The sequence below is a fragment of the Amia ocellicauda genome, chromosome 19 (assembly GCF_036373705.1).
Source record: "Amia ocellicauda isolate fAmiCal2 chromosome 19, fAmiCal2.hap1, whole genome shotgun sequence".
Taxonomy (NCBI): domain Eukaryota; kingdom Metazoa; phylum Chordata; class Actinopteri; order Amiiformes; family Amiidae; genus Amia; species Amia ocellicauda.
This window is the reverse complement of record NC_089868.1, coordinates 16631904-16848124: the sequence shown is the minus strand read 5'-3', so window position 1 is coordinate 16848124 and position 216221 is coordinate 16631904. Positions and strand designations below refer to the sequence as shown.

The window sequence follows — 216221 nt, the reverse complement described above, 5'->3', positions numbered from 1 at the left end:
GAATGTATGTTACAAGTTGTTTAGTGAAACCCCTGTGATCTGTGCACTTAGCAAAGGAAAGTCCATTATCTTTTGCTCTCACTTTTAGTATAATTACAGTCATTGCCAGTGGAAAACAATATCTTGGAGAATAAAATAAAACTCACAAAGCCGCTGCTCAGATTTTTGTTTACCGAGACAGATAGGTGTCACACGAGCCGAGCTTCAACCTCCTGGGCTGAACTGGTTCTGAGCTGTACCTGTAGTAATGACGATCTGACAAGACAAGGAGATTGGAAGGCATTCATTAATCAAAACCGTCTCACCTACTTTTGAAACAAACATACATTTCCTTCAAATTTTGAATGTGAAAATTAAAAAAATCTCTAAATGTATTCATGTTATTTGAATATTTACTATCTTCAACTAGGGGCATCTAAGATAATGGAGAGAGAATGTAATAATTACAATAACTAATATAATTCAAGTAAATCAATATGTATTCTTCCAAACTTTGTATGTAGCTTAAGTAAATACTCTGGTAAAATGTCTTGACATTAGATTAGGAGAATTTATGTTAATTTGGTAAAATAATAGAAGGCAACGATGGGTGATTCTATAAAGGAAATCCATATGATCATTGCACCAATATACAGTAAATGTGATGAACTGTTGTAATTATTTTAATTTTTTGCAGAGGAACTGAGCTGCATGCATTCCAGGTCACTGCCATCTGTGTCTACAACCACTAATGTGGCACATCAAGAGTGATCAGCGGCTATATTGACAACCACCTTATTGCTAATGAATTGAGTTTGTGTGTCAGTGGGGTGGACAGGAGGCTGGGTCAATTACCATTAAATTCAAGGTCTCCATACATATATTTTAAATCAAGTTTAATTTTCACAACATTTAAGGTAGGGATTACAAACACTTTTAAAGACATTAGATAAATGGAAGGAATAGAGTAACCATTTTAAGTTACATTTTTATTATTATCGTTATCATTTGACAAATATGTGGCAGAACATCTGAATTAGTAAAAGTATTTGATGATAACTTCTACTACAATAATAGAATATCACCTGTAATGTTTTTTCCATTGCAGTTCTTTAAAATATCAAATGTATTTAATACTTTCATGATTGATATGCTCTGTATGGATTTTCAAAAGGGTTTCAGGGCATGTAGGAAACCTGCTTTTGTCATTACGTGGGATTTTGGATGCCAGAAGAACCATAACATTTGGCTGGGAGATGTGCAGTACTAATTGTATGAGGTGTAAAATTCTACAAAAGCTAATTATTTTTTTAGAAGAATCAAACATATTGGTTTTGCTAAGCAATTTTTCAGTGTCATGTAGTGTACACAGAATGATGCAGATATATGGAACAAATAATTAATTTTTATTAAAGTTCTATGTAAAAGTTCCAATGTTTCATTAAGACAATTTCTCATTCCCCTTAGCAAGTCCAGAAGCTTCTCCGTCGTAATCTAATGTGACATGCAATTTCCATTCTTTAGATGATGATTGCTACTACTGGCTTCAATTTCTAATGCAGGTCTGTTAAACAACAAAGAAACATATGTTGTTAGCCAATTAATACCAGTTAGACATTGTTTAAATGGTGTCCCGTCTATAAACAAATCAAGTAAACACAATTTGCTGTTAAATGGGAAATGGACTTTATATACTTTGGCAATGTAATGGGATATCTGAATCAAAATTCAATGGATTTTGGTACACTCCCAAATGTTTCACAGCATTTTAATATCATTTATTTACTCCAGTCTGCAGTGGTCAGCAACTTTGTCAAAACACAGTGAAACAGAATTGTCCTGAAATATCTCTCATTCTGACTCACTCTCCACATGGTGTCACAATATGTATTTCCAAAAGTAATAAAGAATCCTCGTGTCTGTTGGTAACATATTGTACCAGAAGGCCTATGTGAATCACAGGAGCTTATTTTTGTGAATGGCACCAAGACTACCAGTATATATGGTGATATATTGCATAACAGTATCTTGCCATGTTTGATGGAATTTTGTACATATACAATATATACACAGTAATACACCTTGTCACGAAGCTAAGAGGGCAGAGAAGTCATTCAGGGAGAATAGCTCTTAAAACAGAGTCCTGTCCTCAGGAATTGGGAAGATACTGCAGACGCCCACTCCATTCTCTGAACTAGAATCGGCATCAGTTTGAACATGTTACACTTTTCTTCCAGTCACGTATGCAAGGACTGAATCAGTCATTAAGGCCAACTGGGAGGCTGCTCACTGTTATCATTATAGCATTTTTTCTTTGTTGTTTCAAATCTTCTGGTAATATAACGTATAGCTGCCCCATGGAAACCTATGCAGAAAAATCAAGTTCAGTGGGAATGAGTCTACAGTAAGATATACCCTTCACTTCTCCGTAAACTTGACTGACTTTACGGCTGTTGTAAACCCATCTTTTGTGTTTGATAAAATCAATTTGGTATCTTAACAACAAGGAAAACTCAAAACAAATGTGCAGATAAACAAACATGGGTCATTTCTTATCAGTCTGTCTCTTATTGCCACTTAATACTGATAAGAAGCGCTGCCGTTTTCTCAAATGATAATCAGTTTGTGTTTACTTCATGTTTAGTGGTAACAGTCGTTGCTGTTGCTTTGCTACTTCAAAAGTACTTACTGTCTTTCAGATTTTATGATGTACAGAGTCAAAACGAACTGTGCACTTTAATTAGGCATGATAACTAACGAATTACCAATAAGAATTTTTTGGACACCAATAATTTATCTTAAATAAAGAATAAATACCACATTTACTACAGAGGTATTTCAACTCATGCAGGCAAAAACGTGGTACAAGAGAAATTCCAAGCCTCTATTCTTTGTAGCCATAATTTAAAAGATTGCTGTTCTCAGACAAATAGCCACAGTATAAAAGAGGGCAAGAATTGTCATACTTTTCCTAGCCCCTCATTGTGTAGGAAATATCCCCCGATTCATGGTTTCCATTTATCTCTCTTAGCAAGGAGAGGTTTGTTGTGGGCCATACATAACCAGTGGCACATAAAATATTTTATTGGCCAAAGTATAAGGATAACTGAAGATGAATAAAATGAATTTATGAGACTCGTGTGTAAATACTGTATGCCTCCACATGCTGTATCAGAAGTAGAAGACTGTGTATCATTCATATTCAACGTCTTAGTCTCAAAGCATCAGAAAGAGATGAACTCATTTCAAAAGACACATCCTATGATATAATACTAAGTTGGCACCAGTATCCATAGTCATATTCAATTTTATGAAATTATTTGAATGTGGTAACCTTTGCTTTTTCCTCAAAACAAGTGTGTGTTGCAGTGTTTAATAGTGTTTTGCAAAGGCACATATTGCCAGCTATCACTGAGACATTTGTAATTAAGTCAATTTTCAGCTGATTTAACACCTAAAGATCAAATAATAAAAGCAGTCCCAGAAGATTATCTATTACAATATAATTTATTCAAAAGAAAGAAAGCATTAACATGTCTTATCTAAAAAATATGTAATTATTGCTTGAAATATGTTAGCATTCCAATCAAGTTATTTTTTATTTTTTTAAATATTTGAATAATATTACAGTTATAGGTTGAGCAAATCTATACTGAACCTCTCCTACTGATAAAGTCAATAATGGATCAATAATGAATATTTTGTTAACCTAAAGATGAGCCATCTGATGTCATATGGATGTGTAAATTGAGGACAAAGGACGCCCCAGACAAAAATAATCTAGTCATCTAAATTTCTCTTCTGAAACAAATAATAATCAGGTAGATTTGTGAAATACAAATACTGGACATTGATCATACATAATTTAAAACGCAACGTCAAAAATAGGAAAGAAAGAATGAGAGAAAGAAAGTGGGGATCAAAGAAAGACACAGAAACTGATCAGGGAACAAGCGGGAACAGCGGTGCGATCCGTGTTCTGAAGCACAGCAGCACAGTCTGCGAGGAAGAGGAAAAGCAAACTAATGAGTGTCTCGGTGCGGGGCTGTGTGGATATTCACTCATTACTCTCACCCTTTCTGCCACCTGCCTTTAGTAATAGTCCACTTTAGAGGCCACACTACATTAAAGGAGCTTGAACCCAGCATGGTATCGGGATAAGCCAGCACTGCTTTCACAGAGAAATTAAATTTACAGTAGTTCTCATCTTAAACTCAATACAAACACCCTATCGGCACAGTCCTACTGGAGCTGGAATTTCCCTCTGTCTGGAAGCGCAGTGAACGCAGTGCAGACAAACACAGCGAGACGTGCCGTATGATCAAAGGAAAGGGAAAGAGAGAGGAATCGTGCCTCTAAAGAGCAGCTCACAAGCTGATTCCCGATAAGCTCAATCACAGCGTAGGCTACTTGATACAGATGCTTTCAAATTAAACTAACGGCAGGTCCCACATGTATTACATTCCAACAGGGGGCACATGGGAAAGCTAATTTGTAGGCCGAGCTTTGTCTCCTGAGCGCGGATAGGGGGTCTCTGCTTCCCTCCTCTTTTTAAACAATCACTTGTGTGCAGCTGTTCTTTTCATTTCAAAACTGCTGTTTAGAAAACGTAAATGTTGTCACACGTTGGTAACTGTCGGATAAACAGAGGAAGGCTGTATTGAAAACATTTTTACTGACTATGTGGATGAATGGCTATAGGGGCCACATCTCTCCTCTACTATACTATTAAACAAAGTAAAGTCATGACACTACAGCAACAGGCAAATGTCTACTCATTATTTTTATTAACACATCAAGTCAGAATTGCTGTATTAAAAATCCATAGCTGGTCTTTATTCCTTTAAATCGCTGTTTTTGTATAATCTGGTAAGGGAACATGGTGTCTTTAAACAACTATGCATGTAACATTAAATCTGCAATAGTTGGCTTCAGTTTTCCTTTTGTTTCTGTGTACTTTCACTCGATTAACTATGTGCACAACACAGCACATCATTGTGTAACAGTGGGGGTTATAATGCACCTCAGCTGCCAACCGAGCTTTCAAGTTTTATCTACCGCTGAAGTGGCTTTTCCCTTTTGCATTTTGTCTTTTCAGCAGACACGATCTTGTACTTCTGAGACTCCAGGAGAATACTGTGCCTTCAGATCACCCCATCCTATGAAAAAACATTTAAAAAGCCGAGCCATTGCTTCACTGCCTCAGTGGGAGCCAATTATTTTGTTCAACTTGTCCGTGGTTTAATAATTAAGTAATTAAAAAAGAAAAGGAAATACTTTAACTGACATAGGACCCAAATGGGATCTGCAAGCTGGTACTAATACCACTAACCTGCAGATATAGTGCTGCAATTCGGCAGTTTTTTTGTTAATGTTAGCAAGATACCTATTAATTATCTGTGTGTATATCATGCATGAAGGCTCTAACCTTTTAAACTTGCTATAATTAATATTTACACTTCAAAAGCTGACAAATGCATGCCTTATAAAAACTAGTTCAATGCATGCCTGTAATGTAGCACCGACGTGTGTCAATCACGTTTAAAACTACATCCTCCACAAGCATACAGATAAGTGAATTACAACCAAACTTGATTATTACAGAAACGCAGTAGTCAGGCACGCTGTATTCTGATTGGATATAATTAGAAGAAACTCGCTTCTGTTTGGCTGTGCTAATTGTCAATCAAAACCAGTAACAGACATCAGGTTAGTGTTGAAAGGTGAGTATCACGCTGGGATGTTTTTACTTCAGGTATACACGTTACAAATACTGTTAGACAACATTAATAATATACTTTATTTATACTGTTAAATGATATAAATTATTTTAAAACGGCGTGGGAAGCAGAAACACCAATGCGTGCTTATTTTTGTTAAATGAACTGCAATGCATTTAATCAAGTTACCAGTTTGTGTAGGACGAACTGCATTGAAGTAAAACAACGGAAAGCCCATTATTTTCACTCTTTTCTGTCTATATTTCTGTATTATTGTTCTGTACATCAATGCCTGCATTCTCGTTTATGTATTTAATCATACCCCCTCCACCTGGAATGAAGCATTGCTATGCATGCAATGGCAAGTGTTTGTAAAACCGTTTGATGTCTGAAGAATAAGGCTGAAAACGGAGTGATATATGTAGAATCGACTTTATAATTCCAATGATTATGAAACTTAAATTTGATATGCATTTGGAGACACAGAGAAAATAATGTAACTTTAAAAAATGTATAAGATCGCATGTGACACCTTCACAAGAGTTCTGCAAGTTTCTGACCTGCTAATGTGTGTAGTACTCTGGAGTCAGCCCCAGCTTAATGCATTGTTTCTCCCTCACTTTGCAGGAGGCCAATGCATTGTCTTTACACTGCTATTGTGAGAGGAAGACCTCTGTGTCAAGCAGGACTCGGACCCTTACTGCTCACACAGCCCGTGTCAGTGTCAGCAGCAGGCATGGCCTCCTTCCCCCCTCAGAGATACAACTTTTTCTTAGTCCTGGATTTTGAGGCTACGTGTGATACCAAACCCATTTACCCTCAAGTAAGTTTTTAGTTTTTAACGACGTATTTCTTAGCAAAATAAGTACATAGGTAACTGCATATTTCCTATTTCCCCCCCAGAAGCAGCTTGGTGGCATGGTAACAAGTTCAATCTGGTCAAGTTTCAAATGAGTGAGAATACAACTGAGCAAACAGATTGAACTGTTTGAATAATGGACATTCAATCATTCAGTCTATTCCCTGAAGTCCGGGCTTCCTCTAGGGCAGAGAGATAAGACACCTTGCTGGTTTGTTGTGTGTGTGTGTGTGTGTGTGTGTGTGTGTTTGTCTGTGGGGGTGGGATCACAGTGAATGTGGCTGTGATTTACTCACTGTGAGTTTAGAACAATTCCAGCACATTTAACCATTTTCAACAAATTGCAGACAAGAAAGAAAAAGCAGGCCAGTTTCAGTGCAATCACTTCTCATGTGGCAAATGCAGGATGCTGTTTACAAAATCCAGACATCTTTACCTGCAACTAGCAGACATGCCTCAATACAACCATATCTGTCTGAGGCTCTCTGTTTTCTCCACAGCCAGCTTTGGAATTTGCAGCACGGCTAATGAATCTGTTTCTGATCCATGAGCATGACCTTTCTAATCTGGCAGCCAGGGTTGTCTTTGAGAGCCCTTTGCTGCCAATTTAGCTGTTTCAGTCCTCTCTTTAGACCACTTTCCTAACACATCAGAAAGCAGCAGCTGTTCACCAGCTGAGATTCCCCTGTTTATTTATTTTTTTGCTTTTGTTCCCGTCCTCCCCGAATGCAACTCTACAGTTTGCTACTGTGTCCAAACATACAGTTCTGCTACCAGTCAAAACATGTATTCATGCTGGATTATTTTCATATCCACTACTTTCTGGTAGACATATTTCTGGCTAAAATAGTGTGCCTTCAGTTTGAGATGTAAGGAATATCTGTGCAGGCAAGACTGTGATTGAAGACGTCAGAGGAGCATGCCACCTGCAGATGAGAGAACCTTCTTTTCCAGTTCAAACAAGAAAGATAGGCAAGGCTGCTTTAACTAAATCTTCTGGCTCTGCTGACCTTTCCTTGTGGTCGATCTCCTGGATTGTGCATGATCACAGTCACATCTTCCGGCTGAGGCAGTGAAAGGGTTACCGGCAGCCATGGTGTCCTTGATACATGGGTCTGAACTGCAACAATCTGCAGACTTAAACCTGTCATTTTCACTATGTCCTTCTTATAATTATGTTCAAAGCGCCATGGCTGCAGGCAGCTCAAATCATTGTGTATTTAAACTGACAAAACAGCCCTGTATGAAGGGAATGTGATAGGGCTGTACAAAGCAATGGTTTTAAAGATTATGACTGGATAATGGGAAAGGTAAATATCACCATTGTGGTGTGATGGCCATGGATTCAAGAGACCTCAGTCATTTTTTTCCGGTTCACGTAGATCAGGTCCTAGAAAATCGTATTGATATCCATAAGAAATAATGGGAATAGGCCTAGATACGTTCCAACACCCCAAAATAAAATACAAATGTACCCATCCGAATGTCTTTCAAACACCATAAACCACTCTTATTCAATACAATGATCATGTAAAATAAAGACATAAAACATAAAGTAATTTGTACTGTTAGTAAAATTAGAGAGGAATTATTCTTCATAAAATTGAGCGTGAATTTGAGAGAGAAGGAGAGCCAGAGAGGGGGGGGGGAAAGTTCACTAACCACACAATACCACGGTTCACAGGCTGAAAGCGGCGTTGTGGGACGATGGGAGTGTGAGTCTAGCAATAGTTACCATATTAAAGGGGAACTCCACCAAAAAGCCACATTTTGTCAGGAGTCATATTGTGTGGAGTGCGGTTATCACGTCCAGCTCATTCTGCTTACCAGAAATCAGATGGGAAAATAGGCCATGACGTCATGGGGGTGCTAACTCTGGAGCTGCTTTGCTGGAAGTCAGTGGAGGAAGTCAGAAAAGTCACGAAAAAAAAAAAAGTATGCATGCACGATTGCCCCATTACGTTATTTTTCTGAAAGATCGTCTGTCGTTTTTTATTTTTTTATTCCAGTCACAGCTGTGTAGACTACAGCAGACTGCAAACTGCGCATGCGTGGGGATTTCCATTTGGAGAACGCGCGTGCGCAATTCACACTTCGCTCTTCTTGAATAAAATCATGTAAATTATTATTATTTTTATTTATTTATTTATTTATTTATTTCTCGGCAGACGGCCTTATTCAGGGAGACTTACAGAGCATAAGGGCAATACAAAGTGCAAAAATACAGTTCAGTACAAGGCAATAATAGTGATAGTGGATAGTGAAATAAACTTTATTATTATATATTTTTTTACTACAAACTGATGGATCTCTCGGAAAAATAAGATGATGGGGCAATCGAAAGTGCATGAAATTTATTTTGCTAATGATTTTCGTGACTTTTCTGATTTTCTGCATTGACTTCCAGCAAAGCAGCTCCAGAGTTAGCACCGCTGTAACGTCATGGCCTATAAGAATGAGCTGGACATGAAAATCTCACTGCACAAAATATGTTCCCCTTTAAGAGTTTGTGTGAAATACTTAATTTGTACCTGCACAGCCTCCGTAATTGGAGAACATACTAAGAGTTCAAAGATGGAGGAGTAATGAGTAGCCTCTTGCTCTTGACTGCTTTGTTTTTTCTTGTATTATTTTCATATTGTAATCAAATCAGTTTATAATATCTCTGCTGGACACCATCCTGGGCCGATACGAAGACCACTGAGGGACGTTTGCAAGGACAGGTGACGAAAAACAACGTTTCACGAAAAAAACTTGCAATATTCATTAGCAACGACTCTGTGAAACCACGAACAACGAGTTGTCGAATTTTTCGGACCCCTGTATTTGCTTCCAGGCTGCAGAAGTCGACTGTCTTAAAAAAATAATAATAATGGCTTTGGTAGTGTTTCATACAAGGGTGTTTAAGAAAGCTAATTTGTGAATAGTCCCAACAGCCACCAGTTCTACCTCAAGTTGCATCCTTTTTGAGTGCGTTATTTCTCACAATTACACTTATTCAGAAGGCAGAAAAAACACTGATTTGAAGGAATGTCAACGGTGTCCTCAGTGGTTTTGTTTCGTGCTTCCACCTCTATCAGCTTGGGTTTTATAGTGCATACTTTAAGGGCTTCACAAAAATGAAAAATCTAGTAAGCCTTCATTTAATGCTTATTGGTAAATATAGTTTCTGGTTTGTAACAGAGTTATAATGATTTTATTGTTACATTCGTCCGCATTAATCATTTTAAGTGCTTGTGATCTGCAAGAATAGAATCCAGGTGTGTCAAATTTTTGTTTTACTTGTGCTACATTTAAATGTATTAAATGTATCTCTCTGCTTCTGTAAGTGCAATCAATTTTCATGATTTAGGAGGATGGGAGATTGTTTAGTCACATTTAAGGCTGCCTTTGTTTAGAATTGCAAGATGCTCAAGAGGTTTTCATTTGTAATAATACATTGTACTCTAAAGCCGTAATTACCTTGAAATAAAAGAGTACAAACAAATCAAAGTAGTGGTATTTGCAGTTTGGTGTTGAATTAAGTTTTTTAATATCCTGTATGCCATTAAGTGTCTTGAGTAATTTCCAAAATGTTGCCTCTTTTTCAGTTTCAGCTTTTCCTGCAAAAATATATTCAAGAACTAGAAATTCTACAGCCATACAGGGCTAGGAAAATATTAATAAATCCAGTTTTGTGAGGACTGTGGCCATCTTGCCAGATCCTGCTGAACTTTAGAAGTAGACATTGTCAGGGCTTGGACTTCATCTGCCTCCCATTCCCTTATTCTTCTCACTGGACTACTCAGTGTTGATGAACTGGGACCTTTACTGACCAGGCCATCACCCGTTCTTCATAAGGAGATGGATTGTGGCATTCATTGAATCTGGGACACACCAGAAATACCAGAGTGGTGTTGGAACTACACTAACTAAAGCTAGAAGTATTTATGAATACATGTTTCTCTTTTTTTCATTTCATTTTCACTGAATATCCTGATTTTGTAAAACAAAGATGACCCCCCTACACCCCCCTTTGCCACCCCTTCCAAAACGTCAGGCATCAAGACTCATCTGTCTAAGTGTAACTCAGCAATTAAAAGACAAACAGGCAAATGCCACAGATGACCTGAAGCACAAGGCAACTGACAAACAGGTCCAGACAAATCAGAGGATAATTTATAAGCGCTGCACTAAAATCTAATTATTTGGCAATTCGAATTTTGCAGCTAGCCCAGGCAGGGCAATAAATTCATCTAGCCATAAATTATTAAAGGAACAGCCCCTGGTGTAAATCAAAATCAGCGCTGTTTGTTTAAAGAATGAACTTCCTCCTTTCACCATCTTTTCACCCTTTTTTTTGTGTCTTGTGTGTGTGCGTGTAAACTGTCAAGCTGTAGCATCGTAATTTAAGCCACTTCATATTTCATTCACCGAGAAGCTCAAACGAGGACTTGGGATCATTTTCCCCCCTAAGTTTATAAAAGGAAATGGGTAACTAGCTTTATCTGATCAGACATCCCGCTCTTCTCCCATCACTTTAAATTTGGATTATCAGCTGCCATCTTGAAGTAGAACTTTTGGGCTTATAAACAGAGACATTAAACTGCCTTTAACCACTGTACCTCCAGACACTTTTGACACATTTGTCTGTAAAACATCAACAGTAGAAGGTCATTACACTGAAAATAACTCCCCCAGCTAGCATCTCAACAGTGTTTAGTTCAGGTTTAACAGATTCGAAAAGGTGTAAGGCACTTCTAAACATCATTATGAGGCTGTGAGTGAATTGCCAGCTGCATGGAAGATACTATCAGATATGAACAAATGTAGAGGTGAACATGCATGCATTCTCTCAATCTACACTATTTTCACACTCCTACCTTCAACGTGACCTTAATACAGGGCTTCTGCTTTAAAAAGAAATACCACTATACCACTCGAGATATCCTTTGCCATCTCTGGCGAGTGAAGTGTTAACAATGTCTGAGTTATTGCCAGGTTATGGCGTGAGGGCTTTTTCTGCTGTGGCTGCTGGTTCCTGGAATAAATTACCACCCCAAGCTAGAAAGATTGGTCAACATGACAATTACAAGGCTGCGTGTAACCGTGAAGATGATGTGATGCGATGCCCACTGTATGTTTTTTTTAGTTCTCGCTGAAAATGACACATTGCCTATGTGGGTTGCTGGCTTGTATAACACTTACGCTCACCATCTCTAATTTAAAGAAAATTGGGACGGATTTTTCTTGTTTTGTTCCATTTCCACATCTATTTTTTAACTTTTCATTCCAATTAATATTTGCTCAAGATCTGTTGGAACCATCGGTCACTGCCCTGCACTATGAGTTGTTGCTCAAGAAATAAAGACAGAAGTAAAACGGGAAACAGTTTGTGTTGTTGTGGATAATAGTATGGCCCTACTCTTGCCATTATCTGCACACGGCTGATCCAGTGATTCTGTTGCATTATCAGATCTCAGTCATAAAATCTAGTAAAGATAAAAAAAAATTGCAGTCCCGAGACACATTGGAAAACAGATGGTAAAACATTCATCACTAAACTGAGTTTTTTTCCTGTGCTGTTTATGATATAATATATCTAATGTGAGCTGTCCTTGTAAAATAATATTTATAATGAGGTTAATAGCAATAATTATCAATTTCTAAGTGACACACAAGGCATGGATATGATTCAATTATTTTTTCTACAATATGGATAAATGATGTTGTATGCCTTAAAATAATTTCTCACAAGAAATTAAACATTTATAAAAATTGCTCGTTAAGATTTCAACTGTACAAAAAAAAAGAAATGGAAATTACTGCTATTGCCTGGTTTTACTTACATTTCACAAAATGAATTGAAACAGTAAAATGGCAATGAAAACTACGACAGATGATTTTCTTTTCTCTGTCTCGGAATGCCCTAACGGTATCATTTGCATAACTGCTGTGATCTACATAATTTAGGGTTTATATTAAAATATAAATGCATTAGGAAATATTAGTCTTTTAAGTACTGATGAGATTGGAACCACCCTATGTTCAAATTATCCACAGGCACCTTAGACCCTGGGTTCAAAGTGTTTGTTTTTTCCAAGTTGTAATTTGTGATAATATATCCAAATATAGTTTTACTTGATAACCTCCTAGGTTCATTGGATATTGTTTTTAGAAAATCTTAAGAAATTGAACAAAAAAAAGTATGTTCGGTTTTTATGTTTTTTTGCATTTAAAATAAGTTACATTTCTTCTGTTGAGTATTGTAATCCTTATTATTAGATTAAATGAAGTAAACGTCCCCTTTAAATAAAATCTAAAACAATTTAGAAGTTAAATTCACATTTTATTTTAATAAATAATTGAATTCATTTGTGAAAGAATATAAGAAGCGGGGGGAGATTTCATTTTCTTTTCCGAGCAGACCAGATGTTTCGAAGAATATTTATCTGATGATTAATGTTATTATGATGTTCTCTGATTAATTAACACCAAGCTCCCTGATTAATGAATACTGGTATGATTTTTCTCCTTGTTAGGAGATCATTGAATTCCCAATCTTGAAGCTCAATGGCAGGACTATGGAGATTGAATCCACTTTTCATTCCTATGTGCAGCCTGTGTATCATCCCCAGCTCACACCCTTCTGCACACAGGTAGGAGATCACTATTAAAATATCTGTCACTTTATGTACTTTAATCCTGTTATCTTTAGTTGTGTAGTAACAGAGGACACTTGGGTCCACTACCATGTGTACTTGTTTTCTTTGTTGACAACACCTAGAAACAGCACACAGTATTTCTTGTTTTATGTATTAGATAGCCTTCTCTTTACAGTGGAAGGATTGATCTCTTCCACAGAGTCTTTAGTGGCACTTGTGTCCTGTTCAAGACTGGCCCAAGTAATATACAAGAAGCACAGGCTGCAGATTGTCCTCCTGCTTTCATTGCATAGCAGTTAATTAGTAGTCATTAGCCCTTGGCTATTGTGCTGATTATCTAAATCTGAAGTCAGCATGTCAATCAGAGGGCTTTCTTGCCTTGGATGTGGACCCTTGAAAATCCCAAGAATGGTGGCAGTTCACCAAGACTCCCCTCATACCTCTTTATGTGTAGGTCTGGGACAACAGTTAAACCGCAATAAGAGCCAGGACCAATTCATTAAAATACGTATCTTTTAAAAACAATTTATTATAAAACCATTTAATTTTGCTATTTACAGATTTGAACATGAAAAGCTATATGTTCTGTTAAGAGACAGTAACAAAAAACAATATCAAATGGCAATAAAATAAATAATTTATAAACCATAGCAATGTCATTGGGTGCTACAGCCTTCAGGTGGACGATATCACCAGCAAACCCATACATAAGGTTCTGGCCCGGGAGTCGGCTGTGGGGTTCAGGGTTCGTGAGGTTCTGTCCAGTGACAGTTTTATGAAATGTCCAGACAGACACACACATGTAAATCAGGGCGATCCTCAGCCCATTCCTCTGCCCTGGGCTTTTAAACGGTCAGGTTTATTAGTCCCCATTGTTGAGCACAGAAAGCAGGCCCTGATTATCTGCCTGTCCAGTGTCACAGCACAGCCCTTATCAGCCCACCGCCATTGTGCTGCCAGCGATCGTGTCCAGATAACGCCTGCTGAGGAAGAGAAAAGCCTTGATGTTGACACAGAAGTTATTAGTCTCCATTCAGGCCAGCCAAATTTGATCGTCTGAGGAGGCTGTGAATTTGCTTTTCATTTTGCTTTTTTTTAAAGCAGTTATCTTAAACTGACAAAGGCCTGAGGTGGACAGTGCACAGCAACCTCTTGGCCTCTGGAACTGTTTTTGCTATGCAATTTAACAGCAGTTAATGTTGGTTAAACCTTGGTAAACTTTGGACATAACAGATAGTTTGTAATTAGGTATTTAATTAAGATCTAATTTTTTTTTACGTATAGAGTAAAAAGTTGTGTATGTAAAATTGACATCATTATAAAGCAAGAAATAATCCAAGTTTTTGTTGTCATATGCAGTTTCATATGGCCTAATTGGTGACCATTACCTTTATTATAATACCTCTTGAAGACCAATAGAAATGAATGTTTCATTTTGAGAAGCAGAGGTATTGATTAGAATATACAAATACAAAAAATAAATGTGGTAGATGCTGAGGAAAATGCTAGTCTGAATATAATGCACAGATTTAATTTGCTTAATATTCACATAATGCATTTTATCGCTACTTAAATGTAATAGAATATCAATTGTATCAATTTATTCTTTGATTATTTATTTTAGAAGAAAGGCCTATCCATTGAAATATACAACATTAAAAAGAAAGTGCCTGACACAACCATTTTTTTTGCCCTAGCCGACGATAGCCTATATGTTTATGTTCCTGATATCTGACCATGTGTAGATTTTTGCTTCAGAATGTGGAGGTACATGGTAAACGAGAAACACAAAAATATCAGTAATTCAAATGGAAGGTAGAGCTTCTCCTGAAAAAACAAAACCTTCAATTCTTCCATGGTGCCAGCTGCAATTTACTACACAATGCAATCGTGAATTCCTCTTGTGACACAATGATGCATCAGATGAGATGGCATGTGATAGAAGTAATTTTTACCTGTAGCAGAGGAATACACTCCCCTAAATTTAGTAATTCCCAGGTTACTTACTTGTGAAGTTGATCTAGTACAAATACTTAAAAATCTAATATTGTATATGAGATGTTCTATTAATAAATCAGGGTAACTTATTGCAAATCCTTGAAACAGTCATACCAGTCATACCCCAGACTGAGGTGACATTCTCTTATGTATTTCACACAGTGTGAGTTAACATTGGCATAAACAACTGCAATAAATAAATAATAAAAACGTAGGAAGTGCAATTAAAATTGGATTGTGTGCGCTTTCAGTAATTGTTAATTTTGAGTCTTCCGTACATAGTGTATAAAAAAGCAATACAAAGTCTGTAAGTGTGTTGGCCTTAGTAAATTAAATCGTAGTTTAATATTAGCTTTCCGCATGTGTAAAACTGTGCCAGAGATTATTAACACAGTCCTTTAACATTCTCCCTCACTTGCTAATTAGACTCGCTAAAATTAAAAAAAGTAAATAACACAAGCACCTTAAGGTAGATTAACTCCCCGAAATGCGAATTTCTTCCTAACAGGTATATCATCTTATTAAAGGGGAGGAGAACTCATTTCCAGTGCAAACTGAAAACTAAATTAGTACATGAAGTTCCAGAGAGTCATTAAACATAATTAGAGTTTAATTGCTGGTTTTAATCTCTTTGAGAGCAAGGGTACATTGTAATATGCATATAGTGCACAGTCGTTAGCGACCCCTTTTGGGCTGATATGGTAGATGCAGCGGATATAATTAGAACAAGAAAAGCCGCCACTGTAGTGCCAGTGTTTAGCTTTGCAAACACAACTACAGGTGGATATTTGTGTATGTAATACATTTTTCTCACTCATTTCAGTTTGACAGTTTGGCAATGTTTAGATGCATGTTCAGCTGAGGTCTGTACTGTACCCAAAGAGTTCAGAATAAGTTATGGTGCCTGTAAATAAGCCAGTGTTTTTGTCCATGGGCACAACTCTCACAAGTAGAGTATGCGATGCCAGCTGGATTCACAACAGTATCCTGAAACTAAATTGCTGCATAATCACTTTGCTTCTAATTTAATAAGGTATAATGAGCTCACTCTGTGCTGTTTGTGTTTCATTGGTACAGCTGACAGGGATCATCCAGGATATGGTGGAAGGGAAGCCCACACTTCAACACACCCTGCAGGTATGCTGTGACCTCTGACCCCTGCCCTCTGACCTTAGTCCCCTCAGCTCCACTGCCCTGAGTGCTGTGTTATGAGTGATGGTGCTGTGATTACTGCTTCATTGGAATAACATTTCCTGGCTTTGCCTTGACACATGGCAGAGTGTATTGAACCATTGATTTTTTTTGTTGGTTGTTTCTGGGGGGCCGTGACAAGGAAGCTAACATGACATTTGAACTGTTCTGTAGCTTGGGAGAGATCCCGGCTTGTCACCAGCAATACAGATCTGGTTGACATTTTATTGTAAGTGTCATCATTTAAATATAATTAGAGTTTGCATGAATTAATGCTGTATATTCTATTGGGTTGCCCCTGAATTTTAGCCAACCAGATGTGACACATTTAATTAACTATCAAACTTGTACAAACTGAAGGAAAATGTGTTAAAGTGTGGGCCAAAGTGTTAAAAAAGGGTATGTACAGTACTTAAATCAATAATAGAGAGCTCCCCAGTCCCATTGTAATATACTTTTCACTTTGCTCTTCCCAAGGGAACCAGCTAAATGATCTCAACCCAACAAAACAAAGTCCTGGTGATTTAACACCTAAAGAATTTGTAAAGTTCTCTTACAGCACAAACCACATTATAAACTCTTACTCCTCCTCCTCCTACTACTACTAATACTACTAATAAATAAAAGCTGAATGTTGCATTTTGTGTCTTATTTTTGCAATCCAATCAGATGGTGGATGAATGGATGTCAAAAGAAGGGTTATTGAATCCAGATGTCCACTCCATTTTTGTGACCTGTGGAGACTGGGATCTCAAAACAATGTAAGTGTGGCTCCTTGGATTGTACTGCTGCGCTTCTCTCAGACTGCTACAGCAATATTTGCTTTTGTGTCTTTTTCTAGGCATGCTGGGAAACAAAATCTCCATGTTAAAGCTCTCGGAAAATGTTTTCTCATTGCTTCAGTGCAACAGGAGCTCAAATGTTGATGGTAGTAGTGCTGTGTTGCTGTTTAGTAGGTGTTCATTTCTCAATTCGTTTTAATTGTACACACACACCCCTCCATCTCCATCTTGAGTCTGGGAGTTCACCGGGCACCGAGTGAAAGACAAGTCGGCGTGGAGAGGAGAGTGCGAGTACAGTGGAGTGGAAGGAGGGAGGGAGGGAGGGGAGTGAAGAGTAGACGAGGAGTGAAGTCTGATCCGGCAGTTAGAGGGAGGGAGAGCAGGCACAAGACAGTGTATTAACATGGAGTGAGGGAGCGTGTAAGTGTAGTAAGAGAGCGTGAGCAGCGAGAGGGAGAGAGGGAGGGCCAGACAGCTACAAGATGGAGTAGCAGTGCGCGGGAGATGAGCTGTCTGGCGGTGACAGTGTGTGACAGTCTCTAAAGCAGCCAGAAACCAGGAGTGTGACAAGGAATACAGAGAGCCGCATTATTGTTTAAATCATTGATTGCTTCCTCTCCTCAGCCCTGACGCCTTTCCCCCTAAAAGGAAAATCCACTTTCCATCCCTTTGTTGTCGTGTTTTCCATATCTCTGCGCCTGATGCACAATTTCTTTGTGCCCGTCGTCACCGGGACTCCGATTCATTATTTGACCGCCCCGTTTTGCAATGGAAATGACTAAACTTTTGACACACGATACATCCGCTCAATGAGAATTCAAGAAGGGTTGCACTTTTTAAAACTGGGGTAATTGATACAACACATGGATCTGTGCAGAAAACAAATGCTAGCACCCTTATTTAGTACAGAACTGGGAGTGTTGATTGATTATTAATGGTTACTTATTCGCAAGGTTAAAAACAATGGAAACAGAAAAGAGGGAAGTAGGAATGTGTGAAAACTGTTAACATATTTGAAGATTTGATGTTCTTTACCTCATAGACTATTATTTCAGAACCGGATATGATATTCACTTGTCAAAATGACAAATTGAATATTGAATGTCTTAATAATCAACAAAAATAAATTGGCTTTACCTCGCTTTACATTTTAGCTGCTTGTTCATGACTGTGTACCTCATCAACTTAAAACAGGTTTCATTAGTTTAAAAAAGTTATTGTTTTGAAAGCATTGTCAATTAGGGTCTAAACTCTGTGTTCCTCTTAGTCTTTTGCATTCTCAGTGGACTTTTACAAAGAGCAGATTGGCACCTGTTGCCAGACATTACTTATTCTTGTGGTTTTATAATTTTTTACACACTTGCTACTATGTTTGATTATGTTTCTTTCAAATTGAGAGACACCCCTTACCGATTTCTCCTTATAGAGCAGTGTTTTAAAAACTGAAGATCTGTGACTGTTGTCTGAGCCCACTCTCTTACAAAGCCCTGTAGATCTAAGGAAGAACATCGGCCAATGTCGCCAAGCTATTGAGCTGAAGAGGAGGGAACTCAACCCAGTCTTATGTGTTCACAGGGGGCTCGGGGGGTGTTCTTGTCCTTACTCATGTGTTGCTCATAGCCTACTCTAGCCAATAGCAATTAGTTACTTAGTGAGACTTGGCCAAAGACAGATTTTTTGTTTTAAAGTTTCATAAAATAATCTGAATACAATCCTAAACCTTACATTATGTCTAAGACCGTAGATATGGGCTGTGTGTGCTGCAGGCTGCTGTGGGAAGCAGACAGATTGTGGCTTTCTCACTAACGACCTCACATTCTTTTTTTTTATTTTGGAGGAAATAATAGCATTGCTGACTGACTTATGAGTATTATTCCTCATAAATGATGAAAAAATTGAAAAAAAGTAGCATGTAATCGCTCAGAACTGGAATATTTTTGGTCCCAGTGAAGGTCCCCGCTAAATATAAAGTACATGTGATTGTGGGGTACGACATACCTGTTTGCTAGCACTAGTCGGTGAGTCCAGCACAGGACGAAAAAGTCCCTCTCATTGTAAAAGAGGAAAGAAATCCAATGGCAGAATGCCCAGTGCTCTTAACCCCCCCCCCATCTCCCTGCTGATGCTGAAATGCTTAGCAGCAAAGTGGCTAACAGTGAGGTTTAGTGACAGGCAGAGAGCTTCCTTCACTGGAAACGTCTCCCCTCCCCTGCAGGCAGCCTGTCTCTTTGTTAGCGGAGAGGATGACAGTGACGTGACACTCTTAAAATAATTATTAACAAAACGCACTGCTGACTGCAAACAGCCTGCTCTGCTCAATGATGTGTCACCAGTGATTAGCATGGGTCTTGCCATCTCCCCAGCACTTGCAATAGAGAGAGAGAGAGAGGGAGAGAGAGTGAGGGAGGGATGGAGGGAGAAGGAGAAGGAGAGAGAGACACGCTTCATGCCCCCCCAACATAGGGAGAAATAAGCACAGGAAAATGACACCTGGCTTCATGGCCTACTGTTAAAAGACATGCCCTGCTCTAACCACATCTAACCTGGGCTCTCCCTCGGCCATGAGAAAACAGAGCTGGCGGTCCCGAGTTTAAAGGTGATTGGGGGGGACCACCTAACCTTTCTTCAGAAGACATCCAAAGGCTAAATTTACAGTGACATGTCAGAGCACTCAAGCCTAGGTTTTCCTCTGGTGTTTGTGTATGTGTTGTTAATGTAAAGCCATTCAAGTGTAGCCAAATCAAAATGGAAATGGGATTAGTGCTGTAATTTATATATAGAGGTTCATCATGCCCCGAGTCAATCTAAAGAACAAAGCAAGCCTGCCAGAGATGTCAAAACAGACTTGTAACTTCAACACTGACGTGTAGATTTCAGATTAGGGTTTAACTTCTGCACTGTTTATCAGGAAAATATTCCTTTCCTTAGAGTTTGCAGGAGCAAAGTTTGAAACCGCCAGCTGTGTGAATCTCTTCTAGTGTGAATATCTTGTGAAGAGGAAGAAAAATTATCAGGCAGTGTATAGACCTAATTTATTCAGATGTAAATGGCACATCCACTCAAATTTCAGATTCAGGAAGCAGGTAGAACAGTTGCGAACATGATAAAAATAATGGAATGCTGAAATGTTATTACAAAAATAATAAGGTTTACATCTATAGATACACTAATAATAATGGTGCTGTGATTTGGGGTGTAGTAATGATGTGTTGGAGGATGGGAGGTGTGTGTATGTGTGTGTAGGAGCATTGTACCCTGTACACTACAGCGGCGGTGCTGATGGGCTCCTGAGCTAAGCGGGGTGGGTGGCTAGCTGGCTGCTGGGTGGGCGGGTGGGATTGGATGACAGGGTGACAGTACAGCTTTGATGGGCTCATACAATATTTATAGATGAGCGGGAGAGTCACTTGCTTGACCTCAGGGGTCAGCCAATTAACTGGAACACACTTACATTTTCATAGGAATTGGCCCAGGCCCTGGAGAGCTCTGACTGCAGAAGGACGCCGCTTTGTGTCGGCTAGTGCTTCTCCGCCGTCCACATGACTGCCTTTTTCTTGTTTTTTTTTTCATCTTTATTTAGTCCCCCCCCCCCCCCTTCCCACCTCTGAATCCAGAAAGATGGCAATAGGGGCTCAGCTGCTGTCTCCAAGAACACTAATACGCTAATGTTGTGATATAATCGGTGTCATGATGTGCGTTTTGAATGTAACACTGAATATGCCGGGGCTGATTAACTGGTTTTGGAGACTGCTATGACAAATAATAATAAGAAGAATATATATATTTTTTCTTACTGGAAGATCTAATAATTTTGGAATGTTGGGGTTAAAAAATAGATTTTAAATAACTAAAAACTAAAAAAAAAAAAAGTAATTTCCAGGGGAATAAAAGACTGAAACCACAGCTCTAGCTTAATATTACCAGGACAAAATATCTGATTTTTTACTGAAGTACATTTGTTCATATTAAAAAAAAAATATATATATATATATATATATATATATACACTCACCTAAAGGATTATTAGGAACACCCTACTAATACTGTGTTTGACCCCCTTTCGCCTTCAGAACTGCCTTAATTCTACGTGGCATTGATTCAACAAGGTGCTGAAAGCATTCTTTAGAAATGTTGGCCCATATTGATAGGATAGCATCTTGCAATTGATGGAGATTTGTGGGATGCACATCCAGGGCACGAAGCTCCCGTTCCACCACATCCCAAAGATGCTCTATTGGGTTGAGATCTGGTGACTGTGGGGGCCAGTTTAGTACAGTGAACTCATTGTCATGTTCAAGAAACCAATTTGAAATGATTCGACCTTTGTGACATGGTGCATTATCCTGCTGGAAGTAGCCATCAGAGGATGGGTACATGGTGGTCATAAAGGGATGGACATGGTCAGAAACAATGCTCAGGTAGGCCGTGGCATTTAAACGATGCCCAATTGGCACTAAGGGGCCTAAAGTGTGCCAAGAAAACATCCCCCACACCATTACACCACCACCACCAGCCTGCACAGTGGTAACAAGGCATGATGGATCCATGTTCTCATTCTGTTTATGCCAAATTCTGATTCTACCATCTGAATGTCTCAACAGAAATCGAGACTCATCAGACCAGGCAACATTTTTCCAGTCTTCAACTGTCCAATTTTGGTGAGCTTGTGCAAATTGTAGCCTCTTTTTCCTATTTGTAGTGGAGATGAGTGGTACCCGGTGGGGTCTTCTGCTGTTGTAGCCCATCCGCCTCAAGGTTGTACGTGTTGTGGCTTCACAAATGCTTTGCTGCATACCTCGGTTGTAACGAGTGGTTATTTCAGTCAAAGTTGCTCTTCTATCAGCTTGAATGAGTCGGCCCATTCTCCTCTGACCTCTAGCATCAACAAGGCATTTTCGCCCACAGGACTGCCGCATACTGGATGTTGTTCCCTTTTCACACCATTCTTTGTAAACCCTAGAAATGGTTGTGCGTGAAAATCCCAGTAACTGAGCAGATTGTGAAATACTCAGACCGGCCCGTCTGGCACCAACAACCATGCCACGCTCAAAATTGCTTAAATCACCTTTCTTTCCCATTCAGACATTCAGTTTGGAGTTCAGGAGATTGTCTTGACCAGGACCACACCCCTAAATGCATTGAAGCAACTGCCATGTGATTGGTTGGTTAGATAATTGCATTAATGAGAAATTGAACAGGTGTTCCTAATAATCCTTTAGGTGAGTGTATATATATATATAACATAAACCGCATTTAATTTGAAACCGAGTTTGTGCCTAAAATATGAGCAGTCTCCTCTTAGTTCTTCTTAGCTTTTCCCTCTTGTTTTTTGTTGCTGCAACACCCTGACACAACTATTCCGTTTTTACCTTGTTCTCCAGGACACTGTATTTTATGGACTATTTTGACATTGTGGAAGTTTTCCCCCTCCCCCCTGCTCTTTTCATTTCTGTTCCATTTTCCTGCCCTCATAATATTGATAAATGATGATAAATCTTTTCTTTAAATGGTTGGAAATGTGATGAATGCCCACAAAAGCCGAACACATTTAAGCAAGTCAATTATAATAAGGTAAAGCCAAAGGAGTCAGACAATACGTGCTGTTGGAATAAGATATTATGAATATTAAAGTAACGATAATGAAGACTTTTGACATTTTTTAGTATTATATCCTTATTATAAAGGACGTTTGTTTAAAATGTATAATGTGGGAAAAATCTGCTTTTCTTTAAACACAGGTAACCTTTTCAATTTAGCATTTCCCATTAATGATGTCAGTGGCACTACTTTAAATTATCTGTCCTTTAATATAATTTTTCTGTCAGGCAGAAATCTCAATAATGAATTATGTTTTGTATTAAGCCATCCTTTACTGCCTCTGAATGGACATTAGTTCACAGCACAAGAGCAAACAATGAAGTGCAAGAAGTTAACAATGTTTTAAGTCACATTTCGAACTATTCAAAATTAAGTAGTAATTTATGTCTCAATCTACTCAAGGTTATGTATAGAAGTTGGCATCAGGAAGTGTAACACTTACATTGGAATTAGATTTGAATGTGTGTCTAAGAAACTTCACTGTGAGTGTTAATCGATGAGCATTAAAAATTACTCAACAGATTGCGCCAAGTGGGCTTTTTAAGTTCCTGATTCTGGCCTGACACACAGTGAAATACATGCAAGTCAGTAGCTGAGTGACTTTTTTTTTTTTTTTATCCCTCTCAGCCTCTAACTGACATGTCCTTCAATGCCAATTCAGACTGATAACAGAAGTCACTGAGGGGTGCTGGGCTATCAGTTTAGCTTAAATTATCAACAGGTAAATGACAAAAGAAGGTCTGTTAACACATCTTCTAATTGTATTGCTGCACTCATTGACAGACTGATTGCAAACCATGGAAAACCATCAGACTACTCATGTTTTATCTGACTAACGCCTGCATGCATTGATTACACAACTCTTATGGATAGAGGTGTGTTTGGATACTGGACTTGTAGCAGAGGATAGGGACAGTCTGTTAATCCAGGCAAAGGCTGTTTTTAAATGCCAAAAAAGTTTAATGGTTGATCCAAGAAGCTCCGTTAAATATAAAGTTTGTAAGTTTGGTACATAGAATGATGATTTGTTCATATTTTTTAATGGGGTTAAATAAAGTGCCATGTATGAACTTACGAGGACAACCCTTACCTCCCCGTATATGTGTTACTACAGAACTACAAGAATCGCATGTTAGTAAGATGTATACAAAACACTGCTGTAGACCTGTAGAGGCCTGGGACTTCCACACAACGCACACCTTGACAAGAGCGTTTTTTTTTTTTAATGAAATCGGTGAGTCACAAATTGTAGCCTTTTATCAGGCTCTTTAAATAGTGATCAGCACGCTAATCTGGAGGTTGACGGTTAGGAGTGGTTATCACTGATTGGAGTAATGAATTGACCAGGCCTATCTGCAGCCGCAGCCCCCCGTACATCACCGCTCGGTTCCCAAGGCAACTCAGAAAGCCTCCTTTTCAAAAAGAATGCTTTTGTTTCCATCTCCCACTCTTAAGTGCTCCCTAAACCCACTGTGATGAAAGCTGTTGTAATATTGTACTTTTTCTTCTTTCAATTATATAGCTTCTCTTTGACAACATAATTGAATACGTGTTTGTTTTGTTTTTAGTGAGGTATGACTTTCATGTTTTTTTTATCGTTATTATGATTAGATAACCCATTAAATTTAATTCGAAAGTATTAAGTATAAAAATAACTAAATGAGGCCCAGTGTTCAAACCTTTAATTATAAACACTGTCAACAGATTGTCTGCAGTTAACTCTAAACCGAAGCCTCTTCCTGGCGTATTGCATCAAAGTATGCAGTGTCTTAATATTAGTAGCTCCCGTTACATTAAAAGGGTATTGGCTTAAAGTAATTTGGGGGGGGTAAACAAAAAAAGGTTTCCATGCATCACAATTTGCCAGTTTTGAGGCGCAGGTAGAGCCAGCCAAGCCCCTGCACCCCCACTCGAAACTGATTCAGCTGAGTATTATAGATACAATTCCCACAACATTGGGAAGAATATTACTGAACATGTTTATTCAATCTCTGAATGTTTAATTCCTTCAGATGATCCCAAAGTAATTACGGTAGGACTTGCTTATAATTTAAATTGCAGATCATTGCAGGAAAGAATATACAGCTCGTTTTAAGTGACCAATCCTCAAGTGTGGAAGTAAAGGAGAATGTATTACTAGATTTAATTAATTTAGATTTTTTTTTTTTTTTTTGGCTAAGCTAAAATGCTGCTATGTAAACCAAGCATGTAAGAAGGGGTCAAACAGTTTTTTAATAATGATCCTTAATATGAAGTTCTTATTAAATTAGAGATTCCATTAGAGTATCAACTAAAACTACTGTTGGAGTTACTTTTTTGGAATATATACACTGCATACCATCTGAATACATTAGATTTCATTAAGACATTCTGTGTATATTGTGGTAGAATGATGGAACTTTTCCAACATTGTCATTAGAGTATTTTATTTTAACATCTTCGTAATATTTTCAGAGAAAGCAGTGAGACACTGGAAAGGTGCCACCATTTTACTAAAAGTCACAGCAGTGATCATTAATTTGAAAATAGCCGTTTTTCGCAGTTTTACTATCTGGTCATATCAAAGATTTGAGTTAATAAGTTTCCAACTTTATCAGAAATGAGATATTTTAGCCCAGTAGAGTGCCAGCTCTATTTAAAAAGCAAATGATTAGAAATACAGATGATCCATGTGTAAACATTTAGAGCCGTTGTACCCATTTGATATCTGATTTTTTTTAGTTTCCTGTCTTTATCGAACGTCTGTTAATTCATGGAATGTTCCTTTTTTACTTCACACACATTTAGACCTTCAATCTTTCACTAGTTTTTCACCAGACAAAATATGTCAAAACATGCATTTATTTTGTTATACATACAATTGAACTACTGTGCCTATTGGAGTAGCGGTTCAATAAAGCGAAAAAGCAAAAAAAGCGGTTCACTGGAAAAATGCCTTTCATTGGCAGCCCTGCTTTGTTTGAGAATTTCTAGTTCCTGCTAGTGTTCAACGCCTGGTCCGGGTTTAAAGGTACAGGGATGTTGACAAACTCAAGTATCAACAAGGTGCCCCCCTAGAAACGCAGCATTATGCCAAACACTGCAGTGCGAGGGGAACCCAGTAAACTCATGCAGTGAAATTTGATTTGTGTGGAAAATTGAGCGTGATGGTTGGACAATGAGCTTTTAAATAGGCTTGGGGGTTCAGTGGTTAAAGCAGTGTGTGTGGCTCCTCACAGGGTTAAGGTGAGGTGGCTGTGCTGCACAGAGTGAAGTGGAATTGAGTGGAAGGGCCCTAATCTCTTCACCACACAGTCCTTCCCGTTGACACTGGCTCTGAAAGCAGCTTAATAAAACAGAGGGTTTTGTATTGTGGAGAGCGCCGGTAATAGAATCAACCTGCATTATTTCTTTCCTCTTAGGCTGCCAGGACAATGCCAGCACTTAGGACTGCGGGCTCCTGATTACTTCAAGCAGTGGATTAATCTCAAAAAGGTACTTTTGTGAGCGACAACAAAAAGGAGAGCACTGTTTTCTGCGGAGCATTAATAGCCCGATCCTATTTGCATTGAAATTAGTTATTTTTTATGTCTTGCTCTTCCTTTCTTCCTTTTTCTTTTCTTCCCCCCTTCCCCAATCAGTTCCGGGCATAAATCTCTCCTTTTATTTTTCCTTTTTTTTGTAAAGGATCTTCCTATTGTGCCCTTGCTAGATAGCATACTCTACCTCCACTGATAAGAGGCATGTCACTTGCTTATCTGGAAAGAAAGCACGTTGAGAATGAGGTGTAAAGGGCCACTGCGAGGGCTGCTCACAGATTTCTGAGGTCATTCGGAGACATTAGGAAGCTATTCTTGCAAACACTGACAACCTACCTGTCCAATTTGTCACTGCACAAATATTGACGCCTAGGTGCATTCCCATTACCTGCAATCCTGTGAAAGTGGTCTCGTTATGTACCCTGTTACAGTAATTGTCTATTCCTCCTTGTCCAAGAGGTGTAGTGAAAACAAATGCTAATATTTTATTAGTCCTTTACAAAAGAGAAGCATTTTTTCCTACTGTATTTGCTAACAAGAATCGATTTATCCTGCTTCGAGCCAGCAATGGGATTGTGACTTAAATGAGCAGGAAACTAGGCCAGCTCTTCGGTATCCTTAATATCAGATGTAATGTGTAATTTGGTTACCTTGTTCATATGTGCTAGTATTAATGTTCTGACATTGTTTTTTTTTATTGAGACTGCAGGAACCTGTTATAAGAAAGTAACTAAGTATGTGATAGTTTGTACTTCCTGAATACCATGGAGACAGATTTATAGAGGACTCCAGAGCATAAAGATGACAAGGAATACAAAACAACAATTTAACCATATGTACTTTATAATTCAAGGCCCCACAGTGCTCTGTTGTCTCTATCAGTCGTTGTAGGTGGTATGCTATGTAACGTAACATTATCTCTGTCCCCAGTGGGGTAGTAAGTCCCATGATGCTTTTGAAACTTAACATAAGCCAGTTTACTTCTCACCTGGACCTAACCCTAAGCCAATTTAGTTTCTGTAGCACCGATAAATTAATATTCTGCTGATCCACACCTCTGTGTAAGACAATCCACTTAACAAGTAAACGACTGTGTACACCACTTCCACAATGGCTGCTAACATTAAGCAGGTATCGACAGGTCACGGTACATACACATCATGCAGATAAGCAATGCTACACGCAACATAAGTACAAGTGTTTTTGTTGTTGTTGTTGTTGTCGTTGAGGTTTAGTTTTAATCTACTTTGTATTCATTGTCCCTTTTGCAAATGCCTGTCATTGTTTTAAATATTATCTTGTGCCTCTCTGAACCCGGAGATAGTGGGCCACTAGCTCTTATGGAATAGTAGGAATAGTAATCAATTATTTTGATTGAGACTTGATGTTAGGAGCCGGGGGTCAGCCGGTCTGTTGTGCGTTTCTGACATATGAATCTTTCTTATTGTATGGTGTGCATGATAAGGTCTACGAAAAGGGAGTATACCATCTAAACCTAGCCCTTGTCCTTCAAATCTTCCACTACAGTGGAATGAGATTAATCCGTACTATGTGGTAAAGTATAGAAGTGGTGTGCTGTATGATGCGTGGTCAGTAATGACTGTGCGTTCCTGTGTTGGGGGGTGCTGTTCCCACACATTTAGGGTGGGCTTTGCCCCCCAGGCTGCAGTGCGGCTTCGTCTCCTCTCACCGCCGTTGGGGAGAGGGAGTAACAAGTGGCTGCGCTGCAGCTGCGCTTGTGGTTATTGGAGTAATTAAATATCTTGTGGATGGACTTTAACTTTGACTTTAAACCTAATAGTCAACAAATATATAAAAGCAATAAACTAATGGTGTGAGTAATTAACCAAAGCTGTAATTAAATGGATGGCAGAGCATAGGGCAGAGACTGTTAAATGCTCTAGCGTTGTCGAAACCCTTTTTTTTTCCCCTCTCTCTCGCTCTCTTTCTCTCAAGCAGCAGTATATTCTCACTTCTCTGTCCTTCCACCTCAGAGGAATATATTTTCTGGAAACACATGCTGCTTATAATGAGCATTTGCTTCCCTAATGAGTATTAAAATAAAATTCTGCAGTTTCCTGTTACTGTTACTGTCTTGTCTTCTGATAGAGCTATAGGAACTCATCCTGCTGGCAAGAGTTTGATTTGTGCCAATTTGCGTCAGGAAGTGTGCAAAGAAGTCAAATGAAAAATCCTGCCAGCACACCTGTCATTGATGGGAAATCACAAATGTTTTCATTATTTTTAAAATTTCTTCCAAGGAAAATAAAATAAAATAAATGTAAGGTCATGTTAATTTTCACTTGATTTAAAATAGCAGAATAGCGTATCCAATGGTAATTGTTAGAATTTTTCATGTCTTATTTTAATTAAATATTTGGAAAATGTCCATGAACTTCTCAGGGCAGTCTGTATAAATTCTATAAACTCTTCTTTAATTAAACCTATGAGTTGGGTCATCTGTGATCCCTTCCCTGAATATCGTAATAATTGATATGTGCCACTATAATGTATCTGGGCACTCTTCCCCTTAAACAATTTAATTGCTAAATGGCATAGTACAAATGATAAACCTATTAACTCCTTGACATTTTATGAAGTTAATCAGCATTTACCGTGGTAACATTGTGTGTTTTTTGGAGCTGATTGATATTCTAAAATAGCCAAACTACAGGAAAAGCGTTGGCATTGTTGCTTTCCCAAATACAGTGGGTCCCGACAGGATCCTTCATTGTCATTGTGAAAATCAGAATACAGATGAGAGTGTCTGATGAATTGAGGCAGAACAACTAAGGGCATGCATGCACTCTGGCATTTTTTTTTCTTTTTTTTTTTTTTTTTTTACTCATCCTTCCTTGTACTGAAATATGATTAGATCTTTAGTCTTTAGTGTTGGTTGTGTGAGGGGCAGGGGGTGGAGAGTTGGTAATTGAATTGTCAGAGTCTGTCTGCCCCCCATAGTTTGCCCTACCCACCCCTCGTTATGATCCCCAACATCAGAACCCCTCCGCTCGCTTCCTTTCTTCCCCTGCCATGTTAACATGTGTTGCCTTTGGGGTAATCAGGGAAAAAAAATATTACGTCCTTTTACAATTACCAGCTTTCGGAATATTAAAATGTCTGGCTGCATCGCCGGGGTTATTTTGATTGGTATTTTAACCTTTGACTACCCTATAAAGCAGCCGGCTCTCGGAGCCAATATTAGAGGGCTGAAATTTAATTCCGAAATGATTCCAGATAATAAGGGAGATGGATAATGTATGCATGAAGGATATTATGTTTGGGCTAAATGCAGTTGGGGCCAGGGCTTTGGAGTTGAATAATCACAGCGAGTGAGTTATAATCTGTAGGATAGAAATACCTTACTGTCAAAGCCGGGAGAGGAACTCTTAAATCAAGCGGGAAGAAAAGGGGGAAGGAGGGAATTGAGAGCACGGCGGGCCAAAGGCGCTGAGCGATGTTCTTTAACGAACTTTCATTAGTTACTGATGTCCTTTTTTTCCTCCATAGCCTGTTCCCATTCTTCCTGTTTTTTTTATTTCTTTGTTTTACTACTTTACCACCACTGGCAGTTGGGTCCTGAGTTGGCCGATGAGCTTCTTTCAAAGGTCTTGACAGCCCACTGCGTCTCCTCACAGGGAATCGGGCGCAGGCAGGGTTTGTCTTCAGCACGGTCCAATTCTAAGGTTGTCTCCAGAATATGTCATCATTATATAAAGTTGTGGCATTTGGTTTTTATTTTTCTGGGGGTGTTTCAAACAATTTTAGTTGACAATCACATTTAATAAACCAGCCAGAGTCCACAAGAAAGCTTATAAGTTCTGATGTCTTCAAGGCTATCATGGCTAGCCAGAAAGGTTAATGGCGATGTCCAGTTCCTGAGAAATATCCAGGGTTGGTGCTGAAAGGAAAAGGAGGAACTCCGGATCACGATATTCCAACCCTACAGATTGTAATTGTAATTAATACCTTCTTACAAATGTGAGTTTATAGACATTAAGTATTATTAATATAAGAGTTTAAGATAAGAATTGAAAAGTTCAAAGTTTCTTTTTTTGTAATTTGCATTTACTTTCTTCCTCAAATATTTCAGATGAAGAGAAAAACAAATCCTGTCATTTGTGGACCGCTTTCAAGAGAGGCCTTGATTTTTCTTCCCGAAGTTCTGCGGTCTTATCTTTCTCCAACTCACTTTCTCCCCCCACTCTCTCTCTCCTTTTGTTCTCCTCTTGCCTATTTATCACAGTGTGAAGGTTGAAAGAGATATTATTAATCCTGGCGAATGAAGGCAGGGTTAGTGGTATGGATCGCATTGTGAGAGGTGTAATGATAGGAGGCCTCGCTTGGCCGGTGGCCTGTGCCGCCTTGATGAATGGGGAGCAGGGCGAAGTGACTGGTGCTGGCTGGCAGACCGCTGGGGCGTGAGATCCCCTACCCACCAGCACCCTCGCATCCCCTCACCCCGTCACCCCGGCACAGATACGAGGGGAGAGAGGAGACGGACGCACCTCATCACTGCGGAGCGCGCTCTCTATAGTTCCCTCTCATCTGCCTTTTTTATAGTCTACCTTTCTCTTCACTTTCTCCCTTATCGTTTCCTCCTCTCTATTTTTCATCCCTCTCCTCCTTCGTTTCTCCTGTGCTTTTCTCTCGTTTCCCTAATAGCACCAAGCAGCTTGTGGGTCTCGGGGGGTCTTCAGTCAAAGTTAATGGGAGGACTATCAGACAACAAGTAACTGCAGCAAAGCAGGTTTATTTTATTTTTTGAACCATGGTGGTCTTAAACTTTGTTGTTAAAAATTGTAACCAGTATTCTTCAGGTGGCTTGCTGCTGTGTGTGCTTTCACACACCACTTTTGGTCAGCTACACATAACACCTGTAAGTAAACTCATTTTAGTACAGTTGTGTTGATGGAGAGAGACAGGGATGGGGAAAACTGCATTTGAAGACATTTGTATAGGCTTTTTAACTGATCCTTGTTTTCCATAACTTCCCTTTAAGTCTTTCTTATTCCATTTTTTTCACTTTCTAAATAGAAGCCTTTCTCTAACCCTGTTCCTTCTCTTATTTTGTGCTTTCCATTTTTATTTGCGATTTTTTAAATTAAATGTTATGCTTCTCTGTCTGTTCTTTGTAACGTGAATACCAGTGAATACCTTTCCTGCATTGCTCCTCGGATCATTTAGAAGGATTCAGTTTAGGACACGATATTTTTCATAGTTTGTACAGACAAATGAGACTCTGTTACATCTACAGCATGGGCAATATTTGAATTAATGATAAAGTTCCTTATGATGCTTGTGTTTTCTCACCAGGTGTCTTCTATTTGTGATATTTCACATTTATTTAATCTCAGCTAGGTCTCCTTACCCTTATGGAATATGTTGAGACAATAAAAAATACGGAAATGTATTATTGTGTAATATTATAACCATGCTTCTTATTGCTGTGGTTGGTCATACAGTACAGGAGAATCAGTTTAGCTTTGTAGATGTAAAAAATATTCAATGACAACACGCAACTAACAAAAAATCCAGTTCCAGGAATCCACTGTGACATTTGACATTTCCTGCTCCTAAGAGGAGTGTGATAGTAAAATAGTTGTGTACTTTGTATTTCTTCCTGATATTTTTAACCCACAGCCACCATGACTATGAGCTGATGTGATTTTTTTTAATTGAGGATTTGGAGAGGATAGGTACTTCTGCTGTTGCTTAATCTGTGTGTTGTCATATCTGCAGTCTATGGGGCTGAGCCTGTCAGAGGTGTAAAGATATGTGACAAATTATATTTACCGATGGAAAAAATACGTATTTTACACTTTTAAACACAGCGCATTTCCCCCAACTGTCACTGAACGCATGCAGTGTGACAGTCCTGACATTGTAACACAAGGCCTTGATATGAGAACAATGAAATCAAGCCAATCTATTACAGGAAGTGTCATCTTCTGAAGGAGTGCCTGCATTGGCTGTAGTTGCACAGTACCAGCGTGTCATCAGGCAGGTAGTGGTGTTCATGAGGAGACGCGATCCCTGCAGAGCTCTCTCTCACCTTGGGTGTCAGTGTCAGGTGTCATTACATCTGATCTGCAGTATTGGCAGTTGAATACAGTGCATTCTGTAGTTCCTCTATTCTCTGATCTTATTTGACATCCTAAAACAATCAAACTTTTGGTATTGTTCGCATTTTTTAATTTTAATTATTTACATGTACATATTTTCTCTGGTACTAAAATGTACTGTACATCTGATACCCTGGTTGTGAAACAGTGAATATCTTCCCCAACCTGTAAAGAAAAACAAATACAAGGGGAGAAAATGGTTTGATGCTTCTGTAGAGTACAGATACAAATGTAATTAAATCATATTACATATGACTGTTGGGCTAATGCATTTGCAAAATACTTTAATAGATGCAAAAATGCATTATCTTTCACAGTAATATGCAGTAAATATTCCCCTTCGTTAGGATAGTACACAGTCTGCTATGAATACTCATTCCTGCCACTAAATACTGCTACTGTATTTGGTTAACATAGGAGTTTAATTACCACCACTTTCATGTTGCAATTAACAATCTCACTTTAAAATAAGATCTGCAGCCAAAACTGCCCCCCCCACCCTTACTTTTTCTCCCCCTGAAACATAAAACAATAATAATGCAACATGATTAGCATAGATTTAATATCATGCGATATATCATTATATTATTACCTCATGACAGATGTAATTGAAATACACTTATTAGAGCTGAGGGTCGTGTTTCATTCAATCAGAGACCCCTCTGGGGGGGAGGCATGGGCCTAAAAATAATCAGCATCAGAGGAAATTGCAGGGAACACAAAGGAAAGCAGAGGCGCCTGCCAATATTCTCAATAACCGACAGTAGGGCTCTTTGTGGCTCAGGCATTCTGCGACTGCAAGGAAGACATGCGTTCTGTCATGGCGTACTTTGTCTTGTCCCATTTCTGTTCCCCCAGAGTTACTGCTGGGGCCATTCCAAGATCACTCAAATTGGTGCTTAGATTAATTTATCCCTCGTCGACCAGTGCTATGGAGGGGGCATCACCAATCGGCCGTGGTTGCTTCGCAGACCAATATGAAGGTTTTCTTGTTGGTGTGATTTAATTTTTCAAAGATTTTGTGGTGGTTGTCATCTTTTTTTTTTTTTTTCTGATGTTAGGAAGGACACAACAGTGATAGTACCACACCAGACACTTTAATATTTGTACTAACAGCCAATTGTGTTACGTTTTTAAGTAACTGAGGCATAGTCATTCTTTTTAGATTCTTGGCAGCAGAAGACTGTATGTCAGGGTACTTTATTCATGTCTCTAGCCTTCTGTCAGGATAAAAGCATTATCTCCAGAAGTGGATGTCCTATTCCATTAAAGTGGCTATACTTTAGCTGCAAAAAGTTATTCAATATACTGAATATTTGTCCTCATGTCCATGAACACATTTGTCAAGATGGCTATTCATATCTTCACTACTTCATATTTATATTTCCTTCCTTGTGTAGATTCTTATAATATGATCTACCTTAACAACAAGCATTTATCCAGAGATGTAAAGTGAAATTGAAGCCTTTTTAAGATTTCAGCACTTGGTTAGGATGTATATGTCTTAGAACCCAATGTGTCGGCTGGGTTTGATCACAGTAGACAGGACCTAGTTAAATGCATGTAAAAAAAAAAGTTACTGAAGCAGTCATTTAAATCTTTAATAAAATTGAGAGACCCAAGACATACTGTAGTTGCACAATATCGCTGTAATGTAGATAAAGATGTGATGATATGTACTGGTTAGTTCTCAAGGGCTACAATGTGTCAACTGTGATGACTTTACTGTTTTCAGATACTTCCAAATCTTACTCAGAAAAACATCACCCTGTCCTGTATGTACTGTGTGATGTCTATCACAAGAAATGTCATTTGCAATCAATGTTATAAATATATATCTAAACATTACACTTTGCCCTAACAGAAGACATTAATTACTTTGGAGATGGTTCTTTTCTTATTACGGATCTTCTTGGAAAGCGCTCTACAGAACGCCCCGTCCGCCTACACGCTGTAGTCTAACATGCACACTTCTGCACGTTCGTGTGTAAGCAGTCATATTTGTCTGTATGCATTTGCCATATATAGAGGGATATGAGTGCACAAACACAGGCAGCCAGCCCCATGTGCACGCCTCCTCCGGCATGTGTTTGTGACAGGAGTGACAGTGCATGGCGCGGTCTGATTATGCTGCCACGGTTTCCTCCATTCTGCTGGTCGCGGCGATGTAATTTCCAGCCGGTGATCAGTGTATGAATGTAATAGCAGGCTGTGTTAGGTGTCAGAATATTAGAAACGCTAATGGAAAAGCTCCCCGATTCATATGGGAACACCATTACTGGAGACTGTCACAGCCCACTGGTCACTAAACTAATGGGGCAAAGTCTGAACAGAGCAAGAGGGGAGAGAGAGAGAGCGACAGAGATAGGCAGCAGGAAAAGAGCTGGAGAGGGGGATAAGCAGAAGAGAGGGGGAAAAGAGCAGAGGGAGAGGAAAAGAAATTACATGAAGGAAAAGGAGAAGGGAATTAGAGGGAGAAATGGGTAACAGGAGATGTTTCGGAGGTGGATTGTAAGGAAGGAGCTTCAGATGAGAGGAAGAGAAGCACAGGAGGGAAATAGTGAGGGGTAGCAAAGAGCAGTAACAGCGGTGAGAAAAGGGATGGTGAAAAAATAAAAATAAATAAGGAGTGAGGGAGCAGCCGAAGGAGAGAGAACCTCATTATGAGGGCAGAGTGATAGGACGGTGCAGACAGGGCTCCAGTGATGAGCAGCAGATGCTTTCTAAGCAGGTGTAAACAAACAGCCTTCACAGGGGCTGTGGTGAGGCCTACGCCTGGCATCATATTTAGGAATTTAGAATTGAAAACAAGCTGTCCCTCCAGGCTACAGGCTAGACTTGTGTTACAGCTTTTCCTGACACGTTCACATTTCTGCCAGTTTATTTACAGCACAAAATCCGCAGCACAATAGAGTAATCTTGGCAGTTTGTGTAATAAAGCGGAGGTTTGTTCTGTGTTGCTATAGGAGGTCTCATAAGCACTGCCAATTATGAGCTAACACTCGACAGAATGTCTTGAGCCATCTGTGTCAATGGGCGGCTGAATGATCACATACCTGCATTGAACAACTACAGGGTAACTAAACTCCCACCGTGTGCAAAATGCTGACTCCTTTCAGAAGTTAATTAAGGTAGTTACAAAAAACTTTATCTTTCTGTAAACTCAACAAATGTTAATTTGATTCAAAATTATGCATGACTAGGACTCTGGATCTTTTTAATTGGGTGCTTGAACTGGTTATATATAGTGGTTGGGCAAGCAAGAATATCAGATAGAAATAGGGACAGAAGTGAAAAAAGTGTAAAAAAAAAAAAAAAAGAAAAACCTTCAAACAAATGGTGTTATATAGTTTTTCTTTGCAAGGAGACCAAGCACTCTGTGTGGTGGCCAATCGGTTTACCCCCTTTGCTCTTGTGAAGGATTGTTTCCAAGGCTGACCACTTGCACGACCTTAAAATTACAATACCTAGCTGAGACCCGGTATGGCTTTGACCCCACCTCACAATACTTCACATTCCTGACTACACCCTGCGCTATGTCACAATATGTATATGACCATCACCAAAGGCCTATCTCGATCCAGTGATGGATGAAGGCCACTTCAAAATGTTTCCACTTGGTTGTCTTCTAGGTCTTTTTCCATCTCTTGCTATCCATTCAACAGCTTCCTTTGTCCATCTTTGATCTGTTATTCTTGCTGCATGTCCGGCCCAGTGCAATTTTCACTCTTTCAATGAGGTCACATGTTTTGGTTTGTTCTCAGATCCATTCATTTATTTTTCCATCTCTTCTAGTTATTCCAAGCAGACATCTTTCCATGCTCCTTTGTGTTGTCCGCAGTTTCTATATCATTTTTCCATTAGGTGACCAGGTCTCACAAAATATATACATATATAATGTATGTGTATTTCTGCCCTCAAAATGTCCCCCCCCACTCCTCATCCTGAAGTCATCCGTCCCGCTCCCTTTTCCTGGCAGACAGCTCAAGCCCTTCATCCTGAGAGGATCTCCACTTGGCTTGATCCACGGCGAGCGGACAGAATATTACCAGTGAAAGCCACACTCGGTGTCACTTTGGCAATTGCTTTATCGTGCCTTATCTAGGAATATGAAACTGTGTTGCATGACATCTCACAGCAGGCTGAATAGATATGCCAATTCATTTTGCAGCCGGCGATTTGACAAGCTAGACTGCCCCTGTTGAAAGGCATCAGTCAAACGCTGTGCTGTTGCCGTGGCTTTTCTCTATCTCTCTCTCTCTCTTTCTTTCTCTCTCTCTCTCTGTCTTCTCTACCCAGCTCTACCAATTCCTTTCCTGCGCAATCTCTAAGCCTTGCCTCTTAAAATTGAAAAGCCCAGCGAGTGACAAAAAGAATGAAAGAAAGAAAAGAGGTTAAAAAAGAAAGAAAAAACTAATACCGTTTTAAGTATTGAAAATAAAATGATAAGACGGTATGGAGGTTCCGAGAGATAACATTGTGGATATTATAACAGGAATGGGAAAGAGAACAGGGAAGCGAAGAAAAAAAAAAAAAACAACTCTGAAGAGATTGGCGCTATAAGCTCCTGGTGAGGAGATGACACTGCGGCTAATACGAGTGTTTAAATATTTGATGCACTGGGATAAAGGAGGATCTCCTTTGAATCGAATTGAGTGTCTGGAGGAGAATCTATTAACGAAAATCTTGTGTGATTTGACAGCAAAAGCAGCCCGATGTTATTCTTCAGTAGTTCCTGCAATCTCCTTCCCCACTTCACTTAAATGTTTTTTTGCTTTGCTTGAGTAAACGCTGATTATCCATTTTTTAGCAAAGAAGGTAGGGGAAGAGGAGAGAACAGGGAAGGGAACGTTAAACTGTGGCTTTCCCTCGCCTGGCTTGTGTGGATTGATGCCATCGAAATAAGATAAAGGCGTGTTGTAATATAAAGAATATTTTATGTTATTCGCCGCTCTTACCACCGTTGCAATGTTCTGCCGTGGCATTTTCCCGGCAGCCCTCTATTCTACTTGACAACAAAAAGAAAATAATTTCACTTCTGACCTAAGCTTGAATGGAAACCAGACCTCCACAGGTGAAAGATTAATGCGGTAGCAGAGTACACCACCACCTTTAGGAAATTAGCACCCTACACTCAAATTCCCGGTATTTTGTTTTTCCCAGAGTAGCTACACAAGGTAGCGGCTGATTGTTGCATTGGATTTGTGAATTTGACAGCAAATGGGCGTCAAGTGATTTTATTCCTAAGTGTCAGGCGCACGTCAGGCTCGCAGTTGTGTATGAGGAGAGCTGGCACAGACTGGCAGATTCAGCTCACGACCTGGCTCCTTGTGCAGACGGGAAACGTGGCTGCTGCCCTTTCTGACACAGAGACTGCCACCTTCCTGGGCCTCAAAGTTCACATGACATGAAAATTATTTTGATGTTACAATCTCTTGCATTGTCCCAGATGTTGTTTGGTTCAATATGCAGTTTTCCCTCGCTCTAAACAAGTTTCCTGTTAGTGTGATTCTTTCTGCATCCTATGTTTGTTTCAGTTTTTATGTTATTCTCCTGTATTGAGTGCTTGAGTTATTATATAATACTCACTACAACTTGCAGTCTTAATAGTAGATTAAGGTTGACTTGTTTACGGTTTCTGATCAATACTTATTTGGCTTAGCGGACTTAAAATATTCATAGCCTGTAAACATGAACGTGACGCAACTGTGCGAGAGTTTAATACTGATGGCTTGTACATCTCCCAACATCAAAATAAACCATTTTACAAAGCTGAGAATTGGACTCATTATAAAACATGTCATGGCATGCTTATAGACCTGATCTCAGTTTCTAGAAAACACCTATGGGATAAATTAGAATGAGAAAACTGGGAAAGACTATAGAGACCAATATCTCTTGTTGCCCTAAGTGTGCAGTGGAATGAATGACACAGAATTACTCTGGCTACATACTAAAAGGTGGTAGAGTCTCGTCAGGAAATGATGCGGTCTTAAAAGGATGGGCCAACACCACTGTCTTTTTTTTACTTGTGTCCCAATACTTTTGGATGTGTGTGTGTATGTACACAAACCTGTGGTGATGAACTGTAGCCTACTTCATCATTTAGCCTCTCTTCCTACTTTAATGTGAGATTAACAAGTGAGCCACAGTGGAAGGGTGCTGAGCTGCAGTACCTCAGTGAAGTGTATAAACAGGCCTGGCATGCGAGCAGCAGGCCCCTGATTGACACTGATGTTGTGTTTTGTGTCGGCACCTTGTCTTGTCACATTTCCCCTGTCTGCACCGCGCCGAGCGATGGCCTCTCAGGCTGATGTGTAAGTGGCCTCATCTCCAGCAGATCAATAGCTCCTGGCACTTCCTTCCAGAACCCAGGAAAAACAATTAAAACCCATCGATCCCGGACAAGTCTCCATGAATATGCATGAGGCTCTCCTTGACCTTCAAAACTAGGAGGGCCAGGTGACTCCAGTCTTAGTGTAGCCATCTTCCTCCCTCCCTCCCTCCCTCCCTCCCTCCCTCGCTCTTTTTGTTTTTTAGTATGTGCACACTATCGGTTTATTTAAAGCATAGTACTGAATTCTTGTCTATCTTTTTTAAATTTATTTTTTAGTTTAACTCATTCCCTGGCTGGTAACAATCTTAACTCTGTTGTTTTAGTACTGATATTGTAATGCAAGTCTACACAATTATGCAGAGAAGTAGTGTATATGTATGGGTTGGCGAGGACGTTGTGAGTGCTGGTGGGCAGACTTTACCATATATTTTCTGTAATGTCATTGGTAAAGGAAATTGACATGTTATGGCAGAGGTTGACAGATTATAGCCAACACATGAATATTTGAAATGGGCTCAGTTTGCTTGGCACAGCAATGCTTGTGTTTCTGTGTTTATGAATGTTGCCCATGAGGATAAGGCTATAGGAATGGGTGGAAAATAAAACCTGTTTCTGGAAAGCTTTTTGTTAATGAATAAAGGCGTTTTCTTTTTTATATATATATTAACATGTCACCATCTCACCTTTTTGGCAATTTAACTCCATAATTTAGAGCATAATTTAGCTTGTGAAGAATTGTGTAATCTAAAGCATGTAGTTAAAAACTAATGTTTTGTTATCATGGACATGGCAGGGGCACAGCAGTAGGGAACTACATGTGGTAACCCCCCCTAGTGTGGAGGTTAATAATGAGTTAAACAGCTCTACAGCCTATGAATGTCACAGGACGGTGGGGAGAAATGGAGTAGAAGGGGAAAGTGGAGTTTGGGCTCTAATAGCGCGAGTCCTCGGAGCGAGTCATTGGGCATGTCACCTCCTGCCTGCCCAGAGACCAGACACAAGAGCCAGCAACAGGGCCTGCCCTTGGGAGAGAGCTTTAGACCTGCTCCAAAGGTCATCTGACATGTTTCACTGGAGATGTGGTCTTTCCTTTAATCCGACTCCTTTTAAGCGTGCCATTTCGTGTACTTAGGAGGATGTTTCTCTTTTTTCATTTCTTTATTTTTTATTCTTTTTGTACAAACAAGGAAGCAGGTGTCCTTGTGTCAACACTGCTTACACTTTTACACTTTTACACTTTTGGATGTGTTATTGCTATCATGAAGTATGATTATATCCTGTTTCCAAAGAAGGTCATTTGCCGGAACACAATTTTTTTTAAACTTAACTGTTACTCTGGTTTTGGAGATTGTCTTACATACACTACTATTTTTTAATTTATTTAGTTTAAGTCACTCACTGTATGCTGATCCCAGCAGCCTCCTCTCACCCATTTCCTAAAAGCAATATGACTGTGTCTAAACTGTGAAATAAACCATCTAATTTGGCGTATGGGGCCACTATCTACTGTGTGTCCTTAAGAAGTACCAGTTGCACTTTACAAAATATGTCTGGCAGTACAGATTCCCTGTTACCTGTATATGAACAATGCTTTGTATGTAAGTAAGCCCAGAACAGTGCAATATCAGTCAGAAAGCTTATCTGTAGAATGAAACAATGCCTGTTTAATTCAAAACCAGTGCCTTTTTAGTGTTTGACAAAGATGAAATGAAGATTCCCAGATTCCCATGTCAGATTGTGTGTTGCTCTCTCCGCCAGGGCTTCCAGCTGTGTGACAGCGGCCCGCATCTGGGAAGTGAGCGGGCTGCGCTGCCTGGACGGGAGAGCAGGGAACTGTCCTAAGTCAAAGTGACAGGGCTTCTGTCAGCCGAGTGGCTGCTGAGAGCCGACACACTACAGCTGTGTGCTGTGAGAGGCGCGAGCTGCCATTTATCACGTTTTCTTAACATCTCTTCAGCTTCATTGCTCCCTTTCTCTGAGCTGATCCATTGTATCGGAGCTGCCGGTGCCGCTTTGCACTTCTGGGATGATGAGACAGTAATAGAGACAGACCGCAGTCACGGTGTGGGTGATGCTTTATGTCTGGAGTGTTTGTATGTGAACTCTAATCTGTGTTTACGTGGGCTTGACTAGGGCTCAGAAAAATGACTGGGAAAATAATACATGCGAAAGCATTAATGAAAAAATAAATTGCAATTTACTAAAATATAAAAACAGGCACGATATTGAAGAAGGAAAGTCTTGCAAATTTTATTGTGTGTTTTACTGCATTTCACTACACTACTCAGGAGTTTAGATTTCATCTGGATGTAGCCTACTAATCATAAATGTATGATCTGATGAGTGGGCAATGATTTGGATATTTGTTTGCTATATGCTTGGAGAAATACAAACCCATGAGCCTAGAAACCTTTTAAACTTGTTACAGGTCAAGTGTTTAAGGCCGTCTCCTGCTACACCATTATGCTATGAAGCGCAACAACCGCTGAAGGGAATTTCAGAAACCCCTGTGCATGATGTTTATTTGTGAATTAGATATCAAATGCATATTCTGATGTGTATTTGATGTCAAAATATTTGTGTGTCTAAAAAATAAATATGTATTTATTAATTAAATCCTAGCAGGTATCAAACTTGTACATTACTTTACATTTGGATCTTGAAATTCAATGTAACGTGTGAATAGTATTCCATATTGGCCTGGATATCACATGGGTGCCCTGGTCCGTTATGCGTGTGGGGGCAAACCTGATCACGGCTCTGTGATACGGGAGAATGAGAAACAAGGTTTTCCTCAATAGTGGTTCAAGGGTTAAAGCCATTATAAATCCTGTAGTGCCGTCCATTGGACAAGGGCGGTCAGTCAACTTTCAGATGCGTCTAATTCATGTCAAACAGTGGTGGGCCTAATGAGGGCACATCACACCAAACCTGCACAGACAGTCATACAGAGCGATCAACTTGTTTAAACAAGACTTTGGAGTGGCACAGTAAACACTATTGGCATAATCAATGCAAGGCAACAGTCATTGTGAAGCAATCCTTTCTCTGGAGGCATAGGTCAGGCAATTCTTATTCCATTGGAGTACCCTAAGCCCGAAGTGCTGCACCTTCAATATTCGTGTAACTCTCTGAATATTGAGCAGGAAGTGCAGACTGAGCCGTGCAAGAGGGCTTTGATTCGAATGCGTCCCCCTGGATTGACTGGTATAGGATGGAAAAAATGATCAAATTCCTTATTTCCATTTTTTTTTTTTTTTTCTCGTCCTCAAAATCCACACTAATTCCGACACAAATTTAGAGACCTTACCGATTCTCAGCCGTACTGAACTGAAGTCTTTATTCACCTACACTCAAATTTGAGATAAAGATTGGTTAAATCAGAATGGAAAGATAGAAATGCAGATCTGAAGTTTTCCTAATTCTTTAAACATTTTAAGCATGAATATGAATGACAGAATCAAGTTTGAGTGCATCATATGTATTAAAACAGTGTCCTGGTTACAAGAAAAGATCGCTATTAAAAATAGTTTAAGGAAAGTTCTGTCAAATCTAAGAAGAGTGTATTAAAAAGACTTGCTTAATGTAACATTGCTTTATAATAATAAATATAAGGTATCTGTTCTTTCTTTGATTCGACTTGTTTAATTTAATTTACGATATATATGTTTTTTTAGACCAAACAATAATAATCCTCAACTGATATGAAAAGGCAAACCTGAAGTAAGCAAGTTCCTGTGTGTTGCCTGTGGTTACCATGAAGAGGTTAAGATCTGCTGTTTAATAGAGCAGTTGCAGATGAGCCGCGATGAGATGTTGGCGATGGAGGAGCCCTGAAGCCACGAGGCTGATGGATGTTCTCAGCAGATAGAGTTAATCAGGAAATCCACGTCCCCAGCTGCGGAGGCCACCTCCATCAGATTACCCTCCCAGAGTTCAAAGTTGTTCAAGTACAACAGATAAGTGTGTCATCACATTGCCGCTGTATCTGTAGTACAATGAGGGAAATTCAGGTCTCTCAAACTTACAGAAACGCCTCGTTCTGTGGTTTTCCTGTTGATTTTGAAGCTCCATATCAGGCCTTCCTTCAGGATCTGAAAGTAAGTCTTGAAGATCGTAAATTTAATGCTGAGGTTTTCACTGTATAGCTCTCCTCTAATCTTTCACATTGTCAGAACTTCTTTCATTGTTTTTTTTTGTTATACAGATGTTTCACTGCCGTTTATACAGATATTTTTCCTCTGTGCTTCATTGCAACATGCCCCCCCCCCCGAGAAAACACAACTGTTGTAACATAATTTGTGGTGTTAAAGTAGTAAACAAGCTGGTGAAAAGCAATACTTTGACTTTTTGTGCGTATTATCAAGGGTTCTTTGATTTTTCACGTTTTCCTCTGTTGTGTGAAACATTTCAGCAATGCTCAAATGAACTGAACTTGTTTCGACGTCTATCCATAGCAGTGTGACACACTGACAAAGACGCATGTCAGAATGTTTCTCTGAGAAGTGGGAATATTCAATGAAAAACAACTCATTTTGGAAAACTTTTATTAGCTGTGACAAGTTGAAATTGCCCTGGTTTATCTTTGAAATGTGTGTTTGTTTTGTAATTATTATTTCTCCCTGCAAGAGTTGGTATTTTTTCTTGATCATGACTGAAATGCAACTTTGTCCAGATGTATTTTTGAATTTAAGATTTTTCAATTATAAAACACACTGCTAAATTAGTTCTTATATACATGTAAATTGTTCACTGGCAATTCTTCCTGTAGCTTTTAATTCCAATTTCTCTGAAAGCCTCCATTGAAGAGAGACAGATCTTTTATTTGCAGTTCTGCAAACTGAAAAGTGACAGTGCTGTCTATCTTAATGCAGTGGCATTTTCTCCTTGTCATTACTGGAACATCAGCCATGCCTGTACTGCTTCTCAATTAAAGTAGAAACCATGCTGCTGAAGTGGAGTGGATTTTATTAGCTTGTACACACTGTACTATCACAAATTAAACATTGTGTTCAAAGGCTATATATACATTACACAAATTATTTAAATTTGTATTGCAGCCCATACCTTCCTATATAGTTGCTGTTCAGTCATTGATGTAACGTCCCTAAAGCTAATTTCATTATTGTTTAGAAAAGAAGGGACCTAGGCAGAAGTTTAAAGCGGAACAGAGTTGGTTTGTGTGGGATTAGCTAGCACAGAGTATAGCAGGAGTGTGTAGCTCCTTGCTTCCTGGAATAAAGGCCTGTTTTTGGCATTGCAGGCCTACAGTGCTGTCATGAGGAGCTGGCCGAAGAGGAATCTGACGGACATGTTGGAGGGTCTGAACCTGAGCCAGGAGGGGAGACTTCACAGCGGCATTGGTGAGTGCACCCCCACCACCTCTGCAGATGTACAAACTGCGATCTAGTCCCTGCAGTCAGTTCACACTGGAGTCCCAGGACATCTCGTTGTGTGTGTTGAATTCATTAGAATGACAGATCCACCAGATTTTATGTTCTATGTGATTTGTTATCTAGAGGCCTCTTGTGCAAAACCACTACACACTTGCAGTTTGTCTGTCAACATACGTGGATCTGTTAAAAGTGGGCTATTGAAATTCGACTGAGGACGTTCCCTCTTTTGTAATCGGACAACGAAGAAGCGTCGAAATGAAGAACCCGACGCACCACAGTTCGGATTATTAAAGTGCCTGTTATTCATGATATATTGCGAGTGCGGGATCTGCGCTTGCGAGAATGGAGCTGTGCATGATTGAGCATTGTTTCGCCCGTTTGTGATGAAGAAATCTGAATTGACTTGGGGGTCAGCAGTGGCAGGGTGATACAAAGGCAGTGGGGACTTTCACTGCGAGTGATCATTTACTGCTTCTATTTTGGAATCAGCTTGATGACTTAAGAGACAGGTTTATTATTTCTTCTCTGGTTGTATTTGAGGAGCAACTATGTCCAGTGACTGAAAATCCATAGGACATCTTAACTGCTCATTTATCCATCACATTCCAGAATCAGAGGTAGGGAATCATTCGTGGGCTTGTTTATATGTATTTGTATTCATTACAGTCCGCATTGCAGTGCTGAAACTGTGTGCGGGGATTAATTAAAATAATTCAGTTGTTCTCTTTTTTCTCAGATCTTACCTATCAGTATAGTGACCCACCTCTTCACACCTGCCTTTAACAAAATGTTTTTGTTTTTTGTACCTCCAGGACAGTTCACCACAGTTTAGATTATTACAATACACTGAAAGGTGATTTGGTATCTTGCTGATTTGCTTTGGAAGACCTATGCCAATACATTCAATACAAAGAACTCACTAGAGTAATCATCGAGACAGTTCAATAAAGTATAGAGAACTCAAGGTAGGAATCATAGAGCCACTAAATCAAGTTCAGAGGACTGGGGATGACAGATTCAGTGGACACTAGAGACCTTCAATCTGAGTACCCAGTAAATTCAAAACCTGTAACCAATGGCTTTGTAGGGAACTTTTTAAACTGGGCAAGATTTGTATGTGCAAACACAGGTCCTGTAAGTAGTGAGAACAGTTCAAGATCATTAATAGTTTAATTTACATTGGTGTGTTAATATTGGCTCTAGTAAAGAGTGATGTATAATTGGTGTCTATTTGTTAGCACTGAGTGTCCATTCAGTCTTGTCTATAGCAGAACCATAGCCATGTGGGTTTTGATGACAAATGTTGGGTTTAGAGGGAAAATCTAGGAAATCCATTGTATCCTAGTAATCGTGTGTGAAAATGTGTGTATGTGTTCGTATATAGAGCTGGGCAGTGTCTGTTTGAAGAGGTTTAATTTTACAGCACTACTCTGTTAGTGTGAAACTGTCTAATCAATACAAGTTAGGGAGATAAATTATTTAAAACCACCTTTAATTAGTTAGCTATTCCTGAACTATGGATTCCTTTACAATATTGATGGAGTCGTGTTTTATCTGCGGGATGGGTGCACTTTCATTTATTTATATTTTTTAACTGCAGGACTTTAGCTTTTTTCAGAGTACAACGCAACCAACCTCAGAGACTGCAGACCCGCAAATTAACAATTAACTGCAGGATACATGTTTGATTCTGTTGACGAGTAAACGATATCTACATGTCAAATAAGCTGTAATGGAACTTTATCCATCCATGTTAGTTGACAGCAAAGAGGTGAGATGTGAGTCCCAAATTGGAAATAATTAGCACCCTAGGAAGTTCATGTCTTCAGTTAGATAGCAGTACAATGGGTTAGTTACACAAAAATAATGAATAACTAGTTGTAGTCAACCTGATCTCCACAAGATAGAAATGCCCTTTCCCCGTCGGTGTGATATCTGACCAAATAGCAGTGCAGTGTAGAAGGGGCTCTGGCGTTTGTCGTGTAGACAGTGCTAGTGTGCCATCACACTGCCCCCGGGCCGCTTCTCTCGCTTTATTTCTTCCATTCTTTATTTTTTTGTCTGGAAGGGAGTGTTTATCAGGCCAAGGTGGACTATTGATCATCTGTTTTAATTACTCTAAGCACACAGAAGGGGGTAAATTAGCTACTCCTCTCTTGTGCTACATTAATGAATATTTTAAAAAGAGGCGCCTACTGGTGTATTGTGCATCTCCCCCACCAGCACACATATCTGAGTTATTTATCTTTACCTACAGCAACAAACGTCACTGGAGGCAAGGGGAGGATGTCCTGGGAAAGAACGCTTGCTAACTATTACTGGGATATATTGGATATATATATTGGATATATATCATATTCTCCTATAAAGTCTAAAATCAATTCTGTGTTGTGCTACAAAACACATTATATTGGTGAAATCCTGAAATATAATTCACATTATTAATTTATGATTGGAAAACTGTAATTTTACCAGTTTGCAAGTTATATGATACAGGGGAAAAATCACCAGTGCATTAAAAAGGTGCAATCGGTAGCTCCTCGGTGGTCTGTATATCTATCTTTTTTATTTTTATTTTCTTTCTTTTTGTTTCATTAGAAGACACCCTAACCCAGCATGACTTTGTGAGAAACATTTTCACACCAAACTCCCTGTGTCTAGTATTGCTGTGGCTGCTGAGACTGCCGTTACCTTCCAGATGCTGTGAGAAAGCTGCTCTTCAAAACAGGAGTTAATTTCTGTAGTTGTCTCTCCAAGAGTGCAGTTTTGTGTTCAGGCAACAGCCAGTCACGCTCTGTGTAAACTTCTGTCAGCTACTCAAACTACATCAAACTACGAACCACAACGTGCTGTGTATGAAACCTACAGCGAAGACATCTCTGCTGTATGAGATCTTGGGTCTTCATGTCTAAAGTGCATGCCGTATCTCTGGGCCAAGACCCTGCAGTCTTCAGACTTGGCCTGGTGAGCTGTGGCACCGATGCTCTTTTTCCAGTTCTAAAGCCCAGCGTTTAGTTAAAGAAAAAGAGCAGATCCCCTGTGAGCAAGACTCTCTCCCCAATTATGGCATTAACGGGGACATCTGCATGTCAGTGCACGCAGGCTGCACACATTAATTCACAGCCATGTCAGATCAGGGGACAGGCTGATTGTTTCCCTTTGGCCACTAGCGAGCTGAGGCAAGGACAGCTTGATCTGATGTCATCCTGCATTAGGAGGCGCTGCGCACACAGGCTGCCATGGGGATCGGGGGTGCATAGACCCCACACAGGCCTGCCTCCGAATCAAGTGACTCCCCAGAATAATTGTCCTCATTGCCAGAGCCATGTATTCAGATTCTGAGTCTTGGTGTTGGTCTAAACCGCAAGGAGTCGTGGCTAACGCAAAAATAAAGATGTTATTTTGCAAGACATCCCATGAGAGACAGCATTGTATTTGCCATTAAAAAAGGGTTCTCACACTCTCTCTACAGAGGTTGTGGGTGAACTGGTGTAAGTGTTTATAGTGATCAATTTAAGTTGTCTGTCTTCACCCCCCCTACTCCCTTGATATGTGGTTTCTTTTGTCTGCACACATGAATTCCCACCATCTTAATTTTGCTCCTATTGATTTTCAGCATCTGAATCTGTTGTCCTGTGTAACTAAGGGCTGACATTTGCTCAGAAATGGTTTCGAGTCTGGTAGCCCTTCATGCAAGTCATTCACTAAGGCATCATCGTCGTGTGTGGATTCTCTTCCGGAAGACGACACAACCACTGAGCTAAAATAAGAATGAACTTCACAGAGACAAAGCAAATTGGAGCAATGGGTGTAAAACGCTAGATTCCATCATGCCAACTACTCGCATGTTGTTTCTCAGGAGAGCAGTTTTCCTCAGCTTCTCTCCTCTCAGCCCACAGCATCCTTTGGATTCAGCCTGAGCTCTTTAGTATGTAATTGAACCGATTATTCTCTTAACTGAACCGATTTAACCTTTTCCCCACATGGAAACAGGTCATGATTTTACAGAGATGTGTGAAAACCTGCTGGAATGAAGCTCTTGGGGACCAGGGTTTAGGACTCCGGGCCTGGTCAGATACACTGAGGTGAAATATTGCTCTGACTCCCTGGACCTCTAACAAGTGTACAACAAGAGAAAGATACAAAGATGGACAACAAAATGAAACGTGGGGTGAAAGATGGGCGTGCATCACTGTCCTCTAGTGGATTGGAAGCAGGATGAGAATGAAGAAAACAGGCCCAGACTTTTTTTTTTTTATTGAAACAGGAAATTAAGAGTATAGAGGAGTTAAAGAAGGCGTGAGTCAGTCCGTCAGTCAGTCAGTCAGTCAGTGCATTATTCTGCAGCGCTGGCTGGCCTCCCGCTCTGTATAATTTAAATGAGTGTCAGGTCAGTGCAAAGTGAAGCCCGCTCCTGTTAAAAGGGTGGCTGCCGAGTTGAGTGGTTGATGTTGATTGTCTGCCGGACCCATGGCAGGACGGCACGCCTGTCACCCGCCGGTCACAATGCATTTACTTAGTGACAGAATTCTAATTAGTTTGCTGGAGTGGTGTCACGGGAGAGAGGGAGAAAGGGAGGGAGAGAGAGAGGGAAAGGGGCAGAGGGACACAGCTTTCAGGCATCTTTCTTTCAGTGTAAAAATAGAAAAAGCTCATAAACGCATTCCCCACGTAGATCGTGTTTGCGGGTGCTTGTTAAATACCACTCCGATTGCCTTCAGCCACTCATTGTCCGAACAGCGGACCCATTTACCACACGCCATCAAACAGGAATTATCTGCACAGGGGTATTTATTGATATGAATCAAAAACAGATGAGGTTTCCTTTTCAAATCCCCCTACATCTGTTTAACAGATACTCATCTTATATACGAGAGTGCAAATACCATCGTGTGTAATAGAAAAATGTGAAACTACAATTTTTCACGCTGCATGCAGTAGTTTTTACTGCTGAAGGGTTAACAATGTGTAAGTGCTTACAGCAATTCCATGAAATAAAGCACAGATAGAAAGATATTGCATATTTTAGGCTCATCAGACACCTGTGTCATACTACAGGGGGTGTGCTTTCTTTGGGGGATTTTTTTCCAAACCTCCAGTACCACAACCATGATTGATTGTTGCTCACTTTAATAAAGACTGGGACAGCTCCACTCTCTCTATCTGTCTCCCAATTTCTCTCTCTCTCTCTCTCTCTCTCTCTCTTTCTCTCACTCACTCTCTCCCATGTAAAATTCTGGAGAAAGTGGCTTTTAAGCCTCTTCAAGAGTTCATCCAGGCCCCATTACCGAGTCACCGGAGTGGGACGTCACCACCTTGAAGTGGCTTACACCCCCCCACAGAGTAGGGCTGGAGGGCCCTCGAGGTGGTAGAACGGGCTCTCCGCTGGCTCCCGGGCCGTAGCTCCCAGCGAGCGCCTGTCAAGGGTCTGCTGCTCCCGCGCCTGCCGCCGCACTTAAAAGGGTCAGGCACTGCGAGCGAGATTGCCTGCCCGCGCGGTGTCAGGAGAGCACGTCCGTCACAGTCCCGGTCACAACACATTTACTTAGTGACACAATTCTAATTAACCGTCGGGGTGGTGTCAGTGCTGCGGAAAGACAGGGGCAGGCCAGGGACAGTCTTTAGAAATTAAAAATATCGCCAATCTGTTTCTCTCTCTTCCTCTCTCTCTCCTCGGACGTACCTGGACAAGTGGGTCTTGCTTTGTCTCATGAGGACCCCGATAATTGGAAAGACTGATTCAGTGACTTTTACCAAGAGGAGCTGCCCCCCTCCACTATCATATCCCTGGCCTAGATTTACTGAGGATGCCTAGAAACATGCCAACTTTCAACATGTCTTTCTTTTTATACAAACTGTAAAACAGAATAGAAAACAATAGAAAAAAAGACTGCATTTTACATTGATTTGAAGCTACAAAGCAGTCTGATCTTTTGCAGTATGATAACACAACTCAGAAGAGTGGTCGACAGGCATAGCTCTGCTTTTGGTCCATGGGCACATTGGCGCCAGGCTTACTCCCCTGATTTGGAGTCGTGGAGCATCGTGAGTCTCCAGGCCCAGCAATAGCTCTCACACAGCCTGCCAATGTCTCGAGCCCCCGCTTCGCTGTGTGGGACTTCATAAGAATAAGATAATTAGGATATCTTAGTGGCGTGACCCATTGGCAGTGTCCTCGGATTAGTTTTTTAGTTAAAGACATCTGCATGTACAGACTTGACTCAACCCCCCTGATGCACTGTACACTCTCCTGTCTCCCATCAAAAGCGCGGCCGACATAATGACAAGGAAATCGGAGGAGAGATCAACACGGGTCGAATTAACACTCACAGGAATGGCTGTTCCCAGGCTGACCCTGCTTGATCCGTAGCGAGCGCCTGTGCTAGCGACATTATGCAAATGACTTTCTGCCCAAAGACATGACCGGATGGGATAATGGTGTGTGTATGTGTGTCTCTCTGTGTGCAAGGGAAAGGCGGGGGTGGGGGGGGGGGGGGAGGCTGATAGACAACCAAGATAAGGTGATGTACCAGGATTCATTTGTGCTTCTGCATAAGGATTAGGAGGAGAAAGGCTAGAGATGGGAGATAATTGAACCCCATTTAAAGGTTTTCTCTTGGACTCTCTCTCTCTCCCTCTCTCTCTTTTTTAATTTGTACGTGTGTCCTGCATCCCCCCCCCTCCCCCCCCCCCCACACACACACACACACACACACACACACCCCCCTTCTTGTTCGTCAATACACGCAAGTCATTAGCAGACCGACAGCCGGTTCAAGGTTAGAAACAAAGTCGCTGGAGAAAAGATAAAGGCTTGGGTAATAACACAATAATGGAAAGCTCAAATTAAAATAACAGTTGAGTCAGAAAAAAAAATGGTCGAGATGGTACTTTTAATGAGAAGAATATGGGCGATAGTTAGTAAAGGGGAGTTTTTTTTTTTTTTTTGTCCGTTTTGTCTTTTTTTAACTTTTTTTATTTTTTTTGCTCTGTCCTTTTGAAGAGCATGCATCGCTCAGGTCTACAACCCTGGGATGAAAGTAGAGGTGAAAGTTTAAATATAGTTAGAGAAAAGAAGGGGTTGCTTTTTGAATATGAATTAGCCCAATTCGTCTGGCTTTGCACTTTTTCGATAGCAGTTATGGATTGATGCTGCAATTGCCCTACGCCCAGTTTATGTTTGACAGTGCAAGTTAAAGCATTTACTTAAAGTAATTTTCAGCTGTTTATGGTGATGACTGGTGTTAGTGGGACTGACCTTGCCTGGTGGTGTGGATTAAATACCCCTCCTGATATAGACACGTGCCTTCTGACTGGTCCGTATTATCATCCCTTTGAAGTAGAGCCTTTGTTTAAAATTTCTGGCACAATTTGGGTACATTGGGGCCAGCTTGAACTTGTAATTCCTCCATATGAATAAAACAACATTGTTCTCAGTTCCAGTTAAATTGCTCAATCTTAATCTACCGTATCACATATATTTATATGAAAAAGTAATTTATTTATGTTGTTATTGTGGTTCCCGATGTTCTTGAAAAATACCTGATTTAACAAATACATCCTACAAATTGCTTATATATGCAACAAACACTTCTTTATGGAGTCAAATGGTGCCAAACCAGTCACTCATCTTTACACACACATTTAGAATCTGAAACACCGCCAACACTGTCAGATGGGCACATCTCCTACCGAGTCTAGTGGGTTCCCAGACAACAACTGTAAAACTTCTCATTCAACGGCAACACAGAGCAATCCCAGCCAATGTTGGCTGGTGGCACAGCCCTTGTTCATACCTGTGATATCTAGCCTCTTGGGGTTATCACACACTTGCCTATTACAGGTTCCAAGAAGAATCTGCCTAGAATTTGTCTGTTAAGAAAGTAGACAAAAAGTTGGAGATGCCCTGATTTTCCTGTGATCTAAGCAGCCAGTGCCCTGTAGGTAGTCCTTCTCATGGTGACACCTCCCCTGGAGTGGAACTGAAGACACAGTGCCTGTGGGAGCAAAAGTTGAGCCCCCTAAGAGGTTAACATGAGTCTCTTCTCAAATCTAAGTGGCTGATCCCATTTAGGCTAATTTCCTAGAGTGTAGACAGGGAGTTGAGCTGTAGAGTAGAGCTACTTTAGCAAGAAGTGCTTGGTAAAGTAGGTCTAGCTCATTAACATGCCTTCTGCAGTGAAGGGGCTGCCATTTGAGTTGATGAAGCACTGCTACATTGCTTCTTCTACATTTCCTGCAGCGATATCTCTATTATGCTTTGGATAACTTCAGTGGCCCTCAAATAATTTATTTCTGCTAATTCTGCTCCGTCCTGTCAGCAGTGAGGAAATCCTGCTCCCTGTTATTCCGGTGCATCTGTGGTATAACTACACCAAACATCTTTATTCATCCAGATAGAACTGTAGTCATAAATAGTCATGAATAACCCAGTGATAATCCCATCATTATTTGATGCTGCTAGCACATTTCATAGCTATTGTTAATGCCTTTGGTATTTTAACCATGAATTGTCCATGATGTTCAGATGTTTTTTAGTTTTTTTCTGGGAGTACATCCCGCCTAGGGGCATTGCCCTAGGGGATGCCCTACTGTGTGTGGATGATGTTCTGGGGGCAGGCTCTAGGGTAAATCTCACCCCAGCTCACCTCTGCTCTTTGTGTAGGGTGGCCCTCGTTCTACAAGGACAACTGTTATCTCGCAGGACCAGCACTAGGACAAGCCTCTGAGGCAAAATGTTTTCACACAAAAATAAGCATGTTGCTCTGCCACCTGTGTGACACACGTATTTATTATCAGTGTCCTTCCTTGTTTTTTTATCTTTTCAGTTTCATGCTGTATTCAGCAGGTGATTGTCTTGAACTGTGGTCATGATGAAACACAACTTGCATAGCACTCATTATGGGAATTTAAATTAAAAGAGGCATGAAAAATAAGCATAACTGGAAAAAAAATACTTGCTATGATGCATTCTGGAGAGATTGAATGGGAGCTGGACATATTTGGTCAATGGAAACATCACTGTGCCTCATACCTTAGTGGGCACTGCATGTCTACTACAAATATCCCGAGGAAATAAGACCTCTGTGACTTTCTCTGTGTGATTATAAGGAGCCTGTTTTTCAGTTTTGTCTGTATCCTTGGATTATCTAGACTTAATATGTAAACCTGCAGATATATTTGGCTTATGACAGACAGTTGTTATGATGTTTGCTTTTCTTTTTTTATTTACCAGATAAAAAAAAAAAAAAAAAAAAGCACGTCTTGGTAGCTTTGGACCAAACTTGTTTCAAGTGACATAGCTGGCCAAGCTTTTTTTTTTCCCTTAATGAGAAGTTGACGGCTGGAGCTAGTTAGCACAGGGGAGTTTTCCCTGCATTTCGAAGCGACAGAGAAACGAGGTTGATTTAAGGTGTGGGTGAGAGGTCAGCCCAATTATGTCCAGGGAGAGTGTGCCTCCTCACTCTTTGATATCCCAGTTGTAAGCTTTGAGCTGGGTGTTAGGGCTGAGGGAGACTGCGCTCACTAAGGGGGTGTTAATTGGAGCATGTTGTTTTGGTTGGGAGATGATCTGTCCAGGGCAATTTCCTTAATTGTTGTGAATACATTACCTGTCTAATTGCTGAAGTTCAGATTTTCATTTTTTTTACTGCTGGATTCTGTGTCTTTGCCTGAAGTTAACTTGTGCAGTGCAGCAGATTGAGTATGTGCCTTTATCACATGAAAACAGAGAAGACATTGCATTACTTATGCATTACTTATCCTGATTCCATAAAATATGTAATTTAATAAAATTGTGAATTAATGCATTTGTATAGCAAATTGGTTATTATTCGTATTTTTTTTGTTTTGTTTGTTTTTTACAATGAAAATGCTTTATCGGTTTCCTAACACAATAGTTCTTTATAATTTTGTTTTAACTGAGCAGCCGGCAGATGAATATGGATCTAAGTGAACATTGTTAGGCAAGGGAGTGAAAATGATAGCTTTGAAAACAGCCATGTCCTGTCTGTGTGGCAGCCTGAGATGTCTCCTACTTGCACCCATGCATGACAGAACAGGAGACAAGCGGGGAGACAAATGTTATCTCATTTCTTAAGTAATTAGTTACCTCCCCATGCGGCCGGCGTGATTGTGAATGAGCTGTAATGTTTAATTACTGGCTAAACAGGGGCTGGGATTTTCTAATGGTTGGAGTGACAGCACTGAGCACAGTGTCTCTGGGATGAGATGAAGCTGTCAGCTGCACAGGTTTCCTGTCTCCTAGCAGGGGGCTTAAACAGGAAACACCCCCCCAGGGTCATCAGAGGGTTGAGCACACACTGCCAGGGACAATTCTATTCAATATATGAAGACCTCTCTGAATTGAAAACAATGCAGTGAATATGAGTTTTCACTAATACATTGAAATTCAGCAGTATTCCAGAGGTTTCGGAAACACAGAGAAGAATACACACGTATCCATATTCCAGATTTGCAGTAGTATGCTTTACCACTGTGTTTTTTTCCCACTCTGATAAAAATAAGTTATTTTTCAGTGTGCCTGTATAGCGTACCACATACGTCAATTCCTATGGAGTAAAGAATAATTCCTCGTCAGATATACAAAATAATCCCAAAGCTGAAGTATTGAATAGCTGTTTGAATTAGACAGACATATAACAGTTTTCTGTATGTCATAAAATGTCTTCTTTATTGGCTTACTGTGACTCTGAGTATAGTCCTGTTTAATACAGTACTAAGACTAAGTCTCAAGGGTTTTGACATACTCCTCCTGTGAAGACTGGGCAGGATCAATTCTTGTCAGAAATGTGCGTATTTAAACTCTGCAGCATGCAAGTTGTTCAGGGAAATCTGAATTTAGCAATTTCATGTAGTGGTTGTCGAGTGACTGCGCTACTGTTTTATTGTGTTTTCCTTGTCATTAGATTTCACTCAATTCCTAAAATACCAGTAATCTTATTTTTCCTTTGCTTTCAATGAAAGAACACTGTGTGAATTTTAAATTGGTCTTTTGTGGCTATTCAGTAAGTAACCTTCATTATGTTTTGAATATCATAGGAGTCTTGGGACGAGTAATTCCTTCCCCTGAAAAGAGCCAGGGAGCGGAGAGAGGGGCTTCATTGCTGTTTCGTATTCACCTTTGTGTCTTTCTTTTCTGTTGAGAATAGTTCTTCATTGCCAACTTATGTTTTTATTCATTGCAGTAATTTATTTTTATTTTTATATATTTATTTTTATAAAGTGAATTTGCTGCAGGAGAGGAGCGCTGCTGGAGAGATCTATTGTGTTCCCTGTTGGGGAGCTGTAAATAGCAGCCACTGAAAATGTAAATCTCCATTTCCTTGTGTGACTCTTTAAAATGCCTCCCATTTATAGAAATGATTACCTCTCCTGCATATTATTCATCTCAGTGCAGAACAAGGCTTTTTTCTGCAGGTTTATTTATTTATTTATTTGTTATTTTTTATGCTATGTAAAAGTTATTGTGTGTTTTACAGCAAGTGCAAACCGCAAGTTAAAAACCCAGGCAATTAGTCAGTGTGTGTGCAGCCAAACCAAGTGCAAGTTACAGTGGACTGGTTTTCTCCTGTGCCTGTACAATATTGATGGCCTTCAGACTGCTGCAGAATACAGGACCCCCCCAATGGTCCAGTGAGTGCCCCCCCCCCAGTCCACATCATCTTATGTGGCTAAGATATCAAAACCTCACCTGGTAGATTCCATCTAGGTTTGGTGGATTAAAGGGTGCATTTCAAAGCTCTGTGGATTTCTCAAGGGAAAAAAAAGAAAAACTGTTTTCGTTTTCCTTGGCATAAGATATTTCACTTTCTTTGTTTATTCTCCCTTTAAGAAGCTATAACAGAATAAGAAACTAAACAGGAGACCTGGATTGTCAGAGAAAACAAACAAACAAACAAAAAACATCTTCATCCTAACAATGCTATATTCCCATCCAGTTATTCATTAACTTGCTTACAAGCACGGTAGTGCAGCGTGGTACTGTACCAAGTGCTCCGCCGCCCCAGCCAGGGCTGCTCGAAAGTGGATGAACTCGACCATGTCAGATACACAGTTACTAAAAAGAAAAGGAAAATTGCGAGATGTCCAGAAATCGATAGTGAATTAGCCAGTGCAGTGGCTCTGGAGTCGGGTTCACTGGTGCGTTGATCCTCAGAGGGCGAGGGCGCTGGGGTTACATCACGGCTCAGTCAGACCGCCCGGGCAGATACAAGCGCAGATCTGTGAGTGCAGGTGCACCGTTTCATACTGAACAGTTCTTAAGTGTATTTTTTGTTTGTTGTGAAGAGCAAACGCTGTACCCCACACTCACTCCTGTGATGAGCCGTGGTCTATGCGAATTTCACAGTCCAAAGACTGATTGTGCTGCACGTTTCAACCATACTTTATCCTTCACCTTACCCACCATGAAATAAATACATTAAAAATGCATACATACATAAAATATATAAATCTGTGTGATACAATTTATATACTAAGTGAAACAGTCTCTTTGTTACAGTTGATACATTGTATAGGGAGGGACAGGGGTTTTGGTATGCTCATAGCTCATAGCTAATTTTTAGTGGTCAGCTTGTAAACAGAGCTTGGAGGAGTAAATGCTCAGAGATCTTGGATTAACGGACTCCTTCCTGTCTCTTACGCCAAAGCAATCTGGAGAAACGAGAACCTGAGACCCAAAGAAGCCTCTCTCCCCCCACCCACCCCCCCCCCCCCCACCGTGAATGAGCAAACCAAGGCGCTCCACTGGGCGATTCCCATTGTTCATCACTGCTCCACGATCTGCACGCTGAGCAGCCTGATGGATATATCAATTCACCAGGCCGACACGATGATGAACACAACGCCTAAAGACACTGAGGGAACGGCCACCGTGGCAGCTCTCTCTGCGGTGTATCCCCTTTCACACTGTCCCAGCCCCTCCCATCCGTCACACCGCCCCCCCACTCCACACCTCCTTACTTATTCATCACATTTACTTATTTATTCACTCCCTGTTTGTTTATTTGTGTATTCGACAAGAAAAATAGAAGGATATAAAAACACTTACACAAGAAGGATCTGATTTGTTTTAAAGCAGTGTCCTCGGGGAACACATCACACACGACAACACGGTTTGAATCATGCGACACAATTATGCGTTATTACCTTACACAGGAAGAATAATTAAAGCATGAATTCAGATGACAGTTTTGTAAATAAAAGGCTCTGACAACTGCAAGTTGTATTCAAATGACATAGTTACAATGCTGAAGTACACTATTAACTGAAGAAATCTATAGCGACCCACTCAGCAGTGGTGTTCAGTGGTACAAGAGTATTTGTAAGGAAATGGCACACTGGGAGACCAAAGAACAATTATTTAATTTATTTTCCTATAAAAAATAAGGTTAGTTTTATCTGACGTAGAGATGGATTTTCAAAACAGTTGTGTTGTGTGATGTGTGTATTATTTTATTTATTCAAGTGGCCATCCTATGACTCTGGTCCTTAAATTACATTCAACACTTAAAGAAGACTGTGTGTCTCTTTCCATGGGGTTAATTAATCCTTTGTTATGTCTGTGCTGCTAATTTAGACTCCATAGAAAATAATAAACTCAGTAAATACACTCTAGAAACCATTTTTATTAGAGAGATTTAATTGGAAAAATGTTGATTTTAAAATGTTTCTGTTAAATATCCTCTTTTTACATTGGTTTATTACTATTTCTCTCAATATAATGTACAATAAATTAATAGACTAATACATGTTGGCACAGCGTGTGAGATTTATCGTTAGAATTGTGTCTATTTCAGTAAACAAAAGCTTTGGATCTGAAGTCCAACACATACCGCCGACTACATCCAGAGAACCGCAAACATGTCCGGGTGTTTTCAGAGGAGAAGCTATCGGTTCAGTCAGCACCTTGGACAGCAGCATGTTCTTCCCACGGGCTGCATCCACCGCCATTGCGACTTTAAAACACAAACTGCTGCCAAGTATTTGCAGAGCAGCATTTTAATATAAAACAGAATTCTCTCAACACATAAATAGCACACAGTCTGATGACACGGCGGAGCGAAAACTTTCAGAGCAGGTACCTTTCAAAGTTTGAATTGAGATGCCACTCTCAGTAAACACAACTAATACAAGTTTGGGATTTTGTGTTCTCCTTCTTTTTGTTTGTTTTTGTAACTTCCGACGGTGCAGATGCTAAGTTTATGCCTTCCCTTCATGTGTTCCTCAAGTTGGTTAGTCTTTCTCAGGCACACAACACAGAGGGAGATGACAGCTCCTCTCAAGCCAGTGTTTCCTGTAGTTATAGAGGAGACTGCAGTGCAGTTAAAAAAATAAATAAAATGCAAGTGTAACTCAATAAAGGGGATGTGTCGCCGTGACAGATGTATACTCCAAGAGATTATTTATAACAGACTATGTTAAACAGCAAGGGTTTGTTCTGTATACTTTTTCCTTTAAAAAATGACTCCAGTAAATCTTCTCTGCGGGAAGTGATAAATAAGGGACCTGGAGCTGCTTTTTTTGTGTGTTTCGTTTTTTCATTATTGTTGTTCTTCTTTACCCCCCCCCCCTTTCTGTCTTCAGCTCAAACGGTAGAAGTTAGTAAGTGTCTTGGAACGGCTGACTGAGAGTACTAGTTTTAATTTTACCTTGAGGGGGTTCAAGCATTCTCTCTGGTTTCCGGAACAACAAATATTTGTCCTCATTATTAATTAAAGGCAGGAGAAAGAAAGGGAGGTTAATCGACAACATCTTCCAAACACGACCCCGTGTGATTTACGGCCCTGGTTGCAGGCGGGCCCCAGCAAAGCGCGTCAAACCTCTACCTGTTAGCTATTCATAAACAAAAGCTGCTAAATAATGAATAGGCCCAGCTCTACTGCTGCCCAGGCGCTGTTTAAATTAATAGGGATTAGGAAAGTAACCCTGTAGAGTGCATGTGGGGATTTTTATTTATGTGTTGATTTATTTATTTATTTATTATTGGATTGTCTTTGATGAAATATTTACACGGGCAGGGAAAGGGATGCTGGTTGGGGGCGCCGGTGCCACGCAGGAGCCGGGACTACGGCTATCCATCACGCCGGGGCAACGCTGATTAAACGGCCACTCTCAAAGGCCTGGAATTTAAAGAGACACTGGCTGTATTTTAACTGTGTCCACGTGAAGGAAACTCAATAGAGTTGTGCAGGCAGCCCTCTGGAGGTTTTATTGAGTGAGGGGGTTTGTGCTTCAAAGAATGGGGTGAAGAATGCCCCTGTTATTTAATATCTAGTTCCCCTTAGGTATATACTCCTTTTTACTTGTTTGTTTCTCCAAGGAAACTTCTATTAAGGATCTGTTTCCTTGCAGATTATTACATTTTTAATCAAGTTTGAAGAAAGTGCTGTTGAAGTATCGTTCTCACCGCCATGTAGTGCACACAGAACTGAAGAAACACAATGATCCTGTTCGAACTGTGAAAAAAGCTAAAAAAAAAAACTGTATACACGTATTGTATGTACTATGCACAAAAGTTTAAAAGTGACCATTGTCTTTTATTCTCATTGTCTGAGTTGTCACAACACTGAATTTCCATTTTTGTCTTGGGGAAAATTTCCGACTGTTGCTATAACCGGTTTAAGAAAAACATTCAATATATACACTAATTTAAATCTAATATTCTTTTATATGTGTATGGCTTGAAATGGACAACGTGAAATACATTTTGGTATACGTTTAATAACATCAAAAGCTGTTAATATTCCTAATAATAACAATTCACCTCTTTTTAGGTTTCAGGCATTTAGTTTGAACGATTTGGCTTCTTTACACACCAGTTAGCTTCAGCAGGAACCTGGCCCTCAGACAGTCCAGCAGGAACACCTTAAGTCACCTTCATGATGAACATTTAATGACACCTGGCAATGAACTGATTTTTCTTGACCAAATCCTGTTTTGAGGGAATATCTGTCAAATGTGTTAAAATCATCCGCGGTGTGATCTAATGGTTGCATCGCAAGGTCTGCAGCCTGCAGTGGTTGCTTTGTATACCAGCTTGACCAGTGTCACCTCAGGGAGACAGCTGTGCATCTGGGGAAAACACGAGACCCCATCACTCTTAATCTCCCTCTCGTGAGCACACAGGCACAAAGACCAACATACGTGGCTGTGAAGAGCTCACACGTGCACCTAATTTTCTCCTAAATGAGAGGCTTTTCCACATTTCTATTTTGAAGAGTTATTCTTATTTAATATTATTCAATATTTTTTAAATGGACAAATGGATCAGATGATAGTCTTAGAAAAAAAGCCAGTCTTAAAAGTACACTTGTTCAGCACACGTTTAAACGTATATAATAGGTTAGGTCTTACCTTATCAAAGTGGACAAAGGAAGTACATTTTATCACTTCAGAATCGACTATTGACCATTTTGTGGTGATTTGGGGTGATGTCCTTCTCATAGTTGTTTGAGATAGAGGACTGTAGGCCTCAGTAGGGAATATCCCCCGCAGTCCCCAATTAAGGACCATCAAACTGACCAAACCTTTAATATCGACACAACGTTCGCTGTCACATGGAATAGTGACAGCTCGAACGAATATTGTGCTCTAGGCTTTCCTTTCACCTCTGCTGACATTTAACTAAGAACCTAGTGTATTTTAGCTGTCTGTTTGAGACACTCACCATTGGTTGTGTGTGTGTGTGTGTGTTTATGCGTGTGTGTGTGAGTATCAGGGGGTGGGGAGGGATTAGAAACAGGGGACTTTGTAACAAGGGAGGGGTCAAGGACCTGCTTACCAGTACATCATCATCTCCATCTTATCAGTGCTGTAATAATTTGACGATAAAATAAAATAAATAATAAAAAAAAAAATCATAATCCCAGGTCTTGAAATTGGAAACATGTGTATGAGGGTTAGAGATTGGATGGAGGTGGATGATGCCCTAGGGCCTCTGTTGTGTGCAGGAGAGAGAGGGAGGGCGAGAGAAAGAGTGAAAATGTCCTTCTGTTTGACATATTGCACAGTATGTCGCTCCTCTTTTACGGTTCTGCAATCTTTAGCATTTCACAGAAGGGTCTCCGAGTGCAGGTTAACTAGTAGCCAGGGGCTAAAAGAATTCAGTGTGACAAATGGGAGACTCAATTGGAAAGGGGAAGGGGGGTGAGAGAGGAGAGGCGAATAGAGAGGGCTGATCAGTGATCTGTCCTGTAGCCCTGGATAGAGCAAAATAAATCTCTCCAGTGGCAGCAGTTTGCAGGACAGTAACACGGTCATAGTCTCAGAGCAAAGTTCCACAGCTTTAGATAACAGGCCGGCCAGTGGATTGGGCTTCACCCGAACAGCTGGTCCGTGTGGCGCTGCTCCTGCCACCTAGAATACCTTTGAAGCCTCTTTTTATCATGGTGGCTGTTAATGTGGTTTGTATTCCATATTAAGTTTGCCATCCCAGTAAATTCTGTTAATGTGTGGCTCTTTTAATGACATAGATGTGAGAGTTTGAAGCCTGATCTGCCCGGAGCCAAGCCCTCATTATAGATCAATCTTCTGCCTGTAAATCTTTGTTGTGTTTATTAAAGATATTAATAATGTTAGTTACATTGTATTATTGGGATATTTGTTAACTGCTTGGAAGTTTGTGTTCCAGAAGTTGACTGGCAATATTACGGCTTCAGAGTTTTTTTTTTGCTGTGAGTTTTCTGAAATCTGTTAAGGGTATTAAACTGGCAGTAAGTAATTTAAACTTTTTTTCAAATCTTTTTTCTTTAAGATCTCTACCCCCTATACACCATACTGCTTGTCCCATCTCAACAGCTCTAATCATACTCATACAAGTCTTCAGATAATTTGTATTTATTATTCTTTATACGTTTAATAGTTTGACCTTAATCCAAGTTTCATGCTGAATATTACACAATGTTACAAAATATTAAGTGGTTTCGTAAAACATAGGATATAGCAAATTTATTAATTAAACATTGTTAATGAGAGATATATAACAAATGAGTTGAAGGATTATAACACACTGAAATAAAGTGAGTTGAGAAAAAGGCTCTGATTGTATCTTCCGTAATGAGTATTGTCAGTGCTTGAGAGTCAAAGCAGAAGAATAGTTGATGGGCTCTACAAGTAAGTGTTAAGGATGTGCCAAAAGTTTGACAGAGATGGTGCTGGTATCTGGTCCCTGTAGGAAGATGCTATTTTGTCTCTCCATTGTGGCAGGGTTTGCCAAGAATTTTCACAAAGTGGGCAAATAGTTCTTCTCATATTTGTAAATGTGTAAAACCCTATGTATATCATATCCATAATTCAGATTGCCTCCACACTGATACCAGCCACATCTGAACCCTGTTCCCATTGGGTGCCTGTGTCGCTCATGTGAAGTTTTCTAAGATTCCTTCAATCTCATTTTTCAGCATCGCCCCCCCACCCGTCTGCTCCCTCCTACCTCTTGTTTCACAAATGCATTTGTTCAATACCTCCAGCAAACAGATTAGGGGGGCCTTATCAGAGACAGGGAGTACGTGATAATGGTTTTCACCAAATCCCCTTGCTGTCACAGATTAAAACGCCGCGGCTGGAGAGTATTAGCAATCTTTTTTTTCTTTTTTTTTCCTTCTTTTCTCTTTTTTGTCTCATCATGCCATCGGATTTCTCAGCCAATCTATTGTAGCAGGCCCGCTAAAGATACAAGGAGAAGTCAGTTCCAATCTGATAGGCGATTGGTTTTTTTCTCCCCATCGCTGATCCCTGTTCCCGCCATCGATCGCAGTTTCGCCTCGCTGCTCGTCACCTTGCTCTGCCGTTGTGCTCTTCGGTGTATGTGTGTGACTGCGTGTGTGTGTGAGAGTGCTGGGGGGGGGCTAGCAGAGTTCCTTTAAACTTGATACAAAGTGATTGATCTCTGGGTCTCAGAGAACAAAGGCAGACAAGCAGACCTGAAGAGAGGCACAATCCACTTGTAAGGAGCTACAAAGGTTCAATTACAGAGGTTACCTTTTTTGTTATTTGATCTCCTTTCATGCTTCTTATGAATGCCACAACCCGAAGCCAACAATTTAACGGGTCTCTGCACACAATGCTGTTGCAGCCGGTAAACTGTTTTTCACTTAGAGCTGGAAGTCCTGGCTGACTACCAATGCTGTTTCTTTTGCGGTTACAGTGCACGATAAATTTGTTTACTTTATAAAATCTGATTTTGGACAGGTGTGGGTAGTTTAAGTCGCATACAGGTTTACCACAGTCTTCTGCTGCACTGCTGCGCTTCTGTGGCTTGTAGTATCTCCAGGAGCAGTTTCCCCATGAACTCTGTTTCCTTTACGTCTAGTCCTACCTGTCTTACCCATGGGTCACTACTGCACTTTCCTCCCATACACTCCATATTTGAATCGGTGTCAGTCATGCAGGTGGAGGAGGATAGAATACATTGTAATATCAACCAGTGCTTTGGAGCCAGAAATAAGCTTTCTGACTTCATCAGGTGAATGAATGCTTTACAAATAATCTAACCACCTTGAGTGAGAGACGCAGAGAGGACAGACAAACATGGTAATGGATACAATCTTGGGGATTTAGCCCCAGAGTTGTGGTGAGTAGTAAACGGGGGTTGAAAGCGGCTGAGGTGAGCAGATGGTAGCGGCAGCCCTTTGATGGCTTGATTGGAGTTTGACATTAGGTGACATTGCGTCGCCTCCCAGACGCACATTTACCTCCAGATTGGTTTGCAGGTTGGCAGATCACAGCTCACCGAAGGTCTGAGCTCCTCGTCTGTGTGTTTTTTTTTTTTTTTTTTTTCTGTGAGGCTGGCTAGTTAATGAGTCCTTCTCATCTCTGGATGAATATATTGGCCCTGTCGCTGGAAGGAATTTATTGTCAGTAAATAGGACTCAATATTCAAAGAAGGTGTGCAATGAGATATACATATTTAATGAGCTGAAATGAAACACATGAGGAAGGAAAGATTTGAGACCCCACATTTGTTCCCTTTTTTGGCGTGGTGTGTGTGTGTGCATGTGCGTGTGTATTTCCCCCCTCTCATGTCATTTGCTGTTTTTATAGACTATTTCTCACAAAGCGCCAAATGTCAGAGCTGTTGTTAATCCTTGTACAGCAGAACTAATGAAGCCTCACTCGGTGGCGGCACTCAAAGGCCTTGTGACAGGGCACCAGGAACTCTTTAAGGAGAGAACTGCTGTCTTAAGAAGTCTGCGGGTCCCCAAAGAGTCGTTAGCCAGCTTGTTTTTATCTGTTGTGAAGATTATTATATTGGTTAGCCGTTTAGCAATGCATGCTCCTTCCTAATGAAGCTCGTTCCTCTGGCTGGTGCGGTCTAGTGAAGATATTTATAATTCTGCAGGGTAGTGCTTTAATCATGCGCTGTCGTTTACAAACAGGCTCGGTTTCCATGCTGAGTCCGTGCAAGTAAATATATTTTTACTGTAAGTGATAGACTTTCATCCCTCTTACAAGTTTCTGTGAAGACCCCTGTCCCCAAGCCGTCAAGGGGAAAGAGGATTATTTAAAATCTGGTGTGGAAAAGCAAGCAAATCTTGTTGGACAGACCCTCAGCTTTTTTCCGCAGTTCTTCATTTTAGCAATCTTATATACAAATATGTAGAATACCAAAAGGCACCATCTTCAGTGCAGTTACATGTAAAACATTGTCTACGTAGGAAAGATTCTCTCAAAATAAATATTAAAAAGAAAAGAAAAGTTTTTTTATTTCAGGAATGGAACATTTAACTTTACAATTACTAGCAACCAGAATAATGTATATATGTGTGTGTGTGTGTGTGTATATATATATATATATATATATATATATATATATATATATATATATATATATATCTGTGTGTGAAGTTTTGTGTTTTTCATGTGTAAGAACTGAACAGGCGTGGGCTTAGCTAAAAGTAGGACAATGTGTTTGTTTTGACACAGATAGCTTGTTACAAATCTAAAGACTTCTCTCCAGATTCACAAGAGCAGAGTCTGTGCTGGTCCTTTGAAGGCCAGGGAGACAATGTTCTAGGAGAATGTCGGCACAGCCAGAGCAGTTTCGTTGTTAGATGCGCTGGACTGTGGAGAGGTTGCTGTGCGGACCTGAAAGCTTCTGTACCTCATCTGTTGTGCAGTACACGTAATAAAAGGTATCATTCCCCCCATTTTTCTTGTGGATTCATACAGTAGGAAATGGTCAAATGCCTCAGTGTTGATGTACATTTCTCAATTGTCAGTGCAGCAGTTACACTATAAGATTGATAGATAAGGGTCTGTTTGCTGTTCCCAAAATAAAATAATGAAAAAAACTGGCCTTTTCATTTATTGCCTATCACAGACATCCTACCTGCGGAATAACTCCAGCGCTGAGCAGGCAAGTGACCACAGACTGCAGGCTTCTATACAAAGTACCACTGCGATCATTATTTTAACTATTACGGTATTTGAATGGCTAATTATGTGATCAGTTTATAATATTTTTTGCATCAAGGTCACACAATTTTATATATTGAAACATCTCTTATTTTGGTGATGACAGGACATGAAAAACAGTCAATTTTGACACTATACTATCCGCATCAAAATCTGCTTAAAAAAATTAAATGCAAACACTGAAGATGATTAAATGAGATGAATACAAGTGAAAAAGAGATCTTGTATTTAAGGTTCTTTTTGCATATTTTGTGCTCTTCTTTTTTGTTTTGTGTTTTTTTTCTGTCAGATATCTCCTATTATTAGGCTTATAGTCTGTCCTGCAGGGCACAGTTCGATACATTATAAAGCGAGGCTGATGGTGCATTAAAGGTAACATTTTACATGTTTCTGAAGAGAAAAAGATGGACAAGAACATTTCTATTTTTTAAATTATTGATTTATAACTTTTTTTTCTAAATGCCATTACCATAATTTAATTTAATGTTTGCACCGACCAAGAAGGAACCGCCCAAAATACGAGTGTCTGTGAAGACAGAGAAATGGCAGTAGCCCCATTTTGCCATTCCTGCCGAGCACCAGCCTCTCTCTGTCATTTCGCCATTATTATGAATAGTGAGCATAATGCATCGCCGTATGAATAGGATTGTCCGCCTGATTGTGATGTATAGTTTTTCATTACCGCTCCCCTGCCCCTGCCATTCGGCATGTGGAAAATTCTATTTATCCCCTAATTTGTAAAAATTCCCTCCCTATCTGATACCAATCAGGGGGCTGTAATTGTCTGTGCAGACCTGACGGCCGCACGCTGATGAAGAGCTATGTGTGAGTGTGGCTGATGAGACTGGCCAGGCCAACTGCCCCGCTACCCGGCCAGCCTGCGCACGCTCCCTGCTCTGGGCTGCAATTAATAACCATTTGCAAATGGCAGACGAATAATAATCCCGGCCTGCACCATGTGAGCCCCTGACCACCTATGTACCTACTGTAATTTGCATCGGGGAGGGGAAGGGGACGGAGGGAGGAGGGCCCGCATGATCTAGTCTAGTAAGGCAAGATAAATAGATGAATAAAACAAATGAGTTCACATCGCCCGTGTCCCAGATTGCTTAATTAGTTGAATTACCATAGTTATTCACGCTTTACTGAATCATCTTAAGGTTTTTAAGAATTTAAAACGTATATATTTTTTCCGCCTCATTTATGGTTTGTGTTTATTAATTTATTTAATTTCCGTGTTAGCATCCGTTAAGATAACAGTCCGTGCACAAAGAGGAGAGACTAAAGGACAAGCACTGTGGCAAATTGCTAAATTAGTCCGTTATTCATGCTCTAATGAATCATTTTGAGGTTTTTAAGGTAAAAGCAATAAAAATGTTTGGGAACCTCGATTGTTTTGTATTGCCCTCCTTTCTTCCTTAGGTTCTCCCCAACTCATTTGAGTTTTAATATGCACATGCCTAATTTCAGGGAATATTGAGAGATCTGTTTTACATGTTAACTCAATTATTTTGATTTATGATGCAACCTTATGCAGATATTGCTAAATTATTTCTTGATTTGAAGACCACCACCCCCATCCTAAAACATATTGCACTTTTTTGTGGTCTTTGTTGTTAACTAGTTTAGTATTATATTAGCTCCTTTTAACTGGACGGCTTTCTTGACAAACACTTTATGCAGATCAGCCCCCACTTGTATGCTAGCGGTGGGGATAATGGATGTCTAATTGACTCATTTCGATGCTTTTTGCCTACAGGAGGGCCTTGCATTAAATGTTTGATTGCCTTAATTTCCAAACACATCATTAGGTCCATCTCGGCCCCTCTTAATAAGGACTTTATGAGGCTTTTTTAAAAGTCTCTGGCTCTTATCTCCCCAATTCCTAACCATAATTAAGTCAAATATTTAAAAATATGGTAATGCAGACTTGTTTGAATAAGTGTTCTCTATTTCCATAATTTCATTATTACGTAAAACACACTAATTATTTGAAAGTATTCACATTGCTAGGGAGCGATGTTCAGCTAATAAAGATGAAAGTGGCCTTTAGAGCACGGCTGGGTGTGATGGCCCCTCCAGTAGTTACTGAGAAAGTTTCTCATACAGAATGAGGGCAGAAGTGGCTCCTGTAAATTCACTCTCGGTCTTCTCATCTGGTTTGACATGAAATAGTGGACGAGGTCAGAAGGACATTATCACCCATTGCTGGCCTGCTTGGACTCTGAATCTTGTTTAGATTTTTTTATTAAATTCCAGTGCCAAAGGATGTATTTTATTGTTTTGCAACTGTGGTATTGTTTGTTCACATGGGCAGTTTAACAGGGATTCTTCCAAAGGTCCTAGAGGTCACGATAACTGGGAAAGACTGATGAGTCGAAGCAGGTTTCATCCAGTAGGTCTTGCAGAGGGCACTGATATCACTGAGTCTTGCCTTCATCATCAATTAGATATTCCATAACGTTCTTCACAAGCTACTAAAATTTGCTGGGAGAAAAACAGCAAAGATTGATCAGCATTTCTGCATCGAGATGTGCTCTACAATTGTCCAAAACCACAATGGCTTTGGTATCTTCAGGTTAGCCTCGATTAGCATGGAAGCATATTTTTTATTTAGCAAGTCGCATCATGAGCAAACCAGTCTTGCCAAATTTCTTGAGTTAGCCATGCGTTTTTGCTGTATTTATGCATCACTGGTAAATGCTTAAAAGTTACAGTTCATAGTAGGAAATCAGTCAATTGAAATAAATTAATGAAGCATTTCACATGACTGGGAATACATATATGCAACTGATGGTCACAGATACCTTAAAAGTCAGTATCTGGTTCTGCCTCATGCAGAACAACACATCTCCATCAGGCCTGCGGAATGTTGCCCACTCCTTTTTTAATGGCTGTCCGAAGGTGATATTCATGGGAACTGGAAGACTCTGTCGTACACGTCGATCCAGAGCATCCCAAACATGCTCAATGGCTGATGTATCTGGTGAGTATGCACGCCATGGAAGAACTGGGACATTTTCAGCTTCCAGGAATTGTCTACAGATTCCCTGGCAACAGCTCTGGTGGACATTCCTGCAGTCAGCACACCAATTGCATACTCCCTCAAAACTGAGACATCTGTGCCATTGGATTGTGTGACAAAACTGAACATTGTAGTGTGGCCTTTTATTGTCCCCAACACAAGGTGCACCTGTGTAATGATCACGCTGTTTAATCAGCTTCTTGATCCACACCTGGCAGGTGGATGGATTATCTTGGCAAAGGAGAAATGCTCATTAACAGGGATGTAAACAAATTTGTGATCAAAATTTGAGAGAAATAAGCTTTTTGTGTGTCTGGAAAATGTCTGGGATCTTTCATTTCAGCTCATGAAACATGAGACCAACACTTAACATGTTGCATTTATATTTATGTTCAGTTTATTTTAATGTGCAAGGATGAACAGACTTTCCGATGACTAGAGGTTTGAGCTTGAATCCTGTGGCATTTCCACACAGCATCACAGAGACGTGATCTTTGGTTACCTTAAATCCTGTCTCCTGCTTTTCATCTTCTGTGGCTCACGTAGTTTGAGGCAGGTAATGCTAGAAGAGGCTAGTCTCTTCTGCATTAAATATTTCTTTCGCAGTCAAGTTGCGTTCCTGAACATGTTTTTGAAAAGTTGAAGCATACTGTTTAGAGCTTTCTTCAACAGCCGAACACTTTTATTTAGTTACTGCAAGCTTCCGAATCATGTGTATATCCTTGAATCTACTGAGCCAACCAACAGAGAATTCACAAGGCTTCTTAATTTCCATCTGCTCAGAAAACTGTTTTACCTTCTTTATTATTGGAGGTTCAGAGAGCGGCCATGCCTTCATTGAGGTGTTGTTTGAACCACTCCAACACTACATTGTCGAACGATTAATTGTTTACCTTATGTATTTTCTTTTCAAACCTGCTTTAATGGACTGGGTTTCACTGTAGAACTTCATTATTTGCTCCTTCCTAGCCTTTAAGTCTTATGAAGTGGTGGATTTGATGCTGTATTCTCTGATGGGTTTGCTTGCTGCTTCATATTCTTCCAAATGACGTAGTATTTACATTTTCTTGCAATCTGAAAAGTGAAACTCGTTTCTTTCTTAGTAGGCAATGATGAGGAGGTAAAATTCAGAGTATTTTTTGCAGGCCATGGGAAATAAATATTTTGATTTATTGAACAGGGAAATGTATGGTTGGTGGGGACGCACCACAGCATGCGTAACACTCAGTTTACAACCCAGTCACTTTAATTACGTATAATGGCATTTCCGGTAAAATGGTAATACGTAAATTCTGGATGTTAGTGTGTGTGTGGTATGTTTGTGTGTATATGTACACTCACCTAAAGGATTATTAGGAACACCATACTAATACTGTGTTTGACCCCCTTTCGCCTTCAGAACTGCCTTAATTCTACGTGGCATTGATTCAACAAGGTGCTGAAAGCATTCTTTAGAAATGTTGGCCCATATTGATAGGATAGCATCTTGCAGTTGATGGAGATTTGTGGGATGCACATCCAGGGCACGAAGCTCCCGTTCCACCACATCCCAAAGATGCTCTATTGGGTTGAGATCTGGTGACTGTGGGGGCCAGTTTAGTACAGTGAACTCATTGTCATGTTCAAGAAACCAATTTGAAATGATTCGACCTTTGTGACATGGTGCATTATCCTGCTGGAAGTAGCCATCAGAGGATGGGTACATGGTGGTCATAAAGGGATGGACATGGTCAGAAACAATGCTCAGGTAGGCCGTGGCATTTAAACGATGCCCAATTGGCACTAAGGGGCCTAAAGTGTGCCAAGAAAACATCCCCCACACCATTACACCACCACCACCAGCCTGCACAGTGGTAACAAGGCATGATGGATCCATGTTCTCATTCTGTTTACGCCAAATTCTGACTCTACCATCTGAATGTCTCAACAGAAATCGAGACTCATCAGACCAGGCAACATTTTTCCAGTCTTCAACTGTCCAATTTTGGTGAGCTTGTGCAAACTGTAGCCTCTTTTTCCTATTTGTAGTGGAGATGAGTGGTACCCGGTGGGGTCTTCTGCTGTTGTAGCCCATCCGCCTCAAGGTTGTACGTGTTGTGGCTTCACAAATGCTTTGCTGCATACCTCGGTTGTAACGAGTGGTTATTTCAGTCAAAGTTGCTCTTCTATCAGCTTGAATCAGTCGGCCCATTCTCCTCTGACCTCTAGCATCAACAAGGCATTTTCGCCCACAGGACTGCCGCATACTGGATGTTTTTCCCTTTTCACACCATTCTTTGTAAACCCTAGAAATGGTTGTGCGTGAAAATCCCAGTAACTGAGCAGATTGTGAAATACTCAGACCGGCCCGTCTGGCACCAACAACCATGCCACGCTCAAAATTGCATAAATCACCTTTCTTTCCCATTCAGACATTCAGTTTGGAGTTCAGGAGATTGTCTTGACCAGGACCACACCCCTAAATGCATTGAAGCAACTGCCATGTGATTGGTTGGTTAGATAATTGCATTAATGAGAAATTGAACAGGTGTTCCTAATAATCCTTTAGGTGAGTGTATAACTATGTGTGTGTATGTGTATGAATTTGTATACTTATATTTACCTTTGTAACCAGTTATAGTACAACTTCGGGTCAGAACAGTTTTTAAAGTTTTTGAAAAAAATATGTGATTCTTGAGTTATTTTGACAGCAATACAACAGAAATCACTCCTAAAAATATTTTTTCTCTATTTTAAATCAAGATCTTTATGGACCGTGGGACATAAGATAACGAGACATACAATAAAAACATTTTACTTTTGCATTCATGGGTATTTATTTTTTGATTGTTAAATGAGGACTGTGGACGGTGAGTAGGCGGCAGCCCTGTGAATTCTTGAACAATTAAAACCTTTACATATTACTGTAAATGTGCGGAACTTACTGGCATTTTCAGTAACTATCAAGCCCAACCTTGCTGCCTGAGAAACGCACTGATTCACAAAGATTAGGAAGTTCCTGTATGTTTTTATTTTACAAGGAAAGCTTTATAAAAGCATGAGTAATCTTATTGCTGTCTTGGACTGTGAAAATCACTTTCAGCCAATGGTGAATTAAATATTTTTGTGGTTGTTTTTTAAACAGCATTCTAATTAATCTGCAGCTCATATAGGTGGTGTCAAAAACAGAAGTGAATTTCAATTCCTGGAACTCCTTATAGCCACACATTTCTATACAGATTAATATGTGTTTTATTAAATCCTCTGTATGTAATACAACAAGACAGCCTAAGCTCATAAGACAAGCTCATGACAATCATCTTAAAGATTTTTTTGAAATGCAGCACCTTTTATTTATTTGTTTCACAAAAGGAAGTGAAAGTTGTACTTTTTTGTTATCCAAAGTACATAATTCATTACTGGACCAGTAAGATTGCTTTTTCCCCTTTGCCTCCTTGTAGAATGATTGTATTATGATTTGACTTCATTGTACAGAGTTTAGGAGTCTTCTGTATTCAGTTATAAAGAAATATGCATATGGTGCCAATAGATGAGGCAAGGTGGAGGACTACCAACAAATCCAACACTACAAAGAAAGTCTGTGTGTTGTGCAGACATACTCAAGTAGGACTACCTTCTTGCACATACCTCACAATGGACAAGTTGGTCTCTTAAGTGCTGGACCTCAGCAGACAGGACAGTTATATATTACTGGATGAGACTGGTGCTCAGTATATTGAAACGTGTTGGCGCACACTGATCAAGTAGACCAAGCCAGTTGGCGCTCAAGATGAAAGGAAATCACCTTTCCTCTACCCTGAATTAAGGATTAAAACACAAAAGCTCATTCCAAAGGAAGCAGGTGCTCTCTGCTTTCTGTCATCAGCACAGGACAGTCCTCTATTACTAATCAGCTGCTAATCAGGCAGATGTATCCTGCCTGCGGCTCCAGGTCAGAGTTTCAGTCTGTCAGATTCGTACACACAGGTGGCAGCCTGGACTCCCTGCTCCCTGACAGAGGGGGCGGCGGGAATATCGTCAGAGGAAGTAGAAGGAAATGCAGAAGTTCCCTCATCTGTTTTCTTCATAACTCTTTTACTGCATGAAATGCCTTACTTTTCTGTTGATAAGGTGTATCTGCAACACTTATTGAGATGTGTTTTTTAAGATGAGAAGTTTGGGAAAATGTGCACATGGATGTCCACTGGGCTCAAGCATTGTGTAGTTACTCCAGCTCAGTCTTCAGTATAATCATCTGTGAGATACTTGGTGAAAGCCATGATGATTCTCTGGCACTGCTAGTGTTGTGAATGTGAGACCACCATGGGGCCTGCTGGGTCACTGTCACCCTGGACCACTGCTTTCTTATCATGCCCCCCAGTATCTCACCCCCAGGAAAATCATGATTCTTCCTCCTATAATCTTTCTCGTTCTCTCTCTCTCTCTCTCTCTCTCTCTCTCTCGTTCTCTCTAAAGGTTTGTAATGCCACGTAGCAAATGTGACAAGATAGTATCTGATTTTCTGCTGCAATTTTCAGTAACATAAGAGGATGTTTGTGGCGAACTACGTCCGGTCTTACGCTTTTGCTTTTTATTAAAGCATTGTACCAGGAAATTCCATGGAGGTGAAGTAGTCCAGTTTCCTGGAATGTCACGGGAGAATGAAGTGGCGGTAGAAAACCACACTAACATCAGGAAAAATTAAATCCTGCATGCTATGACATTGCACTATGTTCTATAAACGGCAAAAGATCTAAACATACTGTAGAACTGTAGGAACACCTATAAGAATTGACCACAGTGGTTTTATCAGGGTTGGATTTAAGTTTAGAAATTTTACATTGTGTAGCTCAGTCAAGCTTTTCCGTATCCTGTATCAAGACAGAATCCACTGAACCCCCCAGATCAGAGAGGGTTCTTTGTTCTTTTTATATGTTGTGGTAAAATGTCTATGAGGAGCTAAGAGACAAATTCATACTTCAGAATGAAATAATTTAAACCAAATGCTGCCTGCCTTTATTTGCTGTAGCAAAACATGTGAAAATACAGGGATGTCGATCAAATCAATTCCCCTGTTCAGATTTCTTTGATTCTTCACGGGAGATTTGCTTACTGGTTGGTGACATCTGGTGGTCAACAATTTGAAGGTACCTCCAGGAGTCGGTCCTACCCATGTTCACAATTGTCAGGCCATCAGAACTGCTGACTGCCCAATAGCCCGAGTCCCCAGCCTGACCCCAAACCGGCGCTCCTGGCCTGGCCTCACCGGGGAAGAAGCTTCTCAATGTTGCTGCTCCAGGAGTCAGTTTATATAGGACTAATGAGGCAGAAAGTTTGACCTGGCCTTAATCCTCATGTCCAAGACAGCTTAATTCCAAGCACAGGGAGGCTGACGCGCTAACACAAAGTAGTCAATAATAAACTAATTTTCCTTTTCATGAGGAAATTAGCTATAAGTAGCATTAACGCAATTTGAGATAATGATGTGACTTACTCTTCATATCGCCTCTCTGCTTTGTCACTTCGTATAGATCGGTGTGTCTCTGCTCTCAGGCTGTGGGACACATTAAATAAAAAGTAACCCCCGAGGGGTCATGGTGCGATGGTGGATTGATGGGATGCCAAGTGCGGGCCCTGGGCCTTCCGAGTCATCATCTCCAAGGAACGGTGCAGACTGGCACCCTCTGTTGGACACTAGGCCTCTGCGGATGTTGGGGTTAGAAGTCGGCCGATGCTTTGTATTGCTGAGTGTTTTCAAGTTGCCACCTGATCTGAGTGCGGACGCAGTCGTGTGCAGCTGCAGATGCTTCGATCAAATCCAAGGGAAAGCCTGCGTCTCAACAGTGTTAAATGTGGGATCATGAATGGTATAAAATGAAAGAGCAGATTTACAAATTAAGTTTATCCTATGAAGCAACTTGAAATTGTCATATTATGCATCACAGTGTGCTATTTATATATATATAGATTAATATAACAATTCCTAGACATTAATTTAAAAAACACATTTTATAAGGATGTACTTTAAGGGGAGACGGTGTCTTCAATGCTGAAACCTCTTATTTCTGTTTAGCATTCATTGTGCGGAGATCTCACTGCACAGATGTGTGTCTGTGTGAGTTTTTCCTTGAGAAGATCTCGCTGGGAGTGGGTTGCAGAGTTACAGATATAACTGGCCCTCAAAGGCACAGCAATCACTAGGGTATTAAGTACAGTTAAATGCCCTGAACGAAATTAAATTTCCTTTTCAAATAAAAGAAATTTAAAAAGTGGTGGAGGAGAAAATAGAAGAGGGATGGTGATGATGGTGGTGGTGTGTGTGAGTGGGGGGAGAGGGAGAGAGATGGAGTGTGTAGGGAAGGGAAGGGAGGTGTTTTGGTGGTTATTCCTCCTGTCCGACATACACGGTGAACACAAATATTATTCATTAACAGTAATCTGCCATTTTAACACTGATATATGGCCCCCAGGCGCCCAGCCGCTGGTTCATGTCCTCGGCTATAAAACACAGGGACAGTTTAAATATGGACCTGCTGGGCCGGGGCTCCACAGCGATCCGTCTTCCCCCCCCCCTTCCCAGAGCGCAGGTGCCGCGCCTCGCTCCGCAAATGAACACATTTACAGCGGCCCCACTGCTTTGATGGCTCTATGATTCCTGACGGGTCGATAGGAAGCAGCCAGAGCTGCCCAGAGTGTGTCAGCCGGGAGATAATGGACCATCTCCCTGCACGGAGGGGACTCTGATCGGTGCCTGGCCGCTTGTTTACCGAGCGCGTGTGTACGCAAGCTAAAGTGCGACCGCAGGCCTGCCTCTGAATGTCACTGGCAGTCTCTGCTCTCCAGGCCGGCCCCGCACCCTTCAGACACGACGTCTCAAAGGCGAGAGCTCGTTCCATCCGAGGTCTCTAATTAGAGGTATCACACGAGTAGATGTGTCGAATGATTTTATAAATTGTGAACGGAGTGCTGTCTCCCCCAACCTCGCTGAGAACTGACACAGCTGCGCCTCTCATTCCTCCCAAGGATGTGTGAAGAAGATAGTAGAAATTAATACTGACCACCAAGGACAGTTAAGTCTTTTTAATTAAATATAGTCATCATCATTTGTTGTGTGTGCTGTCCTTTAACTTTCGGTTTAATTATTTTTTTTGTTTAAAGAGTAGTACGAGTAATTATTTTTTGTGGAAAGAGTAATATGATTTTTTTTATAGTTCCATGAAAGTAAAAGTTGAAAGCAGTCAACACTTTCCTTTGCTGTGGTCAGTGCCGGTCACACATTAGAAAACTGTTTCAACTCCATTATAATTCACTTTGTTGTATTGCTGTTGCTCAGGTGGCTTGTATCATCAGTGCTTTTGAACACTAGAATTACTTTATAGAAATATGTGCTGGAAACTATAATGTGCTGTGATGTGGAAGCAACAATAAGGTGGGACTGTGTTGCTTTAATGTACTCTATCCATTTCCCAAATAGGCATCCAGGGCTAGCTGTAGCGAGTGTTGACTGTTTCCAGCCAGGGGGGTTGAGTGGCTGCTGAGCAGGGTTACGGCCTGTGTCAGTCAAGGTCATCTGTTATAAGGGCTGTTAGCTGACTTTAATGCCCCTTCGGTCTTTTTCTAGTACTTACTGTACACGCCAGTGTTTCATGCCTGCCTGGCGCACTCTGCACTTCTTGTCACAGTCAGTGACCTTTTTTTTTCTTTTTTTTCTGTTGTGTAACATTTTGTAGTTGCCTCTCTAATGTATGCTATGCTTTTGCTGTATATTCCAGGTCTGTGTCTGAGCCCATGGCATCTGTAATGTGCTGAAATGTATTGGAAGTGCGAGTCTGAATAGTGCTACACCCTCAATTGGCGCAAAGCAAGATAGCTGAGGAGATAATGCTGTGAAGGTGGACACACATTCCTGCTTCTTCACACTTTAAAATGAATTCACATTGATAACGTATCTGTTTTTCATCGCAGCCACAATTACCATTGTCAGTGGATTTCCTTATTTGTGTTAATCTCGAAGATCTGACAAGCAAGGTGTAATCTTACATATCAGTTAATGGCTAAATGACTGGCTTGCATATGTGTGCTCCCCTCATAGTGTGTTTCTGCCACAGTGAATTTGCTTGACTAGATATGCTGCAGCACTGCTCAAACCAGCTGCAGCTGTACAAAGCAAAGGAGAGTACAGTGAGTTTGATTTGGTCATGTGCTGTTATGTGGACTTTTTGAAGCACGTCATTAAAACATTTTTTGGGTGTATTAATCAGTTTAGTTTTGCAGTGTTTGACGGAATTGATAGATATTTTCATAAGGATGCATTTGCTTTTTCCCAGTGGGGTGCAGACACTATATCCCAAATATTACTGATAGCTTGTGGAACGACAAAAACTATGTTAATGTGCCAATAGGTATTGGTTTAAACTGTAAAGGTCTCTCTTTGGCAGGTGATTTGCCTATAACCTCAGAGTAACCCTTGTACCCACAGCCAGCAATTACAACCAGGGTCATAAACAGTTCTGTCGGAGTATGAGGATTGATGGTGTGGCCTGCCCACTTTGTCTCCTCATTTTAATATGAGGCTTCTGTTTCATACAGTGAAAATCCATAGTTCTTCATAAGGTAGTTTGTTCTCATTAGAGCTCTATTGAATATAAAGTAACATGTTTGTGTTGGACACCAGTGTAATCTGATAACCCAGCCATGTAGAGGAAAATCAATCTACTTAGTATGTCAGCTTGACAAGAAAAATGTGCCTAGAAATGGCGTCAGTGTTTGGGGATGCGCCACCCTGTTCTCTAATGAAGGCAAGGCAGGCAGCGTGATATGCCAAGGGGAGGGGCTTACTTGATAAGTTTATACACCTTTTAAAAAAAAATTGAAACAAACGTCCAATGGTATGAAATGAAAAGGATGTTGGAGACGAAGACTGTAAATTATTTATGTGGTGCTTCCCCATTTCGTTGTTTTTTTCTACTTGAGGACGAACATGTGTTAACTTCGCGCAAAAGTCAAAGTTTTATAAATTTGCAACTCAGTGTCTCAGTCTCTTTCAACACAGGAGGAGGCAAATGTTGGTAACCAGATTCAGCCTTTTTCTTTCATATGGCATCACTTGTGTCTGCTTTTGAAGTCTTTCATTTGCATGGGATTAAGGAATTGTATAACCAAAAGCAATAACCTATTTTAGAGCCATCTAATACGCTGATAAATACTGATTACAAACCACAAATAAGAACATAAGAAAGTTTACAAAAGAGAGGAGGCCATTCGACCCATCGTGCTCGTTTGGTGTCCATTAATAACTGAGTGATCCAAGGATCCTATCCAGTCTATTTTTAAATGTTGCCAAACTTTCAGCTTCAGCCACATCGCTGGGGAGTTTGTTCCAGATTGTGATGACTCTCTGTGTGAAGAAGTGTCTCCTGATTTCTGTCTTGAATGCCTTGAAGCCCATTTTCCATTTGTGTCCCCGGGTGCGTGTGTCCCTGCTGATCTGGAAAAGCTCCTCTGGTTTGATATGGTCGATGCCTTTCATGATTTTGAAGACTTGAATCAAGTCCCCACGTAGTCTCCTCTGTTCCAGGGTGAAAAGGTTCAGGTCCTCAGTCTCTCAGTAGGACATTCCCTTCAGACCTGGAATAAGTCTGGTTGCTCTCCTCTGAACTGCCTCTAGAGCAGCGATATCTTTCTTGAAGTGTGGAGCCCAGAACTGTCCACAGTATCCAGATGAGCTCTAACTAGTGCATTGTACAGTCTGAACATCACTGCCCTTCTCAACTCTACACTTTTGACAATATACGCTAACATTTTTTGCATTTTTAATTGCTTCCCCACACTGTTTGGATGGAGAAAGTGAGGAGTCCACATAGACTCCTAGGTCTCTCATGCGTTACTTCATCTAGTTCTGGTCCTCCCATAGTGTAATTATAGTGGACATTTTTGTTACCTGCATGTAATACCTTGCACTTGTCCACATTGAATTTCATCTGCCAGGTTTCGGCCCACAACTGAATGTTATCTAAGTCCTTTTGAATAGCCTGTGAGTGAATACACATCTGGATACGATTACTACCATAACACACATATACAGTTAGGTCCATAATATTTGGACAGTGACACGATTGTCATAATTTTGGATTGGATTTGAAAGCAAACAATCAACATGTACTTTAAGTGTAGACTTTCATCTTTAATTTGAGGGTAGTTATATCCAAATTGGGTGAACGGTGTAGGAATTACAGCCATTTTTATATACGTTTCCCCCAATTTTAGGGGCTCAAAAGTAATTGGACTAACTAACATAATCATGAATTAAATTGTGAGTTTCAATACTTGGTTTTAAATCCTTTGCAGTCAATGACTGCCTGAAGTCTGGAACCCATAGACATCAGCAGATGCTGGGTTTCTTCCCTGGTGATGCTCCCTGGGCGTTTTGCATTCAGTTTTGCCAAAACGCCCCATGAACAAGCAGGAGCTAAAGACAGCTAAAGTACAGGCCTGGGAACTGGCATAAAATTACAAAACTTTGTATTGGTATTTTATTTTTTTATTTAAAGTTTTTCTCTCACTTTGTCTGATCTCTTTGGGACTTACATTTTCTGGTGTAACGGCAGTCAAGGAGAAAGGTTTCTCAACCATGATTGCTTCAGACTATCTCCCATCGGAACGTCCTCTCCAAGCTGCAGGCTCTGTCCTGGATTACAGTCAGTGGTGTTGTGCTGAAAATACCTTGGAGAGAGCCCACACAGGCATTTAGATAACTGCAGATACTCTTTCTTGTTCCGAATCCCCTTCAGCTTGAGTATCGTGCGGCTCTAATGACTGTCTTGCCCTCCCTCCGCTGGCCGCAGGCTCCCTCAAGTCGCCACTTAAGGGTTTAGTCAACAGTTCCTGAGGCAGGCTGGCTCAAGAAAGGCTGAGAAAAGTTACATATGGGGGAAGGTGAGAGTGTCCCCTTCTGTACTGCCTCCCAAACATTCTCCCTTTTGACTTTCTGGGGCCTAAACCAACAGCCTGGCACGAGCAGCCAAACTGCGGTGCTAAATATATAGGAGATGTCTCACTGATGCCTATCCACCTTCGCCCTGGGAGATACTCATTCCACTGCTGTTGTCTTGTCTCGTAGTAACTAGGGTTGACACTGTCCTACCCTTTGGGATTGTAAGACTCTGAATCACATCTCCCCAGAGTCTCCTCAGTTCAGACCAAAGGTGCCCAGCGCTGAGTTCGATCTTCCTCTCATCTCCACCAGCTTGAGGAGTCGCTTAGCAAGGGTACGGAGATTTCTTCCTCTCGACTGACTCCACCAGTAACACCCCTCTGCCCTCTCAGGATTTTACTTCCTTTACTGTTCTCTCCGGTACTGTGGGGTTGTTTTTGAATGTTTTTTTATATTGTGGTGATGTAGCAACCAAAATAATATATTCTAGGTGGTACATGATTAGAGCAATCCACAGTTTTGGCATAACCTCCTTTGATTTATAGACACCACACAGTGAGACTCCAGCTAGGCAGAGGTCAGGCTCCTCTCCACACACCTGAAACTCCCCTCCACTTCAGCCGGCACACGTGAGAGGAGTAAACAAGAAGCTGCCTCTGACAACATCCCCTCTGTACGTGACACACGAGAGCCCCGGCAGACAGTGTAAGAGAACCAGGTGACAAGTGCAGACCGCTTGATTTACTACTCTTTCAGCTGTTAATATCCCCCTCAAACAGATATTGTTGTATGCCTTCTATTTATCTTATTTTTCGAGAGAGAGAGAGAGAGAGAGAGAGAGAGAGAGAGAGAGAGAGAGAGAGAGAGAGAGAGAGGGGGAAAAAAGGCTGTTGTTTAGTTTCGCTTTGATATTTATGAAATCTGTGTTTCTAATATCCCACGAGCCTGCCTGCAACAGCGTTATTAAATCAATTGCGGATGATTACATTGAAAAATCAATGTGCCACTGTAATTGCATATTAAGAAGTTATTTTCCGTATTGATAATGATAATACGTGTGTTTACATTTCAGATGATTAAAATCAATGTTATAAAGTGAGTTATGACAGCATCCCCTGACTAGACATCTTTATGGAGCACGTTTAATAGGATTGTTGATGCCTCGCAGGGATTGCCTCGATCCGTCTGCAGAGAGAGGGCTGCCTGTGGCTGTCTGCAGCTTTCCAGGATACGATGAAACTTTTCAGTGCCTCTTTCGGGCGGAAACAGTCAAGGAAAGTAAATGAAAGGACTGAACCCTCGATTGCGTTCAGGCACTTTTGACCTTCAGTGTAAAATGTGCGATTGTTGTGAGATGTCCTATTTGCAATGCTTTGAACCCTCTCCTGCTCCTCACCCGAGTCAAACACAAATATTGTTCAGTAAGTTAGCAGTTTAAGAGCCAAGTTAACCTCTTGTCACGGAGAAAGGCCAAATAAATTACAATTAAAGATTTACAAATGTACACTGAAGCTATTTCTCTCTCTGTATGTCCTGGATTATTTTTTACAATATTCAACGTGCAAAGTTCTCATAAATAACTAATTTCAAATCTTTAACGTGCACATTAATCAAATCCTCCCTGTAGTGTTGTGTAAGCAATTCTATGTTGGACAAAAAACATCTTCATTATGAAGTCATTAATCTTAAATAGCTACCCCATGCTTTTGTATTTGGTTTGGTTATTAGTTGCATACCTGTCTTTGATTTTTGTATATTGTTATGCCTTTAAAAGGAAAACACACTTTTGCTTAATAAATTGACTGGTAGTGGATTTATTGTACAGGACAGTGAACAGAGCAAGTCACCAGTTAAACACCTTTCTCTAAACTATCATGTGACAGAAGTGCCTGGATTTCCACCCAAAGTGACTGCTCTTCAACAGCCCATAGGAAACATTACTTCATATTTTCATTTAATATAATAATCCCTCCATTACATATAAATATTGGGTATAATCTCCTTATATATGGGCCCACTTATTTAAATGATAAGCCCTTAAAAACCAGGAAGAAAACATGTCCTCTGACACCTATGACACAGAATCTATTGATGGCCGAGCCAAAAAATAGTGATTTTACAGTTAATGGAGTGTTCCTTGATACAGAGTCGTTATAAGCTCTCACTCACTGTCTCGGTGTACAGTATCGTTAATGCAGCAATTCTCTTAAAGAGAAAAATTAAGAAGGGTGCTTCCTGTCTGCGAGAGTGATGATATCTCCACTGTGCTTCTTGTCGAGCAGCCAGGGTTGCGCTGTCCAGACACCCGGGGATGTTCCTCAGTGTTGTTAAGCGTGCTGAAGGTCGTTTATTACTCTTGTCACAACACTCTCTCCCAAGCTATTGCTGCAATTTCATCCACACTGGGTCTGCGGGTGGTTGTTATTATTATTATTATTAATATTATTATAAGAGGTTCTGTGCTGAGACTTTTTTTAAACACATATCACTAGCATTTCAAGATTCTGCCGGGCTTTGTTTGATGCCTATTGCTGCTAAAAGCTGACCGAATTGTGTCAGAAATCTGTTCTTTCACAATAGAGATCATTTCCACTTTTGAGAGATATTTGATCTGATTACTTGCCATTTCACTGTGTCTGATGTCTGCAGTTTGTTAACCACATATTTGATCACAGAAAAGTGTTTTCTTTTATATATTTAACATCAATACAGGTTTAGGTGATAACAACCAATTAGACGTGTACTTAAAGAGCTGATAACCAGCTGTGTTTTGACTTTCAGCTGCATTATACGGGTGAGCTGCATTACTCCATTGATATATTATTCACAGGCAGTTCCTGACATTATGGGCTTCTCTTCGAGCTCCTCTGAAACGAGATCCCCCCCTGGGAGTCTGTGATACTGGCACAGTGAGCTAGAACTCGGTGTCACCAGCAACGCACTGGTGCTGTATGAGCTCCATGCAGGGACATCTTTTGAAACTCCTTGTTCAAGTGTCTGTTAAAAAAGACTTGGATGTGGATTAATGGCAGGGTCTTTCATGCCGCACGAGTTACAAAACTAGAATTCGGCACGTTCTGCTTGAAGGGCACTTGTGAAAGCTCGACTCTTTCGAAAGTTTGGTCTAGAAACAGTGAGTAACAGAGGACACGGATTTGAGTGCTAGCCAGTATAAAACTCCCCTTCTTCTGGAGGGAAGGAGTGAATGCCTGACTGTGAAGTGGAGTCTGTGAGGAAGGGAATGGCAGTTCCTCGTGGTGTGAAGGAGGCAGCGGCAGTCTCCAGATTTAGTATCACTCGCTTTCCCCCCGTGTGTGACTGCGGTTTTGCCGTGCCTCTTAAGGGCATTGTTCTGGGAGAAGATACCCTTGCAAGGGGCCTGGGCTGTGGGGAGCGTGTTTCAATCCATCGCTGGTTATTGGGGACATAACCTCGTCCATTAGCTAAAATTTACTGAAATTACTTCCTCCGTGTACCTGCGTGGGGCTGGCTGGAGGGGGAAACTCAGGGACGCCAGCTCTCGGAATTCAACTAACCTCCCAACACTCCACTGCGGGTTCCGGGCAACTCGGAAAGCTTTAAGTTTAATTAAAAGTTTCTTCCTTCTAGGTGACCTATATTTCCAGCCAGGGAAAGGGGAAGGCAGTGTGAAAGACAGTACTGATTACAGGGTAGGAAGGGAAAAAAAAGAAAGCAAGCATAGAAAAAAACAGCGTGATCTTCGGGAGAGCAGGGAGCAGATTCACGCGGCAGGGTTTATAGTGGCTTGTTTTTCTCCTTCAGAAGCAAGCCCCGCTGGACTATTCTTCTTCATTAAGATATTACAGCAGGACTGCGACAGCCCAGCAGCGCAGGAGTGAGCCCTGTCTCGCCACAGTGCCGCGGCTGGGCCGGGCTCCTCGCGTGTCTCCGAGAGAGCCGGGATGAGCCGCATGCCACACACGCAATTACACTGCCCACCCGGACAGACACACAGTGCCACAGAAAAATCATTACATCGCCCTTACAGCCAGGAGTGTTTTACAACTGAGACTTCATCTTTATTTTTTAAGTCATTTTTATTTATGTTTCAGTTATTTGCTTTTGTGATTTTTGCCATTTAAAATGCTCCATAAAATGTGATTTTCATATTAATTCATAAAATAACACAAAATACTTAAAAATGTTATACTGTACTGAGTCTAAAAACCACTAGACTACAGTAATTTATACTCTGCAGCTTTGCTGTTGTATTTTACATTTATGTGTATGTAATTTATATTAAAATTAATTATAAATCCATTGTCCGCAATGTAGTGTGCCAAAGCCATTGACGAAGAACAAAATAAGATATTGTTTCCAGATATTACACTATTTAGTATGAAGCAGAAGATATTTAGATAATAAATCTAGTTTATAAAATACATTTATCTCTTGTACATTTAAAGCTATCTAGTATGCTTGTTTTACAATTATTACAAAAGATGTTCTGCATCCACAGCTTTATTTTCATAACCAATAGCTTTGAATCCCTCATGGTTAAATATATTCAGTATATGTGGGAGCATTTTTTTCAAATCTTTAATAAGACATATATTTTATGTTTAAAGGTATTTTATAAATATGAATAGCGTGTGTATATAGATATATCTAGAGAGATAACGATTTACAAATCTTGCCAAACAAAAATCTCATTTAATGAATTAATTATTTTATGTAATGTGAATTAAAAGGGGAAATTGGTAAACGCCGCAGACATCATGAAGCTTGACTGAATATAAATTAATCAAGTTAAAAGTACTTTGATTGGACAGGTTCTGCTTCCATAACAAATGAACAGACTCTCCTAAAAGGACTGTTCAGAATATTCTCATCACTGTCACTGTTGTGTTGAAAAGTGATTCTCTACATCACTACAAATCCAGACTTAATTGTTTGTCCATTTCTTTTTTCACTTTAGCTCTGCTGATAAATAAACACTTTTATAAAGCATATCCGCAAGCCCCAAATGTGTTCTGACACTAAATCCCAAGGAGCTGCCAGGCATTAGTTCTGCTATTAATGACAATTATCTCCATTTAGACTCACAAATTGATGCCGATGTACAGTTAGAACATGTGTAACAATCAGACTGGAGTATTTGGCTGTTGCGTTTCCTTCTTCTGAACTGAGCTCGGCGCGAACATCCCGCAGATCCGTCTGCTCTCCAACACCGGAGAACCCAGGGCCTATTTTTTAAGCAATGCCTGCGCTTTTAACTCCAGATTGATTGCCTCAGGGTTACCAGCGCTAACTTTCACCAGCCCAGCGTAGACGGTGCAGAAGGAATCGTCTTAAAAGACTAAAAAGAGGTGGAATTAAAAATCCAAACGGCGCTCTGGTTTCACTGAAAGCGTTTGTAGCCCGCTGTGGGGGGGAGGTGGGGACAGAAAGTGCAGGCTGCACACAGGGCCTCTGACCAGCAAAACCCCCAGCCGAGATTGAACTAAGGAGGAATCCATACTATTTAGTAGAAAGATCGAAAAGCCCCTCTGTATCACTTAGTACCTGTCTCTTTCTACCTCCCAGCAGAGGCATCCTCTGTCTTAACTTTATCTCCGTTCAATCAAGCCGCCGCTCCAGTAACCCGCATCACTCGCTGGGCGGCTCCGGGACAGTGAAATATGGCTACAATTAGCCCGGATACAGTTCAATTATGATAAACAGCATTCGCACCCTTTAGACCATGATTAAAAGGCCTCCCCATCCAGCCTTTGATAGAGAGAACTAATTTCACATTATTATCGCCACCTCTTGATTATAAAACACTCTCCCATTCCTTTCCCCCTGTTTTTTTCATACAGTAGCTGTAGATAGATGTTGGGGCATCTTTATCATTTACACATCAGTAGCGATGCATTGCTCCCTTGGCCGCCCCATTTATTTTGACTTTTTTTTTTTTTTTTTATTAATACCTATGCCGAGATTTTTTTTTTCCACCCTGTCTGCATACAGACGCCCCCTTCTCCTCCTCCCGAATGAATTCCCCAAACAATAGTGTAGCCGACAGATAAAGACCTGCCCCGTAACACCCCCACATCTGCCCCGAGCCCCCCAACCTCCCGGCTTCACACACACCTCCCCAAAAAATGTGTATGAGTCAAAGTCACCCTTACAGTAACAGGTTGATAAATGGATGTGCGGTAATGAAATGGAGACATCAAGGAGCATGAAAAGAAAGAGGGGGGGGGGGGGGGCAGTAATCCGACAAGAACGAAGCTGTCCGCAGAACGGGTGAGAAAAGAAAGAGAGAGATAGAGAGTGAAAGAGAGAGAGGAATAAGAAGGATCGCCTTTCGCCTGTGTTCCGTCAAGGGAGAAATTACACATTTACTGAGGTTTTTTCTTAAGACGACGGCCCCCATAGATCAAACCACTGGATTTACGAGCCAATTTTCAACATGAAATATAGACACCGGGAATCAATTTTACCTGTGTTTTCCAGCTTTTCTCCCTCTCCTCAAACAGAGCACAGCCCTCCGCTCTTAGAAATGCGCCGTCTATATTTTATTTATTTAGTTTCCTACAAGTTACTCCACGGAACTATATTTTACTGATTGTAAAACATACATTTCATTTATTGAGTTTTGAAAAGGTACTATTTGGGAAATTCCGGAAGCTGTACGGAACAACGGATATAATCTGTGCCTGAAGTGAACAAACATTGCCACCTCACTGGTAATACAAGGCCTGTAGCTCAGTAAAGCATTCATTTAAAATTTTGAAAGATTGTTTTTAGCTGTCTTTTGAAACAGTCTGCAATTTAGAAATGTTTCTGTGCTCAATCTTCTATGGAAACAACCTGAAATATTGTAAATGTAGCTGGTATTGCCACATTAAGTGAAGCGTGTATTGATCGTTTCCCCCTACAGATGACTCCAAGAACATTGCCAGCATCATGAAGGAGCTGGCCAGGCGAGGTTTTTTGTTCAGGAAGACATCACCCGTCATGTGACTGTGGTCATCCCTCGGCCGTCCCCGCCCAGGACTCCACTCCTCTGCCAGGTCAATTTCGTTTGCTCTGTGGTTTCGTCTGGTGTGAGATTATCATCATTTCTTCTTGGCTGTGATCCGAACGGGGTTTATATTTATATCTGACGCACAAGAGGGAAATCAGGTGTGGAGAAAGAAATCAGGCCGCGTTACAGTGCGGGAACTTGTCAAACCCCCCTCGGCTTCTTCTGATGGCTGGTTTCCACATATCGATATTGTGAAGTTGTCCTCGCCGTCCCTGTGAGCGCCGGGGCTATTGAAGCTTTGGGATTGGTGTCCCTGACAGTACGAGTTCAGACTGTGCTCTCTCTCCATTTTCATCTCTTGGAAAAGGCGAATGACTCCCTTTAAATAAAAGAAATGTAAAACCTTGTCTTTCACTTCCACTCTTGTGTTGCATAATTCAAGACTTGGACACTGCTGGGTGTTTCATTTCACAACCTGACACCTTATCAGCCTTCAACAACAAAAACTCTGTAGTGCCCCCTCCACACTCAAACGGTGATGTATTTATTTCAGACATGCTTCAAAAAATCGACATTACTCGGATCTCGGTTAGCTTTGGACACCGCAGTATTTGTGTGGCATTGTGTGTTGTTATTATCTGAATAGAGAGGATTATGACTTTTATATGGGAACCAATGTTTTCTCTGAAGAGGGACCCCACCAAGACAAAGTTTTAATGACCTAGACAGCAGCCATGACATCTCTTTCTCAAAGCCTGTGTTAAGCTGGTTGAAGTTTTTGATCTGAGTGACTTTCCTCCCCAGCTCAGAGAAGAGTACTGCTGTAGCATAACAAGCTTAATAGCTTCCTTCTGCTCTGCTCCTCAAACACCAGCTCTTACACTCGAAAACTGAACCCAACACTGCGCTTTCTTATGTCTCTCACACACACACACACACTGCAGTTTGGGTTTGTAGAAGAAAGAGAATAAGGGAAAGAAAAAGACGACAAAATGACCTGCTAATACCTGACTGGCAGAAAGAAGACTACAGTGAGAAGAGAAGGGGAAAGGAACGAAAAAGTGCCGACACTAAAGGGCCCGTCTGCTTCGTTGAGGTCTGGGAGAGTCATGTCTGTATAAATTTACATTTCAACAACCAGGATTGCCCCCGTTTTACTTTCTACTTGACTTCCTTGAAAATCTTCCAGACTAACATGGCACTGTGTCTAAAACCACCCCCCACCCCCCCAAAAAAAAACACAGACAACTAGTTACTAGACACTGGCATTGGGAAATGTACTAGAAAGACATTGTTGCACTTCAGTGACTCTGGATGTTGCTGTCATTTAGTGCCTTCACTCGGCTCTGCTTTGTGTTTGCATTGCTATGTACAGAGATGTTTACCAGGGATACGGAGGGAGCGTTGGACTTGAAAGCAGCGGCGTAAAGGAGCAGAGAGAGAGAGAGGAGGTGGATCGGCTAGTTTACTCACTGAAACTCTGGATGACTGCAGTGCAGTTTCTTGTACGCAAAACGACAAATTCAAATTCAATGGCACAATCGCGTAAATGACAGAATTGTGTTTTCTCGCGGGTTCTTCTCATTTCAGCCTTTGTGTGTGTGCAGTGTGTTGTGTGCAGTCAGACAGTTCCAGTGCGTTTTGGTTTTACTCGGCGAGGAAGCACACATCATTAGCTGGAGTGCGACACTGCCAGCTGTTTCTCAAATTATTTTCTGCGATCTGAAATGGAAGACGTGAATGTTTATTCTTTTAATGCAGTTATACTGCCGGGCTCGTGAGTGCAGCTGTTCTACCAGTGAGGAAAACATCACTGCACTATACTTAGCCTGTTGTGATTTGTGGCTTTGATGGTCACAAATGCAATTATCGGAGATTCACTCAGATATGTGCTAGCAAGTGGGTGGATTTGCATGTTAAATTCAGTGGTGTGCCACATTTTTCTTCTTTGACAAGCTAACATGCTTGATCGTGGCATGTTTCGGGAAGTGAAATTAGTCTTTCATGAATTGTGAGATTGCCTTTTCAAAGTCCCCTCTAATTCTATTTTCGGGAACCAAAACCCTTGATTGAAATAGAGGCCCTGTAGACCCCTAACACGACGTGGTGAGCAGGGATGGGGTCTGGAGATTGATGTTGTGATGTTTCCACTCCTGTGTAGTGTTGGACAGCTTTCAAAGTTTGTGTTTGCGGTAAAATCAAATTCAAGGATGCCCAGAGTCAATACGTGATATTAATACCCGGATAGTATGATTGTTAATAATCGTAGCACAGTGGTGGTGAAGTTGGGCTCACGGATTTGAAGCGAATCAGAGACGGTTGCCTTTAATTTCTGCAGCAGCAGCCTTGTCCCTCCCGGCCCCCGTGTTGATTAACTTGGCTGCGGTGTCTTTGACCACTGGTCGCTCTATCTGTGGCCATTGGATTTTTGTATCCTAGTGCTTGTGCATGCATTTTTCTCCATATTTATCTCCTCACTTACGGGGCCCTAATCAATAGGCATATTAATCATTGGGGGAAAAAAATGTGACAAACCAATTATTAATCTGCCCTGTCAAGTCCAATACAGTAATGAATTTACTAAAAATTGTCTTAACTTCATCCATTCATTAACTGCTGATGGGTGGCACACTTCACAATGTCAGTGGATTTTCTGTGTTATTGATGCCGGCGCTGGCAGCTAATTTACAACCCTGCTCCTTTAGCAGCGCTCGGCTCTGCGCTAATAAAATGGAGCTTGATAATCATTAAGGACCTGATGGAAGGAAAACAAGCTTTGCTATCTATATCCCTCTCTCTCTCCCTCTCTCTAGCTGGCTTTCTCTTTTTAATGTAACGTCGTCTGTAGAGGCTGAGGGTTGAGGAGTTTGTGTGTTTGTGAAGGAGTAAAGTGTGATGGGGGACCAGATCACAAGAGTAACACAAATTAGACCGACTGTCGTTCACGAAAGATGCAGTGGGCTAAGAAATGACAAAGGCATGCAATAGGTAGATAGTATTTAATGTTAACATCTGTCACAAAGCACGGTTTCTTTTTTTCATGGTTTATTCAACAAAAAGTGCAGTTGAATCCTGCTGCGTCCGAGTTGGCAAGTTGTTGAGGGAAGAATGTAATTCCTGCTTTGTTAATGTAACCTTGGCTCAAGTTGTACGGGGGGTCCATTGAGCTCCAGCCAATGCGAAAAAACATTCAAACAGAGACGGCCCTCTTAGGTCACTGAATAGGACACCGCTACCCTCGTAAAAATATAACAGGACAAATGAACACGATCAAACATGGATGATATGGTATTGATCATCTATGCGCTGCATGGCAGAGCGCTGGGATGTGACTGATGTGATGGAGAGGGAAAAGGTCACAGTGTGGAGGCCGGCCCCGGGCTGTGGGGGGTCGGAGCAGCACAGGACGCAGGCTGTGGAAACCTGGAGCCAGAGAGCGGCCAGTGCAGCCCAGCCACGCTGTGATCCCTGCGACACACTGGGCCCGGTTGCTTGTTTTGGCTCAGGATCCCCCCCGACCTTCCAGTGGGCTGCAGGAAAGCAGGCCGCCCTGGTCCCCGTGCTGCCCAGACCGCCACGCAGAGCCCGAGCTCAAACAATGGCCTGGAACGGCAGCAGCAGCAGCACCTGCGATCACACAGGGGGGAAAAAGCTGTCCCGGAAACTGCCTCATGCTGCAGGAACATCAGCCGACTTCCCTGCGCACTGTCATCACACGGCTGCCCACAGACACGCTCCTCTCACATGTTTTTAAATCTAGTTCAGCACAAGGGAAAGTTCCTCTCACTGAATATCTGCACTTTTCCTCCCCTGATATCTGCGACTGCCACACGTCTTCCTTCTCCACATCCACAGTGGTGCCAATCCTGACCCTCAACAGGGGAGCAGGCCTTCTGGTTTGGGGGGAGACTCACACAACCAACATGAGTTTCATCTTGGTCTGACAAACAGAAATATACATATCAGTTCTGTGAAAGCTTTCCATTACAAATACTATAAAAAGCATCTTCTCGCTCTCCTACATCCTCCTAGTGGATTACTGACACATACAGATTTTAAAATATTTTTTTTTATAGATCTATCATGTAAGGATCCAGGACCAAAGCTGACCTGTCTAGATTAAGCTCATGTACAGGTCTCAGTAAGTGACACGTGAATGTGTTTTGAAGCTGTGCTTATCCTGAGAGGCAGCAAACTGGAGCTGCATTGGACCCACAGCCCAGGCCCGGCCGACTCCAGTGCAGCTCAGGCACTGTATATACTGTATGTTGTTCAGTAGAGTTAATTTATCCCTTTTTTCAAACCAAATTTGCATACAAATGAATTTCAAAATGGGCTCAATGACATAATTGACTCGCAATTAGAAATGTTCAAGAGACTGGTCACTTTGCAGTGGCCAGAGCGAATACAAATTGGAAAAGGCCTGCTTAGCATTTTAATGAAGCTCTACTGTAAGACAAACTCATTTTGTCTCTCTGTGATGCTGACAACACATTTGACAGACATTTCCCCATTACTTTGATTTTACATGTCACCTTGTCAACACTGTGTTTTTGGTCAGCTTTCTTCAATCCTAATTATATACAGCGTATTTACAGGAGAGCTGCAGAAGACAGGAGTAAATGCCAAGAAATGTGTTCCTGGATGTTCAAATCTGAACTGGGGTCTCAGTGACAGCTTCTTGTGACATTGCAGTTTAATGACCCTTTTTTTTTTTGTCCTGTCCCAGGCTGGACTGAGGCGTAATTCAATTGGAAACTGCTATTTAAAGTAGTAAAGCAGGACTGTGTGCGTGAGTTCTGTGTAAACCAGTGACAGCAGTGGTACCTCCACAGTTATCCATTGGCCAATTACTCTTCCACGCCGCCTCGCCGTATTTTCTCCCCTCCCTCTGGCGTTTACAATAATGTCCCCGGGATGTTTTATCACCGGGGCGGGTTTAGTGCTGCTCCGCACGCCGCCGCGCTGTAAACAAGGGCCCCAAACGAAGTAATTCACAGAGCTCATTAACATCATCTCCGTCACTCACCCAGCCGTTAGTGTCAGGCCCCTCGCAGCGCGCCGCGCAATCAGCATTAACCATGTCAGGCCCTTAATGGCTGCAGGCTGTAAAAGCCCTGACAGCCAGAGCATCACCACCGCGGGGAGATGACAAACGGCGCTCCCCGCTCTCCCACTCCCTCGCTGTCTTTTTAACCCCAAGTGGCAGGCTCTGCAGGGATAAACCCAGTTACCACGAGACACCTTCCACCCAATTAACCTGAGATATTAGACTTACTATACTTGTGCTGCTGTTGTAGAACAATTGGAAACTACTAGAACACAGAAATCTTTGGCAATTTTAGACAACACACGCTGCTGCCAAGGGCCAAATAGTAATACGTTAATATAAAATTATTTTTTTCTTTGAGTTCATAGTCTCTAACCCTCATATCCAGAATTCAAATGCATGCACACTGTATTTCAATCAGGGCAAGTTCTTGAACTCAATGGGAACCAGTTCAGAGCACTTTGTGTCCACAGTGAAGTCTATGCCTGAGATCAGCAGGTTCATGAAACTTCTTCAGTTGTGTCCTAATTTAAAGAGACTGTCAGTGTCAAATGTATTTATTTATTAGATGACATGGACAAGACTTTATTCTGATCTCTGAAACTAGTCTATACTTGATGAAATAACTTTAAAACTCATGCAAGCTGAAAATGACATTTAATATGATATTTTTCTGAACAAAAACAAACTTATCTACACAGACAGGCTCAGGTGGCTCGGGCTCAGCAGAGAACTGGAGGGATGGATGTCATATTGTCCCAGTGTGCTCCTCTCTCCTGCTTACTCAGTGCTAGCCTTTATAGACATGTGCCTGAATGATGAGGGGTACAGGTCAGGGAACCATTGTGACACAGAGAGGTAGTTTAGTCTGGAAACTAGACGGGCCATTTTCACTCCTTCGGCAAATATCTAAAAAACATTTTAAAACATACCCCCTTCACTATAGCAGAGACTGAGAGACAAGATAAACAGGAAGTCATCAAGGCTCTGCCCCACAGATGGTCAGTCTAACGCTACGTTACCTTTCCCCCCGGCACTTAATACATGCGTCTTAAATGCTATTTAAAAAAATTATACATTCCCAGAAAAGGTCACTTCTTTAGGGTAAATTACAGTTGATCAAGGTTCATTTTATCTTTCAGAGTAGAAAAAACAACAGCAAATGAAACGGTGGACTGGAATGCGAGTGAGAGTCCAGGTGGTGTTGGGGATGGTGTGGTTGAGACTGAAACGGGAAGTGGCGAGCGAGTGTTGGAGTTGTGGCCAGCGGTGTGGGCAGGACTTCCTCTTCGAGAGACGGGCGGGCGGTCTGGCAGGGAGCAGCTGGCCTGTCCGCTGATGGATGGGAACCCCAGGACAGCTGAGAGGCTTTAGGAAGCTGCCGTGGCTGGTTTAACAGAGACCAGTCCATGCCCTTTCCCTCAGCTGGGTTCCTCCTTGACGCATTTTTAAATCTCTTCACAGTTTCTTGGCTTTCTTTATAGAGGAAGAACTGGAGGCCGATTCCCTTCGTTTCCGCTATAAAACATATTGAAAAAAGGACAATGTCAAAGGTCAGTCTTGTATTTCCTGATTCAGTCCTTACTGAAGACCAGGAGTTGCATCGCCATCGTGAAGCATAACAGAACAGCTTCTATCAGATCAGCCCACCTCACAACAATGACAGCGATCAGAGTTTTGTGTGTGCAGAAACGCTGCGTTGCGGATTTACGATGGGGAAATCATGAAGGGAAAAAAATGTGCATCAGACGTGCCCTGAATGTTGCCCTTTGGGTGTAGCATCTGCAACAGAGAGGCAGTCTGGGATGAGAAAGGCTAACTAGCTCTCCTCTTTTCACCCAAGGGGGGTTTTCAGACGCGTTTTTAAACAATCTTTCCAGGTAGACTAAAATGGCCACAACTGTGAATGCGCTTGACCTTTCTCTCTCTGGACTAATCTAATTGTGTCGTCTTTATGTAATCAGCCAGTAAAGGTCACAGCGGTATTTAACATGGGAACCCTTTAGCTATGGAATTTGCCTTGCAGTAAATTACCTTTATTATGTTTCATTCACATGTGTCACACATATAAAGGCTCAGCTTAACTCCTTGGGTGTCAAGAGGCTTGGCTACACTGCCAATAGTTAATTCACCAGAAGGACACAACAAAGGAGACAATGGGCTTTTAAAAAGTCTACTGAGGAAGCCATGCTGTCAACGTGCACAAGAAGACCCGTGCCCATAGTCTGGACAAAGGAAGATGGAGACGGAGACGGAAGAGTCTGTGGTCCCGTTCTCTGGAGAGGTTAGTATTTATGCGATCGTATAGTATTATAGAGGCAGATGTGAGTGACTTAAAAATACTTTTAATTTTAATATTAAAGGCTTATTCTAAACATTTTGAAATTGTCACTACTTTGGGGGCTTATTTGCTTTTTGAAATTTGTGTTGGACTCACGGCAGATCACAGTAAACTGCCATCTAAATATGGAATTTGAAGCCAGTGAAAACTTTTGGCAACTTTGTCAACAATCAAAATGCGTCATGGCCAGCCTACTAGACACAAAGTTAGCCACCACATATCACCAATAAGAAAGAATAGTTATATCACTGAAAATGTGAAATGTGACCCCAAAATTTTCCGAGATGGAAGTTGTTGGAGATGCACAGCTCGCCTCAGGATGATTAACAATTCAGAAGAGGCTTAATGGCCCGGACTCAAGGCGGCACCAACAGGATGGGATATAAAACTCACTGAACAAGAAAATGACAGAAAGCGAAAATAAGCAACAGCACGGGGTCGGCAGCAGCTCGGTCTCCAATATATGTTCCCCATATACTGTTTAAACAAAAAGGGCCTTGATTTTGTGAATGTTAAAATGACAGCACCACTACCAACAAGCTCTGGTTTTGCTGGTTTTAAAGTTAGGAGAAAAGCTGTTGTAGATGTATGACACTATAATCCCAACGTGGTTTGGACTTGAGGACTGGACCTCAGGTAATGAAGTGCCAACCAACAACAGTGCCATTTCTAATTTACAAACCACGTGAAAGTGCTGCCTCTTCACAGTACAAATTAAAGTCAAGTAGCACTTTCATACACACGTCTCATGCTTCAATAAATGTCTGAAATACTGCCAAAAAAAGTAAATAAAATGTATTTATACAAAACCTTTTTATAGTTTGTGTAAAATTAAAGCAAGTTTATGACTGGCACATAAAAAAGGCTTGTTACGAAAGCCTGAGTGGAAGTCTAATCTGTGTTGTCCTTCAGATCGTACCTCTAAACACACTGTACTGTTACCATAGAAGTACGGCTCTTCGAAACCCACGCCTTCTAATCCAGTCTGAATTTGTTCTCCAGTAAGTAATGGAGACTGGCTGAGGGATGTTTGGTCTAAATGGGGGGGATATAACATATAAGAAAGGCAAAGTTTTTCCAAAAGAACCATTTAATATAATAAATGGGATATGTGCGACTGTAACTCCAGTAGCAAAAATGGCTTCTTGTGAACTTACTGCAGGTAGGATGCTTACAATGCGAAGACGGTTAATTAAACACAGATTAATGAGATTGTTGCTTCAGTGCTGATCACAGGGAACCCTGACTGCCTGTGTTCTGGGCAACTGGTCATTTTAATAGCATTCAAGACAGTTTTAAATCTGCCAAATCTTGTTCAAATGTACACCGCTTCCTCTGCTCCACAGCAGCCACTGTGTGTTATTCCCAAGTCTTTACTGTCTGTGAAACGAGGAATAACATCTCAGGGGTGTCATCCTACAGACAGACAACGGTCTCTAAGACATGCAGGTTACATCAGGATGGCCTACGAGATGTTGTGAAAGGCTGCTGCTGTCATCTCTGTGTCAGTGCGGTCTCCTCATCATACTCACAGAATTGGGCGTGAGTGGCGCTCCCACCACGTCGATGATCTGGTCCTTCCCCTCCCCCTTGATGTCCTCAGTGCCGCCCCCTAGCGGTCCGTCAGCCCCCAGGCCCTCCCCCAGCGGTGTGCTGGTCCCACCCGCCTTGAGCAGCGCCTCGTAGCGGTGCCGCAGCATCTGCTGCTCATACTCGCAGTTGGCGTGGGCCTGCTTCAGCTCATACACCAGCACCAGGTCGCTGCGCAGCTCATTGAACATCTGCACGATCTCCTCCGTGGGCATGGGGTTCAGATCTGCAGGGAGAGCACAGGGAGGGCGTGAGGAGCCGGACATCTTCAGCATTCATTTCACTACCAAAGCCAAGTCAATGAATGTGTGCAAATATACTGCTATTACTGTATAAAGACACTTTACAGACACCTAAGGGTTAAGATGATGATATACCGTAGGTAACTAAGAAAATACTTCAATAAATACAATTATTTTATCCGACTTCATTACTTAAGTGCCAATAAATTGGTGTTTGGACATTTTTACTTATGTCGTAAGACATGTTTTTATTCTATTTAAAATCGTACTCAGCCTACCCAGAGAAGCTGACTGCAGTGAATAAAGAAAGCTTGCTGGACAACAGGGCTTCACAAAAACTATCCACATGCACTGAAAGACAGTATGATTTTGAAGATATTTACTGCATATGCCGATGTATAAAACCATACCTAGGTGGCTTTTTTTTTTTTTTTTTTTAAATACCTCCTAGTTACAATGTCTGGCATTTTATCCGGTATCGGGGAAACCAGAACAGACAAAAAAAACTCCAAGTAATCCCTCATGCTTAAGCACCGCTGCCAGTAAAGTGTTTCATAAACTAACAGGAATAATCATCTAAAAGAGCCGAAACCTGTTGAAGGCCCACCGCTCTGAGAACAAGCCCACCCTGCAGTGCTCAGTGACCATTATGCATTTTCATCTCGCAGAGTTTGAGGCAAATCAAAGCCTAGTTCTCTTGACATAAATCAGATTTACAGTGATGTAGCCTCTCTCGCCGAGCCGTGTTCCCTGCCTCTCGCCAGTCAGGTTTGCATTTGTATTGGATTTAATTGATGCTGTACATGTACTAGACCCCTTGGGCTTGTGGGGGGGGGGGGTGGTCCTGCTGCACTGATGAGCTTCGCACTGTATCGGAATAAAATCATTTAAAAACAAAGCTGTACACTTCTTTATCTAAACCCCTGTGCATGGTTCACTCTCTCTCTCTTCCTTCCTTATAGGCCTGGTCTTAATTAACCAGACAGAGACAAAAAAGGAAGGAAGATCTGGCCAGGAGGTAGGCTACAATAAGCCAGACCGAGACTGCATCTATAAGCACGTCTCGTGATCCGACACTACTTGAAAAGATTACAAAGCCTTTTCAGAATGGATTGAGTATTATTATGGGATTGTTATATCGTTACGGGGTAACAGTAGCCTCTGCCTGAACAAAGAACTTTAAAAGGCCTCTCTATTGTGTCTCTGGGGGAAGGGCCACGTCCATGGGCTCACGAGGGAGAGAGACAGAGGTTAATACCCCTGCATTGTGCCAGACACCCTGAACAACATCTTAACAGAACACGCAGCAGATGGGGTCCATGTTCTGCTTCAAAGTAGCAAATATTAACAATCTTTTTCTGAGATGTTTACACAAAGGAGAACTCTTCAAGAGCCATAAAAGGACAGAGCACTATATTCAGCTAAATAATCACTGAAACTGGATATTGTGTATGAGTCGCATGCTCTTCTGTAATGCTGTCGTACTGCAAGTGTGAATTCAATGTAAGCAATTAAGATGTAGTTCTGAACTTGTATATCTTGAGACTTAATTTGCTCCACAAGGAGAGTTCTGGTACTGAAGTTTAATATTTTAAGAAAAAAGAATAACCAACTGTCTCAAGGGATATTCACTGACAGATGAACAAGAAAAAAAAAAAAGCAATGCAAACAATTCCAGAGCAGAGTATTTTTGGATTGGATTTTAAATTGCAACTGTGAATTCTTCAGAGGTTAGGTAAATAGTTTATAGATTATGTATTATAATTACAGTATATTTTTTTGACTTCATGTTTCTATTATTTAAATTAATTTCCTGCTTGAAAAGCACAGTGGCAGCGAGCAGCCCCGGAATGGGATGATTTAGTGTAATGGAAGGAATGAGGCTTCATTAGTGCAAATTACCTTTTGTCTGCTGAAGCAATCTTGCTCAGTGTACACTACAGACGATAACACCACTGGCAGCAGTACAGGTAGCAAATTACTCGGAGGGTAGGGTTAAGTGAAGTGTGGTGCGTAATGTATTACCTTTGAATGGTAGCCTCGGTCACAGCATTTCAAGTATTTTGCTCCCTGTTTATACATTTTGCCCGTGCAGAACACCTATGTTTAATTCATGCATTCATGTTTAATTCAATCCAGAAATTAGTTTTAGTCCATTAATTAGCAATAGTGGTTCTTCAAAACAAGATCTGCATAGCAGGGGTCACACATTTCGGGGCTTTGCGCAGTACAGATTGGACTAATTCCCTCGCTCACTTTCGCTGAAGACCCCGCGGTTCTGTGCTGGAGAGTTTTCACCACTTATTGTAGTTGAACAAGGGGCGCCGCAGTGACTAACAATGATACTGTAGAAGCAGTCAGACCTACAACACCATCTCTGAGCTACACAACATTACTGAATACATAGTGCAACATCAGTGAATTTTCATTTTCTCATGTCCTTTTACTGGAGCCATTTTACACACGTCGAGCTCCTCCATATTCCTTATTTGGTCTCCGTTTTAAATAAAATACAGAAAAGAAAATTCCTTTTTACCCCATGGATGCAGATGCAATGTTGTAATTATTTTGAACTGAGATGTAAGCAAGATGATGCACACCCAATTAACAGATCTTATGAAAACCTCAAACTGTAAGCATGTTATGCTCTAAAATGTAACCATTAACATCTCAAATGGTATAACCCAAGAGAGTAGGAATAATTTACATGAACAGAAGCCTAATGATTTAAATAGACAGAATGTGTCCACCTAATGCCGTGCTCTCTACAGAGTGCCAGTGGTCAGGTTAAACAATCCTCCAGCATCGCCACTCACACTGGGGGTGACTTCACAGGTTAGGAATCAAAGCCCCGAGTGGCTCTTTGAACCGCGCCCCAGTCATATCTCTGTTCTGCAGCCGAGCAGCAAAAGCACAGGAGAAAAGGTTCGACAAATTTCCACAACAAAGCAGACGGGCCTGTCTGTCTCGCAGCCTCTGCCTGCCTGTACTCACCCACTGCCTGTTCTGTGAGGATCTGCTCGATGGCTTTAATCTTCTTCTGTCCCACAGAGCTCGGGAGTTTCATCTGCAACACACGCCAACGGAAAATCATTAGAGATCCATTTTGCAGATAAATGAACAGATACCCATAGGTTGCAACGCTGACAAAACCACAACTTGGATTTATTCTAAATTTTGTTTGAAGTGGCTTTTAAATTAGTATCATTCACACTTACCAGTAAGCAAATTAAAATGTCAAATAAGGGTTTAAGTGCTAAATAAAAGAAAATAAAAAAGCAGAGAAGTACAGCAGACTACACAGCACAAACTATACAGGGTTAATTAAAGGGTGCTGACAGAACTGCCTTGGTATCTTCAGATTACTCTAGTTGAAATTTAGACTAGTCTAAGCCTGACTTAAGTGTATTCTTAAATGTACCGACAGCATTTACCGCAGTGATCACTACATAGCAAGTCTAAAGTGTCATAATAATCATTCTTTTTCTTCTTTTATGAATAATAACATGTAATGAACTACTGTTCAATTTATAAGAGGAGAAAAAAGAAAAGATCAGTAATATACTGCAACTGACTGGAATGCTCAGAACGAAGAAATCTTTTTTTCACAACCAATGTCAAAGTGGAGAGCAACTCAGTCATTGTCACTCTACTGATAAAGTATTATCACTCCAGGTTTGAATTACTTTACTTTTTAAGCCGAGAAAGCAGTCATTAGTCCGGTCACTATCAAAGCCTTTATTAGAGTTGAAAACAGGTGAGGATGTTATTGCTTTTTTTACCCTTATCTTTTGAAAAAGTACAATACACATATACAACAAATGGCTAATGTGTAATTTAAACTCTGCTCTCAAGATTAAAAATTATGCACAATTCTGAATTACAGAACAAGCTTTAAAATTGCTTTCAAGAATCATAGTTTATTCAAATACCTACCAATAAGAATATATTGTGATCAGGATGTTTGCTAAAAGAACAAACTCTCCCATTCAGTGACTATATGATAGCCCTGTATGTTAATCAAGTAATGATAAATAGAAGTTATTACACACAAACATACATTTAATGATCCCCTTGTGCATGCACACAGAGTGTATGTGAATGAGGAAGGCTGAGGGTAATAAAAGCTGAATTGAAAACAAACGTAAATTAATTCTATGAAAAAAAGCCAGTCTTAAAATTAGTCGAATGTCAGGAAAATGGAGGAAAAAAACACTTAAGTTATCAAAGTTAATTCCTATGTAATGCACTTCAGAGACGAGGTTGTCACTACAGTGACACATCTAAATCTGTTTAGTTAGTGGAGTCTAGCTAACGGATTATCAGCCATATTTGAGTAATAGACTCCTCATTTAGCTTTAATGCGTTTTGCATAGAGAGCAATCTCCTCTCATCAGTCTTAAAGATAAATCGGCTTCCTTGGCTAAATTTTAAAGATATTAGTCTAGCGGCAGCTGCATAAATCATAACATTTTACTAATGAGAGCAAAGTAAAACACACTCCCGCTTCTTAAGCATCTAGCAATTATTTCATGATTTTCTTTTGTTTTCAAAGCAAAGGGCAGATCATTTTAGACCTCTTTAAATACGGTTAATGCGCAATATCTGGAATGCAGTTAACCCTTTCAGACAATGTTTTCTTTAAGTCAGGCTTATATTTATATGCCATTATTATTATTTTAAACAAATAACGTTACAGAAAATCACACACAATATTAAAAAATAAACTGTCAGTGCAGATAAATGAAAATAATGTATATGTGCCAGAATATATTCCAGTGTAAAGGATGTATTTTTGTAATGCTATGTCTTACATCTATCTAGATAATACAAAAAATGTATCCAATTTAATCAAACCAAATCAGGTATTTAGTCTTTAATTGCTTTTACAATCCAGGATGTAAGACCCCATATATTATTATTGTTATTATTTATTTCTTAGCAGATGCCCATATCCAGGGTGACTTACAAAATTTAAGCGCAATACAAAGTGTTTGTATACGATACAAAATATTGTATACACTTGTGTAAATTGGAATTTGTAAAATGTATTATGCTTTGAATTGCACTGTATTATGTAAATGTAAATTGGAACTTGTAATATCTTTTATGCCTTGAACTGCACTGTATTATTGCACTTTGTATTGCGCTTATATTTTATAAGTCACCCTGGATAAGGGCGTCTGCTAAGAAATAAATAATAATAATAGTAATTATAATAATGTTTTAATTGATTTTCCTTAAATGTCCCTGTGTATTTTATAAGGTGTGATGTGTATTAATGTATCAAAAACATACAAACTCAAATCTGAAGTCACATTTCTGACGTAATGAAAGTCATGTGGTTTAGAGTGTTTTGTAAATAGTAACATTGTAACACAATGTCTGGACCACTGGGTGTAGAGACCCCCTCTCATTAAGTGTGTTGCATGAAAATATTGGATAAACTGCTTTCAGTTAGGCTACACGACACTTAGAGATGGACCGCCTCCTCACCTCAGTGAATCAGGCCTCTGAGTTTGTTATATAGACATCACTGAACTTCAATTAAATTAAGTATATGAACAAAAATACTCAGGAACTGCAGTTCAGGTTTAAAATCACTCTCACCCTTTGGCTACGAAGTGTGACGCCCGCCGATTTGAAGTCAGGAAACTTGATGCCTGCCGTCTCAGGAACAGCCTGTAACAGGAACGGGGGTGGAGAACGTTAGTACATTAGCAGCTCTGTACAGGACGTAACACACAGTTCTTTTGGATATCTCTGGTTTTGGAAACATCAAAGTACAACAAATGATTTGGGACTGTTGATACAAATGCAATTGACTGACAGAGATTACTCAATCCGGTACTTTACTGTTTTTCATGCATAAAAATCGGATCAAGTGATTGGTAGATAGAGACATGCTTAGGGGAAAGGGAAAAACACACAAAAAATCACTTTGTACACCTGTCAAACAGAGACAGCATGTAATATTTCATCTGATTAGTACTGTGCATACCATTATGGCACAGAAGACAAACAAAATCAAGACCAATTAATAGCAAGTATGTAAAACTCTCCCATGTAATTTAATTGAAAGTGGAACAACCTAAAAGCAGAGCTACCACTTTTCTCCCCCCCCCTATGCTCCCTTTATATAAAGATAATAGCCCTTGGTGAGTGGTAGACACTTGTCACTTCTGATGCTTGTGCTCTTTCAGCGCGGGGTGTAAAGTAGGACTTGGAAAAGGACTTTCCGACACAAGTGCCTGCATTTCCATCAGAGCGAAGAACAATAAAATAAATAAAATTAAAAGGAGGCAAGACAATGTTGCAACCACTTATATCAAAAGCAGATTCTTTCCTTTGGCGCACACCTGTATGTAGGATTGTTTCACAGATGCTCAAACTGACAGGTACCCTGGCACATCGCCCCTCATTAGAAGGGGCTTGCTTGCAGAACACCACTGCTGATGCAAAGCTACTGTTCCTTGGCTCCCAAATAGATTAAACACTTAATCTAAAATGGTGTGGGTATACAGATATCACACTGCTGTAGCTGTGACATGTAGTTTGTTTTGTACATTGTATCGTCCTGCTAATTTGTATAACTTGTCAGCATCTCACTGTTTGCCAGATGTGATGCTTCGGCTGGGATGGAGATATTCATTTGAAGATATTTATAAAGAACAGCTCTTTGAACATGTTTCCCCCCCTCTCTCTATATAGAGACTATTCTCATGCTGAGGTTTTCCTTTCTTTGCAAGAAGAGGTTGGAGGTTCACATTGTGTTTGATTCATCCAAGACCCCATAGTCTTCTTAAATAAAATGAGTGCATCATATTTCCTTGTCTCCCAAGCAGATATGGCTTGGTCTTTCAATCTAATTTTAGAAGGTATCCAATACACCCAAAACATTTTTCTCCCTTATAAACCGAGTTTGAAAATGAAAAGGTTGCAGAATATTATAATTTTAATATGATAATGTCCCACTAATATACTTTACTTATGATGGCGTTCTCCTCCAAAGCTTTCCAACATTTTCTCCATAAGGTTACAGCACACTTGGAATAAATCATATTGCACTGAATGTGTGTGCCAAATCAAAGGGGAAAGAAATTAAGGATGTGGACAGTGCATAAATAAAGAATAACAATCTGTTTCCTGACACTGACATCTACATCTGTAGAGCCCAGACAGTCAAGGCTAAAAAACAAAACACAAATGTGCTCAGAGGTGATCGAAGGACTGTCTGTAACGAAGACAATTAAACCCTGGTTTACAGTAAGGACTGAAATCTCATATTGCCTGTAGATTGGGGATCTCTGGTGCTTGAGTTTACAAAGCAAACACACTAAACAGAGAACATAAATTAATGGTTATTCCTTGTCTATGATCATTATTGCAGTCAGTTTATGTTAATTTATTTTAGTCCCATTAATACTGCAAGCTTGGTAAGTGTACGCTTCCCAGTTTTGACCCTATTCTGATGCATCTTAGGGAAGTGAAAAACGAAATCTGGCAATGTCCAAAAAGTATGGTACTGGGTTTTTTCTATGCTTGATAGAGCATTAACCATAGGTTTGTTCATAATTCTAAATGTATTTTTGTGCAACATGAGATGAATCAAATAATCTAAATTTCAGAGGGCAGAACCTAACCTTTATAGGAAATGTTATACTGTTTTAATGGCCTCCAATGCAAGTCCTATCCCCCTATTTATAAACACCAGAGACAAACAGCAGAACACAAGATCATTGTTAACATTAAAATTGCTATTTTAGTAATAAACCATCACCTCTAACCTTCCTGTTTCCTTGGGTTACAGTACAGTTCATAATTATTTAATGGTAAAAAAAAAATCTCTTTTCAGTGGATTCGAGAACTGTGTATATGAGAGATGTTTACATTTCACATTAAACCTTTAAATTCCTTTAATACGTTATAGCAGTCTATTGCAGCTGCTGCCCCTCCTGCACACCAGCAGATGGCACTGCAGAGAACTGGATTGAAACAGGAGTATTGTACACTGGTGGCCAGAATTATGGGGACACCTGTAAATAGCCCTTGACAAAATGGCAGAATCAGTGAAAATTATGTATTTATATACAAATGTATTTATATTGCTAAGGGGAATGCATATGAAGAGAGGAAAACACTGTTAGAAGTGGGCATAAAGGCAAAAGTGCAGTAATGTGTTTATGGATCATTTTCTTTGCTCAATATGGCTAATCTTACCTTGGGTGCAGTGCAATAACAAAAGATATGAAAAACATGTCAGATTTTCACATAGAAAACAGCGAGTGGCCGCCACACCTGTCAGGAGAGCTAAGGGAAGTGAAAACGCATCTCACCGGTTTCTCGGTTTCTCGTTTCTGAGGAAGTTTCTTCTTGGTGGCTTTGCGCTCGGCGCGCCGCATCTCCGTGGTGGTGTCGGCGGCCGTGATGAGCTTCTGCAGGTCCTGGGCCTTCTTCTCCCGCTCCTTCTTCCTGGTCTCAATCTTGCGGAGCTCCTGGATCAGATACTCCTCTTCTGCCACCTGCAGCGCAGAGACACAAACAGCAGCCACTCAGAGCACAGCACCTTGGGCAGGGCGGCAAGGAGGCAGCTGAGATGCCGGGGTATATGCGTGTGGGGGGGAGACGTGCTCAAATTCAATTAAAATACCACTTTCTGCAGGGTCAACGCCCACGTCTGAGCAATAACCCATGGCCAGCTTTGAGCAGAGATTCACATTTTCTCCATTAATTTCCCCAGTATTAATAACTTTGTTCAAGTAATGCCCTTGGGGAAATCTCACACATCTGTGCTGGTCATTTTTAAGCAGTCCCTATTTAGACAGAAGGCTTTTTGCTACCAGCTAAAAGGCAACAACACAATAACAGTAATATTGCAAACAAATTCAGAAAAAAGTAATATTGCAAAATATTTATGTTATTATTATGGATCTGTGGTCTGTAGACATTGAATACAAAATTAAGGTAAAGTAATTTGTTAAGTATCAAAAGACAAAGCTAATGCAATTCCCAAATGTAATAATATTATTTCCATGTATTCATTTTTTTAATAATGTACGTAAAATATTACCCCAGAGAAAATACTGCAGCTGGTCATTTTTATATATATATTAGAGCATACTTGCTGGTGGTTTATCACACTGGACACTGCAGGCTGAGAGTTTAAGGTTTATAATTACATATTTCCCAGCTAAATCGCCAGCTCTGCTCATTTGTATTGATGATTACTTAGTATTTGATTCTGCTTTCGAGTTTTAAGCATGCCAACTGTAAACTATTAATATACTTTCCATTAAAAATACTGCAGTGACAGTGCCTATGTTTAGTTAATTAACACAAATTTATTTTAAAGCCATTTTTCCACATTTAAATTGGCAGAATCCTGTAAAATATTAGGTTTTGCCCTGAAATGTAGTGGAAACACCCTCTGAATGTCTTGCCTGTGCTGGTATGAATCACAGTTATCATTAGCTACAGCATCCAAACACAATGCAACCAAAATACTTTACCCAAAATCACCAACAAATTAACACAAACAGATTTTCTGTTGACGAGATTTTCAATTAATTATTTCATTACTATACAGAACTGCTGAACACCCATTTAATTTTCCAATGTTCCAGTACTAATTTTCCATGCAAAAGAGAACGGATGTCCGGATGCCCCTTCCCTTAGTGCCTCCTCTACCTCCCACACATTACACATTACACGACTTTATTACCTCCACGGGTCATTTCACTAAATTGGATAAATGGCAACGACTGCATATTAAACCTGTAACAGTTTACTGTCAATTACTGAACATGACAGAATACGCACAGATCAATAAAAAGGAATTAGTACGGTGTCTCTCTGTACAAAATTGGGAAAGAAATTTGACAAAGTCAGAACAACAAATCAGCATATCTATGCACCACCCTGCAGAGAAGCGTTCTGTGTACAAACCATTTCATTTAAAAGAAGAGAACAATAAGTTCCTCATAGGCTTGTAACACAAAGGAACAGATTATCAACATTACGAGACTACAACAGAATAGAATACAAGCATTTGTTTTGTGTACATAACAGAGGTCTATACAAGGGTATAGGGGTGTTTTGTTAGTTGTGCATGAAACCAAGAGGATTTATTGTTTTTCATTATCGTGCGTTCTGTACAAAAGTTTCAAAATGATTGCCTCCAATGTGCTCCACTGCATTGCCCTGTGCTCAGCAGAGGAGAATACTGCTCACACTCCAGTCAATGCTGATTGGAGGGAATTTCTTTATATCCCAGGATGCATCACTTACTCCTGTAAGCAGCCGATTCTTAATTTAAGAACAGATGTATGTTCATTGCTAAACAATTTGAAGTATTTTAGCCACATTTAAATTGCCATTGTGTTCATTATGTAAGGAAGACATCCACCCCACCTGATAAAATCCATTCTGCAGATAATGTCCAATTGTTAAACAGCAAAACAAACAATTGATGGGAAAAACTAAGTCAGAGTTGGAGACTGAAAAATCCGCAGTATATTATTCTTAAAACAGGAATTGCTGAGGGTGACGAAGACAATGTCTAGATTTCTCCCTGAGGGCTTGGAGAAAGATGACCTCTCGCCCCATGCCATTGGGACAATGACCTCATAAAGCCTCCTTCTTATTAGAGGACTAATTCACAGCTGAGGGATTGAGCAATCAGTACTGTGGTGATACAGTGTGGTGAAATGAATAGGTATTATGTTGCATGACTACAAATAATGATAAATTGCTGCCATCTAGGGGGCCAACTACAAACTGCTCAAAATCTACATTCCAATGTATAACCACAGCGATGTAGTCCACTTGCAATAAAATCAAAATCACCTGTGCAAGCTCAGATATAACTACCTATTCTAGATCAACAGCAGCCCTGGAGAGGCAGGGGAGCCGAGGGACGCACCTGCTCAGGCGTGCGATTGTACAGTCTCTCCAGCTGGTCCTTCCGGCGCCGCTCGTGTCCGGCGTCGAACACGTAGATCTTAGGCTCGGTGCCCGAGGGAGCGCGGATCTTGGTCAGTTTCGCACAGATGTTGTAGTAGCGCTCCTTCAGGTCTTCCACGGAGCGTTTCTACACAATGGGGGGGGGTCAACAATAATCACACACATCTGGAATATAGTTTAGTATAAGAAGAGCAGGGGAGGAGGATCTATTTGAAAAATGGCCTGTTTTTTAAATGTTGTTCCTCAACAGAAAACTTAAATTTCACCTCAATTTCAAACCATTTGCCATCCAAGCTTCAATAAAATGTCAACTAAACAACTCAATACTTACATACACAGCCCTAAAGATAAGAGATTCAAAGAGAATAAAGGGGCAAGTGCTCCTATTTTATTCCCTACTCTTCATTTTTCTTCATGTGTTCACTGCTAGTGAGATACTCATCTCAGTTTTCATCAGATTGCCACTATTTCTTGCGTGAAGATTCACACCGTTTCTCTATCTCCGAGAATAAATCTTTTAGTTGTTTATTGCTGCCGCTGACACTTTTCCCGGTGAACTGCGCCCCCCCGGTAATGACGCAGATAATGTTACTCTCCCCTCTGCTCACCCTGAACTGCTGGTGGTCGTAGCGGTCGTGGATGACAATGAACCGTAGATCAAAGCGTTTGCAGAGGTCAAAGAGGTGATCTGTCTCGGCTTTAGTCCATCCGTCATCGTGAAGGTACATCTGATACTCCTGCTCCGAGTACACGGGCACCTGCACAGTCTGAGCACAGGAACAACAGGTCTCTCACAGGCCACTGCAGCGACTGTGTTCAAAGCAACTGTGCTCTCCATTATGCAAAATCTAAAAATTGCCAATTGGTGATAGTATAAAGATGCTTTTAATTTCTAAATAGAGACCAATTTTGCTTTGTTTATTGTCTCGGGTTACACTTCAATTAAAAACGGCATTTCTTTCCAGTTACTGTACATCATTCATTTTTCGTTACACGCTAACTAACACACAACACTACAATTATTACACAAAGGCAACAGCATCAGTCAAGGCTCCGTGCTAAACCCTGTCCAGGCAGCTAACCTTGTTAAAGCGGGCGAATGGGTAGTCCTTTCCCTCCTCTGCCATTCTCCTCCAGTGGTAGAATATGGCTCCATCCCTCCTGGCAGGGTTTGTGAAAGGCATCCACTTCCAGGGGCGAACTCGTTTACAGCCCAGCTTGGCCTTGACTGTCCGGTAGCCCTGGGTCGTGTCACTGGGTAACAGTGGTGGGGCATCTCTACAGACGAGGACAAAAGTCAAATTAAATCAATCCAAACACACTTGTCTTTCAAATGAATCCTTGTCTGAGATTTAAATCACACAGCAGGGATAAGAAGAGTGTAGATTCATGGGCATCATATTAATGCTCCTATTCAGGTCCAAAACCCATCTTTTAATATGGATTTAAAATAATTGAATTGATACAAAAAAATGATTGGTTTGGGACACAGTCGCCATGTGTAATGCACTCTCTGAAAGAAGCCGTGTTGCCAGTGTCAGCACTTTTCCTGTGGTTTCCCCATAGAAATAAGACACTTTGGTTACTCATGAGTGTCCCCTGCACTCAGCAGTTACACGTGCATTCTCTGCATAGTTGTTAAACACTGCAGTGCTCTGTAATACAAGGATGTGCTGATTCAAAAAATATTTCCTCCCCCTCTTGAATTCTGAGCTATTTCAGTCATGAGTATTGGATTGTCAAACTGGAATTGATACCGCTCATTAAAAATATGTTTCTGTAAAATGTGCAAGGAGGAATTACCTCCAGAACTGTGTAGCAACTACAAGAGATCAAGGAATGGTCTGTGGCAATTAATTGTATCGGATCAAACAGCTGAACATTCTTTCAAAATAAGAAAAAAATTGTATGTTTCCAAATACAAGAATGTCTCAGTGTTAGTTTAAAAACAAATGTACTTTTTATCTGAATACAGCAGCGCATAGACTTCTCTGTGCATCCCCTCTGGTCTTTTAAATGTCAGTGTTTCAGTTGATTTCTTCGACTTTTTCTGAAATGAAAATACAGAAAAGACAGGGAATTAAAAAACACATAAATACGTTCAATACAAATCTCAGATTTACAACTAGCTGTATTGCTGCCCATTACTTTTTAAAAGCAAAGAGAATAATGAACACCAAAACACTTTTGAATGCTAGTAGAAATCATATTTTCCATTATTTTTCTTTCTATAATAAAATTCAAAAAAATGCTAGAGAAAATTGCTGAAATTCCGTGGACCCCTTTGTAGAACCCAGTGCTCACCACCACATGGGTTACATACAGATATCTGTGAAAGCACCAAAATCCCACTGTAATAGATACCAAAATGACAGCTTAGCAACTCAATCCACTCAATAAGAAAAACAATGAGGGAAAAACGTGCACTGCAATAACCTGTCTATATAAATTTATAAACTTTTTCCCCCTTCTCTAAAGGGTGTCTCTAAATGATATATGAAGTGCCACAGTGAGCCCTCCTGAAGACACAAATGGCAATGATTCCCTTCCAAATGTCAAATGTGACTCTTAGAGATATTCAATGAGCATCCTTTCTTTCAGCTCCTAGCAATTTAAAGCCCTGCTGCCCACACAGAGCCTGTCTCAGGGAGAAGGTAAATGCTGGATTTGTCTGCCTAGAGGTGAAATGTCCACTTGAGACAAACCGAAAGGTAGTTATTTACAATCCAGATTATTCAGTGAATGATGTTTGCAATAGAAAATGCACTTGTTTCTAGGACACAACATGAAAAAGTCAGTATTTCATATTTACAAAGATACTTTGATGTACTCTTCGGCAAAGATCAGTGATTAATTTTCTTGAAGCTGCCTTGACAGCTCATTGTAAATTCTCTTCAAAGGATATCAAATGCCCACCAACACAGTGGGAAAAATTATACACTGTCAGTTAACATTTTAAATCAATACAGACCTATTTTTGTGTTTGTATAGTTCAAATACAAGTGTATGTAAAAAAAGCAACAAAGGAAATAGTACCCACACCTATAAACCAAAAGTGCATTGAACCTGAGTATTAATAACAGCAAAGCTGTTGTGCAGTTTATTACATATATTTGGCAAGCACTGTGTTCTTAAATGGCAAATAACTATTTATGACTAAAACCTTTAAATTTACAGTAAAAAGTTGCTCTGCATTACTGTAAGCTAAATATAACTAAAGCTTTCCTGCATACTTAAAATAAAATTAACGGTGCATCTTCCATTACTTCAAATACAACATATACCAACAGCTTGTCATTCCTTGGATAGATTGCAATGCTAAACACTTGAAACACTGTTGAAGAATTAGCAAGAGAAAAACGAGATGTGGATTAGACATTCACCAAAACTGGGCTGATGAGAGGAAGGATTACACAGGATTATATATTTGAAGACACCAGGTCTCTTATTAGAACGCAGCACTGGATCGGATATATGTTTGTGCTGCAATAATACACTCCTCCTTTTATACTTGTATGATTTGGGGACAAATGCATGTCACTTGTACGGGTCATCTAGACCTGACCAATGGGGCAGTGTATTGTGTTTTTGGGCTGCATACTAGGTTTAAAGTGTTCACCAATGTAACATTATGCATCCAGTTATTAGGTAAATACAAATAAATATTGATTAAAACATCACTTTATTAAAAAAATACATTTACAAAACATATCTCAATTAATTACAGCATCTTAAAGACTAAGGACTAATTAACTTAACTGATTCCCTAAAGTATATATTTTCCCCAAAGGGAAAAAATCTATTCCTCTAAAAATTGCAGTTGTACTGATTGCAAAACTGGCCTTCAAAATCAGTCAATGACTAACAAAATACTTTAAATCAGGGGTTTCAGACCCAAGTCCTAAATTAATGTCAGTATTTAGGCTTATCTAAAACTTTAATATTTTATTTTTGTAGCCAGTTTTTGTTCCAACCTAGGTCTTAATTACATAATTGAATGGTACATTGCTTTGTTAAGTCAATTAAGGATTCAATTAAGCAATTAAGACCTTGGTTGGAACAAAAACCAGCAGGGCAGGGGGTACTCCAGGACCGCTTTGAAAACCACTGCTGTAGATTGATATTCACTTAATAAAATAACAATGTTTCATACAGTAGAACAATCATTTGGAATACATTTTTAGATAAGTAGCTTTTTCGAATTACGTGTATTTCTATGTTATAATGGTTATAAAGGCAGTAGTGGTGTTGATCTCAGTACTACATGAGGTGGCACAAGCACAAAGACCCTACTGAAATACTTTATGACAATGGACTGTGAATGATGTGGTCCGTTCACACCTGAACCTGAGCATTAGAGTGATTAAAACGGGCTATTACCTTATCCGAGTTAATGATGTCCTTTTTACTGATTGGACCCGCATCCATTTCCCCACCCCCCAGCTCCAGGATATCTCGCACATCTGCACCCGTCGTCATTTTCAACTGGGGGAAGAAAGAAACGCAGAAAGAAGTATTATTTAGTGTGTGACGTCAATTCTGTCCTCAATGGGACATTTTAATGACTGTATGAGGTACACTGTATTGTGACATTTCTTAGACCGATTTCTTGCAGCACACTACAGTAAACCTATAAAGTCCAAAATAAAACTAAGTGAAAATGTGTATTTATACTGGTTTACATTCGCATACTTTAATGAAATTAAATGGTAGAATAACACAGTGTAATTCATTGAATACTGCCCCATTATGTATAAAGTGATACTTTGTTGTTTAAAAAAAAAAATGAAATTTCAATAATCCTGAGATTAAAATCCAGTAAATATGAAGAGAAAAGGTGATATTCTGTTCAGAGTAAATATCGCATTGTTACTGATCCTAGACAAGTGCACATACATAAATATGGTTACACGATGTATTTCTTCATCTGATAAATTGTAAACATAATCCTGGAGTATCCACACCCCGCGCCGAAAAGACCGCAAATACTACACAGCTCGATTCAAAAGAAGCGCTTCAGACGATTGGAAAAGCCCCGTAAGAAAACCCGTGGACTCCAACAAGACTAGGCCTCAGCACGAAAACGTTAAAATGAACACACCGTGTTAAATACTTTATGTTGTGTTTACAACATTATATACAAAGGTTACCTGTGTAGCGTACCTCTGGCACAATGCTTTTCCTATTAAGAAGAAAACGTCCAGAAAAATATGTATTAGAATCCGTTTTCCATCTGCTTTAGTCTTCATAAGCAACGAGCCAATGATAACATTAGCATCCTGGTTATTGTAGTTGTTTAAAACCCCTCGGACTACAATGCCCAGAATGCATCGCTGTGAAGGCTCATCATTGAGGCAGGAAGTAACCAATAAGACCATAATAAACTCTTCACGTAGCAAAAACTCGATAAACATAATCTTTTTTATAGTGTAATGAATTTAAACAAGTTGCAATTTGTGTTTTTGTTTAACATTTTAATCAGAGCAAATAGTCAGTGCACACGGATGACCACACAGACATTACACAGTAACAGTGCACACAGTAATTTTACTGCAGCAGTCTGCACATCAGAGTTCCCTTCGTTTGCCACATGTGAACACAAGTGATTAGTCTGCAGAATTACTCTGTTGCAAGGTCTTTATATCTAGTCTGCATGTGAGAGTACTTTTTCATGATTCATTACTGGATATGTATTATTTTTATGGTAGTATGCAAGTTAATATCACTGATATTATAAGCAACAGTTTTGTAATCGATGTAATACTTGTACAATTTAGGTTGGGAGTAGTATGCATCAGGAAAAGCAGAGTAGTATAATAGCAGGTATGTTCATAGTATGTATTTTGCTGTAAGTATATTATTATGAATCACACAATGGGAATAGCCCCAAGAGTAATTATGCTCCTTAATGCAAATACAAGCCCAATAAGGAGAAGAAGTGTGGTAGAAGGCAGATTAAAAGTGTCATAAATTATATACAGGACCATGGGCCTAATATGAGGCTATGACACTTTTCTCCAACATTTGTAGTGTGGTGTACTGTAGTAAACAAATACAGTAAGGTATAATGTGATGCAGCATGGTAAACATGTGGTAAAGTATAGTTTACCATGGTCAAAATATGCAGATGTTAGGGGATAGGCTAGAAAACAAAGTGCATTTCGAAATGGAAAAGCCATCTTTGTCGGAGGGAAAAAAGTTCTGGCAAACTAAGAATGTCTAAGTTAGGCTTAATACTTTTTTATTAAGTAAACAGCTCTAAGCTTTGTTAATATAAAGTTAATATAAGTCATGTATTTTAAGTACAAGTGAAATAAAAAATAGTAGTATATTATATAGGCTTTGTGGTCTTTTTCCCCTAAAGTTTATATAACGTACCGTACAGTATCATACAGTACCCTAGTAGTGAAAGGCAAGGTAATAGTGAAAGGTAATACTACTACTACTTTGATTACAAACATTTAATGATGCTAACCTGCACACTACCATCAAAATAATGCATCCAGTAATATATAATTGAAAAAGTAGTCACATGCACATATTGAGATTCATTTAATCTGTAACATAGCGGTGCAATACATTACACTAATGTCATATAAAAATATGACTGTGTCTCACAAGTATAATTCTGATCTCCTACATTAAGCTGGGAACCATCAAAACATTGTAGAAAGTACATAAAATATATGAAGGTATTTTATTTAGTAGTGAATTTCATTGAATCAGTCTTGTGTCAGTAATTTAAAAAAAAAACTTTAATTTTGGAATGTGAATGTATTTCAGCTTATTTAAGCAGATTACTAAACTAGCCTATACGTTGTGTCTTTGCTATTCCCCGTCATTGGACCCTTCCACTGGAATAGATTCAAAAGTGTAATGTATAGTGGTACATTCAGATATGACGTTTCTTAATTCACAGTAGTCTCTATGACACTTATGCTTCCCTTTTTGTAAACCTTCATTATCTCATGTTTTTAGATGGCACAGAAAGATGCCTCTTCCTTTGCCCCTCCGCCTCACTCTGCAGACAGTGCGTGAGGAAGGCCAGGCACCTGTCAGAGTACTGCTCTGGAAAGTCCCGGAAATGGCTGACGTGAGCCGAGGTAGTGAAGTCAACGCTTTCCACCTGCACCCCCTTCAGCTGCCGAGCCCATACCATCCCCAGCACATCTGTCTGGGTGATCACTTTGTCGGCCTTGGAGTACAGATACAGCTGGGGCCAGCTTGAGGGATCCCCTAGCATGGCATCGTAGTGATTCCTGTGGAAGTACTTGGTCAGGGGGTAAAGGACGATCCGCAGAATGAACACCATGCAGAAAAACAGAGCCAGGAGGAAATACCGGAGCACCACGTTCGTATTCGGGGCCAGGATGACATCAAGTGCCCGCAATGAGCCCTTCACGTTGCGGGCTCCGGGCGCACTGTCCACGACCGTGCCCACCACACACAGGGTACTGAACTGCTTGTGGCTGTGCAGGAGCTCCACAATGTAGCGGTACAGCATGAACCCGCCATTGCTAAAAACGTGGAACAAAATCGGGTTGTTTTCCACTTCGTAATCAAAGAGAAGGTCCAGCAGTTGTTGAGCAGTGGTGGATAGGCCTTTGCAGCCAAAAGACTCTGAGAAGAAAACAGTCTTCCATGGGGCGGTATAGCGAAGTGTGATGCATCCCTAAAGAGATCAAATAAGAAGACAATTAGCCTACAACAACATTTCACAGCGATTAAAACTCTCACTTTTGTCTTTGTTGCACTGACCTGTTCATTATATATTGAGCTGTACTTTGCTAGATGTCTGTCCTTAGAGCCAGCCCAGCCCAAGAGGATCACTACTGGTTCCTTCTGTGCATGCCAGAGCTTCTCTAGAGGAAGAACATACATGTAAGAAATAACTATAGAAGATCATCGATGCTCATTTAAATTCATACATCACTTTGAACCCTTCTTTACTACAGTTTAAACCTCATTGTGTTGGTTCTTTACGCAGTTGTGCAATGAAAAGTTGTTACATCATTTACTTAAAATCACTATTCCATTATTACTTCCCCAATACACCCATTATAACAGGCGATCTTTCGTAAACACTTTCCCCGAAAAGGTTATGCATTGATATAAATGTGTTAAACAAATCGCAATGGTTGTAAAAAGAGGCATGGCATGCTCGGTGTCTCAGATTTGTTGTTTGTTTCTCCTTGTTGCTCTCACCTGAAATAAGCGGCTCGGGGAAAACGATGTTGTAATCCAGGCCCACATCTCCCATGTTGTCGCTGTTCCCCAACTCTCGCAGCGGTTACAATGTGTTTAATGTGTGTAATTAATGTTACAATTAATCTTTTCACAATAATATACGTTCAGTAATACGCTACTTAGTTTTCAGACTTTGACCTCCGTAACTTCTTCACACTGAAACCGGAAGTTCGGCACAACCAATCAGGTGCCAGTGACTGTACCCATCTGCAGAATCCCAGCGATCCCATTGGCGGAGCAGCGCAGGCGGGCGCAGAGCTGCGCAGCTCGGACGCGACCAACTAACTTAGCAACCCAAAGCTTCTCCTAGTGACCGTGTGTAAAACAAACCACACATTTTCCAGACATGCTTTTAATTGGTTTATCTTCTATAGGTCTTTGATGAGGAAATGCAAATCTCAAGATTGGAGCATCATGCACACCTCTTTTGATTCGGATTGCGTTGGTGGTATTTGTAAATAACTTATTTTTTCGTTTCTGCAGTAGCTAGCATAATATATGCACCATACTGAAGCTATTCGATTAAAACAGTAAACAGCACCTTCTGAGGCATAAGACAGACTTCTGCAACATTAGGTACAACTTTTTTTTATTGTAGTTTAAACTAAGCCTGATTAAGCATGTTAGTTGTATTTATGCAATGTATAGGCAGCACATTAGAGCAGGAATTATTAAAATGTGTGGGATTTGTACTTGGATGGAAACTGGCAATGAAATGTGCAGTTATCTGCTATAAAACATAAGCACCCAGGCATATCTTTTAATGAAACAGATACAATGGGGATTATGTTTGTGACAATGCATGTGACTCCATCCCGTGTTTCTGTCCTCTTGCATCCTCAGGTATGAGTCTGTGACTGGAGCAGAGCAGTGAGCATGTCCTCCACTAAAGAGCAGGCAGCCATCAGCAGGGTCACCATGTTCCTGCAGGAGTGGGACCAGGGGAACAAGGCCGTGCGCAGCCACATGTTGAGCACCTTTCTGAGGCAGAGTGCTGGCTGCACCGGGCCCGAGCTGGAGCTGGTGTTTGCCCAGGCTGACAGCCTTTTCCTAGCCAGGCTAACTGCATGGATGAGACTAACGTATCTTTTATAACGTGCATCTAGAAACGAGCAAAGCATCATTGCATGAAAATAAATACATAAATCATAATTCCAACCTTTTCTTTAACCAGAATCTTCCCAGGTACATGATTGGAACATGTTTAGGCCTGCAGTTAAAGGCAATTGGTGTATTTCTTTCTGCATCAGGAAAGTAAGCAAAACTTTTATTTCTAATTTATTTACGATCTAAAAGCAAAGGGGGAGGCAGATTTTATTTTTTCTTGCTTTTCTCTTTATTTTATTCCTGATAGCCACCGTTACTTGCATGAGTTCTTGGAAGTGGGTGGTGTTTTGACCCTCCTAGAGATCCTTGGTCAGAAACAGACAGCGGAAGAGGACAAATCCGAAGCCCTGAGTCTGCTTCAGATTGTGGCCAATGCCGGGAGGAGATACAAAGAGCTCATCTGTGAAAGCTATGGTATGTAGTGTGTTGAGGCGTGAATGACAAGTCTTTATCTATTATTTTCTATAATAACAATGAGTTACTTGTTAGAAAAATAAAATGTTTTGCATTGTATCCTAGATATATGCATTAACCATGTTTTTATATACTTCCTTTGAGTGTTTAATTCATTTTGCTTATTTTACCCTTTGCATATGCATATTACATATTTAAAAGACTATTAAAGGATAATTAGTGTATACATGTTTACTAATTATGTAGTTATGGTACAGGTTCTTCAGTAGTGTGATGTTATAACATGCCAAGCCAGGCTAGGTGTTTTAGTGTTGTGTCAATTGAAGGTGTGCGGGCCATTGCTGAATGCTTGGCGAACTCTAAGGCAGAGGACACACAGGAGAAAGCCCGCTGCCTGCTGGAGTCCCTAGCCCAGGGTAACCCCAAATACCAGAGCCAGGTGTACAAGGGCTTGATTGCACTGCTGCCCTGCACCTCCCCCAAAGCCCAGCAGCTCTCCCTCCAGACACTGCGCATTGTGCAGGTAACACTCAGTCCCAGATTTTACTAGAAGAAATTATTAAGACAACAATATAAATAGACTAACTCCTCACATTATACCAAAAGGACACTGCATGGCAATAAGTCTGCAAACACTTTTTTTGACTTGGTTCTTGCTGTTTTCCTGATCACGTTTTTTTGTCTGTTATAATATATTAGTTCATTCTCAAGCCCTCAATGCTTATTTCCTCCAGGAAATCGTGAAAGTGGCTCATCCTAGCATTGTAGAGCCTTTGCTGAAGGTATTGAGATCTTTGCACCTTGAAGTACAGTATGAGGGTATGTATCTATTTGTGTCCATTCTTAAACGGATCAAAAATACAACATGTTAAACCATCCTCAATTCAAATTGTAATGATTTAATGTTGTAATCCAAATGTTATGTTTAGCTGAAACATATTGAATAAATCCAAATATATGTTCCTTCAAAAACACAGGCCATACAATTATACAAAGAATAACTTTTTTTGTTTAGGATCAAATGAGTCCCCAGTACAATGTATCTATGTTTTTTTTTCACATTTCAGCTATTGAACTTATTAAAGATCTCATGCACTATGAGGTCAGACTGGCTCTACTGAAAGGCTTGGTATCCTTGCTGAAACCAACAAAAGAAGGAATCAAAAACATTGAGATCCTGAATGGTAATCTAAATTTCTACTTTATTGCATTAGTAAATACTGTTCTAGATTTGTTATAAAGAGGTTGAGACACACATATCATGGGCAATTTGTGTGTATTGTGTATGAATTATGCAGAATGGATATTTCAGCTCTACGTGCTTGTAGAAAACGGTAAGTAAAGTTTAAACCACCAGATGGCAGTAAAATCATACATTTAACCTAATTAATGGAATATGAAGTGTGGTCATACAGGGAAGCGAGCTGTTAGAGCAGGACTCCTAGGTTGTTGTAACCACAGACCTTGGTGACCTACTGAGAGACAGCTGGTCTGTCTGTATGAGCTACCTTCCAAAAATAGAGTGGTTTTAATCAAATTCCCTGCATGTGCACACCAGTTTCCAACTTGATAATCATGTTGTCGCTTTCAATTTGAAGACCATCTCATGTATCTGTGGCACAAAGGATTCTTCCTGAAGTATTATTTAACTTAATCTATGTATTGGTTGAGCTCCTGTGCCCGTTTGATCCCCTGCATTTTGGTACTTTGTTTTCACAACTATATTGGATAACAGACCTTTGTTGTATGGGCCTGTGAAAAGCCATGCTGTAATTAGTGGACTAAGCACAATGCTTAAGATTTGGAACAATGTAATTAGTTTGATCAGGAACATTAGCTTTTAGATAGTTGTTGGCTAGTTTCCTCGAGTGCAAATCTGCAGGACGGAGGAGGTAATTGTTTTATGGTTTGTTCCATTAGTTCCAGAATTTGCCAACATGACTGAATCCTTGCCAGTGTTTGTTCAGCAAGCTGCAGCAGCCAAAGCTATACGGTAAGTGAAGAAAGGCCAGAAACATGCTTTCTCTGTGCCATGCAAATGTGTACCAAAAAACTGGGTGAAAACATATTCTGCAGTACAATATCGAGCTGTCTTTGGCTCACACGATGAAGCAGCAGGATGCCTTTCTCAAACGGTGATTGAAAAAACTGTAATGCATGCCATAAATTATCATCTAAATGTTTATCTTGCAGTTAATACTGTACAATTGTTAGGAAACATAACATATTGTGAATTTAGCCTGTATTAACATTTCAATATGTATTCGTAAAAGAGTTTAAGCAGTGGATATTCATTAACAGACACTGTTAAATGTCTACAGTAGCTGTTAATGCTTTTGCAGCTTGTTCCTTTACATCAGGTGTTCATTTCCAAAGCTCTAGGCATTTTTTTAATGAAAATGCATGGCTTAATAAGGGTTCAAGGCATTACATAAGATTTAGGGGGCTGAAATGGACCTGTTTGTATGCAGGATGCTGGCTCAGGGGAGCCCAACGCTGTCAGAGGAGCTGCTCCCCCTGGGGCTGGTGCACCACCTGTTGTATGCAATGGGCTACCAGGACCACGCCGACAGCCAACGCCAGGCCAGTCTCGCCCTGGAGGTCTGCTCCTCTTGCACTGCACACACCTTCATCTTAAAGGGAGTTAGACATGCATGCATCACAGAATGTGCAGAGAATTAGGGTACATCAGTATGACTAACTAAAGTAACCACCAGAACGTTATTCTGTTTTGAAAGTTGATTTGTTTGTGTTTGTAAAAGCATAATGGCACTATTTATTTTCTCTCTCTGTCTACACTTTAGTATTTTGTCCGTACCTATCCAGTTGTGGAGGAACATGTGCATAAAGCAATGGGAGACACCCTGTTTGAACTATTTTTGGTAAGTTTTATTATAAATTGTTGTTATTAAAAAGTGTATTTAAAATATTGAAATGCCAACTGGCTTGGACAGTTTCACATGTCTTTTCATGGATCAAGTCCATATGCTGTTTGACACTGACCATTGTGTGCAACTGGCTTCCTAACAGCTTTTTATGACAGCTTTAGAAAGCTGTTCTGGACTGCTTCCAAGGTGTTATTTCACAATATCCTGACAAATGCTACATTAAAAAAACTTGAATATGGCTCTCTGTTGCATTTCCCCTTTTACTCCATGGAACAAGTCGTTCAGGATATCTATAGACCTACTGGTCTTTACTGATAACAAGGCACCCAATTATTTTTCATGTTTACCTCCAAAAGGTTGTTTCTTTGGGAATGTGTCTTTCAGTTTGGTATTAAAAAAATTCAAGCAGGAAAATGCATTTTTACTTATGTTTTGTAAATCCCTAGGCAAATTCAGAGGGTTTGTACATGAAAATGGATGACGTTCAAGCAGATATACTGCTGTCAAATAAAGTGAATATATGTGGAGGTGAGTGGGCGTACGTTTGGAATATAGTGTCATGTAATATAAGCTATTTCCTATCCTGATCGAGGCATGTAAAATTATCCACAGTGGTGGAATTGGGCCAGAAGACACTGGAAAGTTAAAATGTGAACCCGACCACGTTCTGGGCAGGATTAGAGACATGTCAATTTCCACTTTTCAAAAATACCCAATTCTGTTTGTTTGTTTGTTTGTTTGTTTGTTTGTTTTTTTGTCCAAGGAATTGCTATCCATATTATTATTATTATTATTATTATTATTAATAATAATAATAATAATAATAATAATTCTGATACCGATACCGATATTATTTTTTACTGAAACTCTGACATATATTTACAATACTTTAAGAGGTTTTTTCTTCATGCTTTTTTCTCTTTCAGTTGTTGAAGAACCCGAATGATGACACATCCATCTTTCACTAGATGGCACTAAAGTCTTGTATTTGATACAAAGTGTATTGATATGTTGTACTTTTTGTTTTGTTTTTTGTATTTAACAATAAAAAGTCATAGATTACTATAAAGTCAATTACTATTTATTAAGTTAATATGAGTTTGGTAGATATTAACTCTTAATAATTTAACTAACTTTACTCTTTTGGCAGTGGCACCTTTTATGATTCAAATTGTGTAAAAGTTGTAAATAGAATTGTTTTATAAAGCAATTTGTGTCATGGGTGTGTTATTGGGAAAAAAAAAAAAATATATATATATATATATATCAGTGCTGCATGTCTCCACATCATAATGACAAATAAACCAGCCATCCCCACCCTCTGTACCCACACACCGTACCTCTCAGTGGCTCGGCTCGTACAAGCAGCGTTCATTTCAGCTGCGCTACTCTTGATTGGCTCGATCGCATGTTTTCACCGCCCCCCGCCCGGCCGTCCTCACTCCCATTGGAGCAGCCGCCTGTCAATCACCAGCGCCGCTGCGTGACTGGTTCCCGCTGCCGTCAATCAGGAAAAGCAACGGTACGGCTCGGGTTGCGGGCTCGGTCCTTGGGGAGAGGCGAGCGCAGGACGGGACCTGAAGACGCACAGTTTGGGGAAAATCACGCAGGCACCGTAATGAAAGTGGAGGCGCTCACAAGGAGGATATTCAGTGACATATTTGTGGGACAGACTCGTGTGGAAGTGGAGCTTGTTGTGTAACGTGATCAGGAAAACGGCAAGACCCGAGTCCGCCGACAGCCGCCGGGCAGCCCCTTCTCCGCGGAGTAAATAAACACGGACACACGGGGGATACGCGGGGGGCTTTAAACCCTGCTCTCCGAGTATCGTTTTGAGCTGCTGTTTGGCCACTACTAAACGCACTCGGGTTTGAAGCTGGTTTGCAGTCCTTTTTGGTTACTTCGCAGTTGTGTTGTTGTTGTTTTTTTACTTGGTTTTGTGTTTTCACCTTGTGTTTCGCGACTACATTTTAAGGCAGATTTCATGGCCAAGATTAAATACCCGAGCGCGGTTGTGTTAACATTGAAGTGAAATGAGGCCCGTCCTCCCAGGCCCGATATTGCTGCAACTGCATGAGGATCGGCCAGGTAAGAGAAACGGCTATTTATTGACTGACTTCCCTTATAGTGTTGTTATGTACATATATACGTATTGGTATCGCTATTTGTACATAACGTAAAAAGTATAACATCCAGTAGTTTTGTTTTTCCTTCTCTGTGCAATTTTATAGTGTTAGTTGTTCCACACAGTTTTACTGTAGTGCCAAGGGATCGCTACAACCTACTTCTGCAGTTATCTTATTGCTGCTGTATCTCAAATAGTTACAATAATCAATATAAACACTTTTTGTGCTTTATAGCAACGCAAGCAATGGTTTTAATGACGCATTTTGTATGTTTTCTGGAATAGGGTCTACTAAAAAGTAATGCATTAGTCAGTGAATGGCACTAACTTGGTTTTGAACCAGAGTAATCATGTTTGCTGCTGTTTGGGAATTAATGACGTGATGTGGTTATCGTTGCTCAAGTTTAATGCTCCCAGACTTCGGCCTATGCGTATTGTAAAATAATAAATTGATTGCAAAGTGAAGACCTGTGCATTAATCTCATGAGCAGTAGATTTGTGCTCCTGTAAGAAAGTCCTGCACAGGGTTCATGTGTGGAAAGCTAAGCGTTACAGTGTTGCATGCTTATATTGCAATTATGTATAGGTGTAAAAAAAAGTTTAAATCAGTAATTTTGTATTCATACAGTCACCCTTTAATGTCTTTTATAATCCGGATACTATTTTAGGAAATGCAGAACGGTGCGGTTTTAATACACAAGCTCTCTTGATGTTGTGTAGAGAGGTAGTCATGCAGGAAGTCCAAACAGGAGTTTCTCATTGTCTGCATTTAACTCTGTAAAGGTTGTCAAAAATACAAACCCACGTGTATTGTATATTTAAAAGTGAAGTACGGATGTCAGTCTTTTTATTACACCGATTTCAGAACTGAAGGGAGCTTATATTCTACTGTTCTCTTCTCGCATCTCTTGCAAGCTGATATTTGGTTTTCAAATTACTTAAGGCATGTTGGTGGATAATTTGCATGCTCGCATAAAACGCTGACATGCCAGTTGTGGATGAGCAATAGTAACCGTTTCTCGGGGCTGATTTTATAATCTTAATATAATGAATGGCAGTGGCTTGTAAATATTGACAGTATGGTAGAACAGCTGCAAGCAGCCCAGCTGTTTGTGGAGAAACATTCAATATTTGGCTTTAATAATCCGCATCTAATTTGTAATGTACTAGCCTACTTCATTGTTAGATCTTTTCTCAGTCTTTCAGTTTAGACCCTGTTCAGTATCAAGCTTTCATCATGATTCTCTGATAGATGATATTTACCATCCAAGAGTGTAATTTTGTTGACTTTAAAACACGTTATGCAGATCCAATGAGTAGTTGAGCTGTTATGTTGATTACCATGCTTACATGAGAGGATTTGCTATGGCTTTTTATTAATTCAATACTTTGATTTATTTAACAGTATTCTCTGCCTGGGGCACAGATTGAGTCACTTCCATCATCACTGTTATTTGGAGAGAGCTATTAAAACTAGTCCCCCAGTCCTAGCTGTGCCTGACAGTCTTAAATTAAGGTCATTGCTAGTGGGTCACATTAGAGCACAGTAGACTCACTGCCTTTAGGTCACATTGTGTCTTTTTTGTGTCAAAAGTACCTTCAGTGGTTGTGATGCTAATTATATATATCCTAAAATGCTTCAAAAATACTGCTGTTTTACAGCAGATAGTTATATTGTATAGTACTAATTACAATATGAGTTTCATACTGCACAGTATAGTTTGTTCTTGTTTATTATGTCTCTGTTGCACTCCACATCCTGAAATAACACTTCATACTTTTGGACAATACCACCTCCTTTTTCAAAGTTTCTGTATGATTAATTTGATAGCGTCCTGCTATTTTAATTGTTACAATGACACTCAAAACATGCTGTGACGTTTATTTTGAGGGAGAACATTGAACTTGCTTCTGTATATTTGATGTATTTGATGTTTGATGTCCTTGGAGATAGTCAACATGGGTTTAGACGAGGCAGATCGTCTCTTACAAATGTATTGGAATTTTTCGAACACAAAACTGCAGCTGTAGATCATGTGAAAGCATATGATATGATATACTTAGATTTTCTAAAAGCTTTTGATCCTCAAATTGGAAGCTGTAGATATTCAAAGGTAATATAAGTAGATGAATTATGAACTGGTTGATGTACTGGAAACAGGGTGTCGATTAGTGGAGTTGCTTCTAACTGGAGTGAGGTTGTTAGTGGAGTTGCACAGGGATCAGTACTAGGGCCTTTGCTTTTTCTGATCTATATTAATGATCTGGACTCTGGGATAGTTAGCAAACTTGTCAGATTTGCAGATGATACTAAAATAGGTGGCTCATCAGATACAATCTCGGCAGCACAGGCTATTCAAAGGGACTTAGATAATATTCAGTTGTGGGCCGACACCTGACAGATGAAATTCAATGTGGACAAGTGTAAGGCAGTAATGTTCAGACTGTACAATGCACTAGTTAGAGCTCATCTGGATACTGTGTGCAGTTCTGGGCTCCACACTTCAAGAAAGATATCGCTGCTCTAGAGGCAGTTCAGAGGAGAGCAACCAGACTTATTCCAGGTCTGAAGGGAACGTCCTACTGAGAGACTGAGGAACTGAACCTTTTCACCCTGGAACAGAGGAGACTACGTGGGGACTTGATTCAAGTTTTCAAAATCATGAAAGGCATCGACCACATCAAACCAGAGGAGCTTTTCCAGACCAGCAGGGACACACGCACCCGGGGACACAAATGGAAATTGAGCTTCAAGGCATTCAAGATGGAAAACGGGAGACACTTTTTCACACGAGAGTCGGCACAATCTGAACAAACTCTCCAGTGATGTGGTAGAAGCTGAAAATTTGGCAACATTTAAAGTCGGACTGGATAGGATCCTTGGATCACTCAGTTATTAATGTACATCAAACGAGCATGATGGGTCAAATGGCCTCCTCTTGTTTGTAAACTTTGTTCTTATGTTCTAAACTATTCAAAGAGCATCTTCTTCTTGGAGATGCTTTGGCCTCAGCATGTTAAGTGGCCTGTGTACACAATCCTGTAGAATCAGATTTTTCCTGCTTTTACATGGCAGGCCATAAAATAATATTTTTTGTTTCAATTGTCAGTGACTGACATATTTATATGTATAATCAATATCTTTACACCTAATATTCCATTAGCTTTTTGTTAATGCATTACAATCATAATTCCAGAAATAACATTAAGCTCTTTCCACTGATTTTATTGTATTGTATCGTATTGACTTCAGGCCAAGTTAATTTCTCTCGTACTATTGTTCATCTTATTCTTATGACGTGCTCCTGATGCGTGCATTTGGATGCTTTTAAGTGGTTTCACGGAATCGTTAAAGGTCTATGAAATGTTCCACTAAAACATGGCACAACTTGGTAATTAGAAGTAATCTTGGGAATTTAAGTTATGTGGTTATTTTGATCCCTGCTGTGTATTAAACCGATTGTGTAAAGTCTGATTATAGGAGACTTACAGTACCCACTGTTTCAAAGCCATGTAGTATTGTTCATGATATTGATGTGAAATTTTAAAACTGTAATCAAAACAAAACCGCTTTGCTTATAATTTATAATCTTCATGTTGATTCTATTTTTCAACTGAAAAGTGGCTGACTTTTAACTAGTATATACATTGTATCCAAAACCTCCTTCTTTCTTATAACTACAGAGCTAAAGATGGTCATTTTCATCATTCAACAAATAGCCTTGCCTTGCTCTCTTCTTTTTAAAATCCTTGCTGTTGGGTAAATTAGGATGTGTATGTGTTATCTTGCCTTTGGCCTCTGAAACCAGAGGATGTGTGGTGGGTCTCCATTAATTACTTGAGTGCAGTTTATAGTTGTACACTTGTATGTAAAATTAGTCTTTAAATCATGTGGTTGGTGCAGATTTGATCTTATTTTAGTTTTAGCATTTGAAGGGTTTTACCTGGAGGCTTTTCTCATGCAATTTGAGGAATCTCCTCTCCTTTATGGTAGTACCTTGCCTTCTAGGAGGGGAACCACCTGTTCTATATTCTTTTTTGTTCTAGGCAAGTTTTAACTTGTTTTAAATTCCAAGCAATGGACATTTTTACAGCTTAACAACCTTGCTTTGTTGGTTCAGAAGAGTTAATGATTAAAATCACTGGGGGTGGGGGTGGGGCATTCCGCTTTTATGGAATATTTATTGAATTAAAAGTTCAAAATTCTGCTTTCGGTTTTTGTAATGGAGGTTTTGTCAACAAGAAGCATACATCTGATGTAACTCATATGTTGCTCATCTCTGCATTTTTGTATGTCTGTGTCCCCAGTTGAAGTGTTAAAGGTGATCTAAAGTTCAGGAGCACCTTAAAGTATAAACTAAATATTTAAGTGTCATGACCCCTGCTTGTAATATATTGTGAATGGGCAGCTTGCAATTTCTCTCTCTTAAATGTTTTATGAATGTGAGGTATTTGGTTAAGCAGAATATTTCTGGATTAACTCGGCATACTATGTGAGGGATGCATTTCTAGTTAAAATTTAAACACTCTCTTAGCCCTTAAAGTAATGGAAAATAAAAGTAACCACATCTGTATCAAAATGTAAAAGTACCAGGAGTTTGAGATATTTGTCATATAGACTTACATGGTTTTTATTTATGTACTTACTTTTCACAACCAAATCAGTTGGCTTGTTTGTAGAAATGCTTTGACTGCTTTGTATTGGTTAAACTCCTTAAGGTAATGTTCAAATGTACACCTATTTGAGCAGAGGAAAGGGTCAGAACAGTTTCGTTCTGAAGATTGTTATTGACACAAGCATGTAGACTGATCTACTAGCCCAAGGAATTTCCTGCGACAGCTGAGGAACTCTTAACTTTATACACTTACCAGATGCGGTGCAGCTTGGCTGCTTGTGTGTTCTGCACCAGTGACGTAACCCCTGACTCTTCATGATGGAAGAGCTATAAGATGCACATAAAACGTTTCTGAGAGAAAACTTATAACACTGAAACTGTTTAGATAATCTTAGGAGGAATAGTCTAGGAACTCTTCTTTTTCTGTAAGTCTTGCTTTGTTACTGGTGAAAGGGGTTTAAAAAAAGACACCTGTTTATTAATCTTGTAATTTTCTGTAGAGAAGGTTTGAATTAGGCATGTTTCCCACTAACATTAAGGGTGTTTGTTGCTCCATTTTAATTTACTTTATGTAGTAGCTGTTTGGTAATTTTACACTATTGCTTCAGTAGAGAACTTCTGACTGCTAAAGCCTCCCCCAGCTGTGTATTCGGTCTTGCTCCTGAAAAGCTCATCTGAGAAAATGGCAACTTGCACGTTCTTGGCAGAAGTGGCTTTTCAGTGCACAAATACGAAATTACAAAGATAGCCCTGTGGAGGAAGAAAAATCCTTTTAAGGATTTAGCTCCATCTGCAAAACTCCCTGAACAGCTAAATTATATAAAGTACTCTGAGTATTTTTACCACTGAGAGCAGTTTTAAGAAGAATCAATTTGAAGAACAGATTTCCTTATTTTCCTTTTCCAACCTTTATGGTCCTGGAGATTAACCTTCTCTCTGATATGTTATTAATTCTGTATGTGTGTGTGTGTGTATGTGTGTATATATATATATATATATATATATATATATATATATATATATATATATATATACACTCACCTAAAGGATTATTAGGAACACCATACTAATACTGTGTTTGACCCCCTTTTGCCTTCAGAACTGCCTTAATTCTACGTGGCATTGATTCAACAAGGTGCTGAAAGCATTCTTTAGAAATGTTGGCCCATATTGATAGGATAGCATCTTGCAGTTGATGGAGGTTTGTGGGATGCACATCCAGGGCACGAAGCTCCATGTTCCACCACATCCCAAAGATGCTCTATTGGGTTGAGATCTGGTGACTGTGGGGGCCAGTTTAGTACAGTGAACTCATTGTCATGTTCAAGAAACCAATTTGAAATGATTCGACCTTTGTGACATGGTGCATTATCCTGCTGGAAGTAGCCATCAGAGCATGGGTACATGGTGGTCATAAAGGGATGGACATGGTCAGAAACAATGCTCAGGTAGGCCGTGGCATTTAAACGATGCCCAATTGGCACTAAGGGGCCTAAAGTGTGCCAAGAAAACATCCCCCACACCATTACACCACCACCACCAGCCTGCACAGTGGTAACAAGGCATGATGGATCCATGTTCTCATTCTGTTTACACCAAATTCTGACTCTACCATCTGAATGTCTCAACAGAAATCGAGACTCATCAGACCAGGCAACATTTTTCCAGTCTTCGACTGTCCAATTTTGGTGAGCTTGTGCAAATTGTAGCCTCTTTTTCCTATTTGTAGTGGAGATGAGTGGTACCCGGTGGGGTCTTCTGCTGTTGTAGCCCATCCGCCTCAAAGTTGTACGTGTTGTGGCTTCACAAATGCTTTGCTGCATACCTCGGTTGTAACGAGTGGTTATTTCAGTCAAAGTTGCTCTTCTATCAGCTTGAATCAGTCGGCCCATTCTCCTCGGACCTCTAGCATCAACAAGGCATTTTCGCCCACAGGACTGCCGCATACTGGATGTTTTTCCCTTTTCACACCATTCTTTGTAAACCCTAGAAATGGTTGTGCGTGAAAATCCCAGTAACTGAGCAGATTGTGAAATACTCAGACCGGCCCGTCTGGCACCAACAACCATGCCACGCTCAAAATTGCTTAAATCACCTTTCTTTCCCATTCAGACATTCAGTTTGGAGTTCAGGAGATTGTCTTGACCAGGACCACACCCCTAAATGCATTGAAGCAACTGCCATGTGATTGGTTGGTTAGATAATTGCATTAATGAGAAATTGAACAGGTGTTCCTAATAATCCTTTAGGTGAGTGTATATAATATACACTTCCAAAACGTACACAAAGTTCTTGTTCACATCTTTGCCCCAGTAAATAAGACTTCTGTGTGAATGAGTTCTGCCATGTTAGGATCAACTTTTTCATTTGTAATGCAGTGCTACAGGCCTACTCGTCATGCAATCAAGTATTCATTCTATTAAGATTGAGAAGATAATGAGATCTTATTTTACATACAATTCTAAACACACTCAGTAGGCATTCTCACACAACGGTGGCACATGTTACATGACATTTATTGCAAGGGTAGTTTCTCTGGGCTGCATTGAGGATTTCATGGGAAAAGATCCCATTTATGCTTTCATTGCTTTCATTAATTTGTTGGTCTTGGAAAAAGAAAAGTCCATTTCATAGTTACAGATACTTATTGCACAACTGCAAAAAGAAAATCATCAGAAATTCGGCCTCTGAGCTCTCTAATCTAATGCGTCAGTATATAAACAAGAATAGAAAAGGAAGGATGTAATAATCTGTGTATGAATTGAAGCTCTGTTCTATTAAAAGCTTGTTAACTAAACTGTCCAGAGGCCAGCCAATAACAGCTTGGCGATAACCATGTCATTGTCCACTTCTTAAGTGAGGGAAAACTGAGACAGTGTGATCAAGAGAGGAGCTTCAATGGAAAGCAGAACAGACATGGATCACAGGGGTTTGATAGAAAAGAAATGGAAAAAAATTCCCAACATATTTGCTTAATGCACTTCAGTTATATGCTAGAATATGGTAGTTCCTGGAAAAGTATTTTTGGCATTTGACCGTGAAAAGACATCCTTGTCTTCATGCCTAAATCCACCATCCGGTCTTCATAATTAGCTGTCTGATGTCAAGTAAAGACCTGTTTTTGAAAATGTCAACTGATGAGCAGTGAGCTTCTAAAGAACCAGTGTTCCATGTCAGGAATGCCCAAATATGAAAGGGTTTCTGCTTTTGTGAAGTTACATTTTTAATATTTAATGTCCAATAAGTAGAAATTGCAACAGTTTAATCTCTGAGATTCTTCATTACACCCTGTTAGTTTTGTTTTTGTGATCAGTCTTGTTAGAATGGGATGATGAGAGATTTGCAGTACCAGAGTTTCTCTTACAGATGCGAAGGATATTATGACTGAAGCTGAATAGCTGAAATTAGTTTCATTCTCATGTCTCCTGGAACAAATTTTAAAGGACAATTGCTGTGACCATCTGTGATAAAAAGAAATGTCAAGTTTAATGTTTTTTTTTTTTTTTTTTAGGACTGCCACTGTGATTGGGGTCCCACTTGCCTCCACCAAAAATGTGAAAGACGAGTCGGTTGTTTAACTCTGAATTTGCCGTGAAGAAGTAGTGCACTTCCTGAGAGTTGGAGGGGGACTGCGATGGATCGGAACAAGCGGAACTCCATCGCGGGGTTCCCATCCCGCCCGGATCGTTTTGAGGACCTGGATGGAGGCGGTGGAGTAGAGTCACTGTCTGGCCAGGTGGGCCGGGTGTGCCCCTCGTCATACCGAGCCCTCATCAGCGCTTTCTCTCGCCTCACACGCCTGGACGACTTCACCTGCGAGAAGATCGGCTCTGGCTTCTTCTCTGAGGTTTTTAAGGTCAGGGGAGATTTGATTTGTTGTTTTGCTTATATCAAGTATACATCTGTGTATCTGCTTATCTATCTGTGCGTGTATTTTTAATTACTGTTTATTATAGATTAGGTTGTCTAGTTGCAGGCTGATGCCTTTCAATAATGAGGAACTGCAATCCGATGTTTGTTTCGTATAGGTTTATGATTTTGGAATCCCAAATTCAGTTTCCCTTAGTTATGCACCTTTCACTGCTGATGGCATAATGCCTGATCCAGTACTATGCTGACTGTGGTTCCCTGGAGGAAAGGAAAAGCTTTTTATTTTAAATGTATAAGTAATTGTCAATTGCTGCATCTTTGTACAGATATCAAGTAAAAAGTAGGATAAAAGCATAAAAAAAGTGTTCTGAGGGAACCACAGATGCATCAGGCTGGCTATTTACCGGTGGTCTTTTTTTCTATTTTCCCCCCTAAATGGGTTTGTCCTGTGTATTGAAGACAAGCCAGATTTTATTTGTGGCATTTAACTGAATTTGTGACTCAAGTATATTGAGTTTCCATGATTTTATAAGTGAGAGCTTTTGCTCCTGATTATTTGGTGCTTAAAATAAACATAAGCAGCTGTATTAAACATTTAATAGCAGGAAGTAAACTACATACTTTCTTCTGATTGCTTGCGAGTTAAGCATGTCTGCAAGAAGTCTGCCTTGTGCTGTAAGAGGTAGTGTAAATTAAATAGGCCTATATATATATTATTAGCACACTAACTGATGAGAACTGTGACCTCATCCTTTAATCTGATTCACCTTGAATGTGATGGTATTTTATTGAAATCTGTTAAACAATCACTATGTTGCTGATCTCAAATGAAGCCTGTAGTAAATAAAGTATTAATTTAAGTGCTAGCCAATTAGATTTCTACAAACATTGAATGCAGTGTGAACTACATTTCCCGATTTAAACAATGTTTTCCAACTGCTCTTTTTCCGTATTGATGAGTTGCATGTTGGGGTACGTGGATTTGATGTTCAGGTGTAGTGGCCAGGGCTTCCCCAAGTTGGGTTAGAAAGGGTTAATACAATGATCTAGATATACAGGAAAGGGGTGGGTTATTTCACTCATCTCCTAGTCTGCAAGGAGTCCTTGACTTTCTGGGAGGGGTGGAAATATAACAAAATATTTTGGATGCTAATCCTGCAGCACACAACACTTCAGTTCTGCATGCACCTTTTATATCAAAACAACATTATGAAGAAGAGCTGCTGCTATAAAATGGGGATGCACTTCTGTTTTTTGGAATATAGGCATTGCACAGTTTCCTTAATTTCTGACAGCTCTGTTCTAACAGTCTTATTATCACCAACAGGTTTTCAGGAAGTACCCTTGCAGCTTCTAAAAAAAAAAAAAAAAAAAAAGTGTTTTCCATATGTAGGAAGTGGTTTCCCTTGTACTTCTAATCTTGTTAAAGTAACAGTTGTTAATGCTGTTGCTAGAAAGTAAATAAACCACTTTACATCACTCTACAAATATATTTTTTAAATCATTTGCCTCTACAAATGTAACCTACAACTGTAATCGCTTACCAACGATCCAACAAATTTGTTGCATAACAAGATTTCTACACCAATTGCATTAGTGGATGCAAAATGCCAGGGTTCTATTTTAATTTTTTTGCTAAATAAGTACTGGCCTTTTCTAGGAAAAAGAAAAACAAACATGTTCCTAGCCTCTTGGTGCTTGATATTGGTATTGATGCACATCTGCACTGTACAAAGATTAATTGAAGGACATTTCTGTCAATGGCATATTTAAAGGGGAATTTCAAGGTTAGCATTAATAATATTAAAACTAATGTTGGACATGTATATAAGTTTTTGTTTGCCATTTCTTCAAGCTTTTATTTATTGATTATTAGTTCTAAGATTTTTTTGTATAACCCATGTCCATTTATTAAACTGTTAACCGCTTGGACGTAAGTGTGTTTGCAGTGTTCTTACTACAGGGGGGAAATTACAGTATAAAAATGTATTAATTGAAGCCTAGAGATGGGTTTTTGCTTGGTTTCTTATTTTATTTGAGCTTACTGATCATTTATTTGTACTTGAGTAAGTGGTTTTGCGAGAAGTGGCTTGATTCTAGATAGCTTTGTTTATACTGTTTAGGTCATGTGCTTTGTGGTTTAGACCAGTTCTCTTTCTGCTCTAAATACTTGAAATTTTTCTCTGTACATTCTCTGATCTGTTATCTTCTCCGCAGATAACATTAATGCCAGGGTTAGTATTTGTTATCCCTTCTGGATCTTATTTGTCAGGGTGATGCGAGTATCGGAGCAGATGAGGAACTGTAAACAAGCGAACTCTTGATTGATCACTTAAGTGTTTGCCTGACCGGTTTATAATGTAATGATAGCAGGAAGAGCAATAACTGGGCAATGCAGTATTCAGCCTTTTTGAATTTTGAACCATTTCATCCTGGGAAGTGCCAAGAAATGTGAAACATTAACACGTATTTAAAATTGGTCATGGAGGGTTTTTCCTGGTCAGGAATTCCTTATTGTTAATCCCAAAATAGAAATTTGTTGTCTTTTCATCTAGCCTATTCCAACATTACAAATAATGATTTATAGTTTCATTTTAGAGAACAAGGTTGCAGGATTTAACATTTTAAACCAAATTCAAATATTTCCTTTTAAGATTTAGGATTTCGAAACATCAGTTAATTACAAAGAACAAGAACACTATGATTTAATTAAAATACAGCTTCTATACTTTGCTGTAATTAATGACTAAGCTAAGTTGGGGGTGGGGGGGGAGTATAATGTTTTTCTAAAGTATAGGGGCCACTGTTCACAGCAGCTTTGTTAAGAATGGACACTTCTTGGTTATGAACGGACAAGTTATGTCTTTCTGTGTGTGTCCCAAGCCTGAAGTCATGTTACTCAGAATGGGTGTGCAACAGAAAGACCACAGCCATCCTGCATGTAGTTCAGCTATGAATAGTGGATGGCCTGTGTCACATTGTCATGCAGAAAGCTGAAAGTCCAGTGTACAATACCTGGGCCTGGCAGTAAAAGTTTTTCTCATGCATGTAATTTTTTGCAGCTGAGTATAATTCTACTGGTTTTGCTTCTGATAAACTAGAAACACAATTAAAATGATCTAGATCTAGACAGCTATCTCTTTGCTGCAACTTTTCTTACTGTAAACTTGGAATTCAACCACAATGCACTGTGGCAGACCAGTTTCTCCAGGCAGCCAGATCTGCTTCTTAATATTCAGTTTTGCTTTCTCTTTTTGGTATTCTAGTTAGCATGCCTTTCTCTACAACTCGGCACTTAACGATTCGGCTGAAGGAAGTAAACCTGGCAAATGTAACAGCGCGTGTTTATTTTTGTACATTGACATAAGTATTTCCTGTGGGTGTCTTTCCGCCTCTTAGAAGTGACTTGAGATGCTGCAGTAAGACTTTTATACTAATTTGTAGAAGTTTGATAAGGTGATTCAACTGAAGACTCCAGTACTTTCCCAAAAAAGTACTTTGGGCATGTCCAAGAACAATGCATGTAGGGTAAAGTTTCAGTTCACCACTAACATTGTAAGTTATCAAGGCTCGATTTATCTAAACACAAGTCCTGTTCAGTCTGTTCAACCTTTAGTTTTTCAACATGATTACACACAATCTGTACAACAGGAATCGGCCATTATTCTTTCCGCAATACAGCATGATTGTTTTTTGCCCCAGATAAGAAAAGATTAAGTGACAACTTCTGTGTATGCTTTGGGGTCGGCACAGATTGCAGCTCTTTCAGAACAAAGTAAGGGCAGCTGTTATAAAAAGTTACTTATTATGGTGAATTGCATCTTCAACGAAGCACTTTAATTGCATTGGCAGTAGTTTTAATCAGGAGGTTCAAAGTCGAGGTTGAGTTGTTTCCTTTGATGTGCAAATGTATACTCGCATCCTTAGGAAGTGCCCTAACATAGTCTAAAATTAAGAATATTAAAGAACTGTAGATATATAAAGGTATAATAGAGAACTTCAATTGAAGCTTAATATTAAAATGTTACAGGTTGTGTGGTCTTGCAAGTAGTTGTCTGGATTTGACACTAAATATTTTAATTCCTTTATCATCCTGTCATATGTAGCACTTTCCTGGAAATACTATCTGACACAGCTTGCAGAAATCATGGAAGGAAAACTGGTTAAAAATAAATAAAAAATAAATGCATCTGTAAAGATAGGTTAAATCTCATCATAACCCCAGATTTAGTTATTTTCCTGTTTAATTGTGGTAAGTTTCACTGTGGTTTGTATTGGACTGATGGTAATAGAAGCACTGTTATTTTATAGTTGAGACATAACAGGACTCTTCGGTCTCTCTCTTCTAGGTCCGACACCGAACCTCAGATCAGGTGATGGCTCTTAAGATGAACACGTTGAGCAGCAACCGAGCAAACATGCTGAGGGAGGTGCAGCTCATGAACCGGCTCTCGCACCCAAACATCCTCAGGTACCAGTGCCTCTGCAGGAGCAAGAGCCCGTGCAATAAACACCAATACCTGTCCTCCAAATGCTCAGCACAGCACTCACTCATGACATGTTTGCTACTTGTCAGAAAATAAATCCCATGTGTGTGAAACAGGAACGCAGTGTTTTTGTTTAGCTTTGTTTTAACTCGTTCCATCTGATTTCAGTGTCTATAACTGAACTCCTCTTCTGCCAGTTTAATGTTGGATCGCTTTAAAACTGCATCTAAAGGTTGTCATCTTATGTGCCCTTTCTTGTAAGACTGATCCGTGTGATAATGCCTTGTATTAGTTTATTTGCATCTTCTGTTCAGCTTTGGTGAATAGAAATTACATGCAACAGCATTTTTAGAATGTACCAATAACAATTTTATTAAATAGTTAAGTTATTATAGTTATATTATTTATTAAAACTTGATTTGTTCAAATTGTTTAAATTTCACTACAAATAATAAGCAGTACTAGTCATTGGTAAGTTGTTAAGGATGGCTAAATGTGTTATGTATAGGGGCAAAGGTCATGTAAAGTGGTTGCGTATTGAGAAAAAGCTGATGCACATAGTTCTGACATGAGAACGGAACGGCTTTAGAACCATCACTGATGTACCAATCAACCAATTGTCACTGTATCTTAAATGAGTTCAAACTGGAATTACTGACAACATTGACATTGTAATGTTTACACTTGTAAATGTTTTTCCGTTTGGGTTACATTGTTTTCTTGACATGTCTTCTACAATTGGACCAAACTGAACCTTAACCCTCATTATTTATGTGCTTTACAGATAATTAAAAAAAGAAAAAAGGAGTAATGTACTTCATAGTCAAGACTGTCCCATTTCTATATGTTCTTGAGTTTTTCTCCAGCAGTCTCTGCTCCTGCCTTGATTTATCTCTGTGGAACAGCCTGTTTATTGATGGTCTACTATTTGATTTCTATTTTCAAAATGCCTTGATGTTGTAACAGGAAGTTTCTATAGTGTTTAAATAAGCTTGTGTTTTAATGCAGTGAGCAATTTTGTTTTATTAGAGAATAAAACCCAGTACCTAGTCTTAAAAATCTAAGAAATTAAGATTGTTTTTCAACTTCTAGGCTGTTTTGTTCACCTTCAACATATTTAAGTAAGAAAGTAAGTCTACAACATTGGTGTAAATTGGTTAATGATGTAATTGCTGACAAATTGGATTGTTTTTTCCAGTGTTACATCAAAGCACTTTTTTGTTTTCAACATGTAACTCAATATCTGTTTTTCTTGGGTCGTTTGCCTTTTGCACACCAAGAGTTGAATAATGTTTTCCTCTCCACTCTGTAGCAAGAGGATCAGAGCTTGCTGACCTCTTTGTCCATTCCATTTAGATAAATCAGGTCAGGGGACCATTAACAATGGATGGGTTGAAACCAACTCCTGAGGTTGGATTTTATTGTTTGTGTTTCACTAACTTGATGATGAATCTCTTGAGTTTCACTTTCACTGTTTATGCTATCAGAACAGTTTGTTTTGCCTCTTTGCAGCATTGTTCAATAACATTTTCTATTCATCAGATATTTTAGGCCAGGGAGGAATTTACGGTAAACAAGTGCCTGTATCAGTTTAGTTGTAATCTTTAGACCGCATTTCAAGAGAACCTGTTTTCAAGGGAAACATTTATATTTTCTTATAGACTGTGGTAACTTTGCTTTATTTATACTGAGCTACATGTTCTGTAAATAATGACATCACCTGCTAAAGTTAAAGTTCTTACTTCTTGTGTCTAGAAGTATTTTTAAGTGTTTTGTCAGTTGTTTACTTGAATTGTATTTTTTAGTTACAATTTCTGCAGTCAAAAAGAACATCTAACAAAATTTAACTATTCTCCAATGTACGTATCTGAAAATGACTTTTGTTACGGCATTTTGTGCTCGTCAGCAAGGCTACGCATGTCCAAACATTCCCTGGCAGTGTGGTGTGTCAGGACAGTTAGAAAAGAGCATGCAGTCTTTAATGATTCATGATTAGTGGAAGTGGAATGGAATGGCTTGAGGCAAGAGGTCAGGGTGACGTCTTCAACACTAGAAACTAATAAAGGAAATGTTCCTTATTTCCAAACATGAGTTTAATACTTTAGTAGAAAAAATGCACAAATGTCAAATTGAAAATAGGACTCGAACACCCCAGGGCAAGTTAGTATAAATTACATGCGGTTTTAGTTCCTAGGTAGATTCAGTATTTGCTTTGGAAAACTTGCACTGGGGAAGAGCTGTAGCAAATGCAAGATGTATCCGGCTCATCCTCTCTGTGTCCTTCTTGCTTAGTTGTGGTGAAAAAAGAATTGCTGGATGTGGATGTGCACCAGATGTTTAAGAGCTCCTATCAGGGACTGCATTCTTACATGTGTGTGTAACGCGTGACTGTCTGAAATAGAAGCCTAATGTACAGCCGTAACAATTATAGGATTTATATCTTAAATCCTTTTCGCCTGTAAACAATGCAAATGCTTATTGTTGAAGTTCTTTGTGTTGTCCAGTTTTAATATTTTGATAACCAATAAACTCAGTGTGTTTGCGTTACCTGCAGCTGATTAAGTTAATGACCGCCTGTGACACCCTCTCTCTCAGTCCTCAGTTTGTGATCAAGAACACCATTGTTTTCTCAATTTAATGCAAGAGCCAAAGTCTGCTTTAGTCTAGTATTTTCCATCCGGTGTTGCTGCTCAATATAAATTCACAGCTCTGTTGTATGAGATTGTATAAAGCAAGCAAGGCGTTTGTGCTGCTTTTCCTTGGCTAGGTAAGAGTAGAGCAGTGTATTCATAATACAAATAGACCATTGTTAAAGGCACATTTATGGGGGATAAATGTGGGGCCCTTGTGCTCACTGTGAGTGAACAGATTTCTTGTTTGGGTTTTGCAGTAAACTGAAGCTGCAAGATTTTTGTTGCATAAATGTACTGCCAAGTTACACAGTCTGGGTGCTGCCTTGTATTTCTAAATAAAACATGATATTTATGGGGTACCCAGAACTGCAATTGCCTAAAATGGCATGCTGTATTTGTATATGTAGATGCAAGGAACATGCACTTATGCTCAGATGCCAAGGAGCAGGGTGCTAAACTGTGTAGGGTCCTGAGCTTTATGCCTGCGTTATTGATAATCTGAATTGTGTTTTAGTGGAATAATTAAAAACTAATGTACCAGATTACCTGATGAGGGTTTGCCCAAATAAGGGAATGTTATGGCCCTACATGCCCCTGTTCTGTGTTCTGTGTCGTATTAAAAGGCAATATCTGGTCAGTGTGGTGTGCCAAAAAAAAAGAAAAAGTGTTCTCTGTCCTCGCAGCCCTGGACACAGGCTCCATCCATAAATCTTGAGCAGAGTGTTGTGTACCAGAGAGTCAGTGTATGTACTGCTGTAAAGCCTGAGTTATGGACCCTATTAAAGCACCACTATAAAACTGTCTATGTAAATATGGATTGGGCAATGGTAATAAATGGTCTGTGGAACAATCGTCTACTATTTAAGCGTTTCTTCACAATTTAAATATTGTTTTCTCGGATCATGAATAATCTCTGATTGAATTATGCCTTTGCTGTCATAGGTTTAATCATTTATATTAAATCATTATATAAAAAGGTAATCTCAGTCCACAGGGTTTGTTTTTAATCAATCTCAGCTCTTGCAAGTGTTTTCCTTTGTCTAAGCTCTTCTAGTGAAGGTTATTTAAGATAATTTGGCTTTATTCTAGAGACTGTAGCAGTTTCTGTCTTCTGCTGAAATTTGACCTTGGAAACCTTGAGCTGATTTTCCAGCACAGGGGTGATAATATTTTATGTATTAACTTATTTATGGTCTTAAGTTTGAATGGCTGATGACCATTATGGTATTCACTTAGACTCAAGAGTACATTTTTAGGCTTACTGTGCTATTTATACACGTGCGTTTTTATTTTATTTGCACAGCTTAATTGATCATGTGCTAACTTGGATGTCTGCTTTTTCCAGGTTTATGGGGGTCTGTGTACAAGAAGGCCAACTCCATGCACTGACTGAGGTAAGATAATCAAGCCCAACAGACCTGTCACACGTCAGTGGCCGAGGCATATGGCAGAGATGCTTTCCAAATTTCAAATATTAATTTATTTGAAGGTGCTGAGGCATAACTTGCTGACCTGGATGCTTTATAGCTTTGAGTCTGAAACATAACCCGTTTTTTAGAGCGCAGCTGAAGAACTGAATATTTGTTCTGCAGTAGCCTATACATTTTTGTATCTGAAGGTGGTTGATAACAGAATGTCAAGTTATTTTCTGAAACAGTGAATGTAGGTGTCAAATGTTGCTTGGCATGAGGAACAACATAGTTCTTAATCTTTATTTTTTCTGTTCTTTTATACATTTCAATAAGGATGAATTTACTTTGTGTGTAATATGTCTTTGGAACTCTTTGTAATCTAGGTTACAGCTAGCTAATTGACAGCTGTGGTAATGAAAGTGAACGTCTCGGATCGATATTTAATTGAACGACGGGGGGTGCACTTCCATTTGTTTGCTCTTTTGCCGTGTCGCTCTAGCCTAGCTAGAGGTTATGTTGTCGGCTAAAAATAAATCTGTGCCTGGCATGCAAAACTGTAGGAGTGTGTTTTTCAATTAAGCCTGGTGTCTCTGTAAGCAATGCTGTGGATAGATTACAGCTTTTAGGACTGGACTTTGCAGTAGACGGTTGCATTTTTTCTTTAATGGTAAAAAATGTTGCAAGATAACCTCCTCCAGAGTCTCTGACCATGAACAGTGTTCTCATACAAAAGGGAGACTTTTGAGAGCTAATTAGCTTTTATATTAATTGAGGTATAAGAACATTTCTAGAGACTAATTATGCCTGAATTATCTTTAATCCGTAATAAAGAAGTTGCGTAGTTAAGGGCTTGTGAGTATCACTGTAACAAGAGATTCTGATCCGCTGGCTTCACTGCTGAGGGGCTGAAGTCCCAGTACCTCTCCAGGTTGCTGACGACTGTTGAATGAAAGTCCCTTTCCATCACAGTGTTTCACAGTCTCTAAGATGTGATTTTCCAGCTGTCCTGCAGGGCCCGGATCTAAACTGATAAAGTATGAAGTGTACAGTGCTCAGGTGTCCTGTCCGCCCTGCCTTTTGCATCATACTTAGTGTACAGTGCTGAGTATTCTGACTTGATATAATTTCACTTTTAGTCATTCATATTTGATGCAGCGACCACTAAAGAAACTCTCTCATAGTCAACAACTGATACAGTGCTGTTTGTGAGTACAGTTAGCCAAAACCACATTTCCTTTTATGGTTTTAAAATAGGGGGAGAGCTGCTGTAATGTAACTTCAGAGTATCCAATTATTTCTCCCTTTTAATGTCCCAGTTTGAAAAGCCTACTTGTTATTCACATCAACTTTCCACCAGGGCTGCAGTTACCCCGCTCTGGAAATTTCTCAATGAGTTTCTAATGACAACCAGAGGGTGGACACAACTCCTACGGTCATTGCGCAGTACTGCAGGGGATGCTGTCGTCTGTTATGAGACCTTCAGTGAACTTATGATATGCTTCTGGCAATCAATTTACCTGGTTTTATTTTTGGTTTGTTTTATGAGGGAAGTATATTTTTGTCTGAAGGCCTGTTCTTAATTTGTGTTGTACAGTTACACTTGTAGCAGACTTTAGGGCCTCTTGTCCCGATGAGGACTGATTAGGTGTGCCAGGATCATTGCTGGCACCTAGCCCGTGCTCTGGCCCGTGGAAAAGACGTCACATTTTTAAAATAGCTGTACAATTGAACAATGCAGTGCACCTGTTAATACTACTGGGATATATTCTTAAAGGGTAATAATGACCAAAAATAGTGTTAAATTGATTGTCATAACAATAGGGAAATAAAATGCACATCTTATGACAAAAGTCAAGATGTAGGAACTTGTGTACAGTACTTTCCACAAGCTATTTTGATTGTGAAATTTTGAGTCAGATGTTTTATTTTTTTAACAACACATTTATATTGGGTAACATTAGATTGTGCATGACATATGAGGAGGTGTTATGATATGAAGTCCCTTAATGCAGAATTTCCTATCAAGTCCAGTTCTTCCAATGCTGAGGATGGCGAGAATTTGCTTCAGCCTGGAGAACTCGATTCTTTGCACATACATTAGGTCTGTGAAAAAGGCTATATGGCAAACAGTCTGTCCATTCATGTAATATTAATTAAGGGACCGGATTTGTCAATTGTCCCCTGTTGCTGTGACAGTGATACATCCTCAGATATTCGTGTGAATGTGTTCATGATAAGGGGTTAATGGCTTTATCGTGTTTGCCTGATGTTAGATCGTGTTTTTCCAACAAGTAACTGGGTGTGACGAGGATTGCTGTTAATTTTTTTTCAGGGAGGTGTTTTCTCTAAAGCTCTTGGTAGGAGGGTTTCCTGAAGGGGGGGCGGTGGGGGAGTTCAAAATAACCAATTTCAGGCTTATCTTTGCATGGCTTGAATGCTAAACTTGTTTTGGTTTCATATCAGCTTGACTGTTTTTTTCTAACTAGGTAACTTAAATGAGAAGGCAAATTTAATTATACTACAGGTCCCAATGCATTGCAGACAAGTACCTGTTGCTGTGAATTTCATGTGTTTATCAGTTCCTCAAATGAAGATGCAAATTGCCTCTGCTGTAAGATGAGCAGTAATTGAGAATGTGATGCATCTTTTTAGATTGTATGCAAGTTCAGAGAATATATGAACATGTGTTGGTTTACTTCCTGATTTAGGATCTAACATGGAGTGTTCAGTGCACTTCCAGCAAATTACCGTGTGTGTTTTATGCTTCACTGAAGGTTTGGGTGTACATGCCTGTAGGTCTGCTCATGTGGGGTGGTAACCTACTCATTTACTATGATTCGTGCACTTGTTAGATAATGTGTAGATGCTGGACATGTTAGAACACCACCAAGCAACAGTGTTATCAAGCAAATTCCCTTTCATTTTGTTTTCCAGAGGAATAACTGTTGTTTAGTCAAAACAAGACAGTCATAGATTTATAAATACCGTACATTGTCATTTTCAGACCATTTTTTTAATTGACAAAAAATGTAAAAACACGCACACCCAGCTATTTTGTAAATTGACTCTCAGATGCCATAGGCTTCCATTAAGGAATGGAAAAAGATCACAGTACTTTTTTTTTTTCTTGTTGACTTGATTGTAAAGACCTCCTACTCTATAATTGCAGGAACATTTATTTTTAGTTCTAAGCATAAACAGTTCCTATTTTAATGAAATATTGTGTGGTTGTTTTCCAAACTACAGATTTACTGGGAAGACCTTTTGTGTGAGTTTTCAGTTCTAGTCTAGATTCTAGTTTATTATTTTTTTTTTTAAGATTTTCACGAACTTATTAAAACCAAAGAAAAAACATTTCAAGCTAAAATGTGTGTTGTGTCTGGTGCACCCTGAGCAGGGCAGAGAGAGGGTCGCCCCCTCAGGGCCCTGACGGGGGAGAGGGGAGGACGGGACAGGGCGCTGGCTGTAACACGGGCTGCCTTTTCCTGGAATTCCCTTCAAACGGAAAGAATAAAAATAAGCAGCTGGTGGGGGGTACTTTGCCATTAACAATAACCCTACAAGAGCTTTATTTTTATTCCTGTATTTCAGTGAAGGTCAAATGGTTATAGTTATTTGTCTTTTACTTTTTTCAATGTAACAATTCCTTTATCATTTTTATTCAGGTGTCTGTACTTAGAGATAATATACTTAGGAAGTGACCACACTCCTGTTTCAGCCAGTCAAATAGGTCTCCAACAGTGAAAGCCTTCATTCTTCTCTCTGGGCAGTAATTTTCCTTTATTCAGCACAGCACCCATTGAAGTGTGTGTATTATTCCCCACTCAACTATAAGAAGTCTTAGTACAGTTATAATCCATGGATAATCCAGGGGGTTATCCTGTTAATTAAAATATTTGGTTGGGAGTGAATCTCCAACAAAAGCAAAAACATCCATCTGAATATATAACAATTCCTGACACTCCAGAGCTTGTGTTAAAATCTATAGTGAACTTTGTAGGAACATTGTGCCATGGCTGGGTTTTTTCCTTTAACCATCTGTGGCTTTTATAATGGTGGCCCTTTATATGAAGACTTTAACCAGATATTTCATGGATTACATGATAGTAGACTATCTGCATTGACTGTAAAGTAAGTGTGGCATTTCCCTGAAATTATTATAGTCTAGTTTATAGCTCTGTACAGTTCTGCTTGTATGGGCTCTTGTCCTTGCTGCACTGCATTGTCAGTGTAATTGGCTGAGTGTAACTAAAGGTAGATGCAGTTAGAGTATTCTAGGAGAGATTGTACTAATTCACTAAAGGATTAACTATATAAAGAGCTGGTACGTCCAAACCGGTTGTTTTTGTATGCTCAGCTTTGCAACAGTTTACAGGATGGCTTTTCCTTAACCCCTTGTTGCATGTTTATTCCTAGCAACCATCAGTTTTTGTCTTTGGGGTATTAAATAGACATCCCTTTACTTATCAGAGAAGCGTGTTCATGGAGGTAATGGATTTTCTCTAAGCTTTTTTTTTAATTAACCAAGAAGCTCTTGTAGACAACAGATGCAGGGAAATGTAGAAGAATTTCTTACGAAGATGTTTTAATCTCCTCAGTGTCTGGGAATGTGTGCTGCATTGTAGCCTCTATTGGTGCAAGGAAAAGAAGACAGATGGGATAAAAGACTTAAGCTAAAGAGGATAGTACTGGTACTGTCACTGCTGACTACAATTGTATTTGACACAATGCAGTAGTTCAGCAATATCAGGCGGATGTGACTTGATTTTGCATAGACTTCCCTTTACATTTGTTTGTAAATCTCCTGCACTGTCATTATTTTGTCAGAAAGAAGGGACAGAATAGTTGCCTCATTGGTATGAAGTGGCAAAAGCAATTGCCAAATTCAGTGTAAAAAAAATCTTAATACCACATTATCCTTCAAACTTGCATCTTTTACTTCTCTCTGGCCATCGGCAGGAAAGAGGGTAGGTTAGTCATGTATTTATGTCTTCAGATCATGGCCTGTTGGGTGGGGGGGGGGATAAACTAAATAAAAGCAGAACTACCTCATCAGCAGTCCTTTCTAGATACATTAAAAATACAACCTTCAAAATGCAGTGCTTTGCAAAATTCACAAGGGAAATGCATGATTTCCTTCGATTTTATTTCAAAACAGTAACTGCGACATGTGCCCCTTGATTTGCATTCCTGTTTTTACATATAGAATGTAGGTAGTAGTCATTGCCCGTTATATTAAAATCATCTAATTTATAAATGTATAATGCATTGTTCACAATAACATAATTTAGTTTTTCTTCTCGGTATTGTGTGTGAACTGACAGTAATGCATGTTGTTCTCTCCTTTAATTTGGTTCGATTTGCAGGATTTCCAAGTTGGGTTCTACTTTGCATAATCAAATAAAATCATGGAATTCCTGTAGCAAAGACTCGAATACAGTGTGGTTAGACCAGCGTGACTTATTAGGCCCATGTTTTAACCACAGCCTTCTATTAAAATCCGAAATGGTTAAAACAAGTTGTGGAGAGTCTCATTTCATTCCTTTAGCAACAGAGAGTGAATCCAAACAAACAATCATGTGTTTTTCCTGGAAAAGTACTTCAGTCCTTCATCCACTGACCGGATTGACCTAAATCGATTTTAACCTGTTCCAATAAAACTGACAGTTTTGCATCTAGGAGCTACAAATTATTCTAGCATATAATTTTGTTGTCACAATGATTAGATTTATTTAAGCTTTTCAACATATTTTCCATTACATTTTCTAGTGGTGTATGTGTATGTAATAAACGGATGTATGCTTTGCTGCATTGGATGCCTGTGGAAGTCAGGGTTCTGTCATAGGTTTTAATTGTCCTGTGCAAGAAAACACGTCTCAGTACCGAAAGAATGATTCATACTGCACTTACTCATTTTCATAGATACACGAGCTAAAATGAAACTTACAACAGCTGGGACGGTGGCCTGCATTTTTAGTTGGCTTTTAGGATAATTGTAAGATTACAAAACGGTATAATCTGTGGACAAACTTTGCATAAGTGGTTATTTATTTTTTTCTTACTGTTTGCATAAAATAAGCTCTTTTCTACAATGTGCCTATCTACTGTAGCTTTTTGCTGATATGAATGTTTAATCCTCCAGTACATCAATGGTGGGAACCTGGAACAGTTGCTAGACAGCAACAAGCACCTGAGCTGGACAGCGCGAGTCAAGCTGGCCTCGGAGATCGCAATGGGCCTGAGTTACCTACACTCCAAGGGCATCTTCCACCGAGACCTGACCTCCAAGGTGAGTGCAACGAGAAGAGCGCTTTGTGTCCTCAACACGAAAGGCCACACAGGGTGTACCTTTTTAAACAAATACCTTTTTTGTTTTTAATATATAAACTGATCGGTTACATTGGTTTCTCCATAGAACTGCTTGATCAAGTCTGAAGAAAACTGTTACACCGCCATTGTGGGAGACTTTGGTCTCGCAGAGAAGATCCCTGATCATGGGTGAGTGAGTTCAGCGTTAATGGGAAATTTAGGACAAGAAATTAGGAGAATGCATGTTAAACTGCTTTATTATATTCTACCCCATTAGTTTAATGTAGCTGCAAAACAGGTTTAAAACTTTGACCTTTTTGGTGAAAATAGTGGCTTAATTAGCTACAATCTACCCACATGTCTATTAAAACCTCATAAACATAGTTGGAGGTCCCACACGTTTCTCTCATGGGGTTTAATTTCAGTCCTATGCACCATGATATGAAAAATATCTGCAAAAATGCTCAGCTACTAGCAAGTGCAAGATATGAGCATAAGAGTTTTTACAGACAAAAGAGGAAGGGAGATTAAACCATTTAACTATTTTTTTTAGCTTTTTTTAGTCATAGCATCTCTTTAGGGATGAGTTGGATCAAAATGTGGTTTTGGCTCCCATAATATGAGCATGACATGAGACTAATGAAAGAGAATGCAATGTAGCACAATGATCAAACCACAGTAACAGCGGATTGACGGATTTGATATGCTGTCGAGCATAAAACACAACACAGGCATTTTCTTTTATTCTTTTTATTCCCCATTACATTTTGAATTATTCTGTAATGAAGCTCACATGTTGTAAGGTGCATTAGTGCGAAGGGAATTGGAACAGTGTATATTTGCATTCTTTAAATATTTGCATTGCGTATTTGTCTGTGTATGAACTTAACCAAATACTAAGAGTAGGAACTAACTAAATTGTACTGTTTTATAACGCATGAAAGACAATCGCACAGGAACTGGCCTAATTTGGGAGACTCGCTCTATCCATTTCGCCATTAGTTAATGCCTGCTTTTGTGTCGTGTCAGCTCCTGTAACTTGATTGATGTTGCGTTCCTCTGGCAGTGTTCCTCCTCCCCAGGCTGTCTGTGTTTGCATGGCCTCCTAGAATGCAAGGGCATAAACTGGTTCCATGATATTAAGTAATTAGAGGAATTGCAGGCAGAGACCGCTTGAAATTACCATTCTTCTGGAAATGGTTGTACTCAGTTGTGCTAATAGAAGCTAATAGTGCTTTCTGTCCTAAAAATAAAAATTGTTTATTTTGCCATGGAATAGATGGGTAATGAGTATCTGATTTACATTTAAATGTCCATTTTCAAGTATGTTAATTGAATAAAGGCCACCCGTCTCTCGCTGCATGCATACTGGTGGGAGCTGATGGGAGTGAAGAAGCTGCCAGGCCAGAGTACTGTTACACTGGGATTATAAATATCTAACCCGACTCTTACAGAGTCTATTTACAGTAAAACTTTTATGTTCTGAAAAAAATCAACTCAAGTCTGACATGAGGACATGCTGAAATAAATCTGCTGTTTTGTTTATATATCTGTGTGTGTGTATATGTATATGTGTGTATGTATATATATATATATATATTGTGTGATGCATTCATGTTCAATTTGTTTTCATCAGGACTAATCAGATAGAAAAAATAAATGGACTGGTGCCAAAACACTGGGTCACCTGCGCAGGGTAGAATATAGTGTTCAAAGTAAATGTGGAGTGAGGAAATACTTCACCAACCTCTCCCATGGCTTCTGTAGGCTTGGGCTTAATCCAAAGTGTTCCCACATTCTTGTCCTTTTCTAGTGCTTTTCATTCTTAGGGTTTCATGAGAGTGCGGAGGAAACTGCTATTCAGATTGCGGCAACATTACTATGCTGCTGCTAACAGGCTCCCTTAGAACTGGGGTCCTGATCAAGGACATCAGGAGTTAATTTAAAGTGGCGACAAGTGCATATCGTGGAGTTTTGTAAATGCGGATTCGTGTCCCTTGTATTCTACTGGCAGTGCTGAGGGGGAGAAACTAGCCGTTGTGGGGTCTCCATTCTGGATGGCACCCGAGGTCCTTCGAGACGAGCCGTACAATGAGAAGGTGAGCACTCCTGTTATTGCCATTAGCCCCCTGGTTTATATGTGGTTATACTATGTGGTGCCTTCCAGTCTTTGTCAATGCTGATTGCTTATGATTAATCTTTATTAATCTTAGTTGTGGCTTGTGACTATGATACATTTTCACAAGGAATGATTTCACACATACAGGCTATCATCGGTCATTTTCACTGGAGGGTTGCCCTCTCCCCCGTTCCCCTTAGGCTTTAGTCCATAGCTGGATGCAATGTTTGAAACTTGAAATCATGAATCATCTTTTGCCACTTCTTCCTGTCACAAGAACTTTGCTCCTCTGTGTCACGACCACACTCCATAGCCTTAACGAAGCGTGAAGTTGTTGCTAATGGAATCTCTGACAATTTCCAGGCTGATGTCTTCTCCTACGGCATTGTCCTGTGTGAGATAATCGCTCGGATACAGGCTGACCCTGATTACCTGCCACGTACAGAGGTGTGTATCCTCTGTTTGTAAAGATGAACATCATGAAATCAGGAAAGTAGGAGCTGCCACTGGGAAAGTGCTCCAAAGCCTTGCAGTTATCAATTACCTGTCATATGCACTTGCACAGGGTCCAGCTTTTCACATTCCATCCGGTAAAGTACTGTCCATACTGACCACGCTTTCCTTTTTTTCCTGGCAGAACTTCGGTCTAGATTATCATGCATTTCAACACATGGTGGGAGACTGTCCACCTGATTTTCTGCAGCTGGCCTTCAATTGCTGCAATGTGAGTATCGCCCCCGGGCCGACTGACCATTCCCGTCTGATCCATCCCTTGTTTTCAGAGTCTCTGACCTGTGCGTTTATCTTCCAGATGGACCCCAAGCTCCGTCCATCCTTCCCTGAAATCGTCAAAATCCTGGAAGAGATTGTGAGCCGAGTGAAGGCCGAAGAGACGGAGCGGGAAAGACTCCACCTTAGTGCAGAGAGCATCGACAGAAAGAAAGGTACTACAACAAGGATCAAAACAATTGAAAGGGTTAAATGTTTTATACAATTAAAAGCTTTGCACGCATTGCACTACAAGATGTGTATTAATTGTGTAACTGTAAACAAGCTCATGTTAAAATGGGTATGTTTTACAAGTTCCCAGTACAGAAGAAAATGTTCAGGTCTCTTGTCTGTAACTTTAAAAATTTAAGCCGTGAAAGAAGTAATGTTGAGTCAGGCTACATCCCTGGTGATGAATCTGTGCCACCTCTCAATATACATGACATTTGAAATAGGTTATGTATTGGGACCAGAATGTGCTTTCCCTTCCTCATTAGTGTTAGTGCATTGGTTTTATTATAAAGCGTGTCTGCTTGCAGGTTCGAGTTGCTCGTCTTGCTTACAGCACTGTAAATAATACATGAACAGTTTTGCTACAATGTGCCAGAAGTCTGAGAAGCGGAGGTGATTGCCTTCTAAACTGCCATCCAGATGAGAAACCTACAAGTGCCTATTAATACACGCGAAGATTGCTTTGCATTAATGTAATAGTTTTGACCGAGGAAAAGGTCAGACTTACGCAGTGTGGTGCTTTATATATTGGATACCGTGTCAGTCAAAATTCACCCGTTTTAAAATGTCATGCCTTTGTTCCTGCGTACTCGAACATGAGCAACTTGTCTGCTTTGCGTAGTAGATTGACCAATGGTGTTCGTTGCAAAATGTTCTTGCAAAATACATTTTTATGCAACTACGGTAGTAGTTTTATTTAACTGTTATTTCACGACATCCACTTTCAAATCTTAGTGTACAAAATAAAAGTGTACCTAAGGTTGATCAGTAAGTGTTCAGTTTTGTATTCGACAATCCTTGTACAGTAGCCACAAGAACTGGACAAAAGGTGTTATACTGCCATCTGGTGTTTGTATATGTATTCCCTATTGTGTTTTTGTATTTTTTGTATTTTTTGTGGTTAATGTAGCTTATACCTTTTTATGTAACCTGATTTGGTGTTTTATTTCCCCATTTAAAAGGTATGTAAATCTTGCATGGCAAAAAGCTTAATTCCTTCTTGTTCTCTGTTTCTCTGAAGGTCCAGGTGAGAAGGGCCAAGGAATTAAGAGGTTAAACTCGCTGGGGCTGCAGGACACCAAGATCCCCCCCAAGTCTCCGCGCCCCCGGAGGAACATCTGGCTCTCACGCAGCCAGTCCGACATCTTCTCCCGTAAGCCGGGCCGCAAGATCAACGTCCAGGACCCATACTACACCCCCAGCAGAGCGGGGACGGGGGGGCGCAAGATCAACCCCTTCAACGCCCGCGAGGACCTGAAGGGCGGGAAGATCAAGTTCTTCGACATGCCCAGCAAGTCGGTGTTCTCGCTGATGTTCGACCTACACTCCCCCCAGAGCGGCCTGGTCATGTCCCAGCCGCCGTTCCGGCACGCCGCGGGCGCGGGCGGCCCAGACTGCTGGCAGGACCCCTTTCTGCTGTGTGGCCGCCGCTGCCACTCGCTGCCCGTCTCCCCCGAGATGCCGTCCCAGGACTACTTTGGAGTGGGGGGCACGGGGCTCTCCTCCACGGTCTGTAGGTGCGACCCGGTGCCGCTGGGTAACGAGGTGCGGCAGAAGGTGGTGGGAGGCCCAGGAGGGAAGTACTCCGTGCCCGAGATCCCTCCTTACAGGCCCAGACCGGAGGAGGACGACAACTTGGCTTCCTCTCTGCCCTCCCCTGCCGATCGAAGCGAGGCCATGGACTGCTCCGACGACGAACAGTTCTACCCCGCTGTGGACCAGCTGAGCCTGCCAGCCAGCTACACGGGCACAGAGAACGGCACCTCAGACAGGAGCCTGGCCTCGGCCTGTGAAGCCATGGAGGCAGAGGACGAGGAGCAAATGCAGGGGGACAGCCGCACGCTGTCGGACACGGGCCACACGGGCGCCACCAAGTCCTCCTTCAGTCTCGCCATCTCTGTTCAGCCCGACTGCTCTGAGGAGCCCTTCAGTCTCTCCGAGGAGGACTACGGCCCCATCGTCCTGGCTCCCTGTGTCCCCTCGAGGCCGGGGGACATCCAGGCCAAGTGTGACATTTAAACCGCTCCGTAATACAGAAGTACAGAAATCAAATGTAAGGGTTGATTTTCAAGGTGATTGATACCCCTCTAATGTAAGACTAACATGGTCCTTTTAATTATTGATCTGCGTACAGATTTTGTTTTAAGTAGTTACTATAATTTAACATACAGCAAAAATGTCAGATGGATGAGTATTTTATTTCGTTTTTTATTTTTCAACCTGTTGAAATAAGGAATCTCTTAACGTCGACAGTCTTATGACTGGGCAGAGAACAGGAACCAGGAAAGGAAATCTGCTCCAGCTACCTGAATGAATGGTGGCTAGATTTGGCTGAATTTGATTTTTTTAGATAAAACTGTCTTTTTGAAACTTCCCTTTAATTCACAATTCACAAATCCTACTGAAGATTAAACTTCGACTGCCCCCACACAGGCACTCCACTGTATGTCATATATATTTACACATTGAAATGCTTCAGTGCAGAGAATATACTAGCACAGTGGATTCTGATGTTCTTCTAATTATATGTATGACATTGTTCCAAAGAAACCACTACATTTTGTGGCCATTAAGCTAGCTGCTGAAAGACTTGTATATTCGTCAGCATCACCCATCCACTCCACCCCCGCGAACATGTGTTGAGTGCCAGTGTGGTTTGTGAACTGCTCAGATGGTTTGGGCCTCACAGTGTCTTAATGAAGTATTTTCAGTTGCCTGGTAGTCAACGAAGGTGTTTTGTAACAGGCGGTCAGTTTAAGAACTGCATTAAAACTTAAATTGTTTAATTGGTCACATGTATTTCCTTTAGGGCAATTTTTTTACCCTTCCTAAGTTTAACTTAAAATGAAGACATTTGAACTCACTGCAATTACAAATGTTATGTATGAGCTCCTTATTTTGTCTCGACACATTTCACAGGAATGTACCCGAGTTCTGCTCTTGCAAACTGTTTTCCCGAAGCCTGATTTGTTTCAATGACCTGCATTTTGTCTTTTATTTATATTCTAACTATATTAGTAAATAAATTGGACATACCTTCAGCACAAACCATACTGTACTGAATACATACTGAAACTATTTATTTAGCTTGAAAGATGTCACTAAATTAAAGTGAGTAAAATAGACATTCCTTGAAGGTTGTTTTCAGATGTGGGAAAGTGAGTCAGATATGTTCTAAATCACTTATTCTGAGTACCTAGTTTTATAGTACTGGTTGAACAATTCAAGTACAATTTTATAATCTTCCCAACACTGATGCCTCTTAAAGTAAATAACTGGAGCAGTTTTATGGAATAGTAATCTTCATTTTGTTTAAACTTTAAACCCACAAAGATTTGTATAATTTCCATTTTCCTGGTATTAAAATGGTATGCAGGTACAATACCAGAATGCCTCTGTCTTAGCAGAGTTTACTTTTCTGAACCAGGTAAAAGTCAGAGAGGAGGGTTTTTTTGTGCCATTTAATTTCCCATGTGATTACAAGAAATATCGCAGCAGGTTTGACTCGCAATAGATCAGTTAATGCCATGCAGCATGGATGAAAGAATCTGTAAAGCAACCAGAAGATTTTTAAAACTAAATGTTCCATTCTGTTCTTGTATAGACATTATGGTGCTACAGTGCCTGGCCTTTAACTGCCTAAATGTTATTTATTTTTAAAATCTATATACTTTCAAACTACCTTTAACCCTACCCATAAACATGTGTAACATTTAGCACTAGAAAGCCAGTTACGTTTACAATTTTAAACATTTTGCCTTCCCCTGAAATATTCAATTGAACCCATTAGTTGGCATTCTGACTGTTCAAATTTGTTCTCCATAAACGCTTAACAAAATTACTGTATGTGGGGAAAACGCATTTAAATACTTTTTAATGTATGATCCAGTTTCTATAAAGTCTTTTCAGATTGTACACTGTAATATATAATTTATTTTTATATGTGAAATTCAGAATGAAGTGGTTTTGTTTATACTGCACTGGTATGAAAACAGTGATGGAAAGTCTCCCACATGCAAAAAAAACACAAATGCTTCTTACAAGTATATTGACTGTCTTTCTCAGTGTTTTAATCGTCCAGTATATTTAGTTGATCTGTAGTTGGCCAGTTTTGTGATAATCTGGTCTCCTGCCCCAGTCATGTAGGATTAGAAACCCATTCCATAGGTGAGCTGAGCAGGCAGGGCAACTCGGCACGGATCTCTCATCTTCACATGCACTGTCTTCAGCCACATAACAGGTCCGTTGGATGTGTCCTGTTACTACTTAACAATGGTAAATCACACTTGAAAAGATTACATATAGATATATATATATGTATATATATCCTCGTCTGCATTTGTTAATTAATGCAATTTTTGTCACTACATTTCTATGCAATAAAGAATAACTGCAATGGGATATTCAATTAAAGAGTTTTAAATAAAAAGTCTATTTTGATATTTATGAAGTTTTGCTATGTCTTATTAAAATTGCTGCAAAGCTGTGGTTATTCCGAGTTCTAAGATATGTGTTAATATCGCTTTTTTGTAAAATATTTGTTCTATTGGGGAAGAAGAAGAAGAAGAAGAAGAAGAAAAACCTGATTGTTGTCCTACCCATGTCCTGTTTTTTAATTTTATTCTGTGGTTCTGGCTCTTGTTTTATTGATGTGGCAGGGTGATGTATTGATGTTAATTTCTACCAGAACTGCAGTGGTTAAAATAAACCAAAGACAAATAAGGTTAAGAAATGTTCATAATTCTGGCTTTTTTTTTTTTAAATACAATATCTATATATTAGCACATTGTATTCCCGATCGCTTTCAAATAAATTTTTTCAAAGAACAATTGTCTTTTTTTTTTTGGTCAGACCCACAAACAACATTATGGACGCCAACCTAGTCTCTACTTGTCGTCCTTTTCAACCATGCTCAGAGATCCAACATTTATGGACCAAGTAATTATTAGTTCATGATTAAGTATACAGTCGTGATGAAATTCAGAACGGTTATCAAAAGCTTTACTGTCTGAAACAGGCCGAGCAAATATGTTTTAAACTAGTAGTATTTGCAGTTGGTAATCTATAAAAAGTGATTCCTCCCTTGGTAAACTATAGGTACACAGTGTTACTGATGTTTAAATGGAAATTAAAGTCACTGCTGGGTTCATTTGGGTCCCAGTTACACCCAAAAGTGTACAGAAGCAGTTTTGACATGTGAAACCCCATGATTCAATCTTCTACAGCCCCTCCAGCGCTGATGCACAAACTGCACAATACTATTACTGGAAAACAATTTCTGGATTTGACTCCTATACCTTAAACTCATTTATTGTATATAGATATAGATCTCATTTGACGCAAGATGCATTCAACACAGGGAGGGAAGATTAAAAAGAAAAGAAAGCTACTGGCGTCCCAGTTTTATCCTCCATCTACTCAATGTTCAGCTCTTGCCCCAGACCACTTCCATCTTTTGCGTGTGGGCCTTGGAGGACTTGGAGAAGGCGCTCTTGACGATCTGCAGGGGCACAGACTTGCCACTGAGGTACACTTTGTTCAGGCAGTCTGGAAGACAGATCTCTGAGCTGGCGTCGTCCTCCCTGCTCTTCAGACTGGCGATGTACGAGAAGATGTACCCGGTCATGAAGGCGTCGAACCCGGCTCTGTGAGTCCCGCCCTCTGCCTTCTTTACTGTGCTCCCATCTTTCTCTCCCGCTGCCGTTTTCCCATCTTTCTCCCCGTCCTGTCGAGTCGCATCTGCTGCTGCCACGGCCTGGGACTCGCTGTTCCCGTTTTCCACCTGTCCCCCCGCTTCCTCCTCCACATCCATTTCGGCATCTTTCGCCGCGTCTTCCCCTTCTGATGCCTCTGCTTGGGACCCCATGTTTGTCCGCTCTCCCCCGGGGGCCACCGTCTCGTCCCTGGTCCCTCCCTGCACAGAGGTCTCCTCCGTGCACACTTGTTTGCAGGGAGGTGTGCTCTCTCCCTCGATCGTGGCAGCCTCCTTCAGAGCTGCTCTCTGCTTCCTTTTGAGCTTCTTCTTCCTCTTCTTGTCCTCCTTGTTCTTCTCATCTTGTTCGATGATGAGGTCGGTGTTGTGAGACATGGTGCATTCGGATCCGTTTGGACACCAGCCATAGGCCTGTCAAAGACAATTTAAGTATTTCTGGGTAACAAGAATGTAATGTGCTTTGCTGCAGTGCCGTGCTTTTTATAACTATACAATAGAAAGACATGTATACAGTATTGTGCAAACGTTTTAGGAAGGTGTGAAAAAATGCTGTAAGGTAAGAATGCTTTCAAAAAGACATGTTAATAGATTATATTTATCAATTAACTAAATGCAAAGTGAGTGAACAGAGACATCTACATCAAATCCATATTTGGTGTGACCACCCTTTGCCTTCAAAACAGCATCAATTCTTCTAGGTACACTTGCACAAAGTCAGGGATTTTGTAGGCATATAGTCAGGTGTTTGATTAAACAATTATACCAAACAGGTGCTAATGATTATCAATTCAATATGTAGGTAGAAACACAATCATTAACTGAATCAGAAACAGCTGTGTAGGAGGAATAAAACTGGGTGAGGAACAGCCAAACTCCGTTAACAAGGTGAGGCTGCTGAAGACTGTCAAAAGTCATACACCATGGCAAGACTGAGCACAGCAACAAGACACAAGGTAGTTATAAAGCATCAGCAAGGTCTCTCCGAGGCAGACAGGGGTTTCCAGATGTGCTGCCCAAACTCTTTTGAAGAAGCACAGAAAAACGGGCAACGTTGAGGACCGCAGACACAGTGGTCGGCCAAGGAAACTTACTGCAGCAGATGAAAGACACATCATGTTTACTTCCCTTCGTAATCAGAACATGTCCAGCAGTGCCATCAGCTCAAAATTGGCAGAAAACAGTGGGACCCTGGTACACCCATCTACTGTCCGGAGAAGTCTGCTCAGAAGTGGCCTTCATGGAAGATTTGCGGCCAAAAAGCCATACCTCCGACATGGAAACAAGGCCAAGCGACTCAACTATGCATGAAAACACAGGAACTGGGGAGCAGAAAAATGGCAGCAGGTGCTCTGGACTGATGAGTCAAAATGTGAAATGTGGCTGTAGCAGAAGGCAGTTTGTTCGCTGAAGGGCTGGAGAGCGGTACACGAATGAGCGTCAGTGAAACATGGTGGAGGTTCCTTGCAAGTTTGGGGCTGCATTTCTGCACATGGAGTTGGGGATTTGGTCAGAATGAATGGTCTCCTCAATGCTGAGAAGTACAGCAGATACTTATCCATCATGTGATACCATCAGGGAGGCATCTGATTGGCCCCACATTTATTCTGCAGCATGACAACGACCCCAACCATACAGTGACAGTCATTAAGATCTATCTTCAGTGTAAAGAAGAACAAGGAGTCCTGGAAGTGATGGTATGGCCCCCACAGAGCCCTGATCTCAACCTTTCGTACAAATTTTGAATTTTATTTTAAATCTGGTGAGATCTGAATTGACCTTTTGAGATTTCAAAGAAAGAGATATGTAGGTCACCCCCACCCGCTTTTCATACTCAACGAGAATACAGCACAGAGATCCCATTGGTGGAGCAGCGCAGATCTGCAGAAATCTGCGCTACACGAACGCAACCAGTATGGCTGTAGAGTCCCCACCGCCTGCAGCTGCACAAGTAATGGAAAAATTGCAACTAGCGCCTATATCAAAAAGACACCACTCCCAAATTTGGTATTATTTTGATAAAAAAAAAAAAAAAAGGAGAACCAATTGACAAACGGATCTGTCTGGCTTGTAAAAAGAAAGTTCCATTGAAAAATGGAAACACTTATTACCTCCCAGAAAGTTTGCAGCTGCAAAAGAAGCACAGCAATACACAGCAAGAATCCAGGAAAATGTTGTTATTCCTGTTAATCTTGGTGCCGAGGTAAAATGATGATAATGATGATGATGATGCCACTTAGTGCTAATCTTCAAAGCACAAGCGCACAAGCTGCACCCCCCCACCTCATTCGCTAAACCCCACCTGCAAGCACGCCTGACAATACGCAATGCCCCCCCCCCCCCCCACTCAACAATTCAATATCGGACTGCTACTTTCAAACCTAAAGTAGTGTAATATAAAAATGCATAGAAGTGCATGTGAAAAATATAACTATCCTTTAATGCCTAAGATTAAAATTCAGTTTATGCAGTAGTTTGTACTCAATGTAAAGCTGTATTTTTAGTAATGATAAAGTTCAAGCACTTAAGTGTGATTTTTTGTCATATTATATATTTAAATCAACTAAACTGTTAGAAAAATCTTTCACTTTTTAATGTTCTGGGGACTGGGGCTAAAAATCTTAGTTTAATGTGCTGGAGATCCAGCAGTTAGATTTGTACACGTTCTTTGATACTGAATGACATCAAACACTAACTAATAAAATGTTTTGGAGTATGGCACAATCCCCACCACTAACAAAGACCTAACTTGATGGATGCAATTAATCCTAAAACATGATTCAAGTTCAATGTTTTTCTATCAGATGTTTGGTCTATCATTGACTTGGATATATGGAAATGATAAACAGAAGGCATAATCACAATGTTTATTACAGTTATTTTAATATTACTTAATAGTACCTTTATGCATGTTATGCCCTATTATAGGCATATACATACAACAATTATGATTAATTTCCCAATAGGATTAAATGTTTGTGCCATTGTAAACAATCCCTATGTATCGTATCGTAGATATCGTAATCGTAGGGAAAAACAGGATTCAGTAATCAAAACCAGAAATTTTGATATTGTGGCAACCCTACTCCTGATGAAGCCAGTGAGGCTGCTAGCCCCTCTACGGGGAGGACCGAGGGGATACTCACGGAGAAGCGTAGACAGATGTCGAGCGGCCCGTCCTCACTGGCCCCCTCGGTGCAGGGCCTGTAGTCGATGTAGCTGCAGAGACGCCCTGAGTAGTTGCAGAACTCCAGGAAGAGATGGGGGCCACTGCTGGCAGCTTCCACAGACTTGCAATTCTCCCTTTTGCTAGAGAAAAAGCAAGAAACCACTTTATCTTTTGCCTACATCAGGTTGAATTATTTATTTTACAGAAACGGAAGTCAAATTCTCTGCAGACAGTGATGTACTTGTGTCACATCACGGTCGATACACACCACTTCTTGTAGGCGTACTCCAGGTAGGATGCCATGAAGCGCATCTCGTACTCTGAGGCATACTTGGTGTCAAAGACCCCCGCTGGAAACATCTCGGAGAGGTCTGCCGTGAAGGTGGACAGGCGTTCGGGCAGGTGTGCGTAGAAGCACTGGTACAAGAAGACCAGGTCAATCAGCCCATTGTGAAGCACCAGCGGCTTCTTGGCCCGCAGCAGCTCCAGGAACAGCGCCCGCATCGTCTGGCCATGCACATCCCCTCCCTGCAGCACCAGACAACAGGGAAATTACACCCAACACTGCAGGCCGAAACACAACACTGCAGTGCTCACCGTTCACTGAACAACCTCAGCAGGACTTGTCTTCTGCTAAGGTCACGGCCAGTACAGGAAACCATTTCTAGATGCCCACTCAAACCCCATGCCAGTCCAAGAGCAGTTTGTGAGTCATACAAACCTGCTGTATATCAAGACTTCTCCACACTCCTCACCTTGTCATTTCCCTTGCAGTAGGGGATGCCCTGGGCGTACTGCTTGTTGAAGTCGAAGCCATGCTGCACAAGGAACTGCACGGACTGCGGCTCGATGATGTAATCCTCCATGCAGAGCAGCGTCAGGTTGTATACCTGGACCAGGTACGTGTCATCGGCCTGGAACCACAGAGGAGCCACTCAGAGGTGTACAGGCAAGAGAAGCACAAGAGGTGACGGGAATGTGCTCTCTATTAACCTCTCTCCGACAAAACCACATGATTTTGACAGAGGGTTAAAATCTTTCTTTTCACCCCTTCTTCTCCTATTACAACCACCCACTCTGCATCTGAAGTATTATAAAGCAATATCTAGAAGAACCCCAGGACAACTTACTTTGGTCTCAAGTTTCTTGAAACAAGCGAAGCCCAAAGACAGAACTGAGCGGGTTCTCGCAGCGTGGCATATGGCTTTGTATCGATCTTCAATACATCTTTTAAAAAAGAAAAATTAAAAAGTGGCGTGCTTAGTAAAAGACCAATCATAACTTAAAATAAACATAAGATTGAGCCTAAATCTTCAGTGTTCAGGTATTTTATGGATTTTAATAGGAGGGACATGTATGTATTTAATTAATTACATTATGTGTACAATACTGTGTTACTATTTCCCATCTCAGATCAATAACTTCAATTTTCCAAACAGGAATGTAAGTAATAAGAACAGTTTTGTATTTCTTCTTACTTTGTATTTTTTAAAAAGGTTAAAACAGAGGTTAGAAACAACTCACTGTGCCAGTAAAGCTTTTCTTGATCCCAGACCACTTAATTCCTAAGAGTAAGAAGAAAAATGACATTATTTATTGTTAATTCTGCATTATAGTATTGACAGTCAACGACAACCTCAAAGCCATACTCACCGTGTCCAGTGCAACGAAAGTGGAGGTTTTTATAGCCAGTAGCATTGCTGGCCAAAGCTCCTTGAAATTGTTGTTCTGGACATCAATGACAGGCACAGTCATAGAAGTCATCTTTCCTTGTGCTGGTGTATATTATTATTTCACTGATGGAAATCTACAGGATGACAGAGCCAGCAAGTTTCAATTTCAGATAAGCAGAGGACGCAGACTTCAGATGAAAGGTTGCTTCTTAGATGTGTGCAATGCTAGATCTCTACGTTGTTATTTGACACGGTAGTCTCTTTATACAATCACTAGTGAAGCCCAATAATTGTTGCAAACCCGGGCTGGTTAACATCTAATTCCAATGCATTAGAAGAAATTCAACGATACGAAGTCATTACATCCTAAATCTCAGTCTTAAACAATCTACCTTCCCAACTCCAGATCGTCTCTTGGTTTACAGCAGATGCAGCACCGAGCCCATGCTTCTCATTTTGTTTTGTTTTCTTTTGTCGGGGTCCTTCTCTCGTCTCATTCACGTGGAAAAAACGTTGTACGGTTTGCAGGTTTGGTGTGTGTTAAACCAAACAAGAAAACAACTAAGGATTTAAACGTGTAAAAAGCTGTGAATAATCTGCATACTTATTTCCGCCTTCCGTGCGAAAAACCGTTTAAACCGTGTTTATAATCCGGCAAAAGAACGGGCACCTATCACCCATGACGTCATTTAAACTAGACGCTAAACGCATAGTCGCCATTTTGGCTCAAATCTAAGTTTTGGGTTTTCAGTGCTTTTGCTAACGTTACCCTTTTTGTCTGAACGGCATTTGATACCAGTTTTGTTGGCGCCACCTGTGATAGAGAGGCGTTTGGGGCTGTTTCTGATTATTTCTGATTCCTTGTAGGTTCTCTCCAAAACAAGTTGGGAGCTTTGCACTGAACTTCTGCACAGGCACAGACATGGGAGGATGCTCCGCACCAAACTGCTCCAATTCCACCACCATCGGGAAACAGCTGTTCCGCTTCCCCAAAGATCCAGAACGAATGAGGAGATGGGTGATCAACTGCCGGCGTGATTTCGTGCCCACTCCCTGCTCCAGATTGTGCCAGGCAAGTTGAAATGAATCCTCCTCGTCATTATTAGAATGTAGTTCTTGGCACTTTTTATGATATTGGTTGAACGGTTTTAATGCGGTTTTTTTAATGAGCAACGTGTCTGTTTGGAGATGCATCACTGGAAGTCTTTTTGAAATGCCCAGGACCATTTTGAGGAGAGCCAGTTTGAGGAAATCGCCAGGTCTCCTGCAGGAGGGAGGAAACTGAAGCCCAATGCCATCCCCACTCTCTTTGACGTGCCTGACCCGCCCTCGCCCATCTCTGCCAATCTCCCACCTCTAAAATTAGATCCTGGTAAATGTCATTGCCACCTTATGAGCCATCCTTATCCTGGACACTAGGCTGAGTCTATAATATTGCATGCCACAAAGTGTATACTCTTTATATGATTATTTTTGTTATTGTTGCAGTTTTGTTGCCATTTTTGTCATTTTGTTTTCTCGTGCTGGACATGGGCTTTAGAACAAGCATTTAAAATGAAAATATGTGAAGATAACCGCTTAGTTGCACAAAGACCTTCACTATTTTGGTTTTAAAGTGTGAACTCTGCAGGGGTTTTTATTTATTTATATTTTATACAGCAATGCACGAGGGATGGCACTGGGAGACTGTGCAAGATGGCCGATGTTTGTAGCCCACGGTGAGTGACCGCTGCTCTGTGTGTTGTCTGTGCAGCGGAGAAGGAGCAGACCTTGGTGGATCACGGCTACGCTCGCCGGCAGCCCAAAGGAACCGAAGGAGAGGACAGCGAGGCCAGCAACCAGAAGAGCGAGGAGGAGATCGCCTGCAGGCTGTGTCAGCAGTACAAGGCCCAGCTGGAGCAGCAGCAGCAACACACGGCCCGTCTGCAAAGAGAGGTCAGTCCTCCGGAGAGAAAAGCTGATCGCTTGCAACCCGTCTTGAATTACACAATCTTCTGCAGGCTTTGTCTCTGCTTGTTTTCGACCTCCAGGATCCATAGTCCTATAAGCATGTAGCACAGTGTGGTAGAGTGACCTGCCCAAGATTGTGAGAAATATGATGTCTGTTTCTTTACCATAGGCTGAAGAGATGAAGAAAAAACTGAACAAGCTCAACAAGATAGAGAAAGGACTGCAGATGTTCCTGTTTGATGACCAGATCCGCGCCCTGACGCTAGCGAAGCGCTCTCGCCGGGCTGTGTGGTCCCAGGACACGGTGCTGACCGCCCGGCGGATCCGGGGGGCCGTGGGGGTGAAAGGCTACGAGTTCCTCCGGGAGCTGGGGTACCCTCTCCCCTCGTACAGGACACTGTGTAACCGAATGGAACCCAAAATTATGACGCCGCCTACCATGCAAGATGAGTTGGCAGCAATCGGGCTCTGCGAAGTAGTGGACAAAATTACTCCGTTGTCCGAAATGGATTGAGTGTTTTAAGGATTTTTGCTCATATCCATTTGGAAGAAATATGACGGCTTACTCTTAACACATAGATGGTGGAAGAAAAGGGGTTTGAAAGCTTTCACCGAGAACCTGTTAGGTAATTAAAATGTGTTGTTGGCTGCTTTGTGCTGAGAAAGGGATTCGATCAATATCTGAGGGGTGTGAGTTACACAGGTCACTTTTTTTCCATACCTGTTGTTTCAGAAAAAGCATTTGGGATTTTTTCCCTCAGCTTTGGTGTGAAATTTGTATTCATGCACACTTCATTGAAATTGAAGAACTATTTTAAAATAAAACATAGGCTATATGTTGTGCTTCCTGGAAACTTGCAGTGAATCTTAATTTGGATTGGACTCATCCCCTTTTTCTTTTAAGGATATGTTTTTCTTATTACAGTTCCTTGCGGTCAGTGTCATAAGAAGAGACTTGGGTACTTATTTCAGTGATGATCATCATAATTTGTTTTAAATAATTTTGCTTGATTTCTCAAGATTTAATTAAACACGGTCAAAGTGAAGTTAAAGTGACATTTAAAACATTTAATTGAGACTGGGTTTTGTGTGTTGCTGTATGCTAAATCACCTGTTCCCAAATGCATTGAAGCTGTAAAGGCTATTTACAGGGAAAGATGTTCTGATCAAAGGTATTGGAAATCTGGTTCTTATTACTGCAGACTCTCGCAGAGGAGTGGGTTGTTGTAATGGGTATAATTGACAGTGAGATCAAGAAACCCAACCAGTGGTGGGAAAGAAGACACAGCTGTCTGAATAAATGAAATGTTTTTTTTACAAATCAATTCTGAAGGTTTTTGTTTTATTTTTAGGTTTATGCAGCTTTGATTTCTATACATAAAAACTAAAAATAATTATATTCATGCAAAGGGAGGGAACCTTTCTTTTGGGCAAGGCGGATTTAACCTTTTCAGTTTGTATCAAACACGCCATGTGGGGTTTTGCAATTGCTATGTGAAGCATGCCGGTATGAAGTTAAGGATCTTTATTGAAAAATAAAACTGAAATCCTTTCAAAATGGTCGAGTTGTTGCTTGGCTTATGAATCTGCAGGATTAAAACCATTGTTTCTGTGGTGTCTACTTTGCCGTGAAATGGTTCATCTGCAGGTAACAAGAAGGGCGCTCATGCCTGCTGACAACTGCGCGCTTGTGTATTGGGCACACTTGCGGACTGCGCATGCTCACTAAGAGGCTCGTCTGCAGACTCAAAACGCGTGCAAGACCGGCGAAGTCAGACCGCATTAAAACTGCAAACTGTTATTGCACACGGACAAAACTCGTGCATTTGCGCTGCCAGTCCTCGATTATCTTTTGCATTGAATGGGAGCCCGTCCCACTCCGCGCACTGGCGCCACTCCTCCATTGCACCCCGATGACGCGGCGCACTGGCGGGAGAGGTGGCGTGCTGACGCGGGAGTCCGAGTCAACACGCTTCGGCGTGCGAAACAGTGTGCAATTGCAGCAGATGTAGAGACACGTCTGTGTTGCACACATGCAAGCGGATGCATATTTTTAGTCACAGTTGCCATCTTGCACAGACTCGTGAATTGTCTGGACTATAGCTTTATTCCAGAAATGTGTTCTGGCTGCTTCACGTTACAAAGTAAAACTGCATTTTTTTATTTATAATGCTGCACAATGTGTTTTAATAGCATCGTGCAAAAGGCTATTTTTTTTATTGAACTACTTGTTTTTGCAGCGTTACAGATTGCCTGCTGTTGTTCACTTGTATGTGAACACATGTGAGTGCAGTAAAGTGCGTGCAAAGCCGACTGATTAGCTTTACAAGTGTTTCAAAATTGTGCCCTTTCTGTGCAGATCATCACTTTTCAGGATGAGCAGGCTGAGGTCAGCAGTTCAAAATGGGAACAAAGTTGTGTTGGAGAGCGATGAAAACACCAAGAGGTCTCAAAAGAAGAAAACAGCCATTGCCCCAGCAGTGAAAGAAGGTACACAACTACTCTGCAGACACAGACAACAGAGGATTGTTGGCATTTCTGTTTATAACAATTCACAGTGCTCTGAGTCGTGTTAGCTATTACTAGTGTTGGCAGCATTGGTTTTCTGCCATGCAATGCTGTATATTCATAATTTGACTTGGCAGATACATGCAGGATAAAGTACATCTTCTAAGGCTTTGAAATAATCAGGATGTGCACCATATCCCTGAAGTCTGGTCTTCTCAATTCATCTCACCTGTCTCTTCAGAGCCTGCTAGTCTTTCTCTGGCCCAGAATTCCCCTTACCACTTCTTCCAAGCGCTGGATGACATCAGTTCCTTTCGCAGACAGCTGCTGGCATGGTATGACCGGAGCAAGAGGGAGCTACCGTGGAGGACAGCGGTAAGGGGTTGGAGATGGTGGTTCTTTCATACTGACTATATATACATTTTACACTTTATACACTGCTTTTGATCTGTAGTTGTATTACTTTGGTGATCGCTGCAATTCTGTTTGTGTTACGTCTTCCACAGGCTGTAACGGAGTCAGATGTCAACATCAGGACTTACGCAGGTAACTAATGTGTTGTACCTCAGACTTCAGTGTGAAGTGTAATGGAAGTGTTATGTTTTTTTTTAATATACATATATTTGTATTGTTTTTAAGTTTGGGTGTCAGAAATCATGCTGCAGCAGACCCAGGTTGCCACAGTGATTGACTACTACAATAAATGGATAAAGGTAAATGGGGTTTGGAACTGGGTGATGTTTCATTATGGGATTTATTTAATTCTACATGATGTGACTACTTTTTCTTCTGATTCTGATTCAGTTTTTAATTTAGTTATTTTTCTCCTTTCAGAGGTGGCCAACATTAGAAGATCTTGCTTCAGCTACACTGGAGGTGAGGTTTTATGTGATTACATGTTTTAATTATTATTATTTCCTTTGACTGTACACATTGTTCCAGTCTATTCCCCACTGTAATTCGTGGTTTCTCTTCCACTTGTCTACCCAGGAGGTGAATGAGATGTGGGCTGGTCTTGGCTACTACTCCAGAGGCAAGAGATTGCACGAAGGAGCTCAGAAGGTCTGTTTGGATATATGGTTGAGTAACAAGGACACAGTCACAGGCCCTCTAATTGACATAGACATGTTTTGAGCTGTCGCCTTGTCTCTGGGTGGCCAGGTGGTGAGAGAGATGGATGGTCAGATGCCCAAGACTGCAGAAGGCCTGCTGAAGCTTCTGCCAGGAGTGGGCCGCTACACTGCCGGGGCTGTGGCCTCCATCGCACTGGGCCAGGTGGGAGCTATTGTGTGCCCGACCGCACTCCTCACCTGGCACCACTCCCACTAGAGGCCTGCTGGTTGGATGTTGAGTGGCTTCACACATCTTGTTTAGAATCATTTACAGAACCTTAAGTCAAATCATCAAGAGGTTTTTTCACACAAAAAGAAAAGTGGCATCAGTTTTTAGTCCTAATGAAATAAATCCTGGATATCGGTGAGTCTAACATCACCTGCTGTTGCTTTTTTTTAATGTTTAAAAGGCAACAGGAGCAGTAGATGGGAATGTGATTCGGGTGTTCAGCCGTGTGCGTGCCATCGGCGCGGACAGCACCAGTCCTGCGGTCACTGAGGCTCTCTGGTGAGGTTTTGACGAGTCACTTTCAGGCGTTGGTGTGGTTGACATTGTGTAGTGAATAGTATGTCAATAATGGGTATTTTTCTGATTGCTGAGATGTCTGGTCCTGAGTAGGTTGGCTGTTTGTGGTCTTCATTGTGTCTGTGTTTGTCTCAGGACTCTGGCCAACACTCTGGTGGACCCAGACCGGCCTGGCGACTTCAACCAGGCGCTGATGGAGATGGGGGCCCGAGTGTGCACCCCGAAAGGCCCGGTGTGCTCCCAGTGCCCGGTCCAGATGCATTGCAGGGCCTACAGGAAGGTATTGTGCAAACAGCGCCTGATTACTGAAATCAGTGGTTAACTGAAGTGGACCAGCAATCCTATTTGAATCTGGTTTGCGGTGGTCTTGCCTTGGTATTGACTCTGTTCAGCTTACTGACACATTTTAAGTAGACTAACTGCACTCACTTCTTGGAAAAACGCACAAAAACACCTTGTATATGAGCAGTGGTGTCTTGTAGAACAGCTTTAGTGTTTCCTGCTTTCCTCTAGGGGGCACTGTAACATCAGCTCTGCGTTATCCACCTGATACACTCACCACAATCCCAGGATGATGACAAATTGCACAATGCAGTGGGTGTGGTTGTGACAGCAGAATCTAGTTGTATTGTCCATGGGTGAAGCACTGTGGTATCCCACATAAGCATTACAGGGCTGTTTTTTTCAACAAAAAGTCTGGTTGATGAGCCACAAGAGAAGGGAACATGGATCCCATTAACCTGTGGGATGAAGAGGGAATTTCAGCGCTGCTCTATGAATTGCCCTTGATCCCATCAAAAGCAAAACAATATCATGACAAAAACGGACCGTGACTGAGGGTATCAAAGGGTCTAAAATCAAACAATCTGGAGAATCGCATGGACTTTCAACTTCTGTTATGTACAGACAGACTGGTGTCCATCAATAAATGAGTGAGTGTAGTGTTTGAAGTGTGCTCTCTCTGTTGTGTAGGTGGCCGTCAGACAAGAGGAGGGTACCAAAAGACTTCTGGGAAAATCGGCTTTGAAGCCTAGCTCTGCTCCAGATATTGAGGAATGTGGTAGGTTATGAAACGAGCAGTGTAGCTGCAATTGAATCCATTGCCATATGTTTTTACACCTTGCTTTGTGAAATTTAACTAACTACTGTTACAATTTAACCTTTTCCCCAGGTCTGAAGCAGGAAGTTATATAAAGAGCTCTTAAACTTGCTGGGTCAGATTTGAAGAACACTGACATAACGTAATGTAACTTTACAACAAGTGTGCAAGATTATCTGTAAAAAAAATCTCTTGTCTGCAAATACTGATACAGAAAAGACAGGATTTGTGTTTTGTGCTCCCACCCCCCGCCTCGCAAGTCGGGCTGTATCATTAATGATAAACTATGCCTAGCTGAGAGGGTCAGCAAATATTGACCAAAACATTCACCTCCTGTTGCGCTAGGGAGCTGTGTTTGCAGGGTAGCTTTCTGTATCATGTGTCGTGTGACCTTATCACCAGAGTACCAGTAAAACACTCAAAAACAACCACCGTTACGCTCTTTGTCCGGCTGGTCAAAACACAGGATTGGCAGGAGTGGAGTAGGGAGCACTGATAAGTGATCCAAAGATGAGCTTGCAGGATTTGACAGACATCAGGAGTGAAGGTGAATTAAGGCTGGTGTGATGTGCCCTTGTTTACACACACAGGTCTATGGTCTACTGCTCCCCTTCGTGTTACAGGAGAGGTATCTATTTTATAGTAGAAAACTATAGATTCAGTCCAGGTCCTTCCTGTGTTATGCTGATAACAAATTATTTTATGTGACTGCACTGTCTGTATTGTTCACAGAGGTTTTATTTTGTGTTGCCAGACGTTTTTGGAGACTAGATTCAGTGTAGCTAAACTGCCATGCCTCTATTGTGTCTGTGAGTGTGTCTGCTGTGGGTTTGTGGGGGATTGTAGTCATATTTGGCCTGAGCCCAGTTTGAGGTCAGTCGGCTGTTGGCAGGTTGCGAGGGCATCACGTGGGCCTGTGTTCTGAAGCATCGTGCTGTTTGTTAATGGGCACTGGTTTCAGATGTGTTCTTTGGCTTCTATAGTGAGCAACCCCTCTCCACTCAGTCCCTGCAGGTGGCTGTGCCCTGTGCCTGCCATCCTCCCACCCCTGGGACGGCAGCCTGGGGGTGATGAACTTCCCACGGAAGCCTGTGAAGAAGCCGCCCCGCCTGCAGCGCACACTGACCTGCGTCCTGCACCGGGGGGGCCCCAGGACACAGAGGGAATACTTTCTCGTGCAAAGACCCAGCAAAGGTCAGCTGTTAAACACCATACCTCAAAGGCTGTCGCAAGCCAACGGTGGAAATGCTAGGGCGAAAATGCTTTTGAAATTAGACACACAAAAGAAAACTGAAGTCTTGAGAGGCATTTATTACTATTATTCTTGTTATTATGGTGTATATGAGCTCTCAGATGGAGCTGGGGTGCGTACTGTGACAGGTTGCCTTGGGTTTGTGCAGGGTTGCTGGCTGGGATGTGGGAGTTTCCAAGCATGCTCCTGGAGGAGGATTCCTCTGAGATGGAGCAGAGGGGGGCATTGCAGGCACAGGTGGAGAAGGTCCTGGCAACTCCGCTGAGCGAGAAGACTGTTCTGCACTACATTGGAGAAGTGGGTGTTCGATGGTCTGGCCAGCTTACGGTCTTTCTGACTGTAAATACTGAGAGTGCAGTTACAATGTAATGTTCAGAGTGTTTATAGCCGTCAAGTAGGTGTCGCTGACCCCACTCATTCATTTAAAGTAATTCTACTGGTGTTTTCTCTTGCATATGCTAGTTATTTGTCAATTTCTGATGTATAGTCAGCATCAAATTCTGGAGTAGAGTATAATGAGAGGGCTCCCAGATCCAAATACTGAATCATATGCAAGGCTAGCAGATTATATTGGCTACTGAATAATCAACAATATAGCAAATGAGTAGGTATGTCAAACCCTTTGGTACAATTCCACCTCACCACTTCTGTGACCTTGTGGACAACTCGGAAACAACAGGAAGGTTCGTTATCAATTGCCACGTTTACCTCATCCTCTGAAAGTGTCAAGGCAAGGGAAATCAGATGTTTTGAGTCTGCTACAGTCTTCTCAAGTCACAGAAAGAAAGGCACATAAACACAGGTCCTGTATGAGCCTTAATTAATTTATTTAGATTAGTCCAGTATAGTTGCTGGTCAAGCAAACTTGTAATAAAGACTTGTTAAATGATGAAGACCATAGATGTGCAGTGGAAGATTAAGTGTGTTTCCTGTGTGCAGGTTGTGCACGTTTTCTCTCACATCCACCAGACCTACGTGGTGTACGGCTGCACTGTGCCCGGGAGGGCCGACTCGAGCCTTGCAGGAGAGGACGAGGGGGCCCTGGCAGCCCGCTGGCTCACCAACTCCGCCTTCCAGGAAGCAGCCGTGTCCACAGCAATGAAGAAGGTAACTGTCTTATTCGCCGGGGGTGTCCAGAGAGTTGAGCATAGACAGTGGTGTAGTTCCTGTCTTGAGTTTTGAAACATTCTCAGTATTCTTCAGTATGTCTGTTACCTTGAAATTTCCACAGCCCCTATTATGTTGTAGTTATATTTCTATGTGATTTGTCCCTTTTAGGTATTCAAGCTGTATGAGAAAACAGAAAGCACAGAGTCTCGCAGTGCCAAGGTATTTGTATTTCTGAGTGATTAGGGTTTTTATTATTTTTCCGTTTCCTAAGGTCATAATTTATAGTGTATATTTTTTTGTTCATCAATCAATCCAGGTATTTTAGTGAAGAAAGCAGCAGAAGTGTGTGAGGGATAATTTTAGAGATATTCCAGGGTCTAAGTCCTAGATTGTGAGCCGTAAGTGAATGCCTCTTCTTTTCTTTCTTTTGTTTAATAAATGACAATCTTTGAAGGATGGCAAGCGTAAAAGAAGCCCTGATGGTAAGAGTGATAAGCCACACAAATCCCAGAAGGTCAAATCTGGAAAGGAACAAAGCAGTGGGACGAAGCAGCTCTCACTCAGTAAGTTCTTTCGGCCTCCAATCAAGCGAGAGGTTGAAGATGGACTTCATTCTTGACCGAACCTGCTCTGGTCTGAAGTCCAGGATTGAAGATGGGGAGCTATTTTCCACAAAACAAGTAATGTTCCTGAATGTTTGGGAGAAAGACATCGACACCTTCCATGAGAAATTCGATTGAGCAAATCCGTCATGGAGCCAAATCACGGCTTTCCCTCTGTGTTGATTGAAACGTGTTCATGAAAGGCAACATTTCCTGACTGGTTTTTGGATACATGACAAGAACTGGCATCATCCAGTGGTTTGCAGTTTTCAATTTAAGGGGGGATTTTATTCTGCGTTCTCATAATTTATCAGTCTCTAAAATAGTTAAAGTGTTGAGCACCTTTTTAATAAAGTTAGTCAGATTTTTCAGGTCTGTAATACATTTATCTCAACAGAAGAAACAATTGCAGAAAATAATGAAGTACTCAGGACTCCATGGTTTTTACTGTGCTATTTATATATAATGATTAATGTTTTTAGATGGGCTAGTATACAATACTGTAAATGGTTTTCAAAGGTGTTGGCCTCCTGTGCAAATTCTCATCTAGAGAAGTGTTTGCTGCCGCTCCTGTGAGAGCTAGTTGTGGAGGAGGTTATAATCCTTTGACCAAATGTCCAGATCGAGCAGATGTCCACAACCACTGTCACCCCGATGTGTTACTGCATCCTGTCCTGCTGCTTCACTAAAGTCCCTCACAGCTGGGTGAAGTGTGCTGCTCCACACGGTTAAACCTCCTCTCTCGCATCACTGTTTTGATGTGCTCTACCTAACACCTTTACGAACTGAATGCAATTTTTTATTAAGATGTATTTTACGCTTTTATAATGATGCAACATTTTACCATATAATTGTACTACAGAGCCTGCTGAGACAAGCACAGGAAAGTGGGTGTCCCCAGATAGAAAGGCTTTTTAATGACTTATTCAGGTCTTTGGTTTTGATTTGTGTGAGAGTGGAGCCCCTCATTGCAAAACCCTGACATCCCTTTGTCCTGGAGAGACACAGGATACAGAGAAGCTATAGTGCGGTCGTCCTCATTCCCCAGGATGAATTTTAAACGAGGTCAAGGCAGCGAGAAAGCTGTGATCTCAAGCCCCTTGCTGCTCTTATCTGGATAATAATCATGTCTGCATTTGGACACCAAAAACAAATGTACTAGTGACAATGGTATTTGCATTCTAAGCATTAGCTTTGATTCAATGCCCAGTGGTATTTTCTCATCTAAAAGGTGATGGTGGGGGTTGGTTACAAATATATTGTTTTTTAGATTTGTTTTTACAATATAAATGTTAATAAAACATGAATTGTATGAAAGGGCTTATATCCTGTATCCTTTTTAATTTCAAAAATCAAATGCGGTGCATTCTTATCTGTTAAGGCAAGTGAATAACAATGACGTTTGACCATTGATCCTAAAAACATAGTGGCAGTTATTTTCTGTGGTGACCAAGTTATCTTTGTAATTCTATAGTTATTTAGGAGACAAAAAAAAAACCCAGCGGATTTCATATTGCAACACTGCAGATTTTAACACATGCACACACCTCAAATATTTAGACCAAATATTGATTGTGACATCAAGATTTCAGAGTAGTGCCCTTGAAAAATATTTACCAAAGGTAAACTTTCAAAAACAGAAAAAGGCTTCTAACAAAAATCTGTTGTCTGTTAATTATATCATTTATGTTGAGATTACAGTATCAGGTAAGTATAGAAAAATATCTTGTTTTATCTATACATGTATTTGGATGAAGGGGAATTTACGATTTATGTGAAAGATACAAATACCTTTGTATTCTACACTATGCAGGAGACCAATAAACTATTCAGGTATTTGCAAAAGTTGTACATCATTACAACAGCAGTATTTTCACACGATATTTCTTCTCCGACTTAACACTTACCAATTTAAACACCATGAGAAAAGTGCGTTTAAGGTGGGATTTATGTTCACGGTTTCAATGCCTTCTTTATCCTTTTGTTTCACGCCATGAAACGCCTTATTGACTACAATGCAGAAGTTAGCTATTGAGTGATCCGATTTATGCCTGCTTGTATTCATGGGTGGGGGGTTGGGTTCAACAACCGGTTGTACACGATTCATCAGTGTCAATCATTAAGTCTCTCGGTCATCGAGTAGCCAATTTAAAAAAAAAAAAGTTTATATTTGAATGGTAAGTAGGGTAACGATACGGGTTTATGCCTATTGGTTTTCAATGCATGGGTGCCCAGGAATGCGGCCCAGCTCTCAGAGTTCATGGAAAGGTGTGGGTGTCCCAGACCTTCACTGATTGGCTGCTTCGTGCCCCCGAGTGGGAGGAGTCGAATGATTCCGAGGCTCTAGAATTTAAAAAACATTCCGCGATGGAACTGTATCAGCAGAGAGAACAGAGCGGACCGGCGCGACTGTAACCAACAAGGTAATTATAATTACATTTTAAGCTTGACTTCTTTATGGCATAATATTGTGATTTATTTAAAAAAAACGCATAATATTGTTTAAAGAGCGTTCACATTTTAATTTGGCAGTAAATAATATTTCAGTGTGAAAGGTCTTGCATAGGGGATAACCTACATATTTACAATATACGTTTTTTAGGAAGAAATGAATCCTAACTTTAATGAGTTGCTCCAAAACAACAACTTAAATCGTTGCAATTGCACTCTGTTGACGGTCTGTTTGCGTTTGGATTTTAATTTGAATTGCAACACCTTAGCACCCCCTTACATCCCACTACCGACTGACACACACCGGCTCTAGTGGAAGAGGCCCGAGTCGAGCCTGGCTGCCCCCGTCCCAGGAGCGAGGCGCAGAGACATGCCGGGGCTCTGGACCCCGCTGCTGGCCGTCCTGCCGGGGCTGCTGTGGGCGGCGGTGTCCGCAGAGCAAAGCAACTCCACCGCTGTCTGCCGGCCGGCCCCTCGCTGGGAAATCGCCGGCGCGGCCCCCATGGAGGCGCTGCTGGGCCGGGTGGCCGTGGTGGCGCTGCTCAAAGCCAGCTGACAGTTCTGTCTGACGCAGGCCTCCCGGTACGTCAGGGCCAGCTTATAATCATTATGAATTCAAACTGCTTCACAAACAACAACCCTATCCCCATGAATTATACACCCTAGCCTGGACTGAATAATTGAACAGTTGTGGCTAATGTTTCTTTCTATACAGTAAATGAAAATAAATAAGGCAGCTGTGTACAATGTGAAAACTACTTTGCATGAGCTATTTTCACAATCGCACAACACTGACCCACACTGGGGGAAGTGGAGGGAGCAGTGATAACGCCTGGCTTGTGGTTTGTTTCTCTGCATCCATTTACCCCTGTTGGCCCACTATCATTTCATCCAGATAACTAAGATTATCTTTGAGAGAGTTTTGCATAACAAAACTGTGCTGATCGCTTTGTGTTTGATGCAGATAAATGTGCTGGTTTTATCCAATGTGTGTCCCTGTGGCTGACCAGGTTGGGAGGCCTGCGTTCCAAGCTGGCCCGGAGCGGGCTGACGGAGGTGGGCTTCCTCATCGTGAACGAGAAGGACCCCTACTCCAGAGCCATGTTCTGGGAGCTGAAGAGGAGAGCACCGGAGGGGATCCCTGTCTACCAGCAGGCCCTGGTGCAGGCAGATGTCTGGGAGATCCTGCAGGGAGACAAGGATGACTTTCTCATATATGACAGGTAGGGGGCACCCAGACCATGCTACACATGCTAACTTGATTTTTGTAGCCAGTGGTTAACTACTTGACTTAACTTAACTTAACTATAGTGTGTTTTTCTTAACAAATCTGTACAAAGAAGCCCGGTGACTCTTTTTTTTTTTCACACTTTCAAAGATTTAACGTGGTGAATGTTTTCACTGTGACGGCCATTTTAAAGGAACTCTGTGAATCCTGAATATAAATACCACAATGTAAAACTAATATTCTTAATAGCTGTTTTTATTAATCTAATTGGAAGTTGGTGCGGATGTTTTATGCATCCCTGTGTTTGTGTTATTTAGGTCTTTCTCATTGTTTTGACTCTCTTTCCACCCCAGATGTGGTCAGCTGACATTCCACATAGTCCTGCCCTACAGCTTCCTTCACTTCCCCTATATAGAAGCTGCTATTCGCGCTACCTACCTCACAGACATCTGTGGAAACTGCTCTGTGAGTACAGAATATAGAGCAAAAAGCATCTAGTGCAAACTGAATTAGATTTGAATTGGTATTAATACAGAATTAAGGAGTTCTTGTGGTTCTCCTTGGATAAATGATCTTGTCTTTTATATCCGGTGGGCTTTTTTATTGTTGTTGTTATTCAATACAATTAGTTTCTGTCAAAAGCACTTAGTTGCATGATTGATTTTTCTACTAGATACAAATATAACTTAATAGATATGATTTAGTTTGAATTAAGTCACGAATAAGAAACCGTTGAAATGTATTGCATGAATAAAAAGGGGTAAATAAATACCTTATTGGGAATGTTCTTGTTTGCTTTAGTTTGGTGAGAAAATGTATGATGATCCCAAATTAGTCAAACATAATATGTGGGGTTTCTACGAATTGGGGAAAAAATATCAGTGCAATTTAAAAAAAACAGTTAACTCTCGATTTTAATATTTAACTGCTTGGTTGATTTTGTTTCCAATTTTATTAATTTGAATGTTACTGTCAACAATATTCAGTCTGTTTCTGTCACTGTAAGTAAGCCAGGGACATAGTCTGACCACTTCATAATCCAAACCCACACGTAAAGCTTGCCTTTTTTTTTTTTTTCCCCTATTACAGGTGCCTTCAAATTTAACCCAAACTCTGGGATTAAATCACACTCGGGTTTCTAACCAAAGTGATCAAACCACAAATGTTACCACAACTGGACAGCCTCCTAGCCCATTAACAGCAGGGGTCTCGGAGGAAGTTGAGCAATCTGAGGGGGCAGAGAACAGCCACCACTCGCACCATGTGCAAGGCCAAACACACAGCCACCACCCGGGAGGAGGGCCACCCCATCCCAACCAAAACCCCCACTACCACTATGACCACGGCCACCACTAGCTGGCACGTCCATTGAGACAGCAGGGATGTATTTTCAATCCCAGCTTCTCGCGTCTTACTCTGCTTAACTGGGTGCCAGCAATCCAGGCACACTGAGACCCTGTCTACCTTCTCGATCAACAATTCAACGACGAGAACAATCAAAACGACTTTTTCTTTCTGTATTCCACAAGTTATATTTATATTTTGTCTTTTGTTGTTTGAAATGGTGACCCTTGCTGCAGTTTGCGATGTAATATTTGTAACACCCACACCGCTTCCATTATTTACTGTTACACACCTGGCTTATTCCCGTAAAAAAGTTAGTTTTTTTCTTTTTCATTCTATCAAACTAAAGGCATGACTGTTTCACTTGCTGTAGGGATGCACATGATAATACAGTACAGCCATTTACATTTCAATGATGCATACTAGAGCTTAATGTCTCTTTACAAGCAGATCTGCAGGCATACTGCATATTCCCCATTCATGCTATCTATTTTCTAAATTATCCCCCTCCAACTAAATTGAGAAATTCAAGGTTCGATCATCTTGAAGTGTTTTACGCTGAAGCCTGTCAGTCCCGTAAATTAGTGCTCTCGTCTCTCTGATCTTGGCCTCATTCCCTCCCTAAGACATTCATCCTTTTCTGCCACATGTCTGTTAGGTTCTCTCCACTTATCTGCTCCGCTGCACTAAATGAAATCTGCAGTTCAAACTACAGAGTGGCAGCTACAGACTGATATTGTGCAGCAGAGAGGAGTGGCTGGAGATGAACCTGTGACACCAACTCTGAAACACAGTTCAGACTGAGGCAGAGAATGTGTTCCTCAAGCCAAGGGTTTTGTGCCTAGCAGGTTTCAAATGTAATAACACCTAGGTCTTGTGTGTGTATCTATATATATCACCATTATCTCTGCCTTTCTCAATTTTAAATCTAGACATGCAACCCTATACTAATTTGAAATGTGACTATTTGTTACCTATTTAAAACGTGTTTGCATGTTATACAATACTTGTTTTTTGATAGGACAAACATTACTTATTAAAGTGGTTTTATTTGCCAAGCAGATATTCTTTTACAGTGTTATTATAATTTAATAGAAGCTATTATTCCCAAAGAATGCCCATTTTACTTTACAGACCCCACGTGGAGAGAATCTTGCACTGTTCTGTTATGTAGTGTGATTAACTAGGTCAGTAATGCTAGCAGCAGATCTCTGCATATAGAGTAGGGTTAAAAAAATATATCAATGCATCTCATTTAAAATATTCAGTTTTTATGTCTTTCATTAGTTTTATGTACTGAAGCTTGTTCTAAACTGTCTGAATTCCTTCACCTCAAACAGAAAGGGGACCATGAGAGTGATGGAGGTGAAATGTACACTCATCAGAGGAAGAATAAACCCTTCCACCGCCTGCTGTGTAATAGACAGGGTGGTCTTCGGCCCATTCGAGCTCGTCGCATCTCCATACCGAGTAAATGTTACTGCTGGATGCAAAAGAAGTGTGGGAATACAAATATGATGTCGTCTGATGCATTTTTTTTTTTATAATACCACCATGCAATCCACTTGATCATAACAGTACATTTCTATAGGATTCCACTGGCCGTGCTGGTAATGAGAAACAATGAGTGATGGGCCAGACTGGTACCAGAAAGTGAGTGACTGATCACTGTGTGCTTAATGCAGGAGTGTGCAAACACATTAAACCTAGGTTTTTTTTTTTTAATGACACGGACCATTTTGTTTGTAGACATGCCTTGGATGATGTGTAGTATACACGGATGCATATGTGTCAACTCGTAAAGAAATCTGCAACAATGACAATGTCTAGTGCGGAGTCGCAAACACCGACGCAGTCCGAGCTCAGTGCGCAGGCGTGGATCGTGTCTGGCGCGCTGTCAGTGCAGTCCGGATTGCTTCACACTTTTAACTCCCGAAGTTCCTGCTCACAACCTGTCCTGTCCCATCCCGATTTGTTGTAAAATCAAAGTAAGTATCTGAAAAAAACAATAGTGTAAAGATTAACAACATTATCGAAATGTTTCCCCAAGGAATAATTATTATTCAACAGCACCATTAGTTCTTTTTACACTTGGTGTGCTAACTATGTTTCTATCTTGCACTTTTAGTTTGTATAAACCTGTGTAATTTAAGCGTGCATTCGTTAGACACGATTTAAAACAAACGAAACGACACGTCCTGTTAGATTAATTTAAATACTGTACTAATATATGACGTGAAAATGTGTTGCAAAAAAAAAAAAAGTCATATAAAACACATAAATACAATAATAACGTCTACCAACAATAAATAACTTTTTCAGCGGGTTTTGCAGTTTCTACGAAATCCACAGAAGATAGGCGTAATCTGAACATGAATTGTGCAGTTATAATTTCATTATACTTCTGTGTAAAAATACTTATAAAAAGTCTTATTTTATTCTTTATTGTAAATGAGAGCTCACCCTTAGAAAAAACCATTTTAACCGCCTTTTATCAGAAATGCTTATAAACGACGTGTCTAATGTCTGCCACAGGAGGAAAGAGTGAAAAAGAAGAATAAAGAGAGATTAGTCCCGCCTCCCGTAGAGGGCAGTAGTGAGGCGTACAGAACAAGTTTGGCTCCATTTTTGCCGACATTGAAAATAAAAATGTCTTCAACAGCATCATTCCCTATTTTTTATTTTCATGTAATTATTTATATTTATACTTCATACTTATTCTGTTATGACATTGAGGGAAAAGTGCAAGCAATCTTTTCTGAATGAGGCAGAATCACTATGACGTTGCATGTGTGTAATGCAGTATAGCTGTGTGGGGGGATGAACTGCTTGTCTGGTCATCATCATTATGATTAACTAGAATTGAAAAAATGCTGTGTAGGGTGAAAGAGTAGCCTGAACAGGGCTTCGTCCGCATTATTGTCGCTTTCCAGTCGTGGTGTAGTCCATTGTTACCATTATAATTCCTGTAAGTATGCCAACCCAGAGTAAGACTGACCGGATTCTACATTTTGGATGATCAGAATGAAAGTGGAACAGAACAGAGAAAGGCAACAGTTTAATTTCAGTGCTTTCTTTCTAACTTAAACCATAAACTTCTCACTGTACATCTGTAGGAGATCCCAGAGGGCAGAATCAAACTAATACTAATCAGTGGTCTGCGGGTTTATAAAAGTAGTAGTGTGTGTGAACTACAGTCTAGCACAAAAGCTAGCAGCGGATTTCATGATTGTCACATAATGATGATAATATAGTAAAGATCCTGCAAAAGAACGGGACTAATTAGGTTGTAAGCAGTTGTGTGTTCTGTAAAAATAAATATGCCTTACACTATCATGTGGGCAATCTATCCGTTTAACCATTACCATCATTAGTGTATATGAGGAACTTACAGTTTCGGTTGTGAAATGATTTATTTTGTCAAATCGCCAGGTACTGCAGCCTCACGTCAGCAGTGTGAGATCTGTAATGCTTTCATTCATATCATTCATGTCTGATGACTCTGTGTGTTTCCCAGGGCCTCGACATTGAGCAGTTCTTCATGGCTACCATATGGCAGAAGATACAACAATACTATCAGTCGACTTTGGAGAATGGAGGTAATGTCGGTTTGCAGCCTTGGTACAATCACTCTGAATCACTGCAAACAGTCTGATAAAACATTCAGCTACGAAAGATGTTAGCAGACTAGGTCTCTAATATCTTGTTTCCATGTGCCGTTGAACCCAGCTTGGAAACGTTGTCTTCCCTGGTACCAGTACTTTGTTTCCATGGGAACCTTGTCTGGGTGTCTTGGCTGCCAGTCTGATCCGCCCCAGATTGTTTTCCAGACTGCTTTCCATAGTGGGCGAATGTGGGATGAGTGGAAATTCATCACCACACTCCCCAATCAAACGGTGAGTGTGTATGAATAATAAATCCACATCTGGGATGAGTGTCAAAGGCAAAATGGGACCAGCGAGTAACTGTGAATGGCTGGAATGCTGGAAAGAATGGCTGAGATTGTCTGAAGCCCAGCAATAGCATTCCCTCTTTGTTTTGGGAATATCAATATCTTCCCTCAGTTGTAAAAAGTCTTCATGGAAGAGATCAGGCATTGTGTAGGAAACAGAGCTTTTTCACTCTTGAGAGGCAGTGCAATGATGCCTATGGAAATTAGGAGCAAAGGCCGTTAAACACATGGGTCTGTGTGTTGTTGAGGACTGCTGTGTGTGTTTTTCAGACAAGCGGACCGACCCATGGTTGCTGGTGTATTCCCCCGTGCCAGTCGCGGCCATTTTCCTCTGCTATCTCTTCCTCGTCTGGTCTGGTCCCAAGTTCATGAAGTCTAGAGAGCCAGTGAACCTCAGGACTGTGCTCATTGTGTATAACTTCACCATGGTGTGTCTGTCTGCTTACATGTTCTACGAGGTAAGATGTATATAGCGGAGATCCCTGGCCACGGTCAATCTTCTCAGGCGTTGTCTGTGCTTGGCGTTTTACGATCAGGAGGTCACACTAGAGCCAAATGTGATTCTCCTGATATGCTACAAAGCCCTTCTCAAAGAGCATGCACAATTCAGTGGCAGGAAAATAAAGACGGCTCTTACAACATTCTGCTAAAAATGTTGCCGACGCTGCTTTGATTTCAGTTGCGGAAGATGAAGAGACTAATGAATTGTAAAAAATAGTTGTAAAAAATGTGTTAAATTGAATTACAATTTTAAAATGCCCAATATTAAAACATGTCATTCCTTATGGATTAAATAACATGTTTTGAATCGAAGCTGCTTTTCGAATCTCAGAACCATGCCTACCTGAGTGCTGTTTTAAGCTAGAGTATTGTTATATATGTTCTCATCTCCATAATATGAATGCAAACCAAGGTGGTGGAATAATAAGATTAGAGGCCTTTAAGCTTAATGAGCGTCTCTCGCTGGGATGTGAACAGATGGAGTAGGCGTGATGTTTACTCATTGGATCCCTGAAGTTAAAACAGACATTGTTAATCTAACCAAAAGCATTCAAAATCTGCGTCTTATTACACTAGATGTGCCAATGTATACTAAAGTGCGTCTCCCTCTACTATATGTCTCTGTTTTCATTTTTCTCTCTCTAGTTCTTTGTGACTTCCTATCTGGCGAACTACAGCTACCTGTGCCAGCCAGTGGATTACAGTACCAGTGGCCTGGGACTACGGGTAACAGAGTCTGAAAAGGGAGGGTGAAAGTGAAAACACACAACCAAACAAACAAAGCGTTGACCGCAAGATAATGCACCAATTGATTTGGGGATGTGTGTTTATTCTCTCACTGCGCTCTAGATTTTTAAAAATGTAACATGTTTCCGTTCGAGCCTTTGCACACAACAGCTCGCATTAATGCTACTCCTGGTGATATTAACAAAGGATTGCTCTGCTTTCTTATGACAGATGGCGAGCGTGTGTTGGTGGTTCTTCTTTTCCAAAGTGATCGAGCTCCTGGATACGGTGAGGAGGAGCGTTCAGGTGTTCCCGATCAAATAGCCGAACATTAGTCTTGGCGGTCATTTGTTAACAAGAATAAAACCCCGAAAAAACATTGTTCCAACATTTTCTTCCTAGATTTTTTTCATTTTGAGGAAGAAGAACAGCCAGTTAACCTTCCTGCATGTGTATCACCACGGCACCATGATCTTCAACTGGTGGGCAGGAGTGAAATACGTGGCGGGTGGACAGTGTAAGCTTTCTCTCCTTAACCTTGACATGAATTCAGTGAGGATCATAATCATCTGTCTTTGTCTGTGTTTGACTCTCCAGTGATTGGGTATCCTGTAGTGACTATTAGCAGTTACACTGAAGACTCAAAGCCATTTGGGGCATAAAGTGTCATAAACACTGTTACTGTTCCAAATAACTAAAAACATCAACTTTACAATATTTACTAATGTTTACCTCCCCAGTTCGAGGATACTGTTCTACACTTTGATATTTCTCAACCTCCCACGCACACACAGACAAAATTACAGTGTCTATCTGGCGTTTCCCAAAAGCATCAGAAAGGTCACATTGTCCGAACGTGTGTAAACCAGGAACCAGGCACTTTAAAAGGAATACTTTGTAAAGGCCCTACAGGGCTGTGATTAACAAGGAGTAACACTCCTTTGCTTGCCTTTAGGAGCAGAGGCAATATCTGCCAAAAGTGCTTTTTAATTTGCATCTACTGGCAGTGGCTACATCCAGATGCCCAGCTGATTAATTAACTTGGTGCTCATGACCCTTGCAGTGTTGGAGCCCCTTTCTCCAGCTTCGTTTTGGTTGATAACTAATGTTTGTGTTTGTGCTCCTAGCCTTTTTCATTGGCATGGTGAATTCGTTTGTGCACATCGTGATGTACTCGTACTACGGGCTGGCAGCTATCGGGCCTCACATGCAGAGATACCTGTGGTGGAAGCGTTACCTGACCGCCCTGCAGCTGGTATGTGTATCTGCATGGACTCCATTGTTTTGTTTTTCATATCCAATACGTTTGTTGGTCTCTTTCAGTGGTGAGCGGTGCCATTGAAAGAAAACAAAGCTTCACTTCTGCTCAGTGCTGTGCTTGATCTTTTCAATGCTTGGCCATAGAGCCTTTTAAAGTTATGTTTTGTCTGGAGCTGGGCAAGCAGGCTGTTGCTCTTCACTAACATCAAAGTTGGGTCAGGTGGTTAATATGTACCTTTTAAATGAGCAGAGATTTGATAAATAAATACATTTTACAGACCTGTGTCAAGAGAAGGAAGTGGGAGTTGAATCCCTCAAGAGAATAGGAAGGTGTGTGCAGGAGGACACATTAGAGAGAGATGCCAGCTAAAGTGTGACCCCTGAGAGTTGCAGGAGTTACAAGGACTGAATGTGATGATCATGTGACCGTTGCCTGCATGTGATTCCAGCTCCAGTTCCTTGCGATGATCATCCACACAACCTACAACCTCTTCACGGACTGCGACTTCCCCGACACCATGAACATGGTGGTCTTCCTGTACTGTGTCAGCCTGGTGCTGCTCTTCAGCAACTTCTACTACCGCAGCTACCTTGCCAGGAAGAGCAAGAAAGCCTGAGGTTCTGGAGCACGTATATAGAAACGGGTTGTAGATGCTTACACAATATGAATAAAAACAAGTTTTCAGTTTCCAGTTTTGTTCAGCTCAGCTCAAATGTAGGGTGATGCTCATGGATGGTATCCTGTGAGAGTGTGAAGATGACTCACCACATCACCTATACGTCTGTCCCCACTCACCATCCAAGGGCAACCCCACCCCCCCGCCCCCCCAGAGTCATTAGTCAGAGCTATCGTCACACTCTGCTGGCGCCAGTAATTGAAATAACCAGACCAGGGCTTTTGCACTGCACTTTAGTTATTTATTTAATCTCACTCTGTGACACTTCATTTATCTTATAAATTATTGGTTAGGTAGCAGCCAATCACTGATGAGCCGAGGTCTGTAACGAGAGAGACGAGCTGGAGTGACTCGGGCTCCCAGCCCACACTCACCTCTACCCCCCAAACACCAAGGGGCGCTGCTGAGCTAAACCACTGTATTGCCAGAACTTCCTGTGCTTGGGATCTGCTAGGGTTTAGGTTTGAGTTCACATTCATGATAAGGTTTTATCTTATCATTATGTTATGGAGATATTTAATTATTGTTGCATGCTGGGAATTTGGTTGTCAGGCCGAATGATTGAGTAAGGTGAGTTCTAGGTTTAGAGTTTGGTTATTTGTTTTTTCAGGTGGTCAGGTAAATTTAACAGTTTGTGTCATGTTTGATTTGGGATGAGGGGCGTGATAGCTTTCCCTTTATTAACTAACCAAAGTCCGAACCCTGAATTTCACTTTAGTCTAAATATACCTGAAAATTGTTGAAAAGATTGCTCAAGAACAACAAAATATAAACCAGTTTCTACCTTTAGATCCTAATAATACAATCTTATTATATCCTTATATGACGAAAACTGAATTTAACATTTTGAGTGACTGGAAATAGTTGAACTAGTTGCATAATTGACACACACAAAACAAATTGACTCGCTTTACAGTCAAAATGATGGAAGCAAAAATACAACATTCATATTTTTCATCAGTACATTGATTCTTCAACTCAGGGTCTTGATTGGTAAAGTACTTGCCTCCCTATGTTACTCCAGCTCTTTTACCATAACATGTTAAATTCACCCTTTATGAAAGCATTCTGTGAAATCTACCATGCCAGACATAGGCACGGTTTTTAAATTGGTGAAGACATTATTATGAATGTTCACAATTAGCTTAATTGGGCATTGGTTTGAATCTCTGAGATGCTGGCTGTGTTACGTTTTCCTGTCACTAACTTGCTCCAAGAGGACTGTTGCCCTTAGTTTTATGTTGAGTTTTTTATGGAGTGATTGTGTGTGTATGTATGGCTGTATTTTTGTGCTGCTCTCATTGCAGCTGTCCTTCGGCACTTGAATATCCCTCTATAAATTACAAATGCATGAATCCAGTATCTCTGGCAAGTCTATTCCTCATGATAAAAATACCTACCAAGTGGGAGAAGTTGTGAATTTGCTCCAGAAATTACCGACGGCATTTCTATTTTTTAGATCTTCAGATTACCTATTAAAATCCCATGAAATCTCCAAACCGAAGGCCCCCTAGAATGACAAATAGAAGCTGGCAATACAGTTAACAAATGCAGGCCTTCCAGATAAATGACTTTCCCTGGCTGGTTATCATTTTTATTATACGGGAATGCTACAGAGAAGTCACAGATGAATTCTGTGCAGCCTCTATCCGGTTGCATTATACAGCACATTTTTCTCGCTTTGATTTCAATAGCCTCTTAAATTAATTTTAATATTTATGCTGCACAAATTAGCACTTCCCAAACAGTCTGTCTGTTGGATAAGGTGGCTTGTGAGTCACAGATATTGGTTCAGAAGGCAGTGCAGTACTGGTTCAGCAGGCATGCTTGGTAGTATCGAATTCAGCTCTGCTTATGGAAATAAACTTCTGATCGCCATGTCCTCCAGGCAGTGTGATTTTTTTTTAAATCAGGTTTCTGCAGCACCTCTACAATTAACAAATCCTGTTACTGCATGCATATGCATGACTCCCCTATTGGACACACCTCTCTCCAGTCTCCTCACAGTAGATGATGTCTTTGTTTCGAATGGCTCTCTATCCATCCACACCTGTTCTCTGCACGGCCCTAACCTGGTCTGAGGAATCTGCCCCAAGCCCTGGGGACCCCTAAAGCAGACCAGCTGTAACCCCCAAAAACAGCAGTTTGCATGAGACTCATCCAGTGGGTGAGTTTTGCCACCTTTGCAGCCTGTATTACATATCTTTCTGCCTTCTAATATGTTCATGTGCCGCAGTGACAGTGTGTGCCCTGCTTCTATGCCAGTTCATTTGTATTATTCACCCCAGTTCTGCCATAACTGCGTTTTCATTCAGCTGCAGTTACCTGGACTCACAGCACGGGGCTGCAGAGGAGTTATTGGTACAGTTACACTCTCAATAATATCTGTGTCTGTCCAGTTTCAAGTAAGAGCATTATATTCTTAAATATACATATAATATATATATATATATATATATATATATAACATGATTTTTGGATGTTTCTCAGTGGGAAAAAGATTGTGACACGGAAAGACAACGTATTTCAATGACCTTGCCATCGGGGTGTATTGGTTTATGCCCAGCTGTCGCATTCCTGGCAAGAATCTTTACTATCAAAGCATTACGAATGACAGGGAGACAGACATAGACCCAAAGGAAATCTTTAGCAGGTAAGTGAAGATGATCCTTTATGATGGTTTTGTTTCTTATAAATAACTGACATCAATTAATGTAACAGATTTTCACAGCCCTTAGTTGCCTTATAGTTGAGCAGCACTATTAAACAACGAAAAGTGTCAGTGTGGACATTTTCAACTACACCTTATTAGAAACAAATCAGCTTTTTATCATTAATCTGCATCAGCAGGAATGCTGGTTTCTGTTGTCCACTCTTTACCTGCAGTGCCCTCTAGTGTAATCAGCTCATAATGTTTATACACTGAATGTTACAGTGAGATGACCTCAGAAAGAAGCTGAAAAAAGTATTCCAGATGTGTGATTATATATTTATTATTGACAATTAGTGTTGAATGGTTTCTGCCTGAAAAGGAGAGCAATTTTAGGTTTATTTTTCAAGAACAAAAAGACACTGACAGGACTCAGGAGTGGTCAGATACAGACGGATTTATAGTGTTTTGGGGCTCGTCTTCTTCACTGTCACGTTGCTGTCACAAACTACACTCAAAACTTTTCTTAAATACATGTCTTTCAAAACTGACAGCATCAGATTAAACAGTGCCGTCACAATGATTTATACCACGCACCTCATCTATGTCTAAAAGTGTCTTTTGCACAAAAATCAAAAACCGCAGCTGACAGCCTTTGTAAGTGCAGTTCAGTGTCACTCTCCTTCCGAGATGGGAGATGAAGGCCGTCCTTTAACTTCTCTGTCACTTTAAGTATTAGATGATTTTTGAGCTGATGCTGTTTGAGAATAAAAATCCAAAAAACAAGCTCCTCAGAATTACAGTCAGCTTAGCGAGGTTTCCAGAAAGCTGAATAATTCTCTTACATGAGCCCTCAAAATCCCAAAACAAGAATAATACATTTACAAACATTCAAGGACAGTATAATTAGAATACATTTGTATAAAATTAAATTTAGAATGTGATTAGTATATATGTAGATGAGTATATTGTACATGCATTTTCCATGAAAGCAGAACATGAAACGGACCAGTTCTATAATATTGATATAGTATTGCATACATAACACGGGATGTATATTTTATCATGCATGAGGTTTTGTTTGATTAATATGCTTTGAAAATATGTTTTTTGTTGTTATTATGGGTCTCTCCTTCACACATCTTTCACAAAGGCTCCCCCCTTTCATGAGCAGTTAATACATGTTAAACAGGGGGGTCTCCTGGTTACAGGCACAAAAGGGAACACTGTTGCAGTTGGGATCATTTGCAAGAATCATCAATGCACGACATCTGGGTTTATCATAATACGGTTTTAATGAAGAGCTAGATGGATTACTTATAGGCAGGGGGTGGAGGAATGAAAAACTGCAGACTGGAAGAATGGGAAACAACAAGGTGTTATTTTCCTCGTGATACTGTCCAAGAGAGCCCAGCTTTGGGAGAACCAGGTTTTTTTTCTCTCTCTTTTTTTTTTCTAGTACCAGTGAAAGCCTCCCTTTATTTGGAGTGTAATTAGTAATCACTTTGCCTTTAGGAGGAGAATAACCTCTTTATCTTGGCTCTGGAAGGTTGTAATCACGGTCTGTAAGGGCTTTGCTTTGGAACAATCTTGTAATAATAGTCCTTCACCCAGGCTGGTCTTTTTAGACAAGAGCCGGCTGATGAATGTGAGATGTGAGTGATGGCTGTGCTGCCTCATCTCTCTTTACAACACCAGCAAATGTGCACCCTCTTGCATTTGGCATCACTAAGCAGGTATGTGTGTTAGCCCCAGGAATGTCCCTCAAGCTCAGCTGAGTTCTCTGGGTGTGTTCGAGCAGACAAGGTTGTTTTTCAACTGTTACAAATATGAAATCCCCCCACCAATCCTTTGTTAATCCCTCATTCATTGGTAATGACTCAGCCCCCTTAGCAACTAGACAGCACTTTCCGAACTCAAACGACTGGAATTCTTCCAACAGGTAATTTAAACATTTTTTGATTTACTTTTATGTGGTTGAATGTGTGTAACTCCTTTAACCAACTTGCCTCTTTTAGGCTTTTTTTCAGCAGCTTTTAATCATCTCGTCTTTAGCACTTCTAGGGGATTCTAAGTGTTTTCGCCATCTTGATGAATGAGAGAAATGTGCATCTCTATTTTCTATTGTGCTCAGTGCTGTAAAATAATGGTAGTTTGGGCTTTGTGTCTGTTGAGAATGCTTTATCAGTATATTACTACAATAAGTGCTAAGATTTTAAAGAAAAGTGTAAAAGCACACAAGGTTGAGACCAGGGTAGTTTGGGTAAAAGAAGAGCTCTTGCTTTGATGTAATTAATTGAGATATTTAGTCTAAAAGGCTTTACTTTGAAGCAGGGCTCGTAACTGGAATCCTCTAATTGAACCGTCTGTTCTTTGCAGACCCGAGGCTGGGCTTTTGTAGCTGGCCAGTGCAGAAACAATGTCCTGAGGTCTGGGATTGGTGCGGAAAAGGTATGGCTATGAGATTGTGGGGTATTTCTGTTCTTAAGGTGGATGTAAACTTGTAGAACTGGAGCAAATACAGCTGTTGATGCATCTCAGAAATGTGTGCAGAAGAGTCTTGCAGTCTCACCCCAGAAGCAAGGAATACAGCCAGAAGGGAGAAGGGGTGTAGCGGTCTCAGCCCACTACACGTTTTGCACTTTTATTTCAACTAAATATATGCATTTCACATCTGCACGTTTTAATTTGTGTTCTCCCTCTCCAGTCCCTGTGCAGTGCATGTTTTAATTGAATAATTGATTGGAGTACTTAAAGCCCCTGTGTCGCCAGCGACGGGGTGGCCACTCCCGGGACAGTGCAGGTGAGAGGACGGGCGAGCAGAGGCAGTGGGGAGCGAGAGAGGGGAATGGACGAAAAGCTTTGGTTTTATAAACCCCATTGCTGATCCTCTTGCCTGCACTGCACGCTGGTTGTTTGTGTTTGTGTTTTGTGTCTTTTAAATTCATTTTAAACTTTGTATTTTAATTGATTTTAGATAACGAAAACCTGTACATTTTAAATTAATAAAACAATGTATATTGAAAGACTGTCTGGCTGCTCTCTCCCACAACGCTGCTCCCCTCATTCGCACCCGTAGCCCCGGCAAGGTCCCGGGCACTACAATCACATTAGAAGGGTGGTAGTGGGGAGTAGTGGTTAGGGCTCTGGACTCTGGAGCATAGGGTCGTGGGTTCAGTCCCAGGTGTGGGGGCAATGCTGTTGTACCCTTGAGCAAGGTCCTTTACCTATTTTGCTCCAGTTGTATAAATGGGTAAATCAAAAAAATAATGTGATATCTTGTAACAATTGGTAGTCACCCTGGATAAGGAATCTTATCTGCTAAGAAATCAAGTAATAATCAGGAATTTGTACCGTTTCTGTGTCTTTGTGTCCCAACAAAACGAAAACCGAAACTCTTTGGAAAAAAAACATACTGCCACCGGGCATCTGCAAGGAGACACACAAGGCTTTTTGAAGAGAGCAGCTCTGTGGTGCAGAGGAGCTGTAACACACGAGGGAGGGCTGGAGAGGGGGAGTCTGCCCTGAGGCTGCACTGGAGGAGGGAGATTGGGGACTGGGAGGGGCTGAAAGAAGGAAAGATGTCCGCCTCCCTAAGACGGGCAGCCGACAGCTTGCTTCAGAAACAACCCAGGCAGGCTCTGGAGCCGACACTGCTCAGAGCACCAGTGACACTCCAAGCATTGTCATTCCTCCAGACATGGTGAGGGGAATGGTAGGCAAGGTAAAGGCCTGTCTTTGCACATGAAGTATAGAAGAATGAAAGGTGAATGTCATTGATAAATATAATCAGGCACGTAGCCTTTAATGAAATAACAGTTGTCTAAGTCAGTCGTCTGGTTCTTGCCTGTTTATTGAATTGCAAGGACAAGATGTTTCATGGTATGTGAATATGGTCCTGGCAGAGTATCTCATGAGTATCGTTTACAGCTGAGGAATTTGTAACTTGTTCCCAAATTGTGATAGAAGGACTTAAATTGATCAGAGAAAATGGTGGAGGAGGAAGTATTTTGTATCGTTAATAAATCTAATATTCAGAAGTCTTTGTCTTCTGCTTATATTTTGGACCACTGGAATATTTACCCTGACTAGGTAAGACTCATAGTAATACCCCATATGAATGTCTGGCAGCGTTTGGGTTTATGTGGGGGGGGAGGATCGTTGTTTGCATGACACTGCCAGTGCTGAAGTAGGGAGTTCTAATTTTAATAAGTTTAAAATTTGCAATTGAAAAGGAAACAACCAATACCCACGTACAAGCACTTTCTCAGTCATGACCCATTTGGAAAATCATCCTGAAATACATTTAAAAGCAGTGAGAATCAACTTCACACATTGATTATGATTAACCATTACCATGCATGCAAAAGGAAGTCCAAGACTTTTACAGCAAATGCTTCTCATTAAACTAAACTGCCTTGTTACAAATCACAACTGCATGTACCCTAGGCTTCCTGTCTCGCACATTGAAGTGTTACTCTATATATTATTGTCCATTCAGTCCTAATCAAGCTCTTTGTTTAAGGCTAAAAAGAAAAGTTAATTTGGAGTTTTCTGACTGTTTGTAATTCCATCCCGTGAATGAAAGAATCACACAGATGAGTAACACAGCACAGTGCATCTTGTTATAACCAGCAATGAGACAGGAGCTGGGTAAAGCAGTGCACTAATACTCTTTTTATATATCTGTAAGTAACAACAGTACCAGAGTACAGGTGAAGCCATGAAAACAGGATTAAATCCAGTGTATTCTTTTCATCTTCCAATTACATTTTTTTTCATCCTGACTATTGACCCGATAAGATATACCTCATTGCCTGGTCTCACCTTTCTAATTAGTTTTTTAGCCCAGGCAACACAAATTGGAGTGAAATTGGGTGAGTTTGTGGCCAATCACTCATCCATTGATCATTTTCCTCAACTGCCTGACCCCTGTGTTGTGTTGGGGTGACCCATCATTTATAAAGGGGAAATCGCCATCTGGGGAAGAGGTTCCTCTGTGATGGTTACATTTAACACTTTTTTTTTCTTCCCTTGAAGAGCTGTAATGTATTTTACAATTTCTAATTTTACTTTTGTGGGTTAGTATAACAAAAGTCTATAAATATTGACAAATTATTTAAAAACTCAATTACCAAGTTTGAAAGCTGTTAAATAAGGCTGTGCTTGAATGGATCTCTCTCTCTCTCTCTCTCTCTCTCTCTCTCTCTCAGGAAAATGTTGAAAATGAATGTTTGGATTAAGACCCTGTCAGAGCTGTCCCTGTTTTTATTGTTTTCTCAGAGGTTTTTGTCAACGCTGTAGGCTAGGACGTCCATTTTTGTTTTGTTGTTTTGTGACATCCGTCTTTCACTCTGCTGGTGTGCGTTAATCTATCTCTCCTAGGACCTTTCAGGGAACAAAATGGTTGCTGAATGGTAACTCCATGCCTCGGCCTCTGAGAAAACAAACGCCTCAAGACATCCAGGGGAATCCGAGCTGTTTAAAGCGAGTGCCTGCTTCCTTCCTATTCTGGTGGTAATAACACATTTTCCCTTTAAGAGAATGGGCCTAGACTGACCTTTATGTGAGTTACTTTGGTGCAGTAAACCAGTCTCCTGATGTGTTAAAATTTTCATCGGCAGCTGTGCTTGTCACTTTCAATTCCAGTCCAGACTGCCTCCCCCAACCCCCAGCACCCCCCACCTCTGCTCCCACCTGGCGAGATGTGGTAGGAAAACAATGCTCTCTGACCATACGGCTGGGCTGCTCCTGTATGAGCCTGCCTCACCAGGGCTGGGTTTTGCATCTTGTACATTTTCATTTTCAATAGGTTATATAAACAATGCGGTGGGCTTTTTATCAGCCACAGGATCCTCTCCTCTCTCGTGAACAGGGCCTCATTGTTCCACGGTTTTGGCTGTGGCCGAGGAACACAAATGAGTTGCAAGGGCCTCGGTACTGTTAAAACACGCTAGGTGAGCAAATCAGCTGCCTAGGTCAACTCTAATAAATAGCACTATTTACTCAGAGGGAGGGCGTTTTCTCTGGGTGCATTTGGTATCTCGGGATCTGTGAACAACAACAACTCAGAATTCAATCTGTTCAGTTTTTGACTGTGCTGTTGTTCTGTGTCAACGCAGTTCTGTCTTTAAGGGATATAAAACAACACTACTCACAATTTTGAATTACATATTGAAGTAGAGCCGCAATTTGATGATAAAACCAAAATTAAGAGATGCGAACAGTTTTAGAAATCTGGCAGTTTGGCACGTTTAAGCTTGTTTGCAGTCTCAAACCTGGATTGGTCTTTATAGCACTAACCCTAATTAAAGGATCTAAGCATCTGGTGGCCAGCTCTGTTTCCCTCTGTACAGACAAGGTCAATGTAAGGTCTCATAATGGCAGCATTATGAAATCACATCTGCAGTATTCCCATTGGACAGAAGCCTATATTGTATCTCCTGATTGGAAGGGAAAAAGCATATGCTGTAAAGCACTTACGCGCTCCTGATCGTCCTGATTCATGCATTTGATCTGAGACACTAAACCTGATACAGGCCTAGCAGAGATGGCACTAATGCATGTCATTTATATGCTTGACAGGGTATGAAGTCTTAGGAGTTTTAGGTAGGTGTCAGAGTGGTGCTCAGAAGATATGCTGACGTTGAGAGTGTTAGCTTAGAATAATACTAGGGATTGGCATTCACATTAAACAAGCATTTCCATTGGGTGTGTAATGTATACTGTGTCCAATACAGTCGCGGTTTTCCTTCAGAACTGTTCATTTATGCATAGCCACCCTCTCACCAACGCCAGCTCTTTAATACTCCCAAATCACCTATTCATTATTCATTGTTTTGAATGACTGTGGTGTCATCGTTCCCACATCCTTTTAATTTAAATAGTCCTGCCTCATTCAGGTGCATTTCAAATGACATCAAGACAAAGCCTTTTCCCTGCGTTCTCATTCCCTAGCCCCCCTGTATTATTAAATATTTACATTGCTATCATTTGTAGCCTTATAAGGAGAGACTGGCACTGGCCTTTTAGTGCTGAGTAAATGTTGTCTTCAGAGGCAGCTGGCTATATCCGAGCCCATTGCTCTGTTTACAGGGTGAACTACATATAGTAGCTCTCTCACTCTCTTGTCTTTTCTCTCGCACTCTCTTTCTCTTTCTTCTTTTTCTCACGTAAGGGTGTCCCCACACGCATCTTCTCGAGCCGCTGGATCTCGGTGAGGCCATCGGATGGCGGAGCTGCGTGTGAAGAGCGAAAAGCACCAACCGGGTGGGTAAATATCCCAGTTGGTAAATGATTATTTATGAGCCAGACTACATGATAAAACACTTCAGCACGGACATCAAAGGGCCGAGCACCTGGGCAGCGCGGGCTCTTGCTCTCTTTAAATTTAGAAAGGTGTTTTGTCCCGGCTGTGTTTCTCTTTTTCTCTTTTCAATTCTGGTGAGTGTTATCACCCTCCCCTTCCCCCCCAGGGTCACCTAACGCTTAAAATAACCTTTCCCTGACGACCAGGCCTGCGAAGAGCCCGTGTCAGTCCCTCGCCTGTGATAGAAGTGAATTACGGAGCCGTTCCACGTTATTAAACATGACACTCACTGAAGATAATGGACCCTTTCTCCGTCTCAATTCAGAATTCTAATCTCATTTCTTTGATTAATAGGCACAGATCTGCATATCAAGGGCTCTTGTTAATTTACTCTTGCAAATCCCTTTTTGTGATGCGTCTGCAGAAAAAAAAATCTGTCTTCATAATCTTTTTTTTTTTTTTGTACTGATGCATGGCAAAGCAGTGATGATAGATAGTGATAGAGAGTGACAGTGAGATGTAGAGAGAGAAGACTGATTTTTTTTTAACAGTGACGTGTAAGAAGCAATAGTTTGACTCACCCACGCCAGGGGGAGCGAGACGAGTATGGAAACCAGACACAAAAGTGTAAAACTCTAAGATCATTTCATGTTCTTTTCTTTTAAAATGACTCACAACATACTCAACTCACTTTTGTCTTGCTTTTCAGCTGCCAATTTCAAATGGACATGTTGATAGTTTGCTGTTGTACTTGAATGGCATGTAACACACCGACGCTAACACAACAGACAGAGTTCCTGGGGCCAGACATTGAAAACCTCGCTGTGTGATTGAGTAAGTATTATAACAGTCTTTTAAACCCCGGCTGCAGTGTCCTGTGCTGTGCCTGATAAGGATGTGTGTCTCCACGTCTTCTGCCTGTTTCCTTCACTTCCTGTGTATGGCACTGCCTTATCTCGCATGATTGCTGACCAGATGCTGCTTGTGAATTGATTGGTTTGGTCTGGGTGCCATGTGACCTACTCTCCACAAACCATGGCTGCCCTCTCTGCCATCTTGTTGCTGTTGTATATCGATGAACAATTCAAAAAGAACTGTTAAAAAGCGAAGGAGTTTACGTTTTTAACATTTATCAAACATTGCTAGTGGGAAAGTGACTGAACATCATGTGATGTAATGCAAATTAGTTGCATTATTATTAGTTTATTTGGCCGATACTTTTATGCGAGTGACATCAAAACCCATTTATTTAGGTGCTCTTTTACCGGACTGATCTGGGGTATTGGACTTTACTCAAGGGGGTAACGGCTGAGTCAGTTACAAAGAGTTCAAACCCTTACTCCACAATACTATTTTTATGATCTCTCTTTCTTATCTCGTGCAACAGAGCAAGACATGGTTCCTCTGTTGTAATTTCACAATAACTTTGAAGTCATACAGACCCAGTATCAGTTGCCAGGCTTTGTAAATACAGCAATAATAACACACCCCTTAATCACATTCCTGCTTCCTTCATTTTGACACTGTTATGTTCAAGCTGCGTGAATCCAACGGGCTGAAATGTGGACGCAGCCAGCCCCTCCATTGTCCGTCTTAGTGCGTCTTCCCAGAGTTCCCCAGTGTTTGACGTGACAGTTACCCCGCCCCCTTCTACTGAGCCCCACTGGTCATTATGGCAGCAGGAATTATCTGTGACCTTTCCAGTCCGTTGCAGCGTGCCGGGCTACAGGAAGCTCTCTGCTCTGGCCCTCTTATCTCCAGCGTGCAGGCATACTTCCTCGGGCTCTGGGGGAAGTGCTGATGGTAGTGGGGGCTGGAAAAGGGTCATTAATATCAGCCTTTGCCCCAGGAGAGACATTCCCAGCCCCCTGCCCTGACAGATACTCCCGGATTGGGGGGCTGACAGGCCGTGGAGGAGACCTGGTGGGGCCGTCTTGCACGCCGTACACTGCTCCGCCTCTCATTGACACTCTGGGTGCAGCTCCACTATGCTAATCTAAGATGATTACTTCTAGCGATGCTGTGTTAATCATACACACTTCGGCTTCCAGGCTACCCTTGAAGAACTAATCTAGTGAGAAGGAGATGTGATGCGTCAGTGTTTCTCAAGCTGGGAGAGGAGGGGAAGACTGTGTTTCTCCCTTTTGAGAAGCGTGGGGAGAGCGAGGGAAGGGGGTATCTGGTGTTGTGGCTTGGGTGACTATAACAGGCCAGCTTTGCCTCTGTGACTATTCTAAAGAATGTGGAGGGACATCCCTAAAATGCTTGACTTGACTGAAGCTGGCTGTGCATCATAAGGTTATTCTATGGCAGCTCTAGCGGATCATTGAGTGAATCCTCTTCTATAATGATGCCAACGCTTCATTTACCAATGAAGCCAATCAGATAATCAATATTATGTTTACAAACGTCTCCAGCTGCACTAAAAACTGCAACAGCAATGGCATCTGTCAAAAGTAATACAGTGACCTTTCAAGCCAGGGGTGGTCCTACTGATATATACATTGTGGTAGCTCTTCTGTATCTCACCTTTTGGCAACATAATGTATATGTAATAACATGTATCACTGTTTATGATAACGGCCATACTTAACTCTTCTTATATTCTATCGTTTTATTTATTTTGAAACTGTATAGCAAAATTTATATTAATCAATGACAGAAATACCAAATCATCCACTTAGTACAGTCAGGGAAACAGCTGCGCTCCCTCCAGATTGAGCAAATCCAATCTGGGATGATCCAGTGGTGAGCCTGTCCTGCTGTGGTGTTAAGAACCAATCTGCGAAGGATGATTAGACTAATCCACGGGGTTAAAGGGGCTGCCACCATGTGGACTGGTCCAGGGCAAACAACCACAAAACATACTTAATCTGGGAGCACATCAGGAACCAAAACAAAACTAAACTAAATGGGGTTTTTACTTAAGCACACACAATCGTAAATGGTGCAGATAATGTCAGGTCAGATGGTTCCTCTGACCTGGAGAGAACAGAGTTGGGGGGGACAGTTGAAAGTTAAAGCACCTTTTCCGAGATTAAAAATAAATGTGCCTCTTGGAAACCGAGGGGTCATTGAAGATGTGATTAAAGGTAACCGCTGGGGAAACAGTGACTTAACAGAAGCTGGGCTCTATAGTACCTGCTGTGTGGCTGAAACTCAGTCCCTCAATCCCCAATGCGGTCAATAGCCAGGCTTGATAAAGAATCAATAATGTTCAGTGTATTATATTTATTACAAATAATAACTCCAGAGAACCTCTTGGTACCGTGGTATGATTTTGAAGCCACATGACTGAAAATACAAGACTTTTTTCTCCTATGGTTATTACTTTCTAATCCATGGCACACAGCCAGCAGCGCAATAAGTTAATTAACCACCTAATTTCCAAAACACCTCTAAGGATCTTAAAAGCCCGCATACCCTAATTTATGAGTTAATTAATAGCACAGAAAAAGTAAACATTTTAAGAATCAATTTGCAGGGCCTATCTACGAGGACATTTTAAAAGCTTCAACCAAGGATGTCAGTTTAAATTAGAAAGAATAAGCTTGCAACACATAATGTCAGAATCCAGGAAACAAAGTGGGACTTGGGCCAACATTACCACTTTCAGATACAGACAGTGGTACACCATTAAAGTCATTTTTGTATTAGTTTTTTCTCCATATGTGCCGCTTACACATAATTATAACAAATAATGGAACAAGGTTTCCACCCCTAGTAAAAGATTATTCCAGAAGAAATGTACTGCATGTTATGGTGAATGACAATACCTCTACCAACTTTTTAATACACTGTGTCACAAAACTATGAGCGTTAAAGGGAATAGCATAGAAATCATCCCTGGTCCATAGGCCTCATCTCAGTCCCTACAGAACACCTGTGGGATGAACTGCAAGACTATATCAGCCAGAGACGGCAGATCCCAATGTCTCTCGCTGCACTAGAAACTGAGCCGCAGGTGGAAGGGCACATTTCAAAGCTGTTCGCTCAAGACTTTGGTAATAAAGTGTATATAGAAATCTACCCACGTGGTCTGGTGGGGTTAGTCCCAAAACCTTATCTTTAAGCTTTCCAACAGCTAATCTTTTACTGCCAAATTGTACCTTCCCCAGAATGGATGATTAAACTCACATGTCAACAACACAGAGGCAAACCAGCAGCATGGGGGTATCCATGGGAGACCTTTGAGTTTGTAAACGTTACACTTATCTCTTTCCATTGAGTAAAGTTCCCAAGCCAGAGTGAGTCCAGAAGTGTGGATTCCAGCCACCAATAGCTGAGCCCCTTCACAGGGTCAGCTGAATTTCCCTGCTATCTCAGTGTGCTGAAGATACCAGCAGGAATGGTGCCATAATAGGAATCCCGACTGCCAGCATTCTCCAGCTCTCTTTACCTCCTCCACCGTGGTGATTACTGCGCCTCTCCTTGAGAGTCTAAACAAATGCGAGCGGCTCGGAGACAGCCTGCTGTGCTGGTGCAGTGTCAGTAACTGTTAGGACCGATTCAGCGGTCACAAATAATCGCCTATAGAAGTCGGCAAACAGATGAAACATGAAAATAAGCCTCTCCATTAAACAGCCATTGCAGGGAATGCTTAAAACCTTGATTACAAAAGTGACCTTATCCACCTGTTATTGACAGAAGACCACATTTCAGGAACACTGTGTAATCCAAGACGTTCAGATAGCTATTAAAAACAATATTTACTCCTTTTGGGGGAAACAAATAGTGTGGATAACAGTTTGGACTATAGGAAATACTACTGCAAAAGTCAATATGAGGATTTGGTTACCAAGGAGACCACAAATGTCCTTACAGTTCCAATATGTACTGCAATAAATTGCCATTTGGCACTATCTACTACCTAAACCCAGTCTGCAGGCTATGACAAACAAGCCACTTTTACATTGATAGAACCTGCGAAATGGCTCATAATGACAATTTTATTGTGCAAACAGTGTAAGCCAGTGGGCTTGATATAGTGCTTGTGCTCCCAATGTGACAATTCAATTTCGTGATGAACTACTGGATCCAATTTGTGATTACAATCATGCAAGATAAATCACTTGCCGTTCGAGAAAATAACCTGGCTAAGATAATGAATGGGTAAGGCTTTAGCGTGATTGGCACTTTAGGCATAAATAACCTGGAATTATCTGTAATAACCATGGTAACAGAATGGTAATTGCCAGAAAGTTCTCTTGTCAGAAATAGAAACAGAAAAAGAACCAGAAATTAGTCCTAGTGCAGTTAAACCTCTATTAATTGTATGTATTGTGTGCGTTTATTTATGTCACGGAGGACTTTATCATAAAAAGACTGCTAGTGTTTCAGAAGAAGGCTCTTTTCTGCTGCCCATAATGAATGCAATTAGCTCCCTTTTCAAAATCTTAAAAAAAACACCAACAACAAATCAGTTCAGAGCAATTTACTCGTAAGACTCGTATAGTTGGTGAAGATTATACAACAGGGCTCATAATGTTGCATTGTAGCTAGAGACTAAGGACATAGACTTGGGTCTGAGAAGCAGGTAAAGTTATTATTTAAACTGTATGCTTTGCATTTTTCAGTAGTTTTGTATGCCTGGAATCTTATGATTTTTTAAATGTCATGTCTTGTTTAAATGTCTACAGTTGAAACTGCAAGGACAAGTGAAAATCACACCCTACAGTGAGAGAGGTAAAGATGTGCCTTTTCTGTCTTACAATTACATTTTATAATTAATTTAATTACAGGAAGTTTATGGGTAATGTATATATATACAAAATTAAAAACACTGACAGTGCCTGAGTGCAGACACAGTTGAGCTACACCGTGTATACTCACACACTTCCTGAATAAAGACATGTTCGGTGACTACACTACAAGCTGAACTGAGCGCCCCCACCCCGCCCCAAAAACTTCTCCCCCTCCCCACCCTTCTCTCCAATGCGCTGCAAGATGGATAATACGCTCCCAGATGTCATAGAAAAGCGATTTGTTCTGCAAAAGCACTTCTTTCTGTTTTGATCCTATCTCTTCATTTATAAAACCAACCCCCTTCTCAATGCGCAGATGTATTAATCCAAGGTTATTGTGGCGTTTTCAGATTAATAATGATATCATGCAAACAGGCATGCTTGGGCTATTGTTCTGGCCCCCGATGCTCTGGAGAATGTAAGGCATCCTGGGAGTGGGAGCAATCAGAATTGCAGAGTGGGATGACAAAATTTGTCTAGAGACGCATGAATAGGATAGCAATGCTAATAATGCTCCACATTTTCTTTTCATGTAGTGGAAATCTACACAGTTGTGTGAATGCATTAAACCTGATTTGTAGAATAATAATGTGATCTTTGATCCATTATAAATATGTAAAGCAGATGTACAGTGAAAGAATAGCAGCTCTTTAGGAAAAGTGTGATAAAACGTTGAATGTGAATGTCCAGAAATAGTCGTAATTCGATAAAATAGCAGATATCTGCTTTTAAAGCTTAGCAGGGTTGAAATTGCTTCTAAAGCACTGTATGTCTGTGTCTGGAGATAAGTTATAGTACCATTATGGTGATGTAAAAACAATGTAGACCTATTCATTGCAATTAACTGCTGTCTTTGCCATTCAGGGCAAACAGGACTTTCCTCTTTGCAGGGTAGTTTTACTGTTACTGTTAGTACTGCATTGCTTCTGTTTGTTCTTCCTTTCCCTTACTTTACCAAAAATGCTACAGTTGCATGACTCTATGGAAGCAAACTTGCAAAAAACAACATTTAAAAAACGGTGTGTTGGTTTTTAAGGAACAGTGTGAAGCTTCAGTTTAGGTTTCAATCCTCGGCAGGGCTGACTTCCCCTCCTCTGCTGTGAGTAAGAGCTTTCTCTTTTGTTTTAAAAAAATCAAACGTGAACAAACAGCAGCGGAGTTTAATTGAACAGAGATGGGGGGCTCAAGGAGGAATGTGCTGTTGTGGTGGTAATAGGCCTGCCTCTGTTCCCCCTCCTGCTCCTCTCACTCCCTCCCTCTCTCTCTCTGCGTACACCCGCTTTTTTCTCTCACTCTCTCTTTTCATCTCCCGCTCACAGGTCTCCAGGGCTGGCTTGAAAAGGCTGAGCCGCGCGCCTCCACTGGGTCCCTTAGCCCCGCTCCCCCTCTTTTGATGTGCGTATCATCTCCGGCTGCAGACTCAGGGGAGGGGAGAGTGGAGAGGCTGGCATTCTGGTTTTGTTGTTTGTTTGTTTGTTTGTTTAGTTAGTTTGTTTCACTGTGCCCCGTTACCAACTCCTTACTGCTGACTTTTTTCCTGGTTCACTCACCAGCCCTCTCTGACAAACTCTCTCGCCTCTCCAGACGTATTTTCTCTCGGGCACAGGCACACATCTATATACTGTTGTTTCCTCTCTGGCGATAGTTTACCATGGACATTGGCAAGGTATCCCTGCCATTTTGCCACAGTTTACCATCCTTTGTACCGTGCTTGGCTCATCTATGACTAAATCACCTGGGCCCCAGTTTTAATACTTCACTTTGTCCAACTGGCTGGACCTGCCCTGGGAGGGAATCCCACTAGGGGTGAAAGAGGACTTTTTGCTTTGCCCAGCGTTGGTGCTATTCCCTGCTGAGTCTTTTACAGCGTTTTAAATCCTACCTTGAGGCGTGTGTATTCTTCCCCAGTTTGACGGATGTCTTAAAGAATTATAATGTCAGTGGTGTAACAATGGCGCGTCATTGAAGGTGTTTAAGAGGTTTGTTAAATGCCCAGGGAGGATTTTTGGAAGTACAATATAAAGCCCAGAAGAATGAGCGCTGCATTGTATTGTGTTACAGCCACTTGTACCGGGGTCTTCTGTGAGCCAAGTGGGGACTATACATGGCCCTTCCATGTGATTCAGGCTCATTTGTGCTAATGTGTCAGACTGGGAATTTGGATGCCACCCAAATATCAAAAGCACTCCTGTGATTAAGTTTTCAGTATGTCATGGTCTCCTGCGCGTTGTTCTACCCAAAGCAGGGTCGGTGCTTATTACATTCATTATGAAGGTGCATGAGGTACTAATACATGCAAACTGAGTGCTTCCGAAGGAGAAAATAATAACTATACGAATATAATATCCAGTGTATATAAATCAATCTTTAGGCGAGGTGTTGGAAGTGGTGAGCCCACTATGTCTGGTTGTTTTCAGCTTCCTCATTCTGGTGTTATTCCTAACAAAAGCGAATGGAGCAAATGGTTCAAAATCAGGCCTAAGGACGGTGCGTACCACTTGTTTAATGTTGCTGCTGTGTAGCACATTACCTGAGGGACTCTGGATAATAAAAGAAGCCCAGTTATCCAAAAATGAGCCTCTCATCACCCTACAGCTGAGCGGATAAATATCAACTGGTGCTCTAGTTTAATGCAAATGGTAGTATGAGTTTATGACTCTCCGTGACTTCTGAGGTATGTGTATAGTTAGGGAGGTTTTCAATGCTTTGCGCTCTTTACAATACAGCAGCAGTCCGGTAAGCAGGTCCTTAGTGCTGGGGTTTGACAGGAAACAATACCAGAAGTTTCCCTTGCCCTATACATTGTAAGTCATTGTAGTCAAACTTGTAGGTATTCATTAACCCTAGGGATAGACTGTGTTGTTTAAACTCTAGCTGTGACAACGGTGTTGGGGGAGGGGTGGCGCTGTGTCTGCATGTGGGGAGGAGGGTTGTTGCTCGTAGGAGAAAGGAGTTCCATTAGGCAGGAGTACCTGACGTAGACAGGAATGAGTTCCGACAGCTAGATTAAGGACAGAGGAAGGAGCTTATTTCACGGCTGATTTGTTTTAATATCTCGGCAACAGCGGGAGTGCTGAGGGGGACTCACCCTTGAGTGGAGGGAAGGCAGGAGAGGCGGCAGGCAGGGGAACATGGGCAGGAAGGGTGAGGGTGAGGCTGGGAGATACGGTACAGGGAAAGAGGGACGGAGGGAGTGAAAGCCGGAGGGAGAGAGAGAGAGGGAAAGGTGAGTCAGGGCGCCAGGGTCTTGGGGGTATGTAGTCATCCAGATGGCCCTCAAGAAAAGGTTATCGGAGAGGCTGCAAAGAACAGCACCTTGCAAGCACGGGGAGGGAAATGGAGAGAGAGGCTGTCAGGGTCTTGAGGAAATAGAAAGTAATTTGGGGAAATAGTCCAGATATGTGGAGGAAGGGGGGCGAGTCTAATGAGACAGCTTTTTAAAAAAACTGTGGCAGCAACAGAAAAGCATGGAAACAGTGTAGTGACAAAAGCAGAAGAGGCAAGATAGCAATAAATGAAGGGGAAACAAGCTACAGAGCTAAATGAGATTAGTTTGAGTGTGTCCTTGGGTTATGGTGAGCTCAGGCCACTTTTACATTTAAATTCTACTAATCTAACCTCACACTGAGCCATTTGCCTGCATGGCGCCGTGCTGGCCGAAGCGGTAGGGCTGGGAGTTTGGTGTGTGCTGCTGGTGACCTGAGGGACTCCTGTCAGCTTGGTTCACCTCTTCCCCCAGAGTCCTGTTCTCACTTGATGTTTATCCTTCTCTTCCCACCCCTGAGAGATCTGATGAAGTAGAATGATACACACAGTGTCAGATAGTGGTTAGCTTTTCTCCTGAGGTCTAAGGGATTTTTGTTTGCATCATGCTGTGGCTGAAAGGAAAATATTCATCTCTTTTTTATATCAAATTTTGTATGACATACTCCATTTTAGGATTTTGAATGGGCAGCAGAGGCCATGGTAGAAAACAGTTTTTCCTTAACGTTATAATATGAGAACCACGCGGATTGAATACTACATTAAATATGTATCTTTTTAATGCAAGATAAGGGAATTAGAGACTTGCCTCTCTTTGGTCTCATTTTGTAAGCATCTCCGTGCAAAGACCAGTCATTAGTGAATATCAAACACTGAGGGCTTGGTTTTTAAGTAATATTCTTGCAAGCCGCGCTACAGCTTTGCAGTCTGTTATCCCTGCTTTGCTCCCTTTCATTTCCTCTCTATTCAGTTCCTCTCTGGCTGATACCCCTCTTATCTCATGAAGGCTAGCATCACCCCTATCTTCACAAAAACTTTGTATTGACCCTACCGACCTTCCCTGCATATGATAATAATAATATGTTGGTGACAACTGCCAATACCATGAAAAACCTGACTGGGCAGATCTAGATCTTCAAAGATCTCTGGCACTTATCCCCTTGTAGTGCTGGCGTGTCTCAGAGGGCAGGGCCAAAAAGCTCCCTTTCTTAGGTCTTCCTCCATAGAGTGCACTAACATACAGACCATAAGTCCAGGAGAAGTCAGAGTGGTCCTTCACGATGCTATAGCTCTCTGCAGGAAAGCGTTGGAGTTGGAAGAACAATGCACACATTCAATGTGTCTGTCCTCCTACAGACTTTAATACATGATCTAGCATGTACAGGCAAACCTGCAAGGGAACTATTTTTGGCAGCACGGTTCTTTTAGAAAAGACCTTTAGCAACAGCTCTGTAAGCTATTCGGTTGACTTGGCCGCTTTTTCCTTAAATAACACCCCTTTGTAGAGGCCTGAAGTACTCCTGGGTTACTTATATGTACTCACGTGTAAGCCCATTTGCACACAAAGGGGAAATGTGGCGCTGCCTAATTCAGTGGCCATCTTGACAGTTGGAAATTGCAGGCATAGTTTACAGAGTGCAAATCTATTACCATTGTCCTTGGGTGATTTCTCTGTTAACACTGCCCTTGTACTGTGTAGCAATCTTTTGTGTGTAACCTTACAGAAACAATGTATTTGGAATTCTGTGACTCATGTCTACCTTTACATCAATTAATTGCTCATTTGTTGTTTTGTTTATTGGGCTGTGATTACTTGGGAAGAGTAGTATAAGAAAACCCTGTTGTGCAATAGCTGTTTTATGAAAGGCTGTGTGAATTCTGACATGTCTCTGAAGTATTTATGTTGGAGCTGTATATGAATCTAAGTCATTGCGGTGCCCCAGGGGTCCCAATACCAACAACAGAGTTAAGAGCTGAATGAGGAATCAAATAAAATGGAAGAGAACGTTTTGTGTAACATCACAGAACAGAACCAGGTACTTTTTTAATATTTAGAAAATGATCCAAGCCACGACCTTCCATTGGAATGGGTCGTTTGAACCGCGGTACGCAGCGTTGTGCAGTTTGTGCTGTGAGCTTTTCTCCAGGCCGAGGATGTGAGTCACTGTGTGAGAAAGAGCCTGCTTTGTGTGTAATTGTCTGAGTCGCTTGTTAATTGACAGTGGAGGAAATAATTATCTCTTTCAAGTACGTCTGCATAAAAAAAACCTCAGTAACTTTTTTTCTTCTTTTTCTTTTTTTTCTCCCAAGCGCTACAGACAAACTCTTTGGGGTTTGTCTGATTTACTCAAAAGGAATCTGGGCACATGTGTCGGACGGCAGTGGAGGCTGTTCAAAAGAAATAAAAAGGAAGAGGAGGAGAGGAAGGAAAGTGAGGCAGCCTTGTTCCTTATTTTAGCGAGTTGCACCGCTTTTCACTATTGTTTTACCAAACAGCTAGCATTGAAAACGCAGTGCTGCTGCTGCTCCAGATAGCTAATTGTCCCTGCATTCTGCCTCTCTTCCTCTCCCTCTCCCTCTCTCTCTCTCTCTCTCTCTCTCTCTCTCTAGTGTCATTTTTGCACATTCCACATGGCTAGTCTCCTAATGCGTTAACAGTGACTGCCTTAGTGAGTTACAGAAGTGGCACTAATTTAAATCTTTTCAGTAATCATGCTTTATCTGAAACACTGCTTCTCAAGCATTTTTTTTATTATAAGTTAGGGTGCTGGAAGGATTTTTTTTAAATACCTTGCGTTAAAAAATATTGGGTCTATTTAGTGCTTTTTAATAGTGCTTGAGACGAGTCCTTAGAGACTGTGGCTGGGTACGTACTACACAACAGGGTGACCTCCTCCTAGTGCCCATCCTCTCAGACCTGGGTTGATCCCTAGCTTTGAATACAGTCCCTGTTTCCTTAACAGCAGGGCCATTTGGTTTTGCAAAATTGTGGCTAAATTCTGTCAAAAATCTCTAGACTTGGGACTGTTTCCCCACTCCTTTTCTAACTGTAAGTATGTTGTTGTTTTTAAGTACAATTTTACTTCAATGTATTCCAACTATTTATTGATTTACCACAGTGACTTCAGTGACTTCCATACATATGAGATACAATGCTAGTGTTTAAATTGACTTTTAATGCAGAGAAAGTTGAATAGTGCACATCTCCACATGGAACTGTCTGTTTCCCTCCTTCTTTTCCCCAGACTTGCTTTCCTGCTTTTCTGTGATCCACTGAGATAGTTCCTTATATGAGTGTAGCCTGTCATAGTCAAGCTGTTCTGCCGTGGCCTCCCACTCGCCTCTGTCCACGAGGACTGTCCTCTGGGTGCCTGCCTCCTGTTTGTTTTTCCAGCTATTCTCCATTTCTCAGTCTGGCACTTTGTTTAGGTTTAAAAAAAGAAAAAAACAGAGAGGGGTCCTCTTCTCTCATCACACAGCTGTATAGTGTTGTCGTGGTTTGTGTGATTCATCCCAGGCTTCTTCTTTTGTTTTAATTATTAAACATTGCTGTTTGAAAGGCCCCTATAACAAAAACTTGTCATTTTTCTCCCTCTTTGTCACATATGCGGGCTTCAGTGTTGTTGTGGTCTCTGAGTTTTGTACCTAGAAACACAAAGCTTGTTTACTGTGTAGAAAACAACAATATATTCCAGTAAAATGTAGAGGGTAAGTGGCTTAACATTTTGGTTTTGTGAAACTCTGCTTTCTGTTTTATACAGGTCACGATGATGAGAGTCAAGAATCTTCCAGAGCAGACTGACTGGAAAGAAGTGTCGAAGTACCTACCCTGACCAGTAGGTGTGGGTTTATGTAGTGAAAGTGCCATACGATGAGGGTTTAGCTGAGATTTAAAGAAGGAAATTAATATTCATCAATAAAACGCAATTCATGTTGCTGTTAGTTTGAAGAGCTACAATGAGGTTGTACTTGTTAATACATTATTTATGCAATCACAGGGGTTTGTATCGAAAGCTCATCAGCACATAAACGACACTCTTTCTTGGAGTGTTAATTAGGATGTGTTTGGAGCACGGCTGTCCTTGCTCTCTCGGTTTGCTCAGTGCTCAATTGCAGGTCAACAGGTGTGGTCTGCAGTCACTGCAAGTCCTAGCCAGTGCGGCACAGGAGCTGTATCAATACTTGCTCCTGCCAAGACTCTTGCCTCCTCACGTCAGGCCACCAGAGAGCGGAGTGTGTGTTAAATATTGAAAGAGTGTAAAATTAAAAATGGATTACCTGACAAACTCTGCCTTATTATGGTTACTAATGAAGTGAGGTCAGACATCTTGAGCCCCTTGCTCCCGAGAGTCGGCCGTGTGGCGGTGTTGCGAGGCTGCAGGCCGGTGTGATTGACTATGGGAACAACTGCAGTATAATGTGGGCCTTCAGCCGCAAGGCCCAGACTTTGGTCTGAACTGAACTGAGTCCCCAACAAGATCAGTGCAACACAGTGTAGGCTCATTCAACACTGTGGCAGGTAGGGGGACGCTTGAGTGATACTCCAGCCAAGAGTTAGGGTAAAAGAGGGGATGTATGTGTGCTGATATCAACAGAGGGGCCCCTGAAGCCACTCAGCTTCACCTGCCTTAATGATTTGAACTTCAGGGCCTCAAAGGTTAGAAGGAATGCAGGAGGTTCTTAGACACATTCCGGTCATGCCCACCCCTGTACAATAAAGCTACTGTTAACTCCTTGTTGATGTCAACTGAAGTTCTCATAATGGAGTCATTTTAAAACTTAAAGGCTACATTGTTTTATGAATGAGAAAGATTACTGCATAAATGTAAAAATATGGTAAATGAATAAACAAAAGCATACAACCATGAGAGCAAACTGACATATCTGTGTTACTGTCGCAATGACAGTTTACCAAACCAAACCGGACACGTTTTTAAGCAGTTTTTATTTTCTAAATACTTCCCTCATTAAATATTTCAACAACAGTTGAGTAATTGGAAGTTTAGGGCAATTGGAATTACTTTTGAAACTAGGTAGTTGTAGGAAGATGTGTTTGAGGGACAGAGAGAGCAAGACAGAGGGGAAGTAGCTGATGGAAAGAGAGAAAAGTGAGACGTGGTTTAAGAAAAAACGCAGACTCATCTCAGGTGCCAGTCCCAGTGTTTGCTAATTTTTAAACATTAAGTAATGAGCTTCCATGACCAACATAAAATGAGATAAAAAGTAAGAGGAATTCCCACTGCTGGGACTCCTTATCTCCCGTGTCTGGGCTCCCTCGCTCCCCGTAGACTGTCCCCACTACAGAGCAACAGACGTGCCGGTGCTTTATCTGGCCTCATCTAAATTACACTAGCTTCAGACAGACACACGGCTCCCTGCAGCCCACACAGAGCACCGACAAGAGTGACTTGTAGAATAAGAGACAGGGTGAGAGGGAGACGTGTATTACAAACAGCCATAGAGGCCCTTTATCGCACAGCATGGACCTCTTGCAGCTGCTCTTAGTGACTGAGTAAGACTCATGTTTTCTTCACTGAGTGTTTTCTCCCCCCCCCTCTCTGTAATTGTGAAACGGGCAGTGCGTTGTGTATCGCATAACTGTTTCCGAGGCCAATGCAATTGAGCCCTTGCTCTTTTGCCCACTCCCTCAGCCCTGCCCCCCACCACGACAGAGACTAATGGCGTGCTAATGATTTTCTTATCCACTGTAACAGAACCAGCAGAGTGTGGAACATTTGGAACGCATCACAGAAACAGGAAATGAGAAGCTAATGTTCCAATGGCTTACACTGGGTTCTGCCAGCGCTGCCTGATTGGACAGTGGAGATGTTAGCCAGGCCTCTCTTTCCCAGGCTTTCATAATGGAACCAGCTGTCAGAAAGCACAGAGAAAAGCTTCTGCCCGTACACTGGTGAGAGAGCAGAGTGGCGATCGTGTGGATATACAGTGGGTGTGCATGCCAGGGGGGAGGGGGTGGGCCTGGGTATTCAGCCCGGGATACGAGAGTAGGGTCTCGCCCACCGAGCAAAGTGATTAATTAACCGTGTTTGTCGGAGAGTGGAGTCCGTTTCTTGGCTCCCCTTCCTCTGCGGAGAGTTGGAAATGGTGCTGCTGCTGCTCTAATTAAAAGTGCTGATGAGCGCTGACACACCTTTGCCCTCGCTGTGTTATCAGTCATTAGTGAGAGTGCAGTGGATAATGCAGGTCACAACCCCATGATAGTATGGATTGCATCTCTTCCCTTCCTCTCTTCCTCTCTTCTTCTCTTCATCTCCAGCTCCTCTTGGCCCTCGTTCAGTGATATGCAGTTACTTCGTTTTGCTTTTTTGATCCCAGCCCAAGAGAAGCAGCTGTATGACTCTCATATTACATGTCGACCCATTTTATTCCAAGTACGAACTCCACATGTAAGGTATTGGAGATATCGTTTTAGGAGAACAAAACTTTCCCCTTTGTACCTGCTTTGTGGGTAAACAATTGACCAAAAGAGAATGGACAAAAGCAATGTAATAGGCCCAATTCACGGGTTCCTTTTCTCATGTAAAGGCAAGTTTGTCACAATATGCATGTCAATTAAAACACAGGATTAGCATGATGTATTTAATTCCTGTCTACAAAATGGCTGTTCAGGCATCAACTGTATTGTCACTTCCATGGAGCTGTCATAGAGAGTCATGTCTTCAGCTGTAAGCCTTAAATCGTTCTGCCACTGCTACAGTAAGCCGCGTTCATGGGCTTTCCTCTTTGTTTAAGATGAAGTGGTGGGTCTTGAGGATGAGTTCAACGCGATGGACCATCTTAGGTGCAAACAGCTGCTGTAATTGCATTCCAATAGATTTGCAGCCTTTGTTTCACAGCGGTTTTCTACTTTTACACCCCGGTGCCTTAAACACAGCACAAACAGCCACAGGCCAGCATAAAAAACAGAGACAGGCCCATTGCTCAGGGCCGCAGATTGATGGAGTGCGGCGTGGCCCTCACAGGATATCGGCCTGCCTCTCAGACGACAGCCCCCGTAATGCACAGCCCGCCGAGGTGGAACTCATTACCCACTCCGAGAGGGGAGAGGGAAACATTACCCGGTTCAGAGGTTTGTCAGAAAGCTATCTTTCTGAATCCCATTAAGATCGGGCAGGATAGTTACGCTGAACTGCGATCTAAATGAATTTCGTATGATTTATGATAATTGATTTATGTCTGATTCTATGATGTAAAGCACCTTGGAATTCAGTCAAAGGCACTCTCCGAGTTAATGAATAACAATCATAGCTCATGATGATCCATTTATGTACAGAGTCTCATCATTTCACCAAAGCCGGTGCTCCAGGCCCTGCCCGGACTTGTGGATGAAAGTGCTATCGTGTGACGTGGGTCTGTCTCAGGAAAGAGTTCATGCTCACTGTGGTTCACTACGGTGTGTTTAGATTGTGAGTAGACATTTGTTTATAACACTTAGGAAACTGGGTTGAAAGTTACATGCAGTTTTACAGTTATCCCTGCTGTTTTGTTCATGAAGAAACAGGCAAACACATTGAAAGATTAGCCTATTGTCAAACTCTCAGATATGTCCATTTTACAGGGGAATGAAAGTTGAAAACATCTGCTACCTTGTGATTAGCGTGACTATGGAGCCCTGTCAGGAGTTGTGCGACAGAGAGCACACACAGTCACACATGCACACACAAAATAAACACACACACGCATATCAGTCGGGTCTTAAACAACATAATCTGATTCCTGCTGAAGTGGCCCATCTCCTGAGCTTTCGGCTTCACCTCTGTCCTCCTCAGCAAGGCTAGTGGGAGCAAACACTCGAGAGCTCTTCAAAATGTGCCCTGGCTTTATTGGGGGAGCCGTGAGTTTGGCTGCAGCTAAATGACCTCATCATTGTTTAAATCGACAGCAGTACACAATACCAGGAGAGTTTTTAAAGGGAGGCATTTTTATCAGCAAAACTATGCACAGCTATATATAGTATGTAGACCTAATACCTCCAAGTAAAGCCCTTGATCAAGAAAACAATCTACCAAACTTGCCAGTAAATGTACTACAAAAACACCCATATTTTAAACACTCTTTTAAAATGGGGTTCTCAGTCCCATTTTGATTAGTCTAATTCACACTGTTCTGCATGAATAGATAAATAACAACATCCTGTTCCAACTTCCTTCACTTTATTTTATCCCATCTCCGACCTCCTGTTTAAAACCAAAAGGAGAAGGGTTTGTGGGTGAAGCAGAGGGTGTTTCCAGTGCGTTCAGTGAATCAGTTTTGTCTTCAGACTGCAGAGAGACTCTTATCAAGCTCTCTTTACTACCGGACAGCCCCTGGGTTTGTGCATTTAGCTGCTGATTGAATGTGTCGGTTGAGGCCTTGATTCCTGATTGTCTCTTTGTAGGCCTGTGATGTGTGTTGTTGAGGGAGCGGGAAGAGAGAGAGAGGACGGGAGGGCAGACTGATCGGACGGTAGGCTGGGTGGCAGGGCAGCTTCTTCACTAACAACCAGGGCTTAGGGGAGAAAAAAGGAAATAGGATCAATATGGAAATAAAAGCAGCAGCCAGGACTGAGATAAAAGCAGCCTTACCCTGTGAAAAGGCTGAATTTGCATTGTTGCCTTGTGCTTTGGCAGATATACCGACTTGCTGTCTTACTGAGTATGCAAGCATCTCGGCTAATCACAGATACCATCATATTTATTTATATATGTGTATATTTATTTATTTGTTTGTTTCTTTGTTTTATTGACTCTCTTTTCCTTATCTCCCCAAACCCCATTTGAGACCGAGAGCTCCTTTTGAAGTAAAGCCTTTTGACCCCTCCTTCTGTCACTCTGCAGGAAGTGTAACCCCACAATACCAGCTCTATGGGGATGAGCCGCCCGTCAGTGTATCGTGAAATGTAGGCATTTCAATCCTCAAAACACGCTTGGTGTGACAGGCCACCAAATGCTGTGAAGCTGGAAAATCTGCCGTCGCAGCACATTGCTGTCAATTAAATACACTGTAAACAGTAAGAATAGATTTAGTAACACTATATTACACACACACACACACACACACACACAAAAGCGATCGCACACCAGTGACTTTGAACAAATTTGCTGTAAAGTAAACCATAATGCACACACAAGATTTAGGACAAGGTTATGTGGGGCATAATAGCTTTCTATATTTAAACTGAAAAGTCCCCTCATCCATTTTGATATCATTTACAGTAGAGCAAGCTCCCTGTTGACTGAAGTTGTTGTTGGCACTTTTCCGTGGAGACTGCAGTCTGGCCTAGTAAGCCCGTTTGCCGAGTGTCAATACGCAGCCCGGTGATGGGGAGAGGAAGGGAGCGCGCGAGCCCCCGGCGGGCCACTGTCTGCATGTGATCTCAGTGGGCCGGGCTGCCGCATTTCAACACACGGCTTCGTTACTAAACATGAGGCTGCAGCATTCGCACTCCGCACAGGGGCTTTAAACAAAAGGACTAAGGGGAGGTTGATTAGGCTTGGAGGCCTGCTGTGCGTTAAATCACCTCCTAAGACCATTAGAGACATCCTACCAATCAAGCACACTCTTGTTCTTGACAGACATGAGTGATTTCTGCAATGAAAGTTTTAACAATTTGCTATCAAATAGAAGCCTTTAATCTTCACAATGGATCAACGGTAGATAGCAATGGTCCAAATGCTCGTCGTGGAACATGTTGTTGTTGAGTTCAGCTTTGGCGATTCAGGGACAGGAGTTATATGTGTTTTACATAAAACTGTTTTTAATGTTTCAATAAAAACAAAATGCCAACATAAACATGACAATATCATCCTTTACACTGTATACCAAATATATCATATATATATATATACACCACATATTAGGCTTATACTTACTTATACACTTCATCAAAGAGCAATGAGTTATTAATAATGTTAATTCTTCCTACTTGTTTGTATCAAAATTGTGATAGTGTGACTGATTGTGAAGCTCACGTACTTAAACTATTTTCCTGGGCAGCTTATTTCCCCCCCATCACTGGGAGCTCAGCGAGAGAGAGGGGGAGGGAGCTGTGAAGAGCAGCTAAGAGGTTCTGTCACCTCAGGTGTGAACAAAGAGAGAATTTCACCTCACAGGAGGCAAGGGCACCTTCACAAATTAACTTCTTATCGACCAACTGTGAGGGAAGAAAAGCAAGAAGGAAACGACACATCATGAAAATAGTGCACGGCGCCACAGCAAAAGATTGGATTGAACCTTGGCGATTGATGTGTTATGTTTTGCTAGGTATGGCCACCCAATACACAAACACTTGCTTTCAAGTAAACTACTAGCTATGAGCACACTGTCAACAAAGTGTGTGTGGTATGTGGAGCCTCTTTCAAAGTTGTTGCTTTATATCCATTCTCCCTCTCTCTCTCTCTCTTTATATCTCTCTATATATGTCATATATGTACAATCCTTTAAAGGGGAAAAATATAAGATGTATTGATAACAGTAAGCTTGGAGACTTGCTTGAGGGATTTCAGAGGTGAAGTGAACAGCTCTACTGAAGTACTGAGCAGCAGAAGGCAATATGGCGGCCACAGTGAAACATGAGGTTTTTGGTGGAGGCTGTTTCCTGACCTTGCATGCTCTATAAAGCCAGCCCCTGCCGCTCCCACACCAGCCAGCTAGCCAGCCAGCCAGCAGCTCGTTAGAGGCATTATCAGAGGCTCGTCTGCTTGGGGGGGTTAATTGGCACTCTGAGGTCCTGTCCAGCTTCACTCCAGGCCTGCAGGTCCCAGCGGAGGAAGGACAATGGCAGGTCAGGGGCCGCGCTGGTGTCACTGAGCTGCTAATGTCTTTGATAATGAACACTGGGCCTTGAGCAATGAAACTGCCTAATTACATGTGATGGAGATTTATTTTTTTGTGCTGCCTCTTTCCTGGGGGAGAGCCTGGAACAGAGGAGGAGCAGTATAGAAACAGGCCTTTATTTCCATCTGGGACAGGGCTGGAATGTGGCCTCCCTCGGCAGGGCTGGCACTCTCTCTCGCTCTCATTCACGAGGGTTGGTTTGTTACAACGGCAGCCAGGGGCTTCCACACACAGGCCTGTACGTGGCCATGACAAGGGCTTAAACACTCAGAGGGGAGGGGATTCAGACGGAATTATGGTGCTAATTTTGCAAAACAGGCCACAGTCGCCGGATAAAAACGACAAACAAACTCAGAGCATTGGTTTTCAAAACAAAAGAGGGAGATTATTCCCCTTCTCCCCTTCTGAGTTTTTTGTTGCCTATCTGGTGAGCACTGACTCACTCTGTGGCGAGTCGAGCTGACGGCAGGAGGATCCTTGGTTGGCTGCTGTGGAGTCGTGCCTCGGGGGCCTCTCTGCAGCCTTTGTGATAACAATCACACCCTACAGGTAGAGCTGGGTGCACGCTCAATACTGCTATTGTTCACCGGGCCTCGAGATGCTCCGCAGCCTGTCGATAACCTGCACACAGCAAGATGTTGTCACAGAGCAGGTGAAACAAAGAAACCCTCTCAGTTGCCTCTCAGCCACAGCCTACCTCTCTCTCTCTCTCTCTCTCTCTCTCTCTCTCTCTCCACCGGACCACTGCAGCCCTGCGCTGAGCCTGATGCTGCGGCACAGAGAGAAGAGAACGGGCTGAGGAGTGGGCGCACAGAAGGAGGCATATTCCCGTTGAGCCACAGCGTAATGAAGTCATAACTGTGTCAGGAAGAGAGGGGGAAGTCCGTGGTGTTGATGTGAATTCCATGAGATATTAAACCCGCCCTCGAATGTAAAGGACTTGACTGTAATGCTTTAACCATTATTTGTATATGTACATTGTTGAGAACTGATCAGTGCTGGAATTGAGGTTTATTTTTGGGGATTTCAACATCACTTACTGCTTCTGTGGCCAGTTTTCACCTGTGTATCTAAGCGCACTTACCCAGACACGGAGTACATGCTCCTCCAGGTAGACACCCGTACACACCAGGAATGTCTGCAGTGCTGGGCTTTCCCTTATCTAAAGTAGCTTTTAAAGCAGTTATCTATTGTGAAGACAGAGCATGACCTATCATTATATGATTGTAATTCCCGCAGAGACCCTCTTTGACAGGCTTTTTTCACTCTCTTGTTCACCATCAATCTTTTTCCAATTACCTGTCTCTTCCCCTCCCAAATTTATCATAATTATTGTCATGGCAACCAGTGTCTTTACCCTGGTTTTGTCCATTTCCACCTCAAACAGATAAGAGGGGCCTGGCTGTTCTTTTAATCCAGAATTTAATCACCCCCAGCTTCACTGCGAAAGACAAAAGAGGTGCTTAGCAAGTACGCTGAAGGATTTCTGAACCAACGGTCAGGAATGTACTTTTATGTGACCGTAGGGGAAGACTGCTGTGCATAAATCCTCTGTGCTTACACATGATGCCAAAGTGCTTGTGTAGTGTATATGGTCCATGGACTGGACACATGCTCTAATGGAAGTCAAACCCGATACAGCGTGTAACTGGTCCCCTAAACTGAGGGGTTTCAATGCTCTTCCAAATCTAGGGGGGAAATCTAGAGTGAATAGTTTTTGCCAGTCCAATCATTTTTGGATTTCTACAAAAAAGTTCATGTGTAAGATCTGAATCTGCTGAAATACTTGTCATGGACTGTTTATCATGGTTAATTCTAAGGTACCCCTGTTTTATACACTCTGACATTATCTTGACTTAGTTAGGGATATACAAATATGGCTATCACTATCTTCAGCTGGGGTTTAAACGTATTACGTAACATTTAAGAACACTACCATGTGGCTCATCAAATCCCACTAGCAGAGCTTCTTATCTATTCATATAAAGGATAAGATATAATCAAGATATCCCAGACATCCTGGGTCAGGTAAGGATTCTGAACAAAGTTTAATCTGGGTCGCCTGTTTGTGAATAGACCATCAAATCTCATATTAGTGCTCCAAACTCTCCAATCAAGTTCTGTCCCCCTTTTATTTATAAAGTAATTTTAAATTATTTTTATATTTGTCAGTCAAGGTAGTGTTTCATGTTAATAGTTAGTTTTTTCCTTTAATAAAATATGGTTAAAATGACACCTCTGGCACACAGGCCATGAATAAAACAAATCTATCAAAACTACCTTCTTCAAAAAGCAAAATTTTAAAAAAATGAAAGAAAGAGAAAAAAGAAGTTCATCACTTCTCTTCAGAGGTAAGCGCAGTGCGCCAGTAGATCAGAAAGCCAATTAACAGCTGCTCATTTCTCCAGGGAGAGCATCTTTACAACTGTGCTAAAGAGTCTTCTGCTGCCGAAAGACTGGTTATCTGTGTGGTCTTTAATAGCCAGTGTTTAATAACATTGTTGGGAGCACAGTGCGTTGACACACCACAACGGGAGCTTCATACATAAAGAAGAAATGTCTTCTGCGCACTGTGACAATCAGGAAATAGTGTTCTTTTATTTTTGTTGATCATCATCAGATTCCAATTGCTTGCACTGCTAAGGCATTCATAGGTTATTCCTTTGGGATTCATACATTAATTCGATAAGAAATTCATTAAGAACTGGTGCCTGTTATTGTAGAGTGTTGCTGTAAAACGAATAGAAATCTGTTTTCCTGTGTTTTCGTCTCGTCAGGTTGTCATCTTCCTGTCTTGTACGTGTTTTTCCTGGACCCTTCTCCCTGGGGGGCAGTTACCTATATAATGAAATACTTGTATTATTCTCTTTACCCCTGCTGTTACAATCATTTCTCCACGCATTTGCTGTTTCATCTTTAGATTATTGTCATCATCTGTGGACAAAATGAGTATGCGACCCTGCAAAACATGCACAGAGAATATGCAACATGGAGGATTTTCAAAGTATTCCACAGCAGTAAAGCTATTTCCACCTAAAAAGTTGGGGAAATAGAGTTTTTTTTCTGGGGCTGGAGTAAGTAGAGAAAAAAATGCAAGAGTGCTTTAAAAAGTGGTGCCATAAATGTATCCGTTTTCGGACAGGGCAGGAAAGCCGCACCATGGGCCCAGTTCCTCTGTCCATCTGGTGGGAGACGTCTTTACGGTTGTGGCATCACTCTCCTTGAGGGGCACCCGAGCTGGGATGTAGGTAAGTTAAAAGCCTGTGAATTGAAATTTGAGTCCCAGGAGCCACAGTTACAGCCCCCATGGGCAGACAGGTGTGAAGGAGTGTGGAAGAGTGCTAAAGCAGTCTCTCTCTTTGTCACAGGTGACTGTCATCTGGGCTAGAGGCCTGATAATAAATGTGGCGTCATTGTCTGATGTGTTTTTTCCCCCTTTTTGTCCTTCAATTTAAAACACAAGACATCAAAGCTGAGAAAGTGGAGGAATCCGCAGTGGGGATCAAAGTACAATGACAGGCAGTACTGCTCTCGGAGGACAGAGCACACCGGCCTACCTGACTGGCCGACCGTGGGTTTTCTTGAGGCTCTTGATGTTTTATAGGAACTGGCAGCAGGATACAGACCCTCAGCTCATTCCTGCTGCCAGTGTGAGGGAAAGAAGCTGGGGCATGGCACTGCATTGCAAAATATAACGTTTAACAAGGCGATTCTCAGAGGGTGGACTTCCTCAGTTAAAGACAGAGATACAACAAAGGGTCTTCCTCAGAAATCGGACGTTCACAGCTCAAGTTATTCGCAGCCTGTGCTAGGAGCACATTAGGCGTTGAGAGTGAATTGTAGATGTGTGTGTGTCTGTGTGTGTATTGTAACAGTTATATCCTTGGCATTGCTGTGCAAATCTTTCCCCCCGGAACGTCCCCCCTGGTCTCATCTCAGTGTTTGACTCACGGCATCGCAACACTATGCTAGGGATTGGAAACTTGTTATCTACGGAAGTTAGCTACGATTATTAATCCCTTTCCGTTCTCATTATTTCAGATTCTACTTTTTGGACATTGCGGATTTAATCCAGTTTCCCCTCTGATAAGTTATTTTATTATTTAAGGAGTTTGAGCAGAATTAAATTAATGTCAAGGACGTCTGCCCTCGCTGCTTTTCATTATTACTGTGATTAAGACATTTGTGCCTCTCAAAGTCCTCTACGAAATATTCATCTTTAGCCATTCATGATGGAAAGAGTGTATAATTGTGTGGCAAAGAATTGTAAATAGGAGACAAGGACAGGGGTGCACTGTGAAAGAGACACAAGAAGTGCTGATGTTTGGTACTGTGAAGCAATATAGGATATTTCACTAAAGCTTGCATGTAAATCTGCAGTAGTAAACAAGGTCATCAATTAAAGTATGTTGGACTTGTCTGAATTGTAGTTTGCATAAGGAAATATTGTGCTGTGGAGTTGACATAAAGGCCCAGCACCAATTACTATCTTATTAATGATTGTTCGTCTGTGTTTTGTTATTGTTATGCCAATTCAACTCCTGTTTCTGTCAAAGAAAAAAGACATACAAGGCAAGACCAGTGTAATGCTGCTGCAGTTGCACAAACGAACCAGCAGGGTGAGCACTGAGCTCTGAGAGGACGTCAGGCAGAGCTAGAACGTGGGTCTTCAACAAGGTATCACTGTTCCAGGTTTGGTCTGTCAGTAGACGGCTATTGTGTCCTTCTGTGGGGGAGCAAAGAATCAGCCAAAAGAAACAAGGTAACAGTTGGGGAGCTGAGCCCGATCTGAATAGGAGATTCTCCAAAGCCACCTTCTGGCGACGGTGGGTCTAATGTGTCTGGCCAGGAAGACAGCTGACACGAGATACTTCTAAAGGCTGAGAGCTTCTGAAACACCTCCCCTACGGTATTCATTATTCATCCCACTTTTAATTAGAACAAACAGACCCACCCAGGCTGAAGAGGCCAGAGATGGTAATTGGACATCGAGGGTTTGCGTCTCTCGTGTAGTGCATGCAATCATGATGCTCAAACCTTCTGCTTCCGACGTTAATGGGACTGGTGCAGGCGTCCTTCATCTTACGATTGATTATAATCCAAATCTGGAAACTGGAGAGGAAGTAGTTAATAGATGAAGACAGAGCAGTCTCTTCTCCCCCACCCCCATCCACCTGACCAATAGACACAGACAGAACATGATTCCATATCGGCGTTTCTCTCAGACGCTGTGTTTCACATTGATGTTGCCATTGCACCTCGGCACTACAGCATAACTTCACTGTGCTTTGCTGAAAGATTAGTGTAAGAGACAGAAGTGTAAGAGGCAGCTCCCAGACCACTGACATTGTAAGACCTTTGCTCTATTTAAAATCATTTTTTTAATCTTAGATAATTTGAATAAAGTGCCCAGGTATTCTTTTTAGTTTACACAAATGTAATATACAGGCTTGAACACATGTATGACCAATCAGATCTGGGTCCTGATACAGAAAGTATATCAGAAAGCTTATTTCCCTAATTGCACGCTCCAATAACCGCGCTTAGCAAATTGGTAGCACAGCCAATATTGTTATGGAGTCACAGTTAAACCATAGAATCTGTTTACTATGCTATACAATATATATTTACTATACAAGTTCTCTATCAGAAGACTAGC

General features: G+C 40.9%; 10 protein-coding genes and 1 long non-coding RNA gene across 20 annotated transcripts; 8 read left to right on the top strand and 3 right to left on the bottom strand.

The window, feature by feature from the left end:
• Nucleotides 1-5624: 5624 nt before the first annotated feature.
• Nucleotides 5625-86912, top strand: LOC136714846 (ERI1 exoribonuclease 3). Of its 3 annotated transcripts, none has more exons than XM_066692468.1 (8): nt 5625-5702; nt 6327-6522; nt 13080-13196; nt 16278-16337; nt 17061-17152; nt 26173-26245; nt 44015-44114; nt 86412-86912. In XM_066692468.1, exons 2-8 carry the CDS (start codon nt 6334-6336, stop codon nt 86492-86494), a joined length of 714 nt encoding a protein of 237 aa, XP_066548565.1. In that variant the 5' UTR covers nt 5625-5702; nt 6327-6333; the 3' UTR covers nt 86495-86912. The 3 variants fall into 3 exon arrangements, with proteins under 3 accessions (XP_066548565.1, XP_066548568.1, XP_066548566.1); XM_066692471.1 differs by lacking the exon at nt 86412-86912 and adding an exon at nt 83306-83669; XM_066692469.1 differs by lacking the exon at nt 5625-5702 and adding an exon at nt 5703-5734.
• A 5276-nt stretch (nt 86913-92188) lies between these two features.
• Nucleotides 92189-112076, bottom strand: dmap1 (DNA methyltransferase 1 associated protein 1). 2 transcript variants are annotated; one of them, XM_066692457.1, is made up of 11 exons: nt 111834-112076; nt 111064-111168; nt 108642-108733; nt 107766-107961; nt 107292-107450; nt 106643-106810; nt 104058-104243; nt 101332-101403; nt 98716-98788; nt 95422-95705; nt 92189-93066 (listed from the first exon to the last, which is right to left on the bottom strand). In XM_066692457.1, the coding sequence occupies exons 1-11, from the start codon at nt 112059-112061 to the stop codon at nt 93007-93009; spliced, it is 1623 nt and encodes a 540-aa protein (XP_066548554.1). In that variant the 5' UTR covers nt 112062-112076; the 3' UTR covers nt 92189-93006. The 2 variants fall into 2 exon arrangements, with proteins under 2 accessions (XP_066548554.1, XP_066548555.1); XM_066692458.1 differs by having other exon boundaries at nt 111847-111935.
• Nucleotides 112077-112136: 60 nt separating this feature from the next.
• On the bottom strand, nt 112137-115081 carry tmem53 (transmembrane protein 53). Its single transcript, XM_066692465.1, has 3 exons — nt 114889-115081; nt 114442-114545; nt 112137-114355 (listed from the first exon to the last, which is right to left on the bottom strand). Exons 1-3 carry the CDS (start codon nt 114941-114943, stop codon nt 113645-113647), a joined length of 870 nt encoding a protein of 289 aa, XP_066548562.1. The 5' UTR covers nt 114944-115081; the 3' UTR covers nt 112137-113644.
• Nucleotides 115082-115099: 18 nt separating this feature from the next.
• On the top strand, nt 115100-120401 carry armh1 (armadillo like helical domain containing 1). 3 transcript variants are annotated; one of them, XM_066692463.1, is made up of 12 exons: nt 115100-115378; nt 115774-116012; nt 116116-116184; nt 116285-116451; nt 116778-116974; nt 117186-117270; nt 117519-117635; nt 118372-118444; nt 118923-119052; nt 119256-119333; nt 119786-119867; nt 120266-120401. In XM_066692463.1, exons 2-12 carry the CDS (start codon nt 115807-115809, stop codon nt 120283-120285), a joined length of 1224 nt encoding a protein of 407 aa, XP_066548560.1. In that variant the 5' UTR covers nt 115100-115378; nt 115774-115806; the 3' UTR covers nt 120286-120401. The 3 variants fall into 3 exon arrangements, with proteins under 3 accessions (XP_066548560.1, XP_066548561.1, XP_066548559.1); XM_066692464.1 differs by having other exon boundaries at nt 115100-115384; XM_066692462.1 differs by having other exon boundaries at nt 115100-115506.
• A 462-nt stretch (nt 120402-120863) lies between these two features.
• On the top strand, nt 120864-152738 carry tesk2 (testis associated actin remodelling kinase 2). The gene is made up of 11 exons (XM_066692456.1): nt 120864-121427; nt 129592-129936; nt 134300-134421; nt 138416-138464; nt 144625-144771; nt 144898-144980; nt 146806-146890; nt 147274-147357; nt 147548-147634; nt 147722-147854; nt 148931-152738. The coding sequence occupies exons 2-11, from the start codon at nt 129715-129717 to the stop codon at nt 149926-149928; spliced, it is 2010 nt and encodes a 669-aa protein (XP_066548553.1). The 5' UTR covers nt 120864-121427; nt 129592-129714; the 3' UTR covers nt 149929-152738.
• On the bottom strand, nt 152739-158988 carry toe1 (target of EGR1, exonuclease). Its single transcript, XM_066692461.1, has 8 exons — nt 158854-158988; nt 158442-158595; nt 158313-158353; nt 157919-158015; nt 157544-157702; nt 157057-157316; nt 156766-156928; nt 152739-154033 (listed from the first exon to the last, which is right to left on the bottom strand). The coding sequence occupies exons 2-8, from the start codon at nt 158550-158552 to the stop codon at nt 153335-153337; spliced, it is 1530 nt and encodes a 509-aa protein (XP_066548558.1). The 5' UTR covers nt 158553-158595; nt 158854-158988; the 3' UTR covers nt 152739-153334.
• LOC136714845 (THAP domain-containing protein 2) lies at nt 158906-161972 on the top strand. Of its 2 annotated transcripts, XM_066692467.1 has the most exons (5): nt 158906-158994; nt 159329-159533; nt 159683-159833; nt 160215-160396; nt 160581-161972. In XM_066692467.1, the coding sequence occupies exons 1-5, from the start codon at nt 158906-158908 to the stop codon at nt 160923-160925; spliced, it is 972 nt and encodes a 323-aa protein (XP_066548564.1). In that variant the 3' UTR covers nt 160926-161972. The 2 variants fall into 2 exon arrangements, with proteins under 2 accessions (XP_066548564.1, XP_066548563.1); XM_066692466.1 differs by lacking the exon at nt 158906-158994 and having other exon boundaries at nt 159133-159533.
• Nucleotides 161973-162159: 187 nt separating this feature from the next.
• On the top strand, nt 162160-169937 carry mutyh (mutY DNA glycosylase). 2 transcript variants are annotated; one of them, XM_066692460.1, is made up of 16 exons: nt 162160-162555; nt 162771-162901; nt 163161-163294; nt 163426-163465; nt 163559-163632; nt 163754-163795; nt 163910-163981; nt 164081-164194; nt 164442-164539; nt 164693-164837; nt 165530-165617; nt 166662-166850; nt 167057-167205; nt 167848-168015; nt 168187-168237; nt 168473-169937. In XM_066692460.1, exons 2-16 carry the CDS (start codon nt 162787-162789, stop codon nt 168635-168637), a joined length of 1644 nt encoding a protein of 547 aa, XP_066548557.1. In that variant the 5' UTR covers nt 162160-162555; nt 162771-162786; the 3' UTR covers nt 168638-169937. The 2 variants fall into 2 exon arrangements, with proteins under 2 accessions (XP_066548557.1, XP_066548556.1); XM_066692459.1 differs by having other exon boundaries at nt 162160-162901.
• Nucleotides 169938-170875: 938 nt separating this feature from the next.
• selenop2 (selenoprotein P2) lies at nt 170876-174706 on the top strand. 2 transcript variants are annotated; one of them, XM_066691953.1, is made up of 5 exons: nt 170961-171043; nt 171341-171653; nt 172082-172294; nt 172653-172764; nt 173389-174706. In XM_066691953.1, the coding sequence occupies exons 2-5, from the start codon at nt 171442-171444 to the stop codon at nt 173653-173655; spliced, it is 804 nt and encodes a 267-aa protein (XP_066548050.1). In that variant the 5' UTR covers nt 170961-171043; nt 171341-171441; the 3' UTR covers nt 173656-174706. The 2 variants fall into 2 exon arrangements, with proteins under 2 accessions (XP_066548051.1, XP_066548050.1); XM_066691954.1 differs by lacking the exon at nt 172653-172764 and having other exon boundaries at nt 170876-171043; nt 173389-173531.
• A 102-nt stretch (nt 174707-174808) lies between these two features.
• LOC136714448 (very long chain fatty acid elongase 4) lies at nt 174809-180772 on the top strand. 2 transcript variants are annotated; one of them, XM_066691955.1, is made up of 8 exons: nt 174809-175631; nt 177161-177242; nt 177866-178053; nt 178742-178822; nt 179054-179110; nt 179225-179339; nt 179950-180077; nt 180532-180772. In XM_066691955.1, exons 2-8 carry the CDS (start codon nt 177185-177187, stop codon nt 180697-180699), a joined length of 795 nt encoding a protein of 264 aa, XP_066548052.1. In that variant the 5' UTR covers nt 174809-175631; nt 177161-177184; the 3' UTR covers nt 180700-180772. The 2 variants fall into 2 exon arrangements, with proteins under 2 accessions (XP_066548052.1, XP_066548053.1); XM_066691956.1 differs by lacking the exon at nt 174809-175631 and adding an exon at nt 177373-177539.
• Nucleotides 180773-190479: 9707 nt separating this feature from the next.
• On the top strand, nt 190480-212717 carry LOC136714736 (uncharacterized). Its single transcript, XR_010805048.1, has 5 exons — nt 190480-190678; nt 191428-191552; nt 202037-202157; nt 203488-203562; nt 211313-212717. It is a non-coding gene; the product is annotated as an uncharacterized LOC136714736 (long non-coding RNA).
• Nucleotides 212718-216221: the final 3504 nt, after the last annotated feature.

Bases quoted from the DNA above. Each gene is read 5' to 3' on its own strand.
- LOC136714846 (XM_066692468.1), top strand. From the start codon at position 6,334: ATGCATTGTCTTTACACTGCTATTGTGAGAGGAAGACCTCTGTGTCAA. The intron at 13,197-16,277 runs GTAGGAGATCAC...TCATTGGTACAG, and splicing joins TCACACCCTTCTGCACACAG to CTGACAGGGATCATCCAGGA. The intron at 16,338-17,060 runs GTATGCTGTGAC...CAATCCAATCAG, and splicing joins CACTTCAACACACCCTGCAG to ATGGTGGATGAATGGATGTC.
- dmap1 (XM_066692457.1), bottom strand. From the start codon at position 112,061: ATGGTCTTATTGGTTACTTCCTGCCTCAATGATGAGCCTTCACAGCGA. The intron at 107,451-107,765 runs GTTAGCTGCCTG...TCCTGTGCTCAG, and splicing joins CATTCGCCCGCTTTAACAAG to ACTGTGCAGGTGCCCGTGTA. The intron at 95,706-98,715 runs GTGAGTACAGGC...CTCTCCCTGCAG, and splicing joins CCTCACAGAACAGGCAGTGG to ATCTGAACCCCATGCCCACG.
- tmem53 (XM_066692465.1), bottom strand. From the start codon at position 114,943: ATGGGAGATGTGGGCCTGGATTACAACATCGTTTTCCCCGAGCCGCTT. The intron at 114,546-114,888 runs GTGAGAGCAACA...TTCTTCCTCTAG, and splicing joins CCCCGAGCCGCTTATTTCAG to AGAAGCTCTGGCATGCACAG. The intron at 114,356-114,441 runs GTCAGTGCAACA...TGATCTCTTTAG, and splicing joins GCTCAATATATAATGAACAG to GGATGCATCACACTTCGCTA.
- armh1 (XM_066692463.1), top strand. From the start codon at position 115,807: ATGTCCTCCACTAAAGAGCAGGCAGCCATCAGCAGGGTCACCATGTTC. The intron at 119,053-119,255 runs GTCTGCTCCTCT...TCTACACTTTAG, and splicing joins AGGCCAGTCTCGCCCTGGAG to TATTTTGTCCGTACCTATCC. The intron at 119,334-119,785 runs GTAAGTTTTATT...GTAAATCCCTAG, and splicing joins CCCTGTTTGAACTATTTTTG to GCAAATTCAGAGGGTTTGTA.
- tesk2 (XM_066692456.1), top strand. From the start codon at position 129,715: ATGGATCGGAACAAGCGGAACTCCATCGCGGGGTTCCCATCCCGCCCG. The intron at 134,422-138,415 runs GTACCAGTGCCT...TGCTTTTTCCAG, and splicing joins TCGCACCCAAACATCCTCAG to GTTTATGGGGGTCTGTGTAC. The intron at 144,772-144,897 runs GTGAGTGCAACG...GTTTCTCCATAG, and splicing joins ACCGAGACCTGACCTCCAAG to AACTGCTTGATCAAGTCTGA.
- toe1 (XM_066692461.1), bottom strand. From the start codon at position 158,552: ATGACTTCTATGACTGTGCCTGTCATTGATGTCCAGAACAACAATTTC. The intron at 158,354-158,441 runs GTGAGTATGGCT...TCTTACTCTTAG, and splicing joins CTTTCGTTGCACTGGACACG to GAATTAAGTGGTCTGGGATC. The intron at 157,703-157,918 runs GTAAGTTGTCCT...CTGTGGTTCCAG, and splicing joins TCAAGAAACTTGAGACCAAA to GCCGATGACACGTACCTGGT.
- LOC136714845 (XM_066692467.1), top strand. From the start codon at position 158,906: ATGCTTCTCATTTTGTTTTGTTTTCTTTTGTCGGGGTCCTTCTCTCGT. The intron at 158,995-159,328 runs GTGTGTGTTAAA...GATTCCTTGTAG, and splicing joins TTGTACGGTTTGCAGGTTTG to GTTCTCTCCAAAACAAGTTG. The intron at 159,534-159,682 runs GCAAGTTGAAAT...TGAAATGCCCAG, and splicing joins CCTGCTCCAGATTGTGCCAG to GACCATTTTGAGGAGAGCCA.
- mutyh (XM_066692460.1), top strand. From the start codon at position 162,787: ATGAGCAGGCTGAGGTCAGCAGTTCAAAATGGGAACAAAGTTGTGTTG. The intron at 167,206-167,847 runs GTGGGTGTTCGA...TCCTGTGTGCAG, and splicing joins TTCTGCACTACATTGGAGAA to GTTGTGCACGTTTTCTCTCA. The intron at 168,016-168,186 runs GTAACTGTCTTA...TGTCCCTTTTAG, and splicing joins TGTCCACAGCAATGAAGAAG to GTATTCAAGCTGTATGAGAA.
- LOC136714448 (XM_066691955.1), top strand. From the start codon at position 177,185: ATGGCTACCATATGGCAGAAGATACAACAATACTATCAGTCGACTTTG. The intron at 178,823-179,053 runs GTAACAGAGTCT...TTCTTATGACAG, and splicing joins CCAGTGGCCTGGGACTACGG to ATGGCGAGCGTGTGTTGGTG. The intron at 180,078-180,531 runs GTATGTGTATCT...ATGTGATTCCAG, and splicing joins ACCTGACCGCCCTGCAGCTG to CTCCAGTTCCTTGCGATGAT.